Raw genomic sequence first — 254,703 nt, forward strand, 5'->3', positions numbered from 1 at the left:
AGTGGTGAGAACAAAAAAGGAGCCGATTAGCGCTTGCTCTGGAGCTATTCCATCTTCATGCGTGATAAGCAGAGGCTGGCAAAGGCCAATTGCAAATAAACTCAGAAATAGAGCTCCAGAAGTGAGGTCATCATCTCTCGAAGCTCTGCAACACTGCAGAGCTAACCTGGTTTGGCACCACTTTGACTGTCCTAGCTCCGTGCTGTAGAATTCTGGGAATTATAGCAAAGTTGTGGTGCCACAATGAACTACAATTCCTAGAATTCCATAACATGGAGGCAGGGCAATTAAAGTGGTGCCAGACTGGATTATTTCTGCAGTGCGAATGCAGCCTTTGAGAGATGATTGCTTCATTTCTGCTGGAGCTGTCAAAGAAACGTGAAAGCTGTTGTTGTGTTAAAGATGCTGCTCTTGGAAATGTTACTGCTTTGCATCTTTTCAAACAAACCAGCAAACTTCTTGTAGTGCAATTTCATAGCAGAGCTAGGAAGGTGAGGGCTCAGAATTTTTGATTTCAGAACTGTAGAGAAGGTGCAAGTCTGGCAAGTGAAAGGGAAAATTTGGGCATGAGTAGAGCAATTCAGATTACTGGAATTAGGATGATTATAGGTAGATTTGGGGGTGTAATTTAATTTCCTTGTTTTGCTCCTGCATTTGTTGCCCTGGTATTTCTTTGAGGAATCTCTCTGGATTTCCCAATCCAGTCAATCCTCAGGTCAACAATACAGTGGGGCAAGTTACAGAGAGAAATGTCCTCCAAGGCTGCATCTGCACTGCAGAATTAATCCGGTTTGGCACCCAACTGCCAGGGCTCCGTTAAACATGACCCGGTGCTGTGAACCGTAGCTAAAACCAAAGGTTGGGACTAAAAAATCTATGGAAATGTCAGCCAAGTGGTATGCACAGAAGTATTCCCATCATTACATCTAGCCTCTTCAATAAATTTAATTCTCTCTGGTCCAAAACACATTGCATAAATAATCCAGTTTGAGACTGTTTTAACTGCCCTGGCTCACTGCTGAGGAATCCTGGAAATTATAGATTCTTGTGCTATCAGAGCTCTCTGACAGAAAAGGCTAAATGTCTCACAAAATTACAATTTCCAGGATTCCCTAGCACTGAGTCAGGGCAGTTAACACAGTCTCAGACTGGATTATTTCAGCAGTGTTTTAGACTTCTCTCTCTCTTACATATAAAGACAGGCATTAATGGCTCCATCCTATGGAATCTTGGGGTTTGTAGTTTCCTGTGTCACCAGAGCTCTCTGACAGAGGTGTGGCTATCTCACAAAACTACAATTCCCAGAATCCTATAGCATTGAGTCATGGCAATTAAAGTGGTCTCAAACTGCATCAATTCTGCAGTGCAGAACAGACTCTCCAGAAGACCAGCTTCTCAGATTGATTCCTGACTGATTACTGGGCAGTATTTAGGGTTCTAAATACCCCAAAAGCACCAGATCCTTGGAAATGGAGCGTTGGACTTACCTGAGAGACGTTCCTTTCCAGCAGAGAAGGTCCGAGCATCCTGAGTACGGGTGGCTCTGCCCACGAGGCTCCTGATAGGCAGGTAGAAAACAAAAACAGTCCGGCCAGAGAGAGGAGAAGGAGAGGAGCTGCTTGGCAGCCATTTTGAGACCATGTGCTTGAGACCGTGTGCTCGTTGCTGAAGGGGAGGAGCTTCTGTGAGTCACATCTGTGAGTCACAAGGGGGCGGAGCTAGCAGACTAGCTTTATATACCAACTTCCAGAGCCTTCCAGAACAGTCCGGCCAGAGAGAGGAGAAGGAGAGGAGCTGCTTGGCAGCCATTTTGAGACCGTGTGCTTGAGACCGTGTGCTCGTTGCTGAAGGGGAGGAGCTTCTGTGAGTCACATCTGTGAGTCACAAGGGGGCGGAGCTAGCAGACTAGCTTTATATACCAACTTCCAGAGCCTTCCAGAACAGTCCGGCCAGAGAGAGGAGAAGGAGAGGAGCTGCTTGGCAGCCATTTTGAGACCGTGTGCTTGAGACCGTGTGCTCGTTGCTGAAGGGGAGGAGCTTCTGTGAGTCACATCTGTGAGTCACAAGGGGGCGGAGCTAGCAGACTAGCTTTATATACCAACTTCCAGAGCCTTCCAGAACAGTCCGGCCAGAGAGAGGAGAAGGAGAGGAGCTGCTTGGCAGCCATTTTGAGACCGTGTGCTTGAGACCGTGTGCTCGTTGCTGAAGGGGAGGAGCTTCTTTGAGTCACATCTGTGAGTCACAAGGGGGCGGAGCTAGCAGACTAGCTTTATATACCAACTTCCAGAGCCGCGCGCCTAATGGTGCGCGAATTTTAGTTTTCTTTAACTGAACAACTCTGCTCAAGTGGCATCAGGTTAGAATCGGATATTGAAACAGAACCTTCCCTTTAAGTGTAAGATAGCAGCCAGTACATTCCTTTAAAGAAGTATTCCCAGTAGATTGACTGTTATACTCATTACTAAAGACTTTGTAGTATGGACAACGAGGGATCTGCTGCAGTCACCTGCAACTCTTGTGGGATGTTTCTCTTCTTGCCTACAGAAGTGGAGAACTTCACATGCACCAAGTGCAAGTTGGTAGCACTCTTGGAGGAGAAAGTGCAGCAGCTGGAGTCCAGAGTAGCTACACTTCAGCAGATTAGGGAACAAGAGGATTTCCTGGACACAATAGAACTAACCATCTTGGATGAGTACCACGCAGAGGAAGATGCTAGGGTGGAAGAGGTCACATGCCAAACAGAGGAGGCAGACAGCTGGAGGAATGTCACAAAGAGAAGTAAGCCAAGAAGGAATTGTTCAGGGAGCTTGCAGCTAGAGAATCGATTCCAAGCTCTTTCCCTTATCAAGGAGGATGAAGAAGAGCAGCATGGACAGACTTCAGGGACGGAGCAGGGGAGCCTGAGAGTCCCACCCGAGGGAACAGTCGCTGCTAAGCCTCGGAGGAGGCGTGTGGTCGTAGTGGGGGACTCCTTGCTGAGGGGTACAGAAGCAGTGATTTGTAGGCCTGACAAGATGTCTCGAGAGGTGTGTTGTCTTCCAGGTGCAAAGATCCGTGATGTGACAGAGAGGCTGACAAGACTGGTCAAGCCTACTGACCAATACCCCTTCCTTTTGGTCCACGTGGGAACTAATGATACTGCAAGACACACCATTCAGAACATCAAAAGGGATTATGAGGTGCTTGGTAGGAAGCTGAAAGGAATGGATGTACAGGTTGTCATCTCGTCTCTTCTGCCAGTTGAAGGGCATGGTCCAGGAAGGGAGAGGAAAATAGCAGATGTGAACAACTGGCTTCGCAGATGGTGCCGCCGAGAAGGATTTGGATTCTTCGATCATGGGCTGCGGTTCCATGAGGAGGGACTTCTTGCAACAGACGGGTTGTATCTCACGCCAGTTGGAAGAAATGTTTTTGCCAACAGTCTCAAGAACTTGATCAGGAGAGCTTTAAACTGAGTTCCGAGGGGAAGGGAGACAATATTAAGGAAGGCGAAAGGGATGGCGAAAATAGTCAAACTGACACAGAGGAAACAAGGCAAACAGTGCAAGGACCCAACAGTGGGAGGCAAAAAAATTTGCACAGGCAGCAAGTAAAAGGGAACCATGGTCTGCGATGTCTCTACACTAATGCACAGAGCATGGGAAATAAGCAGGATGAACTCGAACTCCTAGTACAACAAAGCAAATATGATATAATAGGCATCACTGAAACCTGGTGGGATGAGTCTCATGATTGGAATGTGGAAATAGAGGGGTATAACCTTTTTAAGAGAAATAGGCCAAACAAGAAAGGAGGAGGAATAGCACTATATGTCAGAGATATTTACACCAGTGAAGAGATCCTGGACATCAATCATGGAAGCCAGGTGGAGAGCATCTGGATAAGAATCAAAGGGGAGGGAAACAACAAGGATGTTACAGTGGGAGTCTACTACAGACCCCCAAGTCAGACTGAGGAATTGGATGATGCCTTTCTAGAACAGATGACCACACACTCAGAAAGGAGAGATGTAGTAGTGATGGGCGACTTCAACTACCCTGATATTTGCTGGAAGTCAAACTCAGCAAAATCCTCAAGGTCTAGCAAATTCCTCACTTGCCTGGAAGACAATTTCATGGTCCAAAAGGTGGAAGAGGCAACAAGGGGGTCAGCTATTTTAGATCTGATCCTAACCAACAAGGATGACTTGGTTAATGGGGTGCAAGTGGTGGGATCATTAGGTGGAAGTGACCATGTTCTCCTGGAGTTTGTAATACAGTGGAAAGGAGAAGCCAGGCATAGTCAGACACTTTAGGAGAGCGAATTTCAGTAAACTTAGAGAAGTATTGAGGGCGGTTCCATGGTCAGAAATACTAAAAGATAAAGGAGTTCAGGATGGATGGGAGTTTCTCAAAAGAGAGATACTGAAGGCACAATTTCAAACAGTTCCAGTGAGAAAGAAAAACGGGAGGTGTCTCAAGAAACCAGGATGGATGACTAAGGAACTTTCAACTGAGCTAAGTTTGAAACGGAACATGTATAAGAAATGGAAAAAGGGGGAAATCACAAAAAAGGAATTCAAAGAAATAGCAGGCATGTGTAGGGGTAAAGTCAGAAAAGCTAAAGCGCAGAATGAACTCAGGCTTGCTAGAGAGGTTAAGAACAATAAAAAGGGCTTTTTTGGATATGTCCGCAGCAAAAGGAAGAAGAAGGAAACGGTAGGGTCACTGCGTGGAGAAGATGGCAAAATGCTAACAGAAGACAGAGAAAAGGCAGAATTACTCAACACCTTCTTTGCCTCAGTCTTCTCAGAAAAGGCAAAGGGTGCTCAACCTGAGGATAATGGAGCAGAGGACAGAATAGGTGAATTTCAGCACAGAATAAGTAAAGAGATAGTAGAGGAACACCTTATTAATCTAAATGAATTTAAGTCTCCGGGACCAGATGAACTCCATCCAAGGGTATTAAAAGAACTGGCTAATGTAATATCAGAGCCATTGGCAATCATATTTGAAAACTCCTGGAGAACAGGAGAGATCCCAGCAGACTGGAGGAGGGCAAACGTTGTCCCCATCTTCAAAAAGGGGAAAAAAGACGATCCCAACAATTATCGTCCAGTTAGTCTGACATCAATACCAGGAAAGATTCTGGAGCAGATCATTAAACAGAGAGTCTGTGAACATCTAGAAGGCAATGCCATCATCACAAAAAGTCAACATGGGTTTCAGAGAAACAAGTCATGCCAGACAAACCTAATCTCTTTCTTTGATAAAATTACCAGCTTGGTAGATGAAGGGAATGCTGTGGATATAGTATATCTTGATTTCAGTAAGGCCTTTGACAAGGTTTCCCATGACATTCTTGCAAACAAGCTTGTAAAATGTGGGCTAGACAAATGAACTGTTAAATGGATCTGTAATTGGTTGACCAGCCGAACCCAAAGGGTGCTCAACAATGGCTCCTTTTCATCCTGGAGAGAAGTGACCAGTGGGGTCCCACAGGGCTCTGTCCTGGGCCCAGTGCTATTCAACATCTTTATCAATGACCTGGATGACAGAATTGGGAGCATACTTATCAAATTTGCAGATGACACCAAATTAGGAGGAATAGCTAATACCCCAGAGGACAGGATCAAGATTCAAAATGACCTGAATAGACTAGAAAGCTGGGCCAAAGCTAACAAAATGAAATTCAACACAGAGAAATGTAAGGTATTGCACTTAGGGCGGAAAAATAAAATGCACAGATATAGGATGGGTGACACCTGGCTGAATGAAACTACGTGTGAAAGGGATCTAGGAGTCCAAGTAGACCACAAGTTGAACATGAGTGAACAGTGTGATGCGGCAGCTAAAAAGGCCAATGCTATTTTAGGCTGCATCAATAGAAGTATAGTGTCTAGATCAAGAGAAGTAATAGTGCCACTGTATTCTGCTCTGGTCAGGCCCCACCTAGAATATTGTGTCCAGTTCTGGGCACCACAATTCAGAAAGGACATTGAGAAACTGGAGCGTGTCCAAAGGAGGGCGACAAAAATGGTGAAGGGTCTGGAAACCATGCCCTATGAGGAACGACTTAGGGAGCTGGGGATGTTTAGCCTGGAGAAAAGAAGGTTAAGAGGTGATATGATAGCCCTGTTTAAATATTTGAAAGGATGTCATATTGAAGAGGGAGCAAGCTTGTTCTCTGCTGCTCCAGAGAACAGGACCCGGAACAATGGATGCAAGCTACAGGAAAAGAGATTCCACCTGAACATTAGGAGGAACTTCCTGACAGTAAGGGCTGTTCGACAGTGGAATGCACTCCCTCGGAGGGTGATAGAGTCTCCTTCCTTGGAGGTCTTTAAACAGAGGCTGGATGGCCATCTGTCAGGGATGCTTTGAATTGGATTTCCTGCATGGCAGGAGGTTGGACTGGATGGCCCTAGTGGTCTCTTCCAACTCTATGATTCTATTCTATGATTCTAAAAGAGACAATCGGGGCCTAGCCCCGCCCCTGTGGGCGGAGCCACCCCAGAGAGCCCCAGTCGGTTACCAGCTGAGGAGAAACTGGTCAAACTGTAAGGAGAATAAGAAAAAGGTCGCCCACCCGTGCCAGTAGGCAAGTTAGGATGGGGAGGATGCTCGGACCCTCTCTGCTGGAGAGGAACGTCTCTCAGGTAAGTCCAACGCTCCGTTTCCCAGCAGAGAAGGGGCGAGCATCCTGACTACGGGATGTACAAAAGCAGGCCCAAGAATTAGGGCGGGCCGACTGGCGCGGAAGGCGACTCAGACACCACTTGCTGTAACACCCTGCGGCTGAAGGCCGCCTTGGCTGACTGGAACAGGTCAAGGTTGTAGTGCCTGATGAAGGCGGAAAGGGACTTCCAGGTGGCTGCTCTGCAAATCTCGGCCAATGGGGCATTGGTGGCCAGCGCCGCTGAAGTAGCCGCACTCCTGGTTGAGTGCGCTGTGATACCCCCTGGTGGTTGTAGGTTTAATGATTTGTAGCAGAGGATGATGCACTCTCTAATCCACCTGGCCAGGGTCTAGACTGACACATTTTTACCTTTGGAATTAGGCCTAAAGGATACAAACAGGGTCTCCGATTTTCTGAAGGCTGTCATCCTCTTGAGATAGATCTTTATGGCCCTGCGAACGTCGAGAGTATGCCAGCTCTTCTCCAAGTCTCTGGAGGGTTGCGGGCAGAAGGAAGGGAGCACAATGTCCTGGGACGTGTGGAAGACAGAGTTGACCTTAGGGACGAAGGTCGGGTCGGGTCTCAGGAGGACTGAGTCAGGCCTGATGATGCACAACTCTTTGCGGACTGAGAGGGCGCCTATCTCGGAGACTCGCCTTGCCGAGGTGAGCGCCGTCAGCATTAATGTCTTGAGGGTGAGGAACTTGAGGGGCACTTCCCTCAAAGGCTCAAAGGGGTGAACAGTCAAAGCCTTAAGGATCTTGTGGAGCTGCCAGGACGGGAACCGATGTCTGGTTGGGGGTGCCCTATTGGCGACCCCTTTGAGCAATCTGCGGATATGGGGATGCAGGGCTATCCTTGCTGCGTCCTCATGGGGAAGGATGGAGGTGATGGCTGCCACCTGCCTCCTTATGGTATTAGGCCGAAGCCCCTGAAGAAATCGGTCCTGGAGAAACTGAAGGACCGTAGGGACTGAGACGTTGATGAAATCTTTGTTCTTGCGTTTACACCATCTCTTAAATGCCCTGAAGGTGTATTCGTAAATCCTGAGAGTGGACTGACGCCTAGATGCCAAGATGGATTCTATCACCTCTGGAGAGTAGCTGTAGCCACTCAGCATGTGGCGTTCAATTTCCAGGCGTGAAGCCGTAGCCAGGTTGGGTCTGGGTGGTGGACCTGTCCCTGGGCTAGGAGGTCCGACCTGGCTGGTAGGGGAAGACTCTGAGTTGCCATGCTGAGGATTTCGGAGAACCAGGGTTGCCGGGGCCATGCTGGGGCCACTAGTAGGACCTGAGCTCGGGTCCTGCGAATTCTGGCCAGCAGTTTGGCGAGTAGAGGAGTAGGTGGGAATGCATAGAGCAGACCTTCTGGCCAGGGACAGTTGAGAGCATCTACGTCTTCGGCCCCCTCCATCCGGAACCTGGAGAAGAACCTGGGTGTCTTGGCGTTGGCTGGGGAGGCGAAAAGGTCCAGTACTGGCTTGCCGAACCTGTCTGATATGGCCTGAAAAATCTCTGGGTGTAGGCTCCACTCTCCCTGGTCTATGTCCGTCCGGCTTAGCCAGTCGGCTTTGGAGTTTAGGGATCCTTGAAGGTGTTCGGCCTCCAGGGCCGTGAGGTTGGCCTCGGCCCAGCTCAGAAGGGACTGAGCTTCGAGCATCAGGGACCGGGACCTGGTTCCTCCCTGACGATTGACGTGAGCCTTTGCAGTGATGTTGTCCGTTCTTATGAGGACGGGTCTGTGGCGAACCCTCTGGTGGAAGGCGCGGAGGGCTAGGCGAATCACTTGCAGTTCCAGCCAGTTGATGCTGTGGGCCTGTTCTCATGGGCTCCAGCGGCCTTGGGCTAACTGCGTCCCGCAGACAGCCCCCCCATCCGCAGAGACTGGCGTCCGTAGTTATCTGGACCCTGGGGGGTTTCCAGATCGGGAGACTGTGGTGGATTGCTTCGGACGTCCACCAACGAAGGGACTGGCGCACCTCGCTGGAAAGGTGAATCCTCTTGGGCCTCTTGAGGGCGATGGCTTGCTGGTGGGGCAGGAGAAGCCACTGCAATGGCCTGGCGTGGAATCTCGCCCATGGCAGGCAAGGGATGGCCACAATCATGAGACCTTGCAGGTGAGCCAGGAGCTGGAGACTGGCTCGCGGGGCTGAGAGGGCCTTCGATATGGCCTCTTGAATGGAATAGATCCGGTCCGGAGGTAGCCATACCGTGCCCGACTGAGTGTCTATGAGGGCTCCCAGGTGGTGGATGTGTTGGCCTGGAACAAGGGTGCTCTTTTCCAAATTTATCAGGAATCCGTGCTCCTGCAGAGACGCGAGGATCTGGTTGGTGTCGAGAAGTCCCTGACTTCTGGAGGATGACCGGATCAACAGGTCATCAAGGTAAGGGTAGACGTGGAGCCGGAGTCTCCTCCAATGGGCGACCAATGCTACCATGACCTTGGTGAAGACCCTGGGAGCTGAGGCCAGACCAAAGGGAAGTGCACGGTATTGGAAATGTCGGTTGCCATATCTGAACCGGAGGAAAAGACGTGAAGAGGGGTGAATCAGAATGTGTAGATAAGCGTCCTGTAAGTCCAGTGAGGAAAGAAAGTCTCCAGGCTGGAGGCTGTCCAGGATGGTCTTTAGAGTCTCCATCCTGAACTTCTTCTTGAAGATAAACCTGTTGACGCCCCTGAGGTTCAGGATGGCCCTCCATGAACTGTTTTTCTTTGGCACAAGGAAGATAGTTGAGTAGCACCCCTCGCCTTTGTCTTCCGTGGGCACCGGCTCGATGGCGTGGATGGCCAGAAGGCGGTCGATGGCTTCCAGCAGGAGGCGGTGTTTGAGGGGGGTCGGCCGATCTGGGAGAGGGCAAGAATATGTCACCGGGCTTGCGATGAAACTGTATCTTGTAGCCGTGACGGATAGTGTCGATGACCCACCTGTCTGAAGTGGAAGTCTCCCAGATGTGGCTGAACTCCCGAAGTCTGCCCCCTACTGGGGGGACCCCGTCATTGCGGAGCATTTTTGCGGGGCTGTTTGGGACCTCCACCGTCCTTGGCTGGAAAGGAGGATTTGCCCTGCTTGGAGAACTTGGAGTCTCCCCATCTGGCCTTGTTGGGCCGGGACTCCCTGGCTTGAAAGGATTGGGAGTTGGAAGGGTAGAAGGACTGAGAGGAACGAAAGGAAGAGCGGTATCTATACTGTTTCCTGTCATCCTTTTTCTTAACTGAGGGCAGAGACTTTTTCTTATCTTTACCCTCACCCAGCACTGGATCTAGGGATTCTCCGAAAAGCTTGGATCCCAGGAAGGGTGTGAAGGCCAGGTTCTGCTTGGATTCGGAGTCCACACTCCAGTTTTTAAGCCAGAACTGTCTGCGAACCGCTACGGCTGCGGCCTGGGCTCGGGCGCACTGCTGAATAGTGTCCAGGGTGCCATCGGCCGCAAGGGCTGTGGCCTTGGCCAGCTTATTGATGGTTTGCCTGACCTTGGTGTCAGGATTGGGCAGGAGGTCTAGGAGTTGGCGGGACCACTGAAGGCTGGCGCACATCACCATAGAGACTGTGGTGGCTGCCCTAATGGCTATGGACATGGCTTCGTGGGCCTTTTTGAGCGCCCCTTCAGCCCTTCTGTCCTCTGGGTTACGGAGGGCATCCTCACCATCTCTACTGAACACGGCGGAGGAAACAAGCGCCGAAACAGGAGCATCCACCAATGGGACCTTGAGCTTCTCCATAACTGCTGGCTGGAGAATGTAGTGTTTGCGAATCACGCTATGGTTAGACCTGGAAGCGGCAGGCCTGGCCCATTCGTCTCGGACAATCTGCGTGATGTTGAGGGGACAAGGGATTTGTTGGACAGGCGAGGAGGAGACTGGAAAAAGCTCCTTGCTCCCCGTGGGGAGATCAGAGTCCGAGGGGGTGGGCTGACCTGGGGGCAAGGAAATGCCAAAGGTCTTGGTGGTTTTTCTAATGAGTGGGACATAGTCCTCTGGCTTGAAAAGGCGGGATGAAACCTGGGGTTCCCCCTTGTCCTCCCCCTCATCCTGTGACAACTCGCCCTCCTCTGCCTCAGAGGCTGAGGAATCCTGGGTATGCTCAGAGACCTCCTCGTCTGAAGAGTGGGAAGAGCGGGGACGCTTGCGAGAAGAGCCCCTGTCAAATCTGGGCCGCTTGGAAGGCGGCCAATATGAGTGCTCGGAGTCGGAGAAGGAGCCGGCTTCATCCTCCTCCTCCTCTGAACTATGGGGTAACTCCTGGAGGCCTGGTTGGCTGGTTGAGGGCTCTGACGGCCTGTCACCACCAGATGGCGCCGCGGCGCCTCTGTCACGACCCTCTCGGCCTTTGCGCTGGCAGCGCTCCCTAGTGGGGTGGTTAACTTTCTTTGTCCCCTGTGAGGGGGTGGAGAGATCCCCCCGCCCCCACCGGAGCGGCCTCCCTCAGCCGCGGCGACTGCGGCTTGACTATGAGGAAGGGTGTTCCCCAGCTGGCGGCTCCCCTGGCCCTCTGCGCAGCCAAGATGGTGGCGCCCATCGAGGCCAGCGTGGCTAAGATGGTGGTGCTCATCGGCGGCCGCATGGCCAAGATGGTGGCGTTCATGGGCGGCCGCATGGCCAAGATGGCCGACTTCCGGGTCATCTGGAAGTGGGCGGGTCGACCCGGGGGCAAGATGGCTGCTTCCATAGGTGGCTGGCATGAAGCCTGGGCCGATTTGCCAGTCGTCCCCGGCTCCCGGCATCCCCCACCCTCCAAGAAAAAGGGGCCCTGGCCACATCAGGAAAGGGGACCCCCCCCCGCGAATGGCATGCCCCCCATGCTGGTGGCGCGCATGCAGGGTCGCTGTCTCCCTGGGGCCCCCTGCGGAGGTGTGGTGCTTCCCTGGCGAGGAGGGACCTGAACCACCGCTGCATCTGCGGCGGTGGGGGTCAATTACATCCTCCTCGCTGTCCTGTGGTGAGTCTGGTGAGGACTCGCCATCCTCGGACCCTGGCCGGGTCGTTTCCGAGGCCCTGCCTCCGTCAGCGGGAGGGAGGGAGGGAGGGCTCCTCTGGCCGCTGCGGGCACGCTTCCGCCACCGCTGTTGTGGGGGAAGCTGCACGGCGAGCAGCCGGCAAAGCCGGGGCTGGCCTGGGCTGGGCGGAAGCTAGCTCCCCTAAGGCCCGCTGATCCTCGCTGGTCATGGCTGGTCCGGCCATTGGGACAGGGAGGGGAGGGAAACAAGAAGGGTTTTTTTTTTAAGAAAAGGGGGAGAGAGAGAGGGAAGGAGAAAGAGAGAAGGGAAGAGCCAGGCAAGTCCAGGGGAGCTAAGAATTCCAATCCTAGGAAGCGAAGCAGAGATCCGTCCTACCAGGAGCGAGGCAGAAAGAAGACTGGGGCTCTCTGGGGTGGCTCCGCCCACAGGGGCCGGGCTAGGCCCCGATTGTCTCCTTTGTTTTCTACCTGCCTATCAGGAGCGTCGTGGGCGGAGCCACCCGTAGTCAGGATGCTCGCCCCTTCTCTGCTGGGAAACTAAGTAGGTCCAGCCCTTGTTAGTATGTGGATCGGACACCACCAATGAATACCAAATACTGTAGGCTAGAGGAAGGAATTGGCAAAACCACCTCCGTTGCTTAAAACCCTATGAAATTTGTAGGGGAAATGAAGATTTAATGTCCATGCTGCTACAGGCAGCCATGCTTGTGATAGCACAACACTGGTGGATTCACGTAAGGTTCATCATTTAGAAATTGGCTTGTCAAAGTTTAGGGACAAGTCACTAGCACTTTTAGGGATTAATTCACCAAATAAAATTAGTCAAAGGACTCACCAAAGACACAGCTTTACAGGAAGTACAGTATCCATTTATTCTTTATTCTAATGTAGAAAATTTGTTTTGCTCCCCTTCCCACCAGCTTTTAAAATTTTTGAGATTGTTTTCATCTTGTTGTGTGCCTTCAAGTTGTTTCTGACTTACAGCAACCCTAGAACGGGTGTTTCTTGGCATGATTTGGTGGGTGGCTGTGGTGTGTTGTCTTTGTCTTCCTCCAAGGCTGAGAAAGTGTAACTTGCCCCACTCAGATTTGAACCATGCTCTCCAGGAATAGTCTGATGCTCAAACCACTACACCGGACTTGCTCTATCTGTTCATCTTATTCTGCAGCAAAATTGCTAGTCTCGATCATCGTTGGAGTAATCCTTATTTGCAGGTGTATATTTTCATATGATCTTAAGCTTTGTTGGCTTTTGGTTGTTCTGTTGTGTGCCTTGTATCTCATGTGACCATGTGCTGTACTTTTAAACAAAATGTTTTCAGTAAGTTTTTTTTAAGTAATTACAAACTATTAGCTTTCCAAAGGTGTGTTCCAGGTAAAGAGCAACTGGTATGTTGATACACGTGAACTCACCTCTCTGGATTCCTGTTATAGTTGTGGGGAATGGGGGACTTTCATAAGCACCTGCACTTACAAATATTTTGCCACTACACTACTGTGTTCCAACCACCAAAGTTAGCATTCTGTGTTCACTGGGCATCTTAGAGCTATGTGGAGATCTTGAGTCCCCCCCGCCCCCCGCCGGACAATAGATTCTTTCCCTCTTGATTTCTCTGCTGCTGAAAATCTTTCATTGTTGATGTGTGCCTTCAAGTCATTTCTGACTTATGGTGAACCTAAGGTGAACCTTTCATGGGATTTTCTTGGCAAGATTTGTTCAGAGGTGGTTTGATACTGTCTTCCCTTCAGGCAGAGAGCATGTGACTCACCCAAGGTTTCATGGGAATCAAACTCTGGTCTCCAGAGTCATAGTCCCAACAGTCAAACCTTTACATCACAATGGCTAAATAGTTCACTATCTCCGAGTTTTCTGATGCTTTCCTTTTATATCAAAGTAGTGACTGCTGTCAAGTAAACAGGTATCTTTGTATGTGGTGAGAAATGTGGCCTTTGACCATCATAGCAAGGGAGAGGCCAACTTGGTCCCTTCAGTCTTCCAGTGAAAGAGCAACTATTCCCATGATCTTTCTTATTCATTTCCCTTTTAAAAATTTTATTTAGACTGTACAGTTAGCCCTCCATAAGCACAGAGGTTATGGCCTGAAAATATTAACTCCCTCCTCAAAAACCAACCTTGATTTTGCCATTTCATATAAGGGACACCATTTTACTATGCCACTGTATATAATGAGATCTGAGCATCCATGGATTTTGGTATCCATGGATGGGCCAGATGATACCAAGGGCTCACTGTATAAATTATGGTCAAGGTCTGTCTTATCTTTTAATATCTGTATAAACATTTAAAAACATTTAGAACATTCATAAGTATTAAAGTAAGAAGCATATATGACAGTCAGCATGGCATAGTGGTTTGAGCATCAGATTATGACTCTGGAGACCAGGGTTCAAATTCCTGCTTTGTCATGAAAATTCACCAGGTAACCTTGGGCAAGTCACATTCCTTCAGCCTCAGAGGAAAGTAAACCCTTTCTGAACAAAACTTATCATAAAACCCACACAGGGTTTTAGGGTCACCATCAGTTGGAAATGACTTGAAGGCACACAACAAAGTAGCTTATGTAGTGCATGTTCTTTGAAGTATGTTTATTGAACTATTTATACAACATACAAAACAAAAATTGTACAAACATATATAAACATCAGACATCAACATACACCTTGAACTGATGACCTGCACCCCGTTTCATTTATCCATTTTACCGATCACTCAACCGATTAACGATCCTTCTAAAATCTCATTATTTATCCAATGAGTCTTCTCATTTAATTACTTTAAAATACAGCACTTACCCTACCTTCCTGTATTTCACTATTTCTTCACTTGCTCTTCTATCTCTCCACCTATTTACTCTCCCTTTCCCTTCCTACCTTGACCCTTCCCTACGATAACAATCCCTTTTTCCTGTTCCACTCAACTTTCTTCTCTACTTCCTCCTCATCTCGTTCTCCTCACTTCTCTAACCATCTTTACTACATACTTCCTATCCTCTATCTACATACTTTGCCTTCTTCTAGTTTCTAGTGCATATTCTTTGAAAGAGGCAGACAAGAAAATTTTTGAAATGCTAGTATGTAACTTTTGTACTTCTCATTTTCTCGCTGACATAGAAGTTGTGGCCCAAAAGAATTGTTACTGCCCTTTTCATCATTCAGGAGTTATCTGGATAACTAACTCTAACATTGTTTTGTTGAAAGTAAATGTAATGCTGTGTTGTAGGTGTCCATAGTGAAGGATTTTGTGGAACAATTCATGTGGAGCACACCACATGTACTGTTGCTATGTACACATGACTTCAGATAGAAGAAAGTTACCCTTCATGGTTGGACAATTTTATTCAACATATAATTAATTTTGACAAACACTTTCAGATAAAGTTTACTGTCTGTACATCCTTCATTTAACTAAATAAAATATTGTACAATTCAATATGGAATTTTACAATCATGACATTACTTCCAAACACACTTTCTTGAATTTAACAATCTTTGGCTCAGCCTCTTTATGCATTTTTGGCATGAATTCAGAAAGCAAGTTAGGTTATCCAATTCAGGACTCCTCCAGAATATATAAATGTGTTGGATGGCTGCAGCATTTGTTGCTGTAGTTCCAAGAGGCAGGGAAAGGAGGGTTGGTTTAAAGTAATAAAATGCTGTTTCTATTGTCACACATGGTTATCTGGCACTTTCTGGCATCAGCTGCAAACATTTTATTCCCACCCTCAAGTTGATTTCTTTTTAATTCCAAGACATATTAGAATAACAACAAAAGTATTGTTCTGTTTTCTCTCTTTTTAAATTTTTAAGAGTAATTATGCACTGGTGAAATAGCACTTTTGTGCTCTTAAGAATTAAAAAAAGAGAGGTAGAAAATGAGCCCTTCAAAACAATGGAATACTTCAGCAAATAACACTCCAGTTTTAAAAAAAATGTTTGGAAGTACCCCACTGCAGATCCAAGAACCCTGCAAAACAACCTTGCAAATGCAGGGAGCGAGTGGCTGGGGAAACAACAAATAGCAAAACATGTGGAGCTATACTGTGAGAACTCATACTTCTAAGTTTAGACTAGTTTGGAAGAGCCCCCAAAGTCAATGAATTTTGTGATCTAAAACTTGTCTTGGTTTATTAAATATACCTAACTTTTGTTGCTTATTAAAACACACAACATGCATTGGGCCTTATCAGATGTCAAAAGAAAGATGAAAGGCAGCAAGACAGAAGCGGTTTCTGACTCACCTTCCTACTTGTCTATGAAGCACTTCTGATCTATCACCGAGGAGGTGATTGTAAATGTTGAGCTTTTGTCCTGCTGGAAAAAATCTGTTTGACAAAAGCTATGAGTTTATTACTGGCTCCTCCTGGAATTATTATGATATCATGCAGAAAGGTAAACCAGAAGCCATTTCCATCTCGCTGCTTTTTGTCTTTCTTTTGAAATGCAATAAGGCCCTTTATATTAAACACATATTCTTCCCTGCATATTTTAAAAACCACAAGAGGGAAGCTAGAGTGGTTTACTTATGGCTCTGTATGAGAAATCCTGAGGAATTCAGAAGTATGGACTTCAAAGGCTACATTTCTATTCAGAGGAAGTATACAGAATAGAAGCTTGAGAAAAGAAATGCACAATCTTGTTAACAGGTAATCTTCTATGCATCCTAGCAAGATCCCATGACATTTGCATTACAGTGTCTTCGTCTATTTAAGGCAAGTTAAAGCATCATTTTCTGGCAAGAGATCCCCTTTCCCAAATCCTATATTGGATTCTGGAAGCATTCTATAAGAGCAGAGGTGCTGAACAGTTCTATATAGAAGCACTGTGTGCAAAGAACAAAGTATTTGCTAAGTCCAAACATCCTTTCATAATCCAAATGTTTTAATTGCCATAGCCAGTATCAGTAATTTTGTAAATGGCTTCACTAAATGTTTTCACTAAATTCCCATTTCCACTTCTCACGGGAATAACTGACAGTTATTCATCAGCTGGAAGCTGGAGGTCACTGGAGTTTACTTCAGAAAACCAGTGCAAACACATCAGGGTCTTGATTTTTCTTCCAGTACTATATCTTTACGTGGCACTGGGTTGTAAGTATCCGTAGAGTTAGAATGAGAGCTACTTTTCCTATAAAAAGGACAGATAATTTAAATGAATGTCATTACACTCTATTTAAAGGAATCTCAACAATTACTTAGGTTTAAACATTGACTGGTGGTTTCCATGTCAGTATGGTAGAAATTCACTCCAGATTTTAGTGGAAGCTTTAAGGGATTATCCAAGGGGCTTCAACAACTTGGATAATTCTGTACAATAACTTCCAAAATCCACAACACAGTGATATCTTTCTGCACAAAATACATGTTGCATGCTCTTGAAATTCCAAAATGTTGTGAAAAGAAATGTTAAGGAGCTTTCACATGAAAAATAGGAGCAAGGCTGTTGATTGTCAGCCAGGAAAATGCAATAATGTGGGCTACAGTATTAGAAGTAATCTACTGATTGTAAGCATCATAGAAATAAAGCACAATAAATTGATTAGCATTATAGTAATAAAGTACAATAGTAGAGACAAAAGAATGCAAAAGGCTAAAGTTCTATGCATGGCCTATTTAGGTTCTTCCCAAGTTTATAGAATTGCCATCATTACCGTGACTACCCGCCATTAGCCTAACCCTCCATTAATTTGCCTAATCCAACAATGTCAGTGGTTGTGAATCTGCTACCTTTTGTGGTAGTGAATCCAGTTTTACCATGTGCTATGAACTATGTGAAGAAATACTTCTCTTTTGACTATCCTGAATCTCTCACAATTCACCATCTGTGGAGACCATGCATACACCTCTTGCATCTCTGCTTTTACTCATCCTTTTCCTAAGCCAAACTGCTATTTTTTTCAGGTGTGGTAACAAGAACTACAGTCACTATTCCAAGTATGGTTATACTTGAAATGGTTAGATTTATATAAGGGGTAGCATGATTTTATTAGTGATTGATTTTTGTCCTAAACAGCCTAACATGACCAACTTATGGCTTCCACTAACTCCAGATCATTTACAAGCATGTTAAAATGCATCAGTATTAATGCACCAGTATATGAAGAATAGAAAAGGACTTACAAGACACATAATTGCTCACAGAGCCACAAAGAAGTTACAAGGAGCTAGAGAAAGCATACCTTGGGTGACTCACCCCTTTTTAAGGCAAGGTTTCCATTTAGTAAGTCCAAAAATGACTGCAGCCAGAACTAGGACACCAACAAAAACACCTTGAAGAAAAAAAGACAAAGAAACTCAGTGTGCAGTAATAATGCTGGAAAAGGTAACATTTTTTATTACTCAGGCAGAACCCAATTTACCAGCAAGACTCCTGACACACAGGAATCCAACACAGGCTTGAGACAAAATCTCCAAGCAGGATCAAATCCTATTATAAAATAAATAAATGACATAAATATAACTTCTCAAACTACTCAAACTAATTTGGAAGAAGACCCATCCTCTTGCTCAGGAGATAATATGCAGGAACCAGACAAACAGAAATTGAGGGGCTGTACAGACTGCCCCAAAGGGGAAGCCTGCAGCCATCCCTTTTAGAGCCAGATCAGGGCCAGGGCAACCGCACTCCATGGCCCTGATCTTGCCTTTCCACAATGCAAAAAGGAGCTGCAAAAAGCGGCTCCTTTCTCCATTGTGGAAAGGGTGCCGTAGCCGCCAGTGCCACAGCTTTTATGAAGCACCAGAGGACTGCCATGACGCCACGCACCATGTGGTGTTGTGTGGCATCATGCTGGCCTGTGGGCAGAGTTGGGGTGTGCACTGTGTAGCCACAACCCGAATCCGCCCCAGGCCAGCCATAGATGCCGGTCTGTACAACCTGTGTGTTGGCACTGAGTCCTGTGGATGTTTGAATACTTCCAACAGTTTTCAAACTTTTTATTCTTTATCTAGTATCAGATACAGGTTGTCTTCACAGCAGAGCTAGAAATCTCATGCACAAGCATCAAGAAATATGCACCTTATGAGGATATATTTTTATCTGTTCTATGCTCATTATGTTGTATCAGGATTAAACTTCTTTACTACTTACATTAAAACTATTGCTTGGGCGAATAAGATGGGTTGTTTTTCAAAAAAAGTTCAGAGTACATTAAAACCATTTGAATGCTTTAGTTCAGATTGTTAAAATGCTTTTGATGTTGCGCAGCACGTGAAGCAATATGTCAACGTTTGGCACCAGATTTTCCACCTTCATGACTGTAGTCAGCAGCTTGTGAGCTGGAGAAACACTTGTCGCTTTCTCAATGAGCAAAGAGACATTGTAAATTTCTCTCAGATGAGGCTTTTATTCTTAGAAGAAGTTCCATTGTGTACAACAATATATATATCGACACCATCCGTACTAGTTACAACCCACTCTGAGGTACCAACTGTCTTACTCTGACTTAGTGACAGTTGAGAATGTCATTTGGCAGTTGCATCAACATTCCAATGATGCACTGTTTAAATGCTGACACATATAACTGCCACTAGAGCTGTAAATAACTTCCACAACAGCTCCACCCAGTGGCCACATCCAGGTCATTTTCTCAGACCTGTTTCAACATGGTCATGACACAGATATCCTATAACAGTGATGGCGAACCTATGGCACGCGTGCCAGAGGTAGCACTCAGAGCCCTCTCTGTGGGCACATGTGCCGTCGCCCCAGCACAGAGTTTGCCAGAGTTTGTTACTAGAAAGTCAGAGAGACATGGCACTTTGCAATAAATAAGTGGGTTTTGGGTTGCAGTTTGGGCACTCGGCCTCGAAAAGGTTCACCATCACTGTCCTATAACAATGGATTCATTAGGTCTGCAAACAGACAGATATCTCTTGAATAGGAAACTGAGGAGCTGTACAGACCGACACTTTGTGCTGGGTTATATGCGCACTAGGGCTGAGCATCCATACACTCAAAGCCCTTGTTGCGCTGCCTGGGCACCCTCATAGCATGTGCTTGTCCCCACGGCGCATGCCATGGTGACACAGGGCTGATTGCTGCTGCAGCATGTGTTTGTCACGGCAACAATCCAGGGCAAACAGGGGCGGCTACAGGCCACCCAGAGGCCCTGAGCATTCTTTTTAAAATCAGAAACCTATATGGGGAAGCATCTGTTACAGGGTTTGGAGAGAACTACAATTAGCTTCCCAGCAGTCAAAGTAGGAGCATACAAACAGTGTGTGAAGAAGCAGAGCCTGCCTCATGCAACAGCTCCTAGAGGTAACAGTAAGTGTCTGTACTCCAAGAGCGTTTGCCAAAGATATGATTTCCTCCAAGTAAGAGTCTTCAGCAGTTAAACCACAAAGTGTAGAACAAGCAAAGGTACTCAGCATTAAGTATTCTGTGCTCAGTACCATCAAGCAATATATCTGCCTTGGCTCCCATCTGAGGAGAAAGTGTGGTATTAATCCAGTAAAATAAAAGTAAGTAAGAAAGAATGACACTAGTTTATTGAAATATTTTACTCTGGAATTACTTACCAACAACAATTCCCACCATCTTGTTTCCTAAAGTCAAAGAAGGAAAATGAAAAGATTAGAGCTGATGTTTCAAGCTGTGGCGAGCAGCAGAGAAATGTAATCTCTCACTAGTTGGAACCAATGCATTGACTTTATTGTACTAAAAAAATATGAGAATTCAGATTTACTTCCAGTCTAGATGTGTGAGGTTTTGTTTTAAAGATAATGGTCAACTTTCATCTGAAAAATAAGTAATTTTGCTGAATTTTATAGCCCTTTCAAAAAGGGCTTCTTTGTTAACAGGAAAAACCAACGAGCACAGCATTCATTAATTGTCTGTACAAGTTTAGCAGGTATGCACAACTTGAGAAAGAGAGACTCATCTGAAGAGATTTTTCTTGCTTTCCTTTGAGGCCAAGGAAAACTCTGTGATACCTCTACATGCATTACTGAACTGAACAAAAAAATAAAAAAATAAAAAACAACAGTTCAAGCCTATACACATCTACATAGTATCACTAGGCAAATCAGTATAAGGGCTGTAGTTTTTGAGGGAAAAATACTTTTACAGAAGCCAAGCTTAAATCTAGAAGGGCACTTAGAATTCTATGGATTACAGCAAGCCAACCTTAGGCCTGTTACAGACAGCCAAAATAAAGCTGCTTCGGGTCTCTTTGGAGGCATGCTATTTAAATGATGCATGGGTCCTAAGAGTCCGAAGGTCGTGCCAAAGCCACACTCCATTCCTAAGTACTGGAGTGCAGCTTTGGTGCAGCTTCTGGATTCTTAGGATGCATGCATCATTTAAACAGCATTCCTCCAAAGAGACCCGATGCAGCTTTATTTTGGCCGTATGTAACAGGCCTTAGTTATTAATCCAGATGAGTATGATGAGCATGTTAAATTTCACAGTATGCAGAAGTTTCAAGACAAAACCTAAGATTCTGAAAATGAACTGAACCCCCAATAGCCCTAATGTCTTGCCTATGAGAAATGCAAACCTAGAAATAAGATTCTTGATATGCTGCCACCACCTTTCATCTTTACCTGAGTCATCTGTAGGAACTGTTTCACCTGTGGCTCCTGTTAGAAAGAAAGTTTTTAAAACACACACACACACACACATCATTTTGCAACTCATGAAAAATGGTATAGACATTTTAAAAAACAAATTGAAAGGGAAACTGAAGTTTCTATGTGAAAAAAAAGACTATAAGTTTTGCTGAGTCAGACAAATCCAAATGGAACTAGAACACTCTCTAAATAAAAGGAACCAAAAAAAAGGGGGGGGGGAGATGAAAAGGAGGAATAGAAAAAGTGGTATAAAGAAATAAAAAGCACAAGCCTTTCTATCATATAATTTCCCACAATTCATTATTTTTTTTATTTGCCATAGGAAGTGTCAACATGAATTGTCAGCATTAAGAACCACTTTTTAGTCTATAAAGCAATCTGTAGATTACATTTGACCAAGCAATGGGCTCCTCAGTTTGTTACAAAGCAATCAAATGCCCTCCTCTACCTGTTCATTCAAAAACCTACTTCCTGTGTTGTAATTAAACTGGAGTCGTAATAAACAAGAAAATTGGGCGGAGGTTTTCCAAGTCTTAAGTTTCCTGTGCTCTCATCCCTCTTGCCTTCCTGCTACCTTCTAAAACAGTAGGAGCCTTTTTAAAAAGGCACATCTGTCTGGATAGCTGAAAACCAAAGTCCCTGCCCTACACTTTGCTCTACAAAATGTTGCCAGGCTATGTTTGTGATATATGTTGCATGTTTCTTTAAGTCTTACATCCTCTCTCTTCATTCACCTGTTCTGTGTTATTGTGTTCCTATAAATCATTATGTGATCTTGGGAGTGGTGGGAGTTGTTTGGAAAGAGACTGACTTTGTGTGTGAGTATTCTAAAGCTCCAGCATTCCAGAAGATACTGTCTTTTGAATAAAATGTATTTATCTGTTTGAGAAACTTGATGGAGCATTCTTCACAACATTACAATGTTAAACTTAAAAAACAAAAACACATACCCTGCCACCAAAGTAGGCACTGAGCAGACACTAAGGGGAAATGTCCTATGGCAGAAGTGGGCAACTAGTATCTACGTCAAATTGTATTAAGAGGCAAAGTACCAAAACATGCCCAGGAGGGTACCATACAAAACACTGTACAGTTTCAATTATTTTCCTTTTCTCAGCAGAAACTTATCAGGCCCCTCACACCTGGCTAAATATAAAAACATTGCTTATGAAGGATTCTAGCACTAGCAATACCTAATTTTGTGTTGAAGGGGAATATCTGAGTGCATTTAAAAAGGCTCATGTGTATGTGTGCAGCCTATGAACTGTACCTTGCCCATTCCGTCCTAGGGAAGCCAGTACTAGATAGTTATAGAAACAATATTTCCTTTACATAATTCATATTAATGACATCAATATTTCCCAAAGTATTATACAGTGCGCTCTTGGCTTACGCAGGGGATCTGTTCCGGAACCCCCCGCGTAAGCCAAATTGCGCGTATGCTCGAGCCCATTCAAGTGAATGGGGCTCGTGCACTCAGCGGTGCAGCGGTGCAGACGTGCACCACAGGCGCACACCCCATTCATTTGAATGGGACTTGCACCCCGCACACTCCCGCGCAGCTCTATGCAGCTTTGCACGTGAGCTCAAAGCCACATATAGCGCGCTTGCCTATAACGCGGGCACACTGTATACAGTGGTACCCCGGGATACGAATTCACCGCGTTACGAAATTTCCGGGGTACGAAAAAGTTAGATTTAAAAAAACTGTTCCGGGTTACGAAGGATTTTTCGGGTTACGAAAATCTTTTCGGCGCGAAATTCAAAGCGCGGCTAGCGGCTAGCGGCTTTCCAGCGGCTTTTCGGGTTGCGAAATGTATCGGGTTACGAACTGCGCCGCGGAACGAATTAAATTCGTAACCCGAGGTACCACTGTACATTAGTTTCCTTTACCACTATCCCTGTATCACTACAGCACTACAGCATTTCAATCTTACTTTCTTACACAGCAAACAAATCTGCAAGAGAACCTGCAGCTTTAATGTATGCAGCTTTTCCCATTTCCAACACCCATCATAGTGTCCTTTTGCTAAGGCTTCTGACTATCACTACCAAGAAGCCTTTGCTCAAGCACTGCAATGCTGCTGCCCATCAGAGCCAACTATAATAGAAAGTCTAAAGATCTAGATTTGTAGAAAGCACTGTCATCTCACCACATACGGTATCTACAACTATGCATCAAGACATTATTCACCCAAGCAATAGTTTTAATGTAAGTAGTAAAGCACAAAAATTACATAAGCAGGTGTAAACAGCTCTGGAAATTTCTAGTGAAGGACAGTACAGGCATATCTGTATAAACAAAGCCTATGACAAAGAACCCCCTTTTTACAAAGTCTTTTTATTGCCTATCTAGTCCCCCTTTCCTGCTTTTCCTTGGTCTAGCTGCATTTTTAAAGCACCATTAGCACGGGGGGGGGGGGGGATGATGGAGGGCAGGAAAAACACAGTTTTTCAGTATCAGGTTACAGCAGTGTGTCCATAGTAAATAATGTTATACATCTTCAGCTAGGAAAGAAAAGGATTCCATTTTAGCCAATCCTGTGTATGCCTGTCCACAAATGGTAAGTAAACTGTAGCTGCCACCAAAATCCCTTGTGAGTATGTGTGAACGGCAAAAGAAAGAGAGAAAGGGGAAAGTCAAAAAGCCTGCCTCAAGAGCTACCCTCAGCATGCCACCCAAATGAAAATCATAAACTGGAGGCTGCTAGAAGAAAAAAAAAATCGCCCCAACCCCAGCTATCCTTGGATGCATTATGAGAGAGTACGGAAATACTCGTGATAGGTTCCCCTGGCCCGGGGATGGAGATTTGTCCACCTGTCCTGAATGGGGTCGCGCTTCTCCTGAAGGACTCAGTTCATAGTCTGGGGGTGCTTCTGGACTCGTCGCTCCACCTTACATCTCAGGTGGATGCGACAGTCAGGAGCAATTGTTATCAGCTTTGGCTGATATGCCAGCTGCGACCCTTCCTGGGCCGGGGGGACCTTGAAACGGTGGTACATGCTCTGGTAACCTCTCGGTTGGACTCCTGTAACGCGCTCTACATGGGGCAACCCTTGTACCAAACTCGGAAACTTCAATTAGTGCAGAATATGGCAGCTAGGTTAGTCACTGGATGCCCTAGGACTAGCCACATAACACCTATTTTGCAAGATCTTCATTGGCTGTCCATTCACTTCCGAGCCCAATACAAGGTGTTGGTTATTACCTATAAAGCCCTAAATGGCCTGGGCCCAGGGTACTTGGAGGACCGCCTCTCCCCATATAATCCGCCCCGCACTCTCAGATCAGCTGCGAAGCAATTGTTGAGGGTTCCTAATACAAAGTACACCATGACTGCACAGAGGGCATTTTCCAACTCGGCCCCGCAGCTTTGCAACTCTCTTCCCGGCGAGCTCCGCTCAGTTACCTCCCTTGACCTGTTCAGGAAGAAGCTGAAGACCTATCTCTTCCAACAGGCTTTCCCCCAGGTGTTGTGACATCTGCTCTCCCCCCTTCACATTAACACTTTTTAAGCTAGTTATTGTTGTGGTATTTTAATGCTTGTAATCTTTTCTCTTGTTTTTAAAATTTGATGTATTGTTATGTGATTTTATAATGTAGATACTGTTGTAAATTGTACATTGTTTAGTACCCTTGTTGTAACCCGCTTTGATCCCTTTGGAAAAGCGGGCTATAAATAAACAGTATTATTATTATTATTATTAAATGAACTCCAGAAGGTTTGACATCTTTTTGTTTACTTATCTGAGGCTTACCTGACCTGTTTTGCTTGTTACAGACATACATATTATTTTGAGTAAAAAGTTTGCTGAAACATACTGAACTGCCCTTCCTTTTTGTTATGTGGAAACCTATCCCTATTCTTTCCATGTTATTTCTGCCTCTGGTATCAAATTTTCTGTTAAAGAGGTAATACAGTCGGCCCTTGGTCTACGTGGGGGATCCATTCCGGAACCCCCCGTGTATGCCAAAATCCACGTACGCTCAAGTCCCAGTCTATCCAATGGCGGCGCGCATGCATGTGCGCTGCCACTGGGGACAAAAGTCCCTCTTCTCGCCTCCTCTTTCCCCCCTCCTTCCTAACTTCCCTAACCCTCCCTGCTTACCTGCTCGGTCGCCGCGCCACAGCCACCTCCTCCTCGTCTTCGCTGCCACCGCGGGAAATACCGTGTAATGCTCTTGGAGGCCAAGAGGCCTCTAGGCTGTACCCAGCCCTTCTGCAGCGGCGGCGAGGAGGACGAGGCCAAGTGTAGTGAGGTACTCACCCAGGTGGAGAGAGCTGAAGGAGCTAAGGGCAGCCAGGTGGTGGAGGTTGAGGGGAAGGAGGAAGTTAACCCAGAGGTGGAGCCAGTGGAGGAAGGAGGAGGAGCTGGAAGGACTATAAAAGCAGAAGGGCTGAGGCGTGTGAGGAGGAAGGATGGATGTGGAAGAGCTGTTCGGGCAGCGGCGGCCGGGGAAGGGAAAGAACAGGGTTTAAGGAGGCCAGAGAGGGACAGAGTCCCTGTGCCTCTTCCAAGAAGGGCCCTACGGCCAAAGCAGAGGCCCCAAGAGGAGGAGAGGCGACAGAACCCTCAAGAGGAGGGAGCCTGGGCTTTTGCGGGCTCTGGGGAATGGACAACCAGAGACCTTGAGGATTTGGAGGACGAGTGGTGGAGTCCACATGAGAAGCTTTGAGAAACAAGCCATGTCATAATGGGAAGTGGGAATGTCTGACTTGAAGACTGGACTTTATGTTTTGAGTTATCATCTACTTGATACAAAGCTATTTTCTTATTAAAGGTACAGTTGTACCACACTTGCCTGAGTAAGTTTGTTGTGCATGTGGGAGAGAACATAAGGGGAGGAGTCTGTTTCCTTGCAAGATGGAGTCTGCTATGCCAGCCCCGCCCACATTGGTGGAGAATGCGGGCAGCGACCCTAGGGCGGGGCCAAGGGCTAAACAGGAGCAGTTATTCCATTGGCTTGCTGAACAGCAGCAAATTCTCTTCCAACATATGTCCTCCCAACAAGCCAGGTTCTTAGAGCAGGTCTGCAGCGCCCAGCAGCAAGCCCAAGAACAATTGGTCACGAAGTTGGCCGATCTGTGGCGAGCTCAGCGGCTGGGGTCAACAGAAGAACAGGAGAGGGCGTTGATGGGGACGGAGAGGTTAAATCCCCTGAGACTCATGAAGATGGGGCCCCAAGATGATGTAGAAGCATTTCTAAATACGTTTGAGAGAGTGGCAGCCGCGGCCCAATGGCCACAGGAACAGTGGGCCCTGATTTTGACTCCGTGCCTAACCGGACCGGCACAAGAAGCCGTAGACACAATGTCCTTCGAGGAGGCAAAGGATTACCAAAAAATAAAAGGGACAATTTTACAAACACTTAACATCTCGGAGGAAACATATCGCTTAAGACTGAGAGATCTACAGTGGAAGCCGGGCCTGCACCCGAGGACCTTGGGACAGAAGGTGAGTGCCTGTGGCTTGTGGTGGTTAAAACCTACAGAGAGGTCAGCAGGAGAGGTAGCCGAGTTGGTCCTAGTGGAACAATTTGTGGGAGCTCTGCCACTTCCAGCACGTAAGTGGGTGCGTTGCCATCATCCCAAGGATTTGGAGATGGCGATAACTTTAATGGAGGCCTTTACCGCAGCGGAGGAGAGTGAGTTGGTGCAGCCCCGACGATGTCCAGAGGTTATGCCGCCAGGAGAAAGCCGGGTTCTACCTAGCCAGGGAAGAGGACTTGAGCCAACCCTAGTGGGGATGCATCGTGGATTGGAGGAAGAGGCACTTGCGGATACGGAGCAAGCCGAACCTCAAAGGACAACGAAAGCGAACCCTAAGGTGACGGCTCATCGTTCGGTGGTCTGTTACGCATGTGGGATGGAGGGCCATATTCGTCGACATTGTCCCGGTATAGAATGTTCCTGGGTGGACGCGGGGAAAGCTACCCAGGTAAGTGGAAAACCCTCGCCACCGCGGGTGGTGGAGGTGAGAATAAATGGAAGGAAGGTGGAGGCTTTAGTAGACTCGGGGTGTAACCAGACCTTGGTGCGAGAGGTACCCGAAGCCACAGGGGCCTAATGGGTAAATGTACGATGCATACATGGGGACATAAAGCCCTATAAGGCGGTATGGGCCCAAGTGGAAGTAGGAGAGAAGAAACAAAGGTTGAAGGTGGGAGTTGTACCCTCCTTGAGAGGAGAAGCCCTTTTGGGGCGGGATTGGCCCGGTTGGCGTGAGTTGTTAAGGGAGGCAGAGAGTTTGGAAGGGGAGGCTGTAGGGCCTGTGGTTGTCGATTTGGCGGGAGTAAGAAGAGCCCAGGTGGTTGCCTGGCAGCAGGATGATCCCTCTTTAAAAGAAGCCTTTAGACAGGTGCAAGAGGAGGCCAGCGGGGAAGGGCCTCGGTTTGAATTAAAAGGAGACCTGTTATATCGAGTTCCTCCAAAAAAGGACACGGAAGACCCAGAAGCACAGTTAGTGGTACCGCTGGCCCTGAGAGGGGAGGTGATGAGGTTGGCCCATGAGATTCCCATGGCAGGTCACCTGGGGACAGAAAAGACTACGCAGCGGGTAATCCAACGTTTTTATTGGCCGGGGGTGTTTGCAGAAGTAAAGGCTTTTTGTAATTCATGTCCCCAATGCCAATTGTTCCAAGGGAAGGGACCTCCAGGTGGGAAGCTGATACCTCTACCCATTATAGAAGAGCCTTTTTCCCGGATAGCAATGGATATTGTTGGACCACTAGAACAGGCGGTTGGAGGTTTCAAGTATTTGTTAGGAGTGGTAGACTGTGCGACCCGTTATCCAGAAGCAGTCCCCTTGAGATCAATGCAGGCTTCACGGATTGCTCAGGAGTTGGTGAAACTCTTTTCACGAGTGGGATTCCCCAGGGAAATCCTGACAGATCAAGGAACAAGCTTCATGAGTCAGACCCTAAAGAAAATGTGGGAGATATTGGACGTACGTCCCTTGAGGACCTCAATTTATCATCCCCAAGCTAATGGCATGGTGGAAAGATTTAATAGGACTTTAAAGAGGATGTTAAAGAAATTCATAGAAAAGAATCCCAAGAAGTGGCCGCAGCTAGTGGAGCCCCTTTTGTTCGCCTTTAGAGAGGTGCCGCAATCGTCATTGGGATTTTCCCCTTTTGAGTTGGTCTTTGGACGGAAACCTAGAGGGATCTTGGATATCGTTAAGGAGGGGTGGGAGGAGGAACCTCAAAATTCCCAGTCGGAGCTGCAGTTTATCTTGCAGATGAGACAGCATTTAAAGGAAATAGGACAAGTGGCCCGGGAAAATCTGGCCAAGGCACAAGCCGATCAGAAACGAGATTTTGATAGGCGAGTAAAAGAAAGGGAGTTGCAAATAGGGCAACAAGTCTTGGTTCTTCTACCAGCCCAAAAAGCAAAATTATTTGCAAAGTGGCAAGGGCCCTATGAGGTAATCAGAACGGTGGGACCGGTGGATTATGAGGTCAGAATGGAGGGAGACCCTCCTAAGAAGAAAATTTTCCATATTAATCTTCTAAAGGCATGGAGGGTCCGAGAAGCCCTCTTCGGAGATGGGGAGGAAGAATTAGAGGAGGAAGATGAGGGGTTAGTAGGGCCACAGGCCAAGAATTTCCAAGAGACCGGGGATATACCTGTCTTATCAGCTTTAAATGAAGGGCAGCTATCACAGGTGAGAGAGTTGCAGCAGAATTTCGGCGATGTTTTTCAGGGAAAGCCAGGTTGTACCGATCTTTGGGAACATGCTATTCAAACTGAGCCGGGTGCTATAGTCAGGTTACCCATTAGACCCTGGCCTTGGAGACTACAGGAAGTGATTAACAAAGAGGTAGCTGCAATGTTGGAGCTGGGGGTGATTGACCCTTCCGTTTGTCCATGGCGTAGTTTGCCAATTCTGGTCCCCAAACCAGATGGATCAGTAAAGTTTTGTGTGGATTTCCGCCAGTTAAATAAGATTTCGAAGTTTGATGCCTATCCAATGCCAGGGGCACTAAACTTGTTGGACCGACTGGGGCAGGCCCAGTTCTTGTCCTCCATAGATCTAACAAAAGGGTATTGGCAGATTAAGTTAAGGCCAGAGGATAGGGAGAAGACAGCTTTTGCCACACCCAAAGGACTATTCCAATTTACTCGAATGCCTTTCGGCCTGCATGGGGCAGCAGCCACCTTTCAACGCCTTATGGACATAATTTTGAAGGATTTATCCTTTTGTGCTGCAGCATATATTGATGATATTATTATTTTTAGTGACTCGTGGGAGGAGCATTTAAGACATTTGTCTCTAGTTCTGGAAGCATTGAGGGCAGCTGGCCTTACCGCAAATCCAAAAAAATGTGCAATTGCATGCCGGGAGGTGAAGTACTTGGGCCATATAGTAGGGCAGGGGAAGATAAAGCCCTTAAATGATAAAATAGTAAAAGTGCAAGATTGGGGGATCCCGCAAACGAAAAAGCAAGTACGACAGTTCCTAGGTTTGGCGGGCTATTACAGAAGGTTCATTCCCCATTTCGCGCATCTTGCCAGTCCGCTGACAGATCTGACTCGGAAGGGTCAGCCTCGACGGGTCAGGTGGGGAGCAGTCAAACAGAAGGCCTTTGAGGGGTTGAAGGCACATTTGTGCAGTTTTCCAGTTTTGAGGGCCCCCGATTTTTCTAAACCCTTCATCCTACAAACGGACGCTTCGGATAAGGGCCTAGGAGCAGTTCTGTCTCAAGTGTGGGAGGATGGTGAACATCCGGTTTTATATTTAAGTAAGAAGTTGAAACCGGCAGAGGAGAAGTATGCAGCAATAGAAAGGGAAGCCCTAGCGATCAAGTGGGCTATCACAGCGCTCCAGTATTACTTGTGGGGGGCACCCTTTCAGTTAGTGACAGACCATGCACCTTTGACATGGATAGCTTCTATGAAGGACACGAATCCCCGAATTACGCGTTGGTACATGGCCTTACAGCCATATGCGTTCTCAATTTGTCATCGACAGGGTCTTCTCCATTCTAATGCTGATTTCTTTTCTCGACAGGCCACCTGGACGCCCTCACGCCCGTCATCTCTCTTGGGGGGGGGGTTATGTAGTGAGGTACTCACCCAGGTGGAGAGAGCTGAAGGGGCTAAGGGCAGCCAGGTGGTGGAGGTTGAGGGGAAGGAGGAAGTTAACCCAGAGGTGGAGCCAGTGGAGGAAGGAGGAGGAGCTGGAAGGACTATAAAAGCAGAAGGGCTGAGGCGTGCGAGGAGGAAGGATGGATGCGGAAGAGCTGTTCGGGCAGCGGCGGCCGGGGAAGGGAAAGAACAGGGTTTAAGGAAGCCAGAGAGGGACAGAGTCCCTGTGCCTCTTCCAAGAAGGGCCCTACGGCCAAAGCAGAGGCCCCAAGAGGAGGAGAGGCGACAGAACCCTCAAGAGGAGGGAGCCTGGGCTTTTGCGGGCTCTGGGGAATGGACAACCAGAGACCTTGAGGATTTGGAGGATGAGTGGTGGAGTCCACATGAGAAGCTTTGAGAAACAAGCCATGTCATAATGGGAAGTGGGAATGTCTGACTTGAAGACTGGACTTTATGTTTTGAGTTATCATCTACTTGATACAAAGCTATTTTCTTATTAAAGGTACAGTTGTACCACACTTGCCTGAGTAAGTTTGTTGTGCATGTGGGAGAGAACATAAGGGGAGGAGTCTGTTTCCTTGCAAGATGGAGTCTGCTATGCCAGCCCCGCCCACACCAAGTTTCATCCTCCTCGCCGCTGCCACCCTCACGAAAGGGCCCGGTGCAGCCTGGAGGCCTTTTGGCGGCGGTGGTGGAGACCGAGGCAGCGAGGTGGAGGCCTTGAAGGCCTCTGGAGCTGGTCCTTCGTCTCCTCGCCACCTGGCCCTTCTGCAATGGCGAAGAGGCAGAGCAACAGCGCCAGAGGCCTTCAAGAGAACCACCCAGCCTTTCCCACAGCGGCAGCAAAGATGAGGAGGTGGCAGTGGAGGCGCGGCGACCGAACAGGTAAGCAGGGAGGGAAGCTAGGTAGGTAGGTTGGAAGAAGGGAGGGAGGGATGTTAGGAAGGAGGGGGGAAAGAGGAAGGGAGAAGGACTTTTGTCCCCAATGGCGGCATGCGCCATGGGGGTACGCTCAAATCCACACATGGCAAATCCGTGTATAATGAGGGCTGACTGTATATCTACCCCTCTTAACTGAGACAGACCTGTACAGAATTTCCATTAAAAAACCCCATCAACATAAGAATCAAACGTAATTGCTTACCAGGTTCCTTGGTAACGGTTTCTTCTGTGGTTGACGTTTCTGGTTGTTCTGTGTAACAAGAGAAAAGTACTGGTTTTCAGATGCTGGCTGGTAATGCATGAAATGCTTCTTTTAACATTCAAGAGTCAGGGGAACCCATATAAACCACCATTCATAAGAGATTCACACAAAATGGTTTCTCATGGGACACTGTCTTTGCAAGGTGAAAATGTTTCTAAATTCTTAATTACCAGACATATTCATGGAATTTGGCTTGCTTCAAATTGCAGCTGATGTACCTTACATGGCTCAGAAAAGGAAACATTCTCTAGCAATGATGGGATTATGGAAAAGCCATCTTGATTCAAAACTGAGCAATGATTTAATTCTACAGAGTGCTGTGAAGCTTAGTGGAACTGTAGAACCATACTCTGCTCACTTATAGATCTCTTTACCCACTCACTTATTTATCCACGTTAAAAATCTACCAAGATAACTCAGAATTACAAGAAACAATGTAAACTACATATTAATATGGTAGTGCCATAGCCCTGAGTTGGAAGAGCTGAGCAGGGCTAATGACTACAGGGTAACTTGGAGGTCTCTCATGTTGGGGCGTGGAAAGACGCGCTATGTCCACTATGACCACCTGCAGAGTTGAACCATGTCGACAGGACGCCAGGGAGAAGGAATCTGAAGAGATGTCTGCAAAGGTATTCAGGCCAAGAAGGAAAATATTCCTTCACCACTGCAAACGGCCTTAAGCTCCCGGCTTGAGAAATAATGACAAGAGCACTTCAAGCCGTCACTCTACACGAGGGCTTTAATAATAAAGTTACTTTAATAAATAAAATACTTTGCCAACCAAACAACCATAACAACAAAACAGAGAGGCAGACACCAACTGTCATAACTGACACACTCTCTCTGAAGGACTGACAGCATCAACATTACATAATGCAAGTGTCAACTGCCACTGGAACTGTAATAAGTTTTGCTACAGCTCTATCTTGTGGTCACATACATGTCATTTCCTAACATCTCATTCTTAGGGATGCCACACGTTGAAGCCAACTTGAGAGCAATTGACAACAACAGTCTTCAACCAAGTATTTTTAAAACCTTGTAACAGGTTAACACAGGGCCAGTGTGGCCTAGTGGTTTGAGTATTGGACTACAGCTCTGGAGACTAGGGTTCAAATCCCCACTTGGGCATGAAAATCCACAGGGTGATCTTGGGCAAATCACACTCTCTCAGCTTCAAGAGGATGGCAATGGCAAACCCCCTCTGAACAAATCTTGCCAAGAAAACCCTATAACAGGTTGGTCTTAGGGTCGCCATAAGTAAAAAATGACTTTGAGGCATACAACAATAACAACAAACAGATGACATACATATTAATTTTGTTGTGTGGAGCAACACTTACTTATTTTTTCCAAAACATGGAAGTAATCGGAGGGCATTGGGGGGAGATTTTTGGCTACTTTTGAAAGTTAAAAGTAAAATGCTTTGTAAAATAAAAGTACTGTTACTTCTAGGCAGTTAACTTTTACAAATAAGATTCCAAGCCCTGCATCTATGTCATCATAAGCCCAAGTGGGTCCCTGGGCTTAGGGACAGGAGTGCTTTTTACCAGCACTGCCTGGGACACTAGCTACTTGTCCTGAGTAGGGATAATTTGATCACTGTGGCCTGTTACAGACTGCCAAAATAAAGCTGCTTCGGGTCTCTTTGGAAGTATGCTGTTTAAATGATGCATGTATCCTAAGAATCTGGAAACTGCACCAAAGCTGCACTCGAGTGCTTACGAATGGAGTGTGGCTTTGGCGCGACCTCCGGACTCTTAGGACCCATGCATCATTTAAATAGCATACCTCCAAAGAGACCTGAAGCAGCTTTATTTTGGCAATCTGTAACAGGCCAGTGACACCTAAATTGGGACCCTTTCTTTGGATTATTGCAACGTGTTCTATGTGAGGATGTCCTTAAGGCTACTCTGAAGGATGCAGCTCATGCAGAATGCACTGGTTAGGCTGTTCACTGGAGGTGTCTTCTGCACGCACATACCCTCTTATTGAAAGAACTGCACTGGCCATCACTGTGTTACTATACCAAATTTTCATCAATCAATTATCAAGCCGTAAACAATGCAGAACCAGTGAAAGAGCTCAGTTTCTAAGATTGTCCTGCTCCAACCTTGGAGCAGTTACTTTGGGGCTAAACCTTCCATCATGCCCAGTCTGCATGGCCAAATGTGGTATAAAAATTAAATTTACCTCTGGTCCCACTTGTCTATTAAGATCAAAAGACAAAGCTATCTGGATGATGCCACAGCCCTTATTTAATTATCTGGAAGATTTCAACTGAGTCTTCACTGTGACTCTACCTTTTCTTTGGAACTGCATCTTCTCTTTTCTAGGACAAGCACTAAATGCTGGAAACGTATTTCTTTTAACATGCATTTTCTAACAAGTGATACCGCTAACAAATGCTATCCACTCTGGCAGCAATAACCTATTATTTTGTTAATTATTTTCATTTTAAATTGCTATTTTTTTTAAAACAAAATGTTTAATTTATTGATAATTTTAGTATTCTTTTATTTCATCCACCACTTCTTTTATGAGTTAATATAAAATGGCATAGATTTGTCCACAAACCAATTATACACACTGAACAAGAGTGCATATATTTTGCGGTATCATCATTTTTTCATAACCTTTTTTGATTTTGAATCTCACAGTGAAAAGCACTGGACTCCCTCTTCATGAAATTTTTTTCAGACTTCTATTTTTCTGGGTACAATCCCACACTTCCAAATTTCTGTGCTAGAAATTTACTGTTCTTAAAAATGACAGAAATAGCAAGAATGTGGATTTGCTGGTCAAAAAACTGGAGCCAAGATTTATAGACACATTTGTTGTAAAGTTGACTTACTATATTTTTAACCTTATGTGCTACTAAAGGCAGAAGAATGCTCCTTCTTCATAGTACTTACCCATAAAAATGAATTTAAACACATGCATCTTTAGACTAGAGTAGAACAGGTTACCTAATATTGAAATTTAACTGGTCTACACTAAAAGAGCATCAGTGACTTGTGTGACTGGTCCTCCGGGTGTGTGGGAACATTCACTTGTCTTCTGCACATCATACCTCTTTCAGAATAAGGGGAGCATAATATGCAGTTTTTGTTATGGCATGGTGGTCTGCCTTTGAAAAGAAAGCAGATTGTGGTCAGAATGCACTCATGATTGTGGTCATAATTTTGTATCCCAGGCTAATTTATGTTAGCTAAAATAGAAGGAAAAATAGGATGCAAAGTTACAGAATGCCAACGTGGCTACAGAGCACCATGGTATTTATTCCAAAGAAAATATTTTGCCTTCCCAAACCTGAGGATTATGTGTTTAAGCATTTAATCCAGAAATGAATGAAATGTAGCTGGCAGGCACCAGGTGCTCTTCAAGACCATTTATTTGCACTTCTCCAGCTGTTCTCCCTAACATATCCATTTGTTAAACTTTGAAAATGGTACTTTCTTAGTGAAGATGGGGAAACTATTCTCTATTATATTGGGGGAGTCCTCAGCCCAGTAGGAAAACCAAAGGTCACTTCAATTTTTTTCATTTCCTTTTTTTAAAAGAATATTTTAAACGAAAATATCTGGCCATACATAAAAAAAAAGGGAATGTGATTTGTTTAGCTTTGTAGAAATAGGCCATTCAGTATCAAAGCACTACATAAGATTTCTAAAAGGTATGTACAGGTTGAGTCTTCCCTATCCAGAATTCCGACATCCAAAATATTCCAAAAACCAAAACTTTTTTCATAGGTGCCTGAGATAGCGACACCTTTGCTTTCTGATGGTTCAGTGTGCATAAACTTTGTTTCAATCACAATATAATTTAAAATATTACAAAATTACCTTCAAGCTATGTATCTAAAATGTATATGAAACATAAATGAATTTTATGTTTAGACCCGGGTCCCATCTCATTATGTGTTTGCAAATACTCTAAATTCCAAAACACTTCTGGTCCCAAGCATTTTGGATATGGAAATTCAACCTGTATGTATAGTAAAACACCTACCCTTGACACATGTTGGAAGTTCAGGGTGCCACATGCTGTCAGCCCCACATTTTACAAGGTCATTTCCCACCAGAGTGTAGCCATCATTACATATAAACTGTAGGACATGCGCATAAGAGTATGAAGGAAGAAATCCAGTTGTCAGCTTTCCATTTTGAATTTGTGGTCTGATACACCGGACCACTGGAAAGAGAAGAAAAACACTGAAGAAAGTGTTTCTTCCCAATCAGTACCTGGAACAATGTATGTAAGAACCAGGGACACCCAGTAAGAGGGAGAGCACGTCAACATCTGAGCTCCAAGGGACTAAGAGGCACTGAAACCAACTGCCACTTCTCTCCAGGGACACCCAGTAAGAGGGAGAGCACGCCAACATCTGAGCCCCAAAGGACAAAGAGGCACTGAAACCAACCCTTCCCTGTCCAGCAACATCTGACTATATTAGATCTCTTATACCTTGTGATAACAAGAGGGAGAGAAGAGCAAGCCTTCCCTGATAACATCTGGGAAGAGACAGAGGCCCACAGGCTCTGTCTGGTCCTGCTGTCTGGACCTCTGCTTCCTTTCTGGACTGAGCTCTTTCAGGACTGGGCCTTGACTCAGCAGGCAATGTTTCATCCAGCACAGTTGCCTTGCCTGCCTGAGGTATAAGGCTGGGACTTCTACAGGAGACTCACCAGACCACATCCAGATTTATTAGCTACCTGTCCTTTTTTTGTTTTGTTTTTCTTTTCCTGTTTCTGTCAGTTTAATAGAAAGCATGTTTTTTCCTGAGGGAGGAGGGGATATACAGAGTCAGGGAACAGCCATTGGAGTCATTCAAGGCAGAGGTAGATACGGAGAGAGGAGACAATTAAAACATCAAAAAAGAGGGGAGCTCAAGAGGGTGCTTATGGTCCCCAAGCTGTCTCCCAGTCTAAATAGTATGTATAGCCTTGATGACAGTCTCCCTGAGTTGAAGCTACTGTTGCTGAATGCCAGGTCAGTGAATGGTAAAACAGCTGCCATTCAGGACCTGATTCTGGAAGAACAAGCTGACCTGGCTGGCATGTATAACAGAGACCTGGTTGGATGAGGATGGAGGAGTTAATCTATCTCAGCTTTACCCACCGGGTTTCTGTGCAGCAGCAAGCGAGATCTAGAGGGCAAGGATGTGGAGTTGCAGTGGTATATCGTGATCCCATCCCCCTGACCAGATGCTCCCTCACACAATCTATGGGGTTTGAACGTGTTTATTTAGAATTGGGTAGCCAGGACAGAATAGGGATTCTGTTGGTGCCCACCCCGCTGCACAACACTCTCCTTTCCTGAGCTCACTGGGGTGGTCTCGGGGTTGGTATTGGAATCTCCACGTCTATTAGTGGTAGGGGACTTCAACATCCATGCTGGGACTTCCCTTTCAGGAGTGGCTCAGGACTTCATGGACTCCATGACAACCATGGGTCTGGTTGTCATGGAGCTGGGTGGGCACCAACAGAATCCCTATTCTGTCCTGGCTACCCAATTTTAAACAATAGTATCTGACCCTATTCATGCTACTAGACACACTCTGGACCTTGTTTTTTGTGCTGATCTTGGTGTGGTGGAACTCTCCACAGTTCCATTAACATGGACAGATCATTATTTGGTCAGGTTTAGACTTACTGGGACTCAGAACCTCTGCAGGGGTGGGGGACCGATTAAATGGTCCGCCCCAGGAGGCTGATGGATCCGGATGGATTCCCAAGGGCTCTTGGGGAGTTTCCTGTCACCTTGGCAGGCGATTCTGTTGAAGCCCTAGCCAGCCTTTGGAATGGGGAAATAGCCAGAGCAGTAGACACAATCGCTCCTGAGCGTCCCCTCTCACAGAGTGGAGCCAAACCAGTCCCCTGGTTCTCTAAGGATTTGATGTTGATGAAGCGAATGAGATGGAGACTAGAGCGACATTGGCGGAAGACTCGGAATGAATCTGATCGAATACAGGCTAGAGCCTATTTGAAAGCCTACTCTATGGCAATGCGGGTAGCAAAGAAATTATTTTTTGCTACCAACACTGCATCTGCAAGGAGCCAGCCAGCAGAGCTGTTCCGAGTGGTTAAGGGTCTTTTACACACTCACCCTCAAGTAGAAAATGCAGGCCACTCAAAGGCTCACTGTGAAGAATTTGCTCAGCATTTTGCAGATAAAATCACTCAGATTCGGTCCGAATTGGATGCTACAGTTAATACAGTGTCAGTGGATGTAACCTTGGCTCCTACAGGTCCAGTGTTAATGGATACTTTTCAACTTGTGCAGCCTGATGATGTGGACAGAATCCTTGGAAAGGTTAGAGCCACCACATGTGTTTTGGGCCCTTGTCCTTCTTGGCTTATTAAACAGGCCAGAGGGGGACTGGCTGAGTAGGTAAAGGAGGTAATCAATGCCTCCCTACAACAAGGCAGAATTCCATCCTGCCTAAAGGAGGCTGTTGTGAGGCCTCTGTTAAAAAAGTCATCATTGGATCCCACAATAATGAATAACTATCAGCCTACCATTTCTGGGCAAGGTTCTGGAACGTGTGGTGGCTTCCCAACTCTAGGGGTTTCTGGATGAAACGGATTATCTAGATCCATTTCAATCTGGTTTCAGACCTGGCTATAGAACTAGACAGGGGGAGTGTGTCCCTGTTGGTTCTCCTGGACTTCTCAGCGGCTTTTGATACCATTGATCATGGTATCATTCTAGACCGCCTCTCTGGGATGAGGTTGGAGGTACTGTTCTACAGTGGCTCTGTTCCTTCCTGGAGGGGCGAACTCAGAAGGTGGTACTGGAGGACTCCTGTTTGACCCCTTGGCCATTGACCTGTGGGGTCACTCAGGGTTCTGTGTTGTCTCCTATGCTGTTTAACATATATATGAAACCACTGGGAAAGGTTGTCTGGAGTTTTGGGGTGCGGGGTCATCAATATGCAGATGACACTCAACTCTACTACTCCTTCCCACCTCAATCCAAGGAGGCTATCCTGGTCCTAAACCAGTGTTTGTCTTCAGTAATGGACTGGATGAGGGCAAACAAGTTGAAACTTAATCCAGACAAGACAGAGGTGCTCCTGGTCAGTCGGAAGGCAGATCAAGGAATAGGGATCCAGCCTGTGTTAGATGGGGTCACAATCCTCCTGAAGACACAGGTTCGCAGTTTGGGGGTACTCTTGGACTCAGCTTTGAACTTGGAGGCCCAGGTCTCTGCTGTGACCAGGAGTGCTTCTGCACTTTTAAAACTTGTGCACCAACTGCGCCCGTTCCTTGAGAAGCCAGATCTGGCCACGGTGGTACATGCCTTGGTTACATCCCGTTTGGACTACTATAATGGGCTCTACATAGGACTGCCTTTGAAAAGTGTTCGGAAAATTCAACTGGTTCAAAGAGCCGCTGCCAGGCTGTTAACAGGGGCAGATTACAGAGACCATACAACTCCCCTGTTGAAACAGCTTCATTGGCAGCCAGTTTGTTTCCGGGCACAATTCAAGGTACTGGTTATAACCTACAAAGCCCTACATGGCTCAGGTCCACACTATTTGGCAGACCGTTTCTCCTGGTATGAACCTGCCTGGACTATGAGATCCTCTGGAGAAGCCCTTCTCTCCATCCCAACACCTTCACAAACAAGGTTGGTGGGGACACGAGAGAGGGCCTTCTCGGTGGCTGCCCCTAGACTCTAGAACTCCCTGCCCAGGGAGATAAGAATGGCTCCTCCTTGTTGGCTTTCCGCCGGCAGGTGAAGACCTACCTGTTCAAACAGGCATTTAAGGAATTACTATAAGGACAGGCTGGAATGTTGGACTAGTTTAATCATTCTTTTTAATGTAATTTATTTATTTATTTATTAAATGTTTTAATTGTCCTTTTTGTTTGTTTGTTTGTTTTTTAATGCTGTGAAGCCGCTCTGAGTCCCAATCCTGGGAAAAGAGCAGGATATAAACAAACAAACAAGAACCACTAAAAATAAATCTTTTGCAGCCATAATGAAATACAATGAACCATGCCTTCTTTTCTTTAGAAAAACTACACAGACTACCATCAAAACAGAACAGAAAAACCAGTTCCATTTCTTTTGGCTTCATATCACTATTCTTCTAGTAACTGCTATCTCAACAACATTTTCCTTATCTCCATATGAAGAATGAGCGGGAATACAGGGGTGAGTAGTAACGTGATTTAAGTGTTTAGCTCTGTAGAAATAAGCTCTTCAGCTCAAAGCATCACATATCAATTCTGAAATTCATGTATGTATAATAAAACACCTACCCTTGACACATGTTGGAAGTTCAGGGTGCCACATGCTGTCAGCCCCACATTTTACAAACTCATTTCCCACCAGAGAGTAGCCAGAATCACAAACAAACTGCAGAACATGCTCATAAGGGTATGAAGGCTGAAATCCAGTTGTCAGCTTTCCATTTTGAATTTGTGGTCTGCTACACTCGACCACTGGAAAGAGAAGAAAAACACTGAAGAAAGTGTTTCTTCCCAATCAGTACCTGGAACAATGTATGTAAGAACCACTAAAAATAAATCTTTTGCAGCCATAATGAAATACAATGAACCATGCCTTCTTTTCTTTAGAAAAACTACACAGACGAGGTGGGGCCTGAGCAATGGCCAAATAAGAACTGCCTAAGTGTTCTGAGTGCTCGAAAATGGATAATTGCAGTTAAAAAAAGCTCTCAAAGAAGGAAATGCTGGTTCTTTGAGGTGGATCCATAACAAGAAGATACAAGGAACACAAGAAGGTTAAAAACAACAACATTATTATCTCAAGAGCAGACTCAAAATATTTTACTTTCGTTTTGTGTGGGACGGAAAATCATGGAGGAAGCCTGTCCGCCATTAAAAAGGCAAAGGAGGCAGCTAGAGGCTATTAAAAAGAACTTTGAGATAAGGAACTCAGCCTTGTAACTGCCTTATATTGGGGAGGAATTAACCCACAAATTTAAACAGTTTTAAATTTTAAACAGTTAACAGTGAACAGTGCTTTTATCTCCTCTCATTCAAGCTACTGTCCATTTATAAAAGCACTGTTCACTGTTAACTGTTTAAAAGGGGGAGAAGAACCCCCCTAGCTGTTTTAAAGCCAAGACGGAGAAGGAGGAACTGGGAGGTGGAGAAGACAAAGTAAATGCTAAATAAATGTCAAAAAGGCCAAAAATATTAGGGGGAAAACTTTGGAAGAGAGGTGTAAGACAGACTGAGAAAGACAAACCTTCAGATAGAGCTTTTGGAAGACTCTTTAGATCAGAACAAACTGAACAAACAGAAATGTTAAGAAGTCCCCCTAGAAAAATGGCTACTCCTTCGAGTACACTCCCAGTGAAGCAAGCAGAAGGAAAAGATGAGAAAAAAAAAGAACAAGGAGGTGCAGATTCAGGAACAGGAGTAAAAGCAGGAATGATGGACTATGAGCAAATGATGAATAAACTCACACAAATTACGAAACAGGAAAATGAAATGAGATTTAAGGAGATGAATGATCTTCTGGAAAGACAGAAAAATGAAATAATCCAAGCAAGAGAAGCGGAGAAGCATGGTTTTTTGACAGCAATACAAAATGAACAAGAGACTATGACAAAGCAATTTCAATTACAAATGCAACTTGAAAGGAAAAATTCAGATGAAAAAATTATGGAATTACAAAGAAATATAAAACAAATGCAAGAGGATGTGCAAACATTAAAATCAGATAGTAAAGAAAGCAAAGTTATACAAGGAAGATACCAAAGAGACATTGAAACCAACAGAGTCAAATTGTCTGAAATGGACAAAAAACTCATATACCTACAGGATTATCAAAGAAGAACTAATTTTGTTATCAAAAATATACCAGAGTCTGGGAAAAGAGACAGAAAATATGATTTGAAATCAGAAATTTTGAAATGGCTGCAAAAATCTCCCCATCTCTAAACTGGACTGAATCAGATTTTGAAAGAATACACCACATCGGACCAGTGATAAACCAGATAACACCACGAGATGTAATAGTAAGAGTAACGAATTATAACAAAAAGGAAGGATTGATGAACATGATGAGGAAGAATCCAGAAAAAAATTTGAGGATGTCAAATTAGAAATATATAATGACTACTGCTTGCAAATGAAAATGTGGAGGAGGTCGATGAAACCATGTACTGTTGCGTTGATGAGAGCAGGAATTTATTATACTTGGGGACATCCTATACTTCTGAAATTCAAAAAGCAGGGAAAAGATATAGGATTGAATCGGTGGAACAAGGACTACAATTGTTGAAAGATCTTGGGATATATAAAGAAGAAGAAAGAACAACTGGAGAGTCTAAAAAATTTGAAGGAAGTGCAGAAGTGGTTCAGGTTGGAAAGCTCGGAGGAGAAGAACTACTGGGAGTATGTGGAGGAAGCGAATTTCCATAGAGGAAAGGAGAATTTACTGCAATCAAGTTTAAAGTAAAGTTTATTGTTTTTATGAGCACTCGGGAGGTTGGCAGTTTCTTTGGGCCTTGGGATGTCTTCGTCACCCCTCTCCACAGGGGTAGCTTTAGTGACCGGGGCTAGAGCAATGTGCTCTAGGCAAGAAGTGGAGAGGTAAATGGAACATGGGAGGGGAGGGGAAACAGGGGGAGGAGAGAAGGGATGTGGGTTGCACAAAATGGAGCCATTGTAGAAAGAAATAAACGGTACTATGGTAGATAAACTGAAAATTTCAACTTTAAACAGCAAAGGTCTTGGATCAGTGATTAAACAAAGAAGGATTGAAGCTTTATTACAAAGGGACTCGGCAGATGTTATCTTTATTCAAGAAACGCACCAACGGAAAGAGGGGGAAAATGAACTTAAACTGAACTGGGCAAAGAATTACGAGAAAGCATTTGGAAGTTCTAAATCAAAGGGGGTAGCAATAATAATAGCAAAAAATGTAATTTTGTAATAAATAAAGTAATAAAAGATGATGAAGGAAGATATATAATAATACAGGGAGAACTAGGTAAGGATAATTATGTATTTGTGAATGTATATGCGCCAAATGAAAAACAAGAAGAGTTTTATGAGAGAGTGTTAAAGAAAGTGGAAAAAATACAAAAACAATATGTGATCATAGCAGGAGACTTTAACATGCAAATGGATAAGATTAAAGACAAATCTAATCCCTCAGTAAAGGATAAACATAGAAATATAACAGACTTGAATAAAATAATGAAAAAAGGGAATTTATAGATGTCTGGAAACTAGTAAAAGGGGATGAAAAGAAATACACATATTATTCTGCTGTGCATAAAACATACTAGAATAGATTACATTTTTGTTTCAAAAATATAACTAAAGTTTTAGATACTGAAATATCAAGTATAAAAGTAAGTGACCATGCTTTGGTGAGTGCAGAAATTATTATTAAGAAAGATTATGAACAAATAAAGAGGTGGAGGTTAAACACCAAGATATTGAATTATAAAGATATAGTAGATAAAATTGGAAAGGAATGGCAAGAAACATGGGATATAAATAATAAAGATGTTACAAAAGGTTTGTTATGGGACATGATGAAAGCAGTAACAAGAGGAATATATATAAAAGAATCACATAACCTTCGAAAAAGACAGGAAGAAAGAAAAAAGAAATTAGAAAAAGATATAGAACAATTAGAGAATAAATATATAGTTAACAGAAATAAACAGACTTATGTGGAATTGAAGGCAAAAAGGGAGGAATTGAAAAAGATAGAAATAGATGAAGTACAAGAAAACTTGATTTATTTAAGAAGGGAATATTTCGAATAATTATGAAAAATAATTATGAAAAAGTTTGGAATGGGAGAAAAAATAAGGGGATTAATAGATCAATTGTATTGTAATAATTCAATAAAAGTAATAGTTAATGATGGAATTACAAAGGAAATAAAAGTAAGAAGAGGTACAAGACAAGGATACCTGCTTTCACCAATATTATTCATAATGGTTATAGAAATGTTAGCAAATGTTATAAGGAAAGATAGCTGTTTGGAAGGAATAGGATTGGGGAAAAAAAACATAAAATCAGTTTATTTGCCGATGACACATTATTAACTATTAAAGATTTAAAGGATAAAATAGGAAAAATTAAGGAACATTTGAATCTATTTGGAGAGATAACAGGACTTCAAATTAATTGGAATAAATCAGAAATGATGTTATTTAATTATACAAAAAAAGAAGAATTGGAGTTTATGAAACAAAAAGTTAGGGATAAGAATAAAAAGTAACATAAAATATTTAGGAATTAATATAACGAAAGTCTTAAAAGAAATGGAAGGGAAAATTTTTTAGTATTACGGAAAGAAGTTAAAAAAATAGAATATAAGAAAATTCAATTATCATGGTTTGGAAGAATAGCGTTAGTCAAAATTAAAATTTTACCAAAACTAAATTTTTTATTCAGAATGATACCACTAAAAATATCAGTCGTAGAATAAAGTAAATGGCAACAGTTATTAAATGTATATTGTATATTGTAATGGAGGAAAAAGACGTAGATTAAATAAATTTTGGTACGAGTCTCAGAAAAAAGGAGGGTTAAGCCTCCCTAATATAAAAGGATATTATGAAGCCAACCACTTAAGATATGTAATAGAAGGTATGTTGGATGTACCATTTTTGGATTGGTTAGAAATGGGGGAAAAAGAAATAGATATGAAAATAGAGAAAACTTTCTTTAAAGAAATTAGTAGGAAAGAAATTAAAGAAAATGAAAACCCATTTATGAAAAATATATTAGAAATTTGGAATAAATATAAAAAAGGATTAATGAATGAAAACTCAATGATAACACCAATAATAAGGGGAAAATCCTTCCCAAAGATTTAAAAGACTTCTTAGATAAAGAATTAAAGGAAAGGAAAATAGATAAAATGGAAAAATGGATGAAATTAAAAATAGGAAAAGAAAATACAAAAGAAAAACTTAGGGGTATAAATATGTCTTGGTTACATTTTATGCAAATAGAACAATGGTTCAAAAATTGGAAGAAAAAATATAGAAAAAGGAAAATATACACAATTTTGAACAAATAGTTCAGAAAGGAAAAGAAATGGAGGAAAAGGAAATATGAAAGGTATAACTAGTAAAATTTATAAAATATTAATGGAGAATAAAAGGGAAAAATTAAATCAAACTATTTTAAAAGAAATATGGGAAGATGAATTAGGATGTATAATTTGTGATAATGAATGGAATAAGATTTTGGAACAAAGACATTTGAAAATTTTATCGGTACGAATTAAGGAAAATTATTATAAATTGATTTGGAAATGGTATTTGACACCAGTGAGACTACATAATATAAATAAAGAGAATTCAAAATATTGTTGGAGAGGTTGTCCAAAAGTAGGATCATATCTACATATGTGGTGGCAATGTAAATATGTACAAAGATTTGGGAAATAGTAATATTAGAGATAGAAAATGTTATCAATATAAAGATAGATAGAAAACCAAATATAGTATTGTTATCAATATACAATGAAGTAGAATGGAAAGAAGAAAAAAATATTGTTTACTGCTGTGCGATTAATTATAGCAAGAAATTGGAAAACAAAATAAATTGTGAAATTGGAGGATTGGTATAAAGAAGTTTGGAAGTTAGCAATTAATGACAAATTAACATGTAAATTGAAAGTGAAAAAAAGGATTATGGAAAAGAAATGATTTTGATGAAATATGGAAAAAAAAATTGAAAATGTACTAAGAAAAGAAGATGGGAAATTACCTCCACAGGAGGAGTTAAATTTTGGATGGAGTATAAAGATGGGAATGGCTCCGGGGGTGGGGTGCACTGAGGGGATATTTAGGGGGGGGGGTTGTAAAAAAAATGACTAAGATATAAAAGTATATATATATATGTATGGAAAGTAGATAAATCTGTTTTGTTTTGTAAAATCTCAAAAACACTACATAAATAAAAAGTACTTTTTCCAGAAAAAAAGAAAAGAAAAGAAAAATTACCCATACTACCATCAAAACAGAACAGAAAAACCAGTTCCATTTCTTTTGGCTTCATATCACTATTCTTCTAGTAACTGCTATCTCAACAACATTTTGCTTATCTCCATATGAACAGTGAATGGGAATACAGGGGTGAGTGGTAATGTGATTTAAATGTTTAGCTCTGTAGAAATAAGCTCTTCAGCTCAAAGCATCACATATCAATTCTGAAATTCATGTATGTATAATAAAACACCTACCCTTGACACATGTTGGAAGTTCAGGGTGCCACATGCTGTCAGCCCCACATTTTACAGACTCATTTCCCACCATAGTGTAGCCAGAATCACAAACAAACTGCAGAACATGATCATAAGGGTAAGAAGGCTGAATTCCAGTTGTCAGCTTTCCATTTTGAATTTGTGGTCTGCTACATTCGACCACTGGAAAGAGAAGAAAAACACTGAAGAAAGTGTTTCTTCCCAATCAGTACCTGGAACAATGTATGTACCGTATAAACTCGACTATAAGTAGACCTCATGTATAAGTTGAGGGCAGGTTTGGGGGACAAAATTATAGATTTTGATATGACCCTTGGATAAGTCGAGGGTGAAACCTGGGGACATGCAACAATGGATCTAAATGATGAAGCAAAGGAAAAACGAACGTTGGGTACTTACCGTGACACATTCATTTCCAGCAGACGAGGGTCCTGGTATCCTGAATCATGGGTTATGCACCTCCCATTAGCTCCTGTAGGCAGGGACAAAGAAAAGACCGGCCCCCTATATAAGGAGGGGCTAACCCCCCTTGGGCCTCAGTCAATAACAAGCCAAGCGAATAGCAAATAAACCAAGACCTGGACCTTTACTGGTGAGAAACAGCACAACAATTATGAACCCTAAGGGCCATCTCCGGGGTGTCAGGCCTCTGAAGGAAACAAACAACCAGCAAACAGAAAACATTAAGCAGAGACAGTCAACAGGCCGGGCTGGACCGCAGGCGGCACCCCGGGTGGGCAGGATGCCAGGACCCTCGTCTGCTGGAAATGAACGTGTCACGGTAAGTACCCAACGTTCGTTTTCCCAGCAGAGAGGGTCCTGACCTCCTGAATCATGGGATTTACCAAAGCCCTCTCAAGCAGGGAGGGAAGGTGCCTAGCTAGAACCTGTGGAACCAGCCACCACCTGTTGGAGGACTCCCCTCCGAAGACCGCCTCAGCGGATTGGAACACATCCAGCTTATAGTGTCTAATGAAGGTGGAGGGCGACTTCCATGTCGCCGCCCTGCAAATCTCGGCTAGAGAGGCCTTAGCGACCAGGGCCACCGAAGTGGACGCACTCCCCGTAGAGTGGGCCCTCACCCCCTCGGGTGGAGCGGCATCAAGAGTAAGGTAGCTCTCTTGAATATCAGACCTGATCGACCTACTCAGAGTCGAGGCAGATACCTTGAACCCCAAAGAGCCTGGAAGAAAGGAAACGAACAACATTTCAGATGACCTTAAGGTTGAAGTCTTCTTGATGTAGATTTTGAGGGGTCTGCGCACATCCAATGTGTGCCAGGTCTTTCCCAAGTCCTTCTTAGGATCGGGGCAGAATGAAGGCAGGAGAATGTCCTATGACACCTGAAAGGCTGAGTTGACCCTAGGCACGAAGGTAGGATCTGGATGAAGGCACACTGAGACCGGCCTAAAAATATACAAGTCTTTACCTACTGACAGGGCCCCAGCTCTGTCTGGCGGAGGTAATGGCCATGAGGAAGATGATCTTGAAGGAGGGGTGTTTGAGGGAGGCCTCCCGAAGGGACTTGAATTGTCCAACCATCAGCGCGTTTAAGACCGTGTTCACACCCCAAGTTGGAAAACGATGTCTGGTGGGCTGGCCCTGTTGGAAACTCCCCTCAATAGCCTATTAGTGTGAGGATGGCCGCCATTCTAGCTGCTCTCGTATGGAGCAGAACCGACGTGATGGCCGACACCTGCCTTAAAACCATGTTGGGTCAAGTCCCTTCTGAATGTCATCTTAGATGGACTATAGCAGGTCAGCCACTGAAAACCTGAAGCAGTTGATGAGAACTTGTCTAAAGCAGTGGATTATGTGATCAATCAGAATGGAGCCTGATCTAATCTGGACCTATGGCGGCTTTCAGCCTATCACTGATCTCCTATTAAGGTGATTTCACTAGTGATTAAGACTTAACACTCCAAAAGAGGAATGTTAATGTCTGACCTCCACTTAAAATTTGAAAACAAGCTGTGCTAGCAGAAAAAACAAGGCATAGGCACTAGGAAGTCCATCTTCCCAGCCTCAGAAGGCAGTGGACAATGGTGTTGTTTGGGCCAGCCAATAATAGTAATAATAATAATAATAATAATAATAATAATAATATGTTTTATTCATATATACCGCTATTCCAAAGATCATAGCGGTGAACAGCAAGTAAGCTAATTGGCATGAAACCCAGTCAGGGATAAGACACTCACCCACAGCAGCTAAGCTTATAACACTAAAATCATAGAATCATGGAGTTGGATGAGACCACAAGGGCCATCAAGTCCAACTCCCTGACATGCAGGAAATCACAATCAAAGCATGCCCAACAATATGCAAAGGAATTGTGTAGCACCCTGAGACCGCTAAAAGAAAGAGATTGGCAGCATTAACCTTCATGTCCTTGAGCCCAACTCATCATATGCATGATAGACATTGTTAAAATAGGTCTTAAAAGCCAGGCAGCAGCTGAATGGCAAGTCCATCAGCAGGCATTGTTATTTAAAAAGTAACTATCTAGCCAAGGTAAGAGGTAATTGCGATCTTTGTGGCAGACTCTTCAGGGCTCTGCAGGATGTCTGAATGGGATTTGAAGTAACCCCTTAGCAGAAAACCCTGATTATATTGTTTTAAAACACTCATGGAGGAAGGGGAGGTCTCCTCCCCATGGAGAGGAGGCTGTCTTGTTTGTTTTGAAAATAATTTTTCTTAACCCCCTGAATTAGTGAGGGAGAGCCCTCTCATGGAAGAAACTGTATTTTTTTGTTTTGTTTTGTTTCTTCCCTTTAACAGACATCTCTCCTATGAAAGAAGGGAAGGCAAGGGGAGCCACCTCTCCTGAGGCTAGCTGACTGAGGCTCCCTATGTTTTATAACAGGAACATAACCCTTATGACAATAAAGTGGAGCTTGGTTGGTCACCTTGATCCAATATATCTATCACCTCTCATGAGATGTTTTTTCAAGGATCCTCAATGCATATAAGCATTAGAGGTCTGTTGAGTGATCAGAGGCCGTCTCCTTCATTGGGTCACCCTGTCTATTAGCATTTAAATGAATCTGAATTGTTAAAGCTTATGCTCTCAATGAGAAGTGTTATGGCTGATAACAAAGGAGGTAGAACCATATGGTCATCTTATGTCTTAGGCTGTTCCAGCTAAGGCAAAACGGCTCTGGCCCCAAAGGAGACAGAGATGGAGGCCCATGAGGAAGGAAGAAAAATCATCATGTTGGCTTATGACTAGCCCCTTCCCTTGTTGAATTAGTTTCCAGGCATCTTCTCTGGCCTGGAAAAAGGAGAGGGGGGGGGGGGTTGAGCAGAAACAGCACCACTCAAACTTTCTGGGCTAACGGTAATAAATGAACACCAGAAAAAGTTAACCAGTATCTCTTGTAAATCTGAGCCCCCAGACCTGTTGGTGTGGGGGCTCTCCCCTCTTTTATTTGACCCATCAAGGGAGGCTGCCTGGGCAGTAGCTTTTTCAGGCACTGAGGAAACTGCTCTTAAGTTAGCAGTGACTGAAGACCATTTGGAACCATGCCTGTACTGCAGCCATTCACTCAAAACCACAAGGTTGCGAGTTCAAGACCAGCAAAAGGGCCCAAGCTCGACTCAGGCTTGCATCCTTCCGAGGTCGCTAAAATGAGTACCCAGACTGTTGGGGCAAATTAGCTTACTTGCTAATTAGCTTACTTGCTGTTCATCGCTATGATCTTTGGAATAGCGGTATATAAATAAAACAAATTAATTAATTAATTAATTAGATAGCTGCATATGGCCTGTAGTGTAGCCCTGATACTCACAGGGCACTTTGTTTTATTTATGTTTGAGACAGCCCCAACTTCAAGCTGGGGTTTAGAAGCTTAGCCCTTTCAATCTCAGGCAGGCTTTATAGTAACCTGGCTGCAAGATAGAAGCTGGCTTGGTCAACTCCCTTTCCACTTGCATAGGTAGCTGGGAAGGGCAGAGGGGCTGCTGTGATACATGGCTCTACATTTACCTGAGGTAAGTCTGTATCCTGAGAAAGGATAATCTCTGATGGAAAGGAGAGGCCAAGCACTCAAGCTGCTCTCTCAAGAGTGCCATAGTTTGGGGCAGCCAAACACAATAGGGGGTGAAGGGAACTCAGGAGAAAAGGTATCCATGTGTTCTCTCATAGTATCTTTGCGTTGGAAGAGACCCCAAGGGCCATCCAGTCCAACTCCCATTCTGCCCTGCAGGAACTCTCAATCAAAGCATAACTGATAGATGGCCCTCCAGCCTCTGTATAGAAGTGAGTGGCAGAGGCCATGGTCTCTCTGGGGAGGACATGAAGCCACTTTGTGTTTTGTTTTTTTTTGTGGGGTGCTCTGTGGCAGCCAAAAAAGACCATTTTAGAGTTGGAAGCTTCAGCACCTGCTGGGCCAAGTCCACCTTCCTTAACAACCATGTGGCTGTATAACATAGAGGAGGAGTCCTCTGTCTCATTACACACCATCTCATTATAAGAATTCAAAATAAAAGTGTAGGAACCCTGGCAACACCACCGTGTGTTTTCCAGTCTGCAAAGGATCCCCCACACCTGTTGGGGTCCTGGGTGCTACTGGGGCCAGAGATGGGAAGGAAGAGGGAGACCAAGGGTTTATGCCCCCATCTCTCCTCCTGGCAGAGTCCCAAATCTTATGTTAGGCATAGTGCCTGTAATGGCCATGGCAGAGGCCTCCTGACAATGCCTGCCCTGAGCGAGGGCATTAGATCTGGCAACGGTTATTTGGTGGCTGGAGAGAGAGGGCCCCTGGTACTCACCTTTTTATTGTGTCTTCTGGCTGGCTTGCCTCTCTGACCTTGGCCCTGTTTTAGGCTGAGCAGAGGTGATGCAGAGAAATTCCTTGCCACGGTTTTGGCTGGCCTGTCCTCTGTAATCTGGGCCCCAATGGGCTGAGCAGGGATGTTGAGAAGGGAAGTTTCCATAACTTCCGGCCAGTTTCCTCACTGATCCCAGGCCTTAAACAGGCTGGGCAGAAGTGATGCAGAGAAATCCTTTGCCATGGCTTTGGCTGGCCTGTCCTCTGAACTCTGGCTGGGCAGAGATGCTGAGGAGGGAAGTTTCCATGACTTCTGGCCAGTTTCTTCACTGATCCCTGGCCTTAAAAAGGCTGGGCAGAGGTGATGTGGAGAAACAGAGACATGGAGGGGAAACCCCTCACCATCTGTTCCCACAGCTCCCATGTGCTGCAATGCTGTTTGCAGAAATCTCCTGTGCTCCCACCATGAGAGGGGGGCAGCTTGGAGGAGACGGAGAGTCATTGGCAAAGCCAAGACCTTTGTCCAATCCTGGGAGCCCTTGCCATATTAAGTCCTTCTTCATGATCCCAAGGCAGCAAGAGAAACGAAGAGAATAAAAGGACTGGACTGGCAATAGTGAAGAAGCTGCAGAGCAACAGCAAACACCTCCCAATGGGTCTCCCTCTGAAGCCAGCTCCCTCTGTTGAGCTGGCAGACCCTGAGCTAGGGAAGCATGGGTTAAGGATGGCCCTTCACCCATGCTCTCAGGGTCCTCTGCCATAGCCACCACCAAAGAAGGGAGGAAAGGCAGGAGAGAGGAGAAGGAAAGGCCAAGAAAACTCTCAAACCGCTTTCGGAAAAGGAAAAACCTTGCTGGCTCGGAGAGACACATCTTGTAGGGTCATAGGCAGGCCTGCCTTGCCTGGGAAATGTCTCCCAGCCCCAAAAGCTCGCTGCCTCGCGGGCGAAAATGGCCCTGACAAAGTCACCTAGCTCTCGGTCTGCACTCACCTCGGTGAGACCAGCTGGCGCCGGGGCCTCTTCTACGCCTTGGGGACCTGGGAGGCCCGGGCGGAAGGATGGGGCCTGATCACTGCCATGGAGGGGAACCCTCTCCTCTGGCTGGGCCTCTACCTCTCCCTCTGTCGCTGGCTCTCGCTGCTGCGCCGGCAGACCCTGAGCTGGGGGAGCCTGCACTTGGGGAGGCCCTTAACCCGTGTTTTAGGGTCCTCTGCCATAGTCCACCACCAAGAGGGGAAGGGAGGCAGGGAAGAGGGGGGGAGGGAGATCAATAAAAAACAACGCTGACCGCTTCGATGAAGGAAAACAAATTCGCTGGCGAAGAAGTATGTCCTGCTAGGAGTTTAGGCAGGAACAAGACTGAGGCCCAAGGGGGGGTTAGCCCCTCCTTATATAGGGGGCCGGTCTTTTCTTTGTCCCTGCCTACAGGAGCTAATGGGAGGTGCATAACCCATGATTCAGGAGGTCAAGACCCTCTCTGCTGGGAAACAATGCCAAAGAACCAACAAAATTATGGCAAGCATAACTGTTTTGGCTCACACTAAAGGTTGGATGGAAGAGGGAAGTCAGTGCTTCCAGGACAATTGCTCTCTTGCTTTTCACCAGGGGATGGTTCTCTTTTTAATAAGAGTTAAAATATAGAATTTACATCGACCTGTGGATAAATCGATTTAGGTTTTTGGGGTCAATTTTTTGACTAAAATTTCTAGACTTATACATGAGTATATACAGTAAGAACCACTAAAAATAAATCCTTTGCAGCCATAATGAAATACAATGAACCATGCCTTCTTTTCTTTAGAAAAACTACACAGACTACCATCAAAACAGAACAGAAAAACCAGTTCCATTTCTTTTGGCTTCATATCACTATTCTTCTAGTAACTGCTATCTCAACAACATTTTGCTTACCTCCATATGGACAGTGAGTGGGAATACAGGGGTGAGTGGTAATGTGATTTAAATGTTTAGCTCTATAGAAATAAGCTCTTCAGCTCAAAGCATCACATATCAATTCTGAAATTCATGTATGTATAATAAAACACCTACCCTTGACACATGTTGGAAGTTCAGGGTGCCACATGCTGTCAGCCCCACATTTTACAGACTCATTTCCCACCATAGTGTAGCCAGAATCACAAACAAACTGCAGAACATGCTCATAAGGGTAAGAAGGCTGAATTCCAGTTGTCAGCTTTCCATTTTGAATTTGTGGTCTGCTACACTCGACCACTGGAAAGAGAAGAAAAACACTGAAGAAAGTGTTTCTTCCCAATCAGTACCTGGAACAATGTATGTAAGAACCACTAAAAATAAATCCTTTGCAGCCATAATGAAATACAATGAACCATGCCTTCTTTTCTTTAGAAAAACTACACAGACTACCATCAAAACAGAACAGAAAAACCAGTTCCATTTCTTTTGGCTTCATATCACTATTCTTCTAGTAACTGTTATCTCAACAACATTTTGCTTACCTCCATATGGACAGTGAGTGGGAATACAGGGGTGAGTGGTAATGTGATTTAAATGTTTAGCTCTGTAGAAATAAGCTGTTCAGCTCAAAGCATCACATATCAATTCTGAAATTCTTGTATGTATAATAAAACACCTACCCTTGACACATGTTGGAAGTTCAGGGTGCCACATGCTGTCAGCCCCACATTTTACAAACTCAGGTCCCACCAGAGAGTAGCCAGAATCACATACAAACTGCAGAACATGCTTATAAGGGTAAGAAGGCTGAATTCCAGTTGTCAGCTTTCCATTTTGAATTTGTGGTCTGCTACACTCGACCACTGGAAAGAGAAGAAAAACACTGAAGAAAGTGTTTCTTCCCAATCAGTACCTGGAACAATGTATGTACCGTATAAACTCGACTATAAGTAGACCTCATGTATAAGTTGAGGGCAGATTTGGGGGGGGCAAAATTATAGATTTTGATATGACCCTTGGATAAGTCGAGGGTGAAACCTGGGGACATGCAACAATGGATCTAAATGAAGCAAAGGAAAACAATGCCAAAGAACCAACAAAATTATGGCAAGCATAACTGTTTTGGCTCATACTAAAGGTTGGATGGAAAAGGGAAGTCAGTGCTTCCAGGACAATTGCTCTCTTGCTTTTCACCAGGGGATGGTTCTCTTTTTAATAAGAGTTAAAATATAGAATTTACATTGATCCGTGGATAAATCGATCTAGGTTTTTGGGGTCAATTTTTTGACTAAAATTTCTAGACTTATACATGAGTATATACAGTAAGAACCACTAAAACTAAATCTTTTGCAGCCATAATGAAATACAGTGGGTCCTCGCCTTACGCGGGGATCCATTCCGGATCCCTCCGTGTAAGGCGAATTCCGCCTATGCTCAAGCCCCATTGGAAACAATGGGGCTCGTGCACAGCGGCGTGCGGAGCACAACAGGCGTGCCACCCATTCAATTGAATGGGACGCGCTGCCCCTTCCGCCCCGCGGCTTGAGTGTGTATGCTCAAGTCGCGTAAAGCGCGCCCGCGTATTACGTGGGTGCACTGTACAATGAACCATGCCTTCTTTTTTTTAGAAAAGCTACCCATACTACCATCAAAACAGAACAGAAAAACCAGTTCCATTTCTTTTGGCTTCATATCACTATTCTTCTAGTTACTGCTATCTCAGCAACATTTTGCTTATCTCCATATGGAGTGAGTGGGAATACAGGGGTGAGTAGTAACGTGATTTAAGTGTTTAGCTCTGTAGAAATAAGCTCTTCAGCTCAAAGCATCACATATCAATTCTGAAATTCTTGTATGTATAATAAAACACCTACCCTTGACACATGTTGGAAGTTCAGGGTGCCACATGCTGTCAGCCCCACATTTTACAAACTCAGGTCCCACCAGAGAGTAGCCAGAATCACAAACAAACTGCAGAACATGTTCATGATTATATATAGGCTGAAATGCACTTGTTAGCCTTCCATTTTGAATTTGTGGTCTGCTACACTGGACAGCTGGAAAGAGAGAAACAATGAATAAGAAAGTGTTTGCATCAAAGCAGTTCCTAGAAGCTTAAGCTTAAAAACAATTTAATATAACCACCTGTAGCCATAATGAAATATTATCAGTTATGTTTGCAGACACTGTATAGAACAACACCAAATCAGACACCTCCAAACCAGTTTCATTTCTTGTGGTTCGCATTTAAAAAACTGAATTAATGAAAGCTATAATATATACAAATATATTGCTTCAAGTTCGCTAAACTAGTGCTTCTTGGGCTGTCTGATGAGTGAGCTCTCTCTCTCTCTCTCTCTGTGTGTGTGTGTGTGTGTGTATAGAACTCCTACCACTATGTGTGAAGTTCCAGTATAATCTTTGGGTCCATTCTGTCAACTATGTCTCTCTGCCTTTCTTTCTTTCGTTCCTAGACACATGTCGTACACCAGAAATGATGGCTTACAGGTTGGCACTAATCCATAGACTACTGCACTGAGTATCACTGCTCTAGATGGTTTTAAGAAACACCTTGACCACAACGTCGGTATGATATATGGGGTATCACATTAGAAGCAAAAGGAAAAAGCATTTTTAAAAAGAATGTTACATTTAATGACATATAAAGAAATACTTCCACTTCTTCCCTCACATTTTTCTAGAAGCTATTTTCTTATATTTGCCTATGCAACAGCCTTCTCACCCCTCAACTCCACTTTAAAAAGGAGGCATCCACAACTTAACTGGCTGACCAAAGAAATTATTCTCTTGAAACGTTTTGGTGTTGTTAGCTGACTTTGAGGTGATCCCGACTCATGGTGACCCTGTGAAAGAGACATCTCCAAGACTGCCTGTCTTCCCCTGCTGTGCCTAAGTCCTGTAAATTCATACCTGTGACATCTCTGATAGAGTCTATCCATCTAGCGTGGGGTCTTCCTCTCCTTCTGCATCCCTCCACCCTTACTAGCATTATTGTCTTTTCTATTAAGTTATGCCTTCTCTTGATGTGGCCAAAGTACGACAACCTCAATTTGATCATCTTGGGTTCCAGATAGATTTCAGGCTTGTTCTGTTTGAAGACCCATTTGTTTGTCTTTTTGGTTGTACACAGTATCCTCAGCACTTCTCTATCACCACATCTCAAATGAATTTTTTTATCTGCTTTCTTCACTGTCCAGCTTTTGCATCCATACAAGGTAATAGAGAATATGGTGGCTTCTACAATTCTAACTTTAGTGTTCAGGTGTATATCTTTACTCTTTAGGATCTTTTCTACTTCTTTCATAGCTGCCCTTCTGATTCCTAGCCTTTTTTTTTATTTCTTGACTGCAGTCTCCTTCCTGATCAATGTTCTCCATGAGTAGGAGGGAAGGGGAAGAGGCGACCCCAGCCCTGTTCCCTTCTCCTCGTGGATGCCTTCAATGGCACCCGTGAGGAGAAGGGAAGGGGAGTAGGCGGCCCCGGCCCTGTTCCCTTCTCTTCCTGGGTGCCTTTGATGGCACCCGTGAGGAGAAGGGGAGGAGGTGACCCTGGCCCCTTCTACCCGCGGTTGCCGGAGATAGCGCTGACACCTGCAGGGAAAAAGGGAGGAGGGGGAGGCAGGGGGGAATCCCAACCTGGTGACCCCCAAGAAAGGGTCGAGCAACCCCCAAAGGGGTTGCGACCCCCAGGTTGGGAACCCCTGGATTACACAGTTAGGTGACTCCACCCACAATTGTATTATATTATTTTTGTACAATGAATGTGATGCCACATAAGATATCAAAACATAAATTTCCATCACCTTTACATTCAGGTGCAGGTCTATCCCATTTTCCATTTACACCATCTTCTGCAATTATACAGACAATGCTTGAATGTCCAATGAGGGAAAGATCTCTGCCACAACTGTATGTTACCACATCGCCAACAGTATAGTGATCAAGAGATGTATCCCCACTGTGTGTTCCATTTAAAATAGTGGGTGGGCGCTCACAAGGGATTCCTGTAAAAGAATCAGCATTAATTGGTCAAACACACATTATAACAGCATAATGATCACTATTAGGGCTGTATTCAGAGGTTGGAATGATCTTATTGATCTCTTTCATCAATTTCCTTTTATCTATTCACAAAAAATGTCTCACTTTATCCAAAGCTTTTAGTTCCCTTCATGCACCATTTGCAAACAACCCTGCGAGTTATTTCAGCATACCACCCTCCTGCCCTAGCAGAAACTGTAGGCATCACCAGGTGCTTGGCAACAACCATTGTGGCAAACATATTGGACTATGTCAGAAAGCACCCTGGGCTTTGTTTGTACCTCAGCTGGGATGGCATGAAGAGGGAAGGAGGCATAAAAAAGAGTGTATGGAGGGTCACAGTTATTATTCATTTATGCTTTCAGGCATCAACCCAAATTTGTAGAGAGGAAACAGTACAGATATTGACTTGTACAAAAGCCTGGGTAGACTAAAGGATCCTCAATACTGAAATGCACTGAGACAAACATAAACAAGCTTAAAGGAACAGTTCATCTTACTTTCACACAATGGAGGGTCGTTATCCCACAGAACCTTGTTACCCTCGAACAAAGTACAACGAGCAGTTGTCCTCCCTATTGCTCTGTACCTAAAGAAAGAGAGATCTTATATTTTTAAAAGGGGATATAAAATAAACAGCATGTACATATGTGGTATCTTGTACCTGGTAGGTTTATTTTATTGAAATCATTTAAGTCCCACTCTACTGTATTATCACTCTCAGGGCCCCTTACAGAAATATAAGATAATCAAACAAACAATTCAAAAAAAGTAAGCACAACTGCTATAACAACATATTATCAAACAGATTAAAATCTGTTTAGGCAATACTTAAGGAGGTCTTTGCCTAGTATCCTAAAGGCATAGGAATGGATTCGATGAAAAGCTCTCTTTAGGATATTTTTCCAGAGGGTACACTAACTGAAATAATTGCTATCAGCTTCGACTAAGATAAATATGAATGACTTCAATTCTGAAGAGAGGATTAGCATAAATGAAAGAGCAACACAGCTGCCTGCTACAGATTATGAAGCTTTCCAATGGTAATGCAACTATTCATGCATTCATGCATCACGCTTAGGCTTAGAAAGGCTTTCTGTTTTGGGAGGGGTGGGAGTTCCAGGTGGCAGATTCCTGCTTTAGAGTATTCAGGGATGAAATTCTCCTGCAGTAAAAAGCTATATAATAGAAATTTATTTATTTAAATATTAAAAATTAAATAAATATAGATTAGAAACTGTATGACTACTCTGTTGTTGTTGCTGCTGCTGCTTTAAATAGCTATTAACCATTACAGCAGGAAAACAAATAGCAGTTGGAAAAATAGGTGACCATGTAGCATAGTCATCTGCTTTCTCAGTTTGGGAGGTGCAATAGTAAAGATTTAGTCTGTCATGCTTGTTGAAATAGTATAAGTGAGTATCAACTAGTGGCAGATATTTTTCCTTTTATTTTCTGTGGACAGTACAACAGCCAGAGGTAGAGTGAACTCTGCCTACTTTCTCATTCCTTCTTATAGGCAGGTGCCAACTATGCCCAGTCTCCATTATTATATTGAGTCAAAGGAGGGGAGAGAGGGGCAAATTTGCACTCTGTATTTCTCCAAGAATGGCCAGAAAAGAGAATGCTTCAGGCAAAGCCTTGGAGATAACAACAGACTGCTCCAGAAATTTAGTCCCAGAATCCCACACCTGAAACAAAGTGGCCACCAACCTGACTTGCCCCAAATGAAGGTTAGGATCTTCTTAACTAATTAAGGAGAGCAAGTTCCTCAAATAGGAGATGAAATTCAGTCTCTCTTTCTGATGGGATACATTAAGTTTTAATGAGAGTGGGGGAAACATCAGCGCCTGTTGCAGCTAGAAAGTCCTCCCCACCCCAATCCACCCAAATTAATTGACAGCAAGACATAGAGATGGGATCTGCCTAAATTATGTTTTGATGCTTCCTGACTATAATTTTCTTAATGTATTTATAAAACATGAATTGTGAGATTTATTTATTTATTTATTAAGATGCTTTGGAAGGATTTTACTCTTTAGGATAGACATAAATATTACACATAAAGTTAATGGCTCAGGTTTCAGTTCTGTCTATGTTTCAAGAATTAATATGTGTGTGACTTTCAGTTACACATACATCAAACCCCTGCCAAGGGTTTTGCACAAATTGTTACCACAAGTGACTGTAACTCACCCTGGGTCACAAACATAGGTTATTTCTTCACCAAGCCGGAGGTCACCTGTGGATTCTATTCTGCCATTCTCTACAGCTGGAGCCTTACACTGCTTTCCTAAAGGGAGAATTAGGATTAGCTGTCCTGATTCTTAGAAAAGAATGAACGTGCTTACAGATATATTTCAAATATATAGAAAATAATATATTTCAGATGTTGTCAATCTTTCAGAAACAGAATCTGGCTAGAGAAGAATGGTATCTCTAGAATCTGAGATGCCTATACAGTCAGCCCTCCGTTTTGGTGGGGGATACGTACCAGGCCCCCCCTCCCCACAAAAACAGAAACTTGCAGATATTCAAGCCCAATAGGCATGAATGGGGGCGCATGCCCCATTTTAACCTCCTTCATTTGCTCCTCGTGAGTAAGTGAGGGTCGTGGTTCTGAAGTCCATGCAAACAGAAGGACAAGTGTATTATCAAGGGAGAGCCAGCATGGTGTGGTGCTTTGCGCATCAGACTGCTCAACCATGGAAACCTGCTGGGTGACCTTGGGTGGGTCACACACTCTCAGCCCTAGAAAACTGTTTGATAGGTTCCCTCTAGAGATACCATGAATTTGGAAACAATGTGAAGGCACATGACAACTGCAATATTTTCAATGAGCTATGTTTTCGGTGTTCCCATCTTCAAAAAGGGAAAAAAGAGGATCCCAACAATTATCGTCCAGTTAGTCTGGCGTCAATACCAGGAAAGATTCTAGATCAGATTATTAAACAGAGTGTCTGTGAACATCTAGAAGGCAGTGCCATAATCACAAAAAGTAAACATGGGTTTCGGAGAAACAAGTCATGCCAGACAAAACTGATCTGGTTTGGGGTTTTTTTGATAAAATTACCAGCTTGATAGATGAAGGGAATGCCATAGATATAGTATATCTTGATTTCAGTAAGGCCTTTGACAAGGTTCCCCAAGACATTCTTGCCAACAAGCTTGTAAAATGAGGATTAGACAAGGTAACTTTTACAAGGATTTGTAATTGGTTGACTGGCCGAACCCAAAGGGTGCTCAACAATGGCTCCTTTTCATCCTGGAGAGAAGTGACTAGAGGGGTGCCACAGGGTTCTGTCCTGAGTCCAGTGATATTCAACATCTTTATTAATGATTTGGATGACAGTATTGGGAGCATAGTTATCAAATTTTCAGATGACACCAAATTAGGAGGAGTAGCTTATACCCCAGAAACAAGATCAAAATTCAAAATGACCTGAATAGACAAGAAAGTTGGGCCAAAGCTAACAAAATGAAATTCAACATGGAGAAATGTAAAGTACTCCACTTAGGATGGAAAAATGAAATGCACAGATATAGGATGGGGGACATCTGGCTTAAGGAGACTACATGTGAAGGGGATCTAGGAGTCCAAGTAGACCACAAGTTAAACATGAGTCAACAGTGTGATGAGGCAGCTAAGAAGACCAATGCAATTTTAGACTTCATCAATGGAAGTATAGTGTCTAGATCAAGGGAAATAATAGTGCCACTCTATTCTGCTTTAGTCAGGCCCCACCTGCAATACTGTGTCCAGTTCTGGGCACCACAATTCAAAAAGGATGTTGAGAAACTGGAGCATGTTTAAAAGAGGGCAACCAAAATGGTGAAGGATCTGGAAACCATGCCCTATGAGGAATGACTTAGGGATCTGGGGATGTTTAGCCTGGAAAAGAGTGGTGATATGATAGTCCTCTTTAAATGTTTGAAGGGATGTCATATTGAGGAGGGAGCAAGCTTGTTTTCTGTTGCTTCAGAGAATAGAACCCAGAACAATGGACGCAAGCTACAGGAAAAGATATTCCACCTCAATGTTAGGAGAAACCTTCTGACATTAAGAGCTGTTAGACAGTGAAACACATTCCCTTGGAGTGTGGTGAAGTCTCCCTACTTGGAAGTCTTCAAACAGAGGATGGGTGGTCATCTGTTGGGTATGCTTTGATTGAGAGATCCTGCATGGCAGGGGTTGGACTGGATGGCCCTTGTGGTCTCTTCCAACTCTATGATTCTATGACATCTTGTGACTCTCCAGTGCCTAGTTTAATTAATAATTTTTATGAATTCTTTATATATAATGATACATTTTGAACTCCTCTGTAAAGCTGAACTCAAAATTCATTTTTATTGATAGCCCTTAATACTGTGATCCATTAAGCCAGACACAGAAATTGGGCAAGGGGGTAGATGAGCATGCACATGAACTCCTTTTCCTTTAGAGTTTTGGCAACTGCTGAGAAAGATAATTGGTTGTGCCATGTTAACTAATGACATTTTCTCTTTTGTTAACAACCAGCCAGGAAACACAACAAATCCCCTAACAGCACTAACTAACTAGCCTCTTGCTGTCTACATGTGGGCAGGCATTCTAGTATCAGGATATGCACTGTGGGAGTTGCAAGTCTGGATCCCTTCTGTGTCCAGCAGTAAAAACTCTTTGCCTCCCACAGCCCATATTTTTTACTGGGTTCTTTTTTTTTAAACACCCTTGGGCTCTCGAGATTTAAGATGCTTCCCAGCCACTTTTAACTTTCAAGGAGCTGGGAAGTGTTTTCTCTCCTGACTTAAATTAACCCTTGGTCAACTATATGCATCTTACAAAGGCAACTTTGATACTAAAGTACCTGTATGAAAGAAGTTGTATAAGCTTGTGTAGACTTGTTCTACATCCTCAGATGTATGGAGACCATAGAAATGCATGGAGGAAATAAATTAAGTCTACGAAAGCTTATGGTACAGCTTCTTTCACACAGTTAGTCTCAAAAGGGCCACAAGATCCCTTCGCATATTGATATTCCAGACTAACACAGCTATGTCTCTGAAATATAAGCAGCTTGTTCATTATCCCTGAATAATGGCATAGACTGGCATTGTCACGTTACTACTTTAGATTATTATTGAGAAGAGTAACTACTACCACAGTTAGATGATACAAAAAACACTTTCTGAACTATTTGGATCTGTTTCTGTCCATAGGCAACATGCTGAGTTATAACTATATAGGTCACTTAGGATGGTTAACTACAGCTTTATGTAAATGAGGTTACTTATTATAAACAATACTTGCCATTCTGAATTTTTCTTCACAAAATAAAGAACAGAACTAAAAATGCTGAAAGTTTCTGAAACATTGGATCTTTGTGTATGTTTTAGTCAGCATCATGATGGGTTAGTTTTATTTACAAACACAGAACTGGAACAAAGATACTCACTTTCACAAAATGTAGGTGTTGTTGACCACTCTGAATTGTTCAGACACATAATAGAAGGATTTGATCTGTCTATAAATTTATAACCAGGAATGCAAGTGTACCGTAGAACAGTCCCAACAGAGTAGCTGTCTTTCAGTTCTCCATTCCGCAATGTAGCATGAGGCTGTTTTGGTGGAGTGGTGCAGTCACCTGGAGATAAAGAGTAAAAGGAGATTTTGAGGAAGGAGAGGAGGTGAAGGGTTAGAAGTACAGATCTCTGGATAACTATAAAAAAACCTCATCCTAGTCTCCTCATTGAACAATGTTCTTACCAATTCCTGGAGTTAGTTCATCACACACAACTAAAACAAAACTTATGTAAGCCTTATTTTATTTATTGAGAGAATTCAAATGGGTCAGTTTAAAAGTCTGTTTCTGCATTGTTCCACTGTATATATTATACTGGTTTCAGGCTGGGTTCCATTTAGTTCCTGACAGTAAGGGTTGTTCGACAGTGGAGCACACTCCCTCGAAGTGTAGTGGAGTCTCCTTCCTTAGAGGTCTTTAAGCAGAGGCTGGATGGCCATCTGTCACGGATGCTTTGATTGAGAATTCCTGCATGGCAGGGGGTTGGACTGGATGGTCTTTGTGGTCTCTTCCAACCCTGTGACTCTATGATTCTAGTTAAATCTGGTGCACTAGGTTTATATGTCTTTGGATATTTGGTATTTGTTTGCCTGTTTTCTCTTGTTGTTGAATTAAGAGTTCCTCAAAGAGGAAACAGAAAGAAACAAGCACCTAGTACATTTCGTGTTTTTAGAAACTGGCAGAGTTTACATATCTCATCCAGCATCTGCCATCACTCCCCAGTGGCAAATAATGCTTCTGGAAGCCTCTAGCCACAGCAATCTGCCATTTAAAAGTAGTCCTCCTCCAGCTTCTTTCAAATCAGTCTCCCCTCCTTGAAGGAACCAGGTGTAATGGGATGCAGTTTTCTAGCAAAAAAAGGAAAACAAAACAGGATGGAGACAAAATTATATTTAAGTGTCAAATTGCATTCCCCCTTCTAGCATTTTTGGGATGTGATCTTCCATATGGGGATTTTTTTTTCTGGGTTAGGTGAGTTCTAGTCCCCAGTGAATAGTGAAACTCAAGAAGTGACCTTGGACTAGTCTCTGTCTATTAGCCTGACTTATCTTCCATGGTTTCAGGATCAAGTGGAGACGAGAGCAATGTATGGAGCTGGAGCTCACTGAAGACAAAAGGAGATATAAATTGTGACAAGAGAGACAGCTTTCTCTCTCATGGCCCCAAAATTGTAGAACTCTTTTCCAAACTGCTACTGACATGTCCTTCTTCAGGGACTAATGTCTTGTTCCTTTTACTTCAATGCTGCATATAAATAAGATTGTAATTGGCATGTATGTTTCAAGTAATCTAAGTATTTCATATGCTTCCTATAGTGACAATTATATCTTAGTTTATTGTCTTGCTAACACAATACATTACTCTGAAAGTATAGCGCCCCTCCCCCCCCCCAAAAAAAAACCTAAATATAATCAATTACTTATTTGGGTCTTCTCTTTGGAAGTTCATTAATTTCTTTCCTGTCTACTCTGTTACAGACACCCATTTGTGGGTGAAGAGGGGCAGGAGATGTAGTGGGCCCACACAGGAAAGGGCTAAGTGATGTACAAGGGACCACACTGCAACCATGATAGCTAATGAAGCGCACCAAGGAATTAAAAAAAATCAACATGTGCTTTATAGACTATAGCAAATCTTTTGACTGCATCCATCATGAAAAGCTATGCAATGTTCTCAAAGACATGGAAGTATCAATACATTTGATTGGATGAGAAAGGTATACTCAGGACAAGAGGCTACTGTCTGAACAGAATATGGAGAAACAAAATGGTTCCCAATAGGCAAAGGAGCCAGGCAAGGCTGCATATTATCATCATACTCGTTCAACTTGTACACAGAAAATATCATACGATGAGCAGGGCTAGACTCAGGAAAAAGAGGAATGAAGATAGGAGGAAGGAATATCAACAATCTAAGATATACGGAAGACAAATTAGTGGAAAATCTCAATGACTTGGAACAATTACTAAGGAAGGTCAAAGAGGAAAGTGCAAAGGCAAGCCTGCTGCTGAACATAAAGAAAACAAAAATAATGACCATGGAAGACCTACATAAATTCGAATTAGACAATGAGGAAATTGAAATAGTTGGAGATTTCTTGTACCTGGGATTAAACATCGTCCAGAATGGAGACTGCAGTCAAGAGATAAGAAGATTAGGAATGGGAAGGACAGCCATGAAAGAGCTAGAGAATATCGTAAAGAGTAAAGATATACAACTGAGCACTAAACTTAGAATCATCCAAGCCACAGTACTCCCAATTACTATGTATGGATGTGGCAGCTGGATAGTGAAAAAAGGAGATAAAAAGAAAACCAACTCATTTGAGATGTGGTTCTGGAGAAGAGTGTTGTGGACAGCCAAAAAGACAAACAAATAGGTTTTTGAGTGAATCAGGCCAGAAATATCCCTGGAGGCCAACATGATTAAACTGAGGCTGTCATGCTTTGGCTGCATCGTGAGAAATCATGATTCACTGCAAAAGACAATAATGCTGGAAAACTCGAGAGTAGAAGGAGAGGGAGACCGCACGACAGATGGCTGGACTCAATTAGGGAGGACATAGGCATGAGTCTGCAGGAAATGAGCAGAACACTGGAGGACAAGAAGACCTGGAGATGTTTCATCCACAGGGTCACCATGAGTCAAGAAGTCGACTCAAGGACAACTAATAACAACAACAAAGTGATGGAGCTGAACAAGAAGTTGTAAGAGGCGAGAAACCTTTGAAATAGCCACTGATGTTGCTTTTAGTGTTGTTTGAAGAAAAGGGGAAATGATGCACATGTTTGTGACTGATGTGATCGCAAAGGAATTAAAAATAATCTTCTGTTGCTCTCTGGATTTGTCTCATCCTCTACTGTTTAGAAAAACAAACAAGGAACAGCTGCAATTAGGAGGTACCTGAAAGAGAATAGTCAGAAAGCAAAAGACAGGGATGAAGGATGTTGAGATGAGACATGAGGGAAGGGAAATGAAAGAAACAGAAGGTGAAAGATGTGAGGGTGACTCTGATACAAGAGAGAGAGACACACAGAGAAAATCCTCTCTTTTTCCAAGCCAGTCTTCTATCAAACAAGGGACAAAGGTGCTCAACAAGGCCCCACTTCCTTCCCACCAACCACTGGTAAACTCCAGAATGTGGTTGTTAACATCGCTGAATGTCTGCAACATCAAACATGAAAATATAAAAATAATACAGATTAAATACTATACAAAAACTGCAAGTCAAAACTGTTCTGTTCCAACAGACTTTTGGGAACTGACACTATAATTTTAACAGTATGCTATTTGGCTGATCTTTATTTTTTGAATGGGTTTGTTTTAAGTAGTTTTAATCCTATGGTTAGTTTAAGTGCCTTTTAAATAATAATGCTGTATGTGCTTATTTATGACTTTGTAATTATATTTATGAGTTTTAACAATATTAGTTTTAATTTTTTGCTAGGTACCTTAAGTCTCAGTACTGGGGAAAAGGGAGAAGATCAATGAACAAATAAACAGTAGTACTAATAATGAGAGAGCCAGCATGATATAGTGGCTAGAATGTTAGACTATGATTCTGGAGACCAGAGTTTGATTTCTTACCTGGCAAAAGGTATATGCTCTCAGCCTCTAAGGAAGACAATGGCAAACCCTCTCTGAACAAATCTTGCCAAGAAAACACCATGATAGGCTCCCCTTAAGGTTGCCCCAAGTCAGAAACAACCTGAAGGCACACAACAACAACAATACTAATAACGGAGCCAGTGTGGTGTAGCAGACTGAGTTTCAGACTACAATTCTGGAAGACCAGCATTTCAATCCCTGCACGAACATGGAAATACAGTGAGTGACTTTGGGCACGTCACACTCTCTCAGCCTTTTCTTTTTTTCCAGCATCCAACATGAAACTAGAGGTCTCCTACAGTAGCATCACTAGGGGCTGCACGGTGGTGTGGACCGCACCAGGTGACACCCTAAGGGGTGTGTGACTCCACTGTTCCCCGGACATCTGCCTTTGGGCAGAAACAGGCTGTGGCATTTGGCTGCATCCTTTTATGTTCAGTGAGAGCAGAAAGGAGAGGTCCCTGCATACACACACCACATCTTACAAAAACATCACATCTTAACAAAAGGATTAAGCAAAAATACATCACATCTTACCAAATTGTCACTTTAACCACATGAAACTATGTACTATACATGTAAATACATTTAGGGAGTGTGTATGATATTGTAATTTAAATGAATAATTTTAATTTTGTTAGCTGTTTAGGTTACAACTATTGCAATTACATTCAGTAATATGAGAGTGATACGATAGCCCTGTCTAAATATTTGAGGATGGAGAAAGCTTGTTTTCTGCTGCTCCAGAGAACAGGACCTGGAACAATGGATGCAAGCTACAGGAAAAGAGATTCCACCTAAACATTAGGAGGAACTTCCTGACAGTTAAGAACTGTTCAACAGTGGAACACACTCCCTTGGAGTGTGGTGGAGTCTCCCTCCTTGGAACAGGTGACTGGATGGCCATCTGCCGGGGATGCTTTGATTGTGACTTCCTGCACGGCAGAATGGGGTTGGATTGGATGGCCCTTGTGATCTCTTCCAATTCTATGATATAGAGGAATTATGATTTGTGACTAACATTAATACAAACAGGACGAGGGGCCAAGGGGGGTGGCATCGGAGTGCTTTTCCACACCAGACCAAACTGCAGTGCAATTGAAGGCAGCCTGGAAGCGAAGTCTCTGGAGTCACCTTTTCCCGTTTTTACCAAAATGAGGGGTGACTTCAGAAACACTGCTGAAGCAATTCGCAAGCAGCTCCCATAGAAATCAATGATGTCTGATAAAACAGTCCCTTTATGAGGTGAAACCGCATTGTTGGAAGTGCAATCACTTCGGAAGTGAGCTGGAACTGAGCCACAATACCACCCTAAAGCTCCGTGTGATATACTCCCTTGGCTTCTCCTAGGCAGAACCTGTTGGTGTTTCACTTTTGAAAAGAGAACAAGACCAAGGAGAAAGGGACAACCAAGTCACTCACATCCACACACACACAAAAGGAAACATTCAGGGATAGCTCTGTTGGCCATTTAACAAATACAAACAAAAATCCATCAGTGATACCTTCATTGGCCAACCAAAATGCACAATATACTTATTGCAAGCTTTTGAAGCTCCATGGGCTTCTTCATCAGGCAAGATGTTCCAAACCAGACAAAGGGGGGAAAAACACAATTGGAGATGCTAGTCAGATGCCTGCATGTTGCTTCAGATGTAACACCTTGCCTGATGAAGAAGCCCATGGAGCCCATTGTGCATTTCGGTTGGCCAATAAAGGTATCACTGATGAATTTTTGTTATACACAAAAAAAGAGTCTCTTTTTTACCTTAGGGTCAAAGCGCATGGCGCAGAAGTGCATCTACACTGCTGAAATCATAACCTGGTTTGACTCCACTTTAACTACCATGGCTCCATGGCTATGGAATTCTGGGAAGGGATAGTTTATGGTGGTGGCACCAGAGCAAAACACACATGTAATAAGGGAAGCTCTGGTGCCCTCAACAAACTACCATTCCCAGGATTCTGTAGCACCGACCCAAGGAAGTTAAAGTGGTGTAAAACCTGGTTATTATTTCTGCAGTGCGGATTCAGCCACTAAGTCCGAAACAAACTGCAGAAATAACCAAGTTTGAGGCTGCTTTTAGCTGCCCTGGCTCAGTGCTAGGGAATCCTGGGAAGTGTAGTTTTTGTGAGACATTTATAGCCTTCTTCTGTCAGAGAGAGAGCGAGCTTTGGTGCCACAACAAACTACACTTCCCAGCATTCCCTAGCACTGAACCTGTCAGTCAAAGCGGTCTCAAACTGGTCTGACTCTTTGCTATGGAATTGTGGGCTCCGCTCTGGGCCCACAACAAACTCCAACTCCCAGAATTCCATAGCAAAGAGCCAGACAAGTGCCAAACCGGGTTATTTCCCCAGTGTGGATGCATCCCTCGTCTCTAAGGAAACAGAAACCTGAGAGAAGGAGCCTGGGTCCCCAGGAAAGAAGAAAATACCCCCCCCGGGCCCTTCCTCACCGTGAACCTGGGCAAGGAGCGCCAGAAGCGGGAAGAAGGAGAAGGAGGACCAGGCCGGGCGCCTCATGGCTGCTCTTTCTGCTTCTGTTTCTTAATTCTGGGCGGGCCTCCCAAACAAACCCTCTGACGGGAAAGCGCAGCCCCGCCGCCGCTGCCTCCTCCTCCTCCTTTCCGGTTCTTAGCCTCACACCACCAGACTATTTTGGGCTCTTATGACGGAGTCACAGCGGAGCAGACACTCCCCCGAGGCTTTTGCGGGGAAAGAAGGAGGCACCGCCACCTGCCCCCTTCCCTTTCCAGCCTCCTCTCCTGGGGGCCTTCCGAAGTGGCATCCATTCTGAGCAGGGATAAGGAGCATATGGGCCAAGCAGTGCCTTACACAGTGACTAGGCATCCTCGTCATACACACACACACATTTACATATGTATGTGTATATACACACACACACGTGTGTGTATATGTATACATCTATACATAGGCATCCTCTTATACACACACACAGGTGTATGTGTGTATGAAGAGGATGCCTGGTCATCTTGTGCAGGAAACTACGTGATAAAAAGCTAAAAAACCCACTATAGACTCATCCCTACACATTTGTGGCTTTGATATTTGCAGCTTTATGTTCTCTCTAGGAATATCTAGGTCCTCCAATGCAACTCTATGGTCAAACATCACACCGAAAGACCTAGAGATTCCTAGAGAGAACACTACTGGGCCTTTGTAGCTTCTCCAGTGCAGTTTATGGTCAGTGTCTGTCGGACGTTGGCCAGAGTTGCCCTGGAGGGCCTAGAGATTCCTAGAGAGGTGTCCTCTCAGGTAAAAACACGGGGTCTTTATTTGCGGTTTTTCCATATTCACAGGGGGTCTTGTGCTCCTAACTCTAGCGAACATGGAGGGACAAGTATGTATGTATGTATGTATGCATGTATACATATAGAAGCTTTTCTCATGTAGTGTCCTACACATAGTGACCAGGTGTCCTCCTTTTCCAAACCTGGCCTTCATTTCTAGCCTCCTGTTCAGGAGGAATTTCTTAATTTCCTCCATTTTGAGCAGGACTAAGAACCATATGTGTGCTTGTGTACACACACACATATATGCTCCTTTGCCTTGCTCATATATGAGGAGGATGCCTGCTCACCTTGTGTAGGACACTGCATGATAAAAGCTCAAACACACACACAGACATGTCACTTGCATATATTTAATAAAGGATGTCACAGCCCCCAGGTTGTAAGGCCTCCCATTCTGTCTTGACAGCTGATGACAACAGAAGTCTCATCTATTGGGAAAGAAACCTTGGAAATGCCTGTTCAATCAAATGCAGACTCACAACTAAAGTTGTTTGGTTACAACTGAAATCAGAATGCATTTTCATCCCAATTCAAAATTCTTTGGGTCTTCTGTGTGTGTTCATTTGGGGCTCTCCAGGCATTGGACAGCGCTGTTCATTTTGCCATTGGGGACAGTCCGTGTGTCCAGTGGAGGTGGGAAGCTGAGCAATGTTTGACTCTAGAATGAATAGAGAGTATAGTAAGCCCTCCATATCCACAGATTCTTTTATCCACGGGTTCAAGCATCCACAGTTTGAAAGTATTTTAAAAATGTATAAATTTTAAATACCAAACCTTCACTTTACCATTTTATATAAGGAACACCATTTTACTAAGCCATTGTATTTAATGGGACTTGAGCACACACAGATTTTGTTATCCACCTCAGTGGATACCAAGGGTCCACTGTATTGTTGTTTGCACATGCAACTGAAAGAAGGTTAGTTTCTTAACCAGATCTATACATTTCTGAGAGTATTTAATGCTCAAAGAACCACTGTAAACACCTATATTTAAAATATTTATTTAAAAACGTGCATACCTTGCCTTTCCTAACAAGTGAAGCTAACATAAATTAGAACAAGACCTTACTGCTTTAAAAAAAGTTTGGAAACAACAGTAAATGCAATAAAACTTTCAGAGAACACTGTAATAAACAGAGAAAAATATGAACAATACAAATGAGCAAAAATAATGTAACCACTTCAAAACCCACTTTTAAAAAATGTGATGGTTTATGGCCCACAAACCCTCCTTAAAATGAAAGGTTCTACTTATTTTGCAGTGGGCTATTAAACAAGGAATGAAAGAAAAAAGCTAGCCTCTTGATGGAGCTCAGAGGCCTAGGCACAAACACTGAAAAGTGCTTCTCCCTGATTTGTCTGTATTAATCATGTAGAATATTTCAGAAGTTATATATTTTCCACTCACATTGGCATTTTCTTATTTCTAACTGACTTGCTCTTATGGATAATCAACTGTATATTGATAGTGATGTATCTAATGGGGTCAAAGCCAATCCATTGATGTCAGGATCTTCATGACTACCACATTCTTGGTAGTCATGCCAAAAGGAACAGATAATTTCCTTTCAAAGGAAATGTTACATCATCTAAGGCAAAGCAAGGTGAGATTTGAAAGTAGGGTTTTGTTTATTCTTAAATTGCAGCCCTGCCTCACCCTTTTCTTCTTTTTTGCACTGCAGTTTTCCATTCCTTTCAAAAGAATGAGGAAACTATGAGCAAGGCAACATCATTTGTTTAAAAGTACATGACACAGAGTAATTTACAGCAATGTCCGGGAACAAAAATAACGGACAATCATTGTAATGTCATGGACATTGTTCCAGCAATTCTGTCCTTTCATTTTTCTAAGAGTTAATACTTTCAGTAGGTTACAGAGCATGTTGGCGAACATATGACACATGCTGAGACACGTTAGTGACTGAATGGGAGAAATGAGAACAACATGTACAGCAGGGTGGTCACTTGCACAGAGGGGGAAGCCAATTTTAGCTTTCATGATTCTCTTCCCCCTCCCACAAAATGCACCAGTGCTTCCTGATACACTCTGCTGGTGATGTTGCATAACTTCTGGTCATCATTTTTGACTGATTTTCTGCCTGAGAAAGATAATTTCATTTGGGGTAGTAGAATTATGCCACCATGTTTACCAGGTGATTTTCTTCATTTTTAGTCCAGTTTGTTCTGAATTATCTGAAATGGTCCATTTTTAAAAAACAAACAAAATACAAAATTTTAAGGGGCTTGGCAGGGAGCCACATGTGGGCCAAGCAAATTTCATTTATAACCTCAGGAAAGCTAGTTTGTAATATATAAGGGCAAAGGATGCAACTTCTTCTGGTAAATTATAAAGCAAATTCCTTCGTTCTGTTCAGCAGATTTTTAAAAGTGATGTTCATCTTCTGACATACATTGTACAAGTGGTGCCACTGTGATAAAACTCTCAACATTGGTTTGAAGGAGGGTTGTAATTCTGCCTAGCAGCTGGCACTATGTAGATAAGGAGTGGTAGTGGAATATATTGGTGTGTGTGTGTGTGTGTGTATATATCAGCTGCAGCCTAATTCAATCAGTACATATAACGGTTTGTGATGAGTAAACACTTAGAAAACCAAGCGATTTAACCTTCCTATGAAATTCAATAAACATTTAAGATGGGAATTTATGATGCAGATTCTCCAAGTGAATGTGTATAATAGTGGCATCTGATTGGCCTTTATTGCATCACCATGCAGTTACATGTAACATACTGTCTTGGTTTTGGGTAGACTGAATTATATTTTGAATAACATTAAACATTCCAAAAGATTTGTATCGGCTTTTTAGGAATTTATTCATTATGTGTATTAGCTAGTTGACACAGTGGAGAAAAATAACTCCCCTCTATATAAATCATTTTATTTCAGAGACCTATTGACGGTGAACAAATCAACCTCTTTCAAAGAAAATCCTAATCAGCAGATATCTACAACTGAAGTGAAATACTAATTTTGTTTTGTTCTTTAAAAAACAACAATGGCAGTATACCAATACAGCCCAAGACATTCTGCTGCCTGAGGCAAAGTCAGGAAAGTACCCCCTCATAGGTTACCACAGATTACCACATAGGTTGATCACAGCTGAAATTAACCTCAACAGTGCTGACGGTCAGGACAGAACACCAAAGGTAACACAGGACAGGCAACAGGGTGTTGACACATTACCACTGCTTGGTGCCACTTGAACAGCATTGCTAAGGCAAGCATCATACTCTGCCTAATGGTAAACTGGAAGTAGTCAGCTCAGAAATTCTTTACGCAATTATTTCTACTAGAACAAAAATGTTGAATTACACTGTGTCTTAGACTTTTATATAATTATGAGGTTGATGGGATGCTAATACAAACATGACAGTAGAAAAATGTTACTTGGCTTGCTTCTCTGCCAAAGTGTCCCAGATAAACATTTTCTTCTTGGTACCACAAGAATACAATGACCACACCTTGAGCTCCTAAGAACTATTCTTCAAGCCACTTCCACTTTAATATAAATGTTATAGTATCCTTTTGTCTTTGTCGGTGAAATGATCGGAGGGTTGATCAGATGTTAATGCAAACACAACACGTGAAAAAACTTTGCTTTCTCTTCCTCCCAAACTTTTCCATATAAACATTCATCTTGCATAGACAGAAACAGATAGGTCCCACATCCAGGAGTGGGAAAGCTTCGAGATGGGTTCTGATTAAACAAATTCTAAAAATGCCCCAATGAGCTTAGATTTAGTACATTTCATATATTCATCCTGAACATATCAAAGAAAAGCAAAACAAAAAGATGACAGAGAGTAGAACAAGAAAGCACAAGAATATTTCAGGAGGCTACAAAATATTTTTGAAAACTTGCAATGAAGTGAAAAATGACTTAAGATAACACAGATGAAGCCTGCACTGAAATAATGGGTAAGCACTACTTAAAATTTGTAGACATTTGTGACATTTATGATTAAAATTAACAACTTATACCACCAATTATCAAAAATATGACAAAACAAAAGTAATATAATCCAAAAATTAACCCCCAAAACATTCAAATCCAAAAAAGTATTCAGTCAGAATTAATATCCAATTATTAGGCTACCATAAATGAAAGTAGACCCATAAATCCATAGAGCTTACAAAAGTGTTGAATTACCATGTTACTATTTAGTCAATGTTTCTACTCTAGTTTGCCCTAATACAAGGGTTTAAATCAATGCTAGTATTCATTTAATTAATTTATATGGAGACCCAGCATGGTATAGTGGTTTGAACATTCAACTATGACTCTGGAGAGCAGGGTTCAAATCTCCACTTAGCCATGAAAACCTACTGGGCGACCTTGGACAAGTCACAGTCTCTCTGCCTAAGAGGATGGCAATGGCAAACCCCCTCTAAAGAAACTTGCCAAGAAAACCCTGTGGTTGCCTTATTTTTTAACCAATTCCAAAGAGGCAATTCTTTTTTCAAAAATAATACAAGCAAACTTTCAAATCTACATTGGCTTAAAAATTTCTTGTTGTTACATGCCTTCAGGTCATTTCTAACTTTTGGTGACTCTAAGGTGAACCTATCACAGGGGTTTCATGAAAAGAATTTTCAAAGAAGGTTCGCTATTGCTTTCTTCTGAATCTGAGAGAGTATGACTCACTCAGGGTCATCAAGCAGGGATTCGAACTCTAGTCTCCAGAGTCATTGTCCAGCACTCAAACCATTTTACCACACTGGCTTTTAATTATGAACCAGGAGCTTCATGTTTCCATATAAGAGGGAAAGGTTCAGTAAAAGTACACATTATTTAAATATCTTGCAATCAGTGAGTACTTTTTGAAAATAAATATCCCCATGAGTCCATCAGAAGTTCAGTTTTCCCTAGTGGATGGCCCTCTGTCTTCATAGGACTAAAAAAATAAACTAATTCTATGCAGAATATGCAGAACTCAAAGAGATCTCATCCTTAGTTATTAAAATGGCACTAGCCATTCCTCACATCTTTTTTTTAACCATAGTTTCAGCCCACTGGTGCAAAGAATAACTGAAACATGCATTTCAGCAAAATTTTGTGCTTTATAATTTACTATAACTTATACTGTGAAAATAACTTATCAAACCTCTAATTTACGTAATGTTTCTACCCTTCAACGCTACTATTTTCCTCCCTGCACTGTGTGTATGAAATGTGTGAAATAAGCCAAGTTTTGATTTTAAATCTAAGGTTTATTATGCTTTTATGCAAATAATGCTTTCATTTGGGAGAAGGTATTTTTTTTTAAATGTATAGAATATATTTTAATAGAATAAAAAAATAGAAGCATCTCCTGTTCTTCCAGTGAGTCAACCTTTGGCTCTTCGGGTGTTTTCAATTTCATCTCCCAGATTCTCTGAATATTGGCAATTTGGCTTGGTTTTTTAGGTGCTGAAGCCTAAAATGTCTGGAGAAAGAAAGGCTGTAAATCATTGGTTTATTCCTACCAAGCCTTCAGATTCCTTATGTCACTATAAAATGCAATGGGATCATAGGGATTATAGGAACTTTATAGATTCTCACAAGACTGTTTTTCTTGTGTGCCTTCAAGTCATTTCCGACTTATGTCAACCCTGAGGTGAATTTATCACAGGGTTTTCTTGGCAAGATTTATTCAGAGAAGAGTTGCTTTTGAGGCATGCCTTTGCCTTCATCTGAGGTCATGCCTGGATAACCTTGGGCAAGTCACGCTCTCTTAGCCTCAGAAGAAGGCAAAGTCAAATCTTCTCTGAACAAATCTTGCCAAGAAAACCCTGTGATAGTCTTAGAGTCACCATAAATTGGAAACTACTTGAAGGCACACAACAAGAAAATCCTATGAAATTCATAAGGTCACCATAAGTCTACAGCAATTTGAAGGTGTATGTGTGCACACGCATGTGCGCGTGCACACACACACACAAAACCCCATCATAGCAATATCTGAGAGGTTCAAGGACATGCGTGATTTAATTTGGAACCAGGAGTGTACAGTAGCCATTTTCCTTCTCCCAGCAAAAATCTGAAGAGCAAGCAAAAGTCACTAGTTCCTAGTATAAATTATTTTCAGTGTTGCAATGATTTTTTAAAAATAAATACATACCTTTCAAGGCCTAAATAAAGTGTGTGCTGTTTCGTACTTGCAAACCATATTTCATAAAACCACTGACTTTTTTGTTTCTTCATTCACATCGTAAGATCTTAAGAAAAAGAAAAGAATTTGAGAAGAGAAAGCAAAATAGGCTCTAATGATAAAAGACTAAACACTTTGTCAAATTTCAATAGACTTGTTGTGCAAGACTGAACCAGCACATGCTAGAGGTACATTATTATAATCTAATACTCAATATATGCAAAATTATTATGTGTTGAATCTTACTTTTATTTCCATACACTTTTAAAGATATTTTGGAAATGTAGTTTCAAGAATGTCTTTCTCCCTGCAGTTATTGCATACAAGCAAGAATAATAATAATAATAATAATAATAACAACAACAACAACAACAATAATAATAGATTTATTTATAGCCCGCCCAATCACACGGAATCAGGGTGGGTTACAACAGTGAAAATACATCAAAATTACCATAAAATTCAAAATTAAACCCCTACCCAACCCCCATCCCAATTCTAAAACAACAGTGTTAAAATAATCACAATATAAAAGCATTAAAATACAATTAGCTAAAAATTGAGGAGAAATTGTACCTTGCCTGGACACAACAATCATATTTTAATTTATTCATATTTCAGAGGGGGAAGCTAGGTTGAGAAGGCCTACCAGAAGAGAGCCATCTTAAGAGCCTTCTTAAAGGCTGTAAGAGTAGATATGTGGTGGATCTCCTCCAGCAAGTCATTCCATAACTTCAGAGCAGCAGTGGAAAAGGCCCTCTGGGTAACTGAAGTTAGTCTAGATCTTTTAGACTGAAGTAAATTCTTCCCAGATAGGGTTGCCATAAGTGAGGACCTCCAAACCGGGACAAATGTAGGGCAACATTTTCAAATGTAGGACACATTTTTATAAAAACGGAGGACGCGCAAAAAATTGAGGTTTTTTTAAAAAATGTTAATATAAATGCATGTTTTTAGGCATGATCAAAATGGAGGACATTTTGGCATTATTCCTAGACAGATGGCAGAAATGTACTTGCCCTCGGGTTCAACTTTACTTCTCAGAAGTGTGTACTTGGGCAAGGGACTGTGGTTTTTCTTCACTGCGCATGAGTTTGTAAAAATCACAGCAAGTTACATTGGCCGTGCCTCAGAGGCTTGTTGATATTAATATCACCATCATCATCATCATCATCACTATAATTGTCCAGGAAAGGCAGACTTGTTAGCATTCAAAGCGACATAAATACACAGAAAATGCACTTGCATATATTTAATAATAAAAAATAATGAAAAAATAAATAAAAAACAAGGCAGGGTGTATATATTTGATAATAAAAATTAATGTAATAAAATAAAAAACAAGCAATAATAAAAATTAATGAAATAAAACAAAAACAAGCAATAATAACATTAATAAAATAAAACAAAAACAAGCAATAATAAAAATTAATAAAATAAAACAAAAACAAGCAATAATAAAAATTAATAAAATAAAAAATAAAAAGCAATAATAAAAAATAAAATAAAAACAAGCAATAATTAAAAAATTAATAAAATAAAACAAAAACAAGCAATAATAAAAAAATAATAAAATAAAACAAAAACAAGCAATAATAAAAATTAATAAAATAAAATAAGTATTTTATATTTTTAAAAATAATTTAAAAACCCCAAAAACCAAGGCAGACCTAATGGCCAGTGACTCAGCTTTCCTCCTCCTCCTCCTCTTCCTCCTCCTCTGGCCCAATTCTGCCCTGGCCTTCAGGCACCCTTCCTCCGGCTCCTTCCTCCTCCTCCTCCTCTCCCCCCTCCTCCTCCTTATGATGGCTGGCGCGGGAGGAAGGGAAGCGGGGCAGGCGCGCGCGCATGCGCGTGGAGGAAAGTGGGGCAGGCACGCGCGCGCGCGCTGCCACTGGCCCCTGCTGAGGCCTGGGCGGCGCACAAGGCCTCACAGTGGGGGCGCGGTGGCGGCTGCGCTTCTGCCACCGAGGAAAAGGAGGAAGGCAGAGCCGGAGGAGAAGGTGGGTTGGCGCCGCAGCAGCTGCGTTAGCGGCAGCAGCAATGGCCAGAGCGGGCCCCCAAACCGGGAACAAGGCACGGGTGGGGGCCCAAACCGGACTGGGAGGGGCCCCCCGAAACCGTGATTGGCACGGGGGTCACCGGGTTATGGCAACCCTATTCCCAGAGGACCTTAATGTGCAGGACGGACAGTACAGAAGAAGGTGTTCCCTTAAGTATCCTGTAGGGCTTTAAAGGGAATCACCAACACCTTGTACCTTGCCTGAAAACTAACTGGCAGCCAGTAGAGGGACTTCAAAACCAGTGTTATATGATCATTACAAGAAGTACCCGTACCCGTGATCAGTTTGGCTGCCATATTTTGTATAAGCTGAAGTTTCTAAACTTGGCACGAGGGTAGCCCCATGTAGAGCGTTTACAGAAGTCCAATCGAGTGGTAACCAGCACGTGTACTACTGTTTCAAGGCATTTTCAAAATGCCCAAGTCTTCTTAAAATACCTAACAGGTTGATATATATTATCTTATATCATAGTAGCTTAGTAAGAATTCTATTTCAACACAAAGTTACATGACCATCTTACCCCTTTTTTTGCCCTAGAGTAGTGACAGCAATGACAGCAGTGGTAAGAACAACCAGAACAAGAATGGCTGTTGGACAGAGTAAGGGGTGGGGGAGATGATTAAAAGTATAAATGAAACATCACAATAAAGCTAGGAATATAAAACTTTTGACTATTATGTCCTCATGTGCAAGGATGAAAGAACTGCACTGTTTTCTCCCTATTTTTTTACATAGTTTTCATCTATTATTCACACATCCTGGAATGTTTCAGGAAATCATCCTGCTCAGAAATACACATTTTTTCTGCAAAAAAATCGTGGGTTGGTGGTTTACACAAAAATAACACAGAGGTAAAAAAAAATTTCCCAATTTTCACCTGGTATTTGTACACTACAAATGGTTTTGGGAAATTATTCCGATGCATGTGTTTTCTGGTGCAAAAATGGTTGGTTTTGAATCAAGCTTGTTACAATAAAATCATGATAGGGTTATCATATGTTGGAGTCAAAATCTGCCATCACATAACAATTACAACAATTCTTTCCTTAAAGAGGTAATATTTTCAGGTAGCATTGGAAAATTCAGTTTATCCCCATAAAAAAGAACTCCAAATAATTATCAAGGTAGGGTATTCTGCTCCTTCCCCTTCTCCTTCTGCTACCTTTCATCCATGACTGCCCCCCACTCCCCTTCAGTGTCTTGTTCTGTGGGGTCCTTCCTTTCTTAAATTGTGTTATTGTGGATGAAGCCTACAATATTGTGGGTGAAGTGGGTTCCTTACTCTGAGGAACACTCCCCTCCTAGTAAAGCATTTGAGGCTTGAGGGCTTTCCAAAGAGCCTGCTTGATGTCACTGGCCCTTCAAAGAAAGGCACTGTGCCAGCTATTCTGGAGAGCTGTGGCAGATATTTCCCTCAGGTACCATTTGCTGCAGCAAGAACCAGCTGTGAGGGCAAGTCACAGCAGCTTCCTCACAAAATGTGGGAGAATAATCATAATAATAGTTTCTTGCGGCACCAGAGCAGGTACAGAGGCCCTCCTGGTTGAGGGCAGGGGGGAGGCACAACTGGTCACCCCTTCTGATCTGCCGCCTAAGGCAAAGCACATTCTTTGCCTCATGAGTGAGTTGGCCCTGACCTGAAGAGGAAAACCAAAACATCTATAGTACTACTTGTTAGGGATTTTAAGCATGATCATGAAAGAGTAATTCACTGACAACCCCTTCCCCATTAATCTGTTTCAGATAACTTACAGATAGCAATGATGATTCCAAGTTGTAGCCCTTAAAAAACAAAGCAAAACAAAAATAGTTTATAATATCTGTAATCCAAATGGATTAGCATTTATAATTCACATACATACTTAACATTTATCATGCAAATGAACAGGTTACTTAAGGAGCTATCATTTCACTTGGACTAAATGCAAGTGGATTCTAGCCTAGGAAGGAGAAGCAAACAGCCAGTTTCTTTGTTCATAAGGAGAATGTTCCATTAAAATAATAGCACAAGAAGGTAAAATAGAATGCAGACATATTTCAAATATAAGGCTGCAGAGGTATGTGTATATGTGTAGGATTGAACTAATGAATATAACCTAAAGCAAGGAACTTGCAACAGGAGTGGCAGAAGGAGAAGAGGAGAAACAACAAGCTGGGTTAATTCCCATCCCAGGTTGTGGAATGACACGTTTCCCCTATTCTCCCCAGAAAATACACCTGTCTTTTGCAATCTTCTATGCCTCAGTGGGTAGTTTGGAAAGTTTATTTATTGTTATAGGGTCCAGTTTGGCCTGTGGTGTATTTTTCCCGGAAAACAGAGTAAGTACCAGGCAAGACAGGATGTACAAGCAGATCAGTTTAAAGTAGAGCAAACTGGAACTGGAGTTAGTACAGTCTCAGCTAAAATCCATCTTCAGTCTCTGAACCAATAGCTTTGGTTACGACTGTATTTCTGTTCTACGGTGTAAAGTGGAGATATGCAATGTGTAGCTTTCCCAATGTTGGACTGCAGCTTCCAGCATTCAACACTGACTATACTGGATAATCTCATGTAATCCAGCAAAAACCTGAGGGCCACTCTAGGGCTGCATCCACACTGTGAAAATAATCTATGTTGACACTGCTTTAACTGCCAAGCTATGGAATTCTGGGAATTGTGGTTTTGTGAGAGATTTAGCCTTCTCTGTCAGAGAGCTCTGGTGCTTCAACAAACTACAATTCCCAGAATTCATACCACTGAGCCATGACAGTTAAAATGGTGTCAAACTGGATTATTTCTTCAGCACAGGTGCAATCCTGGTATAAAGCATACAGGGTTTTTTCCCCATTAGTAGAGAAACATAGGTAAAATAAATGTTTTAACATGCTGTGCATCCATGGAATTTGGCAAGGACTCCAAATGGACATCTTCCACTTGTGAACCTCCCCTATTTTCTCATTGCTGCTTCAGTCTTTTTAAGAAAGATGATTAGGTAGGGAGGAAAAGATGGGAAAGCTGTACCATTAGGAGCCATCTTTTGGGAATCGGCTTGAAATCTCCTCCTAATTAGGCTTCTGCATTTGTCTCAAATGCTGCTTTATAATCAGCTGGCAGATTCCTTGTTCACTCATCTGCCGCATTTTTACCTTGTTGTTCTATAGGGCTGGTTAGCATGGTGCTGTAGTTAGCTCCTAAGGGGAAAAGCAAGAATTACAAATGGAAGTAGTAGCCAAGTGCTAGCTCACAACTCTACTTTTCAAGTAAAACAGATAATCTTATTTTTAAAAAGCAGCAAATTTCTAGACTTCAATGTCAAACAGTTAATTTTTACAAGATCTCTAATAGGATTTAACACAATGTAAACACACCTCCATAGAGTCAATCTACAAATTTAAAGCCTGTATTTGAATCCACGCTCAATAAATGAAAGTAAACCAAATTAAAACCCCAACACATTGCTTTTACTGCTAAAACAACCAACTAACAGATAAAACAGCATATCTGGGAAATTTACAGGCATTGAATCTGCATAATCCCTAACACCATATCCTAAAGACCAGGTGATCCTTGTAATATTTATACTTACACATATACATTTTATATGGGCAAATCTTCCAGTGATCTTATTATAGAGCCTGAAGAGAAGGCTACAGAATCTGCTACTTCCAACTGTGTAATTTATTTATATTTTATCTCCAACTGCTCACAGAATTCAAGGAATAATGCTACTGTTTTAAAAATAAAATTAAAAACTCTGCAGTACATACTAATTTTGCCTTGCGCTTCTGTTTAGCAAGGGTGCTGTCAGAATTATCTTAATACTATTAGGGGTTGTTCCCACTTAATATTTGAAACGATTTAAAATACAACGTTTTTAATAAAACCGATTCAAAATAACCCTGGTGTTATCTCGCGTTCCGAAACGCGTTATTCTTCGTTCCCATCTGGTTATTTAAATCGAAGTTTTTACCTGCAAGCGTTCCTACTTGGCATGAAATCGGTGTTTAAATAAATCGATTCTTCTCCTCCATACCTTATTTGGAGCTGTCAATCAATAGTACGTCAGAATGACGTAACGTTAATCCGGAATATTTGGAAGCGATTTATCTTTTGGCATCGTTTCCATTTCATTGACTGTTTGTGAATCGATGTATTTTTGGCGGGTTTTTTTTTCCAAATGGACCAATGAAGGTGCTTAATCGCTCAAACGTCCTCTTCTGCGTCTCCCCATATTACCTGCCACAACTCAGTGCTAGGGAATCCTGGGAATGGTAGTTTATTATGGCACCAGCACTCTCTGGCAGAGGAGGATAAATGTCTCACAAACACAACAGTTCCCATAATTCCTTAGTACTGAGCAAGGGGTCTCAAACTGTATTATTTCTACAGTGGGTTTGGAACTACAGATGAGGGTTTTTTCATAAATTAAAAAAGTTGTTACTTTATAATTACCATATATATATATATATATATATATATATATATACACACACACACACACCCATATGCATATATATATATACATGTGTGCAAACACACACACACAAAAATATATATGCATGTGTGTGTGAGTATTCATATATAATCGTGTGTGTGTGTGTCCGTCGGTCTGTCTGTCTGTAGTGTGTGTGTGTGTGTGTGTGTGTGTGTGAGTGTGTGTGTGTTTGCCAAATCGGATCAAGGAGGAGAAGGCAGTGGGTTTCAGTGGGTAGAGACTGTTCTGCATCCAAAGCCCAGGGTTGGAAAACGGGATCAAGGAAGAGAAGGCAGTGGGTTTCAGTGGGTAGAGGGAAGGAGAAGTTGGCACGGGCCGTTTCTCCTTCCCTCCCCGCCTTCCCAAACCGAAGGCATCGCTGCCTTGGGTCTGAGATGGCAAGGAGGGAAGGAGAATTTGGCACGGGCCATTTCTCCTTCCCTCCCCGCCTTCCCAAACCGAAGGCATCGCTGCCTTGGGTCTGAGATGGCAAGGAGGGAAGGAGAAGAGTCATAATCCAGCACTCAAACCCCTTTCAACACGTTGGCGATTACTATGCTATGAGAAAGAGAGAAAGAGAGAGAGAGAGAGAGAGAGAGAGAGAGACATGCAGACAGACTAATTAGATAGGTACATTGGCTAGACAGAGAGACTGGATAATTAGATAGATAGATAGATAGATAGATAGATAGATAGATAGATAGATAGACAGACAGACAGACAGATGTATATGGGTAGATAAATACATTCATGGTTGGACAAACAGAGAGACAGACAGGATACATAGAGATGGATGGATAAATAGAAAGATTTAAACACTGGCTAAATAGACTGAAATAGAATAGAATGGACTGTCTTGGGAGCCATGAAGCAGGGATTTCCTGCGAAACCCATCCCATAGTTCCTCTGGAAAGAGCTTCGGTTCCCTAAATTCGCTTTGTACGCCCCATAGGGAGAGACAGCCCGCTTGGGCTCTGATCTCACCCAGGCAGGGAAGGGAAGGCTCCTCGCTTAAAGCGCTGAAGAGATTAAGCGCCTGTAAACCATTAAAATAAAAAATAAAAAAAATCCTTATCTCTTATTGAAAGACCAGCGGACAAAGGGGTGAGGGAAGCAAAAATGGCGACAGCCACGACGGATGGGGACAGAAAGGGCAACTCCCCCAAGGCCAGCCCCATCGCACTCCGCTCCTCCCATCCAGCTAACCCGATTTCAAAGGCTGTCGTTCCTATTTAAATGCTCCGGTTCCTAACTCGAATCAAGGGAAAAACGAAGGTCAGACCCTACATCTTTTTTAACGCGCGTTAAAAGACGAAAACTCGATTCAAAATTTTAAACCGCTCGATTTGTAGTGGGGACGATTGCGGGTTGCTCTAGAACCGTTCTAGGTTTAAATCGGATCCTAATAGGAACACCACTCCTTGGATTCGATTCAGAACGCGGGGTTTCACCTAGTGGGAACATCCCCTTAGAATGTCTTTTCATTCAAGAAACAGCTAGAAACAATCAATTTATTTTGAAAATATCTATATGCAGTCTCTAAAAACAGCATTTTCTCCCAGCTCACCTGTGAAGTTGTTTTCTTTTTCAGTTGGTTCTTTAGTAAGGAGTACTGGTGTGGTAAACGTAGGAATGGCTGCAGCACAGATGATAGGTAAAAATTATTTCAGAACTATTAGATTGTAATTCAGAATGGTTGCATCAGAATTAAAAACTTCCTAAACCTCAAATGTAAACTAATGGAATCATATTTAAGTTGTTAGATACATAACTTTCCCAAGGTGAACTTTGGCTAAAAAGGACACCATCATTTTCAAAACATAATATCTCTTAATCAGACAAAGCTGGAAGAAGCAGCACACAGTCACGATACCACAGTTTTGCACAGCATATTAGATTAAATCTTGATCAGTCATTCAATATCTACATTAAAAATGAAATTTCAGACAGCTAAAACCATATAGTGACCAAGAGCACATGGCGATGTAGGGAATACAAAACTTCTGAAACATGACACAATTCTGCCAAATTCAACTTTTTTGCCCTAATGCTTAACATCCCCCCCCCCCCAAATTCTAATGTACTATGAGAGGGAAACTATTCTGCCCATTCTGGGCTGCTTATGCGGAATGGCTGAATATAAACAAAACAAATTATAAATAGAAACAGTGCCTCATTGTACATTGCTGTTGTTGTGTACTCTAAGGCAAACCTATCACTGGCTTTTCTTGGCAATAATTTTCAGAGGGGGGGTTTCCTTTGCCTTTCTCTGAGGCTGAGAGAGCGTGATCTGCCCAAGGTCACCCACTGGGTTTCCATGGTTGAGTAAGGATTTGAACCTTGGTCTCCAGAGTCATACTCCAACACTTACACCACTTCACTACACTTGTTCAGTAACTTTGAACATACCTACTCAGAAGTAAGTTCAGCTGAGTTCAGCTGGCTTACTTCCCAGCATGCAGAGAAAGGATTTTATCCTACATATGATGGTTTAAAAGGAACTACCAGTACATTAATTTAGAGGAGTATTTTAAATATGGTGACTTTTAGATTATGCACATGGTCTCTAATATCTATAACCTTATACCATCTGGATGTGTGCCCAGTAACTCCGATATCCCTCCTGCTACGTGCCTTCAAGTTATTTCCAACTTATGGCACTTATGGGTTTTTCTTGGAAAGATTTGTTCAGAAGAGCTCTGCAATTGCCTTCCCTTGAAGCTGAGAGCATGTGACTTGAATGAAAATACTGTGCAAATACAAATAATCTGAAAATACTGTGTGTGTGTGTGTGTGTGTGTGTATGTATATGGTGTCCATTCAGTTCAACGAGATGGTTCCAGACATGTCTGTGAAGCAAAGGACCTTTTCAACATGTGGTAGGTCATTTTCTGATTTAATGCAAAATCTCTGCTTGAGAAAAGAGAACTGATCTGGGGCAAAATGGGACGGCACCCTTGGACATTAAAAAATGATGTTACAGCCTATAGGTAAACAAGAATACATTTTTTTACCTTTACATTCAGGAACAGACGCTCTCCAGACTCCAGTTAAATTATCTTCAGTAATACAACGAATAGAAGCCTCTCCAACCATCAAAAAGCCATGATCACAGTGATACATTACTGTTGAGTTATAGGTAAAATTTCCAATCCTTTTTCCATCGTGTGATGCATTGGTGACATTAGGAGGAGATATACAAATTATTTCTGAAACAGAGAAAAACAGTTCAATAATATCAACTAAAGTTTCAGTTCTAAATTTTTGCTAAAACAACTAGATAATTTCTTCTAAAAGAAAAAGGCTAGCATTTGCAAGCTGCAATTTCTACAAGATTTGGCACTGTATCCTTTTCAAGCCTTGTATGTACGTGTACGTGTGTGTGTGTGTGTGTGTGTGTGTGTGTGTGTGTGTGTGTACACACAAGGCTTGAAAAGGATACAGTACAATATCCTTGAAAAGGATATTATACTGTCCAATAGCACAGATCAGCTGGGACATCTGTGCCTAGTACTTTGCATTTCCAATATTTCTGCTTCTCTAAAAAGTCACAAATTCCCCACAAAATTCAAAAAGGGGCTACAATTATTTTGGACTCAGTTAACTCACTTGGAGAGGCCTGCCTGCTCAAGAGGAGAAAAGCTATCTAGGAGCTTTACATTGCTTATGTTGAAAACAGCAAAACCTGCACAAAGACTTAAAAACTTTTAAGGGAGGGGGAGAAAAATCACATAAAGGAAAAAGGGAAAATATGAGATGGTTGTGTTTAAAGACTCAAAAGGAGAGGTGTGTTTTCAGACAGTTTAAAGTTAAAGCATAGTATAAACTTGAAAATAGTGGGAAGATCTTACGTTGGCATTCTGGAGGCTTTGCTTGCCATTCAACTCTGTCTCCCTTCAGCATACACTGGATAGAAGACAGTCCCATTAATCTGTACCTAAAAAAAAAAAAAAAGAGCACATTCCTATCTCATTCTCCCTTAGTTTTCTTTTTTTAAAAAAAACTCCTATGAGTTTTGTTTAAATTAATGGATTAAACATTATTAGCATAGAGTTGGAAGAGACCATAAGGGCCATCCATCCCCCCTGATATGCAGGAACTCACAATCAAAACATCCCTCACAGATAGTCATTCAGCATATTAGAAATAAATACGGAGGCAGGTCCATCTACTGTATAGTTTTCCTTCCACAAAGGGAGAACTGTTTAGAAATGAACCAATGGGCATTTCTTAATTCTTCTTCACTCAGCTATTGTACAGAATGGAGAAACAACATCATAAAATTCTGGAGCATGCCTTGAAAATATTCTTGTAAGTCAATGAACCACAGACCATATTTGTTATTCATGGCTAAGGTTAGGGAGTATATGGATTTTAAAAAAAATGTCAGGTACAACATAATTTTGTTCTTCTCTTTCTATCTCTATCAGTGGATCTACTCTAAGCATGACTTAAGTCTGCATCTAACCTGTATACATTTAATGTAGTATTTAGGTTTCACAGCTAATAGACCTAAGTGAATACGCACCCTTCCTCACAAATGAAATTTACTTTGGCCAAATACAGGAGATTAGTTGGAACAACAACTTCACCATGTTCTGGTTTTCCTGGATCACCACATGATTTTCCTAGTAGAAAACAACACTGAGAATCAGCTTACAAGGATCATCTATAGAAATGTCATTAACTGACAAACAATGTAATTTATTCAGTGTCTTGACCTCAACACTTTAATATATTCAGTTAATTTTAATTCTGTGAAAGGCCATCAAGAAAGCTTATGAATTGTCTCTCTTCTCAGTAACCAAGCTCTGAGAACTTGAGAAAAGTTGCTGTTAGAACTGAAAGGATTTTTAAAGACACAGTACAGACAAAAGATCATCAGTGCAAACACACAAGGCTTGTGCCTGTGATCTGACAAATAGCTAAGTGCATATGAGTCTACTGAAATAAATGGCCTTAAGTATGCCGTATTGCTGTGTTTTTGATTGTACTATATAAATATTCTTACAAGATAGATGTTGGTTTTGCTACAGCAATCTATGGGGCTGTGAATTAAGGCTGGGCTGGGGATGGAGTCAGGCCATGGCGTCCACATGATGCATGGCCCAATTTAGCCTCCAGGGTGGCATGATGTCGCATGCCACTCCACACGGCGCACATCACGGGGCCCCTCTGGTGCTGCGTCCACATGGCGCAGCACCAAAGGAGCGCCTTAAAGTTGCAATGCCGTGGCTATTGCCCCCTTCCAAGGGCGCAAAAAGAAGCAGCATTTTATGGCTCCTTTTTGCATCCTGCAAAGGCCAGATTGGGGCCATGGCGTACAGTTGCCATGGCCCCAATCTGGCACAGCTGTAGGTGGCTACAGGCTGCCCCTTAAGGTCAGTCTGCACAGCCTCGATGTCCTTTTCACTCTGAATAAAATACTTGCCCTAATTATTATTTATTAAAATATTTGATATTGCCTATTTGCCAATATGAGGCATTCAAGTAAGATTACAATTATCTATTAACAAACTAAAAGTTAAGAGGCAACAAAATCAAATATAACAAAACAAAACAAAACAAAAGACTCAAATGAAAATCTGATAAAAGGGATATTATGTTTCTTTCTATTTTTCTTTTAAGTATCTCAAAACAGACATCAGCAAGTTCTAAACAACTGATAAAAATATGTACTGAGTATCCAGCCCCTGTGAAGACAGTTACAAAGCCCCAAACAGCAGTTAAACAACTATGATAGTTTTACAATAAATGAAGGAATAAAATACTGACCTTCACAAAAAACTGGGAGTGCTGTCCAGGTGTAATTCTCAAGACAAGTAATAACAGAATTGATTCCAGGGATGGTGTCATAACCTGGGCGGCAGACATAGGTCACTCTGGTCTTTGCAGGAGAATAAGGTTTAATATCTTCAGGCTTTGCTCTAGCAAATTTGAACCTTGGTGGTCTCCTGCAGACGCCTGGCAACAAATGACAGAAGGCCTAACAGACTCTGCTAACAAGGACTATAAAAGAAAGGCTTCACCTTTTATATGAAGCATTGACACACTTAGCCCATCTGCAGTGTTACCCACACTTTCAACCCCAGGCTTCAAACTGATTAAAACTGATCAAAAGGAAACACATGGCCAGAGCACAATCAGATCATGGTACGAATAAAAGTGTACAGTTCAAAGCCTTTAAACCTTGATTATATCCATATTCCTTTCCCCCTCATCTTCACCATCTCTGCTTGGTTGTTTTTCAGTTTACTTACCACATAAGCAGTACCATGAAAAAAAGTTGTTCTGCCAAGGATAAATAAACAAAACATGATAGTTTGAATGGGTAACTACTACCCATTTCAACATTTCCAAGATAAAAGCCAGGACACCGACAAGCAACATCAGAGTGTAGTCAAGATGGCAAGTTATTAATAAAGAAGCACACAAGATAGGATAGGCTGCACCAAGTTGCTTTTGCCTGAGTCTACAGGAAAAAAACAAAATTCCATTCCCTCCTTTCCTGTCCATTCTGCTGAATTAAGTGAGCGAAAACTACTTTTGTACTTTTTATTCAGTTTGCAAAAAATGAAGTAAGGCCCAGGTGAGAGAAACAAGAAACTGGAAGAAACGGGGACATTTTAAAAACAGCTGAAAAAGTAGGATAACAGAGGATTGAGACTGTCCCTGTTAAATCAGGATAGTTGCTGGATAAATTATACACCCAGGTTTTAGGCCAGTTTGCCTGGTGAAAGCAACCTCATTTTATACAACAATGGCGTTCTGCACAGAGGTAATGAGAATAGTGTAATTTATGATAAGCTCTCTCTTCTGAAAAACGCTTAATGCCTTTTCTTTATAGAAAAGGGACAGGCATTAATTCCTTAAACACTTTTAATTGTGTTGCAAAATATTGTTTTAACCTAAATTTTTTGTATATTTTTACCTATGTTTTTTTTAAAAAATATAAAATGAATTTTTTCCTCTTTTATGAGCTGCCTTGAGATTCAGTATGGGGAAAAGGCAGGATATAAACAAAGAGATAGATGAGTGGACCACCTCATACAGAGCCACTGGAGCAAAGTGCTCTGTGAAGAAGGGCAGCCAGACCATCTCATGTGGGGAAAGTGGGATGCTCTGATTCCCTTGAGTGTTATCTATAGTGGTGGGAGTGAAGAGAAGCTGGTGGTTTCCAACTAGGTCTCATTCAATAAAACTAGCAACTTCTAGTTGTATTTCAGCCATTGCAACAAGAGCATATTACCAGGCTATTTTGAAAGATAGGCAGTGTCAGCATCATTGGTCATTAAGAAATTAGCAGCATTAAGAAATGATCCCTGAATCTTCTTGTTTTCTATATTTTTAATGGTTTTTTGGGCTATGTGGCCATGTTCCAGAAGTTTCTTCCTGATGTTTTGCCAGCATCTGTGGCTGGCATCTTCAAAGAATGCTTTGCCTGGAAAAAGTTGGGTGTATGTGTATATATATATATATATATACATACATACATACATACATACTGTGTGAGCCTGGGAATGCAGGCGTGTTTTGCATGTGTATTGTTCTGTGCTGATGGCTGGCCTCAGGCTGGGAGGCTAATGCAAACGAGGATTAATGTCTGCTAATTGGTGATCATTATCTGCTGGGAAAGCCCCTGACTCTGAATGGTTTCCTATTTGCATTTGCTGAATCCTTATTTTGCTATTCCTCAGGACTGGGAGCCAAATTTTGTTCACTTTAAGGGTTTCTTCTTTCCGGTTGAAATTGAATAATGATCACCAATTAACAGACATTAATCCTCTTTTGCATTAGCCTCCCAGCCTGAGGCCAGCCATCAGCACAGAACAATACACATGCAAATCACTCCTGCATTCCCAGGCTCACACAGTATATATACACTCAACTTTTTCCAGGCAAAGCATTCTCTGAAGATGCCAGCCACAGATGCTGGCGAAACATCAGGAAGAAACTTTTCTGGAACATGGCCACATAGCTTGAAAAACCCACAAAAAACTATGGATGCCGGCCATGAAAGCCTTCGACTTCTTGTTTTCCTTTCCTCTCTCTCATCATCCATTTTTCCCTTCTAGGACACATCTTCTTATAAACTTGACAGCAGGAACTGAGGTTGCTTTTATTATTTTGTAGGTGGCTTTTTGAGCCACTGCACCTAAATAACGGGCCAAAACATGACCCTTTTGTGCCATGCTGGCGCCGATTTTAGAGTTAGGGACCACGCGGCAGCTGCATGGTGCCTAACCTTAGCACAGCGTGGCGGTGCTATAATGGCGGTGTCTTGTCCAAACGGGTGCCGCCACACTCATTACGTCTGCCCTGCGGTGCTAAAAGAACCCAGTTTTTCCAGATCCTTTTTCCTCCGGAGGGAAGCCATGCGGTTTGGCGGCTGCAGCTTCCCTCCAGAGGGAATTAGACTGCCAGCAGGCCGCACTTTTCAGGCGGTATGTCCCGCACCAACGTTATAAACATTTTAAATAGAAAAGAAATGTGTGAATAAAATCATTTGGTAGACCAAAAATTGCCAATCAGTCATACTGAAATTAATGTGCTTGAGTTAGTTTGTTTAAATGGTTTTATACATTTTAATCTGTGTTCTTCCCTGTCTTGAGCTTTGGGGAGAGGTGGATTAAAAATAAATTGTTTATTATTTGATTTATTTGTTTATTATTAATTTTCTGTAACTCTTCTGGGAATCTGTCCAAAGCCATAGTATAAAAGGCACCAACCAATATCTAAAGGGAACAGTATCATTAATTCCAAAATACAATAATCATTTTATTATATAATACACCTCACAGACATTCCTTTTTCACTGTGAACAATAAGCAATTTGGTAAGGATGTGTTGGGGGAGATTAAAACTTACGTTCACAAAACTCCTCTATGAAACTCCAGTGTGAATCTGGAAGGCATGTTACAATATCTAGTTTTCCATAAATGTTATAAAAGCCATCCAGACATGTGTAAGTTACTGACTGATTTGGGTGGAAGCTTTCCCCATCAACTTTGTCTACAGGAATCGCGTTGTTCAGTTTTGGTGGAGGTCCACAATCACCTAGGATGAGAAGAAAATGTTTCTTTGAATCAAGACTTCACTGGTTTGGATTTACACTGAAATTTGCTCTTAACTTCTGCCTCACAGGTATATTTGAAGCAGGAGATCTTGAGTATGCTCTGAAACCCAGGACTCTCATTGAATCGGTAATATATAATTAGGCATTATGATTATTGATAACCACAGATGATTTAAATAACTTGGAAAAAAGATGATTTAATCTTTAAAAGATTAATTTTAAAGTCTTTATCATCTTTTTTCAAGTTATATAAACAATTTTTTCAAGTTATTTAAGATTTCCCATACTGTGGCTCAACCATTAACCAAAACACACTGCTACATAAATAATAATCCAGTTTGAGAGCGCTTAAACTGGGCCTTGGGCTCAGCGCTAGGGAATCCTGGGAATTGTAGTTTGTTGTGGCACCAGAGCTCTCCATGGCCTTGGCTGCACCAAAGGCTGAGAGAGTGTGACTGGGCTAAAGTCAAGGGACAGTACTTACCCCGAATGAGGGAAAGGAGCGGGAAAAGGACAAAAAGCGTCGGGCTCCGGCGGGAGATCATGGCCCCAAGCGATGAAGGCTCCCCAGAAAGGGAGGGAGGGAGGAAAGGGGCGGAGGGGGGAAATGGAGTCCGGGGAGGACAGAAATGGCAGCTAGGCCTCTTGGTTCCTTGGAGGAAAAAGCCAGGAATCGCCTCAGGAAAGAAAGAGAGAAAGAGAAAGATCGCACCCCGAGGGCTGCTTTCTGAGGAGATAAAAGCTCATTTCCCGCCTTCTTCCGACCCTCCAGTCCAGACCTTATATATAATATGTCCTCGTTGCTAGGCTCCAGGCATATTTCCCCCTCGTTTTCGGGAATCTGGAAGGGCAGCCCCTTGCCTTCAGCCCCACCCGAAGCACATTAGTCATTGCTGCTGCTTTTCCTAGCAGAAACATGAGTTACAATACTGCATCCACACTGCAGAAATAATAGCCCAGTTTCAGACCGCTTTAACTGCCCTGGCTCAATGCTAGGGAATCCTGGGAACTGTAGTATTGTGAGACTTTTAGCCCTCTCTGTCAGGGAGAGCTCTGTAGCCATAATAAACTATAATTCCCAGGATTCCCTAGCACTGAGCCCAGGGCCCAGTTAAATTGGGATCAAACTGGATAATTATTTCTGCATTGGGTTTTGGACTCTATGGCATGTTTGTTCAGTTTGTTTTTGCCTTTCTCTTTCCCCTGAGGCTGAGAGAGTGTGACTTCCCAAGGCTCCCAGTGGGTTTCATATAGCCATGCGATTCTAGGCTGCATCAACAGAAGTATAGTGTCTAGATCAGGGGAAGTAATAGTGCCACTCTATTCTTCTTTGGTCAGGCCTCATCTGGAATACTGTGTTTCTAGCACCACAACTCAAAAAGGACATTGAGAAACCGGAGCGTGTCCAAAGGAGAGCGACTAAAATGGTGAAGGGTCTGGAAACCATGCCCTATGGGGATATTTAGCCTGGAGAAGAGATGATTAAGAAGTGATATGATAGCCCTGTTTAAATACTTGAACGGATGTCATATTGAGGAGGGAGCTAGCTTGTTTTCTGCTGCTCCAGAGACTAGGACCCAGAACAATGGATGCAAGCTCCAGGAAAAGAGATTCCACCTCAACATTAGGAGGAACCTCCTGACAGTAAGGGCTGTTTGACAGTGGAACAAACTCCCTCGGAGTGCAGTGGAATCTCCTTCTTTGGAGGTCTTTAAGCAGAGGCTGGATGGACATCTGTCGGGATGCTTTGATTGGGATTTCCTGCATGGCAGAATGGGGTTGGACTGGATGGCCCTAGTGGTCTCTTCCAACTCTATGATTCTGTGTTGACACCTCATTTATCTCTCTGGTAGGCATTCCCCTCTATTCCCAGGGTGACCAGATGTCTTCCTTTTCCTTCTGTCCAGGAGGCATTTCAAAATGTCTTCCATTCTAAGCATGAGTAAGAAGCATGAATCTACACTTAGATTGGTGTTTTTATCTTTATATTTTGTAATGTCCTACATTTTGCAGTGCCTTGTCCTCCTTTCTGGTTAAGACATCTGGTCACCCTGTCTATTCCCCCCCCCCCTTCCCATATTTTGACTGAACACAGACAGATATTTGCAAAGAATTGGAGTTACTGTTGAGGTCTGCAACAAAATGTTGCATTGTGGGATAGTGCTATTCTAGAATTAGCCTCTTTAAATCAGTCTCAGGTTGCATCTGCACTGCAGAAATAATCCAGTTTCACACCACTTTAACCGTCATGGATTAATGCTATGGAATTCTGGGAACCATAGTTTGTTGTGGCATCTGAGCTCTCTGACAGAGAAGGCAAAATATCTCATGAAACTACAATTCCCAGAATTCCATAGCATGTAGCCATGACAGTTAAAGTGGTGTCAAACTGGATTATTTCTGCAGCGTGGATGCAGCCTATGTTCTCTGTGATTTTCTCTCCTCTCACCCAGAACGTCAGCCTTAGATGGCCACCAAAGATAAGAATGGTCATCCCTCAAAGATTGTTTACAGGATTTAAGTTGTCTTTATTTTCTAAAGGAAATAAATAAAAATGTACACTACTTTTAGAAACTTTAGTGTTACTGTGCTCCCTTTTGTGCACTGATGCTGTAATTGTGGCTAAATAATCAACATTGCTTACAACTAGATCACTGCAAATGCTGGGAATGGTTATTTACTTCCATGAGGTCATAGCGATCTGTGTGGCTGCCATTTGCAACATCAGTGAAACCTGTTCCAAATGATTGCTGAAAGGACAAGGTTCCCCAGTCTTTCAGTTCTGGTTAGTATTGAACCAGCTATGAAGGATGATACCATATGGGTATGCTTACTTGACCCCTCTGGACATGAGACCTGAAATGAGTGGGGATAGCCATAAAATTAATCATATCTCCATGTGGGAAGAAATGCCATCTTTGAAATCATCCTGAGCAGTTCTTCTTTCTTTCATTTTCCAATGAAGGAGGAGTTCTTTCTCTGGTTCTCTTCTCTCCTTCTTTGTTTCTTCTTTTTACTTCTTACTTTGTGGTTGTTTGAATCAAGACGAGACTGCCTCACATTTTAATATCTGTACAGCTTTTAGGAGTCAGTGTTGAGTAGTGATATGAGTGCTGGACTAGGACTCTGCAATTGGAATCCCTGTATAGTCTTGGGCAAGTCAGCCTCAGGGGAAGCCAATGGCAAATCTCCTTTGAAAAATTATTGCCAAGAAACCCCCATGATAGGTTTGTCTCAGGTCGCCATAAGTCAGAAATAACTTGAAGGCACACAACAACAGCAGCAGCAGCAGCAATAGCAGCAGCAACAACAACAACAACATGGCCAATGACGTCCCCTAGGCGGCCCTGGGCAAACCACACTCTCTCAGCTTTATATAAAGGCAGTGGGTAAGTTTCACTAAAGAAATCGTCTCAAGAAAATGCTAGGATAGGGTCACCATAAGTCGGAATTAACTCAAAGGCACATAACATCAACAGCTCTTAGAAATGTTTAAACCCTTTCCAAGTATTAAATATGATATTTCGGCTGAGAGATCTCTGGGTGTTTCTCAGAGGAATGAAGGAAGATTATTGTGAAATGTCAGTAGAATTAACTATTTGTACTTCTCATCTCTTAATACAGCACAAATCACTGATTTAGGAACCGTTCTCTCAAGATAAGTGTTATTTTCCATTCCCACTTTCTACAGGAATCTTTTGGGATTTTTAGAGCATTGACATGCTGTATTGCCCATTCTGAAATAGTCAAAGGTTTCTATGGAACTCTTTTTCCCGATTGTATGAAAAGGCATGTTTCCTCAGCTCTATGAGTCAATGCAGCTTACAAGAATTAAAGCAGGCACACATAAATGTTTGCTTTACTAAAAACATACCAAAGATCAACTATAGGGAGGAATCCTGCATGTCTGACAGGCACGTGTGACAGACATCTTAGGGACCTCTCGGTTACTTTGGTAGGTTTTTATAGATGATGTCCATGCAGAGTCCACCTAACTACAGAATAATAGCTGGGCATGGGATGATCTCCCTGCTTTTTAATAAAATGGAAGTGGCTGTGTTCTGGGGACTTTGTCACTCATGAGGCCTATTCAGGCATGTGTAGAATTTTGGTAATTGTACAGTGAAGAATTTGGACTTTGCAGTGATCAAAAAAGTGAGTAGTGATTGCATAACTCCCCAGTGGGGTTCTTGCCATAAGTAAATGACCAATAGTATTAAAAGAAATTTGAAAGGCCACTCATTAAAAAACAAACATCTCAACATATTATTAAAATCTCTTCCCCTATAAGCAGTCATTTCTTTGGTGCCAAAAGGACTGCATAGCGAGGCTAGTCTAGCCTCCCCCAGGAAGGCAGTGCCAAAGCCTAGGTCCACCAAGAAATCCTTCTCCTAGGCTCCCACCAGATGAGCCTGGGAGGCTGGTGCGAGAGAGAGAGAGAGAGAGAGAGAGAGAGAGAGAGAGAAGGGTTTCCCCTAAGGATCTCAAAAAAACAGGCCAGTTCATAAGGGTCCTTCAGATATCATAGAATAGAGCCAAGCCATATATAAGGCTGTAAATCGTGCCTCCAGAATTGTGAAAAGAGTGAAAAACTGATGCAAGTCACACTCCTGCTGATTTAGATTTATATTCCAAGCGTCCTTGCTTGGAATAGTGTGTGTGGTATAGTAAGAGGATATTGAAAAGGGGCAAGGCAGGGGCAGGTACAGCGGTTGAAAAGAACATAGGAATCCCAGCTACACTGTATGTATATCTAGCAGATTTCTAAATTTGTAAAGCACCAGCCCCCAAATTATAAACATTATTACTTCATCTGTGACTGCAGACAGCTGGGTGGGAGAGGAAACAAAACCCTATCATCATCTTGTGACTCAGCTGGCTTACATTATGTAGTACAGGAAAGAATTCTTTCAGAAAAAACTCCAGCTATCTACATTTTTGCAGTGTCAGACTGCATAATAACCCCACCCATGTACTGGACAGGATTGTCAGGGGACAGAGAGTATAATAACAAAGTGAAAAGCACAATATTGTGGGAAAAAGTGAATAAGTTTATGGAAATTTGCAGATACTGTACAAAGGATGTTGGAATGGAAAGTACATAAGAGACAGATATTTTCAGTTTAAAGGAAGGGAGGTGTTTTTATGTTTTAATCAGTATTTTTTCTTTCTTTTTTATGATGTTTTGATGTTATGTTTTGTAAAACGTAAGATGTTGTAAGATGTATGTTTGTATATGTTGTTTTTAATCAATAAAATTTATTTTAAAAAAATTTGTATACTTAAACAGTGTGTGTGAATGTATAGATGAGGCATTGCAATTAAATATGTATCCATTCTTCTACTTGATGTACCTTTCCATAAAATCACATTTCAAAATTAATTTAATATTGTCAGTTTAGAACTTGGAGGCCTAATGATAAGCTCAGGGTTCATATTTTGATCTCATCTATTTTCTGTCTCATAGGGAAAATAAATGGAAGTCCGGATGGGAAACATATTTAGTATTGGTCGGTAAAGGACTTTGTGATTATTCTCTTTGTTTCTGTGGAACATGTCACTTGCATTCTTTCACCAAACTCACACCACTAAGCCAAGAATGGAAGCTTAATTTAAATGAGAGAAGAAGGAGAGAGAAGAATATAGATTTTATCGATTTTATTAATCTTGGGGACATATTTGCATGCTAGGGTGTCTGTTAGCAATGCTTTCTTGGTTAAATCACAGGTTCTCTGACAAGCAACAAAGAAATGGGCTTATCTGACCCATTTCTGGTTTTTATTTCTCTACTTCTCTAAGCCTCCTTCTAGTATGCCGAGTGCTTTCTAGGTGCTGGAGTGCTGGTTTGGTTCCATCACATTCCCAGTTTGCCTGGTGCTGGACTGTTTCACAAACAGAACATGGAGTTCCAACACAGATCCAAAATATACTGCAGAAATAATACAGTTTGAGACAGCTTTAACTGCCCTGGCTCAATGCTAGGGAATTCTGGGATCCGTAGTTTTGTGTGACATTTAGCCTTCTCTGCCAGGTTGCTATGGTGCCATAATAAACTAAGAAAATATTGTTCCCTCTGCTGAACAAAGTTAACACAAACAAGCTAACTGACACTGACAGATTTTTAAAGTACAAAGCCAGCTGTCTACAAAAACATTGTGCTTGCTAAGATATTATTCATTTAGAACAACATTCAGTAAGGAAGTAGTGCCTTCTCCTCTCCCAGGCTAGCACTCTAAGCCCAGGGTGTGACTTGAGCTCAGGTATGAAATACTAGTATTGCAGGAAATATTCATTCAAAACATTATTTTATACTCAGAAAGAATCATTGAACAAGGTGCACACTCCTGGTGATTTCTTTTTCAGGCTGTTTTTACTAGCCTTTCCTCTGATCAATTGGCTAAGGTGGGCAAAAATGGTGTGTAGCATACTAGGTCATTCCTGTTGTTATTTGATTCCTTATATTTGTTTTAAACTAATACATAACTTCTTCACATGCTGGAACTAATCTCTAAAATTATACCATACTTTTCCCCACAAGAAAGTGAGTTGTTAAAAGTGGCTTTAAATATTTGACAATATTTTAGAAGTTGTTATAAAGACAGTTTTATGTAGTTACGAAATGTAATGAAGTCAAGGGATAAGATGGTAGATTGTGCAGCATAATCCTCTGCAATTAAATGTAAAACCACGCACTAATGTTTTCTTCAGTATTGTTGTTGTTATTGCTGTTGCTGCTGCCGCTACTGCTATGTGCCTTCAAATAATTTCTGACTTATGGCGACCCTTATGGTTTCCTTGACAAGATTTCTTCAAAGGAGGTTTGTTTTTTGGAGCATTAATGGTATGGGAAGAGGACGCTCGTGTGCACGTGTGACTGGCCAGAAACAGATTTTACTGCACATCAAAGCACCCTCCAGAAAGCCCAATTCCGTTCTGTTGCGCCAAGCCATCCTCCTTCAATGCTGATGGGCACCATTTTGCTTGGTCAGAAGGCTTCCAACCAGAACATTTCACGTGCCTCAGCACTGAAGGAGGACAGCTTGGTGCAACGGAACGGAACCGGGCCTTTTGGAGGATGCTTTGATGTGCGGTAAAATCCGTTACTGGCCGGTCATGCGCGCACACGAGCGTCCTCTTCCCGTACCCTTAAGGTTCCAAAAAATGAGTGTGATAAAGTCCTGAGAGTGTGTGACTTGGCCAAGCTCACCCAGTGAGTTTCCATGGCTGAATGGGGATTTGAACCCTGGTTTCTCAGAGTCCTAGTCTGACATTGAAACCACTACACCACTCTGTCTCTTTTCTTCAGTGTACTCAGTGGGAAAGTAATGTATTTCTTTTAAAAACTACAGTAATGATAACTAATGATAGTTAGTATCCTAATTCCTTAGAGCTATACCTGTAACTAAACTCTTTCAAAAGTGGTTTCTAAGCGCTGAGCATTCCAGCTCCACCCTAACTTGAAATATGTCTTGTGGCTTGTGATAGTGGCAGAATGTTTGTTCCGAGTATTGAGAAATAGCTTGCTTATCTTAGATCAAAATTTCCTGGCTGCACATAGTTCTTGTGAAAAGGTAGTTTGATGTGTAGGAGAGCACCAGTCCAGATGGCAAACAAAAAAATGTTGTTGACCTGAAAATACCAGTAGAGATCTTAGAAATTCTTGACTGCCTTCTTCCAAGATAAAGGAGAAGGGAGTCTACCCTGCTATCTTGTTTGATATTGAAACTCTATTATTGGGAACGTTAACTTAGCAGGGGGAGAGGCAGGGAGTGGTCAGGCAAAAGCAAACTGCTGCAGCCTCTCCTATCTTGTGCATAGTTCCCCATTAATAACTTTTGCCATCTTGATCACACTCTGGTATTGCTTGGTCACATATGCCCCAGTTTTCATCTTTGATATGTTTGAGCATATGATAATGCCATTGTCTATACCAGCCTTGACTCTGGCATAGATCACTTATTTGTCATTAGTTTCAGTGGGAACCTGAAACCTCCATAGAACAACACTAAAGTTTTGCCCTACACAGAGGTGTCGCCTTTACTCCAGGTGACGGATCGCAAGTTAGGAAAAGCTTAAATATAGCCAAGGTGGCATAGCAGAAACAGAGACAGACCCAGACTATGCTAATGTCAGAGGGTGAGAAAATCCATGTGTGTGTTTTAGTCTGTAGTCCCTTAAGCTTAACTACACACCACCATCCCTAGATTGGTTTAGCACCCATGCTGTTTCAGACTTGCTGCATGGCTAACTAACATAGATGAACTCTATCCATTTTTGAAGTGATACAGTAGTTTAATTGCTTTTTGTTGAATAGTGATAAAAGTTTACATGAATAAAATGTTATTCTGGTTTGCATAGTAATAGTAAGCATTGTTGCATAATGCCTTTTCAACAAATATATACATATTTAAAATAGCATATTTAAATATAACAAAACAATTATAATGCATTGCAATAAAACATTAACAATATGTAAACAAAATTCTTAAAATTATTATTTTATGAAACAAATGGCTAAATGATATATAAACAATAATTCAGGGGTGGGCAATGTGTGATCCTCTTGAAGTTGCGGCTTCCAGCAACCTTCATCATTGGCTATGCAAGCTAGAGGTGATGGGAGCTACAATCGCACAACATGGAGGACTTCACTTTGCCCACTCTTTCTGTAAAGGGTCAGGGTAAAAAATTGGAATGGTTATTGCCTTGTTGTCAGGTCATGTTGTAGCTTTCCAAGGAGTGAAGACAACATATGCCCCTTTCTGTTTTAACATGAAATGTTCTTTTTTAAATTATTTTAAGATTTTTTTGTTTTTGTTTTGCTTTACGGCAGAAATTCAAGATTGCTTCATTTTTCTTCCTTTATCTTCTCTTCACACAAAACTATACAGTAAGAATCAAAAGAACCAGAATAAGGCTCAATTTTCCTATGAAAAGAAAAAAAATATTTTAATTCATATACATAAATTTAATGGTAAAGAATTTCAGTAATTATTTCCTTTTGTTTATTTTCTTCAGACAGGAAGAAAAAGGAGAAAAACACACCAACCTCCTCCCATATATCTTGAGTCTCCCTTATCAAAAATGTTTGGGAGCAGAAGTGCTTTGGATTTCAGAATATTTACATATAAATAATTTAGCACACGCTATCATGAATTGCAAGCCACTGACACAGGTATGGTTCCTCCACTTGTAGACTATTGAGGGGTGTTTCTCCTATACCTGTTGGTCTGAATCTGTTTGGATTTGTGTGGGTCACCTAGGTTCCCAAGGTTGCAAAACTCAGTTTTATCCAATAGTCAGATCAACATATATACAGTATTCCCTTTAAGTATTCTTAAACTTTGATCTATCAGGAAATTAACAGGAATCAAGTTGCAGATTTTATACAGTGGCCCCTCAATATCCTCTGGAGTTTGGTTCCAGGATTGCCTGTGGATACCAAACTCTGTGGATGCTCAAGTCCTATTAAATACAGTGGCACAGTAAAATGGTATCCCTTATATAAAATGGCAAAACAAGGTTTGCTTTTTGGAATTTACATATTTTAAAAATATTTTGAAGCCGTGGATGCTTGAATCCATGGATTAAAAAATCCATGGATATGGAGGGCTGATTGTACAGTACTAACATTTATTCTAGTAACACAAATAGCACAGCTATACAGCTGACATAGACCTTGAATCACTCTAGACATGTTACACCTCTACAAGAATTATATAGTGAAGTATTACACCCCCTCTCCTAGCATGTGTCTAACCTTATCTCTACATTGGCATTAGGCTGGGTATTAAATAATGAACTTCGTCAAGAAAGTAATATCTTGTCACATATAGGATTTTGGATTATCAGCAGTTTGGTTGGCAGCAGTAGCAGAGTTCGACCAGTTTGCTGAGAGCAAATTCTGGCCCTTTGCTGCTCAAAGGGCTGCTATTTTATCCCTCTCCAGCCTTTTTTTAGCCAACCAGTTGGAAAATATACACTCCTCCCCTGCTTTCTCATCGAATCAAAAGAGGGATCTGAGGTGTCATCCTTATTCTGCTTATTCCAGCCAATGTATATTGAAGCTTATTTTCTTCCCCAGCCTACTGGTGTTTCCTTTTCTTGTGTACAGATGCAAAGGTATTTTGCTGGCTAGTAACTTTGCACTGTCAGGATTGTTATTAAAAGTCAGTTATTGCCTTCATCTTATCTTTGTTTATACTTAGGCTGGCTCCCTTCCTGGAGCTAACATGCTTTTACTTTCATAATATGCTACTCTACAATACATTTCTACAGCTCCAAAACATAAATAAGGCAAACAGAACTCTTAAAAAGCAGCAGTCTGTTATACTGCTTCTTCCGATACAGAGTGCAGCCTCAGTAGATAGACATTTTTATATTCCAGATGGGGGTAAGGATCAAAATGCAAAATGTTTCATCATAGTGACAGATGCTCAACCATTATTTTCAGCTGACATGTACAGATTTTAATGGTGGTATTTAACAGCAATACAAAAGTCACTGCTGGGCTCACCATCATTAAAGTCTTAATAACCATCTTTGCTAAAGTCTACTTGTCTTCTCCCTATGAAACTTTTTGCTAGTACCTTTTGCAAATTTGGTGGTAAATACACTATAATTAGTGTAACTAATTACACTATAATTACTGGGAAAGGTACTAAATGAACTATTGTCATTGTGAGTCAACAGCAAATTAAAATTAATTTAAGCACATTTAAGATCCGTTTCTATATACATATAAAGCTAATTGTTTTCAAAGAAGCAGATTTTTATTTGTTAACAGTGAATGGGGATATGTGGGATTTTATTAGTTAACAATGAATTTTAGCTTTCCAAATACTAATTAAACAACTATGAGTGAAGAGAATTTTTGTTAATGAAATTTAAATATAAAAGATCAAAAGAGGAAAGTAGTCCACTTTTCACTCCCCCCCCCATTAAAAAATCTAGTAAGTAAATATCCCTTCTCTATAAGCCACATCTTGGACATAAAGTGTTCTACTCTCCTTTTTGTCAAGCACCAAAGAACAAGATTAAGAGCAGCATATTGAAATATCTCATTCTAGAATCACCTACCAGCAACAATTGCCACGCTGTTGTTATTTCCTAAAAGATAAGAGAGAAAAATGAGAAGATGGAATTCAAGTTTCAAATAACAAGGAACACCAGTAGTGTTGACAGTTCAGGATAGTCCTAGGAGGATATGTAACTTTATAGCTACTGAGTATTGTAAGTTGAACTTGCGCAGAACTTTCAAAGTTGATACAGTACTTGGAAAAAATAACTGTCCCCACCAGCTTCTTCATCTTCCACTGCATACTATAAAGAGCAGGAGAAAAACTTGAAGGAGCTTTGATTGCAGTATTGTGTCCCCAGCAGATCTTGGAAAACTTACATTTTGGGACTCTACTCCCAGAATCCTCCATGGCCATGTTGGTTGAAGGATTTCTGGGAGTTGTCGTTAAAAAAAACACTCCAAGCTGTGATTTTCCTCAGTAATAAACAACTGTTGTGTACTTTTCCCTTTCGTAGAATACAAGGAATGAAGGCCATAGAAGCAGGGTTGAATACTATGGCTGCATCTGCACTGCAGTATTAATCCAGTTTGATATCACTTTAACTGCCATGACTTAATGCTATGGAACTCTGGGAATTGTAGATTTCTGTCAGAGAGCTCTCGTGCCATAACAAATTACAATTCCCAGAATTTCATAGCATTGAGCCATGGCAGTTAAAGTGTCAACCTGGATTATTTCTGTATTGCAGATGCAGCCCTAGGAGACTGTCTTATACTGTACTTTCCTTCTCACCCAGTACAAAAGGGCTGAAAAGAAAGATTCTTCTGTCATTCATAAAACATTGGCAGTTGTCCCTGTCTCTAACTTGCTTCTTAAGATCTCAGATGGTGTGTTCCCATTTTCAGCCCCGAAAAAGCACACATTTGCCCCCCCCCAAAAAAAAACCCTGTCCTAAAAAAACCTAAGAAACCTTGTGTTGCTATTAGGGTAACAATTGGTGGTTACCACTGCCAGCAATATTTATCTTTACCAGATTCTCCCTTAGTAACTGTTCCACTAGGATTCCGTGTAGGTCCTGCATGAAAAAGAAACGTATAAAACATTGCTTTGCAATTTATGAAAAGATGTATAGATTTTTAAAAAATAAAAGTAACTATTTGACTGGATAAATCAGGGGTAGGCAACCTGCAGCCCACGGGCCAGATGCGGCTTGGCGAGGTCTTGGGACCGGCCCCAGCCCGGTCCTGCCACTGATTGCCGCCGGGGCCTTTGGCCTCTCACGCGAGGGGCATGGTGGGGCAATTGTCTATAGAAGCCTCAAAAACATGCATTTATCTTAACATTTTTTAAAAAATCAGCCATTTTTTTCGCATGTCCTCCATTTTTTATAAAAGTGTCCTCCATTTGAAAAGTTTGTCCTACATTTGTCCTGGTTTATTTGTTTATTTAATTTTTTTTAAAAAAAATATTTAATTATTTATTTTTGGGCTTCGGCCCCCCAGTTGTCTGAGGGACAGCAACCCGGCCCCCGGCTCAAAAAGGTTGCCTACCTCTGGGATAAAGCGAGAGTCCCCATGAACAGAAAAACATTCTGTAAGTTACAGAAATTCAGACAAACCCATACAGCACTAGAGGGCCCTCTCCGGTCTACCACAGCAACATAATATTAAGGAAAGAAATACAAGAAAACATTGCAAAGAAATTATCCAGTGGTACAACATGCAAAGTAGTTTTAAAAGTAGTTATAAATTGCTCTGAAAATTTCTATTATAACATTTCAGTAATAAGCGAACACAATGCTGTAAATACAGAAAGCTTTTTTGTTTGTTTGTTTACCGCTGCTGAATATTTCTTTTGTTGTCTTTATGGTTGGCTGTATGGTTACCCCTGTGGAAGAAGAAACAAATTTTGAATTTCAGATGCAAGCAACAAATGCATTTACAACTTCTTTCAACTTTCCAGAGTTCTAGTGTTCATGGGAGACTCACATCAACTTTGTTCTTCCGCTGTGTTTGGGAAGTACAAATACTTTTAAATTAGCTTTGTGCCTGCATATAAACAGCCCAGTGCCAGGGTGGGACTGTGCCAAAGTAAAAAAGTTAAAGTGCAGCAACTCCATTGGATGTAATTATACAATACACAAACCAGACGGACCAACCATTTAAAATATTACTTTAAAACAAAGAGTAAAAACAGTACAGCACCATTAAAAAAAACCCTTCTCTTATTAACAATTGATTCTCAATGGCTTAACCTGTCACTGAAAAGACAGCAAGGAAGGAACCCTCCCAATCTCTCTAGGGAGTTTCAAAGCAAGGGAACAGCCACACAAAAGGTCCTCCCTTATGTTCCCACCCATTCACATCTGTGAAGACCATAGGATAGAGAGATGTGCCTCCCCTGATGATCTTAGGGCTAAAACAGGCCCATATGGGAAGCTATGGCCCTTTAAATAGCATAGACTGATTATTATAAATTGTTCTGGATTTTATCCTGTTATTTTTGGATTATTCTGTTGTGCATGCTACATTGGATACAGTATTTGTTAATATAAAGTTACATAGAAGTGTTTGGAAAAATAAATAAATAAATAAATAAATAAATAAATAAATAAATAAATGTATTGTGGACATTGAACTACAATGCACAATTTTGTTTGTTTTGCATACCTTATTTTATTTCTGGACATATCAAAAAGATGAAGTTAATTATGAATATCATTGAAGGACTCCCTCTTCCATAGAAATTCCTTTCAGGATTCCATTCCATGCCTGCAGTTTCACCAGGCACTGCCTACACACATTCAAACCAATCATATAGCTTTCAGGGCAACAAACTTCCTATATATATTATTTTTAAAAGTTGCAACCAGAACAAATTTAAGTAAATAAAACAAAGGTTGACATGGTGGTCTGTGAGGGAAAAAACAAAATCCACCATTGGCCAATACTTTTCTTAGGACCAACCAAAATGCTAAAATAGTATTGCCTTGCAAATTGTTCAGCTTAAATAGGAAGATAAAATTCCAGAACAAACAGGCATACAGTTACATTTACTAGCCAGAAACTAGAGCTAAGGTTGTTGTGCAAAACTGGGCCAATACAGATCTGTTTTTTTCCCTTCTGTTACTAAATGTGGGGAAATTGTTCCTTCTTCATTAACATGCTGAATTTCAGACTTCACGTACAATAATAAATGTACATATATGCCTTTTCACTACATTGTTGGGGGTACAGCAGGTAAAAGAATTATCTTTCAAGATAATTAGTCTACATTACAGAAATCTCATGAACCAAAGGCCTAGTCGCATAGGTCCTTGTGTATGAGAGCAGTATACTTGTGTTTCTCAAACTGCTTCCCATGTCACACTACAGTACTTTGAAAAGTAAAGAGAATCTCAAATGCAAGTTTACTGTTCCAAGGGGAAAATGACAGTCCCCAAATGTAGCCAGGCACAGTTTTAGGATCTTCAAGAACTCCAGGTCCCCTCTTACTTCTGCTTGAGCTGAATGGGAACCTCAGTGGCCATCTTTCCCAACTGCCATCACCCACTGATTTCAAACCCCTTGCAGAGCAATACAATGGGATGCTGCTGGAGATCATCTTGCTCTGTGCTTCCCACCCCTGTCTCTACAAAGCAAAGGCACCTGAAAGTGTTTGAAAGACAGGAGCCTATAAAGGAATTTTTATTCTAAGCAGCAATCCACATTAGCAAAAGGATGCTTATTTACATGACGTCACCCTCCTTCAGGCAATACTTGCAAGTTAGTTGCAAAGTTGCTAAAACAGTCTAAGCTATTTATCCAGAGTTGAAAAATAAACATAATTTCCTGACATGCTTAGCTAAAGACATTCCACTATGCTACTCAGATATATATGAGATCTGGACTCCTTGATGTTCATGGGGGTAGCAAGGAATCTGGATGTTTTTATCCAATCTTAACCAGTTTCCCTGGGGCTAGGGATGCCATATCCCGCCTGGGGGCGGGACTTTCCCGGTTTGGGGTGGGTCTGCACGGTCCCGCCCCGGTTTGGCCCCGCCCCGGGACACCCCCCCTGCGACGGACGCCAAGCAGGGAAAGGAGCATCGCATGAGCGAAGCCCGTTCCCTGCTTGGCCTCCTCCGCCGAGGGAGGCGGCCTGGCTCTGCTCCCTCTTTCCCGGCCTGTGTGAAGGCCAAGCCTCCACAGAGGCCGGGAAAGGGAGGGGGCCGCCCGCGATCACTGCGATCGCGGCAATCGCGGGCGCTCTCCTCCCTCTTTCCAGGCCTCTGTGAAGGCCAAGCCTCCATAGAGGCCGGGAAAGGGAGGGGGCCGCCCGCGATCGCGGCGATCGCGGGCGCTCTCCTCCCACTTTCCAGGCCTCTGTGAAGGCCAAGCCTCCACTGAGGCTGGGAAAGGGAGCGGATTCCTTCTCCGCTTGGGCTCCGTGAACGGAGCCCAAGCGGAGAAGGAATCCTCGCTGAGCGGAGGGATTCTTTTCCCCTTGAACTCTGTTGGCAAAAACGGAGTCCAAGGGGAAAAGAATGCCTCCCTGGGGGCGGATTCCTTCTCCGCTTGGGCTCCGTGAATGGAGCCCAAGCGCAGAAGGAATCCTCCCCTCAGCGAGGCTCTTTTTCAAATGTAGGACCCCAAAAAAATAGGTCCTACATTTGAAAATTTTGTCCTACATTTGTCCCGGTTTGGAGGCCCTGACTAATGGCAACCCTACCTGGGGTGTTACAGAAGCCCCCTGCCCCCATAGCATCTCTTTTGTTCTTAGTTAGGCTCTTGCCTCCTGGTCACCTGAGGCTTTTTATATCTTGACTTCCAAGCATCTGGGAGCTTTTCCCAAGCTGGCCATCTCACTGGTCAGTTGATTTTCATGATCTCTAATGCTCTTTTGATGCTGACCTTCAATGAAATGTAACTCTAAACTCAGCACTGCACTAACCATTTGTTACCTGGAGGGAAGACTGTTCGCTCAACTGTGCTTCCCAGATAATGGGAGAAGCCCCATTATAACAGGATCTCAGTCTGAAAAACATAGCTGAAACAGAAGGCAGAGCAGCATACTAAATAAGATAATTTGGTTGTGCTTTGGAATATTACATTTATTCCAAAGCAAAATACTTTGCATCCTCTCACTCAATTCTTGTAAGTAGTTCCAAGATGTAACTCACCTGAAGTCTCATTCTTCTTATCTCCTTCTGGATGAACCGTGGGGGTGGAGGTGGGAGTGGAAGTGGAGGTGGAGGGGGTGGTCAAAGTATCTGGCCAAACAGAAGGAAAAAGGAATGTGATTTCTTTAGCTTTCTAGAAATAGGCTGTTCAGCATCAAAGCACCACATAACACTTCTGAAATCTATGTATAGTAAAACACCTACCCTTAACACATGTTGGAAGTTCAGGGTGCCACATGTTGTCAGCCCCACATTTTACAAACTCAATTCCCACCATAGTGTAGCCAGCATCACATACAAACTGTAGGACATGCTCATATTGGTATGAAGGCTGAAATCCAGTTGTCAGCTTTCCATTTTGAATCTGTGGTCTGCTACACTGGACCACTGGAAAGAGAAGAGGAACACGAAGAAAAGGTTTCTTCCCAATCAGTATCTGGAACATTGTATGCGAGGACCTCTAAAACAATCCTTATGCAGTTATGATGAAATACAGTGAACCATGCCTTCTTTTCTTTAAAAAACCTGCACAGAACAACATCAAAACAGACACAGAAAAACCAGTTCCATATCATCTTCAAGTAACTAGTATCTCAACAACATTTTGCTTGCTGTTTTATATGTCTCTAGGTGATTTTATAATCTTAAAAGTTTGGTGGAGGGTTATGTTTGACCATGGCATCTGGGATGCCAGACTTGCATTCCGAGGTGAAGAAGCAAGTATTCTCTTTATAAATACATGTGTAATGGAATAATAAATGAAACACATGTATATAACAGTTTTTAAGTTAAATTCCACTAGCACTTGAAACACCTGGATTTTTAACAGTCAGGTAACAGACATCTTCACAAGTCCACTCACTGAAGTACTGGAAAAACCCCAATTTACAAAACCTCTAACAAAGAAATTCACTTTTTACAAGGTCTTTTTTATATTTGCTCATCTCCACCCCCCATGTCTTGGCTTCTATCTAATGACAAGCTTTTTAGCTGCAACATTTGGGGGGATGGTGAAGGAGGGCTGGAGAAATACAGACTTTTGGTACTGAATAAAAGCAGATTGTCTGCAGAAAACAGTGCAGTAAATTTTAAAATGGGAAAGAATAGGATTCTATTCTAGACAATTCTCCTAAAACCATGTGTGCTTCCCCATAGCAGGCAAGATAAACCGCAGCTGCCTCCAGAATCCCTTACTGAGAATATTCAAACAACAAAACAGAGGGAAAATGGGACAACAAATGACCTTGCCTCACCAGCTGTCTCCAGTGTGTTAAAAAAGCAGCATAGATTGATAGATAAATCATAAGGAAATTGGAGGCTGGTGAAAGAAGAAGCAAAAACCCACATAATTCCTGGATGCATTTTAGAGAAAGCCTTCCTGAAGTGGTTCCTAAAATGATGTTTTTGTTTGTTTATGCAAGTCTTACATGATAGTCCTGACTGTTTCCTTTCACATACATATATTGTTTAGTTCTGAAACTGTGCTGTTTTGTGATGGAGGAATTTATATCTCTTCTTTCCAGGTGATTTCTAACTGGTACCATACTTTCTGTTAAAGAAGTAACACCAAGAAACACTTTTTGCTGCTTCTTTGGCACAGCCAATGTAAGCACTGTGTCAAAGATACCGCCCGCGTGGGGGAGGCATCCGGGTAGCCAGCGTGCAGACATCACGCTCCTGAGCCCGGCTCCTTATACTGGTATGTGGATGCCCTTACTCTGTATTGCCATTAAAATATGCTCCTACAGTGTGCACATGCAAGTTAATATGTTTTCCATCTGTGCAGACAGTTTGTGTGCGTGTGTATGTTCTTTTTTGCTGGGAGGGGTTATTTTAATTATTTCATCCCAAAGTAGGAATTACTTTGTTTCCGTACTGTTTTTTCAGAAAGGAGGGAGCCAAAAACAACTCCATCCCACCTCACCCCCGAATCTACAACAATATTGATTATTCCTCTAAATTTACCTTTGATACTAAAGGAAGGTAAACATCTCAATTATACTTATTATCCCTTCTTCTTCAAGCACAGGCTAGTAAGGCCCAAAGGAAAGAAATAAAGCAATTGCATCTGAATTTTGTCACTCACATAGCAGGAGGGGAGGGGAGAGGGGGGACACCAGAGACCAGAGGATACATTCTTCCAGAAATGAATCATTTTACAAAAGAACAAGAATTTCCATCACCTTTACATTCAGGTGGAAGTCTATCCCACGTTCCAGTTATGCCATCTTCTGCAACTATACAGATAATGCTTGAATCTCCAATAAGGGAAAAGTCTTTATCACAAGTGTATGTTATCACTGTGCCAACTGTATAGTGATCTAAGGATTCATCCCCACTATGTGATCCATTGGCAATTGTGGGAGGGCGCTCACAAGGGATTCCTGGGGAACAGAATCAACATTAACAGTCCAGATACACAATTATGGCTGAAGTTATGTTTCGTTCACTGAAGCAAGTGAGATTATCACATGGGGAAAAGAAGTGGTTTGAAGAGGTACAGTCGTGCAATTCCACCAAATGCTTTCAAACAGAATCCATTTAGATAATTGTGCACTTGAAATAATATTGCAATAGCGTTTTGCACATAACTGCAAATGAATTGTTAGTATATTGCTATTGATCATTTTGCGCATGCGTGGCATATCAGTGCAACTGTGCATGTCTGCTAATCATGTTCCCAGACTGTAAAGAAAAAAGACAGCAACATAAAATTTATAACTTCAACACATTGTTTTAATCAATTTTTAACTTAATTGTGCCCTACAGCTCAAAAGAAGACTGAAATCCACTGTAAAACCAATCCTGGAAATGAAAATGGATTGAGACCATCGTAATATATTATGGATATCCCAAGTTGCTTTTTCAATAGCGGTAATGCAGCATGATTGACTTCCACACTCTCAATTGTGCTTGATTCCTGTTATCATGAATGAATTTATGGGAGTTCCCCATAAATGAAATGTTGCTCTCTACTGCTGCTGTGGCTTTGGATTTTGCGCTATGTCGTGTGATAATACAATTGCACAATTGTACTCTTCAAACCACTTTTTTCCCCTCCTGTGATAATCTTCATTGTCTCAACAATGTACGGTTTGGGATACTTTCTACTGCCAGAAGCAGTAAAGTCATCATTGAATCCCAGCAGGAACAGTAAGACTCAGGAGCATCACTAGGAGTGCATGAGGAGAACATACTGCACCAAGTGACACCCTTGAGGAGGCGTGTGAGACCACTGCTCCCCAAACATTTGCCTTTTGGCCAAAACAGACTTTGGCACTCCCCTGTGTCCCTTTAAAATGCTTTAAAAATTTAAATTTTATACTTGAATGTGGGTAACAAAAGGCAAAGGTAAATATGAAAGGAGATACGAAATATGGAAGTCCATAGTTATTTTTTCACTGTTCTAATTATGGACATATTAAATACTTGCAGTAAGAGAGTTATACTGAAATGCATTGAGACAAATAATTCAAAGGAACAGATCTTACGTTCACATAATGGAGGGGGTTTATTCCATTCAACCTTGTTGCCATATAAAGTACAACGGGCAGTCTCTGCACCTATTAACCTGTACCTAAGAAAAGAGAAATCTTAGATTTTAGTGCACTGGAAATAAACAAAGAGGGTGCAAATGCAAGGCATCTTGTAGTGGATAGATTTCATTCATTGAGATCATTTACAGTCCACCCTGCTGTGTTATAATTCCCAGTGCCTCTTACAGAAACATTATATAGCTCAAAAACATTAAGCAAAACACAGAACATGTCACAAGGATTTTATCAAGGTGGAACACAGACAGAGGTGCTGAAAAAGATGGTGAAGGGAATGGAAACCAAGCCATATGAAGAACACTTCAGAGAACTGGGTATGTTTAGTTAGAAGAAGAGTCAACTGACATATATCACATTTTAATACTTGAAAGGCTGCCCTTTGATAGGCAAAGTGAGGTGTTTTTTTTTCTGTTGCTCCAGATGCAGTACCAAAACCAAGAGTCCGTAGGGGAATTTTATTATTGTTTTTATTAGCTCAAATATTGCAAGAGGGGCTGGCTACGTGAGCCCACCGAAATCGCCCTCCTGATATGTATACGGAGTAGACCAGGGGATCCCAGTAAATAAAGCTGAGGCGGATATTAATAACTAGATGTCTAATTTATTGAAATAGGGGGAAAACACATGTGTTGCACATACAGTCACACACACACTCAGGACTCAGGAAAATTAGGGTTGGAAAATAGGAACAGATTTCAGGCGTTACTAATGGAGATGCTTATCAGAATGTAGACTCCCTCCGGGGAGCGAATGGGGTGTAGGACAGTGAGACAAGTCCGCTCCGCAGCCTGGGGTTGAGCAGAAATGCCGGCTACCAAAACAGAGGTCTGACTGACGTGGAGTAAGTAGACCTTGAAAATGGCGCGCTGAGCAGCCAAAGTGGGGACTTTTTATAGGCCAAATCTGGCCTGAGGCAAAGAGGCTGGCTTGGCCGAAACAAAGGTGTTCTAAAGATTTTCTTTTCACCTGGGTGTCTGCTTTAGATAGTATAAAGGCTTTATGCCACTCAGACAATAGGTTCGAGGAGGAGGTTGATAGCTTCAGGGAAGGCAATCCTTTCACTCTTCCCAGCTTTGAGATAATCCCTTCATGCGACTTCCCCGGACCCTCTGAGATGTTAATATGGGTGTGTGGGCGGGGCCGGCGCAGCAGGTTGCATGGTGGGAGAAAAATGGATGGAACTCCTTTCCACGTGGGAAACAAACTTTCCTCCAGTACCGAATTGCAGCAACAATAACGCCTTTATTGGCAACAAACAAGGTAACAACCAAACACGCAAAGAAAAGAAGTGTCTATAAGTTCCCTCTTTAGCAAGTCGCCTGAGGCAAGTCTCCAGTGGTCTCTTCGTCCTGGTCCAGGGCGTACTCCCCGCCTCGCCTTCCACCCGCGTGTTTCTCCAAGGCTTCTCTATCCGCCTTTTCCCAATCTTGGGGTCTTGGGCCTTGTTCCCAGGCTTCTCCCTTCGGGTCCCACCATTCACCCTCGAGACTCCCTTGGTCCCGTCGACGTCAGTCACCTTCTCCGGGGTAGGTAAAGTCCCCTTCTACTCGAGGGTCGACCAGCCTAACAGTCTCATGTGGGCCTGGCCTCTGAGGGCTGGCTTTACCTGCCAGAGAGACGGGCCTTCCCACTCTCTGGGGACTTTGAATTACCTTTCCTCCTCTTAACTCGACCGCCTCACCGCGTCCCCCTCTTCCGCGCCTTCTCCCTCTCCCCGTGCAAGCTGTCTCCTCCTTCCTTATATTCTCTGGACGGCACGCCCTCTGCTCCTCTGGCTCCTCCTCCTGGGGTTCTTTCCTCATTTCCTCCACCTGGTCCTCCTTAGCCCTCCCAACTCTCCCAGTCTCTACTTCCACCTTACTACAGAGTGCTCCCTCAGGGGAGGTGTACATGTCCTCTCGCTTTGCCAGTAATGGAGGACAGGCTGCTAGAGTTCATCCAGGGGTCATTAAGGGTTAGCATTGATTCCAAAATTTATATGGAGCAGCATGGGTAACAATGGATTCAAACTGTAAGCAAGGAGATACTAACTAAACATTAGGAAGAAATTCCTGGGAGTAACAGCTGTTTCACAGTGGGACAGAGTATCTTGGAAGCTGGTGGACTTCTGAAAAACTCATAGGAACTTTTTAGCTGTGAATTCTTACATTGGGTTCCCTTCCCACTGGGGTCTCTTCCAACTGTTGATGAAATATATATGGAGTTGGTGAAATGTATCAATAGATCAATATATTTGGAAAATATATAGTCAGCCCTCCATATTCATGAATTTTTTTATCCATGGATTCAAGCATCCACAGTCTGAAAATATATATATATTTTAAATCCAAAAAGCAAACCTACATTTTGCCATTTTATATATGGGGCACCATTTTAGTATGCCATTCTAATTAATGGGACTTGAGCATCCATGGAATTTGTTATCCACGGGTGGGTCCTGGAGCAGATACCAAGGGCCCATTGTAGTATGAAAAAAGAGGTCTTTGCTTAGTGTCTCAGAAATGTAAAAGAAAATGCCATGGGTTTCTACATGGAAAAAAAGCAGTATAACTGAAACAACACAACACTTTTTTAGTTCCTGGCAGCCTTGGTTCAGACAAGCTGCCTATTAATTTAATTCTGGATACTGGCCTGGCATAAATGGGAAAAAAAGCACCTGCCATCACTCCTATAGTTCCCACAGCAATGTTAACAAATCTGCACCCTGGGTAATAGATTGCAAAACTCTCACATTGGAGAGAGCTGAACTTCCAAAATTTATTACAGTGCACCTCCTTAGTTAAGAACTGATTGCCCTGCCACCTCAAGAAGATCAAAATAGATGGAAAAGTATCATGTGGTTATATAAACGCTTAGGATGCTTTAGAATACAGAACATGAGAACCTTTGCCTTGGTCCTGAAGGTGGCACTTCCTCTGGAAAAATCTAAAGACAACTAGGTAACAGCAGTGGGTGGCAATGGGCCATAAAATAATAGTATCCTGGAGTTGGAAGAGACCACAAGAGCCATCCAGTTTAACCTCCTGCTATGCAGGATCACACAATCAAAGCACCCCCAACAGATGGCCATCCAGTCTCTGTTTAAAACCCTCCAAAGAAGGAGACTCCACCACTCTCTGAGGGAGTGTGTTCCACTGTTGAACAGCTCTTAATGTCAGGAAAGTCTTCCTAATAATGAAATGGAATTTCTTTCCTTTAAGGTTGGAGCCTGAGTGAGCAAGAAGTAGAGGCAGTTCTTTGTCTTTTTAGATGGCACCACAGGCAGAAGTAGACTGAGGTTTGTTGATCGGCCTCTGTTTAAACTGCTCATCCGCTCCATTCCCCATCACCACAGGGTCCCAAAGGAAATGAGGCAGATTTGCACTCTCTATTCCTCTAGTAATAGTAAAAAAGAGAGCATATTTCAGAAAGTACCATGGGAGTTTTAATTAGAACACCAGCAGACCAAAGTTTCAGTATGTCTGTCTCAGGACACTGGTCTAGTGGTGTCAAACTACAAGTCGTGTCAAACTACATTATTTCTGCAGTGCAGATTATACCACTGTTTCACTTAACAAATATGGAGAATACATAAGAATCCCCAGAATTCCAGCACAAGTCATGTAAGGAAGTGACAAAGAGTAAAACCTGCCCTCAATTTCTGGTGGGAGCAAGAAATGCTCTGACACTATCCAGCCTGGGAGGGAGTGAAAAGGCAGGCCCATCTCCATCAGGGCTAGCCTCTATTAAAAAGCAGAGCCATCCCTCCAGTCCATCTGCCTTGGTCCAGGACTCAGAGAGAGAGGAGAACTGCTGTACCTGATCCCCTTCCCCACCACTATTCCCTTCTCCTTTTGTGTCATGTATTTTTAGATTATAAGCCTGAGAGCAGGGAACTGTCTAATTAAAAAGATTGTATGTACATGGCTGTGTAAATTTACAGTGCTATATAAATAAAGCTTAATAATAATAATAATAATAATAATAATAATAATAATAAACAAATGAAATAATAATAATAAACAAATGAAATAATAATAATAATAATAATAATAATAATAATAATAATGATAATAATTGCAAACAAAAGAAACATCACAGCCCTCTCCTGCCAGATTGTTCTTCCCATCCACATCCACCCCAGATACTTAGTCCCACTGAAATAATGTGCTGTGTAAGATGAATTCTGATGAGTTATATTTTCACATGCTCTAATCAAATTTTTATTAATATATTTTGAATTTACCGTGAAAGGGTTGTATCCTTTATGGCAAAATACAGAGATCTAATGGTTTAAAAATACTTTTAAAGAAGTGTCAGTCCCTCCTCAGGAATTTTACACAAAGTGAAGTTACTATAGCAAGTGACCTGCAACTTACCCCTCATCACAGACAAAGGTTACTTCATCACCAAGCTCGAGGTTACCTGATGTTTCTATTTTGCCATTCTCTAAAACTGGAACTTTGCATCGCTTCACTAAAAGTAAAATTAGAACTAACATCACCATCTGCTATCATTGATTTTTAAAACTCAATGGATGTGCTTCTAGACACCTAGGAAATAGTATGTCTCAGATCAGGTGAGGGATTTGACAAATCTAATGCATTTGGCCCACAGATAGCTTTGCAAGGTTGCATACAGGAGGAGGCACCTATTATCGTCAATAGTTAACAGATCTTGGAGCAAGAAGACAAAGGGTGAAGTTCCATCAGGGAGAACTATGCAATGTCTTATCTCCCATCTTCTCAAACCCAGCTTTTAGCTGTTCCATTCCCCCCCCCCCAACCCTGTGCGCCGCAACATGGCCATAGTAGGTGTAGGGGTAGAGGTGATTGATTGATTGATTGATTGAAATTTTATTTATATACCGCCGTTCCTATGATCACGGCGGTTTACAAACAGAATAAGATACAATACGATACAGGTTACAAATATAATACAATAAAAATCAGAGTTTAAAAATCAAAATTAACAGCTAAAGTCCTTCATAAAAAAAAATCGTATACTACTATATATCATTAAAATCCATCATTAATCAATCAAAATAATAAAACAATATAAAAATACAATAAATAGTATGCAGGAGCAAAACAGTCAGGACATGTGAGGGAAGGCTTGACGAAATAAATGAGTCTTAAGGTTTCTCTTAAATGACTCCAGGGAGGGGGCTAAGCGGAGCTCCTCAGGGAGAGCGTTCCAAGACTGCGGGGCCACCACAGAAAAAGCCCTTTGCGCAGTCGCTGCGTATCTTGTCTTGGGAACACTCAAAAGTTTTTCCCCACGAGATCTGAGAGTGCGGGGCTGATTGTATGAGGAGAGTCGGTCCTTCAAGTACTCTGGGCCCAAGCCATTTAGGGCTTTATAGGTAACAACCAACACCTTGTATTGTGCCCGGAAGCGAATTGGCAGCCAGTGCAGATCTGCTAGTACAGGTGTTATGTGGCTGGCCCTGGAGCTACCAGTGACCAGTCTGGCAGCCATATTTTGAACCAACTGCAGCTTCCGAGTTTGGTACAAGGGTTGCCCCATGTAGAGCGCATTACAGAAATCGAGTCGAGAGGTTACCAGTGCGTGTACTACTGTTTCAAGGTCCCCCCGGTCCAGGTAGGGACGCAGCTGGCGTATCAGCCGAAGCTGATAACAGGTGCTCCTAACTGTCGCATCCACCTGAGGAGTCAGGTGAAGCAAGGAGTCAAGAAGCACCCCCAAACTGCGAACTGAGTCCTTCACAGGGAGCGTGACCCCATTCAGGACTGGTGGACAAACCTCCTTCCCAGGACCAGGAGAACCTATCACAAGTACTTCCGTTTTCTCTGGATTCAGGCTGAGTCTGTTTTCCCTCCTCCAGCCCATTACCGACTCCAGACAGGCATTGAGCGGAGAGATGCCATCCTTAGTAACTGCATCAGTCGGAGACATAGAGAAGACTATTTGGGTGTCATCAGCGTATTGATAACATCGTGCCCCGTGTCTCCGGATGATCTCTCCCAGTGGCTTCATGTAAATGTTAAATAGCATAGGGGACAAAATCGCTCCCTGAGGGACCCCAGATGTAAGGGCCCTCCTATCGGAGCGACAGTCCCCCAGCTCCACCATCTGGAATCTGCCTGAGAGGTAGGAACGGAACCACTGCAAAGCAGTGCCTCCGATGCCCAACTCCCCCAGGTGGGAGGGAACAGTAGTAGAGAAGTATCCAGCTATGTTCCTATAGCTGGACACGCAGCACTGAATGTTAGTGCTATGTGTCCAGCTATAGAAACATAGATGCTTCTCCATTAGTCTCTCCCATTCTCCACCAGCCAGAAATGGCTGCGTAGAAGCAGGGATGCAGGAAGTAAAAGGTGCGTTTGGGGAGGGGAGGGAGGAGATATTGTATAGCTCTACCTGGTGGAATCCGGGACCCCTGTCTTGTGTCCACCCTAACAACTGAATCTACAAGTGACTCATATGCAGTATATCTGAAACAGGATGAAGCCAGACAGAAATGCAATGCTGTGCTCCAATTCATCCTCATATGCTTTGATTTAATCCTCCTGCAGCTATACAACATGCTGCAGATTGCAGTGATATATTATTTCATTTTAATAATAGATAAGTATCCCACCCTTCTACTAAGGAAAATATGGAAATGTGCTTCTCCTGACATGTATTAGATCCTCACAACCCAACAAGATACTCACATTCACAAAATGTAGGCGTTTGGGACCACGTTGAATTATCAAAACATTCAATAGAAGGATTTGATCCTACTATAAGCTGATAACCTGGGATGCAGTTGTATTTCAGAACAGTCCCAACAGGATAGCTGTCATTTAATTCTCCACCAATCAGAGTAGCATGGGGTGGGTTCTCTGGAGCAGGGCAATCTCCTGGAGGTAAAGGCAGAAAGAAGGTTTTGAAGTATGGGAAAGTTCAGAAACACTGATGCCATTTTTCTTAACAGGGTCTTCATTCAGAGGATTGATCCCGGGAGTTGCTATTCAAGTATAGCTGAAATATGACTGACTGCAAGAAGACACCATTCTTTGACCATGTAGACTGTATCAAGTCAATATTCAATAATGTTAAAAAATGAAGGATGCCAAGATATTGTCCACCAAGGCACCCAGAATTTCTTCCCCATTACATACACTGTGTGCTGCACATCCCTCATGTTGTCTCGAATCTAGTAAAATCTGATGTATTGAATGGACATAGTTCCAGATAACAGTCAGCACCTTTTGGAATGCTTGATATTTTTCTGTCTCCTACTCCATGCTTTGCAATAAAAGTATTGTTTTGAAGGAGGGAAAGCAAAATGAAAACTAAGCAGAAAGTGGACATATACCAGGACTGCCAACCTGAGCACATACCTGTTTCTATAAATGTGCTGGAGTCTTCAGAGACCAAGACACACTGTGAAATAATCAGCCATATAATGCAGTCCCAAAATGGCTAATAATCTAGCTGTTGGCTGCTAATGCTAAGGGCCCATTACCAAGTCACGCTTAACTGAATTTAACTGTTTTCCAGGAGACTCACTATCATTTCTATGGGGGTGGTGGTGGTAATAATACAGACATATTCTGTTTTGGGGGCTAGGCTACCTGCAAAAGCAGTTTACTATGAAATGAAAAGATATCATACACTAAATGTAAGTAGAGATTTTTAAATTGGTTTTCTTCTATAGTCTCAGGCTGTTCAAGTCATAGTCCAGATTTCAGGCTCTGCCAGAGGAATTTAGCACTGCTGACTCCCCCCCCCCCTTCCTGATTGCTTCCTATTTTGGTTGGTCACCCCAGAAACCCACTGTTTGTCAAATAAATTTCCATTATAAAAACCAGGGGTTTTTTGTTTGCAGCTGTAGCAACAAAATAGAATGTAAAAAAGAATTCCTAGGAGTGTTAAGCTAAAGGATGGCGGACTTTGGGACTCTCCACCAGCAATGCCAGGGTCTCCTTGAAATTTGGAGAAATTATAACTCAAAGGAAGCATGCAAGAGGAGGGTTACCATGGGAATCTTTTCATTTATGTATATCAGTACTAACTACAGAATGCTCCAATTTTAAGTAAATAAAGTGTTTATACAGACATGTGCAAGGACATATATAGAAGAATTGAGGTGACCTTAAGAATCATACAAGGCTATCAGAAAGAAAGGTGTGGAAGGTTGGATAGAGAGAATATGAGACTTAAAGAGAATAATTACCAATCCTGAAGAGAGATCTGTGGAAAAAGCAGAGTGGCTCAGACCACATCTGAGGGTTACACAGAGGGAGCAAATTTGATAAGTATACCCCCAATTCTGTCATCCAGGTCACTGATAAAGATGTTGAATAGCAGAGGGCCCAGGACAGAGCCCTGTGGGACCCCACTGGTCACTTCTCTCCAGGATGAAAAGGAGCCATTGTTGAGCACCCTTTGGGTTCGGCTGGTCAACCAATTACAGATCCATTTAACAGTTCCTTTGTCTAGCCCACATTTTACAAGCTTGTTTGCAAGAATGTCATGGGGAAACCTGTATTAGGAAAACTGAGGAAGAGGAGTGGCTCTCAATCACTAAATGCAACATACAAAGCAACCTTTCTACTGTCCTGTAAAATGAAGCAAGAAGGAGGCTGACACAGCCCACACCAAGTTCAAATGAGCTCATGACTTGTCCAGAATCAAAATACACTGCTTATAAACCACTAGGTTTAGGCAGGAGGCTAATTGTAATGCAAAAATTTCATCATCAAAGCAACATTAAAGAAGGCAGCACTTCTGAGCAAGACAAAATACTTTCCCCATATCACTGAGTAGATCTCAAATAGCCATTGGAGTGCTGGATGATATTCTTCTTGTGCAAGGGAGTATTCCAGCACCCTTATTTTAAATAATTAATACTGGCAAGTTCCCAAGAATCCTTCTTGCTCACCTTGAACTCCAGACAACAAAAACATCAGCAGCAAGGGGCAGCAAGGAAGAAGTACCATGATGGTAATAGAAGAAAGCTCTCAAAGGCTTCACGAGGGCAACAAGTTGAATGGCTGGAAAAGAAGAACAGTGCATTTGTTTCCTCTTTTTGAAACCAGATAAACAGAACAGGGTGGGGCACACCTGAATAATAAGAAACGTCACCACTTTCCCAGTTAATGAAGTTAACCTTTAGTTACCATCATTTTCCATCTGCTGTCTCACCTTTGAACCAGTTCCGGTATGGGATGGTAGGGTGGTAGTGCAAGGACTGGTCAATTATGCTGAGCACTCTACGCCATCACAATAAAATCAGCAAATAAAAAACTGTTAAAGAGGAGCTGTAAAAATGAGAACTCATTAAAGTAATGCAGTCTGGGGAAAATATTGCCCAGGAAGAAGATTGAAAAACTTCCTTTGTTGCTTGGAATCAAATTCAGCTGACTGACCAGTCACTGCATGAGTCCATTACGGCTGCCAGGGCATAGAGAAGAACAGTTATTGAAAGCAATCATGCACTTCCAGATGGTTTGTGGCCAACAATGGCTATCAGCCCTAGTCAAAAGTGAAAGATTCTGGGAGTTTCAGTCCAAAAAAATCTGGAGACCATAGGTACCCACACTTGAGTGAAAGTCCTGATATATTGAAGGAAATAATAGTGCAGTGTTAATAAAGTGATGGCTGCCCAGTGGTTTACATGTTTAAGCCTCTGGAATTTCAAATTACAGCAAAAAGAAGCAAGCTGAAAGGTTTTTCTTTGCCTACTAATAAAACAATTTTGAAAAATAAGTTTACCTCCTCATATAAAATGAATGGGAAGACGTTATATAGCACCACAATGTGGTGCTGTTATGTGACTGAAAAATTTAAAAGAGCGGTAAAAGTGTATCATGGTAATGTCTGCATGTGCCCTCAAGTAGCCTGTTGACTTATGGCAGGGGTTCCCAAACTTTTTGACTTGTCTTTTTGACATGTAGCCCTAAGGGCTACATGGAACACAAGTTGGGAACTGCTGATGTATGGCAACCACATAAATTTCATACGGTTTTCTTAGGCAAGGAACACTAACAGGTGGTTTTGCAACTTTTTTCCTCTGAAATATAGCCTCAGACACCTGATATCCTTTAGTAGCCTTTCATCTAAGTACTAAGCAGAGGTGCCCCTGTTTGGCTTCCAAGATCAGATGAGTTCTAGTGCCTTTAGGGTATTCAGACTCTTATCATAGCTATGAATATGCAAGTTTAAAAGAATAAGTAATACATCTGCAGCATGAACAATGGGAAGAAGCTATGCAAGATTCAGTGTGCCCCCACCTTTTGCGAAGCTACAAAGGTAAAATCTGTCTTTCTGGAATTCTGTTATGTCTGTTAAATAATAATTTATTGTTTGTTAGTGTTGCTGTCCATTACAATTATTGTTGTATGTGTGCAAGACAAGATTCTTCAATTACGAAAAGTTCCAGATGAGACTTTTATCATGCCATTCCTGCGTCAGTCACTGATTTTTACTTCAAATGATGATTGTCTTCCACTCACAGCCTTCCCTTGTTTTTTCATATTCATGAGTGAATTCATATATTATCCAAAATAGAGACAAGTGAATTTAATTTTTGTAGTATTTTTGAAATTGATTGAGCTCAAAACATGGAAGACCCTACAGTACAGTACCACAGTTCTTCTATGGGCACCACCACAAAATGGCTCTTATACAGATGAAAACAAACATTTTATTACTGAAATTAACCCCTCCCACACACCACACACACATTTTAATAGAAGTAGAACTGGTAAGGCAAAGGGTGGGGTCCAGTCAAGAGATCACCAAACCCACATTTTTCCTGCTTCAACCAAACATACATTTTCAGACAGCAAGCAGTTAGCCCTCATTCAGGTAGATTAAAAGCCTTGCCTTCTCTGCCATAAGATTCCATTCTATGGATAGCTGGGTTAGGATTAGAAATATCTTGTGTTTTCTGAATCGTTGCTCTTCAGATATAAAGTTAAAAGGGGAATTGCAGAGGGAGCTGGGGATGTTTAGCCTGGAGAAAAGAAGGTTTAGAGGTGATATGATAGCCCTGTTTAAATATTGGAAGGGATGTCATATTGAGGAGGGAGCAAGCTTGTTTTCTGCTGCTCCAGAGACTAGGACCTGGAGCAATGGATGCAAGCTGCAGGAAAAGAGATTCCACCTCAACATTAGGAGGAACTTCCTGACAGTAAGGGCTGTTTGACAGTGGAACAAACTCCCTCAGAGTGTAGTGGAGTCTCCCTCCTTGAAGGTCTTCAAACGGAGGCTGGATGGCCATCTGTCGGGGATAATAAATAATAATAATAATAATAATAATAATAATAATAATAATAATAATAATAAATTGTTTATTTATTAACCGCTTTTCCCAAGATCAAAGCGGTGTACAAGTGTCAGTAAAGATAGTCAGTAAAAACAGTACCACAATTCACATATTAAAAATACACATTAAAACGAATTAAATCCAAAAGCATAGTTAAAAACATACAGGGGATGCTTTGATTTGGATTTCCTGCATGGCAGGGGGTTGGACTGGATGGCCCTTGTGGTCTCTTCCACCTCTATTATTCTATGATTCTATCTTCATGACTGGCGATAATTTTGCCCTTTTTGGAATTTCACATTCTGCTATGTTCACACTAGTGGTCAGTTGTACTCAGGACATGTCTATTACAGAACAGACTGAAGACAGGATATTTCAGAACCCCACCAGTGGTCACATACAGCTCTCAGTTGAGACCATTCAGACGTGTCATCACTTTTGTGAGGTAGAGCCATCTGGAGAAGCTACTGTGAACTAATTGTATGAAACAATTGGTACTCTTCATTTGGATGGAATATGCTTAGAGAATGGGATTCACTCCCTTCTGTAAATGTATGTCGTAGAACAAAATATTACCCTTATAAGATTCTCTTCCCCTTTGGCCTCCAGTTTCGCACCCTTATAAGATTTAATACAGTAAATGGTAGTAGAAAAGAAATAGGAGGACAAGAAAATTACATCAGTGGAATGCTTTATTATTTTCAAGTAAACATAAATATTTATGCAAATATCAAGATGAAATTGCAAAGCCACATTGCACTTGCTCTGCTTGGTCAACACAACACAAATTCTACTTTGAGCAGAACATTCTTTCAAAGGCAGTTCTTATGAATGGTCACTTGCCATCGGTAAACTTTTCACCTGAGGCTATCATTTCACCACATTGTACACATGCACAAAAGTAAAGCCCCCTTTCAGGATATAAACATAGTTTGGCATATTTCACTCATAAAAATTTCCAAGGACAAAACAGGCATGCTTTTACTTACTAAAGTATGAAACTGTGCACCTCAGTGCTCATTTTAATATTGCATTTAAAATAGATCTATTGCTGTCTACAGAGTTTTGAGTAATAAATAGAGAAAACAGTCACATTCAAATACTAGCCCAGTATAAACAAAGCAATAGTAGAATGGCTGGCTGACTGCTTGGACCTTGATAACCATTTTCCACTCCTCTTGTCCTTAAGAGCTGGGCTTGTCATTCCCAGAATCTTAATCTCTGCTACTCTCATTTCTTTTTGTAAACTACCATATTTGTAGCATATGTTGCTTCCTGGTGGCACACCAAATGACATAGCATAAGAAAAATGAAGTCACTCATTGCTATAGAGCAAAACTGTTTCTGATTTCAAAAATAAATAATCAAATCCTCTGGTTTTATCAGGTATATCACAGTCCTTTTCACACAGTTCAGTTGCTTCAGTGGAAATGCCATAATTACATGATTGTTTTATGTCCCTTTGTAGCTGATGGAGGTTTGTCAATGGAAATCAATATTTCAGTCATAATTCTGAATTTGGATTGTGTTGTTAGTCCATGGAATTACGAAAGTCCAAGTTGAAAGCTTCCTGGGAAAGTAAACTGCATTTAACTTGCACTTGTAATATTGTACCACAGTAAGAAAAAAAATGTTATATGGTGCACTAGGGTGCTATGAAGTTGTTCAAGCCACCTCTGCTTAATCAGGGCTTACTGCTTTGACAAAAATGACACACAAAAGGTAAACTTTTAGAGCAGTTCCAGAAGAGGCATTTATTACATCACTATTATGCTTAATTCACTTAATTTTACATATGCAGAGAATGATGCCCTCTAGTTGTAACCCTTTCTTCTTTTTCCACTCTGTCTTTTTTTTCTTACCATGGAAGGTTCATTAAAATGAACAAGACAGAATAATTAGTCAGTGTCTCCTAGTTGTTAGCATAAAGTACCTTTCAACCTAAATCTTCTGTGAGAGATAAAACCGGCAACTGGATTATAATTACTCCCTTTTCTGACAGGAATGAGGACTGCACTAGGAAGAACTTAAAAGATGCAGTGAATTTAGTCCACAAAAAGACCTTTTTGTAAGCTACAGAGCATTTGACTGGAGTGATGATAGGTGACAGTATTTTTCTATCGATAGGATAACCATATGTCCTTCTTCCCAAGACATGTCTACTTTTCAGAGCTAAAATTCCTGTATATAAAGGTATTTAAAGTGAGAGTTGTCATAGTGGTTGTGGTTGAAACTAGTCAGCTTTTCAAAAAATGATAAACCTATCAACTGTAAGACAGTTTATATATCTATAGTTCTATAGATACATACAGACAGATATACACACATATACATATATTTACTCTTCAGGCACTGAGCAAATAACTATGGTACTGGCTTAAAACATTAACAATTAATGATAACAATTAGTGATTTTACTCATAAAAATACATTGCATTCTGTAATTAAGGCGACAATACATCATTCACAATGGCACTAGAAATACAGTACAAAACAATTCATTCAGACATCCCTGACTAGAAAGCACCTTGGCCATCATAGGCTCTTGGTGTCACATGGGGTTTATTCAGATTCAGAATCCATCACCAGCATTTAAAAAATGCTTGCATTACACAAACGATTGCTGTCAATTAAAAAGACAGCACCACTCACAGATAAGAAATCACATTCATAAGTCATCACATATAAAATATTTCTCTTTTGATGAAATCAGGAGCTCATCATGAGAAACATTAGTTCAAAAATTGTGCAAAGGATAAGAGCGGCATATTGTGCGTAGATACAGTATGTGCTATTATAATCATACAGAAACATATAAATCCTAGTCTTTATGCAGCAATTGTATGTTAGCTAACATTAGAGTGGAATGCAATTATGGTGTGCTATTGGAATCCCCCCTCCTTTTATGGGTTGGTCTCAATTATTTTTTCTTTACAAATGAATAAAATACTGGTCCTAAGACAGCAGTTCAATGCACACTTACCTTAATATGGGAATTACATTAACAGATTCATGGATATATTTGGCTTTATAATGTTTAATGGATTCATTCAGCAAAAATCAGAACAATTAAATTAACTCAAATCATGTGTCTATTTAAATCCACTACATATAGATTTATGTTATATTGGTATACAAAATTCAGGTAGAAAAAGGCTCCCAATGACACCTGAACTATATCTGGACATAAAATGGGTCTGAACCATCTCTTATCATACCAGAACAAGGAGAACCCTAGAGATCAGTATACAAAGAAAGGGGCAGGATATATTTTCTTAAAAATATTTTCCAGCTGAGCATCATGTTCATTGTACCGAAACACAGATTCTAGGGCCCAACCAAATTTATTAAGAAGAAAAATGACAAATATTCAGCAAACCTATCTTGATTTGGTTATTCAGAGCACTCTCTACATATTTTTGGCAGTTCAAGTTTGTGTAAAATTTTGATATAGATAGGCAACTATTTTTAAAATCTGGATATAAACATGAAATGTGTTACTTATGGGTTTGAGATCTTGATATGAGTTTATTATACATGCCCATCACTCTCCACTTGTAGGTGGTGAATCTGTGAAACAGAAGAGCCTTTTTTCCCATGCAAACTCTCCATGTGATGGTAAACCTCACGTGGAGAGCCTCCAGAGATAAGGAAGGCTCTCTTCTTCAGAAAGTCACCCTTCGTGCATAGGGGGGTGATGGAAATGCACAAAGATGAAGGCAAGAATAACTCGTTTATGATGCCCAGACATATACAGGTGTAATAAATCCTAAATATACTCAGGTACAATATCATACCCATATATTAGAGGTGTGTTTGTATATGTGCCTTCAAGTTGCCTGTTGATTTATGGTGACTCTGTGAATTTCATAGGGTTTTCTCAGAGAAGGAATACTCTGAGGTGGTTTTGCCACCTTGGCACTCTCCCATCCAAGTACTTACCATGGCTGACCCTGTTAAGCTTCCAAGATCAGGCAGGATCTAGTGCCTTTAGGGTATTTAGGTCCTACATTTTTATACCCAGACATATAATACCTAGGTAAAGGTAAAGGTTTTCCATTGACAAGATTGTCTAGTTGTGTCTGACTGTAGGGGGCAGTGCTCAACTCTGTTACTAAGGTAAGGGAGACAGCATTGTCAAAGACAATGGCCAGCATAACTGCACAGGACACTGTTACCTTCCCACTGAAGTGGTACCTATTTATCTACTTACACTTTTACATGCTTTTGGACTGCTAGATTGGCAGAAGCTGAGACTAGTGACAGGAGCTCAATCTGTCACGCGGCGATTGGGTCTTGATCTGCTGACTTTGCAACTGTCAAAGTCAGCGCCTTAACCACTGTGCCACCATGTCCCATGGCTATGTACAGTATGGCTGTTACAGAAGGCACCCATGGAAACAAACTATGATTTCCTGTGACTTCAGCAAATATACTGCCAGATTAGTGTCTTTGTGTTCAATTGTTCATGTATTAAAAGTAATTATTTTAAATAACTATATTATTCTTGCTTAACATTATGTTTATCAAAATTGTAAGACAGAGATCTTAGGAAAGTTAGCAAGCAATTTTTCTCATTTCTTCAGCTTTCTTCAAGCGTTTGAAAAGTATGCAGTTTTTTCATGCACAGTTTGGGAGTGGGAATCTCAATGCCCTCTTAGGGGCTGTACAGACCGGCACTTTGTGCTGGCCTGCACGCGCACTAGGGCTGAGGTAGGGCTCAGCATGCACATGCTTCCAAGCCCTTGTTCCGCTGCCTGTGCGCCATTATGGTGTGCACCAATCCATATGGCGTGCGCCATGATGACGTTTATGCAGCGCTATGTACAAGAGGCGTCATCATGGCATGTGAGCACCCTTCCCTTCCCGGGACGTAAAAACAACCAGCTCAGAAGCAGGTTCTTTTTGGTCCTATCTGAGGTTGCAGCATCTGGTTGCCAGAGCCTCCTTCTGGGGCAAAAATGGGCAGCATGGAGCCAACGGTCTGTATAGCCCCTTTGTCAAGTATACAAAGGTAGCGACCCAGAGAAGTAAGCTTCAATTTGTGAAACTAGGATTCTCAATCTTGTGGAGAACTTCCATGTGGTGTTGCTCTCCACAGGTGGCAAGCAGCAAGAACAATAGAGGGCTATTGTAGCCCAATTATTCCTGTCCCCCTTCCTTACACACTACATAACTTTCAAATGCTTGACGAGGGCATTGGTTTTTCTGTTTGACACAAAGATAAATGGAGCAGAGCCAAATTAATATTGCCTTTGTTCCAACAACGGCCATCATCCTTGGGCTTTGCATTGAAAAACTAAAAGGTCATCATGCTCCCCCATGTAGATGAGTACCTGAGAGCTGCTCACTGGAATAACATTGAAGACAATGAGTTTCATGATTGAATGACCTTGAAACAAACCTTCAGAAGTTCATCAAGGTCCCATCAAAAAAAAGGGAGAGTGACTAGATACTTCTAGGACTTTGTGCAATTATGCAAATGATCCATAACATAAATGTAAGAAGGGGAAGAATGCCAAGCATGCTTATCATCTATTTTATGAATATTCAGGACAGTTTCCTTATTGCAAGCTGGTGCCATATCAATGGTATTGACAATGGATTGGAGGAATTGAAAATAAGGAGCGAAGTTGCAAAGCAAGGAGTGAAAGGCAAAGGAAATTGCCTTTGAATTGGCAACGCCACAAAAAGGCAATAGGCTCTGTCCCAGTAATTCTCAGAATTTCTTCTGCAAGGTCATCACTACAATCTAGATTGGTAAAATATTTTCACAGACAGACTACTAGTACGAAGCTGTTTGAAAGACTTTCCTCAAAAGGGTTTTTGGAGGACAGCTGATAGTCCTCTGACAACTGTACCACCCCCCCTCCAGCTTATTTAGCTGAGAGCCAAGACATTTAAATGGGCGTGAAACAAACATGCCCTATGTTTTGAGAGAGAATGGTTTCTATTATTTCTGCAAGCACATTTTTAGAACTTGAGAGTTTAAAGCAAGCTTACTCTAATTTCAGCAGCTGAAATTCTATCATTTATCACAATATGGCTTGCTACAACTACCATTTTTAGCAATATTGAAGAACATGGCAGAAAATTAGGTAGTCCTGCATTGTTTGAAGCCTCTTGAAAGATCAGCAGCGATAACTTCATCAAATGTACAAGCTTTTGATGAAATGCAGGGGGTTCCAGTCCAAAGTAATTTATTGTTTGAGGCCTCGGTGATGATTTTTCATGAGCCAAACAGTGTAGTTTTATATTGCTAGGCCAGCCGTTTTCTAGAAAGAAGAAACCAAAATGTATACATTAAAACTATGAAACCTTAGATCCTAAGACAATTGCATTACCATTCTGAGCTATGTTGCCTATTCTGTATTGACTATTATATGGTCATACTGGCAACACATGATGTTGGACCAAGCTGCAACATTGGATTTAAAACAGTGTTTCTCAGGTCACACTGAACTGTAATTTCAGGGTGGTGGGGGAGCACTTATATTTTATACAGAATATTCCATCTCCTGCAAAAAATACTGCTTTTTGTACAGGAAATGTCTTTTGCACAGAAAAAAACATTTCCCCTACCCATGCAGATGAATTTTCCCAAACAAAGTTCTGAAATACAAATAGTGTTGAAAGTTTGTACAGAAATGTTCATATTCTAGTGGACCAAGAAGAAATGATTGTTTATACATTTATATATGAAAATATGGACATCCCTGGTATACTCCCCAGGGTTTTGAAAAGCTATTTTTAGAACACATGGGTATTCTGGGAGTTGTACTATGAAAGTACAAATTGTGTTTAAGGTTGAAATCTTAAACATATTTTATGGAGAGTCCCACCAATGCATAGGATTCTACCAAGCTTAGGAGTGCACTGCAGGTAGGTAAAATAGTTGGCATATGCTGTAAGTCAACATTTATGGAGGCACTTGCTTGAAACATCTTTAGTTGCCTATTAATTTTTCATGATGTTTGCATTCATAGTTTACCTTACATGATTATTAAATAAGTCACTCATTGCATACAGTCTGAGGTTAAGAAATTTACAAATAGTGCATTTTTAAAAATAGACATTACAAACCAATACAGGAATGGAAAAAAAGGAGTGCTCATTTTAGTAGTTTCTTAAACCTGATTTTAGTAGTTCATGTATTAGTATCAAGAAATCCATACTTTTATAATATTGTTTGCATCTGCATATTTGAATACACAAGCCCTCTGAATGAAATTGCTTGATAGCACATCTCATTTTATGCATTTCTGTAATGAACAAAGAGCACCTCACATTTAGGAGAAGCTAGCAAGACTGTTGTGGCCAATCCCATCTCCCATGTGCTTGTATCAGTATGAAACATTATTTGTGCATGCATCTGTCACATTTATACAGACATATCCCAAACATACATGATGGGATCCAAAGTGCAATGGACAGTCTTACTCTAATCTGTTGGTGTTTGTATATGTAGAGAGGGCATAGCTTTCAAATTCCCATTTATGTGTCCTTTGAAAACATCCAGCAAGGTCAGAGCCTTCTGGGGTGCTTCTTCTTCCTGGGCAGAAGGGGCTGGCTGGCTTGATAGAATAGGCAGATGGACAGACAGATGGGGGAGAGAAAGAGGTGCATGGAACCTAGCTTTAATGTCTGAAGCATTTCGTAGGTTTATATGAGTTTCACATAATGCATAAAATGTCTCTTCACCTCCAGGTTTACAACTGCTGTTCCTTTTCTAACAGTTGATGGAAGTAAGGCTTAGCAACCAAAACTAATGTGGTTTGATATCTTACAATTACTGGAAAAAAATTATTTCACAGTTGAAAATTCACAATACAGATATTTAAGACATGTCAATACAATATTGCCTTTCAGTGTGAAAATAATAAGTATATGAAAAGGTATATGAAAAACTGTTGGCTTTATGATTTACACATACCATCGGAATCATAGAATTGGAAGAGACCTCAAGGGCCCTCCAGTCCAACCCCCTGCCACAGAAGTTAACTGGCAGTCTTATGCTTTTTAGAAGGAGTTCACATTCATCCACAAATTAATGTGCACATATAACACAAGTTTATTTCCTTTTTCTGAAGACCTGTTTCTCATCCAGCATAAGCTACTTCTGAAATGTAGTGGGGTACACCTTAGAATCAACACCTAATTCTGATATGATCTGCATACATGAAACAAAGGTTCTAATAAACCATTAAATCACTGAACATTTTTATTTCTAGAAAATAAAAATGTAAGAGCAAATACATGTCACTCAGATAGCTAAGCAGTGCATTCATTTTGGGCTTGAGAAAAGTATTCAGAGAAAGGAAACACAGAATAGTGTTTTAACATACAGCTTTTTCATTCACACAGCTTCTATACTTGAACATGAACATGGCTGGAATTGCAAATGCACCAAAATATAATGGTACAGTACAGCCCTATATTTATTTCCTCATAATGAATGCATCTCTGGGCAACACAAAAAGATATCACATTTGACCAGTGCCTTGGGCTGCATTTGAGCAACAAGGTTGTCAGCATCTGGACTCCCAAGGAACAGATCAGAAAGGGCTGAAAACATAGTTTCATTAGTATGCAGCCACCCAGTGAAATGCCATTCTTGTTCTTGCAAACAAGCTAGTAAAATACTACTGTTAGGTGGATATGTAATTTGTTGACTCACCAAACCCAAAGGGTGCTCACTAAGGGCTCCTCCTCATCTTGGAGACAAGTGACTAGTAGGGAAACACAGGGTTCTGTCTTGGCCCCAGTGCTTTTCAACATCTTTATCAATGATTTGGATTATGAAATAGAGGGCATGCTTATCAAATTTGCAGATGACACCAAATTAGGAGGGATAGTCAATACCCCAGAGGGCAAGATCAGAATTCAATATGTCCTTAACAGATTAGACAGATGGGCCAAAGGTAACAAAATGAATTTCAGCAGGGAGACATGTAAAGTACTACACTTTGGTAGAAAAAAATGAAATGAAGATATAGGATGGGGAATACCTGACTTTACCAGTACATGTGAAAAGGATCTGGGAGTCATAGTAGAACAAAAGTTAAACATGAGTCAACAATGTGATGCAGCAACTAAGGTGGGATACAGACCGCCCCAAAGGGCGGTCTGCTGCCGCCCTAGTTTGCTGCGCGAGGTAGCTGCAGTGGACAAACCGCGCGGCTCCCTCGCACAGCAAAAAGAACCTGCAAAAAGTGGGTTCTTTTTGTGGTGCCGTAAGGCGCCAATGGCGCACTTGCGGCGTAATAAAGGCGCTGAGATGTGTGGATGCTAGGTGTCCTTCACGTCAAAATAGTGGCGCCCGTATGTACAGGGCACCGCCATTTTGACACCCTCATCACATGCGAGGGGCGTCTGAAAGCACTGCCCCTCACACGTGACGACGGTGCCCAATAGGGCCCGTCTAGCGAGCGCCAATAAAAGCCAATATAATACTAGGGGGCATCAACAGATTGTAGTATCTAGATTGAGGAAAGTAAGAACTCGTTCTATGGTGCTCGTGTTGCGTCCGCGGAGTTGCGTCCGGCAGAGTTGTTCAGAGTGGTCAGCTCCCTCCTGCCCTGAACCAGATCCTTGAACCTTCTAAGGCCTGCTGTGACCAATTTAACAACTTCTTTGCGGATAAAACCTCTCAGATAAGCGAAGGTCTTAACGCCGGCATTAGGGCAGAACCTAGAGTAGAGGTATCCAGAGCCTCCGTGGACTCTATTAAACTGGATCAGTTTGAGTCCGTTAGTACCGATGATGTGGACAAGATCCTTAGAAGTGTTCGGAAGACAACCTGCTCTCTCGATCCCTGTCCCTCATGGCTAGTGGCTCAGGGGGGACCGGTGGTAACTTCACTGTTACACCGGATCATTAATACATCCTTGAGGGACGGGCAATTTCCATCAAGCTTAAAATTGGCCATAGTAAAACCGCTGCTTAAAAAGCCCTCCCTCGACCCCCTGATGCATAATAATTATCGGCCAGTTTCGCTACTGCCATTTTTGGGGAAGGTGATCGAGAGGGCGGTTGCAATCCAGCTTCAATCGATCTTGGATGAAACGGATTATCTGGACCCATTTCAAACCGGCTTTCGGGCGGGCTACGGGGTTGAGACTGCCATGGTCGCCTTGGTTGATGATCTCCGTCTGGGCATTGACAGGGGAAGCGTGTCCCTGTTGGTGCTCTTGGACATCTCAGTGGCTTTCGATACCATAGACCATGGTATCCTTCTGGAGCGCCTGGCAGAGGTGGGAATCGGGGGCACTGCGCTCCAGTGGTTCTGATCCTACCTCTCTGGGAGGTTCCAGATGGTGCAGCTGGGAGACGTGTGCTCCGATAAGAGGGCCCTTACATCTGGGGTCCCTCAAGGAGCCATTCTGTCTCCCATGCTTTTCAACATTTACATGAAACCGCTGGGAGAGATCATCCAGAGACATGGGGCGCGGGGTTATCAGTACGCTGATGACACCCAAATAGTCTTCTCTATGTCTCCGACTGATGCAGTGACCGGGCATGGCATCTCTCCTCTCGTGGCCTGTCTGGAGTCGGTAATGGGCTGGATGAGGGAAAACCGACTCAGTCTGAATCCAGAGAAAACGGATGTGCTCGTGATAGGTTCTCCTGGCCCAGGGATGGCGGTGGTTCCACCTGTCATGAACGGGATCACGCTTCCTGTGAAGGACTCGGTACGCAGTCTGGGGGTGCTCCTTGATTCGTCGCTCCACCTTACATCACAGGTGGATGTGACAGTCAGGAGCACCTGTTATTAGCTTCGGCTGATACGCCAGCTGCGTCCCTACCTGGGCCGGAGGGACCTTATAACGGTAGTACATGCTCTGGTAACCTCTCGTTTGGATTTCTGCAACGCGCTCTACATGGGGCAACCCTTGTACCATACCCAGAAGCTTCAATTAGTGCAGAATATGGCAGCCAGACTGGTTACTGGCATACCTAGAGCCAGTCATATAACACCAGTGCTTAAAGAGCTGCACTGGCTGCCTATTCACTTCCGGGCGCAATACAAGGTGTTGGTTATTACCTATAAAGCCCTAAATGGCTTGGGCCCAGGATACCTCGAGGACCGCCTCTCCCCATACAATCCGCCCTGCACTCTCAGAACATCTGGGCAGCAGCTATTGAGGGTTCCAGGGGCCAGACTAGCCTCTACTTCTAAGAGGACTTTCTCCATCTCGGCCCCTACCCTTTGGAATTCCCTGCCCATTGAGCTCCGCTCGGCCACCTCCCTGGCTCAGTTCAAAAAGGGGCTGAAGACCTTTTTATTTAAACAAGCATTCCCTGATGCAAGCCCCGATTAACTTCTCCCTCCCCTCTACGTCAGCAGTGGCAAGCTGGCTGGAATGTTTTTATTGTATTCTGTTTATGTATATGGCAATTTTATGTATTTTATGAATGTTGTACACCGCCCTGGTTTTATAGAAGGGCGGTATATAAATAAAATTTTTATTATTATTATTATTTATTAATTGTACCATTCTATTCTGCCTTGGTCAGACCTCACCTGGAATCCTGTGTCCCATTCTGGGCACCACAATTAAAAAAGGATGTTGACAAACGGGAGCGTGTCCAGAGAAAAGTGACCAAAATAATTAAAGGTCTGGAAACCCTGCTCTATGAGGAGTGGCTTAGGGAGCTGGGTATGTTCAGCATGGAGAAGAGAAGGTTAACATGGGGCAGAATAACCATGCTTAAATATTTAAAAGGGTATCATATTGAATATGGAGCAAGCTTGTTTTCTGCTGCTCCAGAGACTAAGACATGGAGCAATGGATTCCACCTACTGGAAAACAGATTACAATTGGGCCATCATAGGCAATACATTACTGACCATCCAGCATTGCACTGTATATGACAGTAGGCACACATAATACTTTAGACTTGAGTGAATATTGTCTAGCAAGAGTTCTGCATGTGTGCATAAGGCTTTACAGTTTTATGAAGATCCACAGCAGCACAAACAATGGAAAACCCCATCAAAATGGCCTAGGCTGGCTCTTTCCTCTTTATCTTTCCACCAGTAAACAAAGACCTTTTTAATCAAGCAGGTCTTTGTCATGCAATCTGATCTGTTTTTCTCACTGGTTGGGTATTTATTTTTCTTTAACTGGTACATTTTTAAATTGTGCTTTAATTTTTATATATTTAATCATTTTATGTATTTGTACAATTTTATTGTGAGATGTCTTAATTCTTGGTGGGAGAAAGCTAGAATATAAAACAAATGAATACCTAAAGAATAGGAGGATATATCCTATGGTATCCATCTGTCAGTGTAATGGATGCTTTTCGTAGAACAAATTTCTGTTCCTAAAATCCTCTTGGGCTCCTCCCAAATCTACTCTGGAATATTTAGAGAACCTCTTTAGTAGATATGGGGTCATATATAGAAAGGCCACTGAGCAGGAGAGGCAAAAGGACTTGAACTGCATGCATGGAATTGGATCAAAGTTGCTGCAAATATTAGTAGTCTCCTTGGTTTAGTAAAAGGCACACCCATTTTATTATTCTTGTGCTTGTACTTGGAATGTGTTTGTGAGTTGTTTTTATTTTTAAAAGTAGATGGACAAAATCACTGGGAATCACTCCCAAGAACTCATATACTTACTACTGAGCCATATGCAAAACATGTTATAGACAATGTGGTATACCGTTAGAGTGCTGGACTGAGACTTGAAACAACCAGGTTTCTAGTCCCTGCTGAGCTAAAAAACTCATTGGCTGACCTTGGGTCACTCACTTTCTTTCAGCTGACATTCCTCACAAGGTTGTTGCTGCGCTGAAAAAGTGCAGAATGCCACCTTGAACTCACTTGAGGAAAGGCAGCAAATAATTGTAGTTAATTGATAAATACATAAATAAATATAGATGCATAAATAAATGTTAATATCTACATGTACAAAGTACGGGATGATTGCTTAAGCTTGCACATGACTGCAGCTTCAGAAAAATAGCTGCTTTACCTTCAGTTATACAAATAAATAAAAGTTTAATATATCTTCTACAATCACACTATTTCAGGGTTATCATTAGAGAGCCCTAAAAGGCACATTGCCCTCTACTTTGAAACACAATCATCTAGGAAACAAATTCATTCATGAAAATCCTCATTACAAACTAAAAAATTAAGAGATATTCCTTTTAAAAGTTCAAATGAGTATTTGTGGATATGTGGCACTTCAAGTTAATTCCTCCATGAGTATGTAAAGAAGAACTGAAATCTCTGGGAGAAACAGCAATGCACTGACAGATTAGCAGAAAAGAGACATCTAAAAGGTGCTAGAAAACAATTCATTGAATACAATGTTTTGAGGAAAACAGAGGGGAAATCCAGTTTATTAATGCATATCAGTGCCTCCTTTGTAGCTTTCTGGAACACTAAATTACAAGGGAAAGTTGAAGGCTTTCATGGCTGGCATCCATAGTTTTTTGTGGGTTTTTTGGGCTATGTGGCCATGTTCTAGAAGAGTTTGTTTCTGGTGTTTCGCTGAAAATGCCAGCCACAGATGCTGACGAAACGTCAGAAACAAACTCTTCTGGAACATGGCCACATAGCCTGAAAAACACACAAAAAATTATACAAAGAAAAGATTGAGGTCCACGAGTGGGTTGTACTAATAACGGTACCATTTTCTTTCTTTTCTATTTGTTTAGGGCTTTCCCCCCTAAACGCAGTAGAAAGATGGAGTGAAAAGCGGGGAGGTGGAAGAAAAAAAGCTAGGGAACCAAGACAAAGACTATAATATCCTTATCTATCTGTAGACCCTGTATTGTGGGTTGCTATTGAAGATGAATTTTAAACTTGATAAAATTAAAGACATCTGCCCTAGATTAATCAAATCTAGATCAACACCTTCTGACATGCTGTCAAATATGACAGTCAGTCCAAATAATACCCTATGATGCAAACAGTCCTGCAACTTTACTATATAACTCTTAAAGGATCTTTAGTATAAGCTAATAGTGCACATGAAGGTAAACCCAGTACCATAAATGTCTTCCCTTTCTTTTAGTATAAAATTAGGCTAAGACCAAATGTAGACTGGCAATAGGGCTCTGTGTAGCTCTACACTTATATCTTACTTATCAAGTTTGTAAACAGCAGCCCGTCTCTTTGTCTATCCTCCAGCAACTTGATCAGATTTATCAGGGAGCAGATGAGTGGAAGTTCGTAAGTGTAGCTATCATAAAATTTAAAATATGGCAATTATAAGAAGGTTTAAACAATATTCTTGCAGAAACACAGGAAAGTATTCCCAAGACAATTAGAGACAAAAGTGGAACATTCCAAGCAAGTAATAAATCGCCTTATGCAGGTGAATCATTTGCAGATTCTTGTCAGAATGTTCCCATTGAGGGAAAGTGCAGGAACAGTACCAAATTTCTTCCCAGGCACTGAATGAAATATCCCTCCATTTCTCAACAGCTAACAAATATTTATCAAAAATATTTCTTTGTTTCAACACTATCAAATCATACCCATGATACCCACAGTTTCTAAGAAAACTAAATTTCATAAATACCGAAAGAACTGCAATTCCTATAGGTTTTACAGTGGGAGTGTCACTATTACCAATACATGCAGGGTAGAATATCACCTCACAAATATACAACACAGAAAAATCACACACAAAACTCAACTCACTTGACAGGAATAGTTATCACTGATTTAAAAACAACAACAGATTCATACATACTAGTACAGATCAGGGTCACAAATTAAAATGGAAAAATCTGATTGTTTGAGCAATGCAGAAGGAAGTGCAAGCTAGCATCATTGGAAAACCATGCAAAAGGAAGGATATGGAACAGAGTGGTCACTGTCTACACAAGGCTTCAGCAAATGCATCTCTTATGGAACAATCTCACTTGGTGGTGGAGACAGATAGGAGAGGTTCACAAATGATTGAGCAGTCTGTTTTCTCCCTTTAGAGAGGGGGATAACAGAACCATGACATACCTTCTCACATTATAGGGTGAAAAAAAAGCTACACAATGTTTCCCTGTTATTGCTGTTCATCTAAGAACTCTGTCAATGTCTACTAATTTGTGTGTCAAAATAGGTATTAGGTATTAGTGTCAATTGTCTTTGAGAAATAACTGTGCATCTTCCAATGCAGTTTTTTATGGAACTCACCATTAATATGGAAATCTATCAATAAATTCAGGCTCAAGAGGTTACTGAAGGGAGACATTATTTCCTTATGAGACATACCAGAAATATTTGGGGGGGGGGGATGAATAAAAAAATTAAGGAGGGATTTTGGAATATATGTATTTTTTAGGATGATGAATAAAAAATGTTTATGACAAGGTGTTCATATATTTACTCCCAGAAAATTATATATAAAACTATGCAACAGGGAGACTTTAATGTGAGACAATGCACAGTATCTGAAACCACTGCAGTTCCTGATCTTGGTTTTCTTTTCTCAGTTCTTTTTATGGGACTGAATATTTTATAATTGCTTGACAGCTGTGGAGGACTATGGGAGACAAAATCGATTTTCTTTGTTAAACTACTATTAATGGCTTCTTCTTTTTTAATTGGCTTTTGCCTCATCCTAATAAAGCAGCAAAACCAAAGAGCTTTTTAACAAGAACCTCTACCTCCAGTAATTGCATTTGTAAAATAAATAAATATTATTATTATTATTATTATTCTGCCTTTTTCCCAAATTGAGATTCAAAATGGCTAACAACAATTAAAAATAAATAATTTATTAAGCTGGTAACTGTTGCCTCAATGAAAGGTATTTTTAATATAACAAACATAACTTTTATGCCAAACAAAATTATATAATTGTATCCTATTATGTATATAATATATTTTATGTTCCTAAAGTAACAATATTCAATTTGCAAAGGATGCTAATATCATAATTTTCCATTTTTCTTTAAATATCTGTTTCCTTCTGAAAAGCCTCAACTTTAAAATTCATTGACATTTTACATCCCTAAGCAAGACTGCTGAAAAATAGAATTTATATTTGATCATTTATTGTCGCACTTGACATATCTTGCTTGCTGGAAAAGTGTTAGTAATAACAAATCACTATTGGTCCATGGATATATTTCACCTAATGTTAGGAGCCCTGGTGGCACAGTGGTTAAATGCCGGTACTGCAGCCACTCACTCACAAACCACAAGGTTGTGAGTTCAATACCATCCAAGGGCTAAACTCAGGCTTGTATCCTTCTAAAGTCACTAAAATAAGCACCCAGCTTGTTGGGGGCTTTTATTTAGCTTACACTTTGTAAAACGCTTAGGGAGTGCTTAAGTGCACTGATAAAACAGTATAGAAATGTACTTGCTATTAAATGGACTTTTAATCTGCAGGAGTATTATTTTGCTACTTTCTCTTCATGTACACTGTTCTTCAGTCATCAAATAATGTCTTGGTGAATGCCTAATCATCAAAAACATACAACATCACATGCAAGCTGTTCTCAATGATACTCACAGGCAAGCACTTCCCACTTGAAGCTGCAAAGGAAAAAATAGCACAGAAAAACTCAAGCTGCAGTTCAATGAAGGTATAAAAAAGCAGAAGAGCATGTGGAAAAAGAATGAAAGCAATCCTCACAAACAAGGAGACCTAATTGACTTCACTCTACAATGACGCAAACCAGTGACTGTTAAATGTTAAACAGCACCTGGCCTGGCATATTTACACACACAATACTTTTTCAAGCCAACAGAAATGGCCTCTTCAAAGTAAGCTCTCATTTGAATATTTTGATCAATACACCAAAGAGACACATGGGAGTTTTAGAGTGAACTATTTGCTGGATCCAAGGCCTGCTAACCCACCCTTTTAAAAACACTTATGATGTTTTAGAAAAGCTCTGGTAAGCAGAACAAGATTTCAGCACTATCTTTACTTTGCAAAGTCTTTCCCATTGTCAAAGGTTTTCCTGCTATATTACAGCAATTTAACAGAATAATATTGACCTTGGTATTTCAGTCATTTTGCAGTCTGAGAGCTGTATCTTGCCCTAGTAGAGACCACTATTTGAAATAGCACTGGAAATTGAGCTGGTAACTCTGCTTTAGAATGTGGATTGGAATGGATAGAAAGGGAGAAGGGGAGTGAAACCCAAAAGGAGGCAAAGCAGCAGCAATGTTAGCAAAACAGGGCCTCTCCCATTTGGTGGGAATTCCCAGTTTAAAGGATAGATGCAGCATACTGTGTGACTGCAAACTACAACAAATGGCTGCAAATTTTGTGTAGAAAGTATGGCCCGGTACACACTGCCAGTTTGCGGCAGCCTAGGGTCGTAGTTCATGGCGGTGGCATGGATGCGCAGCCCCAACTCCATGACGTCACTTGTGCTCCCCGACCAAACGCTGGCGCACCAAAGAGATGTCACTGTACTGCTGGAGGTGTCTATGCAGCCCTATCAGCAGCACAAAAAGGAGCTGTGAAATGGAGCTCCTTTTCACTGTGCACATTGTTCCCATGGCAACCAAACGGCTGCGGGAACAATGCCAAGGAGAAAGGGGCCAGGTGGCCCCTTTCTCCCATGGATCTGGCTGTCCGTGTGTCCGGGGGCATGAAGCCTCAAGGACAGCCTTTTCCGCGCCACGGAGAAGCAGAATTTTGCTAGCAAGGCTGCCCTAGCCCCAATCCAGAGCGAAAAGAGGTGGGTGTAGGCTGCCCCAAAGGGGTGGTCTGTACTGCACCTTAGTGTGTATTTTGTGTAGCAAACATGTATCTAAAAAGAGCTGCATTACATCAGACCAAAGCCTATAGTTCAGCATTGATTTCACAATAGCCAAGCAGTTCCCTACAACATGCTTACAAGAGGGCATGAATACAAAGGCACTCTACCTCCTGTATTCTCTAATCACTGGTACTGAGAGTCATTTTGATATATGTCTGCTTTGTTTGTTGTTGCTGTGTACCTTCAAGTCTTTTCTAACTTATGAGGACCCTAAGGCAACCCTATTGTGGGGTTTTCATGGCAAGATTTGTTCAGAGGGGGTTTGCCATTGCCTTCCCCAGAGGCTGAGGGCATGTGACTTGCCCAAGATCACCCAGTGGGTTTCATGACTGAGCTGGGAATAGAACCCTGGTCTCTTAAGTCATAGTCCAATGCTCAAACCATTACACCATGCTGGCTCTTTGTCTACTTGCCAGTGACATAATAGTATCATGTAACAATTGTTAACTAGATGTCAGTGATAAACTTTTATCGATATGCCAATTTCTCTATAAAATGTCATTTTCTTTCTACCATCCTTAATCTAGGAGGTTTTATTTTGGGGTTAGGAATACGCTTTTTGTAATACAAAAGAAGTGCTGTGCAGCATCTTTGAAAACTCATTATTTCTGAATGTCAAATTACAATGATTTTTTAAAAAACCTTGGACTCGAATCTCCAAAAGGAAAACAGAGCATGAAGCCATTTGAAATGTAGTGCAGCAAATTCTTCAGTAAAGATCCAAAGGACCCCACAATGAGTTTTTTACACCAAAGTTTTCCAGTCTGCTTCTCCCTTGAAAAATCATAACGAAAAGCTACCAGACCTTTCATAGTGGCATTAGATGGAATTCAAAGGTCTACAGCTGGAAAAAGGAGCTGTGCCATTTTTCAAAATTTTGAATGGAGAGAGAAGGTTAGGATAGAGGAATTACCACCTGAATACTTTCTTGCAGCTTCTGTTGGTCAGCCCCATCTTGAGCCTCCAGGAACAGCAGCGACCCTGCTGGACTGAGAGGCTTGCTCCCAACACTGTAATTGCGAGGACGCTTTACTGTGTCCGGACTGGCTAATGGTGTGAAGCTGTTCCTTCTCATCCTTACAGGGTTTTGGCTCTTTGGAAGATTGCTCTGATTAAAAATGGAGGATAGTGTAAGGAGTGAGAAACTAAGCCAAACAAGTTTTGTATCAAAATTAGTACCCTGGAGTATTTCAGATGCCAAGCTTATATAAACCATAATAGTCATAAGTCTAATGGACATGCAACGTGCTTATTCAGACAAATAACATTTTTGATCTTTTATACACTTCACTTAAGCACACAGCCATCAGTATACATATGTCTCTTCTTATCAGGCCCAGTTTACATATTACTAGGCCATCAGTTCTTTCCTGTGGTGGAGTGGGGTCATACTCTCTTTCCCTTCTGCAGGAAATAGACTATAAGAAAAGTCATACTGGATCAAACAGAAGCCCATCTAGTCTTGCATTCTGTTTCCAGAGTGTCAAATCAGTGGTCATTGGAAAGCTCAAAAATAGGACATTAGATACACGGAGCACCCTAACAATGGTACTATACATACATGACTAGTATTCATTGATGGCCTCATCTTCCACCAATTTGTTCACCACCACCCTCTTTAAAGCCATCATGTTTATGTGTATATGCACATACCTGTCCACCACTGGCAGTGGCTCAGTAGTGTACAAAAAGTACCTACAGTGGTATTCAGTGGGAACAGTGGCTAACAGGGACCACTTCTTAAACATAACAGGGAAAGTGTCCCCTTGTAGTGAGGAACCTTTTAGAACAGAATGTCAGGCTGAGATGGACAGGGGAACTAGCAAAAATCAGGTAGCTCACATTGCACAAGCCGCACTGGATACTACTTAAGCCTACATCTCCAAGTGAGCTCCAGGAAATTCAGTAACTAATACTGAACACAGACTAGATCCTTTCCAGGATCTCTCCAAAAGTCTATTATTAGGACCATCAGGACCCATGGTGTAACAGATCAGTATACTGAATATTAAAGGATGCAACAGGTATTTCATAGATGGTGAAAATTCACTTTCCACTACATGCGATGAGAGCCTCCAGGTCATGGCAGCAGGACTCCTATGAGGCCCTAAATTTTCCCTAAACATCCTAGGCCTGTTTCTAGCCCTAAGAGGGATTGTCTTGGCTGAAAACAGAGGCTTTTATATGTTTGCCCAAACAACTAAATAAAATGAACATGTGTGCTGAGAAGCAGCCCCATCAAAAATTTTATTTCTCTTCATTTAGGTGGAAAGATGAAAGGATGGAAGCCCACTAGTTTCCACAGAAAAGCATGTAAAATTAATTAATTCTCAGTTTTTATTATTCCTTGAACTATTATACTATACTGAATAGAGGCCTTGCTGTAGTCTTGCCTGGCTTAAAATAAACCCTTGTTGCCCTTCTAGACTGTGAACTGTTCATGTTTATCTTTTACATGCCAGTTTAACCAAGCATACAGGATTATTACAGATATCAATTAATAAAGCATTTCAAAAACTTTCTTTTCCTTTATGAAACAGCAGCTTCTAATTAAAAGCTTCCAAAAATGTCAAAGATAACAAAACCATCAGTGCTCATCATTACTCCACTCCCATATTTTCATTGTTACTGAAATTTGCAAACATAGTTGATACATAGTATATCTACTTTTAAAAACCGGCAATGTAGTTATTGAGAAACTAAAGAAAAGCATAGGGTAAGGTGTTTCTGAAAAATTATTACAGAATGCTACAGGAAAACAATTCCTTAAGTTCTAATAGGCCTGCATGGATATTGTTTCAGACTCGAAGACTCTATAAAATGCAGAATAAATTGATCCCTCAGAGATCATAAAACTTCAGTTATTTTTCTTAAATAAACTCCAGTTCTTTGACTGGTGGAGCAACTGGGCTGCAGAGTCTGGCCCGTTACAGACCGCCCAAAAGGGGCGGTCTTGGGCCGCTGCTGGTTGCAGTGCGGAGGAGCCGCAGCAGCCAAACCGCGCGACTCCTCCGCGCTGCAAAAAAGGAGTGCAGAAATCGCACTCCTTCCGGCAACCTGGAAGAGCCGCCGCAAGTGCCAAAGCGCACACTCGCGACGGCTCTTCCGGGTTTAGACGTCCGGACGCTGTGAGTCCGTTACTTCAAGATGGCCGCGCCCGTCTGTATAGGCCGCCGCCATCTTGCCGTACGGAATATGTGCGAGGGGCAAGGCGCGTCCGGAAGCGCCGCCCCTCGCGCATATTCCCGGCGCAACGACGGCGCCGCTTAGGCCCATCTGTAAGGCGCCTCTATTCTGACTACAATAGCAGAAAGGGAAGTTTGTGCTGCTGTAAGTAAATCAGCATCCTTTGCTTTATAAATGCACTAGAGCTCCTTCAGAGTCATTCTGCAGACTTATCCCTAATTGCAGGGTTGTGCCAACACAATTCTGAATCCTTCTCCTGCTCTGGGCACAATACTCAATCTCAGCACTATGATTTAGGTTTCATCCACACTCCAGAAATAAGTCAGTTAAATGCCATGGCCCAATGCTATGGAATTCTGGGAATTGTAGTTTTGTGAGACATTTAGCCTTCCTTGTCAGAGAGCTCTGGTGCCACAACAAACTACAGTTCCCAGAATTCCATACCACTGAGCCAGGGCAGTTAAAGTAGTGTCAAATTGGATTATTTCTGCAGTGCAGATGCCATGGTTCCATACTATGGAAACCTGGGGTTTGAAATTGGTAAAATTTTAAGTAGTCCTCCCTAAACTTCAACTTGCAGGATTCCACAGGGATCAGTTAACATGGCAACAGAACTGGAATCAAAGTACCATGACAGTGTCATGTGAAAGGGCCCCAAGCTATTTGCATGGTACTGTTCGGACAGTCAGGAAAAATTGACAAAAAAGAGGTAACAATGCAGTAAGTTTTCCTTGTACAGGGACTATAGTATACATTTCAAGTGGCAGCAATATCAATGTTGTGACTAAGGTCCAAAACACACTGCAGAAATAATCCAGTTTGAAATTATTTTAACTGCCCTGACTCAATGATAGGGGATTCTGAGAACTGTAGTTTTGTGAGACGTTTAGCCTTCTCTGTCAGAGAGCTCTGGCGCCATAATAAACTACAATTCCCAGGATTCCCTAGCATTGAGCCATTGCAGTTAAAGTGATCTCAAACTGGGTTATTACTGCAGTGTGTTTTGGACCTCAGTCCGACTCTCCTAGGCTTCCCAGGCCATAAATTTTTTCATAAGGAGTGTTTTCATTTTTGATAAATCCAGCAGCCTAGCGAGATCTCAAATTAATACCAGGGGCTGACTAGAGTTATCCATATACATCAAGTGTGGTTTAAATAGAATAAGAAAGGCAGAGTGTTGTGTGTGTACTTCATACAGGGAGAATGCTTGTTGAAGGCTTTCTTACAGTGCAGAGAGAGGGAAAAAGCAATAAAAAGAAATATTTTTTACTAACTTCAAGGTTAGCCCCAATTAGAGAAGTTCCATTCAATTAATGACATTAATGTGTAGACTTACGATATTCTTATTGATTCAGTGGGTTGATTGTTGTTGGGAATAACAATTGGAAGCCAGCCAATGTAATAAAAGTGAACATCCTGGCTGTTTTAGGTTTATTTGTTTTTTTCACTTAACAGCATAAATGGAATGAAACAAACTATTAATATTCATATATTTCCTGAAATTTATAGCCTTAGAAACAGAAAATTTCAATTGGGCATATATGTGTGTGTGTGTGTGTGTGTGTGTGTATGGGACAACATATTGTTAACCATTGGACCTTGCTATATTTTGCTGTGTGATTATTTATTTATTTATTATTTATTTATTAGAGTACTAATACCCGGCCCTTCAGACCTAAAGGCTATCAGAGCGGCTTACAATTATTATTTTTAATTAGACAGTGCAACTCAGCTATAGCAAAACTGAAGCAAAGAGGATTCACTACTCAAATGTTAAAAGTGGGTTTGATTTGTAAGTGAACCATTTTAATACACTCAGCTTCCACCAATCTCATCTTTCCTGCAAACCAAGGAACCAAAAATGCTGGCATCTACCCATGGCCATGCATCGTATCTCCTCTTTCTATCAGAATCCTCTTCTATATAGGCTGCCATTTTGGCACTTTGATGAAACAATGTATACACATTTTCCATGTTACAACATACTGATATGCATAACAGGCATTTTTGTAGGCCACTTGAACTTAGAGGTCATATCTCAGTTTCTTAGCATAGTAAACATATTGGCATATATGAATTTGTGCTCATCCAGTACTTGAACCCCCTTGGAGGTAATCATGTCTCCTATTAAATGATAACTCGTGTATCTGTGGTTGAAGTGAGATTTTACTGCTCCCCTTCGCATCACAGATTTCTGAACTAGCTGGGTTAATGTTTTTCTCAGCCTCTGGCAGTACAGATAGAGAAGGTAAAGGTTATTCACAAGATGTATGTTAGTAATTAGCAAATATTTGCCTGTATTCACCATGTGGTTCACAGACTGAGAGATAACATAATTAGTTCCTAAGAACAAAAACATGTGACTTGGTGACAGAGTTTATAACAGCTGTGGCCTTCCCATTGCTGAAGCCAAGCTCACAGAGTGCATCTGCTGATTTTTTGTTTTGTTTTGTTTCTCTAATGCCATTAAAAATACACTTTAAACATCTAAAACATACCAACAGAAGATCAGAAAGTCCAAGGCTAATATTTCCCAAGACACACTAACATGATTATGTCTTTTTATATAAAAGCATAAAAACAAAGAATGTGATGTTCATTACTACCAAGTTCAAATTACCTGAAATCTATTTTTTAAAAAAAGAAAGAAAAGAACTTGTTTATCATACAATTACTTCCAAATTCCAGTCTGAGAACATAGCTATGACTTCTTCAAAAGCACGTTACAAAAAGAAATCTCGTTTTTATCAATTTTGGGGAAGGCTGAGTGTGCCAGAAAAAATTCTTGAGTAAACACACAGTATATTCCATCTGCATTAACTTAAGAACTTTTCATTTATTTCTAGGGTTTTTACACAAAATATTACAGTAGTGATGGGAATGCATGGCCTTCTAGACAAGTCCCATCATCCATCACAATTGTTTTGCTGTCTAGGGCTGCTGGGAGTGGCAGTCCAACAGCATCTGGAAGACTGTGCAGTCTTCAACTTTGCCTTACAATGTGACCTGTAACTTAATGAAGTCAAAGCACTTGGTTCTAATTTAATGAAGTAAACAGGATTTGAAATGAAAATTTAAATTCAGGTACTTCAACTTAACACAGTCCTGGATGGAGCTCCAGTTTTAGCAGCATGTAAAACAGAAGACATGGGCCAGGAGTTGTGTATAGTACATACCATTGTGGATGGCTTGTCTCGGTGTGTATCTACAGCTTCAACATTCAGGGAAATCATTTCTAATTTGCAGCCTTCACAAATTTGAAAATACAACATACTTTAAAATTATGCATTGTTGCAAGGGAAGTACTACAATATTATTCAATACTGTAACCAAAAAGGAACATTTGCCAAGAAAACAAACACTTCGCAAAGTGAAGTTGAAGGCTTTCATGGCCAGCATCCATAGTTTTTTGTGGGCTTTTTGGGCTATGTGGCCATGTTCTAAAAGAGTTTAATCATGACCAAACACAGTGTGCAAACACAAATCAAAGACGAGAGACACTGCAGACTGAGTCAGCTGGAAAAATCAGCAGTAGCGGAACACATTATAAACCATCCTGGGCATAAAATACTGTTTGATAACACTGAAATTCTGGACCATGCTGACAACTATCAGGTTATAGTGCACACAGAAGCCATTAAAATCCATAAACTTCTATATGATTTAGAGTGGAAAGAGGAAACCCTAAATGTGAACAAAGTTTGGCTACCAGTCCTGAAAAATATCAAAATGAAGACTCAGCAAATGCAAACGAGAAACTACAAAAGGTCAGGGGCTTTCCCAGCAGACAATGAACACCAATTAGCAGACACTAATCCTCTTTGTATATCCTCCCACCCTAAGGCCCTGCCATCAACAACAGAACAATACACCGATTAACATGGAAATAATTCCTGCCTACCCAGGGTCACATAGTATATATACATATCCACCTCTTTTCCATGCCAGCATTCTCTGAAGATGCCAGCCACAGATGCTGGTGAAACGTCAGGAATAAACTCTTCTAGAACATGGCCACATAGCCCAAAAAACCCACAAAAAACTTCAAAGTATCCATTTCAAAACTGAAATAGGAAATTGTCTATACTAAAGTTAGACAAAGAAAAGGCAGGAGCCCACTATAATTACTAAGGCTTCTCCAAAATATTTGACTTATTTTTTATCATAAGAAATGCTTCAACTAGATAAAGCAAGTTAGACTTCCAAATTTATAAATATTTACAAATTTACCAAGTTTCAGGTAAATTGCCAGTCAAATCTCTACAAAGTTACAAGGGACTAGACCCTATTAAACTGAATGGAATTTTCTTCTGAAACACAGGACTGTACTCTAAACAGTGTTTTCCTAGATCTGAAACAGAAAATCTAGCTGCACCCATATTTCAAGTCTTAAGCTAGACAGCATCCTAACCATTAGGTCACTGATTCCTCTCTCTTTTGTTCCCAACAACTCATATCTAATCATAGATTTTAAAAAAATTACCATAAGCAACTGGTGTGAGTTTCAAGATAGTATGAAGTGGGCACCTCAGGTAGGGTAGCTCATCTAGAAGAAAACAAATAGGAATTAGAGACAAGAAATACCAGGCATGGTCTAAAGTGCTGTTTATTTTGTCCAACTCTCTCTGTTGCCTCAATTCAAGAGAAACTGTAATTGTGATCTTTTGTGAATGAACTCACTCTAAAGAAAACATTCAGAAAATGTGTTTATTAACTGAAATGCATAAGGAAGTTATCAGCTGCATCCAGTATAGTGCATTTTTGCATTGTGTGTGCTATTATTTATTATATATAAATTAAAATATCAATGTGCTATATCAAAGTCAACAAACAAAGCCAAAACTTGACACAGGCCCAGTACACACCGAAAGGGCGTGACGTCCTGGCGGCAATAGTAGGGCTCAGGAGCACCCACCAACTGCACACTCCAGAGCCCTACTACATGCGGGCGGCGCCATTACTGAGCGGGACCACCCACACGGGGGCCATACGGATGACATGTGGGCATTTCAGTGCCCACACGTTTCTGATAGGAAGCGGCATCATAAGGGCTGCAATGTAGCCCTTATGACACCGCAAAAAAGAAGCCGCTCTAGGCTCTAGGCGGCTTCTTTTTTACGGCGTAGCAGCACCGTGTGATTTGGATACTGCAGCGCAGCTGCACAGTACAAAGGGCCGGCATTTCCCTGCTGGTCTGTACCGTGCCTTAGTCACTGTCCATGGACTTATTAACTCATGTAGCATTTATTGTTTGATGTTATATAGTATGTTGTCCTTCTGATGAATAGCATAGAATCCAAGATGCTGAGCACTGCAGCATTCACGAAGCATACATAGCCACAGTAAAAATAGAAATTAACAAAGGTTTTATATAAATGTATGTAAGACTAATTTAATCCTTGATCTCCATTTTGTAGTGTCCTCTTACAATACATATTCATACTACAATAATGTACTTGCATATCTATTCTAAACTTAAACAGAGGCTGGATGGCCATCTGTCGGGGATGCTTTGAGTGAGAGTTCCTGCATGGCAGGGGGGTTGGATTGGATGGCTCTTGTGGTCTCTTCCAACTCTACGATTCTATGATTCTATGATGCTATTCCCTTCATGCATAGAGATCACATACTCTAGGTTCAGAAGTAAACTGTAAGGAGAGCTCTCTGTGTGTGTACATAGAGAGATTTCTGGTGGCACTGAGGTAGAGACACACTGCATCCTTATTCTGGATACAGTTGCTAATATATTACATGTCATTTGGCTCTTTGTTATTCCATACAATGATCTTCCCTGTTTCAGTAAAGATGTTCAAAGGATTTGGTTTCTCACCTGCACTTTTATCCAGGAAATAGGCCAGTAAGCATCTCATAACTGCCTGGTGAGAGATAACTAGGACATTGCCCTGACGTTCCAGCTCCATAATCACAGGTTCCAAGCGCTGGACCAAGTCTTGATAGGACTAAAAAAAAAATAAGAACATTAATAAGGAAAAACAGGGGCATTTATCAGATTTCACACTCTGAAACAGCAGGTTTCAAACTGGTAATAATTCAAAGAACACGTTCTGAATATGTTATTATTATGTTTTTAATTTCTTTTATATTCAGTATAGCTATTTCTAAAGGTCTTTATAATACTGTATTTACCAGCTGTTGCTATAAAATACTATCTATCCTTTTAAACCTATGAAATAAGAGTCACTGTGCATTATTAACTGATTATAAAACCTCCTCACTTCTCCTCCAGGGTAGCGATAAAGGTATTTGTCTTGGTCTCGAAGTGCAAATTCTTCTGGATATTTTCTTTGAATCTCTTCATATGTCATTTCTTCACATACTCCCTGGAAAAATGGAAATTAATTCCCAAAGATTAAAAGAGAAATAGATGTGCACTCCGAAATGTGACATTTATCGAGCTTTGCTAGGTGCAATCTATAGAAATGAGTGGAACTAATTGAAAGAAATTATAGAAACTTTCATTTCAGAAAGTGAGGGGCGGCTTATAGTATAACACTGAATTGCAGGCACGAGTAATGTGCATAGGACTGCAGTTATGATTTTGGAGTAGGCATCTCTCAATTCTTTGGATTTGAATAAACATGTGAATAATTATAGCACAAAATTTTGAAATTAAGGCCAGTAAATATAGGGCCACTCCTTTTTCAGCTGGCAAAAAGGTGGATTGGGCCATGACAGCATGGGGTTGCTGTGGCCCCAATTCGGTTTTATCAAGGGTGGTATGTTTTGCCCCATAGTTAGTGTGCTATATTTTTTTTATTTATTTAATGTCACCTTTCTCCCAGAGTGGGATCCATGGCAGCTCACAGATAATTAGCTCTAATTAGCTCAGATCTTGTAAATCCTTGAAGTAAGGATATATTTTTTAAAATAATAATAAAAGCATTATATCCTTATAGCAAAAAATAAAAATAAAATCCAGGTATATCTCATTTAACAAAGCGTCTGACAAAAAAGTTCCTTTTGACAAAGTCTTTTTTAGGCCCACCTACTCCTTTCCTTTTTTCTTCTTGTTCTCTGTTTAGTTATAATTTTCTTCAGAAGCATCAACACTGGGAAGATTGTGAAGGAGGGCTGGAGAAACACAAACTTTTGGTGTCAAGTTGCAGTAGTGTGTGTACAGTAAACAATGCACTAAAGCTTGAGCTAGGAAAGAACAGGATTCTACTGTATCAAATCCTGTGTATGCCTGCTTATAACAGGCAAGGTAAACAGTAGCAGCCTCCTGAAATCTAAATTGAGTATGTGTGAACAGCAAAACAGGCAAAAAAAGGGTAAATTCTGCTCACTAGCTACCCTCAACATATTTACAAAGCACAGATGTATATGTTTGGCCACCCAAATGGAAATCATGAGAAAAGTGGAGGCTGGTGAAAGGGGGGAAAACCCATCCATGAATGCCTTCTGAAAGCTTTGACCACTCCATATATTTTTGTCTATGTATGCAACACTGACTTAGTTGTTTAATTTCACATGGACATATTGTTATTTTTTGATAAAATGTCTGCTGAAATATGTTGAATTGCTCTTTTTTGTGGTGTAGGAACCTATCCTTGTTCTTTCCATATTATTTCTGACTCTGGTATCAAATTTCCTGTTAATGAATTAATAGGCACACATCTACTTCATGAAATGAGATATAACTGTATTTGGAACCACCATTTTCCTAACCACTCTGGGACCAGTGATTGGCCTTTTACTCACAGCATCAATCTCATTCAATATCTTCCATTGTTCATATGGTACCCCCAGAGCCTCTGCTGTCTGGATTGTTCTCTTCAGTTGGCTAGTCCAAACCTTCAGATCCACTATCTCCTGCTCTTTGATGTACTTTTTCAGTACTTGAGCAAACTGGAAAGAAATGCAGTACAACTGAGAAGTTAAAGCAATTTTTATTCTGAAGATGAAAACACTACCCTAAGATTGATATTACTCTGATTGTCAGGCTATGATAACATAGCACAGACAGACTTTGATACAGAATTCAGAGAGCAAGACCTCTTCCAAAACAATGAACAAAACCAAAAATTTCATTACACAATTTGTCATATCTTTTGTGGCCTATCCAACTGATGTCCCTCTGTTGATTGAAGTCTTTTTGATCCAGCATAGAAAAAGCCAGGCAACATTTGGAGACTTCTCCTCTTCCCTGTATGTTTCAATTGTGGCCTCTGCTCTTTATCTCAATTGAAACTGAGGGATTGTCTACACTTTTTAAAAAATTCTCACCCAAATTGGTTGTGATCAGGACACATGGCACACTGGCCAATTTGCGCCATGTGCAGAGGTTTTAGGCACCTGAGGGATTATTTTGCAGATAGTTAGGGGAAAGAATAGATTTTCTTGGAAAATCCAGATGTGTAGTAAGTGTAACCAGCAAATTTACACTGTGCTTTGTGGGCAGGATGCTAGGACCATTCCCACCGGGAAATGACAAGTCCCTAGGAGACATCTGGGAGGTTTGAGCAGTGCCATCACTATATATTTTTTATAAAATGGAGCTGCATTTGTGCACATAATTGCATATAAGTATATCTGCTTGCCTGATATATTTTATATGCAATCTTCCATATTTGCACCTCTGCGAAAATACATATGTGCACATTCTTGATGGACAGGAAAAGAATAAATAATGGAAAGCAGCTATGGTTGTGTGATTCAGAAGCTCTCCATTTCATATTAACACAACCTCTGGATAGAGGAATGTGTGGCCCTTAACTCAAATTTACTGCAAACAGCCTCGATGTCACTTTTAATAGTACAGAAAAGCCTTGGAGTCACTGTGAATCTGGAAAATCCAGGTCACCTTGGATTTTACTGTATGTTTTGATAAGCCCCGAATGTCAGAAGGCTATACAAGCCTCAACCTTTCTAATACACAAAGGCAGTAGCAAATCTTATACAACAGTATCATACCTGCTTTCCTCTTGTTGACAGGCCTGAATCTCCACCAATCTTGCTAACAAGGTTGCACTCACTTTCACCATGTCTACAAAGATAGATGGTACGTGGCTGAACGTGAATATTCATGAGGTAATAGACTATTTTGCTTTGGATGTAATCCTGGACACGGTTGACAAGAAAGCGTTGCCCTACGTTGATCACTTTAATGAAAGAATGATCTCTGGAATTAAGCAAACACCAGAAACATTTGGTATCATCACAGCATGACACTATAATTCAAGAGTGTTGAATTAGTAAAAATATTTTGCCATGTATCTGTTTTACAGTCCTAAAGTTCTTGGAACTTGAGATATAGGATCTGCTTGCACACAAAGCATTAAGCCAACTTCTCTGACTATGCCCTGTTGTGTCCCCAGCCAAACTTCCCCATCCATCCATCTCAGGATATCCTGATCAAAATTCCAATCACTGTTTTTTTACACTAAAATTAAAGCCATCAACCAGTCTGGAACCACACTGTCAATTTCTGGGAAAATACAGTCAGCCTTTGTTACCTGGCGAGATAGCCCATCGCTTGGAGTTAGTTTTTAGGTATAAATATAGTTCCAAAATTGAATCTCTGCAGATGCAGCTGGCATGCACCTCTGTGTATGTTCTGTGTCACCCTCAGACCTCCCAGTCTCAGCCATTCCATTCCAGCTTTCCATGGCCTACTCATGAAACAGGTAACTACAACTCCCCTACAAACCCCTAAAAACGCTGCTATCTCATTTCCACATTTTCACTTTTGGTTAGCTCTGCATGCTGTACCTGTTTGAATTGCTACGTGTGACTGCACGCTGCGTTTTTCTAAACAAAACCTTCTTAATTTACCTAAACCCTGGAATCCTGCTCAGTTAGTACTGGTATAAACAGGTGCAAATGGTCCAAAGATGACCCAAGCCTCTTGCAATAACTAATTGTGATTTCTGTTGTTTATCAGAGTTGCTCTGAATACTCTAAACAAGTGGGGGAAAGAGGAAGTTGAATTTTCTTCAAGTTCCTCTCCCCTTGATAGATTAGGACATCTGAAGCAGTTAGCATTTCCTGTCTTTGGCATAATAACATTTTGCAAACTATTATGTCTCACCACATTGGCTCTACTCTTTCTATTTTCACTCTTGTATCCTGCTCAGTTCTTTTATATGTCAATGGAAGGAGGTGGTAACTTTCCTGTCTTATTTCACTCTGGGTAGTCCTGATGCTAAGAAAGGACTTGGGAACACTATCCTGAATGTAGCATAGAGATTTGGGGGTAAGAGCCACTGAAAATTCGGCAGGTCTGTTTCTGTGAGTGAAATATTTGCCACAAAAAAAAAGATTTTTTTTCCCTGATCTTTAGCAATATCCCACCTTCTCCCATCTTACAGCCCACTTGATTTGGCAGATGGTTTTGGGGAAACTCTGGGAGGGGCTAGTGGTCAGAAGGATCATAAAAGTCACCTTCCATCACCCCCTTATATCAGGTTATTCTCTGGATATCTGTGGATCTAATCCTATGATCTGAAATTCTCTCAGTTCCCTCAATTCCATCTTACTTGTCATAATCAACTGGATCAAGAGGTTGGTAAGTAACTTTGTAGCACTCTATTCGCTTCAGGAAGTCATCCATCACATTCTCTCGGTTTCTCTCTGGGTAGTCAGGGCTGGAAACCTTCACTTCCTGAAGAGAGAGAGACTCTTTCAAAGTTAAGGAAACTTTTATAAATATACAGAAAAACACCAGTGTTACTATCCCTAACCTTCGAAACAAACAGATACTGTGGAAATGCCCATCTCCTCCTGGCACTGAAACAAAGGATAATTTGAATGAATTTATTGTGGGAAAAGATGGATTGAATTGCCCTTTCTTTCAACTCTGCATGCACGATTTTTGCAATACAATCTTCACAAAAAAATATGTCCCAACATCAACAATTTAATGGCTTCAAATTACCATTGAAAGTCATACAAATTTTATGTAAACAAATCTATTTGATGTTAAGCTCCTGTGCCTGAATAAATAGTGACTGCTTTCTTCAAGCACGGAATCTATTAATAGTCTTCAGCACTGTCTAGTTTTTATAAAGGGATGTACTTTACATACAGTTTATTTATTCTTGGCATTTGTATGCTTCCAAGTAGGAAAATTCTAATATAAAATAGAACATTAAACCATACAAATGCAACCTAAAAGAATTGCTAACAAAGATCAGAAATATTAAGTTAAAATGAAGAGTTACTGTAATTAATTATTTTCACCAATAAAAAAGTTATAATTATATTACACTATAACTGTAACTGAATGAGGAATAACTCTCACTTTCTGTAAAGTTAAGAGTAACAGTTCAGTAGTTTTTATAATTATGGCATATGGTCTTAATAATAATAATAGGATTTATTTATATACCGCCCAATCACTGGGAATCTGAGCAGTTTACAACAGAGGGGATAATAGACGGTTCCCTGTCCTCAGGCTTACAATCTAAAAACACACGACACAAAAGGAGAAGGGAATGGTGTGTGGGGGGGAGGGCATCTGGTCCAGCATTCTTCTCTTCCTCTGAGGCCTGGACCAAGGCAGATAGACTGGAGGGAGGGCTCTTCTTCTTCCAGGCAGGCCTGGTGGAGCTAGCCTGCCTCTCTCTCCCTCAAGATGGAGGCTTCCATAATCAATCATGGAAGCAGATATCATATGATTTGGGTGCTGGATTGTGTTTGATGCTGCTATCACATGCTCTGTTACGAATGTAGAAGAAGATAGGTAGATGGTAGAGGAAGCACATGAAATGAGAATGCATTTGGTAAAACAGGCTAGTGGCTTGTAGCATTCAGATGCTTCTACAAAGACGTAACTAAGCAAAAACATAGTTACATTTGAAAAACAGGAAAGTAATGCATTATCATCAAAAATAACTACTTTGTATGGGGTGTGTGTGCCTTGGAACTATAATTGCAACTAATTTCTTTTTTTAAAAAAGTATTATTCTTATTATTATTTAAAAGGTCTTAGCAAGCAGATCTTCACCAGATGCTGGAAGGACCATAGGGACTGATAGAACCCTTTAGTTTAGGTTTTTTCCCCTTACATCTGGGTTTTTTGGTAGGGACCTTTGTTGGTTTGCTGGCTCAGTACTATCTAGTTCAGTGTGCTCTATGTTGACTGACAGCCATTTTCTAGGATTTCAGATAGGAGTATTTTCCTGCCATGCTTTGAAATGTGAAGCAAAACAATGGCCTGGTACATATGGCCCCTTACTGACGCCTTCGTCACGTGCTAGGGTTGCCTGGGGGTGGAGCACCCACACCCCCCACAATCCTAGCACGTGATGAGGGCGTAACAGTGGCGGCCCCCTGTATGCATGGGTGGTGCCATTGTTATGTAAGCGCCGCGCGGCGTCAGCATGGTACCACTGCAGCTTGAGAAGAACCCGATTTTCGCGGGTTCTTTTTCCGCCAGCAGGAAGCTGTGTGGTTTGGTGGCTGCGGCTTCCCTCTGGCAAAAAAACAGATGCCAGAAGGCTGCCCTTTCTGGGCACTCTGTCCTGCGCCAATATGAAACTGGGATCTTTGGCATGCAAAACATGTAGTCTACCATGGAGCATGTGGTCTTACACTTATCACTTGGGTGAAATTTACTGTTGCATAGACCACTCATGCTTTCGCAGCAACTACAAAAAATACAAAAAGTACTGAGCTCACCTTAAACATGAGCAAAACAGAGATCTTTCTCTAGTACTATTGAAATAATTATAGCCATTTTAATTATTGTTTATTATAGTAGAACACTAGGTAGCCAACCTTCATAGAAATTAAAATACTAACCAATATATTGGCAGCAATGACCTCTGGATCATCACAGACAGACTCCACAAAAAATACCTGCAAAAGAAAGGAGAGATGCTAAATAAAACGCAGAGTCCTATACAGCTGCCTTTCCCATTTCAGACATCTGGACTACAACTGACAGCATTCATGACTATTTGCCACACTGGCTGATGCTGGTGAGAGATGAAGTCCAAAACATTTGTATGGCACCAAATTACAAAAGACATCACTACAGAAACACAAACTGTATTTTCATTAATTGCCTAAGGGGCGGTACAAACGAGAAGACAGGGATGGCCAGAGGCCATCCCTTTCTTCTCCAGATCATTGCTGTATTACCACACGGCTGTGGCGACGATCCAGCTCAAAAATGAGCTCCGAAACGGGGCTCCTTTTTGTACCATCATAAGGGCTGCGATGGGGCTGCAGCCTTAGGACGTAACGGTGTAACCGTCATAAGGGCTGGATGGGGCCACAGCCTTATGACATAACGGCATCGATATTAGGGCTCAGCAAATGTGGACGCTGAGCCACACCAAGCCCTTATATTGGCGCCGCCACGCCGCTTTGTGCCAGTATGTACCGTCCCTTAGTATTTTCACTCAGATTTTACATATAGTTCAGTGTGCTAGACCGCTAAACCTCCTTCAGTAATAACTACCATATATACTCAACTATAAGTAGAGAAATTTTTGCCCCAAAATGGTGTCCAAAATCGTGGGTCGACTTATATGCAGGGCAATGCAGTATTTGACCAAGCCTCTCCCCAGCCAGGCTACCTCTGCAAGAGATAGCCCAGCTGGGGAGACGCTGGCAAAGGTGACCAATTGCCCCGCAGCCCCCCTTGGTTCGGCTCCCTCTGATGGGAAAAGCCCAACGAGGGAGATGATTGCGCACCTTGCAGCCTCTCTTCGGCCAGGCTTTTCCAAGATAAGGGGCCTGGCTGAGGAGCGGCCGGGGAGGGCGATCGCCTTCCTCTCTTCGGCCAGGCCCCTTCCCTTGCGAAGGAGCCCTGCCGAGGAGACGCCGGGGAGGGTGATCACCTTCCCCAAAGCCTCTCTTCGGCCACGCCCCTTCCTTTGGGAAGGAGCCCTGCCGAGGAGATGCCGGGGAGGGCAATCGCCTTCCCCAAAGCCTCTCTTCGGCCAGGCCTCTTCCCTTGGGAAGAAGCCTGTCGAGGAGACGCTGGGAGGGCGATCACCTTCCCCAAAGCCTCTCTTCGCCGAGGCTCTTTCCTCAGTGAAGGGGCCTGGCTGAGGAGACGCCGAGGAGGGCGCACGATCACCCAAAAGCCTCTCCCTGGCTGGGCTTCTTTTGCGAGGAAAGCCCAGTGAGGGAGACGCTGAGGAGGGCACACCCTCAACGTATCCATGGGTCATACAAAAATCCATATTTTTGGCCCCAAAAGTTGACCTCGACTTATACATGAAGTCAACTTGTACACGAGTATATACAGTAAATCTTAATCATGCAGCAATAAATCCTTCCAAATTAGAATTAATCTAGTGTGAGATATCTGATGTGCACAGAGTGAGCAACTGTGGTCTTTTAAGATCTTTTCAGACTGCAGCTCCCATAATTTTTCCACCATTGGCTATAGGGCTGATGGGACTTGTAGGCCAAAAACATCTGATAGGTCACCTTTATGGCTTGTTCTGGCCACAGAAGTCTCTTCAATTGATAAGGAAGTGCTTTATTGCACAACAGTAAGCACTACAACCATTTCAGCAAAAGACAAGCCAATCTTCTGGAATGCCCTCTGCTACTAGAGAACTGATTGCATACATGTTTGCCCTGAGGACAGCTGTGTGGATAAAATGGGAGGTTAATGGCATGCCCTATGTTGACTGAGGGCTATACTGAATGAATGCTTACAGTTACAGGCATTCCCAAATTTTCTTGCCAGATTGCCAAAGGTGACAACATGCTTTCATCTGCAAAGGTCCTGGTGAGGCACAAAGTGAGATGTGTAAGGGTTCTTTCTACGAGGGCAAAGTTGCAATGAAGTAGTTACCTTAAAAGAATTTTCTTTAGCAAAATTTAAAATCATGTCCCGCCTCTCTCGTGTTGTATTGGTTGCATCAAAGACCTAAATAAAAATAGAGATTTGTAATATAATTAAGGAGGAATAGCTATAATTTCTAGAATTGTCTATGGGATTTAGGTAGCCTATTATTGCTAGCATCACTGTGAGACACTATATAGATAGCATTAAACCTTAGCAATCAAATTAATTGCATTGTAGAGAAACTGATTTAAAATCACAATTGCATGCTGAATCCCAAGGAATTTAGTAACAGACAGGAATGATTGTTGTTGTTAACTGTCCTCGAGGCAGCCTCAACGCATGGTGATCCTGTGGATGAGACATCTCCAGGCTCACCTATCCTCCACTGCTCTGCTCAGGTGCTGCAAACTCAGTCCCATGTCCTCCCTGACTGCATCCATCCATGTGACATGTGGCCTTCCTACCCTACATTTTCAATAAGCAGACAGAGAAAGGTCTCTCACCACCCATCTGTAGTGTAAAATATTGGTAAGGGATGCTTCACACTGACTACAATGTATTGCCTCACTAATAGGAGGCCTCAGCATGAGACTGGTCATCTGAGAGAAATGGATGAAAGAGTTCAAATTTGCAGCCAAGGTCAGTGAAAGTGATTGGATTTGCATGATCTTTTCAAGGGGCGTAGCAATCCCAGACCTCAATGAACCAACCACTGGAGACAGTGTTAACGTGTATTCACATTGCACAATTATAGCACTTTTGTACTGCTTTAACGGCCAAGGCTGCATCATATAGAAATTGGGATTTGTACATCAGTGAGGCAGTTAGAGTTCTCACGTGCATTCCTCTGAACTTCAGTACTTCATGAAACTATTAATTCCAGGATTCCATAGGATGGAGCCACAGCAGTTAAAGTGGTATGAAATGCTACCATTGTTCAGTGAAGTTACACATTTATTTATCCAAATATGTTTATATTCTGCTTCAAAAATCTTGGCAATATAAAAGCAATAACTCCTATACATACACAGACAAATTGAAACACAACACACTATAAAAAGCAGAAATAAAAATTGCTAATAAAATCCAGAAACATTATCTAAAAATCCTGGGAAAATAAAAAGGGTTTTGCACAATACATCAAACATAGTGTTGATGCCCAGCACACGTCTTAGGAGAGGGAATTACGTAAGTGAGCCATCAGCATTTGGCATCTTAGGGCAGCTGTTATGGAACCATGAACTGAGCAAGCCCTCCTCCTTATGCCTATGTGCCCTGTGTACCTGGTTTATAATGAAACCTAGCTCAGTGCTTCCCGAACCTCCTGGCATGCATTTTGTGCTGAAAGTGTCACGCTCTGGCTCAGTGTGGGAAATTAAAATGGCGGTTAGAGCCTGTTGGAATTCTGACTGCTGCCAGAAAGAAAGGGTCCATAAAAGGCACCTTTGTTCTGGGTCCTCTCAAACTTGGAGCCAGTTCTAAACACAACCAAGAAAAACCTCTTCCCAATAGAGTGATCTCAGACCTCTCTTTCATCCAAAAACAAATCTGAGAACCCCCTTTCTTAATATCTTTTATATGGTGGTGGTGCTGCTGTTGCAACTCTCCCCTTGTGCTCTTTAAATCAAACCATGTGGGTCAAAATCAAATCCAATCAAACCTATTTGTTGGTCTCAAGCCACCAAACTGGCATGCTAATCTAGTAGTTAGTTAAAAGTTTATTGATTAGTCAATAGATGATATCAGTTAACAGCAAACATGCCTAACCTAGTATGTACCTACAGCAATCTGGCCAGATTCCTCCATGAGATAGGCTTTCACATCTTCAAGAGCCACCAAGGCACATTGTCTGCAAAACATACAATTAAAAATTAGAAGGATGAATATAATTGTAAAGCTGTTAAGAAGCCAAACTGAAAAATTATTTAGTAGAATCTCTTTTACAGCTATATTCTTATCCTTCTGCTTCTCTTTTCAAAATCAGATTTACAGATAATGAATTTGGCAGAACTTTGACAGCTTCTGTGGCATTTCTAAAAGTGTCCAGTTGACTGAGTAAACTGTATTTCAGTCCCGTGTACACAAATGATTTCTGGATTTGAAAAAAGTAAAAAAGCTCTTCCAGGTTGGGATGACCTCAAAGTGGCTTCTGGACGCCATGCTCCCAACGCAGCCCAAAGCCAGCACTTTTGGCCTGTCTGCCCAGGTGCCCTATTTCAGTTTTTCCAATATTGAAATTTGCATTTAAAAAGTACAGTATTCTAGATCCTCAGATCTATTACCTTGCATCCCACATCCATTAACCCATCATTATAGCTGAAGAATGATTAAATTCTAATCATCTGTTACATTCAGTGGCTTACCTAAAAATCAAAACAGCTAAATGTAGTCTAAGCTTTCATAAGTGCATATGTGCCTTTTTCAAATTATTTTTATATTTCTACCAGATCTATGGAGTTAAGGTGTTATTTATAAAGAGCACGATAGGTCATTTAAAAGCTTGTTTCTGAAAAAACATTTAGCATTGTGAGTTTTACTTCAAACAAACACTCCTACAAATCATGCTAAACCGAAAGCTAAGTATAAATAACTATTAATAGCCATGGTACAAAAACAAATGCTTCATGTTGTGAGAAACCTTGAGAGCTCTAAGAACACAGGTGTCTATTCCCAAACAGTAGCTATTGCCTTTGAAAAAAAGAGCACGTAGCCATTCAAGCCAATGAGGCTTGAATATATGAGAGTTTCCATTTTCACGGGAGGGGTGAAAACAGAGGGGTAACTGTAGTTTCATTTTATACTGGAGGCTCATACCAGCCTTAGTATCAAATGGATCTCTTTGAGAGGCCTGGACTGGGTCCAATGCCAGCTTAGAACAGTGTTAAGAGGAGCTTCGTCACAGCATAGCATGTGTAAGATTACAATCTTTACCATATTTGAGACTTTAATGCCAAAAACAGATGATAAAATATGTCCTCCCCCCCTCAAATTTCCCTCTTGTTACATTGAAAATTGTGTTGAAGTACATTTTTCTGGAGTGGGGGTCTATCGTTTTTATTAGTCTCTCAAAGGAGTCGCTGATTCCAAAAAAACAAAAAATTAAGAACTGTTGCTTTACTGTATTCAGAAACAAAAGCACAGGTATTGGACTAAGATAATTAATATTTAGCAGTTAACTCACTTTCGAATCTTCATTGCTTCCATGTTATCATGCCTGAAGAAATCATATGATTTGTATGATTTTACTGCTTCACGGCGGTACACACCTAAATTAAACACTTTGTAAAGGAAAGTAAGAAAACCAGTTGATGACACTTCGTAATAAACATTATCTCACTAGGTTACATTGTAATTTATATACCTGTCTCAAAAATTTTTGAAAGCCAAAAGCTTTACTAATTAACAACTGCACACATGAAATTTTCATTGTAATAATTTACATTTAGATCACTGGTGTTACAATATAAAGCACTTGATGCAGTGACACTTTTATAGGCATACACTCTTTACAGGATTTATAACTGGATAACTGATTTCTGTAAATCACAAGCCAATCCAAAAAGAGAGATCCATTTTGGTTGTTTAGAGACTACAAGAGTCAGTTCTAAACAGTGGGCAAAGCACTGAAACTGGAGTTGGAAATTTAGGTTCATGTCTCACCTTTGTCAAGGATTCATTGTGTGTCCTTGGCCATGCCACTTTCTCTCAGCTTCAGTTCCCCATCTGTAAAATGGGCATAATCATGGCCTACCTCACAGTTTTAAAATAAATGGCATAATCCAGCCACAGATGAGGATTCTAAACCGATTGATTTATGTGGAAGAACATTAAGAACATGCTTAAATGTCAATAGGATTTAAATACAATTTTGCTGTGTGAGGAACTAGTTTATGCCCCAGACTGTAGTGGACTTTACAAATCAATGCTGTGTTTTACAATCAGTACATTCCTCATGAAGCAATACAGCCTGAAAGTGATGTTAAACTCAGTAGTATTCAATACTATTGAATTCTGAAGTAAATGAAATAAGTCACAACTGTAGCCCAAAAGGGCCACATCAACACAATAAGAAATAAATTTTCGATTTAACTGCCTATCTTTGAAATTCATCCATCTCCATTTTTACCACAGATCAGTAATGGGGAAAATATGGTCTTCTTGAAGGGCTACAACTCCCATAATCCTTAACGAGTTATCCTAATGGGAATCGCAATCCAACAACATCTAGGGGCCCCCACAACCACTCTTAAAAAGGGAAATTAAAACATGGGCTCAATTCATCCTAATCACTAATATTATTCAAGAGCATAGAGGCCCTTGCAATCCTATAAATGAAGTAAGTAAAATTATATTATCTCCATTTTCCATATGGGGAAATGAAGCAAAGCCAAACTGAACTACAACCTGATCTGAAAAGCTTAAATTTATAGAGCTTGCTGACTTCATTTGGACAACACCGTTAAATTTAACTATAAGTTTAAATTTAAGAGAGATGAAATTCTATTTCCAATATACTCCTGAAACATCTGTCTTTGTACTGTACTCTTGCTACTAACAATAACAAATATAGTAAGATGACACTCTTGTTAGAGCATTTGACACTGATTTAAGATGCTTCCAGATGAAAAAAAATCCCAGTATTCCAATACTCTCAATCCAAAGATATTATGCATCCAATCCATCTCTTACTGTTTAGCTTATTATTTATATGTGCTGGATGGGGGTAAAGGAAAAAAGAAAGAAGAAGCAGTGGGGAAATACAGTAGGGCTATCTGGAAGGCAATGTTACATGAACTCCATAAAAAATTCCATGAATGAGGCAAGTTGCATGCACAGTAAAATCTCATCTGGAAGATGGGGACAGCTCAAAGGATAATAGCTTCTATATATCAACCAGAACAGGACTAATCTAAGTTTCAGACTGCCACCTTTCTTAGCCACTTGCACACATTCATATTTCCCATTATGTCTTGTTTCAACTGATAGTTTAACAACATCTCATACATAATAATACTCAAGAACCTTTGGTAGGTACGCCAATCCAGTTGAGGTAGCGTGTTAATTTTTTGGACACATAGGTCTTGCCCCTTGCAGGAAGGCCAATCATTACAATCAGAGTGGGGGAGTTGGTCATATAAGAGGCCCATGCTGTGAAGAAAAGAAAGACAAAGACAAAAATCAGTCCCTTCTACATGGGAAAAGGTTTGCAGGAAGCTAAAATAGCATTTGCCTCCCACTATTCCTTCTGCCCATACGTCTGCTGTTATAGACAAGGACACTGTGTTTCTTTCTTTTAATCGATCAATGAACCATACCATGGCTGTCTCAGGTATTTATTAATGAAGTCGGCTAGGCAAGCAAAAAATAGCCAGTGACTAAGTGCCTGGAACTTATAATGTCACTTTAAGCTAAAAATATTTCATAAATAAACTAGGGTCTTCTCAAGGTTAAGAGGGAAATGTTAAACTCAAAGAGTCCCACGTGAGTTCACAAATGTAGCCTTTCGAAACATGCTGAATGTAGATGTGAAAATTTAAACCAGTTATTCATTTCACTTTTGTCCTAGAAAGCTGTAACATTCCCTTTTGAGATCCTATGAGGGAACTGTACAGAAGGCAAGATTTAATATTAGTCACTGACAGAGGATACTCTTTCTTCCTCAATGAAAGAATGCTTTGTGACTGCTGCCAGAGATCTCGGTTTATGCCAAGCGTAACAATGACTGAATGGCCAAGGTTGAAGATATGCTGTGGAACTTACAGAGACTTTTCCAAGAAATGTGGCTTCACTGCAGTCAATGCAAACATTCTCAAATACTGTAATACAAGTGTCAGGAAGACTTTTTTTTTTCTGTGAAAGGCAGCATTCTCTTGAAATATGTCCTGTCAAGGGCCACATGCTGGCAGTCAGAGAGGCCAGACCCAAAAGCAATCCACCCCTTTCTCCTCTCCTCTCCTCTCCTCTCCTCTCCTCTCCTCTCCTCTCCTCTCATTACTCCATGGCCAGTAGGCTGCTGGAAGAGGGACAAGTCTCTCTTCCTTGAATCCTATGTTACTGTATATACTGATCTATAAATCTAAACATTTATGCACAAAAATTGACCCCCAAATCCCTGGTCGACTTATTTATGGGTCACTATGGTAATGTGATAGCTCTTTCAGATTTTCCCATGTGGTGCAGAGACGAGTTTATTTCTCTCTGGAGCCAAACAGAAAGAGTTCTGGGTGACTGACTGATACTGCTGTTTGTTTAAGAGTCCATCTCCCATCCTCACATCTAGATGAAATGAAAGCTGAAACGATGAAGCAAAGGCCTCAGTGAGAGTCTCTCTTGCCATACGCACACATACACACACTGGGAGGGGGGCTCCAAGTTTTACCCTCGACCTATGGCAAAATCCATAATTTGGGCCCCAAAACCTGACCTTGACTTATACATGGGGTCAATTTATAGTTGAGTATATACAATAGCTGTAGGAAAAGTACTCATTTTTTCCAAATTTGTGGGTTACAAATTGCCCCTTATGGTTAATTGTCACTCCTGGACACCTCCAGGAGCAACAAGCTAATTGTACACCCATCCCAACCAAAAGAAAAATATAAAAGATATAAAGCGGAAGTAACTTTCATTTACTTCCAAGTAAATGAACTTTGAGTGATATTGGGATGCCGCTGCCTCACAGCAGTTCCCTACTTCTGGTTTAAACTTTGTACCAGATTACTTCTGGATTAAATTCTGAACCAATCTTCCCAGATTATGGTGACCAAGAATGAATTTCTAAAATTAAAACTAGTGCACCAGCACTACCTGTTGCTGGAAACTTTTGATCTTGCCACAGTGATTCATACTTATCACCGGGGTCATTCCCACTACAATTTAAAGTGAATTGCAAATTGGGTTATATGGCCTTGATTCCCATTCAGAATCGATTTCAATCCTTATTCAATTGAATTCTGTTGTGATAAAATGGGGCAAAAGAAAAAAAAAAACGGGGTTTTCCGATAGCATATTTTTGGCTGTTCTTTTTGGAAGAATCGATTCTAACGCGTGTCCAAAAAGTGGGAACGCCAGATCAGAATCAGTTCATTCTGTTGGGAGGGACAAATGGCAGAGGGATGCTGCCTTATTGTTTTTTCCCTTTGTTTTAAAAAAATAAAACTAATAGAAAAATTGATTGCTTGACCAATCTATCGATTTTTTGATTAGTTTTATTTTTTTTTCCAAAAAAAGGCCCCCCCTGTCCTTCTCCTTCCAGATCCCCCGACTTTGCCTCCGTGCCTGCCAGCCTTGGCTCTCTCCCCTCACCGTCCCCGCCGGACTTGGCTTTCCCCACACTGGCCTTGGCTTTCCCCCCACCAGCCTCCTCACTGTTCCAGCTGGACTTGGCTCTGCCCCCACTGGCCTCCTTGCTGTCCCTGCTGGCCTTGGATCTCTCCCCCTGGCTTGTGTTCCATCACCGGCTTCCCCCATCCCCAGCTTGAAGCCAAGGATGAAGCAGAAGCCAGGGGGGAAGCCAAGGCCAGCGGGGTCAGCGAGGAGGCTTCAGCGCAAACTAAATGGGGACAAAAAAATAAAAACCAATTCAACTGGCATAAAAAAAGACTCCCTTTTATAGTAAGAATGAGGGATCTTTTGAAATTGGGTACAGACACAGAGTGGAGCTGAAGCACAATCCACATTATTCTGCCAGTGGGAATGACCCCACTATGAAGTTATAGCACTGTGAGACCACTTTAACTGTCATTGGAGTCCTGAGATTTGTAGTTCTATAGGGTATTTATAATTCCTTGTAGAGAGCTCTAATGCTTCAATACAAATCCCAGGATTCCATAGGATATAGTCATAGCAGTTGAAGTGCTATCCATAGGCTATAATTATGCAGTATGAAAGCAAACTTTATTGTTGTTGTGTGCCTTCAGGTTGTTTCTAATTTATGGCAACCCCAAAGCAATCTTATCATGGGTTTTCTGGGCCTGAGAGTGGATGACTCACTCAAGGTCATCCAGTGGGTTTCCATGGCCAAATAGGCAATCAAACCTTGATACTCGTAATCCAATACTCAAACCACCATGGAAAGGCAACTTGGTTACATCCTATTTGGATTATTGTACCATGCTCTATTCCTGGGATGCAAACTTTGAAGAGAGTTTAGAATCTTCCCCTCATCCAAAGCACTATGGCCAGATTGTTGACTGGGATTGGTTGTAGGGAACTTCAATTTTCTTCTTGCAACTCCATAACTGGTTCCTCCCTGGGCACAATTCAAACTGTTGGTTATGACTTCTAAAGCCCTATACTACTTGATCAAGGCTATCTAAAAGCCTGTATCCTCTCAAGTTTTGAGATATGCAAGGGAGGCCCTCTTCTTGGTCCCATTACCTTCAGAGAGGTATGTTGGTGGCGATAATGCAAGAGAAAGCCCTCTTGGTGGCTGCTCCCACACTGTGGAACATATTCAAAAGAGGCCAGATTAGTCACCCCCTGTGGGATATAAGTTCTATATTCAGGCAAGTCTTCTTTTTCATATTTTAATTTTCATTCCTATTGTTGAGAAGTTTTAAACTGTTTTAAACATAATGCATGTTTTATTAGTATGAGCAGTTTAACTGTGTATAACTACTTGTGGAAAACCAGCGTGGAGTAACGATTTGAGCATTGGACTACGACTCTGGAGACCATGGTTTGAATCCCTACATAGCCATGGAAATCTACTGGGTGACTTGAGCAAGTTACATTGTTTCAACTTCAGAGGAAGGCAAAAGCAAATCCCCCTCTGAACAAATATTGCCAATAAAATCCTGTGATAGGGTTGTCTTAGGTCCAAAACACACCGCAGAAATAATCCAGTTTGAAACCACTTTAACTGCCCTGGCTAAATGCTAGGGAATTCTGTGAACTTTACTATTGTGAGACATTTAGCCTTCTCTGTCAGAGAGCTCTGGTGCCACATTAAACTACAATCCACAGGATTCCCTAGCACCGAGCCAGGGCAGTTAAAATGGTCTCAAATTAGATTATTTCTGCAGTGTGTTTTGGACTTAGAGTTGCCAAAAGTCAGGCACAATCTGAAGGCACACAACAACAAGTTCTTGTGTTTCTACTTACAGACATATGGGATACACATTCAATAAATAGATCAAAATTAAATAAGCCAAACAGAGATGGGCAGGTTTGTCACCCTGCAGATGTTGCTGGGCTGCAACTCTCACCAGTACTAACCAAAATACCCAAAGGCGAAGGATGCTTGGAGCTGCAGACCAACAGTATCTGGAGAGCCACAGGTTGCCCAGTGCCTACTCCTGGTCTAAACTTAATGTTTGTAGATGACTTTACAAAGATTCACAGATTGCCCACCCCTACTTTCATGGCTCCAAACAAGGCAGTTGCCAGCATTTTACAGATATAATGTGGCCAGATAATCCCTCTCTGTGGCAACTGACAGCTGTCAGGAGAGGGGAATCCATTCCAGCTTTTCCTCTGAATTTAAAGGAGCAATGCAAGATACAGAACCTATTTTGGTGATAGTGTTCAGCATCTTGAATAGCATCTGTAAAGGACTAAAACCTGAAGTGAATTCACTGCTTCACTGATATAAGAGCCACCAGCTGTCACTGCAACCATGGCAGAGATCATATGAAAGAAACCTGAAGCACTGGCATTAATGACTTTTCTGGAGTTCATCTAGCAGTTAAAAATAAGACCATGCCCTAAATCCTGTTAATTTTACTAATGCTTGTCAAAGGCTATTCAGCAATAATTTAATGAGGAAGTATTTTCCCAAGGTTAAAGAAAGATTGTAACATAAACACTGGCACAATCTATTTTGAACCTTCATGCAAGCTAGACTGAAATGAATGGAAGTTGCAAGAGAGGAAATCATGTGTAACGTGCTTTGTTGTAAGTGAGGCTTCAGCAAAATTGGTTTAGTGTGCAAGTGTCAAAAATAAGCAGACCTACAGATGAAGCTGTTATAACAACTGTTGTAACAATTGGTCCAGAAAATCACAGGATCACATTTTAGCTTCACTGTGGCAACCTTGCAAACCAAAGACAATAGCACACTATCCATCTCAAAAGCATCCAACTGCGAATGGAGACAGCTTTCTTGAAAATGGAGAGGTTTTCCACCTTTAGCCTTCAGAATGCAGAGCAAAATGAACCACAAATCCCTCAAAAAAAAGTAGAATATTGTTATGGAGGAAAATATTAAAGTGCCAGTAGTCTTGGAATAGCAGGGGAAACTATGGAGTTTATCACACATCTTCAGTTCCGCTCTGCTCCCGTCATCCTGGATTAAATCATTATTTGAAAATGGCTCTTTTAAAAACAATTACAAGAACACTTCCATGATGAAAACGGAAGTGTTCCCCTTTAATAGCACCAACCACGATCCCACCAGAAGGCTCCCATCGCAGATCAATGACGGTGGGGCGACGGGAGCAGAGCAGAACTGAAGGTGTGTGATAAACTCCTATGTTATATGTCACTCCTCCCTCAGGTGTCCCATTTCCTTGATGTTTAACTGAAGTCCTTACCAGTAGCTAGGGAAAAAGAAATTTTCCAGCTAAAACAAACAAACAAACAAACAAAACACATTGTTGTGAACTAAACCTGTTGTAATATAAAGTATTTTGATGTGGCTTGCTCATGAATGAAGAATTAAAAGCAACTGGCCTCACAAAAGACATGCTCCTGGTAGAGATGAAAATAGCTAGAACTGGTTTGTTCAACCCAGTGCTTGTACTTTGGGTTTCTCCTTGGATGTATGACTATTGAGACTGCTATGACTCCTGGCATTTCAGACTTTCCTATTACACCACAGAAACATTGACCCAAGTCAAGCATCACATAAACATCTCTTACCTGCCTACTGACTACTAGATATATGAGAAGTGATTCTATGAAGCCATTAGTCTGACCTGACTAACAGAGGTAAGGAGGTGGGGAGCGGGCAAGCAGGGAAAGGTCAAAGGGAAGAGCAGTTCATTAAGTTTCCATGCTAGCTATTTATTAGCTCAGATCAGTCTTCCCAAACTGGTTTTCCAGTTTGCTTTCTCCCTCTGGAAATGACACCTAGATCCCTCTGTGCTTTCCATCTCTGAGCCAAATAACCACGCCTTTTTATACTGTATGTCTTTTGAACAAACAACTACAGGCAGCTCAAGAGATCAGCAAGCGATTGCTATTTTGTTGCTCAAACTTTCAGCTCCTCTAGTTAAACATGTTCAACATATATGTTAAACATATCTATGTAGAGTCTAATTTGGCTTTATTTCTCAAAGGGAGAGCTACATTTCTGTGAATAAACCAAGCCTGCATCATTGTAAGTCTTTTTCATGCCCATGGTTTGCAGGATACTGAGTGGATGCCATTGGATTGACCTACTTGACTTTATATCCCTTCATTTCTCCCTTCTCAGAAGATCTAGAACAAATAACAGGTAATGAGTACTGAGAAATATAGGTTAAAGGAGCCTGGTTCTGAAGTTGTTTCATATTCTATCAGCAAGTTCTACAACTTGACCCATTGTCTCCTATCATTGAAAATATCCCAGAAGTAAAGCATTGCAGCACATAACAAAGCCTTTGGTAGATATCCTAAAGGCACACAACTCTTCAGAGTGAGGATGGGTCTTATTAGTTCAACTGAAATGAAGCTTCAGGAATAGAAGTGTTTCATAATACTGTCCGGCAGTAAAAGTTTTATATAGCATGAGCCAGCGTGGCACAATGGTTTGAGTGTTGAACTAGGACACTAGGAAGCCAGGGTTCAATTCCCCACTTGGCCATGAAATTCATTGGGGCCTGTTACAGACAGCCAAAATAAAGCTGCTTCAAGTCACAGTGGAGGTATGGTGTTTCAATGATGCATGCATCCTAAGAGTCCAGAAGCCACACCAAAGTCACGCTCCAGTCCTTAGGCTGGAACGTGGCTTTGGTGTGACTTCTGGACTCTTAGGACACATGCATCATTGAAACACCATACCTCCACTGTGACTTGAAGCAGCTTTATTTTGGCTGTCTGTAACAGGCTGGGTTTTGCAATGGCAAATTTTCTCTGAACAAATCTTGCCAGGAAAACCCCACAATAGATGGAAACAACTTGAAGGTACAAAACAACAACAATCAGTCCTTGAAAGCATTGCTTCTCCATCTATCTAATCCAGGGATAGGCAACCCCTTTGAGCCGGGGGCCGGGTTGCTGTCCCTCAGACAACTGGGGGGCCGAAGCAAAAAAATAAATAATTAAATAATTTTTTAAAAATTAAATAAGTAAATAAACCGAGACAAATGTAGGACAATATTTTCAAATGGAGGGCATTTTTTTAAATAAAAAATGGAGGACACGTGAAAAAAATTGTTGATTTTTAAAAAAATGTTAATATAAATGCATGTTTCTGAGGCTTCTATAGACAATTGCCCCACCATGCCCCTTGCGCGAGATGCCAAAGGCCCCGGCGGCAATCGGCGGCAGGACCGGGCTGGGGCCGGTCCCAAGGCCTTGCTGGGCCGCATTCGGCCGCGGGCCGCAGGTTGCCTACCCCTGATCTAATCTGACCCCCATGCATCAGAGACCAGCACTATATATGTGGCCACTGGATACATTTATTTATTTATTTATTTATTTATTTATTTGCTTGCTTGTTTATTTATTTATTTCCCAGACACTCATCAGGGACTAGCAGATGACAGCCTGGGAACCACCAAAGTACTTCTCTTTAATGTTTATTTAGTACGTTTTATCCTTTCCTTCTTCCAAGGAATTCTCAACTGTGTGTATAGTTTTTCTCCTACCCCCTCTGCTTACTTTCAGTTCTGCGCTTAGAACTGCTCTATGACACAATGAAGCTTAAACCAAGTAACTGGCCAAAAGTCCCCTAGAGAGGGTCACAGATGAGTGGGCATCCAAACCATGGCATTCACATTTCCAGTCCTGTGTAAGGTTTTTGTAAGTCAAAGTGTGTCTACTGCCATTTCCAATTGGCTCAGTGCCAAAGACCTTAATGCATCAGTTGGATTCAGTATGGTCTCATAGCATCAAGGGCTTTGCCCCAGGGAAGAAACACTTTCCATGTTTAGCACCGTGACGGGGGGAGGGGGGGCGGGAATTAACAAGCTGGCTGCCTAACACTCTGTGTTAATACATTGTGCCTAGGAACAATTGTCACACACACACACACCGCCCCTTCCACAAAGGACAGCCCAAGATGATCAAAAATACTTACAGCATTTCTTCTCTGAGACTCGTAGATTTGAAGGTTTGCTTCCCTGGCTGCAAGTGTTGCCATTGACCTGCTCAGGAGTCAGAGATGCTTCCCCTGCCATGGCTGCAAGGCACACGGAGTTCCTCACTTTGGGATGGCCAGACTCCTTCTGGAAAAATGCAGAACAAAAGGAGTGTTATGAAATGCTCAGCTTGCCGGTAAAAAGCAGCAACATGCACAGCAGCAATCTGTCTGTGACGTCCTTCCACTGACGACTGAGGTAGCCGGGTGGGTGGCAGGCAGGGAAGAGTGGGGGAAGAGAAGCGGAAGCCACATGCAAGCCAAGGTCAAGACAGAAGGGAAAAGCACATTGCATTAATCTCAAGGGAGGTGGCAGAAAGAAAAAGCAAGAACAGTTTCCTTTTCCATCAAAGCGATCTTTAAAGCCAGGTGCAAATGCCAGGTGCTGTTGGCTGTGCTTCAGAGGAAGGAACTGGCAAACCACCTCTGATTATTCCTTGCCTAAGAAAACCCTAGGAAATCCATAAGGGTCACCATAAGTCGAAAGGTGACTTGAAGACACATACTGACAAATGCAGACACCAGACCCCATCTGATCTTGGAAGCTATGCAAGGTTTGGTTACTAAATGGATGCAAAACAGTCAATGAATCCCAGGTGCTGTGGGCTATATTTCAGAGGGAGGAATTGGCAAAACCACCTCTGAGTAGCCCTTGCCTAAGAAAACTCTAGGAAATGAATGAGGTTGCCCTAAATTGACTTGAAGATAACCATATATGAAGCCGCTCTGAGTCCTAATTCTGGGAAAAGAGCAGGATACAAATATATATATAAAATAATAATAATAATAATAATAATAATAATAATACACCAAAACCCTTAAGCTCAGCGTGTTTTAAACTGGCACTTCTTTGATTCATTCTCTCCTCCTCCATGAATTATTGGTGGTTGTTGCATGGTTTGAAGTCAGTTCTGATTTATGTGACCCTAAGGGGCTTTTCTTGGCAAGATTTGTTCAGGGTTGGAGTGGGGTTTGCCCTGACCACCCCGAGGCTGAGAGAGTGTGACTTGGCCAAGGTCGCCCAGTGAGTTTCCATGGCTGATTTATTGATTTATTTATTTTATTTATATCCCACCTTTCTCCTGAGAGGGATGCAAGGCTGTTATGCCCAAGATTGTAAGGGCAACCTGTTTATCCTGAGAGCGTGTAATGAAAACCTCTCCCTCCGTGGACCTATTCACAGCAAGGCTGAGAAAGACATTGAGACACCAAATTTGGTTTTAAACACCATGCATGTAACATTTATTGAATCACACAAGTAACACAAACATTGATTATCAAGAGCTCTTTCACTCACACATTCATACAATACTCACACACACTTTCCTTCCGCCGAACATTGATCAGTTGTTCTCGAAGGCTGGGGATGACACCGTTGCCGCGGATGGTGCCAACAAAATGGAGATGAAAGTCCAGGGTCTTTATACTTTTTCTTCTCTCTGGCTCTTGGCTGCTGAAGTCTTGCAATATTGCAGCCCATTACTCAACTTCCTCTTTTGGGAGGACAGACAGGTTGTTCAGATCAGTCCATGTTCAAAGCAACTCGTTCTGTTCAAAGTTCTCCATTGTCCTGTCAGTTCCTCATCATGGCGACTCAGGAGATAAGGTTCTTCCCGGTCATAGTTCGTCACACCTGGACGGCACCCCGCTTCAGCTTCCAAGTTTTCAGACTTTCCTCGCCTCGGTTGCCAAATACCTTCGTCACATCAATGCTTTGCGCGGAACCATCTTGTTTGTTCCTTTAGCTATGTTTAAAGCACAATTCCTTGGTTCTTCGGTTCTTCAGCTCTGGGTTTAAGTCAGAACTCACTCATTCGTCTTACAAGGCAGCTCACAGGGAATCCTGGGAATCAAAACCCTGATCTTCGAAGTCACACCAGTCACACCAACCCAATTCCCAGGCAGATTTTTAGGATTGAGGGTGGCACGACACTCTGATTCAAAACACACTGCAGAAACCATCCAGTTTGAGACCACTTTAACTGCCTTGGTTCAATGCTAGGGAATTTCTGGGAATTGTAATTCTGTGAGACATTTAGCCTTTCTCTGTTAGAGGGAGCTCTGCTGCCACAACAAACTACAATTCCTAGGATTCCCTAACATTGAGCAAGGGCAATTAAAGAGGAGTCAAACTGGACTGTTTCTGTAGTGTGTTTTGGACCGCTGACCATCTCAAAAGTCCAAAAGACACTGCATAAACAATCCAGTTTGAGACCGCTTTAACTGCCATGGCTCAATGCTAGGGAATTCTGGGAACTATAGTTTTGTAAGGTATTTAGCTTTCTCAGTAAGAGAGCTCTGGTGCCACAACAAACTACAATTCCCAGGATTCCCCAGCACTGAGCCAGGGCAGTTAAAGCGGTCTCAAACTGGATTACAGTATTTCTGTGATGTGTTTTGTACCTCTGACCAACTCAAAGGTCCAAAACACACTGCAGAAACAATCCAGTTTGAGACCGCTTTAACTGCCTTGGTTCAATGCTACGGAATTCTGGGAACTGTAGTTTTGTGAGACATTTAGCCTTCTCCGTCAGAGTGCAACAAGAAACTACAGTTCCCAGGATTCCCTAGCACTTAGGGCAGTTAAAATGGTGTCTTGCTGGGTTGTTTCTGCATTGTGTTCAGGACCTCTGACCCCTTCAAAGTCTCCAGCCTCACACACATTTCCCCACTTCCTTACACACAGCCTTACACACACTATCCACATTATCCCACTGCAATAGTGCTGCTATTTCACTTTTACTGCTCTGGCTGCCTCCTGTTGCATTCTGAGTTTTTATTCAGTGAGGCCTAAGAGCTCTCTGGCTGAGAATTCTAAATTGCCACGCTTTCACTGCAAATCCTAGAATGCAACAGGAGGCAGCCAGAGCAGTGATAGTGGAATAGCACTATAATAGCATATAAGTGTGTAGTAGTGAGGAAATGTGGTATCTGTCCCCCAGACTGCAGCAACAGTAGCACAAAAGAGATCTTCTCCTTCCTTCCAAATTTCACACATACACACTTCCCAAAATTCAGCATGTCTCCCGCTGCAGCGCCTGAGCAGTTTCTCCTCAAATTTGGGAGCAAAAGGCACAGTGGGTGAGGGACCCCAGCCACTGCAGAGAGGCTGGGAAAGGAAAGGCAAGCCTCCTGCTGAGGATAAGTCCAGTAACATCATGCGAAGTCATGACTGGACATCATGAGAAGTCCAATAACACCCAAACAATGATACCTTTATTGGGCCAACCAAAATGCACAATTACATGTTGCAAGCTTTCGAGATCACACTGGCTTCTTCATCAGGCAAACAGGAGGAAGACATTGAGGATGTTACAGGCCTGCATTTTCTGTTTCTGGTCATAGTTCAGATGGTAGGGACTGGGAGGGCTATCTGCAGGTTGGAACCTCCCCCTTTGGCCCTGTGGTCATGGGTAGATTTTCAAAGTCAAGGAAATTTAATGTCCATTTGCAATTCAAAGAAGATGTTTCCTTGGAATCCAGCATGTCTCCTTCCTTTGTGAAGCCACTGGTTCCTATGTAGGTAGAGAACACTGAATTTTTCAAGAAGTCTTCATGTTTTGCATCAGGAAATCTTTAGGTGGTTTAGAGGCAACACATGCCAATCAGTCCCAATATTAGAAAAAAAATTGCTTTACCTTTGTTGGAGGCAGAAGCCTCAGATGGCAAGGTCCCAGTGCACTGGCTCTCTCCTTAGGATTCCCCTGTGATGGCTAAAATGCAGTGTCTTGAAATCCAAAAAACATCTAGGGGTAGCCGTGTTGGCTATATAACAAATCCAGTAATATCCAAACAATGATACCTTTAAAGGACCAACCAAAATGTACAATTACATGTTGCAAGCTTTCGAAGCCACATTGGCTTCTTCATCAGGCAAACAGGAGAAATAAATTGAAGATGTTAGTCATAGGACTCATTGGAAAAGACAATAATGCTGGGGAAAGTGGAGGGAAGTAGGATGAGAAGAAGGCCACATGCCAGATTGGACTATTAAGGAGGCCACAGGTTTTATGGGGTTGCAGGAACTAACCAGAGTGGTGGAGGACAGAGGGTCTTGGAGATGTCTCATCCATAGGGTCACCATGAGTCAAGATCGACTCGAAGACAGTTAACAGTTACAAAGAGGTGGTGGCATAACGGAGCAGCGTTGAGTGAGCTGAAGCGAGGCGGTTTTGGCGCAGAAAAACGCCGCAGAAAAGGAATTGTGGGAAAGATGGAAAGCCATTGAAGAAACTGAGGCCACTTTGAGAGGCAGGCGCCCCTCAAGAAATTTGTATCGAGAGATAAGCAAAGCTGCCCACTTGGCAGGGATATGGATGAATTGGTATTGAGAGGTATAGAAGCAGCAGGATTTGGTCATGGGGGGGAACACCCTTGTCTTCCTCTGAGGTTGAGAGAGTGTGACTCACACAAAGACCCATAACAAACTGCTGCAGAATCAATCCAGTTCGAGACTTTAGCTGCCCTGGCTCAATGCTAGGGAATTCTGGGAACTGTAGTCTTGTGATACATTTAGCCTTCTCTGTCAGAGAGAGCTCTGGTGACACAATAAACCACAATTCCCAGAATCCCCTAGCACTGAGCCAAGGCAGTTAAAGAGGTATCAAACTGGATTATTTCTGCAGTGTGTTTTGGACCAAAGCGACCCAAGAGGTGTCCATGGCCAAGAGGAGATTCAATGCTGGTCTTCAGAGGGCAAAGGGATCTTGTAGCACCTTAGAGGCTAAATGAAATTTCCAGCTTGGTAGATGAAGGGAATGCTGTGGATGTAGCATATCTTGATTCCATTAAGGCCATTTAAAATGTTTAGAAGGTAATGCCAAAAGCACAAAAAAAATCAGCATGGGTTTCAGAGAAACAAGTCATGCCAGACTAATCTGATCTCTCTCTCTCTCTCTCTCTCTCTCTTTTTTAATAAAATTACCAGTTTGGTAAATGAAGGGAATGCTGTAGATAGCACATATCTAGATTTCAGTAAGGCCTTTAACAAGGTCCCCCATGACATTCTTGCAAACAAGCTAGTAAAAAGTGGGTTACACAATGCAACTGTTAAGTGGATTAGTAATTGGTTGAGCAAAAGGGGACTTCTCTGCATCCTGGTGAGAAGTGACCAGTGGGGACCCACAGGGTTCTGTCCTGGGCCCAGTGCTATTCAAAATCTTTACCAATGATTTGGATGACAGAATAGAGGGAATGCTTATCAAATTTGTATATGACACCAAATTAGGAGAAGCTAATAGCCCAGAGGACAGGCTCAAAATTTAAAATGACCTTAATAGGTATAAGAGATATTGCACTTAGGCAGAAAAAACGAAATGCATAGCTATAGGATGGGGAATAACTGGCTTAAGGAGACTACATGTGAAAGGGATCTAGGAGTAGACCACAAGTTGAACATGAGTCAAGTGTGATGCGGCAGCTAAAAAGGCCAATGCGATTCTAGGCTGCATCAATAAAAGCATAGTGTCCAGAGACTGAGAGAATAATGCCACTCTATTCTGCCTTGGTCAGGCCTCACCTAAAATACGCTGTCCAGTTCTGGGCACTACAGTTCAAAAAGGATGTTGAGCAGCTGGAATGTGTGTCCATAGAAGAGCAACCAAAACGGTGAAGAGTCTGGAAACCATGTCCTATGAGGAGAGATTTAGGGATCTGGGTATGTTTAGCCTGGAGAAGAGAAGGTTAAGAGCCCTGTTTAAATATTTGAAGGTTGGAGCAAGCTTGTTTTCTTCTGCTCCAGAGAATGGGACCCAGAGCAATGGATGCAAGCTCCAGGAAAAGAGATTCCACCTCAACATTAGGAGGAACTTCCTTACAGTAAGGGCTGTTCGACAGTGGAACAAACTCCCTCGGAGTGCAGTGGAGTCTCCTTCCCTGGAGGTCTTCAAACAGAGGCTAGATGGCCATCTGTTGGGGGTGCTTTGTGTAATCCTGCATGGCAGGGGTTGGACTGGGTGGCCCTTTGGGTCTCTTCCAACTTTGTGATTTTATTATTCTAAGTGGGGAGCAGGAGTTTTCACAGACTTGAGACTACTTCCTCAGGTGCATGAAGTGGAGAATCCAGAGACCGACCTATGTAAGCCTTGGTTTTAAGCAACATCCTTCCTTTGTCTCCCAAAGACCATGTTTAAAACTCAGCCTGTGACCTCATCTTTATACCTACAAGGTTCTGAATTTCAGTTGATATTCTCACACACAACCAGCTTATGCAGGTCTGTCTCTGACTCTCCAGTCAACCCATGCATCTGGGGAGGTAGGCTGAAGTCTAGGAAAGCTCATGCTGCCAACTTTTCCCTCTCAGTTAGTGTCCAAGGTGCTGCAAGTTCCCTTTGCATACTTATTTTCCCTGCTTGGTGTTTGGGCTCATCTCCAGAATCATAGCCCAACTCTCAAGCCATGCTGGCTTTCCACAAAACGGTTGTTGTCGCTGCTGCTGTTCTTGTGTGCCTTCAAGTTATTTATTACTCTTGGCAACCCTATCATGAGATTTCCTTGGCAGGCTTCTTCAGAGGGGATTTGCCATCCTTTGAGGCTGAGAGAGTGTGACTTGCCCCAGTGGTTTTCATGAGTTGGTGTGGATTTAAACCCTGGTCTCTAGAGTCATAATCCAACGCTTGAACCACTACATCATGCTGGGTTTCCCACATTAAAATACAGAAAACCTATCCCTCTTACCCTCTCCCTCCACCACTCCCTTCTTCTTCTGTGTCATGTCTTTTTAGATTGTAAGCCTGAGGGCAGGGAACCGTCTAACTAAAAGATTGCATGTACAGCACTGTGTAAATTTACAGCACTTCATAAATAAAGGTTAATAAATAATAATAATAATAATAATAATAATAATAATAAGGGCAGCCATGTTGGCCATAGAGCAAAGTACAGCAGCATCCAAAATCCAAAACAGTGATACTTTTATTGGACCAACCAAAATGCACACAAAAAGTTGATAAGTCTATATGTGTGTGTGTGTAGTTTTATCTTTTAAAAATGTTTTATTCTTTTAATAACTATTTAAATACTGTAATGATTTAATTCCTTTTTAATCTACTTTTTTCTGTGTTCAATTGTATTGTTTTTTAATGTTGTGAAGCTGCTCTGAGTCCCAGTTCTGGGGAAAGAGTGGGATACAATTAAATATAATAATAATAACAACGACTATATGATATACACTGTACTATATTTTATTATAGACACAACCGTATTTTTCTGATGAACTTAATCATGGTTAAAAAAGGGCCTTGTTGGCTTGCATTGTGCTTCTTTTTAGTGATGCTCAAAATGGGAGTCCATTTTGGGATTCCTCCTGGACAAAAAAGGGGGAATATAGGACGCGTCCGGGAAAAGGAGGACCGCCTGGCCACCCGGTTTATGTTATAACACCGGCAGCGGGTTTTTTGCGCACGCGCACACCGCACTTAACCTCCAGTTATAAAACAAGGACAAGGGGGAGTGACGTCACAGCGCCGCGCGTGCTACACACCTACGCGCATGCGCACTAAAAAGCAGGGTTTGTTTACCTCAGAGCGGATGTTTGTTTTCTCTGTGCTCTTAACTTGGGGGGAGAGGGGTGGGTCGCTGCATGGATCTGATTGGTTGTTGAAATGAGACGCGTGGTCTGATTGGTTGTTGCGGTGAACGCGTCGTTTGATTGGTTGTTGTGATGGAACGCGTCGTCTGATTGGTTGTTGTATCAGAACGCGTCGTCTGATTGGTTGTTGTATCAGAACGCGTCGTCTTGATTGGGTAGCGTCATGGAGGTTCGGCGGAGAGGCAACCAATAGCAAGTTCCGAAGGGAAGGGACGCGAGGGTTGCCGGGTTGCAGCGAGCCGCCATTTTGTGGAGGAGGAGGAGGAAGCTTGAAACCTGGCAGCCGCCGCTGCCGCCGCCTCCTCCTCCTCTAGTCTCTCGGGCGGCAAGATGCTGCGGCTCCGCTGCAAGGCCCGGAGCGGCACCTACCCTCTGCCGGGTCTGACGGCTCATTCCCGCCTGCGGGAGCTGCAGGCGGCCATCGCCGCCCTCGCCGGGGTCCCCGTCCAAGCCCAGCGCCTGCTCCTCGGCTTCCCCCCGCACGTCATCGACCTCGGCGACGGGGAGCAGCGCCTCGGAGAGCTGGGCATCCACTCGGGTAAGAGGCAGCGGAGGGGGAAAGACGGAGGATGCATCCACACTGGAGGAATAACCCGGTTTGTCTTTGTCTGGTCTGTGCTATGGCATTCTGGGAGTTGGAGTTTGTTATGGGGCCCACAACAAACTCCATCTCCCAGAATGCCATAGCACAGACCAGACAAAGACTTAAAACGGTTCTTTAAACACTCATCTATCTATCTATCTATCTATATCTAAATTCGTACTTCTTTGAGTCACCCTCAAAATGGAGGACAAGTCACACTATCTCAGCCTTAGAGGAGGGCAAGAGCAAGTCCTCTGAACAAGTTCTGGCAAGGAAACCTCACGATAGATTTGAGTTATTCCGAGCTTCTTTTCTCATTTCAAAATCAGTTTTGGAGAGCAGAAATTCAATTTATTATTGTTGCTCTCAAACATTTGGCTCCCAGAACTCTTGCCAACTTTTTGTAAGTTAGCAGGCCATCTAGCAGTTAATACTGATCTACCTTTTACCAGCTCCTGTTTAGAGCTGTACTTCCTAAAAGCTTCAATAAGAAGACTCATATTGTAGATAGGGCGTCCCTTTTGAGAACAGGAAGTCTTCAAGCATTGACACGTGTGTTTTGACACATTATAATTGCATAAAATAAGCAGGATGCTTGTTACCACCCATTAATTACATTTCAGAATCTTATTATCTCTGTGTGTCAAAACCTGTCAGCCTATTTGTGTAACACAAGACGAAGAGTGTCGTTTCTGGTCTCCTATGTGCTGTTATTGCCTTGGAGTTTTTAAAACAGAAAAAATGGTATGTCAGCATCAGGACTGTTGTGTCTCTGGAGTGGTCTGGGATTCTGTAGCACATCTGATGTTTTCTAAAATGCCGTACTGATATGTATCTATTGGGGTCAGTAGAAAATACGGAGGAGTTATTGTCCTTCAAAACATTCTTTATTTCTGGAGCCTGTAGTGAAATATCACATCTTCTGTCTTTAGCCATAGTTACATCTAAATAGCATCTCTATACCCAAAATTGTTAGTATTCCCATGCATCTCAGTAATGGGAGTATGTGCAAGGCCTCGTTACACTTTTGAGGAGAGTGTTTTCTACGAGATGAGTTCATAGCTAAATTGAGACTCTTCAGTAACTTTTGCATTGTATTCTGAACTAGATGATGCATTCATTTCCTTGTTCTGTTTTTCTTGACAGGTGACACACTAATTGTTGAAGAAGACACAACCAAGGTCAAAACTGAGTCAGCTATAGTTACAAAACGGACTGCTTCTAATTCATTCAGGGAAGCTATCCCTGTGCTTGCCCGGAAGGTTGTTCCAGCAGATAATTCATGTCTCTTTACCAGCATATACTATGTAGTAGAAGGTGGGGTTTATGATCCAGGATGTGCCCCAGAGATGAGAAATCTTATAGCCCAGATTGTAGCAAGTGATCCAGAATCCTATAGTGAGGCAGTACTAGGGAAAACTAATCAGGAATACTGTGAATGGATCAGAAGAGAAGATACATGGGGAGGTGCAATTGAGGTTTCCATCTTGTCTAAATTCTATCAATGTGAAATTTGTGTAGTGGACACTCAGACAGTCAGAATTGATCGTTTTGGGGAAGATGCAGGCTATACTAAACGGGTGCTTTTAATTTATGATGGTATTCATTATGATCCACTTGAGCGTAAAATTCCCAATTCAGACATTCCTCCCCAAACAATCTTTTCAGCATCCGATGACGTTGTCCTTGCACAAGCCTTGGAGTTAGCAGATGAAGCCAGAAGAAAGAGACAGTTTACTGATGTAAACCGATTTACACTGAGATGTATGGTATGTCAGAAAGGATTAACAGGGCAAGTGGAAGCCAGAGAACATGCCAAGGAAACGGGACACACCAACTTTGGAGAAGTGTGAATTTTCTGTGAGGTTGGCCATCTCCACTACCTCACTGATCCAGAGAAAACCTCCAAGTTCTTAAATAAGCTGTATGTAATCATAAGAAATCCATTCAGGATCTGAAACCCTCAACTTAAGTATGAGTGATATGCACAGGTTTGCTGTGATTAGTCTCAGAAGTCTACAAGTCTGTATGCAGTAGTGTTATATTTTCCAACTAGTTTGGAATGTAATTTTGCATGTCTTAAGTACTAGGACATCTATTGGTGCAAATGGCTGCATTGACAGTTGCAAGAAACTAAGAAGCTAATGCAGGAATTCCTCTGAAACTCTACTGTAGCTAGATAAATTTGCATATAAGCTTTTAGGTGGAATAAAAACTGCAGCTCATTTATTGAGTTAAATTGGCCTCCATTGAAATTTGGCAAGATTACTTATCTCAGTCTTATTTATTAAAATATATGTATACTTGTATAACTAAATGCAGATCAGCCACATGGTTGCCTCTTTAATATAGATATCCCAAAGCACATCACTGAATAACAGTACCATGTGTGTAAGAAGTTAGGGAGCTATGAAAGCCCTTAGCTTGACGTTCTTGTCCAAAGCTTTCTTAGAAAGGGAATAGCTATCAATAATAACACACACACTATACTAGTCCACATTAATTACGTTTTAAACAGTTGTCAATTGTTTGGATGCTTATGTGCATTTATGATTTACCATTCAAAATTACTGAAGTGGTATCAGGTCCCAGTAGTACAAAGGTTTTTTAATGTTTAAGTAGCCCACATGTATATTGAAGGTGCAAGATTTGGGGGTTTGTATTTGACTCTCAAATTGCCATTTGCACTTAATATGAAAATTGACTGGGCATAGTTAGATTCCATGAAAGCATACCAGCATTTAAGAATAGTAGTGTCACTGATGATTGCTGGTTTTCTCTGACTGAAATGGGTGTTTTTCCAACAAAATAATCCTCAGGCTTACACCGTTTTGTGATCAGGAGTGTGGAGCCTGATTTTACAATTTTTTAAAATGCCAATTGAAATTGGTGCTTTTAGGTACGACTAGAAGTTCTTGACTTAGATCCCGTATAACACTTAGCTGACTTGATCACAGGTTGCTATTAGGAGCTTGGCCATTGGAGATCCTGCAGTATGCTTAATCCCCACTTCACAAAGTTAGACTAGCATAGCCTTCAGTTTCTGAAACCTATAACTGGGTAACTTCTCACTGGTGTATATAAGCTATTTTTCTACACAGACTCTTTTGGAATAGTGTTTTCAGCTGCTTTGGTATTTGCATTGTACCAGGTATTGGGATATGGCAGCCTTAATAATCACTTGAATCCTCTCACTTAAATTAAGTAGTTTTGTTTATACACAGTTTTCTTTTTGTATAGAAAAACTGTACTAAATTTGGGGGCACTGGTAAATTTATCCTTATGTCTAATTTAAATTAAAATAAGTTAGAACTAATTTTAAAAATGCAGTGATACAGAATTTGAGAGGAAGTGCTTCTATTAAGTGTTTTAAAACAACTTCTATGAGTGTTGATGAATTAGAAATAATACTACAAATTATGATTAAAGAATTAGGCAAAAACATTGAGATAGGGATGTCTGTGGCCACCACTGATGCCATAAAGCATTAGGAAATGGATTATGTTGACATTTCTATAACACAGCTCAGTTGGGATAATAGATTATGTGAAAAATCCCATTTTCCTTTCAGGGATGTTTGTAAAAAATTGATAAAATCAGTGTAAATAACAGGAACTTCCAAGCAAAGTCAGTTTGTTGAGCCAACACGGGTTGATACTGTGTAAAGGATCCTCATTATGGCTACTTCTAGATTAGAATGTTGTAATTCCTTGAAAGAGACAATAACTTGGAACCAGAGTACTTAATATTTGATAGTAGTGTGTTAGAATGAGATTGACCCTCTTATGCACTGACCTGCTACGATTAAGATACTGAAGTAGCTATATTTGTGCATTCTCTTGTTTGTTCTTGGAATGTACATGTCTTCAGAGTCTGGATGCTAGATTCGTTAAAGGCTTATAACATTGTGTCAACTACATTTTAAGGTATTATTTATTTCTTGCTTATGATTTTTGCACCACTTTGTTCCATTTCTGATTAGTTTCAGATGCGATGTGGTGAAATGAAGTACTTTAAAAAATATGAAGCTCTTTTTTTGTCAGAGAGAATCACAAATAACCATAGCCCCTCAGATGACTGGTTCAAATAGATCAGCTGTGGTCTGGCTACAGTTAATTGTAATTCCTGTTTATAACAGTGGGGATATCTAATCACAATTATATTGAGTCCCATGGATTTCAGTAGGATGCAAGGTGCTCTCCAGTACATTTCTACTGAGAAGTAAGGCCTATTTAGTCACCGGAAACCACTTAGAATTGCAGTCTAAGTTACAGTGAACTCTTTAAGTGAATGTATCATTTTGACTATTCCTGTGATACTTTCCCAAAAGCCTTAATTCAGAGTGGGAATTGTATGGCCCTCCAGATGCTGTTGAACTGCACCTCCCAGCATTTCCCACCATTGGCTGTGCTGGCTAGAGTTCTGGTAGTTGCAGTTCAACAATATCTGGAAGGCTGCACAGTTCCCATATCTTAACTGCACAAACTAAATGGCCTCGTACTTCAGGAAGATTGCCTAGTCCATGCTCTACCTAGCCAAAAGGGACAAAGGGTGAAATTCAAATTATATTCCAGGCCTTGGCTTGATTGTGTCTTAAACAATAAAAATAAGACCCAATTCCCTCTCAATGATTTTATGAGTAATAATAGTAATAATATGAGTTCTTTTTAAAAGTGAACTAAATAAGCAGCAGCCCTATACACATTTACATGGGAACAAATCCTTTTGAATGCAGTAAGATTACTTCTGTGCATAAGACTGCTTTGTTGAACTACTTAATTGTAAGACACTTCATTTGCATTAAGCATCTCCCAGTAGGTTTTTGCAAATCTGTATATATACTTCTAAGGAAAAATAGATTTTTTAAAAAATGATGGCACACTTCATGCAAAATACTTGAGTTGGTGAACTGGAGTACTTGTTCAAATCACTGTTCAAATGCCATGTATTTAATTCACATGGAAGAGTTCAGTAGGACCTCCAAATGAATATGATGGAGATAAAATGTTGATTTTTGATACAAAACGCACTCAAGTATTGACTGAAATGATTTTCTCTGAAATTCTTGAAGTTTTTGATCATGTTACATTTCCATATTTGGCTCAGATTATGGGCACACTATCATTGCAAACTTTCATTGCCTATTTGAAAGAAAAAGGTCAAATCTTGCAAATGTACTGTCATACTGCCTATATGTATGCTACTTGGACAGAGGTGCTATAGAAAGCCTATTTATTTTGTAAGTTTTCTATTAAATATGTTTTGTTTTGAAAGGTATCATACGTATATTTTGCATTTTTGCTATGGGATTTTTCATGTTACACTTGAGATGTACTGGGTAAACTAATATGTTCTTAACATTCTGCATCTGTTTAAAAAAGTGATAAAGAATACAAAACTGTTACTTTTTTCACTCAGCTTTACTGACAGTATTATGTACAGGCACTAGTTTTTAATTCTAATTCAGAAGAAATGTATTCACATGTAACACTGATTTGTTGAAATTGTAGTTGGAGTGGTGTTACATGCATACAAAAGTGGCCATCAAATGCATCTCAGTACATATGACAAGCAAAATAATGTGTAGAATCTTTGTTGTTGAAACATGTTATATCTAATTAAGCACTCTGTTTTGTCCAACTGACCATTGCTAGAACTTAAAAGGCCATAACCTGGGCAATAAGATAGTAATCCTCTCCTGTTTATCTCAAACATGTCTGTCAAATGGAGGTTCCATTTAGTTTTCATGCTTAATAGCCTTAAATAAACCTATTCTCTAAGATAGTAGTCTTTACCATAATTTGTGGGAGTGATTCTGAATCCTGTTGGTATTTATATACACATAATTGGGTTGCATGCACGTGTATTTTTATTTTGGACAGGGTGTGAGGGACCATTCTGTATCCCATTGCACCCTGTTCAGCCACTCTTGTGGATGGAGGGGCATTGCTGTTGCTGTTCAGATGACAAGCAGCTGTTTTAGGCTTCAAGGGGAAGATAAAACGGTATGCTTGTCTGGGAGAACACCATTGTTTCTTCTGCCCTTCCAGCTGGTACTAGCTGCTTCATTGTCTAATTCCCCCTTCTTTTGCTCTCCCTGGCTGAACCAGTAAACGGATGTGACTTGACAGCTGTTGGGATGATGGGAAGGCATGGTAGCTTAATCCAAAATTGAACCATTGTGTGAGCTATTCTGTTATTAAAGCAATCACAAATCAACTCTTTGTGATCCTGTGTGGTAGTAGTATAGGAGGAAGATCTTAAAATCCATTCCCTTTTCCACAATTTATAATATCACAATTCTCTCATGCCTCCCATTTGTTTTATCTAGACCTAAATATCTGACCCTTTCCTCATAGAAGAGATGTTCATTTTCCTTAAATATTTAATTAAACAGAAGAACTTTCTTGCAGCAGATTCTGGGATATGTTCATCTGGCAGAACTATGTAATAGGTCCCATTATCTTCAGAACTACTATGTGCAGAATACCTAAGCATGATGGTACAGACCCTAGGTCACATTCTTAAATCAGTATCTAAAAATAAATACAAATATTGTATCAATTCATTGTTTAATATACCTTTGTATTTCTTTGATAAATGCATTTAAAGCCAGTGACATGCTCCTCACAGATGTAATATTTTCAATGCATATGAGTGCCATCTTGTATGAAACAAAAAGCTTCTTTCAGATTGAGTAGTGCACTCTTGGTGAGAGGAAATGTTTTTAAATACATTTAAATTTTAATGGGCAAAACATTAGACCCTCTAAAAATTACATAACTATTCTTCAGTCCAATTGTATGGTAAAAGGTAAAGATTTTTGCATTTGTCAGTTTCATGTTTAATATTGCAATATAATGTATCCTTCTGGGGGGGACGGGACAGTTTTTTGCTTTTTGCCCTATTTATTAAAGGCACACATAAATATATTCCACATTCCAGACTTTGTTCCAGTGCCATTTTCTCTGTGTTGCAGCTGCTGTTTGACATTAATATCCATAATGTTACAGCTATCTCTAAACATTTCAGTTGATTTTGATAATGGAATGTGGAATGAATACTCAGTACTTAAATTCTAAAGGGATATACTGTACATATGTACTGTTGCCTAATTGTATTAAATATAAGACTTCTTTTTGAGATTTGCAGATCTCGCTGCTATCACCAGCATTAACTTATAGAAGTATGAAGGAGTGTAACTTATTCTTAAGCATGAGGCCTTTTGCTCACTTGTATGAGATGACTGTATCAAATAACAGCACTTTAAAAGCCTGTCTGTTGAAGTTTACACATTTTGTGTGTTTTGCCAAGAGGTTAAATGGCATAGTAAGTGCATTATGATTTTATTTAATGCACACAGCATTTTAAAAACTACTAGTTCAATATTTCATTATCTTCTGGTTGCATTTACTACTTCATGCTAGTAAATTATGTTCTGTTGAATATGCACCCTTAAGTTAAAAGTAATTATACCAGCAACAAAATGTTGTTCTGCATGCATATTCAACATCATGCTGACTTCTACTTTGTTTCTTTAATAAACATTGATATTTAAATATGTGCATAGATTGGAGAAACTAGTGCAATATCTACTGAGAATTATTCTTGCCACTTTAACAATATCATTTATTTCTTCTGGTATTACTGCACAGTTCATATTTTTTTTGTATAAATTTAGTTTAATGAACATCTAAAGGTGCCTTATGCTGACTCAGCTGTTGGTCCATCTAGACAGGAATTGTCTCCTTTGGCTTCCCATGATGTCATGTAAATGTGTTTCCCATCTGTTCCTCAAACAGTTGAGGTGGGTGCACTTGGAACTTCTGCCTGCAAATAATGTGCTGTACCACTAGCTGGAGAGAGGGCAAGAAGCTATCATCACATACTATGGCATGCTGACACAATAAGCATTAAATGAGTGACTATCATATTATCCTACAGTGTTTTTGAACAAGTGCTTCATGGAGGTACTATTTTATTCTTTCCTTGCTTGCATTTTTCATTCAACTGTGAAACAGTAGAGGAAAGCAAAGCATCCCACAATAAAGTTAATGGAAGGGATTTTTACTTCCCTCCATTGTAGGAGTCTTAAAGGCCCTATCCCACCTTGCTCAAGTCTCTGCCCCATACTACAAATCTTTTTGTGGGGGTGGGAGTGGTTGTAGGAAGAAGGAAACTTGTACAACTGTCCACAAACTAATATTTAACTTGTCTATAACAAATCTGCCATGTTGTACATTACAGCATGACACAGTCTAGTATTGCCAAAAGGACCTAACCTGGTACACTTCAGAGAGATCCTTTGTTGCTGCCTGCACTATGGTAAACTGAGGTGCAGCTGAAGCCCTTGTGATCCAGAAACAGCATGGTGGTTTGTGTGTTAGACCAGGTCTCTCGGGAATCAGGGTTTGATTCTCCACTCAGTCCCTGGAGACCCTCTGAAGTAACTTTGGCACTCAGCCTTAGAGGAAGGCAAGGGCAAGCCTGTACAAACCTTACCAAGAAAAATGTATGATGGGATTGACATAATTGGAAGTTGGCTATCAAAAACAATCATACAGTTGAAAGAGACCTGAAGTAACTTTCACAGAGGAAGGGTGAAGAGTCTCCTGCAAGCTTGCTTCTTCCAGCTCTTCTCTCCCTTGCCCACAAATGGACTCTGAAGTTTTATGTTTTTGGTTGATCTTGCTGTCAATGCATCCTGGAAACACCTAGCAATAAGATGAATTCTGCTTCTTGGAGAAATAGGAAGCTGTAAAACTCCACTATGTCAATACTGGTGGGCAACCTGTTAGTCCCCACTAGAGTACACCCATTCAATCAGTTATTGAATGAAAAGTCAAAATGTAGATTAAATGATTATTCTACTCAAAGCCTAAAAAGATTTAGGCCAAGTTTTGTTACTTTGGCAAAGCATGCTGATAAATACTAAGATAAATATTAAGTATAATCTAGATACTGTAGAATCAGTATCTAGAGAGATCTTTTAGCACCTTTGAGATTAAGGGGTTATTTAATCTACATTTTGACTCGCCAATAATTGATTGAATGGGTGTACTCTAGTGGGGGCTAACCAACAGGTTGCCCACCAGTATTGACATAGTGGAGTTTTACAGCTTCCTAGTTCTACAGCAGTATAGACTAAAAAGTATTAAATCGTTTAACATGTTAAAGCAAGATAAAATCAGTTGCAGGTTCAGAATGTAGCAGGCAGATTCCAATAAAATTATCTAGGCCCGTGTAGGGATCTGGCAAGAAATCTTAAATTTGTGTTAAAGCACCACTTACACACATGTTGATTTTATTTTATTTATTTGAGTACCTATGCCCCTCCCTTCAGCTCTAAAGGCTATCAGAGTGTCTTACAAGTATTATTTTTATTTAGACCGCTTCCCTGCCCTCAGGCTTACAATCTAAAAAGACAACACAAAAGGAGAAGGGAACTGTGATGGGGAAGAGGTAAAGAGCTAAAACTCTGGGTCATTAGTGCATAATTGAGGGGGGGCTCTATATCAGATCCTCTTGTCTCAGGAAGTTAGGCTTGCAGCCCCAAGGTCTACAGATTTCTCATGGTGGTAGTACCCACTTTGCCAGCCCCTGACTGCAGATTTAAATGTTTATGAAGGCAGCGGATTTGAAGTTTTTATACCCTTGGGAATGTGTTATCCCAAAAGGTTAATTATTGTTTTATAACTCTGCTGGGTGTTTGCATGGTTTTAAAGACTATTTTAAATGTTGACTTTGTTTGCCACCTTGAGTTCCCAGGAAATAAGATTCTTGAAACAATAAAATTTATTGTAGGGGAGAGAGAGAGAGAATAGAACAGGGGGAAAAACCACTAAGGGAATGGGGGTAGAGGTAAACAAGGATCCAAAACACACTACAGAAATAATCCAGTTTGAGGCTACTTTAATTGCCCTGACTCAGTGCTAGTGAATCTTAGGAATTGTAGTTTATTGTGGCACCAGAGCTCTCTGACAGAGAAGGATTAAGAGATAACTCAGCCATAAATGCAGAAGCCAGAGAAAAAAGGAAGCAGGATAGAAAGGTCTGGGAAAAATTGTATAGTTACATAAGGGGAAAATGGCCTAACATACAAGACAAAATCTAACAAGGTACTTACGTAGGTAAGTCAGCTTAAAAGAAAATGAAACGTTTAAGAAAGCAATATAAACAAGGAGAATGAATTAAGATCAGGAAAGTCAAAAGTGTTACAGGTGAAGTCAACAAAATCAGTTACTACTAATAAAAAGATAGACAACTAGAGTCAATAAAATAAATGGCAAGGGTTCAGACCAAGGAAGTCAGTTTCGTGTTGTCCAGTCTAGGGAATGTATGAAGAGAAGGAGTATGGAAGGTATTTTAAGTATAGGGGAGGGGGGAGGGAAGGAGATGATAGAGATGAATGTTATTGGTTATGTTACATGTTTTGTATGTGTACTTTATTTGTAATAAAAAAAAGAAAAAAAGTGCTTTTTTTCTTTCATATCAGTTTTAATAGATCCATTATAATCTACAATGGTGATGTCAGTTTTTGAAGTGTGCTTCTTTCAGATACATTGTTGGAGATCTTGCAATATAATGTCTACTTGATAGCGTATATTCGAGGTTGTACAAACATTAAATGCTATTGCAGTGAATAATATGGTAAAGGTGACTTTTGATAACATATCAATAAGAGGATTTTTTCCACCAGGAAGACATTTTGAGCATTTGTTGTTCTTTTTACTACCTATACATTACGCACACATACATTTCTACTCAGCAGTAAGTCTGAGTTCAAAGTTGCTTAACATACAGGTGAATGTGTAGTATGACCATCATGTGAACTTGTTTCTACAGTAGTGTATTGATGGAGCTGGAATAGTAGCTTTCTCCTCTAATCAAGGTCCCTTTTGGTTAATTATTAAGAAAATGGAATGCTAGGCATTTGTAGAGATGACATTTATGTGCCAGTTTAGAGCACTACTTCAGTGATGTGGGAAAGAAAGAAAATCTACAGGGTAGTGCAAATTAAAATGAAAAATTAGGCAAACTTCTACATGTCAATATACTCCCCAACATTTCATCGGTGAAATCTGGGATACGTGGCCAAGCAACTTCATAGTATGGTCAAAATGGTAAATGTTATTAATGAGGGAGCTAGGAGAGGCTGCAAAAGTTTGCTTTTGGCTGAGCCTACTGGGAAGGGCAGGATTTTGCCCCCTTTTTTCTTCTCCCTGTTGTTAAATTAACTGAGTGCAAAAATAACTTTCCTCTTTGAACTCAGTTTGCAGTAACTGAAATAAGCTGAAGACAAAATGGCAACATTTGCAGTTGTCTCATAGTGACTTTGGCAATGCAAAGGAAGGGCTGACAAAATGGGTAGCTTATTAAAGATGGAAACATAGTTTATTAAAGCCAGTTGGTTTCAGAAGAAGACAAACTGGTTGTACATACTTCTGAAATTAGTATTTTAAAGTTTCTAAAATCTCAGTCCTCTTAAAAGCAGCCAATTGCTTTAGTAGTCAGAACACCCATTGCTTCCTTGACAAAGATTATTACAGTGGGTCTTAAGCAGTCCAAAATTCTTATAGAAAATTTCCTACTTCTGTACAAGGAAGCACTGGATTGAATACAGAAATTAAATAAAGCGAAGCAGCTGTTCAGTAGAAAGTAAAACCAGCTTCACAGATGACTCATCCAATGCCGTTCTGAGAATAAAGTTACAGGACACTCAGGTCTCCTTGAGTAAAGGAACAAAGCTGGATCCATGAAAGTGTTGGTGGGTGGTGCTGCACCTTGCTACAATTTTGCAAGGCTTTATATATTTCTTGCTGCAACTTGTGAAGACTCTCCAGGGGTCTATGTACCTACCTTTCTCCTTCCCACCCAGTCACTCACCCTCTGCTCTGCTTTGATCCACCTTCTGGCTAGAAGCAAGTAAACTAGATCAAATGTTCCTTATCCTTTCTCTCTAAGTAAGTGAGAAGAAATAATCTCATTTTAACTTCATCTGGGAACCGTTCCTTTAGCTAAAATTTCTGACTTAATTTCCAGACATGTTGGAAAATGTTCTCTTTTTCTATGCACTGAGCAACTGTGGTTGGCACTTAAAGCATATTGCTTAATGACACCATCAGGGGCTGTCTATAGGTCTCAAGGTTTTGGCCTGAATATCTCAGGAGCCAGGTTGATCCTGAACTGGTAACACTATTGGTGGGCCAAAGAAAATAGGGTCTGAGGAACTGCCCTGAGATGTGCAACTTACTGTTGCTTACAGGTTTCATCTGACAAATTTGGAAAATCTGAATGTATAATAGATTCTGCATGTATATAATTGAAAACTGTGTGGATGATCTCAGACTTAAAGAATGAGTATGCAAAGGGATGTTTGTATGTAAAATCAGTAAAATATGAGTTATAGAAAGCGCTTTAAAAAGAAGGATTGTTCAAAGATAATTCAGTACAACTTGGATTACCTTATTTCCCATAATTGTTGCTAATGACCATACACGCTGGGATCAGCATGAATACACACATCAGCATGCCAAAATGAATGCAAAATCTTCTCTCTATTTTTTTGTTCTATTTATATTTAAAATATTTTATACATTTAAAAACTGATTATAGAATGCAATTTGATAGGGAAAGGGGAAGAACTTCAGCAACCATGGTATCTTTCCTGCTTTTACCTTCTTGGTTCCCTTCTTCTCTTTCCTACTTTCGCTTTCACTCCCCATCAATCCATCTCTTGCTTCCTCCCCATCTCAAACAATACTAAACAAAGAAAACATTTAAAATGGCAGCACAATTGATTCTGTTAATCTATTAAATTAAAATTGCTACCAAGTTTTCACCAATTCCCTAATTATTTTTTTAAAACAGTATATTGTATACTATAGTATAGTATAGTATACTATAGTATAGCCCATTAATTCTATTACACAATGTGAAAAAAAAACATTCTAAATAGTAAATAGAAGGAAGTAAAAGAATTTTGTGTGGTTAATCTTGTTCACAATAGTTGAAATGTTGTAAATCTCTAGATCGGAAACAAATATTAATATGTAGAGGTAACTGAAATCGATTTGTTTTATTGAAATAGAAGAATAGAAAGAACGAACCTCATCAACATCTGGTCTTTTATTGATCTCTAAAGAAACTCATGTTAATTGCCCAGGATGATAATCTGTGATGAAGTAATATATTCCAAGACACGTCCTAGAAGGAACTAATGAATAGGTTGGAACACATTGGAGTCAACAATATGAAATTCTCTTCTGAGGTGTCAGCAACAAACTATGCAGAAGAACAACATGCCAAATTAAGGTGGTGCCTGCGAACACTCATGAAATGTTTGAGAAGGGAAAAGAATGGAACAGCTGTACCTGAAAATATTGGCAACTAGCTTCTCTGCTTGAAGTAGCTTGGCAGTCTCGAGTTGGAATCATCAGAGAGAACTGTCTTGTTTCATTAATCCATTGTTCTTCAGCTGTTGCAATGAGCCTTTCAACTGACATGGGCTGCAAGTGAACATGGGTTGCACCATTGTACTGCCATTTAAAATGTTTTCTTTGTTTAGTATTGTTTGGGATGGGGAGGAAGCAAGAGATGGGTTGATGTGGAGTAAAAGAGAAAGCAGGAAAGAGAAGAAGGGAACCAAAAAGGTAAAAGCAGGCAACCTTTAGAGTTGTTCCATTTTGTAGATTGGAACTAAAGATGCCTGCTGTAAAAAAAAACAAAAAACCAAAATCTTTATTACTAAAATACACTAAAGGCCTCTCCCCTCATCCAAGATTATAATTCCCGCTAACTGAATTTGGTAGGGATTTCACAGGAAAGACTACTGTACATTTTATCACTCCATGGAGTGAAGTTTTATTAAATATTATGGCTAATAGCAGACTATGGAACTGAATTATACATCACAGTTTATTTTAAGTTTAGAGGTTTTTCATTTCCTTGACTTCTACACATATGTATTCAGAAATAAGCCACACTAAATTAAATGGGTCTTATTTCTAGCTGAATATAGCACTGTAGCTTTAGGGAGCACCCATGAGCTTCATTTTGGTTGTACTATCTGAAACAGACAAATATTGGAATCTTCCAGTTGTAATCCTCCCACGTTTTTCAACTGCTGCTTCTGTTTCTCTTCATACAAAATCCATTAAGGAGGGAAAAGCCAAAAAACCACATCATGTTTTGATCTGTCAGAAAACCTATCCAGGGCAGCCACGTTGGCCATATAGCAAAGTACAGTACAATAATATCCAAAATCCACAAAATAATGATCCCTCTATTGGGCCAACCAAAATATTTTGTGCATTTTGGTTGGTCCAGTAAAGGTATTATTGTTTTGTGGATTTTGGATGTTATTGTACCTTGATTGGTCAGCTTACTAAAATTCTAAGGGCCTGTTGTTGCCACAATTTTCTGTTTAAACTGTAATGGCAGTACAAGTGTTACTGCAGCAGAATTTTCTGCTGCTGAGTTTGTTGTCTTTCTTTCCACCACTATCCTGGACTAGCGGAGTCAACTAATGAGTGGGTACCTGGAAAGACCAATAACCTGCTTTGTATTCTTTCTGCTCCCAGAAACAGACATACCAGGGTTGTTCTCCCCCCCCCCCCCCCCCGCCTCAGTTCCAGAATAACTTGACATATCTTGCTTATTTTGAAACTTCACACACAGGAATTGGTTGTGTTTTCTGCTTCTCCTCAGGCAGCAATATTTTTTGGGCTGGACTTCATTATTACTATTTCTGTCTGCTTTAGTAACAAGTACTAAAGCACTACATGTGTTAACAGCATTCAGTCCATTCACTCTGGCACTTTGAAAGTGTGAGGTCACAGGCTGGGGTCAGTTGCAGGCACATGGCATACTTTAATGACCCAACCAAAGATGGTTAATGTATTATTACTATTATTATTATTACTATTTATTTATAAAGTGCTGTAAGTTTACACAGCGCTGTACATACAATCTTTTAGTTAGACGGTTCCCTGCCCTCAGGCTTACAGTCTAAGAAGACACGACACAAAAGGAGAAGGGAGTGGTGGTGGGAAATGTATGAAAGGGTGACACTAAAAAAAACAAACCCAAAATGCAAGAGCTGGTCCACATATGCATATGTATAACTATAAGCTGATTTCTTATTATATTCCCTCCAAGGTTTCACAGGTAAAAACTGGGACAACTCTCAAAATGGCAAAAATTATTAACGAGGAACACCAAACAAGCTAGGAGAAGCTGCAGCAGTTTGCAAGGAAGGGCAGGACTCTGCCTCCCGCTCCTCCCTTCTGCTGAATTAATTGAGTGCAAACTATAGTGGATCCTCCCTTTATTTCCACTGGTGTTTGGTTTCAGGATCTGCCATGGATACCAAAATCCATGGGCTCAGGCCCCATTATATACAGTGACATACTGAAATGACATAATGACTTGTATATAATGATATAAACAAAGTTTGCTTTTTTGAATTTTTTAAAAGTATCTTCATACCATGGATGGTTGAATCCATGGATGCAGAATTCATAGATATAGAAGAGTGACTCGGTTTGCAGCAACTGAAGTAAGCTGGGGACAAAAGGGGAACCGGAAAGAGTTGCTGGAACATTCGAAAAACATGAAAAAGTGGGATTAATCTGGCAGTTTGGGACTGTTGAAGTGTACAATTTGGATTGAGTTGTGGCACTCAATCACAGAGTTTTTATGAACAGCTTGCCTGTCCCTTTACCAACACCTTTGACGCCTGACTGAGGGGCTCTAATGGACTGTCTGCAAGGGGCGGCAGGATGCCAACCCTTTCCTGGCCAGATTGGGGCCACAGCAACCTCACGCCATGGTCTCGATCCAGCCTTTGGAGGGTGCAAAAAGGAGCAGCAAAAAGCAGCTCCTTTTTGCGCCTTCCAAAAGGCACCATAGCCGCCGTGGCGCAGCTGTATGGTGTCCCTTTGGTGCTGCATCATCTGGATGCAGTGCTGGAGGTGTGCCATGATGCTACGCACTGTCTGGAGCAGCATGCAGCATCATGGCACCTGTGGGCGGAATCAGGGCATGCATCGTCAGGACACCCTGACTCCGTCCACAGGCCAGCCTTTCAGGCCAGTCTGTATAGACTTTGAGTTGATAATTTAGTTACAAAGTCAAAGAATCATAAAGCTAGAAGGAGCTTCATGGGCCATCAAATAAAATCCCTTACTCAATACAGGATCTGCAGTTAAAGCATCTGAGCAGGTAGCTGTCCAATCTCTTTTTGAAGATGTCTAGAGAGGTGTCGGTAGGCAATTGATTCCATTGCTGAACCACTCTTACTGTCAAGATGCTCCTTCAAATGTTCAATCAAAATCTGCTTTCTTGTAATCTAAAATCATTAGACCTGGTCCTACCCTCTGAGGCAGCAGAGAATAGGCCTGCCCTCTCTTCTCTGTGACAGCCCTTGAGGTATTTAAAGTGTCATCATGTAGCACTCTACACAAGGATATTTAGGATCATGTCTCATGGCTTCTGTTCACCAAGCTGAACATGCCCACCCCCTTCAACTTTTCCTCATATGTTTTGTTCTCCATACCTCTATTCATCCTCCTTGCTCTTCTCTGAACCTGCTGCAAGTTGTCTTTATCCTCCTTAAGATGATGTACCCAGAACTGAACTTGGTACTCCCGATGCAGAATGTAGTAGTATGAACTTTGTTTTTTCAGCATAGTGAATAAGGAGAATACACGAGTAACACTTTTCTTGAGAAATTGTTAGGTTTGTAGGACCCTTTCCTTGATCTGAGAGTGAGTCATCTGCATTTAATTTTAACACAATAAATATGTTAATTATATCTTTTAATGTTATGTGTTGCTTCCTATCAGGTGGGAAACATGTCCTCCTGATACAGGTGGATTGCAGCTCACATCAGTTATAGCCAACTGCGAGGAATGATAACTGCCATCTGGAGGTTCCCTCATTCCCCATCCCTGCTGTTACTCTGTAACTCATACACTGGATGTATTGGGTTGTATCTAGACTTAGCCTTACATAGAGGAGGCCCAATGAAATCAATTGGACTTGTCAGTCATTATCATGTTCAGTCCTTTTCACATCCGTTAATTCGCCACAATTCAGAAATGATGTTGAGAAACTGGAGTGTGTCCAAAGGATGGCGATTAAAATGGTGAAGGGTCTGGAAACCATATCCTATGAGGAATGACTTAGGGAGCTGGGGATGTTTAGCCTGGAGAAGAGACGGTTAAGAGGTGATATGACAGCCCTGTTTAAATATTTGAAGGGATATCATATTGAGGAGGGAGCAAGCTTGTTTTCTGCTGCTCCAGAGACTAGGACCCAGAACAATGGATGCAAGCTATAGGAAAAGCGATTCCACCTCAACATTAGGAGGAACTTCCTGAGTCCTGACAGTAAGGGCTGTTCAACAGTGGAACAAACTCCCTTGGAGTGTAGTGGAGTCTCCCTCCTTGGAGGTCTTTAAGCAGAGGCTGGATGGCCATCTGTTGGGGATGCTTTGATTTAGATTTCCTGCATGGCAGGGGGTTGGACTGGATGGCCCTTGTGGTCTCTTCCAACTCCACGATTCTTTGATTCTATAATTTTCTGTAAGTATAACTAACTGAATCGGAGCCAGATTATATTAATCTGCTCCCACTGAATAAATTGTGATAAATCAACTTTGTGGAGTTTAGTGGCAAATGTTGCAGTGCATCACAAGGATCTGTGTAAGTGCTTTTCATGTGCAAGATGTAGTTGCATATAATTCTAGATACAAAGATCACCTACATCCCTGAAGTATTGAGCACAGGAGATTATTAATAAGCATGTTATAGAGAATAATAATAATAATAATAATAATAATAATAATAATTTTTATTTATATTTCCTGCCTCTCCCTGTGGATCGAGGTGGGATTACAACCATAAAACAGTAACAACATCTAAATCCATACAGTAAAACAATAACATTGCTCAAAAAAATACAGTTCAAAACAATAAAATCATCATCTAATATATACAGTTACAACCAGAAGTGGGGATTTTCCTTGGTTCTTTATATAAGATCGGGTGGGTAGGCCCACCGAAAGAGATCTGTCTTAAGTGCCTTCTTGAAGACATCTAAGGTGATAAGACGGATCTCTTCCCGTAAGTTCTTCCATAGCTTGGGAGCTATGGCTGTATACACTCTATGGGAAGTTGTTGATAACCTGGTCTTTGAGTATTTTAATAAATTCTTCCCAGATGTTCTGAGAGTGCAGGGCAGATTATGTAGGGAGAGGCGTTCCCTCAAGTAGATTCTTTTTATACAACATTGCCAAAATCCGACCATATCTCTCCGCCTCTACTGCCAAGATCCTGGTCCATGCCCTAGTGGTCTCACGACTTGATTACTGTAACATCCTTCTGGCAGGGCTTCCTCTTTCTCACCTCCGTCCTTTAATTTCTGTCCAGCATTCAGCTGCACACATTATCACTTCCGCCCACTGCTTTGACCATGTCTCTCCTGTGTTGGCATCCCTTCACTGGCTCCCCCTCCCTTTCCGTATTCAGTATAAGCTCCTGCTGTCCACATTTAAAGCCCTCCATGGGCTGGCCCCTCCTTACTTATCAGACCTTATTTCTTCTCACCTTCCCACTAGGGCCCTCCGTTCTGGTAGTCAAGGCTTCCCAGCCCAGGATTTCCTCTGCCCCATCTCGGATTCGCCCCTTTTCACTCGCTGCCCCTCACTCCTGGAACCTTCTTCCCCCGCAAACAAGAGCCATCTCTTCTTTAACCAGCTTCAAAACGGAGCTGAAGACCATCCTGTTCAGAGAAGCGTTCCCAGGCATTGCATAATTGTCACTTGCTTTTTGTTGTTCTTTTGTTGTCTGTTTTATTGAATAATTTCCTGTATTGCTATGTATTTTATATGTATTATCCTACTAGAGAGGCCCCTTCCCCACCACCTTTCCCTTCTCCTTTTGTGTCATGTCTTTTTAGATTGTAAGCCTGAGGGCAGGGAACCGTCCAATTAAAAAGATTGTATGTACAGCGCTGTGTAAATTTACAGCGCTTTATAAATAAAGGTTAATAATAATAAATAATAATAAGTAACTTGGGCCCAAGGCATGTAAGGCTTTAAAGGTAATGACCAGCACTTTCTATTGCGCCTGGAATAAGCCCTCTGATATGCATGGAAGTCTCTTGCCCACAGTGATGGGTCATATCTTCAATGGATGGTCATGAAAGCCTGTTCTCCCTATGTTAATATTAGTTGGTCACCAAACATTTCACTGGTGCGCAGTGTAACCTAAAGCTGCCGTCTGTCAATGCTTGATGAGACTTCAAATGATGAGATGTGCATAAGTCAGGTATCTAAGAAGTGCTACTAGGAAATTTAGCTGACTATGGCCCAGTACATATGGGTGCAGAGAGGTGAGCCCATGCTGATTCTAGGGTTCCAGAGAGCACTCCAACCTAAAAAAATTTAAACGAGGAAGAATGCACCAGCAGAGGCTGCAACAGTTTACTTTTGCCTGAGTCTAGTGGGAAGAACAAGTTTCTACCCTCTCCTCTTCCCCATCCTAACCTGAGTACAAATTACTTTTATTGCTTTGAACTGAATTTGCAGCAGTTGAACTAAGCAGAAGACAAAAGGGGAAAGTGGAAGGAGGAGAGAGAAACCATGACATTTTAAATGGGATGGCAGAGGATTAATCAGAACTTTCCTTGGCAAACTGGGATAGTTGCAGGATATACAAGCAGTGCTAAGTGTGCATGCTAGAACACGCCCTAGCACTCTCTACACTGCACACATGGATTGATGCAGACATTTTTTTCTGAGGGCAGAACATTTAAATATTACTGACCTAGAGCTAGCATGCCACTTACCAAGGAGTATTGTGTCACCAGTAAAGGTGCCACTCTATCAGACGGAGGGTGTAGTACTGCAGGTAACAGGAGTTTGAAAGAGTTCTGGGACCATACAATAAATTCTAATAGATCAGAAATGTGGGTTCAGTGGGAAGCCGTTCTACGTGCCCTTTCTTGGTGGCAAGCCCCATTGACCAAAGGAAATATACACCCAACCTGCCTAACAGCTTTAAAGCCACATTGCTGCATTCGTCATCTCTTCTCTCGTTCCTACTTAAGAGGGTGGTATCTCATTTTAACTGCAAAAACATTTCATGTTAAGTAATGCACCTATGGAAGGGTGTGTCAGTATGTGTTCAGAGTAAAGTTTACCTGTTTTGCTCTGTATGTCACTGTCAGAGACTAGAAGTGGGAAAAGCCCACATGGTTGGTCAGGAGCTCCTTCATCCCGCCTCCCCCTCCTTTGTAGAACAGCTGGAGTTTAGAGGAAGATGTGTGATTGGTTGGGAGCCAGCAGAAGGGTGGGGTGAAGACAGGTAGAGGAGGAATTTACCTGTCTAGGTAAGTCAGTGGGAGGTCAAGAAGAGCACAGGGAAGGTGGCATACTTTGGTTGTTTTACTACCCAGCAGAGTAGTAACTGTTTTCATTTCTTCATACAAGTAAGTTAAACTCTAACTGCGCTGTTTACTTAGGAGGGTGAGGAGTGTTCCTGGATTTAAGTACAAATCGCTGAAGCTTGTGCAGTCCTGCCTTTCCATTTTCCCTATCTCCACTATCTTTTTTCCTTTGGCTCTTCCTGACAACTTGGGGCTGCAAAGGGCTTACGGAAAGGCTTATGGCTCTTCCTTGTGTATGTAAGTCAAGAGCAAGTCTTTTTAGAAGTCAGCCAGAGGCAATCCTTGCTGGTTACATCAAGAGAAGAATCCTTGCTTGTTGCTTTAAAGGGGACTTTTAGGTTTTGGATCAGTGCTTTCATTAGTAAGTGAGAAATGGCTCTTTTGGCATGTATTCAGAATGATGAATCAACAACACAAGCCTGCCGCTGTAATAAGAAAAGCAGACAGCAGTTTCTATAAATAAAGATGTTTTAATGATAATGATAATAAAGTTTTAACAGAAGTACTTCATTTTTTAAAAATGAACTGTCCTTTATTACATGTGTTGGGAAAGAAAGGCTGCTTTTCAGTTTGCAATAACTGGAAAAATTGGATTAAATCTATGAAGGTTCAGTTGAAAATATTTTTAACATGGAATGAGAGAGGAAATCTGGTTCTTATCAATTAAGTGAATGGAATTGTGCAATCTGATACAGGGTAGCTGGGATTGTTCAGATAATGTATCTGTAAAAGGTATTGACTGGAGATTTGTCTTTTTTGCATGTAGAAATTGCTGAGTGTCAGTGGTCAAGCTGCTGGTGCATATATGACTGCCTATATGACAGACGTTTTTACTGACTCTTTTTCTGATGTTTTTTGGCAGCTGAGGAATACAATGTTACACTCTCTGTAGAAGGATTCAGAGAAGTTTGCTTTTAGTAGTCAGCTGCCCAAGTCATTTTTCTACTTTTTTATTACATTGTTTTATTTTGTATGTAACTGCCTCATAAAAGAAGACATCTAGGTGTATAGGGCATAAATACTCACTTATTAGTTTTAAAACATATTTAAAAACTGGGCCACCAACTTCACTTTCTAGGGAATTATTGGGTAATGTATAGTTTATCTGCATAGCTATATTACGCAGTTTGAGATTGAGGGAAGACTATAATGTCTGCAAAATACAATGAATTAAGTGATAATTCATAGTAAGCTTCTTCTTGGAGGGACATAAAATGCTGCTATAGAGGAAACAGTGGTGTATTCTTACTGTCTTGGGGCACAATCCATATTCACAGCATCCATACTTCAGTCGCCTACATTTTGCTTTTCTAGAGGTTGCAACTATGTCTGTGTGACTGATTCAGTTGATCTACGCTGCACAGTTACTAGCAGTTTTTGGTGAAATGCGTGAAGTAATCAGTTCTCAAAGACCTACCAACTTTATTAATAACTCAGGCTGTAATGATCTCCCCCCCCCCCCCAAAAAAAAAATTCCTAGCTGTTTTTTAAAATGTATTTTGGGGTGCTGACTTCACAGAATACAATAAAAAATGTCATAACCCATACAGATCCTTCACAAATTCAACATTTTTTGTCAATTCATTTGTAACTCAGCTTGGATTAAGTGATGAAGCTGATGTTCCAGTGTGATTTTTTTTTGGGGGGGGGGGACAGATTTTTGTGTTTCATATTGATGAATTAATGTTTTGAAAGTCTATTAGAAGGCTTTAACAACTTTTCTGTTCTTTGCAGGATAATTCTTTGCAGGATGATTTCATTAAAGACGTATATTACAACACAGAAATGTCAAAGCAAGTTGTGGACAACTGTCCATGATAGAGCAAATCTGAGATCAGGTTTGGATTTAGAATGCCAAATTCCTATAAAACCAGCATACATTTTAAGAAAAAGTTTTTACGACCCTCAATTTTGCAGGCCTGTATGATAAAAGGTATATTTTAAAAGTAAAATGACCCACACTGTTAGAAAATATACACCCCACACTGCTAGGGGTGGTACTAGGACAGGCTTGTACAATACTCTTCCTGGATTGTGGCTTGACAGGTGTATGACAGCCCTCTGTTTTTTGCTTCTTTGCAGAGAGCAAAGAAAAGTGGTAGGATTAAAAAGCTGTTGTGGCTATATTCTTCTTGGTGTTTCAGAAATTATGCAAGTCCACCTAAAATGATTTGATTAGGATGTGCAAGAAACCATGTTTGTTGAAACAAGCCTTCATTATACATCTTAACTTCCTCTGTATTCTATCAAAGGATTATTGCAAATAATACATTTTGGTGACTGGATGACTTTGGGCAAGTCACACACAGTTTGCCCCAGAAAAATCCATGATATGGTTGCCATAACTCAGAAACTACTTGAAGGGACAAAATAACAACAAGAAAACATTATTTATAATGTTAGCTTTAGTAGAAACTGAGACATAGGGTGATTTAATCATTGTTTTCTGGCTAAGACTGGGAAGAAAACTAGGATTAAATCTCTACTTGCCCATGAAGCTTGCTTGGTGACCTAGAGCCAGTCATGAGCTAACCTGTGGTTGCAAAGATAACATGGGGATGGGAGACCTGCGTGTGACATCCTTACCTCCGTGCAGAAAAGATGGGATAGGATTATTAAAATTAAATAAACAAAATGGTAACTGTAGAAGTGAAAATGGGGAAAGAGGAAACTTTCTACCCTTATCAGCTTATATTTTAGTTGTTCTTTAAGAACTTATTCAAGGTCAGTTAATTATTATAGCAGGGAGGATGGCTTTGGACTAGGCTTTCATTTTTCAAAATTAAAATCTCCTTCCCTAAATTTGGGAGTTAAGCAACAAACTGTGAAAGCTTAAGTAGTATCGAAGTTCACTTGCAGTAGTGAGTCATATTTATGATGCTTCCATAAGTGTCTTATGGAATGTCGCACCTGAACTGATCTTGTGGTTTCTCAGAGTGTCATTCTTCAATTTCTCTCTCTGTTTTTACTGAAGAAAGAAATCAGTACTATACTACATAGGCTCTGCAGGTGTGGGGACACGAAATCATGTTGATCTTATTACTATTCTGACACCAGTTTAAAAAACTTTATTGTTTTTTGTAGCTGAAGATTGCATGGGAAGGATTGGCAATACCTGTCTCCTTCAGTAGGCTTACATATTCACTGTTGATATTATAAGTGTGGGGAACACCCTGATTTCATTTCCTCAAGAATGTATCAAGGAAACATACTTGACTTTTCTGTCCTATGTCTGTAGTTATCACTGAATTTTGAGTTCAGAGTGCTAGTTAGTATTTAATATGTCTGATTTGATAGCTATAAATAACTACACCTTTGTTAGCACCCAAAGCCTTCTGATCAGCTGTACTTTGAGCTTTTCAAATATCTCAGGAGGTTCTGCTGTTTATTTGTGTCACAAGCCCTTTCCTATACTCTGCGCTGATTTAGACAGGTTATGCTGTAACTTGTATTGCTTACTCAAACAACTGATGGAACTTTTCCCTATTCAATCTTTGGAGATACCTTGTGTGTTTTAATTTTAAAAGTAAAATGATACATGTCAACTTTGTGAAAACTGTTAATCCTAAAAGATGAGACTCTATCATGTTTTTGTGTAAATTAGTATTATGTGGTTTCTTCCTTTTGAAATAGTTCTCTATGTTCCCTTAATCATGATGACTTCCTTATTCTGAATAAAAATGTTATTATAAAGCCGATGTTTCCATAATGCTCTTTTGTTTTATATTTTAGACTTAAAAAAAAAAGAGCAACTATTTATATTGGCCACTCATTCTGAAGTTATTTAGGTAACTAAGGACTACTTTAACTATTTGCTAGGGTTTTAGGGTAGGGTAACAAACATAACAGTAGTATGACTTGCCCCAGACCAGCCATTACTGTGAAAAAGGGAAGAGATAGTCCAGACCAACCTCTGAGGTCGTTCTCTTTCCATCTGAAAACCTGAATCCAAAGCTGAAGTCATCCAAAATATTCTTGTGGGGTCTTACTGATTCCGTCAATCTCTATATGCCACATACTAGACTGCCAGTTAACTGCACACTAGATTGCCAATTAACTAATGACCCCATCCAAATCAATTATCATATAATGCCAATTGTTGGATCAGTGCAAGGTAGGCATAACACTAAAATTCCTGTGAGGACAAAGAACAAGAAAAAATTTCAGCCATCTATATTTTAAGATCTGAGAGGGCTACTATAGTCTAAAAGATTGCTAAATTTGCAACCGAACAGGGTGACCTTGGACGAGTAATATCTCTCAGTTGAATGCACCTTACAGGGGTTTTGTGTGGGGTAAACAGGGAGGGAGAAACTCTGTATAGTGGACTTGTACATTGCTGATGCAGTACAAATTGAAAACAACAATATTTTGTAAGACATAAAACTCTCCAGTGGTGTCTTTTCATTTCTTGCCATCAGGATGTGTGTGTACACACGTATGCGTGCTTTTTTAAACTCTCATGACAAAACCTTGCATATCTATGAAAATACGATAGAAAGCCTTGCAAGTAACACACTGTCATCTGATTCACAGGACAAAAATGCAGAGTAAAGTGAGGGCAAACAGCAGGAATCACAGGGGAAAAAACAAGGTATGATTTCTTTCAAGGATATGACACACACATATATATATATATATAAATAATTCCAACTTTCATTTTTTTGGTCTTATTTGATTGTTTATTACAATAATGTGTTAACTGGCTTATGTTTACTAGGATGCTTGTGTTGCCTTCAAAGTACCCTTTGCAAATGACTACAACTGATGTCATGATCAATATTTGTAGCTTTTGCATTTTTCCATTTCACCCACTGATGGTGCCCTCCCACCCAGACAGCTGTTCCTTTCCCTTTAATTTTTCTCATGGTTTTCGTAGGCAAGGAATACTCAGAAGTAGTTTTGCCAGCTCTTTCCTTTGAAACATAGCCCACAGCACTTGATACTCATTGGTGGCCTTACACCCAAGTACTAGCCAAGGCTGGCACTGCTTAATTTCCAAGATCAGATAGGATCTGGCCTCTATAGGGTATTTAGGCCCTGTCTGTACTTCCATATCCACCCATAGTTGCTGTTTTGTTTCTGTGCTATGGGTTGCATCACTTCAGAGAATGGGATGGATTCCTAGTAAATGTAAATATATAAATTTCATATACATGTTTACTTAGGCAAAAAACTATATAACTTTGTTGAACATATGTGTGAGAAGAAGATTAAAAGGGCTATACTATGTATCTAAGGTAAATTAATCCTGCCAAAAGGTCTTTATCACTTTTTGCAGGTAGATCTATTAAAAGTCACTGAAAGCAGAGAGGATTTTTCCGTAAATTGAAATGTTTACCCCAGGTCATTAGGAGGTGGTCATTCTGTAGTGTAAATCTTTGTGAAACTGTGAGATTTCATTTATGGACTAAATACTTAAAGGCAGAAGAAGGTTTGTTTCTCTTAAAACAATAGCACAACACCTTTGGCTTATAACAGAGCTCCAGAAGAAGTAGAGATTTGATTTTTTAAAATTTAATAAAAGCTTGTAATTTTGCCCAGCTAATGGTCCAAATGAACTTCTGGTAGAATGCCTAGAATGTCTTTTAAACCCAACTAGCTGGATAAGATTGCAACCCTTGGTCTATACAACTCTTATTTTCCATCAGAGGAAAGCTGGTAAATGAGCTGGGATGTTGCTACTACAATCCTTATCTGCTGCCTGTGGTGGTTTCCTCATTGCCTAATGATAGGATCAATTTGCCTTTTACCCATTCTGGCCCTCTAGCATTGATGATGAAGACTCTGCTAAATATCTATTAGTCACCATCTTATCTATCCTCTGCTATGAGGACTGAGAACAGGAACTCAAGCCAAGTAGCTCCAGTGGAAAGTTGCCAATCTCTGAATGGAGATGCTGGGATCATACTTGACACCATGCAGTTGCCATGCAGGATGCCTTGGTTTGAACCCCCGCCCCTCTCAGTGCTGTCACCTGGCATCCTTGAAAAAGTGCTGGGTCTACAACAAGGTGCATTACTGATACATTCCTTGCTTGCTCTCCCTTATATAGGAGTACAGGTTGGGACTAGTTGCTATTTGCATTTCCTACAATGCTCCTCACATAGTATTATAAGATACTTAAAATGGCAGCTGGACCTACTTATAGACAGGGATATAAATTTTCATAAATTTCATTTTCATGCTCAACAATGACTAATTTAACCATTTTTCTCCTGGCAGTGGGAACATCCTTCAGAACTGTGCAGTTTTCAAGGACTATTCACTGCTTAGGATTTATTCTGTGAAAAATCCACATTTGAGTTCTTTGTACAGAAAACAGCCTTTTATGTGCAGAGGTGTTGCTTTCTGTGTAGAAAATTTAAATATTTGTATAGGAAGCTTGCTTTCTGCACAGAAAATGAAGTTCATATGCAGTAAATGCTGCTTTCAAATTACCCATGTGGATTTTTAAAAACCCTTAGCTGTGAAGATTCACATCTGTGCAGAATTCTCCCTACCACAGTTTTCTGACACTTACACTTCCTGTTATTTTTCAACTGAAATGTGAATATTTAAGAATATTTTTTTCTATTCCCTACTTACCCAGCACTGCAATTGCTCTGCTGAAAGTGTCTTGATAATTAAAAATTATGGTCAAGAGTCTATATTGTAGTAGTGCAAATATATGGTGAAAATATTTACATCTGTCAGGTGTGCAACCAGTTGCCTAATGGGCAGTGAGGCTTTGAGCATACCCATTGCAAAATAAACACTCAACTCTGCACCCACCAAGTACAAAAATGAGGATGTGTATGTCCTTACAGAATGAATGCCTGCAATAGGGATCACATTTACACAGTCTCCGAGAAAGCATAACCATTTCTGTAATACTTTTATAGTAGAGTATTGTCCCAAGGGGGCCAGTGTGATGTAATTGTTTGGGTGTTGGACTGGGAGATCAGGGTTCAAATCCCAGCTTGGCCATGGAAACCCACTGGGTGAATCACACTCTCTCAATAGCAATAGCAAATATATTTCTATACCTCTTATCAGTGAACTAGTACTCCTTAAGTGGTTTACAATGTGTAAGCCAATTGCCCCCAACAAGCTGGGTACTAATTTTACCTACCTGCAAAGGGATGAAAGGCTCTCTCAGCCTCAGAGAATGGCAATGGCAAACCCTCTTTGAAGAAACTAGCCAAGAAAACTCTATGAGAGTCACCATCAATCGGAAATGACTTGAAGGTTCACAACAAGTACAGACGCACTGCTATCTGTGGGAATTGTTTCCCCTTTCTTATATAAGACTATTTACTGGTATACTTGTTTAGGTAGCTTTTTGAACAGACACACCCTTAGATGCTTTAGCACATAGTTACAAATAGAGCTGACATCACTGCATAGTCAGTACTGCTGAGCTTAAATACCAGTTACCCATATTAAGAGGAGTAGCCTTGCTCTTGGTGGATAAATTTGCAGAATGTGACATGGGGAGAGGAGTGGAGCTGGAAACATGTCTTACTGGTTATAAAAAGCTTGTGACCACATCTTCACAGGGCAGTATAGTATAAAGTACTGAACAAACATTGGAGAGGGCATGGTAGGAAGGAAGCCAAGATAGGAGTAATTCCTTCCTCTGCCACTGGTTTTGTCACATAGGAGTTTAACAGACGTAGGGAAAATTGGGGGCTTAAATGGGCATTGTCCAGCAATATTTGCACAATTGCAGTGAAGATTTTCACATGCATCGCGATTAAAGATTACTTATCCTGGGAATAACCAGCAAGAAATCATTCACGGGGAAATCCCATGAATGATTTGTTGCTGGTCATTCCCTGGTTATTCCCAGGATAAGTCATCTGTAATCATGATCATGTGTGAAAATCTTTACTGCAATCACACAAATATCACTGGATAATGCCCATTTAAACCCCTGATTTCCCCCATGTGATAAAGTCCAAGGCTGCCTCTGACCAGGGATGCAGCCAGGATTTTGGGGAAGGGGGGGTCCAGACTAAGTGCTACCATTTTGGGGGTGGGTGGGGGGTAAACACATTGAAAATACATCAGGATATTAAAGTATTAAACACAATTTTAACTAGATCCACTGGGGAAAACATATATTTTGTTATTAGATTAGGTGTGGTTGATATTATTTTTAACATCAATTAATGGAAGAGGGATCTGGACCCCAAGGGACCCCCCCCCAGCTATGTCACTGCTCTGACACACCTCCATTGCCCCCACCTGCTAGGACAATGACACTTTCCTTTTTCTCTACTCAGTCTCCTTATCTGCTTCATTTCTCCCTTTCCTGCCTTGGCATCACAATGCTTCTACCTTGTTCCCAGGCTGCCTCCCTTGTCCCCCTTCCCCCCTCCACTGCTGCTTCCACTTCTCAGCTGCCCTCTTCCTCCTCCCTGAATTGTAGTTGGGCACAGAGTTCTTGTGTTGTTGCAGGTTTTCCTTGGGTGTCATCACTCATTTACTTGCTGGCAGAGAAAGGAACACCTATAAGAGACTGTGGGAGAAGACTCAGTGATGGTGGCAGGGATGTGTGTGCCACAGTAGCCACAGGATTCACATCTGACCACAGCCATAAAATGCCACATGTGACCCCAGCCATAAAGAGTCTTCAAATGAAATCCTGAGATTTCATTTGAAGACTCAAGTAACTCTTGCCTCTCCGTTAACTGGCTTTCTGAGTAGAACCTGAGCAGGCACTCGCCCCTCCATCTGGGAACAAAATGAGGCCACTGAGGAGAAGACCCTGTCTGAAGGGTCCCAGCAGGTGGGGGCAATGGAGGTGCATCAGAGGCAGCAAGACAAGAAGGAAGGCCCCTTGGGATTGAATGGGGAGGCCCACCACCAATCCCCCCCATTCCTTTCTCCTTTTTTTATCCACCTTTCCTTTCCTTCCTTTTGAGTCGATCTCAGATGGGTGGTCCTTCTGTTATAACTCCAAATGAGGTTTCTGCAGACTGAACACCAAGAATCTAGTTCTTCCCATGGACCCAGGCTGCAAAGAGGGGCACTGTTGAAGGCAGGCATGGCTGGGTTGTAACCCAATGGAAGGAATGAGAAACTTGCACCCACTCAAGATCAGCTCAGAAGGCCAGCCAGGAGAGGGACAGGAATGCCTTGTTTCTTGTAAATAAGCGGTTCTCAACCTGCGCTCCAAGGAGTCTATAGGGCTCCTCGTGCATTTCCCAGGTGCTCTGAAGCCACTCCAGGAAAATTGCAATCTATCCCATCTTCCTCCACTACTGCTAAACACCATTAACTTGTAAGACATTGGGTAGCCCTCTCAGGGGCTCCACCATAGAAATTGATTCTTAAAAATTTGGGAACCCCTGTTCTGAAGAAATCCCAGGAGGCAGCTATGACCCAGTAGCAGTCTCTTGCTGCAACCTGGACTCCTCAATGGGCATCCCCATTCTGTTTTGTTTGCATGTTCCTTTCTGTGCCTCTCCAGCCATTCTGGTCAGTGAGTGAGTAAGCATTCTTGTACCCGGCTCCCAGTCAGGGAGTAGGAGGAAGATGTGTGAGAAGTGGAAGTGGAGGTGAAGTAGGGAGGCGGGGGTGGCAGAGGCATCATGGTGCTAAAGCTGGAAAGAGATGTATTGACTGAGGTATAGACAAGAAAAGGAGAAGGAGAGGACAAAGAGGAATGTGAGGAGAAGGATGGTGTCATAATAGGAGATTTTTGCAGCAGTATTGCTGTCCTGAGAGCCAGCATGGCCTAGTGGTTTGAGCATTGGACTATTGCTCTGGAGATTAGGGTTCAGTTCCCAGTTTGGCCATGAAACCCACTGGTTGAACTTGGGCAAGTCACATACTCCCAGCCTCAGGGGAGGGTAATGACAAACTTTCTCTGAACAAATCTTGCCAAGAAAACTCTATTATAGGATTGCCTTAGGATTGCCATAGGTCAGAAATGACTTGAAGGCACACAACAACAAACAATAACAAATCATTGTCCTGGAGGGCAGGGGGATATGCTTATAGACCACTGGTGAAGACAGCTATCAACTTGCAAATAATCAGAACTGCAAAGGAAAAAAATTCATGTAAGTTGAGGGCCAACTGTAGAGGGCCATAAGGTGGACATTGGCATTGGATATCAGGTTCGTACTGTAGAAGAGTGGTCTCCGTTTCATAGAATAATAGAATTGGTTGAGGCCTTATGGGCCATCGAGTCCAACCCTCCTTTGTCCTCCCCCCCATGATTGAATTCCGCTCTCCATTACATAGGTTGAAGTATAGTTGAGCATTGCATTTGCAATAGAGCACATTAGAGATAAATGCGTTGAAAGTGTGATTCAGCATAGATTTGTACATCATGGTTTTGAAAAAGTTTTGGTTAGGTCCGATCATGCAGAGTGTGAAAGTATGTTATAGGTAACTGTGGAATGGAGGAAGGAGCACCACACAAACCAAGGACAGTAACACAGAGAATGATAGCATGTTGCCAAACTCATGTCTACTGAGAATGGGGTAGGGGCACCTGTGGAGACAATTTACACATGTAAATGCCCCTGTCCATCATTTTTACCTTCAGCTGGTCTTGTATTTGGTTTTGAGGCATGGGAGTACTGTAGTCAAGTCTGAATCTTACTATAGTCCACCCAAATAAACCTATCCAAATAAACCTTTTCAAGCAAAAATATTTTCCGGACTTTTAATGAGTTGCCCCCATTAATCTATGCCCCACATTGGCGATTTTTTTTTAATAGTCCATGGTATGGAATCCTTCTTCAAATGAGAAAAGGGGACAAGAAACATAGGCGGGATACAGACGGGCAAAAAGGGGTGTATTCATGACGTCATGAAGGTAGAGCCTTCAGACGGGCCTTACCTGAATGCCGCCATGAACACGCCCCCCGCACGCCCCAAGCGGGAAGAAGCGGCATTAAAAAGGTGCTGCTTTTCTCCGCTTCTTTTCCGATTCCAGATTCAGCAGGAGCGCGGGGACCAAAGGAGAGGAGGCATCCATGATGCTGGTGACACTGGCAAAGTGCAAGAGGACAAGGATGCCAACACCAGCTGATCACCAGCTGGCAGGAGACCACTATTGTTCTTGGGCAGGGCGAGGGAAAAAGTTTTAAAGGGGCTTGGGCGCTTTAAATGTGCACATAGGCTTTCTGCCACCGCTGCTTAGCGCTGCAGCTGCGCAGCTGCGCATCCGCCAGCCGGCAAAGGAAAAAAAAAGGCCGTTTTTGGCCGCCCGTGAGGAAGCTGCCTCTCTCTTTGCAGCGTCCTCCGAGGTGGCGGTTTGGAAACTGCGGGTCAGAAACGGCCCCAGGTGAGGCGTCTTCACTGCCCCCCATGTGGAAGCCCCATCTCCTGAGCCACGCCCCCGGGGTGGGCGGTCTGGAGGCTCCGTATTCAGCAGAATACACCTCCAAGACGTCTTCCCCTGCCCGTTTGTATCCCGCCATAGTAACTGGGGAGGAAAGGAGAAGAGTGTATGCAGTACAGTTAGCCCTCAGCATCAGTGGGCTTAGCCATCCATGGATCTGAGCATCAGCAGATGGCCCCACCCCAATATTGTCAATGCTGGTGGCAGATGCACATGACCGTGCCAACACAGTTATGTGCACATCACCCGACCATTTATAATAATGGGACTTGAGATCTTGCCATTTTTGGTATCTGAGGGGGTGGTGTTTGTGTCCAGTATAGAATCCCTATGGCTAAAGAGGGCTGACTCTAGTTATTGGGTGAGGGGAGGAAGAATTAATAATAAGCTAGTGAAAGCTATAAATCAGCAATACTGCAGTGCCAGATCCAGTAACTCCTAAGGAGTCGAATATCAATTCATATTTCCTCACACGTAGTTCCTTCTGTTGTGCCCTAGTGTTGGTGGTAGTTGGTGAGAGCAAAAGAAGGTGGCCATGAAGTAATCTACAGCATTCGCTGCAAAGTAGCTTACAGTAGTGGTGGCTGCCAGCACATAGTAACATCATTTTTTCAAGATAGTGCTCTCAACCTCAGTTTCTTACTGTGATTGAACAGCTATGCTCTGCTATCTGTATACTCTGTATATAGAGGACAATGCTGTCAGTGGCCACTATTCATGATGGTGGTGTACTGTGCTCTCAGTTGCTTAGAAATATAAGCAGAAGAGTGCTATTTCACATATTTTCTGCTAATAGTTATTTGATTGGCTACAGTGGAAAAGGAAAATTGGACTAGATAGTCTTTTTTCTGATTCGGTATGATGCTTCTTATGTTCATTTTCACTGTATAATAATAATAAATAATAAAACTTTTATTTGTATCCCGCTTTTCTGTAACTAGACAATCAAAGCAGCTCACAACATATTAAAATCCACATGTATGGTACAAAGAAAAGCAGGAACAAAGGGCCCTGTATAAATGACTTCTGTCCTTGATAATATTGGGAATATATATTTGTGTCCTGTCTCTTTAAAGACATTCTCCTTCATAGAAAGAATGTCAATTATGTGCCAGGTAAACTCACACCCTGGCTTTGGTGCAAAATAAATAGGTGCATTACTGATAGCTGCTGACAACCTTGAAGTATTTCAGGTTTATCTGCACTTATTTAGTGTTGCTGTCTCTCAAGTTTAATCATCATCATAATTGTTGTCATTGTCGAGAAATATAGTCATTCTTTCATTTTTAGAGATTATATCTTATCTTAGTCTACACCAGGGATAGGTAAAGTGTGGCCTGCCAACTGCATGTGGCCCTTCAGTGCTGTTTTTGTGGCACCAAGGTTCAAAAACATTTTTAGTGATTATATGTGATCACGGTAATTTCAAAATTATTTTTGGTCCAGAATGCTCCCAAATGCACTCTTTCAACTACATTTGGAGCCCCCTGACCCTAGCAGGGGTTAATTTCCCCCCCAAATGCTCCAAAATTTCCATCACGTTTCCTGGCCCCTTTGACCAATTTAGGCCCAGAGAGACCTTTTTTGAAGACTAAAGTATGTTGAAAATGCCCCCGTATTCCCTAGAGGCATTTAGGAGCAAATTGGGTGGGGGCAGGAGCAGGTGTGATCCTCCAAGATGGCTAGGGGGATATTGTGGGCAGTTCCTCTGTTGTCTTACACAGTTGCTCACACTGGTCTACATTTTGGACTGCCTGTCTTCTCTGGTTGTTTTTGGTATGCTTTGGTAGATTCTACCAAAGCTACCCTTAAACAAATGACACTCTATCTGCGAAACACTTTCATCCTATGATCCCCATTTTTCCCCATCCACTGATCCCCATCTGGACCTTTCTTATGTAAATTATTTATGGTGTTTATATTTTTACTGTATTTTCACTGGATCTAAAGTATATGAAGCACTTCAATCCATACTGTGTTGATTATTATCTGGAATGAATGACAGAAAGAAGCATAGAGTTTAAAACTAATTGGTGGAAGTTTAGGGTTTATTTTGGTAAATATCTTCCATACAAACTACATATTTTGGGGGGTGGGAGTGGGGAAGAAGGTTAAAGACATCTACTGATTTTTTTTTCCAGCCTAGCTCATTGCAAAGTAAAACGCAACAAGTTACCAGCAGTTGTTTCAGCCTGGAAAATCAAGGCAAATACCCAGCATGACTATACTTCAGCATAACCTCAATATATATTTATTATTTGTTAGTCTTGACTGCCACTTTTCAAAAATATCTTTCTTTTGTTGCTGTTGCTGACACAAATGCAAAGCACTGAATACTGCAGAAAGTGATAATGAAGGTGGGAATTAATTTCAGCAGAAGCCAGCATGGCTCTTCTTGCTAGCTTTTTCTCTCAACTGTCCAAAGGAAGATACTTTCTCTTTGCTTACTTATTCACAAGACAATGAAGGATCATAATAATCTTTTGAAGAGCAAAAAGAAGAACAAATTATGCCAGTCTTACCTTTCCCCAATGCTGCTAGGATTACTCATGGTGGCAGGTGAGAAGGAAGTACAATTAGAAAGAGATTATGAAAGCTGAAAGTACTATGGCCAGCTGCTGTTGCTGGGGGTTCTTCTGTTGTTCCAACTGGTCTATCCAGACAGCTTGTATTATCTTTGAATTTAACACTGACTGGAATGGGGATTGCCTTTTAAACCTGTGGATTTTTGTGAACTGGTGATCTGGAATGAGGAATCAGTTGCCTGCAAACCTTGTGGGGAAATTCACAGCATAACCTATGAGCCAGTGCAGTACTAAGAAACAGGCTACCTAGGTAGAAGAAATTTTGGTCACTAGATACTGATGGTCTTCTAGAATCCATGTCTAATTTGCATGATTAATATACTCACTTCCCAGAAACTTTGTAGTGTCTTAGCGGAATAGTTGGGAAGAATACTACTCATGTTTTGTCATCATATTTTAAATATACCTTCTCCAGAACTTCACATAAGGCATTCACTGCCGTGGCCCCAAGATTATGGAATGACCTGCTGGAAGAGATCCGTCTCATTACTACCTTAGAGGCCTTGAAGAAGGCACTCAGAATGGATCTCTTCCTGCGGGCTTATCCACTGAATTCTATATAAAAAGGTTATGACGACTGCTCTTCCTTGACTCTGATTGTTGGCTAATGGACGAATTGTAATTTTTAGAGAACTAATAGGAATTCTTGGTAAATTCAGTGTTAGTATTTTATTGTTGTATTGATTGTAAATTGTACTAAGTGTCTTTTAAGGTTGTAATCCTGCCTCGATTCGTGGGAGAGGCAGGAGGTATAAATAAACTATATTATTATTATTATTATTATTATTATTATTATTATTGCTTTCAGTGTTTACTAATGAAAACAAGATATTACCCAATAAAGATATTATTGCAGTTTGTTGGCATTGGCCATGATTGAAATTGCCAGGGCTTGGAAAACTGGAAAGGTCAATATGACTGATTAGTGGTCTCAATTTTGGAATTGTTGGTTTATGGAAAAGCTCACTGATCAATCTAGAAGGTTGTGGGGGGTGGAATCTTCCTCTGCTTTTTGAACAATGATGGTCCCCACTGATATCTTATCTCAATAACTTTGGAGCAGAAGTGGGTCTGCCTTTGTAATATGATACCCTTTCAATGACTGAACTGGTGCAAAGAAGGTATCTCTGTGTTCTGAGTCCCTCCCTGTTTTTATGTAATGTTGCCCTTTTATATTCAATGTGACCTTGAATCTTTGAAGTTGGTCTTTAAGGATTTGTATTTTTAGCTTGTTTTTGTTTGTTATTGTTTTCTACATTTTTTTGGTAAGAAATAAAATTTATTTTAAAAATATTTTAAATATACCATGTAAATAAATGCATCCTTGTGAAGTTGCTCAACTAAAGCTTGTAAATCATACTTTAAAGCTAGGGTGGACAACTATGGTTCTTATACTTTTATTGTAATTTTCTGCCTTTTGTACGTTGCCTTGAGTCCCAGTCTAGGAGAAAGGTGGGATATAAATAAAGGTGGATGTATGGATGTATGTGACCTATAGCTATTTTTAGACTATAATATCTTATTGTTGGCTATGCTAGCTAGTGTTGATGTGAAGTGTAGGCTAGAAGCAGTTGCCCAGTATTACTTTAGAGGAATTATTGTGTTCCTTATCAAGGTAACATGATAAAATAATGATATCAATAATTACAATGTTTTGACCGGTGTATCTCAATTAAGTTTATCACACTAGCGAGATGGGATTTTAACGTGAAGGAAATCTGGAAATTTCCAAAGTTTTTCACATGATGTCACAGTTAATGTGCAATAACGCGAGATTAATCTGCAGTTAAAGTGAAGGAAACCAGCAGATTTTCAAATTCGGTTGAGTTCCATATTTGAAAAGCTGCTGCTTTCCTCCACTTTAACTGCAGATTAACTTCATGTTATTGCACTTTGGCACCCGTTTAACTCCCATTTGCCTGCGGAAATTCGCTAGTGTGATAAACTTCAATATTTATATATATATTACTGCAGGCTGCCCTTTTGGATAGAAGAGTCACCCTATAAATGTCTGCTGACTTCCCTGAAAATGATACTCACATGTAGGAATGACTATCATTTACGCATTATCAACCCTGTACTGAAAATGAATTATATCTTCATGCTTTCCTCATATGTTTCCTTTCCAGAGTTCCTGTATCATACTTACTACTGCTTTATCTTACTTGTGATATGCCTAAAAAGGATTTGTGGGTAGAAACATCTGACCCAGACCCTGCAATAATCGTTGGCAGTGCAGGCAGCTGTGACAGTATGATCAGCAGCAACTCCAGCGCATCTGAAATGGTAAATGTTATTTTAATTTTTCATTTCCACGTACAAGGTATTTATTAGCACTAAAAGATAGGGAAGACTTCATAGGTCATTAATGACAAAAAAGACAGAGCTCTGCTCTGCACATCAGCCATTCTCTTCTTCCAAATGGATGAGATCAAAAGCATGAATAGTTGCTTTTAATTTTCTATAATAAAGGTAAGGTGTTATAAGTGAGGGTTTTTTTTTACTCTGTGTTCAATGGCGATGCCACTGAAATTCCTATATCAAGAATAATAACAACACACAGCAAGTATGTCATCCTGGGGTTGCTTTGTAGCATTAACAGTGAAGTGCACTCCCCAGGTTTTCAGACTTAATTTTTCCTCAGAGAGGGAATGAAGAACAGAAAATAGTATGGGACAACACAGAAAGTGGAGTTTGGGAGTAACAGGAAACTTGCGGCATTATATACTAATCTGTAAGAGGATAAGGCTTGTTCTCATAATCATCTGAATGGTTTTGTTTGGCATGGCTGGGAGAGTAACTGACATATAGTGTTATGTTCTATCAAAGTTGCTTTATAAAACTTTGTTGTTGTTAACTGCTCTTGAGTTGGCCCTGACTTATGGCAACCCTTGGATTAGACATCTCCCCCCGTCCTCCACTGCTCTGCTCAGTTCTTGTAGATGCATGTCTGTGACCTCGCTGATTGCATCTATCCGTCTGGCATGTGGTCTACCTCTCTTTATCCTGCCCTCCAACTTTCCAAGCATTAATATCTTTTCAAGTGAGTGATGCCTTCTTATGATGTGCACATGTACAGGTACTGAAATACCTTCAGTGTCTTCTACACATTTCAGCCTACAATTTATATCAGGGGGTTTGCCCTTGCTTTCCTCTGAGGCTGAGAGCACGTGACTTGTCCAAGGTCACCCAGGTTTTCATGGCCGGGCAGGGATTCGCCTTGGTCTTCCCATGTCCTAGTCCAACACTCAAACCACAACAGAAACGCTGACTCTTGCAAATGTTCCTTATCCCTGGTTTAAGACTATATTTGTAAGGGTGGAGTGGATTTCTGTCTATTGAGTGTGTGAGTATTTTTATCATTGGTTCATAATACCTGTTCTGTATCATTCATACATATATGGTAAGACTAAAAAAATAATTTCCTGTCTGACTTGAGGCTTACTAGATATGTGTTAACCACAAATTATAGTTCTTAACTGACCTTCCATTCATTCATTCATTCATTCATTCATTCATTCATTCATTCATTCTGTTACACACTAGAAGTGAACCTATGCATGTAATTAAATACTGACAGGGTATTTCCTCTATTGTATGGGCTCAACCTTACTTTGTATCTCTAAAATAAACCTCTCTTACCTGGCCTTGCTTTAGAAGTTGCAAGAGGGGCATTAATGAATGACTGCTGCAGGGCTTCACTCTGCTTATAAATCAGACTTTTATATCAGTTGAAACATCATTACATCATTACATTAAAATTAAAATTGATCAGCAGAATCTAAATGTCTTAAATACAGCTTGTTTTTCATGCAAGTAAAACTCATATGATCTGAGCACATCATCTTTAAAGATATGAACACTTCATTGTACGACAGTGTTAATTCTTTCCCCTTTCATATAATTGATTATACTTCTACTACCAAGAATAGAATCATAGAATCATAGAATTGTAGAGTTGGAAGAGACCGCAAGGGTCATCCAGTCCAACCCCCTGCCATGCAGGAACTCTCAATCAAAGCATCCCCGACAGATGACCATCCAACCTCTGCTTAAAGACCTCCAAAGAAGGAGACTCCACCACACTCCGAGGAAGGAGTGTGTTCCACTGTCGAACAGCCCTTACTGTCAGGAAGTTCCTCCTAATGTTGAGGTGGAATCTCTTTTCCCGTAGCTTGCATCCATTGTTCCGGGTCCTGTTCTCTGGAGCAGCAGAAAACAAGCTTGCTCCCTCCTCAATATGACATCCCTTCAAGTCTCTAAACAGGGCTATCATATCACCTTTTAACCTTCTCGTCTCCAGGCTAAACATCCCCGGCTCCCTAAGTCGTTCCACATAGGGCATGGTTTCCAGGCCCTTCATCATTTTAGTCACCCTAAATAGAGCTTTTATTTTTCAACAATGAGGTTTTATTTATCCTTGGTTATAAAGGTTAAGAAAAATGGTCTTGGCAAACAGAATCACTTCTGTTTAAAAGCAACTGGTATACCGGAATGCAAGGTAAACTAATTGAGATGAACTTCCTTGTTCTTCAGACTTTTACATTTCCTTGTTCCTGTGGCTTAAAGTTTTTTGTTTCTTTTTTGAAGAATGACAGTGGTTATGATTACCTGTCAGTGGAGGAGAAAGAATGTCTTATGTTCCTTGAAGAAACATTAGATTCCTTGGATACCGAGGCAGATAGTGGACTTTCAGCTGATGAGACAGGAACAGCTGAGTCTTCTAAGCATCCAAGGACATGGCCTTCAAGAGATCTTCCCAAAGGTAAGCTTGTAAGAAGGTTCTGAATGAAAGCAGGCATGCTTCATGGGACGTTTCATTCTTGACTCAAAATAAGTAGTTATAAAGACATTAGGGATGCATGATTTTATTTTATTTTATTGCAAACTTTATACTTGAAGGAAGCAACAATTAACTTTAGTTTTCTTCTAGCTGTGACAAAGTCTTCAGCAACTGTGCAATTTTCAAATACTGTTTGCAATTCAGGGCTTTTTCTGTGCACGACTGCATTTGGGTTTTTTGGGTTTTTTATGCAGAAAATGGTATTTTTCTGTATGGAAATAATATTGCCATAGCTGAGGACATATTCTATACAAAGTTTGGACAGTTTTGTGTGTGGAAAACAGCATTTTCTGTGGAGGAAATAGCATTTTCTGCACAGAATCACACGTGAATTTTGTACACAAGAAGTCCTACAAAGATCTTTCTCAGTCCAGGATACTCCTCACCAAAGAACCATTTTTGAGAATAATTCATCTAGGGATGGAAAGAATATATTTCAATATTCTTTCCATCCTTAGAGAACACAAGAGCATGGATCTAATTTCCCAGCTGCAGTTTCTAATAGTGTGGAGACAGCCTTCTACATGGATATGTAAGGCTCTCAATAAAACTTCTAATGCATTTTCAATATTTAGAATGAGATCTTGCTATTTCTAATTCACTTAAAATACACATTTTCCATGTTTGCTCTTTTGAGCATCTGGAGGTATAATTTGCTTGGGCTTCTGTCTTCACTTATGATGTGGAGAAAACAGTCATGGCATTACCCCAGAAACCCGTTTCCAAAAAAAATGGATGTCCTTGGTCTCAAACAAACAGCACCAACAGCTTGGTTCTCATTTTTAATGTGACACAAACAAGGAATATCACAATTTATTATTGATTCAGTGGTGTTCTTGTTTAGAATACATCCTTGTAAGATGTGAACTGGTGTTGTACCATTGCAAGGAAAAGACTTAAAGGACTTGTATGTTCTGTGGTGTGTTAAATACCAGCTCTTGGGTACTTTCTCTCCTTGTCACCTCTTAGAACTGTTCAAATTGTCTTCTTTTTGAAAGCTTGCTAATCTCCCTTTTCACTTTTTACTTTCTTATCCAGAGCCCATCAAATGTACATAGTGTAATGCATCCTCTCAATGGTGGCATAATTTGAGAATTAAGACTGCTTTTCCATCTTAATAGCCCATATTTCTCCCTGCTGATTATAATTCTTACTATAAGCAAACCATTACTTCACTTCTTGCTGAGGTGATAAATAAAATAAATTAGAAATGTAAGGAATATTACTTACTGTTTTTTTTCTCTCTCTTCCCCACCCCTTTCTTTTCGCAATATTGTAGGATTAGATCTTGACAACCTCCAGAAGCATAAAAAATTTGAAATAAATGGCAACAAACGTGTGTCTGGACTTGTTAGCATACCAACTCCAGGCCATCATAGCCTTCCAAGGAACGTTACTGTCAAAAGTGTTCCCAAAACACCCAACATTTCCCTTGTGGAGGCAACAGGCTCTAATACTGATAACCCAAAAGATCTTCCACAGATATGTGTTACTTCATGGGAGTCTCCTAAACATGAGATACTCAACATATCAAATAGCCAGCCCAGGATGACCACACAGTCGAAGGCCTCAGATCTGGAATCTGTGGTTATTCCACCTCCTGAACCATTCCAGGATCACAGGCAGGGTTATTCTGAAAGAGAGCAAGAGCCACAATTTCTTAACAAGGACTCTCAGAAAGATGTTGAAAGTATGTTGTCACCTCACTTTGAAGTTAGGAGTGTTGACACAGCAGAGAGATATGAAGGTGCATCAATCCAGCCAGAACCTTCACCAGTGAAGGCAGGCCTAGAGAGAGGAAAGGAAGTGATTTTGAAATCTTTGTCTCCTAAAGCAAACAAGAAAAACTATGAACAAATGATGGGTGTTCAAGAAAATGGTCAAAAACCTACATTGGAAGAAACATTGCTAGATTCTAACTTTAAGCAAGGTCCTCCCACTGCCCCAAAGCCCAGAAAACTGCCACCAAATATTATCTTGAAAACCAGCAGAAGTAATGCGGTGTCATTCAACATTGATCCAAACCATAAGATAAAAGTGCTATCTCCAGCCAATGGCAGACCTAGAGCTGCAACTGGTGACTTTTCCATGGAAAAGGTGCATTCTCTTCAAAAAGAACAGGAGAGAGCCAGGAGGGAGGCTCTGGAGAAGTTGGGACTCCCCCTGGATAATGAGAAAGATCCAGAAGACCATGTGACTAAAAATTCTGCTTACTCAAAATCAAGAGAGACTTTTAGGAACCACAGTAGGGAGAACCTACATGTGGATAACATCACTCCTAATAAGAAACCTGACCGGGAGCATGGCCAGGTTGGTGGGAAAGGAATCTATGCAGCAGAGAAAAACACCCCAGGTATCAAACAGGCAAATTTCAAATCTAACACACTGGAACGATCAGGTGTGGGTCTGAGCAGTTACATCTCCTCGAGTGCTGAGGACCAGAACATTAAGAACAGCAGTTCCACTGGCAAAATGTCCTTTTTTGACAAGATTACTCCAAATTTTCTCAGGAATAGCCGGCCACGCCCAGCTTCCCTTGGCATGGGGAAGGACTTTGTTGATCTGAAGGAAAACAAAATGCATAATGATGATCTGGAGAAAAATGACAAACGAAGATCTTATCCATTTCAGCATCCCTCCAAGCTCCCCAGACCACCTTGTGTCAGTGTAAAAATCACCCCTAAGGGGGCTGCAGAGGAGCACAGAAGGGAAGCTCTAAAAAAACTTGGCCTATTGAAGGAATAAGCCAAACATCTGGTTTAATTCAAAAACTGTGTGTGCCTTTGCGGATAATGAGTTTTCTTGCTTGTTGCCTTCTCTTCTGTTATCTGAAAGAGGAAGAATTGTAGTATAGTCTGAATGTACTGAGGCTTTACCTAGAGCAGGGGTAGGCCACCTTTTTGAGTCGGGGGCCGGGTTGCTGTCCCTCAGACAATTTGGGGGCCGAAGCCAAAAAATAAATAATTAAATATTTTTAAAAAAATCAAATATATAAATAAACCAGGACAAATGTAAGACAAAATTTTCAAATGGAAGACACTTTTTTTAAAAAAATGGAGGACACGTGAAAAAATTTGCTGATTTTTAAAAAAATGTTAATATAAATGCATGTTTCTGAGGCTTCTATAGACAATTGCCCCCCAAAGGCCCCGGCGGCAATCGGTGGCAGGACCGGGCTGGGGCCGGTCCCAAGGCCTTGCCGCGCCGCATCCGGCCCGCGGGCCGCAGGTTGCCTACCCCTGACCTAGAGTGTTTTTAGGTTTGATGAGTTAATCTACCTTCTATAGAGGCAAATCTGTACTCTGTTTAGACTGCGCTTCACACTGGTTAGAAATGTCTCACCTGTATAGGATATGTGTTTGTATATAGTGTATAAAGGCATGCTTATTTGTATGTAATAAGTATATTGTTAACTGGAAGAGGGAAATGTTCATTTTGTAATTCCTAGGGCATATGGTAAAACCACCTCTGAGTATTCGTTACCTATGAAAATCATGTGAAATTCATGCAGTCGCCATAAGTCAACAAGCAACTTATAGACATGTACAAACACATGTGGTGAACTTTGGATATATACAGAGGCTTTGTATCATGATGATAGCCATGTGGTTAGAACTCTTTAGTCAAGACTGAACTAAGTAATGGTTTTCTAAAGGCTTCTTTTTAAATATCTGGCATTGAAACAATCAGTTGCATATAATGAAGCTAGTGAAACCAGCTAAGCTAGTGTATCCGATGCTCTGGATACTTAATAAACTGGAAAGAATGCATTGGGTATGAATCTTAGGCCTTAGTTTGTAAAAGAAGAAGTGCTTGGTAGTTCACCTACAACCTTGCTTGCAAATGGCTATCCAAGAGTTTACAAAATTATCGAAATCAAAGTTGCTCTCGATCTATTTCAGCTTACTGTACCTGCTTTATGCGAACAAATTAATATTGAATGCTAATTTAAAATCATGCAACTTTTTAGAATGACAAGTGAGACTGAGTGCTTTAAACTGATTGAGTAATAAATTGTTTTCTATGGGGGAAATGTTTCCAAATTTATTTGGTTAGTAAAACTCTAATTACTTTATAAAAGAAGTCAAATGGGTAAAAGAAAACAAAGTTGTGGAACATGTCAGTTTTAACATGATAATCTCACCTGAAGGGTGGTCATATCCTGTCATTGCTCTGTCTAGAAAGTTTTACAACTGAAATTTTACTTGCCCTATTAAAGCAGTTAATTGATATGGCAGTGACATAATGAGCTCAGGCTAAACCTATCCAGTACTATAATTTTAGATACTCTACAGTTGTTGAGCATTTCTTCCTTCAGAAAACACATCTGCTGAAGAATCCCTGCATACATACCATGCCCATTTAATGTAATACAGCAGACTCTGGTGCATGTGCAAATATGATTTATGTGAGCACTGGACAAGTTTGCTAAACTTCACTGCTACTCCAACATGAGCCGATCATGTTCATAAACATAGTTACGCTTTAGTGCAACCACAAAATTCAACAAACATTGTCCCATATGGAAAGCATTCAACCTGGAACACTTAGACATAGGAGAAGGGTTTTTATCATGGCTTTAATGAAGGGCAAGCTTGTTTACCCATGTTGACCTCTAGCTGAAGTACTGATAAAATTTTGAAAAAAATTTGTCAGTTCCCTGGAACACGCTTTGCATACTACTACTCTGCAGAAAGATAAATGATTTGGTCCCTTCTGAGCAGGTCTGCTGTCTACAGACACAGCAGGTTTTTTTTGGAGAAGGCTGGATTCAGCTTGAAGCTGGCAGAACTTCAATATTATGCAGAGTAGCATGATCAAAGCAGCTTTTGAGTCTAGTTATTAATGGAGTAGTAACCCAAGTAATTATTCTGTTGTAACAGCAGCAATCACTTAATCTCTTCCCCCTAATTCCTTTTCCTACCTCAGGCATCAAATGCTTTAAGAAAGTAGTTCTCAAATGGTGGAATGGGGCCCGCAAGAGTTACTCAAGGGGGTGCAAGACTTGGAGGCCTTGATCCCTCCTTCTTCCCATACTTTTTCTGTCCTGGAGGGGACAAGAAAGCAAACTTGGAGCATCTGCCTGGAGGAGGAGGAGGAGACCTTATAGAATGTTAAAATATGAATACATCTGCATGTGTGAATGAAAATAGGTGCATTAAACAAACTTTTTTTTTTTCATATACTATGTCTGGGGGGGTGCCTGCATGTAGATATAAGGGGTGGGGTCACAAGGGTAAAAGGTTCAAGAACCACTACTTTAAGACAACAATCGTCTTTGATTGTGATCCTGTAGACCACCGCATAGACTGCAATAGGGTGGCAGGAATGAAAGAGTCCCAGGCACTGCATGAAAAGCCTCAAGGTTAGCTTTCTTTGGTGCCTTTTCCCACTATGTATTGTTCCAAAAGGTGCCTGTGCCAATATAATAGACAATTATACTGGCACATAAGGCACTAATAGGATTCCACTCCTTATTTTAAGATCAAGAACAAACATTGCAATACAATACTTAAAACAAAAACAAAAAACCCAATACCCAGTAGAAATGATCTAAAATCTTAGTATTTTGAGGATATCCAAAACACCAAGTGTGTGACCTTCACTGACATACTGTTCTCCATCAAGCTGATAAAACACAAACAATGTAATAGCATGCTTGTATTTGAATTTTGTTTTTCTCTTTTGTGTCTGAGAGGCTGTGCAGATGTGGATGCAGATTGGGGTGGTGGCAACTGCTTTCCTCGTCCTCAATTTGGCCTTTCCAGGGCACGATAGCTGCAGTGCTGTGGCTTTAAGGTGCTCCTTTGGTGCTGCATCATGTAAACGCAGTGCTAGAGGAGTACCGTGATGTTGTGCACCATGTCGAGCGGCGCACAGCATCATGCTGCCATGGGGTGGAGTCAGGATGTGTGTTGTATGGACACCATGCCCTGACTCCACCCACAGGCTGGCCTTAATGGCTGTTCTGCACATCCCCGGAGAAGTTTAGAATTGGATTACAGCTATATATTTTGTTTGTCTTCCCCCTTTAAGGTTTTAAATGGTAGGCCATTGGATCAACTAACGGATCATATTCACCAACACATTTACTGGGGATAATACACGAGTGTACAGAATTTGTCTTCTAAGGGCAAATTCATAAAATCCGTGTTATGTCTAAGATAAGTTAAAATCATTTATAAAAATAGGAATAAAATGGTTTTATAAATGACTCTGAGGCATGGGATTACAAGTACCTCTTTATGGGGACATTGTGAGTGGAAAATCCCTCCATGGGAGTTTCTCCATTTGGTTTAAAACTATATTTTAGTATGCAGTCCATACTCTTAGTATCATCTTAAAAGCAGACTAGATTGTTTGATGGTGTTCCTAGAGCACTGTACAGACCACCCTTTTGCGCAGTGCTGGTGCCAATTTTAGGGTTAGGGACCGTGCAGCAACCACACGGTCCCTAACCCTAGTATGTGTGTGGGGGCGCCATGATTGTGTGGCCCCACCCACACATCGCATGCATTGTGATGTCGCAGCTGCACCGTGTCCAAATGGTGCGGTGCAGCTGCAACGTGACTGCACCATCCTACAGCTTTTGTGGCATCGCAGCATCGCAGCAAACTGGAGCTGCTTTTGCACAATCTTTTTTTGCTGCACAGCAGCACTGCAACATTTGGTTGCTGCGGTAACTCTGTGCAACAATGAGTGGCGGCTCCAGCCCTAGGAGATCAGCTTAATTAATGTAATAATGTTTCAATATTTGGATGAACTTTTCTGTAGGAAGCCAGTGTCTTGCTGTTCAAAAATAAATGCAAATAATCTACTGATGTCAAAACTATTTCTAAGATTAAAGGAAGTAAAATCCAATTTGGAATGGAATTTGGGGTGTGGCTCCTGTTAAGTGATTGACACAATGATCCTAGACTAAATATGTACAGAGGTTTTCTTGATCTTCATTGAATGCAACTGTTTCTATTTGCATAATATTTTTGGCATATTGGCTCTTTCTGTTTAATTTTAGTAGTTCACTGCAAAAACCTAAAGAATTGAATTTTGTTCATGCATTAACCCAGGAGGTTTATTTACATCTTGCACAATGAACAAATTTGTCCTCCCCAATATGGCAGAACCATAAAGACCATGTTAGTTCCTTATGTATTTATTGTTCTATCATTTAATAAACCAATGATAGGAAATTTCAAAAACAGTACCAAATGTTTTTGAAATTGGATTATTTTTTTAAATAAAGAACCTTATGGGAAATAAATAGCAGAGGAAATCATTCTGGTGTTGAAGGTAGAACTAGGTAAAATGTAGCTATATTTTTTCAATAGGACCACAGAAAGCTGTTCTAAATAGTGAAGAGCTAACAGTTGTATGAATTTTAAAAAACGTAATCCCCTCTTTTAGCAGACAATATGAACTGTTATACTGTGCAGTTTCCCCCCCAAACAGATCTAAAAGGGGAAATTAGCTCCCTCACATTTGACAACAGTAGCAGTGTTCTGGAGTTGGCTGTGACAGGCCCATACATGCAGCTTTCTAGTCCAGGGCATCTGTTTAGCAGTCTTTGTTCTTGGCACAGCTGTGATGTTATGCAACACTTACCTAGTACATGAACAAGGTCGTTGGAAAGTATATAATATGCATCCAAATGGTTTTGAACCAACATTTACAGTGCACATATCAATTTTAGCTTAGAATCTGTAAGGGTTTCTTTTTAGCTGTGGAAAACTCACTGTTGTTTGGTCACTGGATCATAGTGATGTAGCCATGTTTTATCAACAGTGAGGAGCCATTCCAAAAAATTATCAATGGATCACTTAAAATTCTGCAAAATCAACTTAGAGGTATCTACAAAATTGAAACATTCATTCAAACTACTCATGCTTTATAAACCCAATGCATTCCTGGAATATCTTTAATATTTCAGCAATTACTTTAGCTGAAATTTGCCAATATACCAAAATCAGTTCATAACATGTTCAACCATTGCAGAAGTTCAATAACATCCAAACAATGATACCTTTATTGGGCCAACCAAAATGCACAATTACATGTTGCAAGCTTTTGAAGTCACACTGGTTTCTTCATCAGGCAAAGAGAAGAAAGAAATTGAAGATGTTACTCATAGGCCGGCAGTTTCTGGTCTTAGGTCAGATGGTAGGGAGGGCTATCTGCAGGTTGGAACCCTCCCCCTTTAGCCCTGTGGTCACTGGTAGATTTTCAAAGTCAAGGAAATTTAATGTCCATTTTCAATTCAAAGGAGATGTTTCCTTGAAATCCAGCATGTTTCCTTCCTTGTGAAGACACAGGCTCCTATGTAGGTAGAGAACACAAGAAGTCTTCATGTTTTGAATCAGGAAAACTTTAGGTAGTGTAGAGGCAAAGCATGCCAATCAGTCACAATATTAGAAAAAAACGCTTTACCGTTGTTCGTTGCATTAGTTGACACTGTTGAAAGTGTCTCAGACTTTGCTGCATCATCAATCTTAGAATCTCCATGCTGAAAACTGGCACATTACTTCTTCACACTTGAGCATGACAAGCACTTGTCACTCAGTGTTTGCATCTTACACTCATGGATTTTCTTTTGCAGGAACAGGAACTTCATGATGGCCTGGAGTTCAGCACTTGAAAATTCCACACTTTTCATTGACATGGTTCTGTCAATGATTTGAAAACAATCAGCAATTAGAGCTACAACCCTGCAAATTGGCAGTTTACAATAGACGATTTTTACAATAAAAATTTTAAGCTATTGTGACAAAGGTCCAGTACAGACAACCCAAAAAGGGCAGTCTGACAGCGCCTAGTTTTCCGCTGGGGGGGGGGGGGACACAGCGGACAAACTGCGTGGTTTCCTGCTCGCGAAAAGCGGGTTCTTTTTGCAGCGTGATACTGATGCCTCAGTGCACCAATGGTGCACTCGTGATGTCAGTATCGCACCGTGATATGCGGACGCTAAGCGTCCGTCACGAGAAAATGACGGCGCCCATCTGTACAGGGTGCTGCCATTTTGACGTACGGAATATGTGCTAGGGTTGTGGGGCACCTGTAAGCGATGCCTCGAGGCAACCCTAGGATGCCATCAAGATGTGCGTTGAGGCCCGTCTGTACCAGGCCAAAATCATGCTCCAATTTTGGGAAGTGGGCTAGGCTGAGAACTTTTCAGCACATTCTCATGTGTTTTTGAATTGCACTGTGTATGTGTCTTATCCCAAAGGCTCAGCATGAAGTTATACTATATCCATAATATGAGTTAATGCTATAAATATGCTTATGTATGGAGTTATGTAAGCCAACCCATGATTAATTGAGATAATTGCATACCTGAAGAGAAATTTTGCTTTCATAAACAAGTTTAAGCCAATACATTTACCTGACCTCCTCAGGATACTATTTCTGGGTTGTTCTTTCATTTTTATCATGTATTTCTCTTCAGTTCACCAAGTATGCATGGGGGATATTTATTTACTCTAAACAGGTGACATGGATCACCAGCCTCCCTTCATTTCTGGACACATTCTATATTTCATGTCACTGCTCAATTAAACATGATTGATGTCATATGGCACAGACCATTGCAGCTGCATAGACTTCACACAGGTCTGTATATGAATAACAAAACCTCCTTATTTTCGGGCAGGTTTTGACTAGTGTGTGGTTTCAAAATAATACCTTATTTAATTATTTTAATTCATCTTTAATGTTAGTGTGTTGGTTTTTAGTTGTATTTCCTTTTCATTCATGTAGTGAGCTGCCTTGGGTCTTGCTCTGGGAGAAAACAGGGACATAAAATATAATAATACAATGGAATATCCTAATTTACTAAGGAGATAAGGAAAGAGAATCATTAATGTACCAAGCACAGGAGGGAAAGTAGTGGCAGCTATGGATTCTGTCTCAATGGGCTGGTGTCAGTTCTGAGTTTTAGTTGAATTATAAAGAGGTATCCAAAACAGGTGCAGCACGTTGGACCTTTAAAATTCTAACTAAAAGCCTGAGATGTTTCATCCAGCCACTATCATTGCACTCACCAGCTGCCTTTCGAGAATAAAAGAAGAACTCTGAGTGCATCGGGGGAGAAATTATTATTTTTCTGCATCCAACATGCAGTCTTTAACAACCAATATCAACTTGATATTGTAAATTGTTGCAACTTAAGGTCAAACTTAATTAAAATCTCCGGTCTCATCATGACAATTACCATTATAAAGAAACACATCCTTATAAAGAACTATTGCTGATGCCAATGAGAGCTATTTTTCTTAGCGGGGAGGAAAACCCTGAAATGGGGCCATACTTGCTGAGGTGGTGGATGGAGAGCCTCTTCTAATCTATCCAGAGGTAGATTAGGCCATGTAGGAAAGTACAGTAACATTGAAAATCCACAAAACAGTGGTATCTTTATTGGACCAACCAAAATGCACATAATACATGTTTCAGGCTTTCAGAGCTCTCCTGGCTGCTTCATCAGCCAAGGATGTTAAAAATCATGCAGGAGAAAAAAATATATAACTATGTTAGGAACAACAACAACAACAATAAAGCTTTGTATACCGCTTTTCCGGTGATCAAAGCGGTTTACATCAAAACACAGCTACATACAATTTACAAAATATAAAATCTTCATATATCAATAGCATAATAAAAAATACAACCATAAAATCTATCAGTCCGTAAAGTGAACTTCTATCAGGAATGATATCTACAAGGAGTCAGACGGGTATGCTAGCCTAAATAAATGTGTCTTCAAAGCCTTCTTAAAGGCATCCAAGATAGGGCAGACCCGGATTTCGTCAGGGAGATTGTTCCAGAGAGACGGTGCTGTTGACGCAAATGATCTTTTGTGAGTTGTTGTCAATCTCACTCTGCATTTTGTCACGATGTAGCTGTTCTCAGTTCATATGGTTTGGAGGAACATTCATGCAGGCAAGCCCCTCTTCCTTCTGGCCAGGAAATAAAATTTTAAGTGTCTTTAGCAAGACAAAAGGGGTATCTTCTAATTATAAGTATTCTATGGTCCTAATGAAAATCTCTTTCCATTTACAGGTTGAGTTTCCCTTATCCAAAATGCTTGGAACCAGAAGTGTTTGGGATGATGGAGGGTTTTTTTGGATTTTGGAATATTTGTATATTCATAATGAGATCTTGGAGATAGGACCCAAGTGAAATTCATATATATTTCATATACATCTTATACACAAAGCCTGAAGATAAATTTGTGTGAAGCAAATTTTGGACAATTTTTGATTTTGAAGTATTTTGAATTGTGAATTCTGGATAAGGGAGACTCAACCAGTATTACTTCTGAACTTCAGACACTGTACAGTTGGTAGCCAAAAAATTACAGCAAGTTCTAGTTTGATCCTGTGTTTGAATTTGCAATAGTGTTTTGCTATGACACACTGTTTCTTTACTGTATTCTCTCTTCAGTCTTCCTTTGGGCATATAGCACACTGAAATGAAACAATGTGTTTAGATTATTTACTTAAGCCATTGTTGGACAAACATTTTGAAATTATTTTCTTCCCAAACACCCATCCACCCTTGTGAGTGAATAAAAGAACACTGATTGAAAAAGTTCAAACCTAACTGGAGTTTTCCTCCTTAGATGTGTAGGGCATATTACTTCTGGGGAAGATACTCCCATCCGTGTTGAAATAATAGTTTTGAAATGAGGTGGCATGATTTATAAATTTAAATACCCTCCCTTGGAAAGAGGAATTCACCTGCCACCAACACACTTTATAAAGCTGGGCTGTGTTGTGTGTATGAAACACCTATTGATTCTCCAATCTGATCCTTGTAAATTTACATGTTTGTGTGATCAGATTGTTAGGCTGGGGCTGCAGTTAGATACTGAAAACAAACACACCCATCCCCATGCAAAATCTTATTAAGACATCTCTTTTATGTGAAATCACAATGTTGTGATAAAAATCAGCTTCATACTTTATCCTAGAATTACTTTACTTTACTTTATCCTGTAATTAATTCATAGGAGGATCATTACTTCATAAATGAGTATTGTTGTAAATTGTTACTCCCACCACTTCCCAGCTTTCAAATAAAAAACTGCCATAGACAGTACATTCTAAAGGTGTGTTCTATTTACTTGGATTTCAAACTTCCCTCCAGGTACTCACACTCTTGTTTTAACCCCCCCCCCCCAGCAGTTTTGTAAAGGTTAGGCTAAGACACTGTGACTGAATTAAGGCCACACACCAAGCTTAATGGCTTTGCAATAGTTTAACCTTGGTCTCCCCCCACATCCTCAGTGTTGTGTTAATTATTAGTATGTCCAGTCTGGGCAGGTTCAAAGTCATGCCCAGACATTAAATTCAGTGGCTAACATTGGAGGAGACATTTACTTTCAGTCTAACCTGATGTAACTGGTGTGTTGTGAAGATAAAAAATGGAGTGTAAGGAAGGAATGAATGAGGTATGTCTGCTACCAAGAGTTTCTCAGAGAAAAGGTGAGGTCATAATATCTTTTTCAATGACTTAGATGAAAGAATAAGGGGCATGGTTATCAAATTTGCAGATGACACCAAATTAGGAGGAATAGCTAATACCCCAGAGGACAGTATCAAAATTCAAAATGACCTTAATAGATTAGAAAGCTGGGCCAAAGTTAACAAAATTAATTTCAACACAGAGAAATGTAAGGTACTGCACTAGGGCAAAATGCACAGATATAGGATGGGGGACACCTGGCTGAATGAGACTAAATGTGAAAGGAATCTAGGAGTCCTAGTAGATCACAGGGTGAACATGCGTCAACAGTGTGATGCAGCAGCTATAAAGGCCAATGCAATTCTAGGCTGCATCAATAGAAGTACAGTGCTACCTCGGGTTACGAATTTAATTCGTTCCGCGGCGCCGTTCGTAACCCGATACATTTCGCAACCCGAAAAGGCGCTGGAAAGCCGCTGGAAAGCCGCTAGCCGCGCTTCCGATTTGAATTTCGCGCCGAAACGCGCCGAAATTAATTTCGTAACCTGAAAAATCTTTCGTTACCCGGAACAGTTTTTTTAAATCTAACTTTTTCGTACCCCGGAAATTTCGTAACGCGGTCAATTCGTATCCCGGGGTACCACTGTATAGTGTCTAGATCAAGGGAAGTAATAGTGCCACTCTATTCTGCTTTGGTCAGGCCTCAACTGGAATACTGTGTCCAGTTCTGGGCATCACAATTCAAAAGGAATGTTGAAAAGCTGGAGCATGTCCAGAGGAGGGTGACTAAAATGGTGAAGGGCCTGGAAAGCATGCCCTACAAGGAGAGACTTAGGGAGCTAGGGATGTTTAGTGTGGAGAAGAGAAGGTATATGATAGCCTTGTTTAAATATTTGAAAGGATGTCACATTGAGGATGGAGTAAGCTTGTTTTCTGCTGCTCCAGAGAATAGGACCCGGAACAATGGATGCTAGCGACAGGAAAAGAGATTCCACCTCAACATTAGGAGGAACTTCCTGACAGTAAGGGCTGTTTGAGAGTGGAGTGGAGTGGAGTCTCCTTCTCTGGAGATATTTAAACAGAGGTTTGATGGCCATCTGTTGGGGGTGCTTTGATTAAGAGTTCCTGCATGTCAGGGGATTGGACTGGACTGGATCAACCTTGTGGTCTCTTCCAGCAATATGATTCTATACCCCTGTCCACGAAAAACCTATTTAAAAGCCTATTTAAAAGCATTTAAAAGGCTATTTAACCTAATTTTAAAGTTTTGGAAGCCTCCTTGGATCCCATCCTGGGACAAAGGTGGGATATAAATTCAATAATAAGAAACCATCCAATCAATCAATCAATCAATCAATCATAAAGGGTTTTTTTGGGTGGGTTTTTCGGGCTATGTGGCCATGTTCTAGAAGAGTTTATCCCTGACATTTCACCAGCATCTGTGGTGAAATGCACATTTGAAATTGCCCTTGAAACAGCCTTTATCTCTGGTGCCAATGTGTCAGTGGTTCTGCATCTGCCACCCATAATGAAATGTCTGTGTGTATTTTTGTGTGTGTTTAACAAGGTGATAAAACTTGGCAAAGTCACTGAGATGTAGAAAATGCAAGTTTGAACCAGTCTAATCCTGATGGTGTGGCAACAAACTCCCTGCAGGGCACAAATATCAAACTGACTGACTTTATTCCTAAAAACTGCAGAGACCTCAGGGTTAGTTTAGTTTTTAAGCACAGCAGATATTTTCAGTGTTCTGGGTACACTTTGTTTAACTTGAAATTCTTGCTATAATATTATTAGGACCTTGCTTCCCTTTGGAATCAGTTCCCACATGCTTAAAAAAATGCAGATGCTGCTAAGGAATTGTTAGATCAAGGAAGCTAAAGGTCAGGGTCAAGCAAACAATAGTGTTTAGCAAGAAATTCAGAAACTTGGGGAATGGCAGAAAGGACATTCTATATGGTGAGTTACAAATTTTAACCCTGTAAACTGTGAAAATTTAAGTTGCAAGGATACATTGACTAGATCCCTTTTACAGTGCACTGTGCACACTTATAGCACTATGATTCCACTTTAACTATCTTGGTTCCATCCTGTGTAATCTTGAGATTTGCAGTTTAGGGAGGAACATTTCAAATTCTCAGTCACAGAGTCTTACTAGATTACCGCACTACACTCTTACAGTGCTGCTATTCCACTTTTACTGCTCTAGCTGCCTCCTACTGTATTCTTGGGTTTGTAGTTCAGTGAGGCCTAAGAGCACTCTGGCTGAGAATTTTAAATGCTCCTCCCTAAATTGTAAATCCCAATGTGACTTCAGTGTGACTTCATAGTACACAGTTATAGCTGTATGATTCCACATTAACTGCCATGGTGACATTCTATAGAATTCTGGGATTTGTAGTTTATGGATGAGTGTTTAGAATTTAAAGCACTAGAGTGCCTCCTCAAATTAACAGCCCCAGCATTCCATAAGATATTGCTTTGGAAATTAAAGTGGAATCATATTGTTACAGTTATGTAGTCTGAAAGCCCTCCTCTGTCACCCTCAGAGAAGCAGGAGAATCTCCCCCCGAATGGAAGCTGATTGAAAAAATGCTAAGGTTAGAACATTGAAAATTATGCACTCTGTGGCTCAGTACTGTGATCTTTTCCATGCAAATTTGACCCTTTTGATGTAATAATAATAATAATAATAATAATAATAATAATAAAATTTATTTATAGCTTGCCTTTTCACAGGGAATCAAGGCGGGTTACAACATTAGGAAAAAAACAGTAAAAACAATACACATCAAAGTCAATTACAATTTAAAAATTAATCCCCTTCCCATCCCCCATCCCAATCATAAAAACAAAACACTATAAAATATATTACAATATAAGCTTTAACATTTTAATGGAAGGGAGAGCTAACAACTGTTTCTTACCCCTATTGTTAGCTCTCTCTTCTGTTATAATTTTAAAGCTTATATTGTAATATATTTTATATTGTTTTGTTTTTATGATTTATGTTTACAAGACAGAGGGGGCATCCTTACTCATGGAAAGGGAACTAATCTGGAAAGATCTGCCAGAAGAGATCCGTCCGGAAGAGATGTATTTTTGCCTCAGGCTATTTGTGGCCTATATAAGCACCCAGATTTCCTTTGTTTCTTCGGGCTGGATAGAATTCATGGTGACTCCATGTCACTTTGGATTCTGACTAGTTCCGACTTGCTGCCATTCCCCCATCAATGTTCCCCAAAATGGCCGAATCCAACACCAGACCATCCAATTGGACCACCCAGAGTCACCACGCTTTAGTAAGTATCACCATTAGTGGAGCCTCTTGTCTATTCCAATGCTCAACCCTTTATTCCTTAGTTCTTGTGTGTGTGTGTGTGTGTGTGTGTGTGTGTGTGTGCTTGCATTGACATGTATTTCCCTCTTGAAGTAAAAGACATTTAATGGAAAGAATTCTGCCTCAGTGAATTCCCCATCCTAGCATCTCAGTATACAGGTGGGAAACAATTCCAAAAGGACTGCTTGTAACTCAGGTAAATTCACTGAGCTAATTAAAATTCTCCTGGTTCATAGTTACAACTAGGAAAAAAATAAATGCCCTTTAAGCTGCTTTTGGCTAACACACACACACACACACACACACACACACACACACACACACACGATAGTCTTATAAGATAATCTTATAAAAAGAATCATGAATAGAACCAACCATAAAAATGTTTTTTCTAGTAGTACATATTTTAATATAGGTTTGCGTATAGACCATCACACTTTGATTTCATATTTTGAAAAGATTTAATTATTTCATTCAAGTCGCGTTTCATGGTGGACATCTTAAATAAAATGAGCCATGTGTTCAAATGACGTTTGAAACAAAACAGCCAGTCTTGAGATTGGTGAATCAGCTAAGATATGACCCATGTTGATTCTGTTCAGTTCAGGGCAAGCAACACAAGGATTTGGGGTGGGGATGGAGGAGTGGGAGAGCTACTGCGAGAATCTTATGATTTGGTAGTTTACTCCTGTTGGAAATGTAAAAGTGAAAGAAATGTAAACAATTGCAAATTTGGGGGGGGGGGTAAAATTGTAAATAATTGTAAATTATTATTTTTTTGTTTGTTCTTTCAAACAGGTGCTTGGAAAAGACTTTACTGAACAGTTTTAAATTAAAAAAGAACAGCTTGGAAGGATCTAAACCCTGACTATTGTTTCTGTTAATAAACAATCTGATTGTTTTGACCTGATTTTCTTTTGTAAGACTCCTTTACCTGAGTCTTAAACAATGCACATGAAGCTTTTAGAAAATCAGTGAGGGTATGCAGACGCAAGCAAACACATGGATTGGAACAGTCTAGTTTTTAAAGGGCATTACTGACATAAACTCAATTATTTCCACTTCTAAGGATGTTCAGTTGCATAAGAAAAATCTGGATCCAAACAAAACTAAATCCTGGCTATACCTGCCTGTATTAATGGAGCACTATGGACTTATGGAACAATGACATTGATGATATATATTGTTTCTGACTACATATTTTCCTTGCTACAACAGGTTCTCTTGTTGGATCTTGGACTGTTTAGCTGGCAAGTTAAAACTAGTATGAAGAATGTTCAGCTACATGAATGCTTCCCACCTAGCCATAAATTCAAGTTATATCAGCTATATCTGCAATATAATTTTATCATAAAATGACTAACAGTGGAGTATAGAAGGAAATAATGTAATGAGAGGAAGTTACATTACATCAGTAATTGTATGTAATCTACAAATGAATCATACTATCCAGCATGACTCTGCAAATGCTATCCGGTATGTTTGTCTTTAATTCTTAATTAAAGAACTTAATCCTGTTTTGTTTTTTTTTTTGGGGGGGGGGGGAATATTTATTTAATTTATGTCTCACCTCTCCTCTGTTAATAGGATTTAAGGTGGCTTACAATTAAACAGAACAAATAAGATTAAAACAAACTGACTAAGGTATGAAAATAAAATCAAGGTTTAAAAATGCACTGACAAAAGAAAATTCTGCACCCACCTAATCAAAAGATTTTTTAAATTTTTGAATATTAGCCATATTATATTTCTTCCCTCTCCCATTGTTGTTCAGGCTTCCCTATCTCATCATCTGATGACCAAAATACCATTGACCAACCCTAGCACATTCCAGTATTACTGTAATCAAGGTCAGGATATTGTCAGCAGCTTTGTTGATACAAAGCATAAGACAGAGTACAACTCTGTTTTACCTATAGTTCTCTTTGCAGTGTCAGCCATTGTTACTTTATTTAGCAAAAGGCTATTACAGTGCCCTGTAAACTACAAGGTACTGTTTGTAGGCTTGCTGGGAAACACTTTGCTTTGATAATCCAATTGGCACAATCCAAAATTAAGCATTTTGGAACCACAGATAATTACAATAGTGTTCAGCATCTCTTATGTGCTGAAAGTTATGGGACAGAAACATGCCTTCTTGTGGCTAGTATGTCCAGTGCCCATAACCACAGAGTTTAGGAAGCTATGTTGCAAATGCTTCTGCTACTGCTCCCCTTCCCTCTTTTTAAAACAAGGGGGTTATTAAAAATGCTAATCTTTACCTGGAATCCAATGTAGTGCCATGCTATGATTATATTTACTTAAGGGAACACCTCTCCCTACATAATCCGCCCCACACTCTCAGAACATCTGGCACAAAAATATTGGAACACCCCAAAACCAGGTTGAAAATTACCTCTTGTAGAACATTTTCTGTGATGGCCCCTAGACTTTGGAACAATTTACCGGAAAAGGTCCATCTTATCACTTCCTTGGAAGCCTTCAAAAAGGCACTGAAGACAGATCTCTTCCGGCGGGCCTATCCAACAGATCTCCTTTAATCTGATTTGTACATCTGAATATATGACTCAATCCTTATGACTGAGCAAGACTGTAACAAATTTCTCCTTTTCCCTTTTATTTTTATGTCTTTGATTGATGTTTTTGAATTATGTATGTATTTTATGATGTTTTTACTGTTGTAATCCCGCTTCGATCGGAAGGGAGAAGCAGGAAATTTAAATAAATTATTATTATTATTATTATTATTATTATTATTATTATATTTGAAATAAACATGCAAGCCATAGAAATTGATGTATCTATCCACTGATGCTGATGTGAAGAGGTCTGATGACCAAAGAAAGGACATGGACATATTTCCTTGAAAATCTTACAGAATTGGGCTGTGTTAGACAGTCTGAGACCCTGTTTGTTATTCTGGCCAGGAGCTCATGTTGCCTCACTATAGAGCATCCCAAATTAAAGATTTTGACCTTTTGGGGCTTCTTGTGGCCAGTATTTATTGGTTTCTGGCCTCTGTTCTTCAAAGAATCTCCAGTCAACACTATTATATAAGTTATCTATTAAGTAATAATAATTTCCAAGGCAACAGCTATTTATTTGCCTGAAGGTGCATCTTGCGTTAGCACTGGCAGGATGATACTGGAAAAGTTGGCATTCCATACAGTGACGCAGAAATGCAAGAAGTAACACCCCTTCCCCAGAGCGGATGATTCATCCCACTATTACTTTTGAAGACGACCTGCCAGAAAGCATTTGTACAGGCAGTTGCTTAGCTGAATAGCAATTAATATCAAATTAATGAAGGTGTAACATTCATCTTAGCTTGTTTTGCTAAAGCAGGTGCCATTCAGCTAAAATATTACCTAGTTTGAAACAGATCTCTTAATAGGGAAGCATACAGAATCCTAACAATGTTCAGTTTCTGTAATTTCAAGTTTTGGGCTACCAGTTCCATATATCACATGAGCCTCCACCCATGTTGGGTCAGAGGGTGTTATGGTCCTTGTGTGTGTGCGTGCATGTGGGGGTTACTCACTCACGAAATGGCTGCTATGTTGCATGTGAAAGAAAAGTGCCTTGCACAAGGCAGGAGAGCTTGGATTTCAAAATATATAAAAAATTAAATTAATTCTTTAAACTTAGTTTTATCCTCTTAGGTCACTGAAGACAAATGGATGATGAGGCTCAGAAAGAAATAATTTGGCTAAGAATTTGAGTATTTTGCAGACGTGAAGCTGAGCCCGAGGCCAGATCATATTTGTTCCAAAACAGCCATTCCATTGGAGGCAAACTGGTAAACATCAGAAAACACACACACAAACTCACACACATTCTCAGACATTCAAATGCACAACCCCACCACACATTTGCCACACTGGAGCAAAATTCACAGGCACACCACACATAATTATCCAGGCATTTCCCTGTATGAGGCAGACATTGCACCAAAACACCAACTAGCGAAACAACTCCCTCAAACATGAGTACACCACATATCACAAAAAACAAAACAAAACTGGTAACACAAAAACATTTATCCTTGCTTTCTTCTACTTCCTGAGATGCCCCGAATAACCTTCTCTGGCATTCAAGGATGTTCTCTATCACCCATCTACCTCATCCCAAGCTTACCCTTTTCATTGTTCTGAACATGCTTCAAAACGAAGCACTTGGCTCCACCTTCTCAGACTTTTTATTTTCTTAGAATCATCCTGGGCTTCATGTGGATGCTGAAAGCCAAAAATTGCAGAGAGAGAGCGAGAGAGTTAATTTATTTTAACTAGAAAAAAACTTATTTATAATAATTCAAACACTCGCCTCTCTCGCTCTCTCACGCTCTCTCTGTATTAAAAATGCATTTTTAACATTAATACATTAAATTATTTTTAATTATTTTCAAAAACTATTTTAAAATAACAAACCCAAAAGGTCGAGAAGCTGGCACATTCTAAGGGAAGTATCTACACACACTATATTGTGGAGCTCAGATTTATTCTATAAAGAAACATAATTAAATGGCTGTTCTTTTTATTGTTGTTGCTGATGCTTTTGCTATTAACATGTTCCCAGTTAGTGTCATTGCCAAATTGCTCTTACAGTCAAGATGTTTCTCATAAAGCAACCATGGCATAGAGGAACTGAAATCTACCTTTCTGTAACTTAGGCCCATAAATACAGCAGAATGTGAGAGACCTTAGGGTTTTTGAGTAGCACTATGTATTTGCCATTTGCCCTGGTTTTTCCCCCCTTGTTCACCCTAAATTTATATTGTTCCTTCAGCATTTCCCTTTGGGACTTGTTTTCTATACCCTTGATAATATTCATTGTACTTCTCTTACCTTTCCTGTTTGTTTACATCCTTAAAGTAAAGTGCTCAAACTAGAAACAGTATGTTAGATGAAATCTGAATTGTGTAGAATGAAGTGGAACTATTATTTCAGGTAAACTGGAAACTATGGTTCTGCCAGTGCAGCCTAAAACATGTTGGCCCCTTTTAGTCTAACTGTTGAATTCCATGCAGCTTGTGATAAGCAGAAGCTAGTGGAAGTAAGCTACTAAGTAGTGACATTTTAAATTGACTTTTATTAGGTCACTATAGTTGAGTGAACCATGAGCCCAGTTTTCCAATTTTGTGATATGAGCTTATTTTACTTCTGCTGCATTCCAAGTAATCATATGACAATCTGACAGACATCACAGTGACAGAGTTCCTTTATGCCAGTGGTTCTTTGATGTCACTGGATTCTCGAATGTCTTCTCAGAGCTACTGCTGCAAAGACAATCTGGCCACTCCTTAATGTTCCTTGCCACTTCACTGAAGATATTTTTTTTTCATTATTGGAGCATGATGATTCCTCTTGTCAAACCAGTTTGATGACAATCTGCCTAGCTAGCCATTAGCTGCTGTGATTCTATACTGATTCAAAGGAAAAAGATATCCTGTTGCTAAAGCTTAGTCTAGGCATCTTTATACACATGGCTGTCAAGACAGGAGATACCTTGTGCCTAGGAGTTTTTTTATAGTTACAATGCAGCTCTTGGAGCCCAGGTACGAATGTAATGTGGTCACCTTTGGTCCATATAAATTTATGCCTCAATAAATTTCTCTTTCGTCAAGGTTTCACAGGGAATACTGGCTGGTGGCTTCAGTGAATCTGCTCTGGGTTTTAGCGTTTGAAGGAGCAATCCAAGAGGCTGAAGCCTTTTGCCAAAACAGGCTCAGGACCTTGGATAGCTTAGTTTATGGTAAAATACAGAGGCAATTCACTGTTCTATCTTGATACAAACTGCCAGCTGCCACTGGTAACAAGACTTTTGGCCTAAATCTAATGTTGTGCCAACAGCATAACCATCACAACAGCGTAACCATAAAGATTTGTAAGGGTTCTTCCTTCCCCTCTCCTCCTCTCCACTGTCATTTTCTGCTCCACATTAAAATTGGCTCCAGAAGGTTTTTCAGCCTTCCAAAGACAGCTTTGGAAGGTAACAGTGAGAGGAAATCATCCCTTGCCTGATTTTGCTGAAAAAAGGTATAATTAAAAAATTAGCAGGAACATCCCATTCCTTATTTATTTATTTTTGTTCCTTCCATCCCACCTTTACTCCAAGACTAGGGCCCTATACAGACAAGCCAAAATAAAGCTGCTTCAGGTCACTTTGGAGGTATGCTATTTAAATGGTGCATGGGTCCTATGAGTCCGGAGGTCGCGCCAAAGCCACACTCCATTCTTAAGCACTGGAGTGCAGCTTTTGGTGCAGCTTCCGGATTCTTAGGATGCATGCATCATTTAAATAGCATACCTCCAAAGAGACCCGAAGCAGCTTTATTTTGGCAGTCTGTAACAGGCCTAGGTATATCATTTCCTTCCACCTCTCTTTATCTTCACAAAAACCTGTGAATGAGAACAACTGGTAAAGGGTCACACATTGAGTTTCACAGTTCAGTAAAAACTTCGAAGTGCACCTCACAGATCCCAGCCCAGCACACTGACCATTGTAACTCATTGCTTCTATAGTTAAAGAAAAGGTAGAAATGCAATTTTGTGGTGCCTGTCAGATACGTTCCCAGGAGTCTGGACATTGTTTATTCATGAGCTGGTCCTGCAAAAAAAAGGAAGAGCAATTAAATGACATGTTTTTCTATCCAGGAGCTAATAATGTGGATATTTTTCATTGTATCAGCATCCACCCAGCCAGTGTAGTGTTAAGTCCATGGAAAAGATTTGTGCAATCAGGCCAAGGCATGAGCTGCTTAAAGCTAAGCAGCTACCATGCATCTGGGAGAACTCTGCAGTCAGAGGTCCATCTAGTGGACATATTTTAAAGGGAACCCATTGCGAAAAGAAAAACCTATAGCTAGGATTTTGTTAAATCAGTTCTCTGGAATTCCAAAGCATTTATGGTGCAAACAGAGAAAGCAAGATGAGAGCAGAGGTCTAGAAAAATATTGCACCTATATTTGTTACTGTACTTTGTGTTAGTGACGCTTTTATACAGGGTCTGTACTTTAGTTATGTTTTTAACTTTTGTATATTTATGTAATTTTATCCTGGTTATAGTTTATTGAGTTTCATTTTTTAAAAATATTGTAAAGTTTTTAAATGGTTTTATTTGTGAGATGACTTGGATCCCTTTCTGGGAGAAAGGCAGCAAAGAAATTAATAATTTAAATAAATAAAATAAGTGAAATACTTCTAGGAAAATACTGACCAAGATTCTGCATCAGGAGATGTAGCCCTGGCATATAGCTATAATGTGTCTCCTTGTGAAACCCCACAAACCCTACCCTTTCATTTTGGCAATGCTCCCAGGACAGCATATATGGCTTGAGTTCAGGTTCTTTGAAGGACTTTATCTCTCTTTATGAGCCCAGTAGAGCTCTGGACAGGTTCATCTTTCTGTCCCACCACTCTTTCAGGCTCATTTACAGGGAACAAGGGAGAGACCCTTCTCAATCTATTCCCAGACTTTGGAATTCCTTCCTAGAAAGGCTAGGATTTTTGTTTCCCTGATGGTAGGTCAAAATGTTTCTGTGCTGTCAGGCTTTTATAAACTAGTTAGGGTTGGACTTTTAATACAGTGTAGTTCTATTTTAAGGTTGGTATACAGTCATTAGGAGAGCCAGCGTGGTGCAGTGATTTGAGCAATGGACTATGACTCTGATAGCAGAGTCTGAATTTTGGCTCGGACATGTAAACCCATTGGGTTACCTTGAGCAAGTCATACTCCTCTGAAGGAACTTGCTGAGAAAACACCATTATAGGTTTGCTTTAGCATCACCGTGAGTCAGAAATGACTTGAAGGCACGCAACAACAAATACAATCATTAATGCATTTTAATATTTTCTATGTTTCATATTTTTAACTTCATACATGCTTATTAAAATCTTCTCTTTATACATTTCTTGATATTTTGTATTGTTTTACATTGTACTGTTTTCAGTATGCTAGCTGCCTTATGGTCCATTATCAGAAGAATAAAAATGAATATAACAACAACAACAACTTCTGTATTGGTGGATCAGGGGATCAGGAGAGATGCATCCAGCTATTTTCCTTTATTTGCAACTGGCATTCTCAAGGACCTCTTGGAGGCTCATTGAAAAGTGCCCCAGGATGATGTTGCTGCTGGTGTGACATCAATCAATCAATTAAAAATACAAACCAAATATTTTAGAAGTTACTGTAAATCCACCAATAAAACAAGGGCTAGATACAAAGCAAGAGGCATGTTTATTCTTATTAGGTGAGGTATTCCATTCTGAATTAGATTTGGATTATTAGAAATTTAACGTTGGCCACTGAAGAAGATGACATTGTCAAAAGGTATCTGGCCGTTAATTTATTGAAGGCATGTTTAGATGGAAAAATAGAAAGGGTCACTACTAGAAATAATGAGGAATGTTTTGATGTTCCATGCTATTGTTTGCATATGGTGTTACATAAGTGATAGAGTCATGTTGACTCACTCTGGCCAACTCACATTTCAGTTTCCAGACCAAGGTACAGCAGCATGTGAGCTTGGAGCTCTCACCAGCAATCAGATATTTCACAATTATGGTACTGTAACAAGAAATCAGGAAATGGGATAGTCTTTTGAAGATGTTCTTGGCATAGGTCCACTTACCTAGAAATTATGACTATTTGTTTTATTTTATTTTTAGATTATTATTCTCTGTTTTTCAATTAATGACAGCATCTGTATATACTTAAAAGTAAACACAGTTGTCTCTCCCAATTCACAGGGGATCTGTTCCAGACTCCCTGTGAATTGGAATAAACTACAAATATTCAAAGCCCATTGGTTAAAATGGGTGTGCAAACTTAGGCACACACACCTTTTTGTCCTTCTCCGCTTGTTGTCTGTGAAGGAATAAGACTGCACACTCCAAATCCATGAACAGTGAGGGATGACTGTATATATGTGTGTGCTATTTCTTTGGAGTCTATGATGCTACATATAAATGAATATTGCAAACATAATTACAAAATTTTAAACAATTTGTAGATGTATGCATATATATTTTTAAAACCATAAAACCCAGCAACAATACTGCATATTTTATACTGGATCCAGTACATATACAGAGTCCCAAAGTCCCATAAACCCTGCAATGCATCAGTACAGGATTTTCAGGAATCTTACTTCTCAGTTGTTATTGTAGGCAAGCTGAAAGCCATAAATAAAAATGCATAGTAAATGCAAAGTCTACTATAAGAAATGTATGTTTCTGTTCCCTCTTGAACCCATACATTAAAAATATATTGCTTTATTCAAAGTGAAAAAAAAGGTCTAATTCTTATCCCTGGCAAACACAAATCTGCTGTGTGTGTGTTTGAGCGAGTCCATCCTTCTGGACTGAACTAGCAAGTACAACCCCTTCTTTGGGGTTTCCCCACCCACTGGGTCAAACCAATGATTCATAGACATTACATATGCATAAATGCTTCATTGATTATTTCTGAACCCCAGCCTCTTGTCTAAATTCTTAACCAGAGAGTTTGGACATATAGGAGAGCTTACACCAAACTGCATTCTCCAAAGAATCTGAGTTATCCTTGCATACTCCCTTTCTATGACATTGTTAGTATAGATCTGATGTAAATATATGATTGTCCTGATTGACTAAATTGTCTGGTACTGAAATATTTTAGAAATGCCATTATATAAAGCTCTTGGATATTCCTCTAGTATATAGACATGTAATGCTACCTTGCAGCAGCACTATTGCTTAGTAATATTTGCCATTGCAGGAAAGAAGATGGTGATATTTCTGTGGTGGCTTCAAGAGCTCTGAGTCCATTTTTCTCTGAATAAGGAAACATGCAGCAAATAATAATTGGTATTCTGTTAGTGGCATATGCAAGCAGAAGTCCATCTTATGCCTGCATGTGGCCTCATCTTCACTGCAGAAATAATGTAGTTTGGCACCACCCTTTCTGCCATGGCTCCAGCCTATGGAATCCTGTGATTTGTAGTTTGTTGTGGCATGAGAGCTCTCTGACAGAGAAGGATAAATATCTCACAAAACTACAGACACCAGAATTCCATTACACTGAGCCATGGAAGTTAAAGTGGTGCCAAACTGGATTATTTCTGCAATGCAAATGCAATTTGGTAATTGTGGAGGCTGGTATTCACTTCCACTCTCAACTGAAACCACCTCCAGACTTACTGCTGACTGCTGCAGCCCCCACCAGCAATTATAAGGCAGATGGAGAGTGGAGTGTATGTGTGAGAAGGATCTGGTTGTGTCTCCATAGCCAAATACAGAATGCTTAAATTGTCTTCTCAGATCTCTTAAGGATGTCCATCAGATGATGCAATCATTATGCTTCAGGCTACATGGACACAGCCACACATTTTCCTAGTCTTCCATCTCCCTTGTGGAGGGCTCCCTCCACAAGGCATGGAACGACTATGGTGGGGGGTTTGCAGGAGCTCAGCACTAGGTCTTTGGGGTGCTGATGTAGTCAGATATAGTTTAGTTCTGCATGTGGTGCTATCACACGTTGCTGTGCAATACAGGATCTCAGACGGCGTTTGAAAAGTTGGCTCACATTTAGCATTATAGAAAGTATATTTTGCTATTGTGGTCACTCTCTCCTTGCCTTCCTACCACAACAGGAACTTTCTGCAGCCAACACACCTACAATACCTTGCCTTGAGATTGTCCCCTTCTACATAGCACAGCTCAGAAGAGAAAACAGCTCAGAAAACCCAGGAAAATATGGCCAAGAAAAGTACTTTGGTTGGGGAAGGGACAGAAGGAACCAAGTCCCACCTAAATTAGGTCATACAGTGTCCTGCACTATCTTGGATGTTGAAATTATCATCTCCCTTCTCCCAAGCAAAAATGCAAATGTTACAAAAAAGTACCTTTTTGCTAGAAATACTTTTATTTTGCATTTGGAGAGTGCAGTGATTTGCAGCAGCCACATGGTGGCAAAATAGTTCTACAATGGTGGAATATGATAATGAAAGTGGCAAGGAGATCATTATTACTAATTATTTTAAAATGTTCAGCTGCAGGGTGGACTTATAAAAGCACACGATGGAAAAAGGACAGATGTTTAGACCTGGAGTGATGTGTCAGTGGGTTTAGATCTGCTCTACCACCTCTGAAGAGAATATCCTCCAAAGAAATTGCAGTGGCTCATTCTGGAACATTATTTGTGCAAATATATGTAAAGATCCACTGTCTTTTAATTTCTAAATAATTATTGGTTTTGCCAGAGAGAAGCAACAAGGTACGGAATAATATAAATGGTAGAGCTATGAAAATGCTAGTATTTTGAACCAATTACTCCCAGAACCCCTTAACCAGCAGGAACATTACTCTGAATCACTTTTCTGAGCTCTGATAAAGGAACAGGTCATACAGTCCCTTGGCTCAGGATTGTCTTTACAGGAAGAAAGGTGCAAAGATTTGCAGTGAGATGGCTGTTATTATTCTGGCAATGCTGAGTCAACAAATCATTAACAATTCCAGAGAAATAATTAGGCTTTGTCTTATCAAATACAATATACAGATAACATTTAACTACCAGCCTTTGATCCCATAAGGCATGTTTTCTAAAGTAGGATATAAAGAAGATGAAATACTAGACCTGAGACAAAGCTGACATTAGGCATGGTGAGTATTGGACAAGGACACTGGGAAACCAAGGTTCACATTCCCACTCAGCATGGAAACCCATTGTGTTACCTTGGGCAAGTCACAGTGCCTCAGCCTCAGAGGGCAATGCCCTCTGAACAAATTCTGCAAAGAAATCTCCATGAGAGGTTTTCCCTAGGATCACCATAAGTCAGAAATGACTTGAATGTGAACAACAACAATAGCCGGTGAAATGTCTTTGCTCAGGTGGGAAAGGTACAGCATAAAAAGTAAACCAAAGCTACTTTTTTTATAAGTTATGACCCTGCGTTAGATATAATAAATACAGCAAAGTGGCAAGAGAAGTCAAGTTACTCACATTGGCCTGTTACAGACAGCCAAAATAAAGCTGCTTCGAGTCACAGTGGAGGTATGGTGTTTCAATGATGCATGCGTCCTAAGAGTCCAGAAATCGCACCAAAGCCATGCTCCAGCCCTAAGGACTGGAGCGTGGCTTTGGTGTGGCTTCTGGACTCATGCATCATTGAAACACCATACCTCCACTGTGACTCGAAGCAGCTTTATTTTGGCTGTCTGTAACAGGCCACTTTTTGTTTTAGAAATTGCAGCTTTCCAACTGAACAAGCCCAGTAAACAAAGAAAGACTCAACAGTTACAAAGATATAAAAGCAGCAGGACTGTGAGAACATCAGAGTAATGCAGAATATACCACAATCTGTCTGCTGGAATTATGGAATCATATGGAATCTGCGATGTGTAGTCTGGCAATGTACTTAGAACTCATTGCTATAGAGTTTTAATGCTGCTGTTCAGGGAAGGACCCTGCAGTTCAGGACAGAGAATTCTAAGTTTCTCAAACTACAAATCCAAAGGTAGACATCTGGGCAGGAGAATGGTGACTTCAAGATATTTTTGTTAGTGCTTTGGCTGGTGAAAAACCTCTGAGTGGAGAAAACTTTCTTTGGATTAATGGGAAAGTGAAGGGATTACCCATGAGCAGCAAGAATTCTTGTTCGCGTGCTTACTTTTGATAGGACAGACTGAGGGAGCCGTGGCAGTTAAAACCATCAGATTCCATAAGTGTATAATGCAGTTATGCTATGTTGGTTCTTATTTGATTCAAAGCCCTTGGATCAATTAACCTGTCCAGACTTTGTCATCATGGCAACCTTGGCAGAAGCTAACTTTGAATATTTACTTCCCCGCTCCTACCTCACCTGCAAGAATATCCAGTCCCATACCAAGTAGAAATTGGTTACCCTTAGCAGTGGCACCAGTAGGGTTGGTGTCACACGGTGCAGTAACTCGTGGTGTCACCCCCTCTTGATCTCCTCCCATTTCACACCATACAAAATCCTTAGTAATGCTTTTTTGCATGAAAGTTACTCGTAAATCGTAATTTCGATACATGCCACTGAATGTAATGCTAATAGTTGTGACATAAACAACTAGCAAAATTAAAATTATACCTTAAAATTACAATAGCAGGCACACAAACTAAATGTATATACATATACATAGTGAAGATTTGGTTAAAATGTGAAGTTTTTAAATAAAATTTTAAAAGAATATATATATATTTTAAAAAATAATTTTTTTATTTTTTTTTAAAAAAACAAGTTTCCCAATGTAAAATTTTAATGGAAAAAAAATTCTGGGGTATTCTGCTTTCTCCTCACACTGAGCTTCACCCCTCTCCCACCATCTCTTAAAGCATTTTAAAGAGAAGCAGATGAATGCCACAGCCGGTTTCTACCAAAAGGTTGGTGTTTGAAGAGCAGTAGTGTCACCCTCCCCTTTTGGGTGTCACCTGGTGTGGACAGCACTCCCCGCATCCCTCTAGTGATGCCACTGACCTTAGGATGACATTTCCACCCCGTAGGCAGAAATCCACTTTCTGCATCCAAAGGGGACACTTGCTGTGGAGAAGAGGTAGATAGTTTTGCTAATTGTTCAGGGAGTCCAAAGTTATGGAGAGGTCAGGAAGAAGTATAGTGTCTAGATGAAGGATAGTACCACTCTATTCTGCTTTGGTCAGGCCTCATCTGGAATACTGTGTCTAGTTCTGGGCATCACAATTCAAAAAAGATGTTAAGAAGCTGGAGCATGTCCAGAGGAGGGCAATCAAAATGGTGAAGGGTCTGGAAACCATGCCCTATGAGGAAAGACTTAGGGAACTGGGTATGTCTAGCCTGGAGAAGAGAAGATTAAGAGGTGATATGATAGCCCTGTTTAAATATTTGAAGAGTGTCATGTTGAGGATGGAGCAAGCTTGTTTGCTGCTGCTCCAGAGAATAGGACCCAGAACAATGGATTCAAACTACACAAAAAGAGATTCCACCTCAACATCCGGAGGAATTTCCTGACAGTAAGGGCTGTTCAACAGTGGAACACACTCCCTCGGAACAAGCCAGGAGAAGCTATTTTTTTAATAATAGGATATCCCGTTATTCAAAATAATTGCTTCTCTGTGAATGCTTTATCGATGGAAGGAAAGTGGGAAGCCACAATTATGTTTTAGAAGTGCGATGGACGATCCCACCTTTGTACTTCTGAAACAGTTCAGCAACGTTTCATGCACATCAGTGCCTCTGTGTGATAAGGTCCTATGATTCAATCCAAGGCATCATTGACATAAATAATAGTAAAACTGCCCTAATAATGTTTTTAAACAAATTATACCACAGTCAAACCTGGAATATGGGGAAGGCTGCAGGTTGCCATATCACAAAAACAATATTGTCTAGCTGGAAAAGCTTCAGGAGTGGACAAACAAATTATATAAGACAGGGGCAACTTCCCTATGAGAAAATGAAAGCTTAGATGACACCATATCTGTCCTTGCATCTTCCTGGTTCTCATCTGAAAATCACTATTTTAAGGCCTAAATTCTCCTTTGTACCACGCATAACAATCATGATTTTAATACTTCTTTGTTGTTAGCTGCATACTGCCGAGTCAGGCAACTGAACAGAAACTCATTAAGATAGAAGGAGGAAGCATATAGTTCCTTGTTGACTTCTCCCTCATCATCATCCCTCTTCCATCATTTGTTGTTGTTTTAAAACCACAGAGTCCTTTTGTAAAACAAGACAAAACAAAAACAGGGAAGTAGCACTAACTATTGTCAGGTGAAAGGTGTGAGAAAGATAATGTACAAGTTACTGAATCACATCCAGCAGGGATTCTTCTAATTAGTGGATAGAAAATCTAGTTCCACAGTTGGTGGAAATGGTTGAAACTGCTTGCCTATAGTCCAAAAGCATTGGTCTGATGCAGCACGTTTGTCATATATTTTCTTTTTATGCCATTTCTTTTACTCATGTAATCCTGACATCAGGAAACAGTATGCCTGTTAATCTATACAGACCTGTATGACGGTATGCGCTAGAATTTCATTGTCTTCATTTGCATAAATGGAAGAAAAACATAGGAGATTATGAAATAAAAACATCCCTGAAACCTCTCAGAAGAGAGCTATAGGTCACTGTACTATATCTATGGTTATTTTGGAGGCTTTGGAATGGTTACTTTTTCTAGCCTTAGATAACTCATTTTCTCAATCAGTCTGGTCATGTCTTTTTTGAGGAAAAGGCCTCTTGAGGGCTTAAAATAAGTGAAAGCCTCCTCCTATGAAACAAAACAGCCCATGATACCTTCCCAGAGGCTATGGGTGATTTGGAGGTTCTGCTTCTCAAATGAAAATGAGAGATGAAAATGGACTCTGGAGCTGCATGCAATCCATGGATGACTTTTTCTCACCCTCACTTAGGTTAAATTCCTCATGAAAATAAAAAAAAATATTTTTTGGAGAAACCCACATAGCCTTTTATGTGCAAATGTTGTCCAAAATCTCCATGAGGCTTTCTGAACAGTTGGAGGGCTTTTTAAAGGGGAAAAAATGTTTTTGACACAGAAATCACATTTTTAATTAAAAGAAATAATCATTCCAGAAACTGATAGGATGTGTGTGTGTGTGCGTGTGCGTGCGCACGTGCACAAAACCACTTCCTTTGTGCCAACTAGAGTCGAATTCTACAATTCAGTTAATTGTTGAATGGAAAATGAACACATAGATAAATCCCATTGATTGAATGGGTCTACTTTAGATAGCACAAGCAACAGAATTGTTTTTTGTACAATAATAGGTTTGTGGGGTGGGGGTGTTACCCAAAGACCAGGTGAGGGGATTGACTATTTGGCCAGGTAACAAAGGCTGAATGACTTGTCCCAGGAATGGGATTCTTTTAACAAAATTCCCCCTGTTTATCGCAGGGCCTGCTGCTCAGTAAGTGGGGAAAGGGGAGATGTTATTTAATTCATTCATTCATTCATTCATTCATTCATTCATTCATTCATTTCTATCCAGTCTTTCCCCCCTCCCAAAGTGGCTAACAATATATTTTAAAACAGTGCAGATTAAAACTATACAAAGTCATTAATAAAAGTATCACTATAAGTGATGTTTAAAAAGTGATTAAACAATTTATAATGTTAAAACATGAAACATGAAAAACATGAAAATTCATAAAAAGACCACATGCAAACCTTTAAAACTGCACTGCACAGCATCAAAACCCCACCCTGGTCAGTCTTTAGAAGCCTGATGGCATTAAAATGTTTTGACTTGCTAGTGGAAGGTGACCAAGGACTCCCTGATCATCCTGGCCTACCTAAGGAGAAAGTTCCAAAGTCTGGGAGCAGCTACCAAGAAGGCCCTCTCCCTTGTTCCATCAAAAAAAATATGGGGAGGTGGTGGGACAGAGAAGGGCCTCTCCAGGTGATTATTGAGCTCTGAGGAGCTAGCTTGGATTTGATGTAATGGTTTTTAATTTGTATAATTGTAATATTTTTATTGAAGTTTTATTTATGTATTGCAATTTTTAGTCTGCACTTTATATTTTGTCATTGCAATTTCTATCTGTACACCGCTTTGATCACTGCGGAAAAGCGGTTTATAAATAAAACTTATTATTATTATTATTATTATTATTATTATTATTATTATTTTCACAGTTACTGTGTATTCCCTAAACTAGAGGCTGCAGAGAGATCATGAATATGAAACAGTCGTGAGCATGTAACTCTAGTTTATGCAGAGAATAATTTCTTGAAAAACTCTGGTATCTGCTAATACCTGGCAAAAAAATGTGTAACATTCTTACACTGTGTCATTCCCGCGAAACCCATATTTCAATTATGAAATGAAGTAACAGTGACTCTTTTTTCCATCCCTAGTGTGCATGTTCACACAAGTGCACATGTGCATGAGTGTTTATGAGTGGAAATTCAGTACAGATTCAAAGATTTGAGAGGTTTAGGTTCAGGTCTATTTCCATTTCTGTGAATCTACTCTCTCACTTGGCAAACTAGCTCAGATTCAGCTTGATTCCTTTTAATGAGAACTTGACCTGACCAGCCAGAGAGCAGAGGAAGTTCTTATTTGGTTATGTAGCCACAGGTTCTTCCTCTTCTTTTAAATTAAGAACTTCATTATGTTACAGACTGTTGTAACTGAGGTAAGTAGAGATAGACTCGGTTGGTCTTCCTCTTTTTAGTATGCAGTTTTCATTCATAGTCTAGTTAAAGAGGTGGATGTTTTGTGAAGAGAACCTTTTAAAAGTCTGGACTGAAAGAAATTGCTATCTAGCTATATATAATATTTGAATATTTATTGAAAATGTTGGAGTAAGCGTTGTTGTAATTTCTGAGTAGGTGATGCTTCTATCCATGCTGAAGTCTGGAAAATAAATATGCATTAACTATTCATGATAAGGTAAGTAAAATTCATTTTGTTAAAGATGCTATAAAGACCCATTAGGTTTTTGAATAACTATCTTGTCTAGCCAACCATGGTAGGCCTTTCATGGTGGGTTTTGCTTTCATCAAAATCAACTTATTGTGTTTCCTGCTGATAAATATTGGTGTTTTCAGAGGTTTAGATGATGGCATTTACATTTTGCCAGATGCCAGGCCCTGCCAGTATTATCTACCTTAATGTGTAATGAGAAATTATCATTGACAAAAGATGGAAGTCTTTGTCTCAATCAAAAGTTATAGGCCAGTGTATACATTCTGGGAAGAGTGTAAAATTGACCTTTGGTGTGCATAGGAAGAAAATACTAATTAAGAACCTAAAATGAGAATGCATGTATTTTGAACTTATAGCTATAAAGAATATAGGGTGGAATTTTGGGGGAGCGGGCTAAACCTAAATTCCAAACATATTTATAAGAGAGTAAGCCCCAGTGAAATCTGTAATTTAGTATCCATGTATAGGATTACATGGCAGGGGAGGGCATGTTCCAATTCAGTGCATTTATCTGGCAATAACCCAAGCAGGGCTGTAGACCAGGGCTCTTGGAAGTCTCTTATTCATAGGATCACCATAAGCTGAAGTCAAATTGATGGCAAAACAACAACAAGAAGATTGTACTGACAGTGCAATATACTTTGGAAATTACATACATGGGCTACTAAATTGCCACTCCTGGACACTGGAGGCTCAACCACATGTGGTGTTGGAGCTCTATTTCTGTAGCTCTGAGCCTGATTTTCTTTTGCAGTCCAAGGTGCAACCCCTCCTGAGATAATGGTCATCTTCAGGTGGAAAGACTTCAACTGGGGTAACAAGATGGAGGAAAGGGCCTCTGTCCCTTTCTCCATGCCTTAGCTCCAATTCATATCTCCCCATCACACTGTGGCTGTTTTGTTTTTGTTTTTTTACACTAGGAAGAGGGAAATTATGATGGAAGCTCCAGAGCTTTAACATAAATGAAATCTGTAATCAGAATTTGTTACCGTTGTTGTTGTCTGCCTTCAAGTTGTTTCTAACTTATGGTGACCACGTGCTCTAGTAGTTTGATCACTGGACTATAAATAAAACTTTTCTGAGGTACTAGAGATTGAATTGCTGGGAAATGACTTCTGCAGAGTGCTTCTAGTCATGAGGTGCTTTGGGACAGGCAGTTGTGGCAGGTCCCCAAGGACTCTCCAGCCGTCTGTTCTTAAGCCACTCTGCACCTCAGAAAAACTTCAGTCAGGGCACTGCTAGGCTGCAGGTAGGTTTTCTTGGGGGTATTATCAGTCATGATGATGATGATTCAGGATTTTGGCTGCTGTTTTCTGTTGAAAACCCCCCAGTGTGTGTTTTTCATTCAAAGTAGGCTCTGCAAAAATTCCCAGAGTCTACATGCTGCTCTGAGAAATATGAGGACGGGCATGTAGACTATCAAAGTAGGGTCATTAGACTCCACCTAATGAACTGATAGAGAACAAAGACTATAAAAGAAAGGCAAGAAAACTTGCTTTTCCATTTGAAAATACAAAGCACCTCTTTGAAAATGCAAACCTGTTTTTGTCCAGCATGAGGCTCACAGGCCTCTTTGTAGGAAGAGACTTGTGAATTCCCCAGGAAGTCTTCATATTGTCAGAGCTGGTGATGGATTAGTCTCTGGGCCTGGCAACAGATGCCCACAGAATTAGAAACCATTTACCCATCTATCCACAGTTGAAGGGAGAGGGTATTTTAATCAATGGGAATTGATTGGTGTGATATCAACCCAGGTCCTAGGTTTCAGGAACAGCCTTAGGGTTCCTGGCAGTTCCAAGTATTCATGGGTAGCCTTGTAAACTCCTAGTTTACTTTCAGGGCAATGCATCTCCTTGGAAAAGAGGGAAAGACTATAGGAATGGAGCATGAATTCCAATTTGAATGTGCTCTCTTTTATTCAAGCTGCTGCACTTACACTTTCAAGCACTATTGCGTTGGATAATCAATTATCTATAGAGAAAAATGATGGATGGAGAAGACGTTAGCTTAGCTGGTGACAAGATGTGGGATGGGAATCCAGTTCTATGTGAGATCTGGTGGGATCCATCCTTTATTTTGTATATGAGCAAAAATGTGAATAACAAATATATCAAATTTGGTTTTGAGATAGCTTAAGAGTGATTCACAGTGATATTTGGTTTTGGGTTCAGTAAGGAAAATCTGATCTTTCTTCTTTCTTTGTTACATTTATATCCCACCTTTCTCTAAGAATCTGAAAGTATCATACACAGTTCTGTTCCCACATTTTTATCTTCACAACAACCCTCTGAGTTTCGTTATGATGAGAGAGAATGACTAGTTTGAAGTCACCTACAGGTCTTCAAGTAGACTGAATGGGGTTTTGAACTTACATCTCCATAGTTCTAGTCTAACACTTGATTTTTTTACTCAAGTCTAATGAAGTAATTCATTGTAAATTTCATTCCTGTATGAAACAATGAATGATTTTACAATTTTTCTCCTTGCTGCAAGAAAGACATTAAAAACCTTGTACTTCTTGAAGACTATTTGTTGTTTGATATCTATTCTTTGCCCCCAAAAGTAGACATGGTGTGTGTGTGTGTGTGTGTGTAGGAAATTACATTTTCTATGCTGAAAACTATTATTTCTGTGCAGAAAAGAAGTTGGCTGCACAGAAAAGAAATTTCTGCAACCCCCCCCCCCAGCATTTCTGCATAATGTTTTCTGCAGAGAAAATTGTGTTTTCTGTGCAAAATAACCCCCAATATCTCCTTCATATATTGAAGTAATTTGATGTTATGTGCATTTTGGGAATAAAACCTTGACATCTAGTAGATGTTCAGAAATAGCAGCAGACACTTGAAGTAGCGACTTTGTAAAGCAGAAGATTTAATACAGACAGGGAAGTATTTAATATTCCAACTACCTCAGCCGAAAACATGAACAATGATTTTATTCAGAGTTACAGTTGCTAAGAAAGGTATTCAGGAATTCCAGTGAGAATTAAAATAGGAAAGAGGATTGTTTTCTGCAGAAGAGGTCAAATGACCTTTGCAAGAAAGCCCTTCAGAAAAACGGTTCCTTTCTGCAGAAGCAAACTTATTCTTAGTTCTGTTGCTGGTATACAAATGATATATACCATATTTCACTGGTCCCCAAACTGTGCCCTTTAAGAGATTTTGGATGTCAGCTCCCAGAAGCCTCAGCCATATTGGCCAATAGTCTGGGATTTTGGGAGCTGAAGTCCAAAATCCCTTAAAGAGCATAGTTTGGGGACCACTGCCGTATTTCATGGCAGGTCATCCTATGGACTGTGGGGAACCTAAGGCTCTCTAATTCCAATTATATATTCTAATTCCCAT

At 41.0% G+C, this 254,703-nt stretch overlaps 5 protein-coding genes and 1 long non-coding RNA gene across 18 annotated transcripts; 3 read left to right on the forward strand and 3 right to left on the reverse strand.

Moving 5' to 3' along the window:
• Positions 1–14,942: 14,942 nt before the first annotated feature.
• CR2 (complement C3d receptor 2) lies at positions 14,943–91,465 on the reverse strand. 3 transcript variants are annotated; one of them, XM_089514447.1, is made up of 24 exons: positions 91,218–91,465; positions 90,526–90,714; positions 87,433–87,621; positions 86,186–86,285; positions 85,509–85,594; positions 84,672–84,866; positions 83,225–83,293; positions 80,330–80,374; positions 78,956–78,985; positions 61,936–62,124; positions 58,697–58,793; positions 57,001–57,089; positions 56,263–56,463; positions 54,314–54,496; positions 53,120–53,302; positions 52,554–52,736; positions 45,711–45,893; positions 39,776–39,958; positions 35,514–35,696; positions 31,440–31,487; positions 21,177–21,212; positions 20,151–20,177; positions 17,821–17,896; positions 14,943–16,755 (listed from the first exon to the last, which is right to left on the reverse strand). In XM_089514447.1, the coding sequence occupies exons 1-24, from the start codon at positions 91,276–91,278 to the stop codon at positions 16,668–16,670; spliced, it is 2,913 nt and encodes a 970-aa protein (XP_089370573.1). In that variant the 5' UTR covers positions 91,279–91,465; the 3' UTR covers positions 14,943–16,667. The 3 variants fall into 3 exon arrangements, with proteins under 3 accessions (XP_089370573.1, XP_089370571.1, XP_089370572.1); XM_089514445.1 differs by having other exon boundaries at positions 16,668–16,755; positions 17,807–17,896; positions 91,218–91,361; XM_089514446.1 differs by lacking the exons at positions 14,943–16,755; positions 17,821–17,896; positions 20,151–20,177; positions 21,177–21,212; positions 31,440–31,487 and adding an exon at positions 34,306–34,632 and having other exon boundaries at positions 91,218–91,361.
• On the forward strand, positions 90,755–118,010 carry LOC149315944 (uncharacterized). The gene is made up of 4 exons (XR_016280424.1): positions 90,755–90,801; positions 99,752–99,908; positions 108,439–108,614; positions 117,392–118,010. It is a non-coding gene; the product is annotated as an uncharacterized LOC149315944 (long non-coding RNA).
• Positions 99,253–119,402, reverse strand: LOC149315945 (zona pellucida sperm-binding protein 3 receptor-like). The gene is made up of 11 exons (XM_089514455.1): positions 119,345–119,402; positions 117,129–117,317; positions 114,828–114,924; positions 110,407–110,492; positions 109,099–109,299; positions 107,120–107,302; positions 106,916–107,005; positions 103,591–103,641; positions 102,785–102,829; positions 101,813–101,842; positions 99,253–99,660 (listed from the first exon to the last, which is right to left on the reverse strand). Exons 1-11 carry the CDS (start codon positions 119,400–119,402, stop codon positions 99,617–99,619), a joined length of 1,074 nt encoding a protein of 357 aa, XP_089370581.1. The 3' UTR covers positions 99,253–99,616.
• Positions 119,403–122,406: 3,004 nt separating this feature from the next.
• PFKFB2 (6-phosphofructo-2-kinase/fructose-2,6-biphosphatase 2) lies at positions 122,407–170,909 on the reverse strand. 6 transcript variants are annotated; one of them, XM_089514464.1, is made up of 16 exons: positions 170,668–170,909; positions 162,465–162,590; positions 160,624–160,720; positions 159,225–159,291; positions 157,449–157,523; positions 155,432–155,488; positions 153,166–153,290; positions 151,601–151,808; positions 150,389–150,535; positions 148,903–149,007; positions 148,497–148,626; positions 147,150–147,212; positions 145,843–145,913; positions 140,397–140,588; positions 138,217–138,239; positions 122,407–128,007 (listed from the first exon to the last, which is right to left on the reverse strand). In XM_089514464.1, the coding sequence occupies exons 1-16, from the start codon at positions 170,765–170,767 to the stop codon at positions 127,992–127,994; spliced, it is 1,602 nt and encodes a 533-aa protein (XP_089370590.1). In that variant the 5' UTR covers positions 170,768–170,909; the 3' UTR covers positions 122,407–127,991. The 6 variants fall into 6 exon arrangements, with proteins under 6 accessions (XP_089370590.1, XP_089370589.1, XP_089370592.1 ...); XM_089514463.1 differs by having other exon boundaries at positions 140,394–140,588; XM_089514462.1 differs by lacking the exon at positions 122,407–128,007 and adding an exon at positions 136,537–136,678.
• A 7,649-nt stretch (positions 170,910–178,558) lies between these two features.
• Positions 178,559–181,380, forward strand: YOD1 (YOD1 deubiquitinase). The gene is made up of 2 exons (XM_089514469.1): positions 178,559–178,853; positions 180,045–181,380. The coding sequence occupies exons 1-2, from the start codon at positions 178,646–178,648 to the stop codon at positions 180,749–180,751; spliced, it is 915 nt and encodes a 304-aa protein (XP_089370595.1). The 5' UTR covers positions 178,559–178,645; the 3' UTR covers positions 180,752–181,380.
• Positions 181,381–199,270: 17,890 nt separating this feature from the next.
• Positions 199,271–222,150, forward strand: CUNH1orf116 (chromosome unknown C1orf116 homolog). Of its 6 annotated transcripts, XM_089514473.1 has the most exons (6): positions 199,320–199,394; positions 201,087–201,190; positions 203,889–203,946; positions 215,414–215,570; positions 217,875–218,049; positions 219,407–222,150. In XM_089514473.1, exons 4-6 carry the CDS (start codon positions 215,457–215,459, stop codon positions 220,870–220,872), a joined length of 1,755 nt encoding a protein of 584 aa, XP_089370599.1. In that variant the 5' UTR covers positions 199,320–199,394; positions 201,087–201,190; positions 203,889–203,946; positions 215,414–215,456; the 3' UTR covers positions 220,873–222,150. The 6 variants fall into 6 exon arrangements, with proteins under 6 accessions (XP_089370601.1, XP_089370596.1, XP_089370599.1 ...); XM_089514475.1 differs by lacking the exons at positions 199,320–199,394; positions 201,087–201,190 and adding an exon at positions 199,271–199,295; XM_089514470.1 differs by lacking the exon at positions 201,087–201,190 and having other exon boundaries at positions 199,311–199,394.
• The last annotated feature ends 32,553 nt before the right edge of the window (positions 222,151–254,703 follow it).

Source organism: Sceloporus occidentalis, unplaced genomic scaffold (assembly GCF_023333645.1).
Source record: "Sceloporus occidentalis isolate IW3139 unplaced genomic scaffold, rSceOcc1.0.p SCAF_3, whole genome shotgun sequence".
Lineage (NCBI taxonomy): Eukaryota > Metazoa > Chordata > Lepidosauria > Squamata > Phrynosomatidae > Sceloporus > Sceloporus occidentalis.

Bases quoted from the DNA above. Each gene is read 5' to 3' on its own strand.
- CR2 (XM_089514447.1), bottom strand. From the start codon at position 91,278: ATGATCTCCCGCCGGAGCCCGACGCTTTTTGTCCTTTTCCCGCTCCTT. The intron at 62,125-78,955 runs GTAAGTTATCTG...CTTTATCTCCAG, and splicing joins TGGAATCATCATTGCTATCT to GTGACTGCACCACTCCACCA. The intron at 52,737-53,119 runs GTAGGTGTTTTA...TTCTCTTTCCAG, and splicing joins ACTTCCAACATGTGTCAAGG to TGGTCGAGTGTAGCAGACCA.
- LOC149315945 (XM_089514455.1), bottom strand. From the start codon at position 119,402: ATGGTACTTCTTCCTTGCTGCCCCTTGCTGCTGATGTTTTTGTTGTCT. The intron at 117,318-119,344 runs GTGAGCAAGAAG...CTTTACCTCCAG, and splicing joins TTTGTTGTCTGGAGTTCAAG to GAGATTGCCCTGCTCCAGAG. The intron at 101,843-102,784 runs GTAAAGATAAAT...CTTATCTTTTAG, and splicing joins AGTTACTAAGGGAGAATCTG to GAAATAACAACAGCGTGGCA.
- PFKFB2 (XM_089514462.1), bottom strand. From the start codon at position 170,767: ATGGCAGGGGAAGCATCTCTGACTCCTGAGCAGGTCAATGGCAACACT. The intron at 149,008-150,388 runs GTGAGTAAAAGG...CCATTTTTCCAG, and splicing joins TATTGAATGAGATTGATGCT to GGAGTATGTGAAGAAATGAC. The intron at 138,240-140,396 runs GTGGTAATTCCT...TTTCCTTTGCAG, and splicing joins AGCTGCAAGAAAGTATTCAG to CTTCAAGTGGGAAGTGCTTG.
- YOD1 (XM_089514469.1), top strand. From the start codon at position 178,646: ATGCTGCGGCTCCGCTGCAAGGCCCGGAGCGGCACCTACCCTCTGCCG. The intron at 178,854-180,044 runs GTAAGAGGCAGC...TTTTCTTGACAG, and splicing joins AGAGCTGGGCATCCACTCGG to GTGACACACTAATTGTTGAA.
- CUNH1orf116 (XM_089514475.1), top strand. From the start codon at position 215,457: ATGCCTAAAAAGGATTTGTGGGTAGAAACATCTGACCCAGACCCTGCA. The intron at 215,571-217,874 runs GTAAATGTTATT...TCTTTTTTGAAG, and splicing joins ACTCCAGCGCATCTGAAATG to AATGACAGTGGTTATGATTA. The intron at 218,050-219,406 runs GTAAGCTTGTAA...GCAATATTGTAG, and splicing joins TTCAAGAGATCTTCCCAAAG to GATTAGATCTTGACAACCTC.